We start from the raw sequence: 230,265 nt of genomic DNA, 5'->3' as shown, positions 1-230,265 counted from the left end.
CGTCTCATAAAGATATGTGTCTTCAAGAACATTCATCCTCTCCATTATGTATATTACCAGTTATAAGTTGTGATTTGGGCTAAATCTTTCTGTTAAGGGTTTATATGAAAGCGTTGAAAACCCCGACCACTCAAAATGTGTTCGCAATCAGGAATCCTCCCCACCCCACGGACGACCCCCTCCACCTCGTAGACCCAAACATGTTCGCAGTCTGGACTGTTCGCAATCAGGACTGTTCGCAATCAGGAGGACACCTTCCAAAGGGCTACGCCTGTCATGCTTCCAATGTTTAAATGATTTAATTTAATTTAGTTAATGAAACAGCTGGTCAGTACAATGAACTGGTGTTTGTTTATTTACTCGAAAAAGATGTTTGTGACGCTTTATGTAGATTTAGGAGGGTTATGTATGGTTTTAAAGTGAGGTTGTATACGTTTTGTAAAGTATTACATTTTACAGTAAGATTTGTAGTTCAACTGGCTCCAGTAAAAAAGATTTGTCACGTCAATACAAAACGGACATTGTGTTTATTTTGGGTTTATCAGTTAATGACTTTTCTTGACAAGTTTCTTATCTGTTAGATTCCCTTGTCTGTATAAGATTCTTTTGTCTCATAAGAATTTGTCATGCAATGATAGACTTAAGAGCATCTTTTTGTAGCGATGTCTCACAGACTTATATTTAGGGATATTTATCAAATTTCCCAATACCATCAAAGTAAGCATCCTGATTAATAATGCTAGTTATGAGTCTGTCAAATCATAATGTAATCGTTACAACTCACATTGTTTATTCCTATTTAATTAATAACTCTACAAACTGGGTAATGGTGATACAACAGAAAAATAATTAAAATCTATCACTAACTCACCAAAAAAGTTAAAACCCTACTACACGACACGAAGTAATATTCTCTTTCTAGTAGTTACTTAATATATTAAAAATTCAATCCTTTAGCCTCGCCTAATAATGTAATCGAAAATCGTGATACAGTACCATAGATTAAACGTACCAGACAGTACTTAGTTGCACACCCCGTCATAAAAATAAGACACGGCGAACTGCATTCCCGACACTAGTTAATTCTACTAGACATAATTTTTTATTGCTGACTAAACAGCCTTAGTTTATTTTCGTATTATAGTTTCGAATGAAAATAAAAACTGGACTTTACCTTAGTACTAGTTTTTATCAATATCAAGTATAAATTACCAATGTTCTACAGATAGTAGGATTTAGCAAATAGCATAGCACAAGGTACTCAGCTGTTTTCCTACCAATTTCGAAAAGAACCAATAAGATACTTGAAAAAGCCTTTAATTTATTAACATTGACAATCACGTCAATAATTTAAGTAATACATAGGTTAAGTGCCTGGTGAATAAGGTCAATATTCAAATATATTGGTCGTCCATATGCCTTTTAGAGATTTTCCCATATAGGGAATATTTTAAATGACATGGAATTGATAGGGAATAATAAAGTCTTGGGAATAATTGAAAAAATACTGTCAATGCGATCTGTTAGTGTCATAAGAAACAATGTTCTGCATTTCCGACCTTACCTCAGTAGCTAGCGCTAATGGTGGCGAAGAGCCGAACAACGTATGCATAGTTTCAACAATAGCTACTGCAGTAGCTAGCGCTGCATGCGGCGAAGAGCCGAACCGTAGATATGTAACTTAGTTGTAGCAATTGCTACTACAATGATGAGCGCTGATGTAGTGGTGATTGTGTAAACAAACTAAATCTATCTATCTATCTATCTATATATTAATAGGCAAGCATGTTTCTTTAAAACCTTTTTTCTCAGCTCATGTGTATCGTAGGGAAAATCTACGCATACCGTTAGAAAGCTATTTTCCTGCAGGTGTGCAGAATCCCTTTATAAATTAAAATAGGCTCAAAAATAAGCACAAAAAATGAATTTGAAATTTTAAAAAATTAACATGGGTCATATGGGTTGCTATGGTGATGACAAAATAACAACAAAATATAAACAGAAAATCAAAACAAATGGAAGACATTTCAATCACATGTTTTATTTACAGTCTGGGGTGAAAATAGAGAAGTTTGCACAAAACATACTTTTGGTCGATTTTTCGACCACGGGGCGTACTCTCGTACAAATTAAATAAAATAATCTTACTAAGCAAAACCACTGGTAAATGTCACCACCTTATAGTTTGTTTTGGTTGTGTTGTGCTGTGTCTTTCATGTTAGCCGACATTATGTTGTAGATCTTTTACTAATTACTAACAAAAAGCAAAATATGGTGTTCTGTGAGTAACTAACACTTTAGCCACGAGCTTTTTGGATTTGATTAAAGGAAATATATAAAACACCGATGCTGGCCACTTCATATAGAGTCATATACCTCAAAAATTTCAAGACAACACAGCAAAAGTGACCTAGTCTTAATACGGAATATTTTACAAGTTAATTTGTGAAAGTTCAATATTTATTTAAAACTAAGTGTATTACTTCAAACAATTCATTTGTGTTGCAAGTCATGATTTTAATATGTGTGTTATAATTTGATAGAACGACAATATATAAAACATGTGTTGGTTAGTCTGTGAACAAACTATGTGGGTGGTTTAGTGTGGATGAATTAGAGGATCTTTAAATTTAATTTGAATTGAAATTGATAAATGTGCTTTTTTGCCACCAAAAAGTTATATTGAATAGTGTTAACGTCACAAAACAAAACAAAACAAACCACACTTAGTGATTCTGCTGGATGAGTCACATGGAATGTTGTTTGGGAGCGTCAGAATTCTGTATCCCACCTCGCTGTCCCACCTACGTCAAAACCACCTGGGCCTGAGCTGAAAAGTACTTTTTAGCTATTTACCTCAGAGTCAGTTCCTCCTTTAGATGATGTTAGTCACCCAAAATTTCATAAAATAAAAGTACAAAAGATTCTCGAAGCCAGTCCCCGAGTAAAAAAAATCTTTAGTTATAGGTGGTTATAAAAATCGGCAACATATTTTTGCTTATGATGAAAATACAATGTATTATTATATCACCATATATCCAGTGGAAGACGCTATTTTCAACTGAAATTTGAATACAAAGATAATATATTTTAAAAGTGGAAGTGACTAATTATTTTTATCATACCAACAAAAGATGATTTTTAGCAAAGCTCAGTAATTTGGGGTCAGTAGCCCAAAGCACCTGCCTGTGTCCTTTGGATCACGCCCAGTTGGAAAGTTTTTGTAGGCTGAACTTTCTCCCGGTAAAGTAATACAGTAGTATTTATAAAGACCTCAAATCGGAGAAACACACAACCCCATGGAATTGATATGGTTTTGGGAAGACAAAGGTTAAACGAAACCTGTACATACGTCATAATCTTCAAGTAAATGTGAATGCTGGAAGAAAGATTTTCGTGCACATTTTAGCAATACTAAACACTTCAATTAATTTCAATAAACATATTCTTCAACATTTATATTGCGTGTTTTCAGCTTAAGTAATAAATTAAGAATGCTTCGCTTAGTTAAAACAAAGAAATACAATTACTCACGGCCACTTGGTGCACGAAATGTGGAACCTACTGACCTAGAATGTGTAAGAATGTTTAGTAAATCGTTATTGTTAGTCATTCATTTGAATGTAGGAAATTAAATTTGTTCATTTGTTTGTGTATTAAAGCCCACAGTGACTCAGAGGACAAAGATAGCTACTTAGAAACATGGGAATTATTTTATGTATGCAAATTTAAAGAATTTTTATCCAGTAACTACAAACAACTTCAGTATTAGAAAAAGTAATTGAAAAGTCTGTAAAGATCACCTAACTGTTATTGGTAAGTTGTGTTTTCTTTTGAGGTGAGGGCATTTTATACTATACTTAACACTTACCGTGTTCGTTGAAACTGCCTGTACCACCATTTTATAGAATAGTTACTCGGAGAATTAAAGCCATACTCTAAAGGCCTATTACAGATCTCCTTTTATGGCACTAAAGAACACAATTTGTTTTTCATTACTATTCATTACATGTACACTAGTCATTTTTGATTCTGAGGTTAGTTTAATGTTTTATTCGTCAAATGTAATTCTCAGCTGGTGTAGAAAGGTCCATTGTTTCCCAGCTTACTATAAGTAGGTAATTGAGGAGGAAACATACCTATTTTAGGTGATTTTTACAGACTTTTTATAACCAACTAGTTGCTCTGCCCGTGCTTCGCTACGGGGTGAGAATGCAGAAAAGAATAATTTGGTTTTACTATAAGATATACTATAATATACTATAAGAAACAGTTACAACACACTTACCAGGAATCATATAGGCAAAGACTCAATCGTGCTTATTGATTATTTAAATGAAGACCTCTTAATGTATTACTATCACTTTATATAGTTTATTGCATTTAAAATATAATGCAAAATAATAATTCATTGAATACATCAAGAAACAATTCTCAAATTAAATTAAATAGAACAGCATTTCTGACAACAGCTGGAGTTTCATAACAATGTTTGTTTCCCATGTTAATCTTATGGAGAAATTCTAAACTTTAAAGGACCCCAGGGCCTCACTCTCTAATTATTTCCCTAAAAAGAAAGTTTAAAGCACAACTTCACGTTACGCTCTTTCCAATGACACCTAAAACATGTCAATCGGTTCAGTAGTTTCGGAGGAGTAATTTCGTATTAAATAAGTATAGATTATTATAATTACTGACATTTTTATAATATTTTTTTTGCAGTTACTGTATGAAACTGCTTTACATTTGTTTTTAACTAAACAATTCCCATGTCTCAAATTGTTTGGTTATTTAATCTAAAAATTTGTCCAATAATTTAGGACCACCCTGTATATCTGAAGATCAGAAGAAAGAGTATCCAATGATTAGTATTTGTGATTAGAGAAATACTACTTGTTCCGTTGAAACCATGCTGATTTCTGGGTTTATAAGATTTCTGGGGACTTAGTGCAAATTACTCATTGGTTTAAAAATAGTTACAAACTGCAAACGATTGTACCCTCTCAACCCATTCAACAGAGATTTGTGTACATATGTTATGAAACTCGAGTCTCACAATAATAAAAAAAGTGTACCCTACCAGTACAATAATCATTTATTAGTAACTAGGTAACTAACAACTAACTATTTTACAAATAACTTTTGTTCTGAAGGCATCACTTGCATGCCCCAGTAAAACACACGAAATGACACTGAAACCATGTTAAAATAAAGATACTACTACTTTAATGAAATTTATTATTGAATATAGTACAGTATAAACAATTTTTTACCACTGCCACATGGATTAACCTAACAGAATGATTGAATTGAAAATAATGTAAGCCTAAACTATAGTTTTGTTTCAATGTTTACAAGTTTAGACTACCACAAGTTTGGACTGATGTAATATCTACAAACTAACACATTTTATGACATTTAAAAGACAAAAGAAAGGATTCCCGTCCCGATTGCAGATGACTCATTGGTGATCTCATTCAACAAGTCGGGGGATTTGAGTGGAGGGGCTTCTCTCCTCTCTATCCCTATCACAACTTCTTCTTCTCCGCTTCTCCCCGTTTGTTGTCTTTTCATGTTTCAGTTTCAGATTCAGTTCGAGTGTTCGAGTTCAGTTTGCTTCTGCTACTTCCCGGTGCTGTAGTTTGCGTGTCGTGTGTGTTGTATGTTATGTTACAATTCTGTTTAGTGTATTGATAATTTTAGTTGTGTTCAGTGATAAATAATTTTACACCAACAAAATCTCCGGTGATGTGAACAACCATAACAGGATAATCAAGCGAGTAACGGTAAGTTGTTTGAAAACTGCTCTAGTTGAAACTTGAGAGGTTATGTTTGGCTTGCGGTGGTTTGAACCAAAATCGATTAACGGTTTCCACTCATTTCTCTGCTTTTGTCGGTTTTACTGACAATTTCATACACAATACGTATAGATATACTTAGTGGTTAGTTATTTGCTTTGTCGAAACGTTGATTTGTTTATGACCAAAGGCTTCATACTAGGGCTGGCAGTTGTAGGTACTACCCTAGGCCTAATTGTCAATATAATGTTGTAAAGAGGATTACTTTTGGAATCAATTGTTAAATTAACCTGTAACTTAACTTAAGTGAATTGCCCTAGAGAGGTATGTGATCAGCAGTTTTGAAAGAAGAGTAGTAGGTAGGCCTATTAAAGAATTTAACTTGACAAATTTAACAGCCTTTCTCTTCCTCTTTTTAAGTCAAAAATTTATAACTGGCTTGCAGCTAACCCATTCTACTCAGTTAAGGACTTCATGAAGTATAAAATTAAAGCGGAATCTTTCATACTATAAGTTAAGAATTCTCAATCGTTATTCCCAATCTTTGTTACGGTACCTATAGATATGAACATGTTTAGTAATATAAGAATATTTTATTTTATGTAATTTCACAATGCTTATTCCATGTACAACTTGGTCAATGGCAATAAACTTTCTTATTCTTATTCTTAAGATCTTTCAAAGGATGGTGCACATGACACATGACACATGCCAGTCTTTTGTATATGTAACTTAGTACTTAAGTTAATTGTTACAATTTAAGTAGGCCTAGACCCTACCTTCCAATAAAGAGGTGGGTAGGCTAAGAGCTGCTATAAACTTAGACCAAGGTACTGTAAATCTAAATTAAAAACTGAAGCTTTTGTAAGGTTAAATGATTTTAGGGATTCAAATATATATCTTCTATTTATCCTTTAGAATTTTTGTTTTCACCTGGTTTTTTGTTGTTTTTGTTTTGCATTCTAATGCAAACCCCTTTCATTAAATAATTTTATAATAGGTAATAAAAGTAGGTATAATAATTTTATGGTAGGGTATTTTACTGTTAAGCTGAGTTAGGCTCTAGCCTAACTTACATTTGAGCCTACGCTTAACTTAACTAATCTGAATATTATTTCAGATTTAACTTAGCGCTTAACTTAGCCAATTACCTAGTTTTTTTGGGTGAAATTTGATATCCGGTCTGCACTTTAGTTTACGTCCTACACTCAAATTTGAATGACAAATATCGATATATAGGCTAGACTATTCGATATAGGCTATTGATTAGCCTATTTCATTCGGTTACCTAACTAACCAAACTTGGTATATCGAATGAAATACCTAATCGATATAAATCCATCGATATAGGTATTCATTCGAAAGAGTGTAGGACGCAAAGTGCAGTCGATATACGTCTCCATCGTATAATCTAAAAGTGTTACTAATGTCTCTTGCACACTAGGATTGATTAGGATATTCTATTTTAATCCTCATTTCTTGCCTAAATGAAATAGGAAGTATTGATGTTAATTGAAATAAAACACTCAAAATGGGGAATCATGAATCTTACGTTTGGACTATGAGTCGGCAATTTCTCCTATGACCAATGTCTTACACTAAGTTACCTTAACTTGCTTAAGCTCCTTTGAACAAGTTTGATCTAAAGTTCCAGTAGAATGCATGTTTTAAAGAGCCCTTCTTTTCCTAAACTTCAGGGCGTTCGTTCATTCCATATAAACGTTATAGAAGTCTGGTAGCCAAATTTAAATAATTTTGTAAGGTAGCTGAAACAGTTATGTTTTAGATAGGTATCCTTAAAGATTAGTCTGGAACCTAAACAAGAAATATTCTCAGGGAAGCCAACAAAATTAATTGACTAAGATTCTTTTATACCGGTAACAACATCATTAATGAATCTCACATCAGGCTAACTTATTTCAAAGATAACTTCTTACTCAATAATGTCATTGAATAAGTAGGCCTATCTTTGAAATATAACTGCATGAACCCAGTTCAAAAGAACAATATGGTAGTTGGCCTATGTTCGTTAAAGAAACAATTTTTAAGGTTAAACCAGTAAGGAGCTTGCATATGGAGTGGTTGACATCAGTAGACAAAATACAGTACATAAACGTATTTAAAATATTTTACTGTAATGGAGGATTAAGGGATATGTACAATTTTTACTTTTCCGCTGTGTTACCCATGACTGGTTGCTATGGATTGGCTGGGTTTTACTCCAATGCATTGTTGAAAATATCCCGTATGGTACAAAAGGGTCTGGGTTAGAACTAGAACTACAGATAGGGCCTAATTTGATAATCAAATTTAGAGATCTTTTGCTTTGAACTTTTTTGTCTTTTGAAATAGGCCTACTTAATTCATGGTTGTTTAATGTGAGTTCTGTGTAGGAAGGAGGGCATATGGAATCTAGGAGGATTTAAATATTATGTGATAATGTTAATTCTCTAGGATAGAATACTATTGAATTGATCTATCATCCAGGAACTCTGTAGTTTTATGCCTACCAGGAATAGTCACACATAATTATTGCAACTATAATTTCATGAACCATTTATATGTTCAAAACTTAACACATATAGCTTGAATACACTCTGCAATCAATTATTTATAATACCCCTGCCGCAGCAGACCTGCAGACTAGGCAAATTTCCATTTTCCTGAATGGATTTACACATGTCTCCTTAAAAATATCACATTTATTCCTTATTTAATAGAGTTTAACGAGTACTTGTTTGGTAAAAAGGGTTTTATTTGTAAAATTTTAATAGTTTAGCAAAAAATAAATGCATCTTCCATTTTTTTTCAAAATATGTTTATAAACAAGCAAACAACAACAGTTTACTTATTCTCTGTCATATTCTGATATTTGTACCATAATGTTACCATAGTATCCAATAAGAACCTCTATAAGAATGACATGGGAATTTTAAATTTACAATTTTTTTGGAATTTTCTCCGTGAGAATTCCAATATACTAAATTTTTGGTGTTTTTTTTCAAAAAAATTAGCTGTTGAGCTATTTTATTTTGAAGATAAGGGTTAAGTGGAGGGGATTATTCCCCTAAAACCGCCTAAACGCGAACGAAGTTATAATGATCATGGCAAAATTAGATAGCCTATTATTCTTAGTCAGTAACAAAACTATCACTTTATCTCAAAATACGCGCTTTGGTATGTTGAGTCATAAAAATGTAGTCTTAAACGCTTGCACTGATGTTTTCAAAGGGGCCGAGAAGTTATTCAGTACAGTACGTCATCAGCCCATTTGAACTGGTTCGAAAATGTATATGTTTGGGGATGTTTGGTGGGAAAAGTTGTCAAATTTGTTCCCGCGGCGCATAAAACGTAATCGTAAAAGAATTGGTGCAACAAAAACGTTCCTAAACTTAAGTGAAGGATCGGTTACATTTTAGGGTCGGCGTGACCATGAAACCACATCGAACTATAACGTAAGGAAAGTAAAAGTCCACTAATCGAGCCCAAATAGACTTTCGCCAGATGTAACACGATAGCAAGATACGCCAGTGAGAGTCGGCTTGCGGACTCTTAATTAAATTAGCGAATGTCCAGGTCGATTAACTTTGCAGATATTGTTGCATGAGTTAATTTCGGAAAGTGCAAACAATTTGTCGCATGCCAGGCAAAAAGATGATTTAAAAGGGTCGCCGGAAGACTGCCCCCCGGAAAACTACCCCCCAAACAGGTTCCTACGTCATATTGACGTCAGAGACCGGGGGGGCAGTTTTCCAGTCACGGTCACTCAAATTTTGTTGTCAAACAGTTTTAATCTAAGCTAACCTAACCAACCAAACTTGATTTAACATTTCGAAATTCTGTTTTATATTCATCACATGACTTTTCTATTATCCAATGGAATTACTCGAATTAAAATTAAAATTAAATAGCATGATTTGTCTAGGGGGGGGGGTAGTATTCCAGTCGCGGACACGGCTTCCATATTGGTTAGTTAGCAGATTTTGTGACGTCACGTTTCACCTGGGGGGGTAGTTTTCCGGGGGATAGTATTCCGCATCCCCATTTAAAATGGTTCACACTCGTTGTGAGTAGGTTTTTGTGGGACTATACAGTATTCAGTATGATTTTGGGTTTGTTTATAATTTTCAACTATTTTTTTGTAGAAGTTGGTGCGTCTGCATGATTTTTAGCTATTAAAAAGTGTGAATTTATGCATAAAGTATTTTTAATAATTAGATAGAGCAAAGTGAGTTCAAAATGTGAACTTTCAGGGTGATTTTGTTCGGTTTTATTACTCCTTGCTCACTATAACGTGAACTGTATGTGTGTGATATCCATCACTGATAACATAACAATTGCAAGTAGAGATTTTGAAAATTGCCCTTTACTTAACCCCTAAGGCAGGGCAAAATTTAGTTGGGATGAGTATGGTTTAAAAGTATACAAGGATACTACAAGGAATGTAATACAAGGATTAAGTACCTATTTCATAAATGGTAGAATGAAATTCCTATTCTAATGACACAGAATACATTACGTAAATACCTGTTACATGGTTGGCAGATATAATTATGTAGGTCGGTTCGTCTATACTTAACCTTTCTTTCAATTAGTAGTGGAGTTGTACTCTTCACAACATTACTAACCAGCCAACTCTCAACCTTAAGCCTCATTTGCCGCTCCGTGTTAACAAGTTAATACTTTTATCGTGTTAAGTAGTTGCAAAATGTCGTGAATTGTCATTAATTTAATTTAGAGTTTGATGGTTTGACTCAAATTTGTCTACGTGAAATTTGAGTTTTATTTGAATAATGCTACAGCATGCTGTGTGCATATTTAGTAGAAGGTAACAAAAAAATAAAGTTTTCAGTATTTAAAACACTGTATTTTTCTTCTATAGGTACTATAATATATTATAGTATAGTATAGTATAATATTATAGTAGTCCTCTCACATAAAAGTAGATAATTTGTATACCCATGCGATTCCTTGATTTTACTTAACTAGTTTTAAATCGATTTGTAGACCTAAATGGGAGTTGAAACCGATATTTTTCTAGATTTTTGACAGGATTCACGCACTTGAATTGATTTTGTCTGGAGAGTGCTAGAAAATTATGAGCGGGTTGTGGTTTTCTTTGCAGCGACATTTCTTTGACTGTTTCGCTGGATGGTTTCAGGTCGACGAAACCACCGTTTTCTCCTGGTTCGATACGCGAATTCGGCGAAATCACCCTTGAATGATCTTTGGTTTCTTAATATAATTTCCAATTTTTAATGCATTATAAAGGCAATATTCCTGTAACGTTGATTTACGTAAAATCCAATAGGCCTAATTTCTCAACTACCTTTTCACATTTCTCAGTACAATAAACGAGAAATAAAGGAAAAGGTGAAGTTGTAAGACTTTTCTGTTTGCAACCTTGGGGAAAAATCTTTGGTTGAAGCTTTGTACATCAAATGCGTCGTAAACCCACTATTCTTACCCACGAGAGCCTTAAAAATTCAAATGACCTTGCTAGCAAGCGATTTTGTGTATAATATCCACCACTTCTTATGTTTATTACATTGTAATGTCCAGTAGGACTTAGTGTCACCTTATCCGACCTCATGAAGGCGTGTCATTGATAAGATGGGTGTAAGCCGAGGTTAATTTCTAAAAGGTTCTTGACCTCTGATTATCAGTGATATCACCTGTATTACTCTGAGATAAGGATACAATGGTAGCAGCGGATTCCACAAGCTGTATATGGGAAATCAAATCAATAGTCAACATTCATTTTATTTTGTATGCCTATCGATTAACACTGTGAAGCAATAGCTCTGGATCTTTTCAAGACAAGTTTTGAATATCCCAGTGGTCAAGTAAACGTTTGAGTAAGAGAATTTATTATCTATAGTGGTTTATTCACGTTGATAGACTATGAAGGAGTGTGCTTTCTGTACAATTTTCCTCTATAGCCACCACATCTATCGTCTCTGCGGGTTTGAAGGTCGACTGTTATGTATATATCTGTACATTACTACCGCATTGCGAAGCCTCTATAGACATGTTCACGGAGAAAAACTCCTGAGTGATTTAAATCCCTGTAGCGAATAGATTTATTTTATTAAACCTAAACTTATCCTATATGATTTCTACATTTCAGTAAAGCCTTGGTGGGGTTTGAATTATTGCCAGAAATCCTACGTAAAATAAATAAATTCTTTGAAAATATGAAGGAAAAGTGTGATATGTATTACCCTTTAACTTTTGGGCACTGAGGCAGACTTCCCATCCATATGGACTAGCTGACGCCTGTGTTTTATCGAAATACCCCCGCCGCAGCAAACCTGCCGTCTAAGCGAATTTCCATTTGGCTGAATTGGTTTTTTAATTGATCTATTTAAATAACATTGGGTACATTAGGTACGAGTACCTAGGTTTGCTGCTACAAGGAAACTAATAAAGTAGTGTGTTTTTAGTAAAATATTGATAGCTTACTATAAAATAAATAAATTTGCCAAGTTTGATCAAAATATATCCATAAACAAGCAAACTACAACATTTTACAATATTCTCCATAAGAATAACATGGGAATTTTAAATTTACCATTTTTTTAGTTTTCTCCGTAACCAATAACCGTACAAAAACACTTTGATATACTGAATTGTTTGTTTTTTTAAGCTCTTTAAGAAGGTTTGGAGAAAAATTGGGAAATTTTGTATTTAGAGGGTCAAAAGTGAGAAAAACCAATTTTTACCCCATAAAACCCCCCATAAAACACTGTTCCCATGGTCCGATCATGCTGGATCGCGAACTCGTTCAAGTTTATCCCCCCTTACACCTTCAAACCAAATTTCATCAAAATCGGATAAAAATTACTCAAGTTATCGTGTTCACGGACACATATATATATATATATATATATATATATATATATACATATATAAAAATTTGAACGAATGGTGTTTTTGGCCTCTGGGGACATCAAAATGAAAAAGTAAATCGGTCCCGGGCCTAAGTCTTACCATGAGACCTACGGTAATAGCTACTTCCCTATAGGGAAATTCGCTAAAAGAAAATGGTTGATTGGGCCAGTCACAGAGAGCACTTTTCCCTTTTTTGTCCTAGGACGCTAGGCACAGGCCCGGAATTGTTTTTCACATTACTTCAGGCTAGACTAACTTTTTGTAGAGGTCGCGGCATTATCACATGGATAAAATCCATTGGTGATTTGGCGGGATTTGAACCCGAGACCTCTGCGGGCTGTAACCGAAGTCCCGGATCTAACCACTAGACCAGCTCGCTCCCCCGGTCATAGAGAACACTAAGACTAACTGGTGTCCAAAATTCTTATGTTCTTTATTGTAAGATTACTGAAATATCAGATGGGTCATAACAGTCCTATATCTCTAAGTCGTTCCATCAGTTTGATTGTTTGCTAAAAAAATCACCTAGCCTATTCCACAGATATCAGTAATTTTCGTCATCACTATCTGTCAGTGGCTCACATCAACTATGACTATTTTTTTAATCTGGTGACAACTTTAACATGGGGATGGAATGTCTAGCTGTATTAAAGTAGTCTAAGCGCATTTAAAAAGACCATCGTTTCCTAGTGTGTTAAACGCCTGTTTCTGAAGCACGGTGTAGATAGGTTGGAAACGATGTTCTGTAATCGAAGGAGATGGACATAAAAAAATTTATGTATTGGAATTATTAGTCTATTTCCTGCCAACGTCATTATCAAAACATTGTGTCAGCCAGTGACTAACTTTATGTAACAATCCTGTTAAGTGACAGAATAAACAGTGTCATTCTTTATTCTGTGCCTCTTTACTAAGCTATTTAATCTTAATGTAGTCAGTAGTCTATATGTGTCTATGTTTTATGTAAATAATTCTAAGCTTTCTGCTAAACAGAATAGGTTTTACATGAGAAACACTCATCATGTTATCGGTAATATTTTCTCTTATAGTACAAGTCCTGTTTTATGGTCTGCTTTTACGTTTGGCCTCCCGCTGTCTATCGCCCCACGCCTCTTGTGGCAAAAACCGATGAACGAGCCTCTGTTTTGGTGATGCAGTTTCCATCGCAAAAAACGTGATTAAATCTGACGTGTTTTTGTTCCATTGTGTCTCGACGACCGTCTGGCAGAATTTGGGTTGGGTCAAGAACCCCATGTGTCTGGTCACTTGTTTTAAACCAAAGTTTTCTCTCGTTATCACGGAATTAAGAATGAGTCAATCAGTTTAATCTGTTTTTGTACACAATATTAGGCCATGGTAAACACTTATGTTGGAATTATTCTAACTTAAAATCATAATGAGATCTTGAATGAGATCGTTTGAGTTCTCAATTAATAAAGTCAAATAAAGTTAAACAATTAATTGATGAAACAAATCTTAAGTTCTTGTGTGTGCCTGAGTAGGACATGGGATCTTGTAATGGCTAATATATTGCATTCATTAAGAATTTTGAAACTTGAAAGTTTCCAAATTCTGGAAAGAATTTTCAGAATTAAATCGTTGGTAGTTAAGGGTACGAAGAACGTTAAGGGAAAGCTTAAGATGTGTAAAAGCTGGTGCGTTCCGAGAAAAGCAGTTTAGCTGTTGAGATAGAGAAATCTAACTTGTACAATTGAGCATGATGTACACAATGCACCAATAAAGATGGTTTTTGGGAAGCGAGCTGATCTAGTGGTAAAGTGCGGGACTTCGGTCCCCGAGGTCCGGGTTCAAATCTTGCCAACCAATATAATTTATCTGAGCTATAATTACGTACACCGTTATGCATAGGTAGTCGGAAGTAATGTGTAAAACGCTTCCGGACTGAGTCTACGTCCTAGGATGTGAAGGTGGGACAAAAATATATCAAAACAGCATTTGGAAGCTTACTTACGTTTCCAACATGATTTGATATTCAATATATTCATGCGTTTTTTATATTCTAAGGTGAGCAATTCCAAAACTAAGTTCCATAACATCTCTTGGCTTTAAAACACGAAGATTGCTAAATTCAGCAATGACTAACGAGTTAAGTACATTCTACGACAGCTCTTGAACAGCTGGAACACTCATGAAAGGGCAATGTCTTTTCAAGTGTACAAACACGAGTGAAAGTGTTGACTGTTGATTGCCCCTTGACTCCTCGGTGTGAGTGATGCAGATACTTGGTGAATGTGGATTATGCAATATGCAAGCCTCGCTGAAGAGGACCTTTCCTTCTGTAACATCGCCTCTCGTAATGCTTGCAGAAACTTGGCACCAGCGGTATCCTGATTGCATGAGTGGTTATGAAAGTGATATTGTTTTTGGATATTGAAGTAGACATCCTATTTGTTTGGATCGGATGTGACAAGTTATTGAAAGAAAACAAAGAGAAATTAGCCTATTGAAGTAATTGAATTACTACTTTCTCTCAGTTTTTCATACCACGATAATTATGAGGGTGTTAAAGGAAATGTAGTTAGTGTAAGTAAATATCCCCTTTCTGAATGGATTCCAATTATTTACGTATACTTAATCATAGACTTTAGAAAAAATGCACCTTACAAATTACACAAACCTTTTTACTAGCCTATTTCTTTTAATTGACATATTTTATTGTTTTCGTAGGGGTCGGCCTAAACCCTGGTCTTGTTACTCTAACGTCGAATTATTGACAAAAGGTTAAATTTAATTAAGGTAGCCTATTTTTAGAAACCGCTACAACTTTAAAACGGCATTTATCTCTATATCACCGTATTTTTATAGTAAAAAAAGTTCCACCCTGAAATACTGTAGGCCTACATGTAATTTGCATACATTTGTTTTTCTATAGTCAGGTAAGTGCTTTTGTTAGAATTGTTTGTCTGTGAATGAACACATCCAATGTGCCCAAAATAAAATTTAACATGAAAAAGAGACATTAATTGGTGCCTACAAGTCCTTTACGTTTGTGACAGAAGCTCTAACAACAATTAATTGAAAGGTTGCAGATTTATTTACTTGTTCACACTAGATGGTTAGACTACAACTATTTATGGCCTGACAATGTGAACGTAGACGAAGCAGTAGTTGTAATAATTAATGTAGGCACGTGGTAGCAGATGTTTCCCACGATAAGAGGGAAGTTCCCTCCATTTCCATATTGCAGTTATGTGAGCGGTTAGCTAACGTTGTTACACAGGTAATCAACAGCTGGTAATAGTAAACAATTCAGCTGTTCATCTTGTGTTGTTCACTAAATCAGCTGTAATGGTTGTCTATCACATGTATAGCAATAGCCTAATACTATAGACTCATCTCTACTAACAAGGCTGCGGTGAGAAATGTGGCAACGCCGCAGCCACGGCCTACCGAAACAGCTGTTGCACAACAGTAGCTTGAGCTTCTCCGCAATGTTTATGTTTATACGTTTGTTATTGCCAATGTAATAAGCCGGCCGGCGCGACGTTGACACACTATCCAGTCTTGCGGTAAAAGTTATGTAATATTTGTCAAAGTACAGTAAAACCTTGATAGCTACTTTTTCCGAAGTAAACAAAGTCAGTCCTGCTATCCGAGGTTTTTTTAGCCATGTGCTTTGAAAATACCATTTGCATAGTCGATTCTAATCATTTTCAAAACGAATGTCAGAGGTTAGTCAAAATCGCTTGGCTGTAGTGAATAGTCGTCATTCGTCATTCAACCACTTACCTATTGGCATTGTAGTTGCTGGAGCTGGATTGATGAACATCCTCTACACAAGGAAGTAATGTAAGTAATCCGGCATATTTTATGCATGGAATCCGAATTATTTATTGGAAAGTGAAGAATTAACCGTCCACTTTCCTCGGCAGAAATACCGGTTGTCGGGTTTCTAGGAAGGATAAACTGTTTACGGTCGATCGATCCAGTGGATGTTTCCGCTGTGGTCACTTTCCATAGAGTAATCGACAGTAGTTTTCACTTTGGATCGATTCGGTTGTTAACACGGTGTAAACATCTCAATCGAGCGTGGAGAATGGACGTCGAATACAGTGTAGAATCTGCCAGGAATGACCTTTGATGTAACCTTTGATTATTGAAGTGTATATTCCATTCTCATGTTAAGACTCCAGCCACTTTTAGACAAAATTTACGAAGTTAATTGATCCACCGACAGAGTCGATGTAACTGACGATATCACCAACTTTAAGACAACTGAAAGGAAAACTTGTTGTAATTCATGGTATCTTTTATAGTGCATCCAAACATCAAAGAATCACCAACTATAGGAGTTTTGACTGCAGCGCACTCAATGACTTGGATAATTAATTGGACTAAATAGAGGCTTCTACATAATATAGGTCGTACAGTAATAGGTGAGAGTCTCCTTCAGCATTCAAAATAATTCTGTGACTGACTTTATGTTGTGAATAATTAACAATACTGCTACAACCCATGTACTGTTGAATCCATGCGATGCTCAGAACTGACAGAATTTCCCCGAAAGGCATACCTCCGAAAATCACTGATTAAAAAATAATGCGCATCTGAGGCATTTCTTTAAAGGAAGTGGCCAATCAGGAACTACTCCGAAAAGAATGCGTCTCTTAGGCACTGTTTACTGCTTCGAAAGAACATGCCATGAATCTATTTTTCTAAAGGCATAACTCCGAAAGGCATATTTCCGAAAATGTGTTTGGGTTTTATGCCTTTTGGAACAGTACCTGCATCCTACACTATCGGGGTACTGGAGTCTGGAGTTGTCAGTACCGTATTTGGCCACGCAAGACCAGGCAAGATGTCGTGTCTAGGCCGCAGCACGACCTTGTATTGTATACAGGGTGTCCGGTAACAGCTACACCTGCTGCCAAGCTATACAGCTACACAAGTGAACAAAGCCATTCATTGGAACCACGTGTTCTTTGCTTTTGTTCTTCATGGCTGTTGGATTGGTTCCTTATTGGACAAACGATGTCTTTTGAAGGTGTTTTAATTAAGTAGAAGGTAGTTTAGGAATGAGTAAATGAGTTGACAATGGGTTAAACAAGTTAATGTGAGGTTTCAAGCAACTAGAGTTGTGATTATTCACATAGTGTATGTAAAGGAACCCTAAGCCGCACACCTATCAATCACGTACTTGAATAAAATGTCTTGATTTGCAGCTTCGCCGAAAAAATATAATTTTTTCGATAATTCCTCTCCTAAAAGCATGAACATCAGTATCAGGGGTTTTTCATTGAAATAAGCTATAAGTACTATTGAGATAAGCCTGTTTAATCCATGGTAAGTGATTAACTGGTTTTACATTAGTTTTTGTCCCACATTATTCTCCCAAATATACCTGCCCTGTTGCGAAACACGAGAACAACTAGTTGTATTTAAAGGGGGGTTTAGATCGTAATTGTTGTGTCTGTGTGAATATTATACAAATATAGTATACAATTTTTACATTGTAGTTACGTCTTTCTTTACTCCAATCAAACAGCTGATCGCCAAATACCCCAATACACGTGATAAATTATTTTAATTATTTTATTATGATTTGACAAACAAACGTCCATGTGCATATTTACATATTTTGGTTAACAGTAAATTATCAGCTCACACTGATAAAACCACTTCCCATTCTGATAAGGTTTAAAATGCTCGCCGCCACAGCATAACAATGGACATAAAAGGATTGTATAGATTTTTTTATCCAACTTCACTCCAACTCCAACTCAACCACACAAAAATTACATTGTCTCAAATTTGTTTTAATTACAATGTTAAGTACATTTTTGTTATGCTGATCACATTTAGGTTAGGTGTCACATCGTAATTATAAAAACCTAACCTAACCTAATTGAGGTCGGTACGACAAGAAAATCAGTGGGTAAAGCCGAAAAGTACACAATTTGGTAAACGTGCTACATACTGCAAAGAGAACATGCTTCGAGTTGGGTTCAAGAATACATGCTTGAGGTAGAGTATATTTACGCTTGTCTACTTCACTATACATTTTTATACATATCGTTCAACAATGTTTTTTTGTTTGTTCCAGGAAGCGAAGACGAGAAATGCCCCTCGTCTGCTATGGTAGAACTTTTGGACCCTGCGGAGTCAAGGTACAAACATATGTTTTCTAAAATAACAAGAACATTAGCAGAAATCTTATTCGATTTTTATCTGTGTTATCATGAAGAGTATTGAAGCACAAGGTTTAATGAGTGTTTTGACTTTGGCAGGCTTTTATGAGTAGTTTGTTGTTTTGGTTGACTTCATAAACCCGTAAAAAAAAAAAAATGTATAAGATTTTGTGAAAATATATCCAATTGACCACATAATGCCACAATTAGTTCTATTCATGAGAATATTTTGGCCAAGTACTATAAATCGGATACTATAAAGGGCCTAGGTCACATGTTGGCCTGAGTTGAAGTAATGTGACAAACAATTCCAGGTCTGTGTCCAACAGTGTAGAGGGGGGGGGGTTTTTAGTGAGTAGTCTGTGATAAACTCAAGAGTCTCACACTACAGGCTGGCTACTTGTGTGCGTAAAAGCATTTTCCCTCATCTCCCTAAAAAAGAAAAACTATAAATCAGAATACGTTTTTTAAACTGTGGGTTATTATTATGTTGGTATTCTTCAACATTTTAAAACGATTTAAAAAGATATTTTGTATGGAGTCTTTGTAGCATAATCCGGGTATTGGACTCATCCAAGGAGATGGTTTTTACCCACTTTTACAAAATAGTGTAAAATTGTGTTAGATTTTACGAACACTGCACATAATAATGGGAGTAAAACAAAACTTTTGCCGTGTCCCTTTAAACACACTGTTAAACATTTATTATATAAAACATTGAATTAAGAAACCAAAAGTTTGTCATAAAACTACATTTCACAAATTAAAATTATTCTTTTCTACTTTTCCAAGCGTCAAACTATGTGTGGGTAACTTTTGAAATATACCTATCGCTCAGTAAGCAATGGTTATTGAACCTTCTTTCCCAGAAGGAAATTCCCTAAAATAATGGTTGCGTTGCTCAACATTAGAAAGTATCTTACTACGTCATCACTATTTGGTTGATCTCAATCTAGTTAATTAATGTTGCTAAATTATAATCAGAAGATAAATATTTACAAGTTTGCTTATGCCGAGGCGGGAGTCTTTCAATCTAATTTACACAGATAAGATTTCTGTTTGCGTTGGAATTCTTCGTGATGATTAGATTGTTATGCATAGTTTACAGTTTGCATGCTGCTTTGCTTGTTTACTCTATTTAATTAAATTCACTTGCGATGAAAGGAAAGCCTTTGGTGGACCAGAAAATTTGCATACTGAAGAAAGTGGATTTGTAGATTAATCTAGTCACTTAATAGCACAACAATTGAAAAGCAGGTGAAGTTCAGGACCATCTTACCAGAGGGTATTAGTGTATGGGTTAAAGTTTGCAACTTGAGACAGAATATTGCCATTGGTAGACCGTCTCAACAGATTTACCACGCTTTTGACTTCAAGATTTTTCATTGGATGGGAAGTCAACTCTGTAGAATGTCTGTAGTGAATGGCTCGACGTTGGTTTCAGACTAGTTTTGTTTGGCTGCGAGACGTGCTCAATGTAGACGTATTACGACAATCCTAGCATTTTCTTGGATTGGAATAGGTTAAGTCCACTCATGGGTCCAACCAGCCCTACTTGCCTCTGGTTCATGATACCATATTGTCTATAGTCTCTAGTGGTCAGTTGTGAGTTCCCACAGTCCGAGGCCTACTTGTGCAGCGCCGTGCCAGGATGGAAAGTTGCCGCTGTATCGCCAACGCACCTCCTTGACCTTGAAATTGATAACGTACGACCTTGCCACTCCTGTGTCCCAGTTATCGGGTTGGTCAAGTGGGATCGAATCTATCGTCTTGCCTCGAATGTTTAGTAGGGCATGTAGAGATTAGAGATAAAAGCGCTTGAAAGGGCTGTATCAGTTTTGTTCCGTGGTTGAAGTATTTCTTCACATCACTTTTGTTCCGGGATCAGTAGGTAGATTTCGGGACCGAAACATCGCTTTTGTTCCGGGAGAAAGGGGGTTTTACTCTCCCTCCCCCAAATCCTCTCTTTCGTCCTCCTAATTCTTTCTTTCGTGCTGGCTCTAAACCAGTTAAATTATCATTTTCTCCTTAACAAAATCAATAACTTAAATTATTTAACCTAACCTATAAAAGAAATAATTCGGAGGAGAGCGAAAGAGAGGATTTGGGGAAGGCAGAGTGCAGCCCCTTCTTTCGCGGAACAAGAGAGATGTCCGTGGAACAAAAGCAATGTTTCGGCCGGCCCCGAAATCTACTAATATTATTACGCGAACATAAACATTGTTTTGATGCAATGTACAAGAAATTTTTGTATTTCAAATACACTTTTTGTACCTTGCTTAGTAGATTTCTTTGTTTAATTAATACATTAACATAAACAGTCCTAGAATTCATTGACGTTGGTAACGTTACTTTATGCTGAGCCTGGATTCAAGTCTCAATTTCCTAGAATAAATGTAAAAATTCCAATTAAAACTGAATATGAGGCTACTGAGCATTCGAGGCTTATTCTGCGGGTTTGCTCTGTTTGAGATATTTTTCTACGTGTCCAAACCATCGATGTATACCAAACCACATAGAGTAGTTTAAACAATTGCCATGTGTTCCGTGTTGATAACCAATCACAACAATCGCCGTCAGCTGACTTCCTGCAGCAAACAGTTTACTTCCGGTGCGCCAACCTGATAACTGCTTTCAGCTAATTGTTGGATGCAAACCTGTCTGTCTTGCGATACAATTGGCTTACTGCCGAAGTGGATCTGTTTTTCCGTAACTGTTTTGATTGTTGAAATTAGTCAAAAAGAATTGAATATAGACTGTCAGCCGTGCAATGGTTACCATAGGTTCTGGCTTGGTTCTGGCGCACTCCGCTGGGAGCGCCGTGTAGCTACGTAGCGCGTAGGTCGTAACAAAATGGCGCTCCCAGCGGTGTGCGCCAGAACCTATCGTAAACGCAGCACAGCTGACGGTCTATATTTAGTTCTTTTTTCTATGTTTATAGGCACATAAAACACAACATATGATGCACACAATTAGGTTACCAATGTTTAATTGTTAGTATTTTTAATTGCTAGGACTGTTAATAAACAAGGGGAAATGGAATTGCTGTTTGTAGAGACATCTTCAACTCCCCCAATACTCAGGTTCTCTAAGTATTGGAATTGCCGCTTCTCCACTTTAGGGGCAACATAAATTTAGTTTGTTTTTGTAGCTAAACTTCAGTTCCCCTCAGGGTTGAGCTTGAGCTCCGATAGAACCAACTGGATAAGAAAAACCAGCAGTAGTAAAAGCAAAACCTCAATAGGCCTACTGATAATCGATACAGTATTCAAAAAACCTTCTTGTCTTCGTGAAATATTGAAGAGTAAACCAAACGTGGCAAATAATTAAAATTTAAATTTTATCGGGAAAACAAAAATATTATGAGATGGATTTCCCATGGCCATGACATGAACTGAGGGTATGAATGGGGTGGCGCCCTTTTGAAAATAAGGATAATGTGTTGGGTAAGAATGTTCCTCATGGCAATTTTGGAGAGACTCAAACCGGTTTTACTCCACTGAATTGGCCTGAGTACATTACAAGGTGTAACCAAGTGTACATCATAATCGCAGGGAATCTAAGAGAGCAAGACCGAGAAACATGCTTCATCTTTGTGTTTAAACTTATTAAACCATAACAGCAATCTGACACATACTTTCTCCCATTGTCTACAACCCTTGCCATGGGTAAGCGGTGGGAGTATGATATTTTATTGGGAAATTCCCAAAATGTCAATAAATTTTCAACTGTAATTTTCTAAAGCGATGGGGATAGTATCATTTTGTATAGAGTTAAATGAACTATAACACACATTTTAATCAAAATCATTCGAGCAGTTTTTTTGAAAATCCAATTTCTCCATTAATTTAGGCTAAGGATTTTTATGGAAAAATCACTTTTGAAAAAAAAAATTAAAAACAATGCCTGGAGACGTCAAAGGGGGGGACTCATATACGGAAACCACTTTTTTGGGTTCAGAGGGACCAAAAATGCAAATTTTCACCCCAAATTAAAACTCCTTAATTTTGATGAAAACAGCAGGCACATTTCCTTTTTGTATTGCAGGAGAAAGTGAAAAGGTTACACATAACAAATTAGGTATGAACTTTGTCAATTCCTAGATGATGAAGTGCAATGAGTCAGTAAGTGAGACAAGACATGTAACGCTACATTGTGTGTGTGACACACAGGTTTGTATAATGAGCCGTTCTGTGTACGGTATCTTAAATCACAGAATAATATCTACTCTTTATTTTGTGCTTACACGTGGTAAATATTTGTTCTTAAGATCTGTCTGAAATAATAAATCTGTACATTTTCCACCGATGTATATTTGTCAACAGCAGTAACAAAAAGCCTGATACACTATGAGAACTTTACTTTTTCCTATTGTTTAGGTGCAGGGGTAGAGCATTATGGCTATGGTAGATCTGCTGCTATAGTTTTTTTTTGTCCTAGGACGCTAGGCACGAGCCTGGGATTGTTTTTCACATTACTTCAGGCTAGACCTAGGGGTTGTGGCATTATCACTTACATCAAATCCATTGGTGACTTGGCGGGGATCGAACCCGGGACCTCAGAGACTGAAGTCCCACGCTATAATATGCAGATAGTAAATTAAAAGAACCAAATTTTCTTAAACTGTGTCCTCTCCCATTGCAAACGCAAAGCACGAGTATAACTGCAATAAGCTTTTTTATACTTATACGTCAACCCCGTACAAAGGACGGGTAGGCCTACTCTGCTAGTTTTTTTATATAAAAAAAATGGTGACAGCTGGTCTATATGGGTGGGATGTCATCATCAGTATCCGATAGTCAATGGTTTTTGTTATATTCTAAGTGTAAAAAGAACTGGACAGTTAACAAGGGATTTAGAACACAAAATATTTTAATAATTCAGACTGATAGAAGTTTTTATAATTTTTATTGTGTTTTGGACAGGAAAACTCTTAAAAACAAATATACCGTGTTAGCCAACCATGGTTTTGTATATAGGCAAAACCAATGAATTGATTTGAGTGTTACCGTTTGGCCAAAAATAGAACAGCATTTGTGTAGTTGAAGCACTTTTAATCCACCTACAGTTAATTGTTCCCAGTAGAGTTTATGTTTGGGCAGATTAGCATGTTCAGCTGGCAGCTATTACTGATAACACAACTGCACACTTGACCTTGAGTTGGATGACTCAAGTTCTTGTTATGTTAAGATAAATAAACACCCTTCGCCAACTACCTGGACACATGTTTAAATGTACTGTTAATGTTAATAGCCATTAGAACTAGTATGTTTGTGTGTAGTAAGAGTATACATTTGAGCTATGGCTTGCTAGGAGGGACCGATCTCCGATACCAGCACAGATTTGTTTTGATGATCTTTGTGGCTGGTAAAAGTTCAACATTTAAAAACCCTGCTTTAATTTTTGGCTTGTTGACTGGAAAAAAGTTCTAGGACAAAGATGATATTTTTTCTACTCAAAATCCTTTCACAAATAAGCCATGTGATAAACATACCACAAAATTCCTCAGGATTGAACAAATGTAATTTGAAGATTTGTGATACTTTCCTTTTTCGATGACCGAGTGGTACAGTCTCCATTAGTAGATTCAACCCTCTGAAATATTAGGGCTCTAAAGCAAGGAAAAACACTCCACCGTAGTTGAGAAAAAAATTCACAAAATGCCTCGTGATAACTAATATCACAAAATTCTTTAGGTTCCTATGAACGAAATGAATATGACTATTGTACTTCTTACGGTTGAAACTGGTAAATGACAACGGATTTATTCACCATGAAGGGAAACCAGAGAGTGTGCCTCGAAGGTGTTAAACCCTAAGAAGAAAGATTTTTCAAGGAATGCGGCCTAGCACATATGTTGGAACAAGTACGTATAGGGTGATTTTTTTAGTTGTATGGTTTTTAAGTTGGTTGCATTGCTAAACACAACAATGAAATTAAAATCAAACAGCTGATTTTTTTATTATCTTATGTCATTTCAGTATTTCTAGTGCTTATTCTATAGTAGGCTTACCATGAATAGTGTTACAAAAGAGGAACGTTTGCGAATTGTGCAAATTTATTTTGAAACTTTTAGATCAGTTTGACGCAAATTAAGGTTAGATGTACTTTGTCCGATCTACGGACCACATAATTGTCCATCTGAGTCAGGTATTTGAGCTTTGGTGAATCGGTTCCGCATTACCCACACACTAATTGACAATAAGCATACACAGAGACGCCGCACAGTAAAGACCGAAGATGCTGTTGGTGCTGTTGCGCATAGTGTTAAAGAGGATCCAAATGTGTCGATTTGTCACAGTGCACAGCAATTAACGATCTGTCCATCAACTGTTTGGAAGATCTTACGAAATTCTACGCTGACAAGCCACAGACTCAAAATGAGTTGGAAGTGAATATTCGTCGAGTTATTGAAAAAATACGCCCAACGCCCACAGTTGCTGGAAAGGGTGTATGAAAAATGGACTGCTTGATTGGGCTTTCTACAGAAACACAATGGTATATGGCAGAAATCTTTTTTAAACACAAATGTCATATCACTGTGGTTAAAATAAATGCATTTTTATGTCAATAAAATTTATTTTTCATTGTTTTAAAAATCTCACCACGAAAAAATCACCATTTATTCGTTTTTACGATTTCCATGGACATAATCAATGTTGGTGTTTCAGTGAGCTGGAGAGGATGGAGGCGGACTCCGTGGCGAGACAACAGCGCATCTCCCGGTACAAGGAGCAGCGCAGACGGCAGCTGGCGGCACAGTACGGTGCTCACGACGCCTCCAGTCCCACCCCCGGGGGCGGCGTCAGTGTCAGGTCGACCAGAGCTAGCCGTCTCCGCTCGGCTGCCGCCACTGCCACCGCCAACGGCAACAGTTCAGGTGAGGGACCACAGCCTAGTACTTTGATAGATGGAATAACTATTCGATATTCCATGTATGTAACGTCAAACTTTTAAGGCGATTAAAATGTTAAGCATGTTTGCTTAGTTAAACTGACAATGGACACATATTCATGTATGATGATTGTAATCTGTGGAATTAATGGAGTAGGGTTGTTCCAATGAGTTCCAAAAAGATGATTTTTTTTTCTAGATCCTTTTAGGTGAACAACAATTAATAGAACTTCTTATTGAATCTTTCTTTGGTTCAGGAAACTGTACAAATTGCAAAATATATACCGTAACCAAAGAAAGCTGGATAAATATGTAGATTGTTGTTCTGGATAAGCTTGTTGAATAATTTATTGTGGAAATAATGGAAAATATGTTAAAAAGACAATTTAAGAACCATAATATTAAAAGTTAAAAGAAATACTGTTTAAGTTTCGTATATTTAACCACAACTTTATGTAACAGGATTGTCTATTTTTTCAACATAAAAACTAACAAGTAGCTATTACCAACGAATATTGGATACAGAAGTTTTATTAATAGTTATTGTATTAATAGTCAAATCTATTACTTATAGAACAAACATTTCTTCTGTCATTACCAGCTACATCTCTATTTATGTTGTTTCTATCCAAACATAACTAATTTTCACAAGCAGAATTTCTTGGTATAATTGTACACAATATTCAACAGTTAAAAAGTAAAGAGACATTGAAGAAACTAACTCAATGGTTAAATCTAGTCTTACTAAACCAGTGTATGGAGTTATTTCAATCAAAACGTTTTAAAAATAACACATAGGCTAGTTCTACAACATCACACATTAAAGTTTTGATATATTAGCCCAAAAAGTTGAATGATTTCAAGCGATTTAATTTTGATTTTTGAGTATTGATGGAACTTGACATTCCATTTCCATATTAAATTTGTTGCCAGTTTTTTTTTTCAAAATCAAAATGTAAGTAGGGCCTAATTGAATTAAACCACCAATAGGATGCACTGATGTAAATTAAATTACTGATTTCTGTAGCGTTATAACCAAATCAAAGTGATATGACTGATAGTGATTTATTGTAAGCTTAGCATCTTTATGCCACATTAACTATCTCACAACAATTAAGGTAGAAAATATAATTTTAGACCCTAGTGCATTCTGTGACTGGCTCATTCAACTGTGCTCTTATTAGCAACAGCTGATCCATATAAATTGGATGTATACATCAGTTTCCAAAAGTCAATCGATTTAATTTGATTTCAGACTCCCCAGGAAATAAAGGTGTGGATGGTGTCCGCAGATCGTCAGCTTGTGAAAGGAAAGACATCAATGGCAGACTCGGGCCAAGCCCACAGGATACTAAAGAGGTTAGTTCAATCTTACTTTGATTATAGAAGTCCTATCCTTCACGTCCTAGGACACTAATATCTAGTCCGGAACCGTTTTCGCAATCCTTTAGGGTAAGCTGCGGTTTTATTCAAGTAGATTCAAGATGTTAAAACTACATGGTACATTTGTCACTGTTGTAGACAGTGTTCCAGAGGTCAAGGTGTAAGGTGCCAGGTAAGGTGGTGACCTTGGGTAAGGTGAAGGTACAGCTGCTCCTTGTAAGGTGTGTCTGCCTCTATAACAGCGATATCTGAACGGCGGACGTATCAAATACGTCTTGAACAATTCATTTTCTGACCTTATGAGGTGGCAAAGCAATTAAATTTCACCATTGCGATTGTTGAATGTGTGCACGACATAAACACATGTATAAGATGCTGAAATACCGATCAATTTTGACTAGTCACACACATCTGGACCAATAGGAGGTTATCAATGACATCACAGTACAATAAATAAACAAAAACCATAAAAGCAACCTAAATCAGGTTATGAACTGGTTCATAGTTTGAAATATTCAGATTGTTTTCAACTGATCAAGCAAATTCCAATTTTACGGATTCCAACGCAGATGAAAGTTCCATGTATTGTAGGAGTTGAGCTCAGCTTCAGTGACATTCCTTATAGATGAGAGGCTGTGAAGAAATATCAGTTTCAAGGTCACGGCAACCCACTCAAGGTCATTGCTTTCACTGGACAACGAAGCTTTATGTCATGGGAAGATACTATCATACATTCCAATAACCTGTTTACTGTAACGTATACGCTGGCTATTGCAGATCAGCTTCATAACAAGTATTATAAAGTGAAACGCTTGTTGGAAAAGGTATATTTCATCAAAAGAGCGTAAAGCTTTTCGACCCTTGCTCAAAACATAGTTCAGCTGTGATGAGTTGTTTAAATAAAATCTTTGCCTTGTTAAGATAAGATAAGATAAGATCTTTATTTCCATTAGATATTCTTTTGAATACATTGGATATGTCAGGTTACAATATATAATCTATACAATAATGAATTGAACAAAGGGCTCACCCATCTTACACAAAATCATTGCAAGTCAATTTTTTGTCAAATATTCATCAATTGAATAGAATGCATTTGCAAGTAAGAACCTAATTACAACATTTTTAAATTTAATAATGTTCATGTCCCTAATAGCAAGGGGTAGCTTATTAAATAACCTTATGGCTAGTGTTAAAGACAAGAACTGAAGTTCCAAGAAATTTACTTCATGGAAATCACTTTGTTAATATTTATAGTTAAACTTTTGCAATAGAAACTAATTATTTTGAGTAACTGATTTATGAGAGGAGGTTTCCACTGTTGTTAAGTTTAAATGACTCAAAACCTATTCATTTGAAAGTTGATGAATCATGGTTTGAAGATTTGTTGACTATAAATAGTGTAGTTATACCATTGTTCAGTAGATTGGGGGTTTTAATTACTTTTGTAAGATTCCGTTTCAAATTAACTGTGGGTTAGTGTCAAGTTTAAAATCAAGAATAAGTCATTCAAGTTATTCCATTGCATGATTTTTTAAGTTTGTAACAATATCTTCATTTAGAAATACAGTGCCTCTAAGAATCTAACGTAAAATATCTTATAAGTTTTTGTAAATGTAGGTTGTGATATTTTCCCAATCAAAATTTTAAACTTCATACATAATGTTTTGATTTTTTGATTTGTCTGCCATTTTTAATGTATATGAATACATTTACGCTTAAATAGTGTTACAGTATAAGTAGGACCATGTATTTGTAGGAGAATAAAATGCCATGTGTATTTGCATTCTTAAAAAAATCTATTTAATGAAAATAGTTTTTCATGGTAACTTTTTAACTTTAAATATTCTGAACCTATTGTTCTGTTTTCATTTGAACCAGACAAAGTCATTTCCAGAAACAATAGAATGGAAGATAATGAGAGCTGTACCAATAGTGTTAATGGTTGAGATAACATGATAATGGTAAGGTGCATCAACCTTGTTAATCAAGGGCACTCCACAGGGGAGTGTGATAAAGACACACTTATTTTTCTGTGACATATTTTAAGTATGATTTTAAAATCTTTTATTTAATCTTAGAGAGTGAAAGGGATAACTTGTTATAGGCTGAATATGATTAGAGAATAGAATACTTTTAACCCAGCCACAGAATAATTTTATTTAAAAACCACACATAGGTTCCTTTCTTTTCTGCATTGTGTTAGCTTACATTTACTTCCCTTCTAACTAAAGCTAAGCGTAGGACTTGAATATCCATTTATAACACGCAGACTGTTAGCAACAATTACAGTATCGCAGACACCAAAGCTATAGTAAGTTTTGGGTTGTATTAGTGGTTCGCATTTTATAAGGAGATAGTCCTCTGAAATGTTTAGTAATCATTATTAGGCTCCTTTAGTAATGATATACTTACATTTCTCTGATATTTTAGGAGTCGACTTGTTAGTGTTGAAAAATAGTAGTGAATGAAAAATATTTTTTACTTTAAAATGTACCATCCATTTAAAAAATGTTTTCTGTTGAGCTAAACTTTTTGTGAGTCTATGTAGGACTTTTGATGACTCGTTGAGCGGAAACAGAGGCTTCTTAGCGACGTTGTGTAATCTTCTGCGGTTGTGGAGACATGATCCTCATCTCGTGGTCAAGAAAACATCATTGTTTTCCAAGGTTGCAGCAAAATCTTGAACATATTTCTCGATCATGTCATCATTGTCGTCTCTCTTGGTTTCAGAAAATCATCATCATTCTGCACAATCACAGGAAAAGCGTGATATTTTTGATCGGAAAATCTTCTAAGATGCTGCGATTGCGATAGTAAAAGCTCGGTTCAACTTAGCCTATTCCCTACAAAATACCTTGCATTTCGGTTAAATTCCAACTTCTGCATTTTTGATTATCGGAATGTGGTACAGTCCCGACTGATTTGGATAATTGGTGTTCTACCGTATATAATCTTACAGATCCTTAGAGGATGCAGGTTATACCATCACCATCCCTGTGAAGTTAGAGTCTGACCCTGAAGTAACCCCTCTATCTTGTGTGTTACAGAATAGTCCCCAGCTGTCTGACTCGTCGTCTACTCCGCGCAGGGAGAGGGACAAGAGCGCCAAGCGCAAGTCTTACTTGAACCGATCCTTGAACAACGAGCCTGTTGCTGGTGAGTAACTGTCATATTCTATTTCTGTTTTTTACTTTGAAAGTAGTGCTACTTAATTCTTATGTTGAGATAAATCGTACTTGATTGTCAGCTTTGCCCCATCAATAGTGGTGTTGCAAAAAAGGTTAAGTCTGAAGTAATGCACAAAACAGTTCCAGGCTAACAATGTTGTTTTAGCCTTTCGGTATGTATACATTTTAATAGCAGCGGTATACAAGTACTCAAGGTGTTGAGCATTTTTGAACCAATATTCCAGTACTTGGTTCGACTCAAGTTTTACTAGAAAATTCAAACAGTTGAGCTTTTGATGAGTTTGCAGGAAGCATTTATATTTTTGTAGTAAGAACAAACGCTCAATCTTTTCTCTATCAAGATATTTTATTTATTTACCATCAACTGACCTTAAAATAAACTTAAATCCTGAAAAGAGAAGGATTAATTAATTGCTTCATTGCTTAGTTTGGATACCAACGGGGTAGTACCAACATACAAACATAAAGTCAGCATAATTTATAGAGTTAACGAAGGTTGTTCTACTTTCATAAAACAAGTGGGGGCAAGACTATGTGTAAATGAATTTCAAAACCGGCTTTCTAGATCTAACGAATAAATGACGATAGTATGTGTTTTTAGGACGTGAAGACAAGCTTTTTTGTTTGCGTAAAATAAGTTCATCATTGTAAAATGTAGTGCCAAATCACAAACATAAAGTCATCATAATATAGAGTTAACGGAGGTTGTTTTACTTAAAAAAAGTTAGCCTAGTTAACAAAAACAGTGGTTGTGCTTCACCAAGTTGTATTTAATAACAGGAGTAACAAGGTAGTTTGGTACAAGTGTGCTAGTTAGCTAGTTGTGTTGGTAAATGTGCGTGAAATGAGTAATTTGAATGCTGCCTAGCACATGTTTAATTAGTAATGTGTAGACCTAACACTGTGATGATATGTTCATATTAGACTTGCTTGCTATTTGGTCTAAAATATAGTACTGTACCTTACCACTCATCGTTTCTAACAATGGTCGTTTAAGCAGTACAGGCGATTGGCCGTTAGAATAAGGGAGGTTAAATCCATCCAGAGGGCATGGGATATGTTCCTTGATAAACATACTCGTAACTTTAATTTTCCTATAGTCTGTGTGTTAGAATCTGTCTCCTGGCCGGGTGTACCTGGGGAATGGCCAATGGTTTAAGGTCTAGGCTAGTCCTGGGTAGACGGAGGGTTATGAGACAGGTTCCATCATACAGACTATATCTGTCTAAAAGTGGGGTGCAGCCCCCTTTATCCCCCTGTGAATGCCACCACAGTGTTAAATAAAAAAATTTAAACTAAGAAAGTTTTAATAAATCACTCTAATAAGAAAGGTTCACGACAGCGGTGAACGGTCCGTTTTAATGAGTTTTTGGGGCGTTGGTTTAACCAGAAAAACTGTTATCCGGTCTGGCCTCAGTCCCAAGGAGTCTGGATTAGAGGGAGTCTACTGTAAATACAATAAAACCTCGATAACAAGTTTCCCATGGGGTTTATAATAAGACTTGTAATCAAGGTTGACTTCTTATAGAGGTTTGTAATGAAATGTGACAAGTGACCAAAGGATGACTTGTTACTGAGGTTCTGGTTTTCAAGGTTCAACCATAAATATCTGTATAAAATGTTATTTAGCTGTTTTATGACAGTAAAAAGTAGGTTATGTTGATAGTAACCTGACATAAAAACTAAGATCGGTCGTTATTTAAAAATTGACCCATTTACCCAACTATTATCCTAGTTAAAGCATCTCTAAAAGTTATCCCACAACACTTGGGATCTTAACGTTGTTAACATAGTTTGTATATTGATGGCAAAATTACAAGATCTAGGTTACAGAAGTAGGGTAGTAGGAGACTGGGGAGGGTAGTTGGTTGTTATAGTGATAAGTGGTGTGTGTGGGGGGGGGAAGGGGGGGTTTGTTTTCTCTTGATATCTGTTGGAGCTTTCACATGTGTTTCCACCTTTTATAAAATGAAATCTTCTTGAGTAGCGCAAGGTAGCGCTTCCTACAATTGGTTTTGTACACCTGGACAAAGAATTGGGGATATTCATTGGTCTGTTAAAAGTATTAATGTTAGTTATTTTAACAAAACTATTAGACAAATGATAATTGGTGATGATTAAAATTTTTAGCTGACAAGTTATTTTAGATATCTCCTGTACTTTTTTAATATCGACAAACTAAGAAATTTTTTAACAAATTTTATCTACCCTTTTGTATGTCAAATTTGTTTGTATACACTTATTTTAGAAATTTTGCAATTATTTATGGTTAAAATAAAATGTGTACGGTAATATAGATATTAATTATTTACCAAATCATATTTTTAAAATATCATTGCTAGGGATGGAAATAAAAGTATGATTGTCAAATGCAAAATCAAAATATTGATCACCTATGAAAAACCAGACTAGATACAATATGTACACAATTTGCACGTAAGATAGAAACATTTAATAATATAATTTTAAAGTATATAAATACAGTTTCAGTTTTGGACATTCTTTGCTCTATTTGAAACCATCATAACCTACATATTGAGTTGCTGCTGTGAGGGGTGTACTGGGGAAGGTTACAGAGTTAATTGATTTTAGCTTACCATTGATGTGTCTGGCAGCATCTCTAGCTCCTTAATCCTACATCACCCCTCCATGTCTCAGCATCAGTTCGTTCAACATTAAACCTCATAAACAGCTGTTCAATCCGTTGTTTAACAGCTGTTTAACAAAGCTTTATTACAGTGCTTATATTTTTCAGTTTGATATTTTTTATTCAAGCAATATTTTCTGAAGTATACTGTAATAATTATACAATGTCTAAGGGATTAATTTGATTTATTTTCAGTATATTTGCAACGAGTTGGAAATATTGATGATTTTACATGTTAAGGATTATATAACTAATTTATAAATTTAGTAATGGTGCACAATATGATTCCATTTATATAAGTTAGAAGTATAAAATTTCAAGGTTTGTACATTGTTGGTAAAATGGTTTTTTTAGCCTAAGTGATTAAAAATATTCAAGTTGCATCAATGACATTTATTAGCCACTCATTGATGATCTTTATATACTTTTCAATCTATGTTTTTGACCCGTCAAATAGTCTCGGTGTTTTTTATTGTTATAATATAGGTGAACAATTTTAATATGGTTTTTTTTTGACAGATGACAACGTAAATGTAACGTCTACTCTTAAAATTAAAAAGTTAAACTTTTCAATATTACCTACCTACAGACAATAAAACGACTAAGAAAGACAATATGTTGAACTATTTAAAATTATCCCTTCACACAAATTTTAAAATAATTAAAATTTTGCTAACCAATCCACTAATACTGATTCCAGTATTTAAAAATTTGCCTTTGGCCATAAATAATCGTATGTGTTACATAACATCGATAATATATTGAAACCCATGGTATAAGTCCCACTCCAAGATAATGTGACGAAATAACACATCTTACCCACAGACTGAAATTTTAGAACAAATTTACAAATTCAAATTACCAGACTGATGTAAAGGAAAATAAACAGAGCGAAACTAAGCTTCATTCGCTACCTACTTCTCTCTATTAACATCTCCATTAAGGAAAAATTACAGATAGAATCTGCATAATTGTAGGGTCTCCTGCAATGGTGAGAGTTTGCGATATTGAAATGTTTTACGAAGAGTGAGAATAGCGAGTGAGATGCTTAAGCAAGTCCATTTTAACGGGTTTAGTTAACACATTCAGTATTGTAATTCTAATGACAGCTCGTCATGTCCAAAACACATCTGCGTATTGAAATAATCATAACTAAAGAATATGAATTAATGATTAAACAAAATGAGTTGAAATAACAAAACAAGGACCTCAAAAAATACAAACATCAATAATTAAAAGTATGAATCAAAATCAATGTATAATGATTTAGATCAAATTATTGCTCCTGAATTGTCTGAAGTACAGTAGAACCTCTTTAATCCGAACTAATTGGGACCGGGGGTAGTTCGGACTATTGAATAGTTCGGATTACAGAACATATTGTTGTTTATACATAATGATAGCTAGGGAAAAGTGAAAAATGATTTATAAAGTAAAATACAGTGTTTATTTAATACAGTAGTAAACATAGGGAATAAACAGTACTGTACATTACAATTAAAATAATTACGGTTCGTATATCAATAAATACAGTATACAATAAAGAACTACTGTACTGTGTATAGAGTACAGCAATGAGGCGTTCGGATTAGTGGACGTTCGGATTACAGGGGTTCGGATTAAAGAGGTTCTACTGTACTACCTATAGTGAAACATCACCCTAAATTACTATTCACAAACAAGTTCGAAATAATGACGAAAATCTTAGAAAAAATTCATATTTCGAATATGTATTGAATATAATTCTAGCTTGTATTGGTAAAAATAATTGTGTTAAGTTAGGTATAAACACGCAGCATCCCTGATTTCCTAGTCAGGATGGTACCTAGTCATTTGATTTCAGCAGTTACAAACTATTGTTGGGATTACATTTTTGTTTAAGTCACAAGGTAATTAATCTCTCTTGGTTTTGGATTTTCTTTCAGAATGTGATCGGAAATAATTGAACTATTAACAAACAACTTTTAATTTAAACATATCAGTGCAAATTGAAGAACGTGGAACCACACGTTTATTCATTCCTATATGGTTCTTTAAAAAAACCAAAATAATTCAAGCGTTGTTTTCTTTTCTTCTTTATTTTTTTGTTCAAAAACTCCCGATAAAAATAAATTGAATGACCCAGTAATTAACTATTTTTTAGTAAGTAGATACGATTTTCTAATTTTTGATATTGTACACATACTCCTAACTAATTACTGAAACTGAAACAACTCACATTGCAAAAACAGCATTAATTTTTCCAAAGCTATAATTCACTCCAAAACAAAAGGAGATGGACTCAAAGATGTTTGTGGTTCAAGGTAATGTTATACAACTGAGAGTTGCAATTAGAGAAGCCTTTGGTGTAAAGATGTCAAGAAAACTTTGACAGCTTTGTCTCGCCTTATATAATCAACAATTTCTTCTGTTTTACAGACATTTTATGTATATGTTTGTGAATAGGTGTACAGTATTTAAAATTGACTAGGGTTTTCGTAGATTTCATTATATTGATTATTGTAGCACTTCTGAACACTGGATTAACACTTTTAGAGAAGAGAATTTTTTTAAAATTAGTTTAACATTGTTTTATATGGCTAAATAAAAATATTTGGAACATTTCATACCCATATTGATGGAAGTAAATTATTGGAAATATAAATCTAGGAACTAAAATGAAAAATTAAACCTTAAACTGAAAAAGAGTGAACATTGTGTAGTTTTTTGAGTTTCTTGAAATTTTATCATTAATCATTACTAGTGTACCTGTTGCTCGAATTCGAGCAATTGCGAAGCATTACAGGCGTTTTTAAAAACGAATAACAGTTATAATTTCCGATGACTTTATAAGAGTCGACTCAAAGATTATGGAAATACTCAAGATGTACACAACAGTTAGATATAATCAAAATTTTTTGTAAATATCTTATCTTTTTTCAAAAGCTGATGTAGTTTTTTAGTGTTTTTTAGAAATGTTTCCCTCTCATAGCCACATTAGATTGTCTATAAAAACGATTATAAAAAAAATTTATATTTCTTCTACTTGGTTGTGTTTTTTGACTTTCCTATGTTTCCATTGTTTGCAAATCGGCTCTTTCAAATATTGCTCAAGAAATGTAGCACATTGTTAATTCAGTTTTATTTTTAGTACAGTAGAACTCCAATTATCCGAACTCCAATTAACCGAATCTCCAATTATCCGAATCGCTTATTTCAACAATTTTTAAAACATAAAGCTACAGTAATAAGTTTTGCAAAATATCAAAGAATTGTTATTAAACACATTTAGCCAATTTTGGACTTTGATGGAACACTATTGACTTAATAACATGTATAGAACACTTATACTATGAGCATTGTAAACTGTAAAAATGTTCAGATTTAAATTATTATTAATTAAAAGTTCACTTAGTACCGAAAATGAGGATTTTTCTTTAAAATTCCTGGAATTCCGGTAAAACTCTGATTATCCGAATTTTTGATTATCCGAATGGGGTCTGGTCCCTATTGATTTGGATAATCGGAGTTCTACTGTATATCAAATTGTCCAGGATTTCTCGCTTTTTTCCATTGTAATAATTACACCGACCCAAATATCATCTACAGATGCGAAGAATATTGTCTACGCGCAACACGCCTACGTACAATCTCCAAGAAGTGGTAAAAAAGGCAGTAACCAACCCATACAATAGATATAAGTTAACTCCATAAAAAATAGTTGAGTTACTGTGATACCAGGATTTTCCCCTGATTTGGTAATAGAACATTATATTGCAAAACATGACACGATGCAGATTGCAGAAGAAAATCGATTTTAAAAACTGAAAAAACCATTGCAAATACTTCATTTTGACAAATTCAGTAAATCACAGTTTAAATAGTAACAGCTGTTTCATTAAAAAGAAGTGTAAAATTATGCATATGGTCAAAATATAAACAAATCTGCTGAGGGAACTTAAAAGGCCTCTGGGGCAGAGCTCCAAGGAAATTTACCTCGTTTATCTTTTCATGGCTCATCTACAGACCAAGACCTTTCTTTAGACACCCCTACCAAGTTTCTACGCCCAGCCGTTCTCTCAAATTAGCTGTGACAAAAACCCTATGTTCCTCCTTAAGAATAACATGGGATGGGGATTTAAAGGCCACTGGGGCAGAGCCCCAAGGGAATTCACCATGTTTCTCTTTTGATGGCTCATCTACAGACCAAGGCCTTTCTTTAGACACCTCTACCGAGTTTCTACGCCCAGCCGTTCTCTCAAATTAGCTGTCACAAAGAAAACCAGTTTCAAATTAATATATAGATTTTCTGTGTTTTTTATGTGGATACCAAATGAATAAATGGTGTGCTGATTTGTTTTATGCATTTTTAAAAACTTATTTTTATGCAGTGCAGCTCTACTTTTTTAGTTGAAACTGTTAAGACTGTGAGGATTCATAAATTTGGGTATCAAAAATTCAACATATCACGGGCTACTAGTTTTACACAACGCTATTGAATTAAAATTTAATCAACCCCTGCAATTCAACTAGAGCAATCTATATTCAGAGCAGCGCTGCATATTGCATATCACTAAATGAAGGCGTCCCAGTTGCTGAAATTCGCGTACAAAATATACATTTTTACCCTATCGCTAGGCTAGTTTATTAATAATTTTACAAATTTATATTTCCTTTTGCGTAGTTATGTTGATTTAAATTTTAAATTTCTTGTTTATCCTGATTCGAAATCGTTTTGCTTTTTGTTGGTTTATATTTATTTTATATTTTGGTTTGTAGGAAAAAGTTTGATATTACGTGTCTATAACCAAATATAATGTATATACCTAATGCATGAATTATTATGAATTCAAATCCGTAAGTATTTAATTCAATATTTTGAATCGATTCTCTTTCGTATCATTATTTTACAGTATCTTGATTTCTTACAGTACATGGAAACAACTGAATAATATTTTTAACAAAATTGCAAAATAAAGAAAACTACGAGTTTGCCCAGAAATACTTTGATAATATACATATTTCCCAACATAACATATTCTCCAATTTTTTAATCCCTGATCTTTAAAATTCTACAAAGTATATTACACTCTCGTTGGAAAACCTATTTTGTCTTCAAAAGTTTTGGTAAAAGATATATCCGGCAGTTTCGTTAGTTCGTGTTTCTCCGCTGTACATTGTTGCCGTTGACAGTTTATTATATTCGGTCGGTGACCGACGCACGCGACCGCGACAATCGATGATGCGATATTCCCGCCTCGTACGGCCTTCCGCTTCCGGTAGATACGGTGCGATATATCGAATATCGTAATCGATTATCGATACAAGTGATTGGTATCGCAAGCGGTAGTCTGTAGTCTTAAAATACTCGGGCTTGATTAAAATGCAAATTAATTTAAATTTGTTTTAGATTTTGATTTTAAGCTCGTTTGAAAAAAAGTGTAATCATGTTACATCCACGAAACCTGAACCAGACTTACTTCTGATAAGAAATGCAGTAGTGATAATAGATTTGTGTAAATATTCTATATAAAAGCCATTCTCTAAAAATGTTGGTTTAACTAAATTTATGTAATTAATTCGTAGTTAGTACTGAGTACTACCTAGATTTTTTAATTTAAATGGCTGGAGTCCAAGTGGCGTAGCCTGTATCGATATTAAATCGAAACTGCAGTTCGATAACTATCGTATCGTATCTCAAAAGTAAGGTGGACTTGGAAGTTGCAAGTGAAGGAGTTCTGAAGTTTCCACTTTCGTAGTGTCAAGTTTGTTATTGCGTGAATTGTTAGTTAATAGGTTCAAGCATTATGTTATTATTTATAATACAACTGTATTTTCACAAATTCAAGCGAAATTTACTTGTTTGATATCGATATACTGTAGTCAAGTCGTCACCATTATAATATATTGTGATAAAAAGTGTATTAGTATTGTTCAAAAATTTAAATTTAAAATAATTTAATTTCAGTAACAAATTGAATATTTTGAAATTTTAACCAAGCTTTAGTTTTTCTTTACAGTAAAAGAGATACCAATTCCAATTTTCTAACAATAGTTTATTCTAGCTCAGCAAATAAATATCTCTGCACTGAACGTATAATCCTCATAGGATTTCCTGTTTTCGCCAGAAACCCTAGGCTTTGTCACAAAACAATAATGATTTCCAGTATTCGCAATATGTGTTTATTTTGTCGCAAGACAAATATTATGTAGCTTAAATTAACGTAAATCAACTCTAGCATTTTTGGTTTTTTTAGTTGTGTAGTATTGGTACTGGCACCTCTTCACCATCTGACAGGTACGTTACTCGAGTGACGTCATAGTATCGACGAGACTGTGTAGTAAGGCTTCTATTCCAACACTATACCCTCAGAGTGTGACAATGCAGGGTTGCTGCAACTGTTGAATGTTTCGCGCGGGTTGAAATGTTAATTTTGTTGCGAGAGAGTGCAGTGTATAGAATTTTGTGTGCTTACCAGGTTTATATATAGAAATATTACAATTGTTGTCGATAAAAAGTGTTTAGGCCTAATCTTGTTTTGATGGTACAAAAGTAGTTTATAGTCTGTATGATGGAACCTGTCTTCTGGATCGTTGATTACCTGGGACAGCCCGGGCCTTTCGCCAATCCCCAGGTACGGAAGGTTAGAAGACAGGTTCCGTCATACATACTTTAGGTTCAGAACAACGGCGTACTGTAGTTATGTAAAAGAATTTCGGGGAAATACTTTTTTAAGTTAACATAAGTTTTAGGTCATTTTAATTTAAACTTTGAACCCTTAATTTTAAACAGTTTGAGAAAAAGTATAAGATTTTATGATACCGGTAGCTCTAACACAGTAATTTTACTTAAAAGTAGTATAGTATCTGACGGAATGTGTATTTAATTTTTGGCACTCGAAAGCTAATAAATTGTATCCAGTAAAATTTTTAATTTCTTCGCTCAACATTCTTTTGAAATAATTTTACTATCTAGATTCAGTGTTGTTATTAAGACTACAACCATTGAGTACTGTATACACTTATACGTGTCAATGACTTATGAAGACTGTTGTGTTAAAACGTCAAAATTCCACTGTGCTATTATTACTCGGGATTTCAACTAATGGGAAAGATTATTTTTTCGTGTAATTTTCTTTATTACCTAAAAACTCCGTATTTACAAACAGTAGGCCTATCCGTATAACCTTTTCTTAAGTCAGTGTTTCTTTTAAAAGTAACAATTTTTTGACCATTTAGTTGTATCAAAATTTCTAGTTTGTACCGATCTGTCAATAACGTCAATGCTGTTATCTTGGTTTACTGTTTGTGGCAAGTTTAAAAACATTTTCGGCGTTTTCAGAAGTTTGATTGTTAGATTGTGTTTCCCTACCAAAGTGCAGTGCTAAGATAGGAACAGTGTTGACAGTGTGATTGTATAAAGTGATAATCTGACCAACAGTTGCGTTGAGCCATGCCTAGACACAGAAGGAACAAGAGTAAGTCGCATTATTTTATTTTACAAATATACTTACAAATTGTGTTGTGGAGTAGTTCAGTTGTCAAAGGGATCAAAAAATAGAGGGATAAAATACAGCAGTATAAAGTAGGTTGGTTCAATAAGTAATTAAGTTTATTGCATTTCCCAGTTGATTAACACAAATCAACAATGAGTTTGATTTTTTCAAGTACTCACCATGTTAAAATCAGAAGTTCTAATGTGTTTGGTTATACTATTTCATGTTCTCTCCTATTGGTGTAGATTTTACGTTTTCTGTATAATCTTTGGTCATAAATAGCAGAGATCAAACAAGAGTTTTTAAAAGTTATTATTTTTTCAACTACAACAGTGTTAGTCTGTTAAATAGCAAGAAACAAAATTAGTACCCAATACACCCTCTACTATCAAACAAAACCAGCCTTAAAGATGTCTTTACCTACAAGGAAATAGGTAAAAACGTAAATATTAAAGATTAGTCAGTCTAATTTTTATTTTGTGTTATAATCCACGAATACTAGAACAGAAAGTAACGGATCATAAACATAATCAAGTTACGTTACTCCGAAAGTAAACATATTTGTATTAAATAGAATGGAAGTGTAAAAATGTTCAAACCATAAGTGACGTAATTTGCTTATGATTTGCTTATGATCCATGCATTTTCTCTTTTAATATCCGTGGTATAATATATCAAGCTTATAAATTGGCAAGAACATTCGTGTTGGTACGTTATTCTCCATGGTTGTCACCAGTACAAAAAAATCAAAATCAAAATCGTCTTTATGTGAGCCATTGATAGCTTGTGCTGGTTTAAATTACGAATTTCCGTCGAATTCACAAACTTCGTTTACCCAGTCAAACTGACGACTTGTTGTAAACTATAGCAACTGTGTGTTCCCCATTACTGTAAAGAAAATGTGGTAGAACATAGAAAGAATCTTAGCGCATTCTGTGACAAGCTCACTCAACTAGCTTCTTTTTAATTATAAAATATTGCGACAGCTCAGACAGCTGGTTCATACAGGGTGTCCCATAAGTAAAGTGCCAAACTCTGGGAATAGGTTCTATGGGTCAAAATAAAGAGAAAATCAAGAATAAAGTTTTTTTCAAAAACGCTTCGTTTACCAGATATCCGCCATTTTGTATTTTTTACTAAATAATTTATATCTTCTGATTTTTTCAACCGATCCTTATAAAACTCGGTAAGTATGTTTAGATAAAAGAGACCTACTGTAGAAAAAAAATTCAACTTGGTCCAATTTAAAATTTCAAAATGGCGGCCATTTTGAACATTTAATCTAAAATTACGGGAAAACGGTAAAAAATACAAAATTGTACTAAGAACACTTTTTTTTATAAAATTTTATTTCCAATCTATCAACACCAAAAACATGAAAATCGAACAAAAAATAACCGAGATACATTAAAATGTGTGTTAAGAGGCAGCAAAAAATCCATTTGTTGTAAATAGCCCCAATCACCAGATCAGCTGTTTTTAGAAAATAATTGTAATTGGTATAATTCATATTTTTTCAACCGACCTGTATAAAACTCGATAAAAGAGACCTACTGTAGAAAAAAATTAAACTTGGTCCAATTTAAAATCTGAAAATGGTGGCCATTTTAAACTTGTAATCTAAAATTAACAAAACAATAACCGAGATACATTGAAACCATTTATTGAGTGACAACATAAAAAATGAGGAAACTAATTAAATACAAAATCAAATCTTAACAAATGATAGCTTTTTTGAAAGTTATCAACTACAACAAATGTTCCATGTGTCCTCCATTCATTTCTACGACACAAACCATCCTCTTTCTCATCGACTCCCTCACTCTTTCAAATACCCCAGGCTTTTGTCTTATCACTTCACAACCTGCTACAATTCGTTCCCTTAAGTCCTCAATACTGTCAACAGGGGTATGGTAAACCAAAGATTTTAAATAGCCCCATACAAAAAAGTCCAGGGGATTAAGGTCAGGAGACCTGGCAGGCCATGGGATGGGCCCCCCACGCCCTATCCATTTATTTCCAAACACTTGATTTAAATGTCGCCTTACATCCAATGAAAAGTGTGGTGGCGCACCGTCTTGCATAAACCACATATTGTTTCTCAAATGAAGGGGTAAGTTTTCTAGCAATCCGGGAAGATCTTGTGTTAAAAAGTTTAAGTAAGACACACCATTAAGTCGGTTGGGTAAAAACCATGGCCCTATAAGATAGTCCCCAACAATGCCTATCCAAACATTGAGAGAAAAGCGCACTTGATGCCTTCTTTGTGATATCTCATGGGGATTTTCATCGGCCCAGAAGTGATTATTATGAAAATTAAAAATTCCTTCTCTCGAGAACCCAGCCTCATCGGTAAATAAAATGTTGGAGAGAAACAGAGGAAGTAATGCGATCTGTTGCAAGAACCATTGACATAAGTTAATACGGGGTGGAAAGTCCCTATCGGTTAGGCATTGCACCCTTTGGATATGGTAAGGATACAACTGCTGATTATGTAGAATCCGCCACACAGAACTTTTTGAAATACCATGTTCAAGCGATATTCTTCTAACACTAGTACTTGGGTCTTCTTCCACGGCCGTCAAAACTCTTTCTTGATTATTTAATGTATCTACAGAAACAGCCCGTCCGGTCTTCTCAGTGAATTTTAGTGTTCCTCGTTCCCTCAAATTCCTGTGAACATTTACAAACACTTTCCTACACGGAATTCGTCGGTTGGGGAACGTTTCTGCGTAAAGGCGGCATGCCTCACGCGAATTCCCATTACCTAAGCCGTAAAAAAAATGAATATCAGCTAGCTCGACATTAGAATAGCTATGGTTCGGCATTTAAATAAACTTAGAAAATATCAACCTAACCTGATCACAATGATGATGTTTAAAGTAAACAGAACAATAATAACAACAATGCAACAATGCAACTCAACAAACACATGTTTTTCAATCAGCTGTTCAGCTGATTGGGGCTATTTACAACAAATGGATTTTTTGCTGCCTCTTAACACACATTTTAATGTATCTCGGTTATTTTTTGTTCGATTTTCATGTTTTTGGTGTTGATAGATTGGAAATAAAATTTTATAAAAAAAAGTGTTCTTAGTACATTTTTGTATTTTTTACCGTTTTCCCGTAATTTTAGATTAAATGTTCAAAATGGCCGCCATTTTGAAATTTTAAATTGGACCAAGTTGAATTTTTTTTCTACAGTATGTCTCTTTTATCTAAACATACTTACCGAGTTTTATAAGGATCGGTTGAAAAAATCAGAAGATATAAATTATTTAGTAAAAAATACAAAATGGCGGATATCTGGTAAACGAAGCGTTTTTGAAAAAAACTTTATTCTTGATTTTCTCTTTATTTTGACCCATAGAACCTATTCCCAGAGTTTGGCACTTTACTTATGGGACACCCTGTATAGATCGAATGTCAATTCCAGTATCCAATAGTCGATGGTTACCCTCTCCGAAGCATGTATTAGACCTACATAGATACAGTATTAATGCATACTGCACTACATAGGCTAATAATTCACTAGATATCATGCTTATCGGGACTGGGAATGTGAGATTTACAACAATGGTGATCAGTTGTGATAAGTACCCGAGACTTATCACTGCCCTTATGATCATATTGCTGTGTCGTACGTCCGGGCTGTGGGTTTCACTTGATGCAGCTGTTTGGGGTAATTTTATCATGTTTTTGTAAAAGATTGTTTGTGGTTCAGTTTAAAATTCGTTTTTTCGCTCCCTCGAAATTTTACACTGAATAATAAGCAGACTTATGCTAACCTCCAACATTGTTTTAATGTTTATTTTTGGTGATGAGTTCATTGTTATTTAGGAAATTATTGTGGAAATAATGAATTATTATTAGTTGAGTTACGTCACCTAGGTGCGTAGAATGGTGTGAAATGATCTGCATAGCTTTGTTACTGACTAAGATCAGCTGTTTTACTAGCCAGTATATGTTGTATAGGACAAACAAGATAGCATTATACATTGTAATCCTACTAATATTATAAATGAGAAAGTTTAGATGTATGGATGTATGGATGCATGGATGTATGTTTGTGACAAGTGAACGCGAAAAATACTGGTCGGATTGGGCTGAAATTTGGCATGATGATAGCTCACATTCCCGATTAACATATAGGCATATTCTTATTTCAAAAATCCTTTCGGGCTCCGCCCCAGTGGCTCTGGAGTTTCCCATGTTAACCCTATGAGAAATGGAATTATTCAATCTTACAGCTGTTTCAATTAAACAAGTTGGTTCTGTTCTGTGATGTTCAATAGCATTAAAGTTACAAGGATTACCAACAGGGTGCAGCACTATTATTTCTTTTACATTTATGACAACAGCTAATTTGCAACCAAAAGGTGAGTGAGCGTAGCGAACGAACTTCAACCTGGAGGCGAGTTAGCGTAGCGAACGAGCTAACCTGAAGGCAAGTGAGCGCAGCGAACGAGCTCCAACCTAACGGTGAGTGAGCGTAGCGAACGAGCTCCAACCCAAAGGTGAGTGAGCGTAGCGAACAAACTTCAACCCAAAGGTGAGTGAGCGTAGCGAACAAACTTCAACCAGGACGTGATTGAGCCATGCGAACGAGATAATCTTGAAAATTAAGAAGTTAAACGGGGCAAAGCCCGCGGGTTACAGCTAGTGATAAATATATCTGAAAAATATAAACGAAGCAGGTCTTTTACTCAATTTTACTCCAAGCTTCATATCTTCAATGACTTTTTTAGTCTTGGGTTTTAAAGCTCAGCTCGGCTCAAAGAATGCGATTAAAAAAACTAATATAGGTCGTTTTAACTACTTTTTGTCGTGTTTACTTTATCTATCTCAGCACTTAGTGTTGTGAAGAAATATGGAATGGTGTAAAGAAACAAATTGAATATTTGTGATCTTGAGGTTTTGTGTTGAATCTTGTATTAAAATTATTTATTTAATGTTTCCTCAACATTTTATGAATATACCACAAACTACAAGCACGTTTTTATCCCTTGTAAAACTTCCTATAATGAGATTAGATAATTAATAACTTGTATAAATATTTAAATTTGTTTGTTTAGGAATGATTAGGCTGTTATTGTTTGCTATAGTTGAACTATAAACGTATACAAATGCACGGGCGAAGTATCAAGTCAATAGATTACGTAATTGAGAGAAGAAATTTACTAGAAATACCTACACAAAAGTTATTACTGTAGGCTAATTTTGTTAAAGTAGTATATTTCATAACTAAGGACAAAAAGTGACGGTAATCGTCACGAGCTCAAAGGGATGAGCGAAAGTCGAAAAAAACACACTTGCTCGTGTGATGAACAATAATTTTCGTCATATTGTGCTTTATAAATCATCCCTCAAATTATTTACTTGTTGTTTTGCTATTATACAATCAGCTGTAACTGTTATCTAAAAGTAACACGTACTACTCCCGACTCCGTCAAGACAATAATAAATATTCAAATCAGAAAAGTTTGTCATAATGACGATGCAGGGTAAATTAACAATGTTAAATGAAATATAAAACTTAACTCGGTGTTAAACAGGAAAAATTTTTATAATGATACAATCATGTATTTTGTAATCGGGACTGTTTCCTTTGGCAAAATCAGCGGATGAAATATTTAAAGCTTTAAAAATGCACAGCTAATGTCCTCGTCCCAGGCTGTCAAAAAATGTACAAAAAATTTAGGACATTTTAATTGTAATACACGTCTGCTGATTTTCAAATTATTTTTGTATTTATCATCGTTTAAAAAGGATATTTTTAAGCATTTGAGTAATGTTTAGTGAATTTATCAATGTGTTGGAAGAAGATACACAATGATAAAATTCATTTTACATTACTAACCTGGTTTGATTACTTAAGCCATAGATAAAACATAGGTTTAGTCTATGCTTAAGCCTATCCATGATTACAAAATCACTTTACACTCATAACTGTTTGTCACGTTTAATATTATGAGTAATATTCGTATTCACATCCCGTTAAGGCCAGCCCAGTTGTATGACCATGCAGGGAAGGTGCGGGACATCGACCACCGGGGCGAAGACCTTGGGCGGGGCAACACGTTGGGATTGCATTTGCATCTGTGTTTGGCAACAGCATAACTAGCGATATAAACAAACCCGGCAAATATCCAGACCCGTCCTTGTCACCTCGGTCCTAATTTGGTCACGGGATTATATTCAACGATATGTCGTGCGAAATTACCACCAGATTACTCTATGTTCAGTTGATAGTGGCGCTGCGGTCGGGACTCGACGCAACTATTGGTTGAACGGAACAGCTGATTTGAGTGATTTGTGTTGCCGCTTCGTTTGATGTGATTTTGAGGTTATTTTAGTGAGTGTAAATAATTTAAATTTGTTTATTGTGCTACATTGAACTTCGAAAATGTTGAGGTTCAAGTTAAATGCGTCGTACTTGATGCTGAATTTCGATCAGGATCATAATCTGTCATCTCTAAATTTTGTGAAGGAGAAATGCTGTTCTAAAAAAGGTACTTTTATTATTAAAATTATCACGATACTGCAGTACTTTGAGCAAAAATATAAGTAAACAATTTTGTTGTGTCTATCACCAATAATTACCTACCCAAATCAATTGATTGGATGGCATATTGAAAATATTTCCTGTTTAAATAGCCCATCTATATGTACTGACGATTTTTTTACTCACTCCTGTTTTCAACCAATTTTAATTTTGTCAAAATAAAAAAAAACGACATAAAACGTGATAAGCCTAGCCAGTGGCATTTTGTAACTGTGAAAATTAAAAGTTTTTAGGGGGAGCTGTCCTATTTCCTCTCAATTTTTTTGATGCGGCAAGTACCAAACTTGTACCTCTCTTACCAAAGTCCATGTCGCTAACCACTAGGTTACCCATACCCCCTAAACTTGTTAATCTTATAACTGTTAATCTGTAAAGCATCTCCATTTTCACACCCATCAGCTGCTGATGCCATAAATCGTGGCAATTGGTTGTATAATGTAACATGTAGCAATTTCCATTAGCGCAAGGTTTTTTGGCACCTGTGGTAGACACTATTTGGCACAGGGTTAGTAGGACCTAAGTTGTTTATTTAACAGTTTCTACAAAAGGTTTGCGAGCCTGAAATTTACACTATCTGATTAACTACAGCGATCGTCGTGACATCAGGATCATCACTCGTGATTTTAGAGACTCCATTATTGTCTACCCCAATTGTGACGACATTTTATATCTTGGATCCCACCATCTTTGAAGACATTTACTCTCATCGCTTTCTTGATCACAAGAATAAAAGTTCAACTCTGCTCGAATTGATCTGACTTGGTACTCAGTCACTCGGGCAAACTCTTAGCTCCCCTCAAAAGAAGTTGCTCACCACAAAAATCAAGTAGCTCGCTCATTGAGATTCTTCCCTTTTTTATGTACAGTCCACCGATCTCATACTTTTCTTCTAGGCCTACTAGTTGCCCTCCCCCTTGCTTCCATGCTATGCCACTTATCTCTCCTATTAGTTGGTGATAAATTTTATGTTCGTTACAGAAGATGCCAGTAGGCGACGTCGTAGTCTGGTACTGTCCAGTCCTGGGCCCCGCTCGCCCCCCGTCACTGCTCCGACCTCAGCCCCGGAGACTGACAGTCCCCGCCACAACTCGGCCAGGAACAAGAGGACGACCCCGCCTAGAGAGTCTCCTCGTCATAGACCTAGATCCAGGTCAGTAGATGTCTACCAATACAATAGCAAAACTCTCTGTTTTACCTTGTTCTAGTTGGGCAAAAAATCATAAGATGGCTGAAGTGTATTCAAGATAATAGTGAACGGTGCATTGATAAATATGTTGGTCAAGTTGTTACTTGAATGCTACATGCTGACTTAAATGCGTACATGAAAATGATCTATAATCCGGGTAATATAGCCTACTCTTTGCTAGGGTAGTGACCCTGAAAGCCAGGTAAAATACTTATGTTCAGGTTCTCTCCCATATTGCTTAGGGTACAGCGGTCCAATCAATAATATTCTTGAAAAGAGAAAACCTTGGTGATTTTTACTACTTATAAGGAAAACAAAAAGGATTTTTCAACTAAGTTTTACAGGGTGTTTTTTCACCTTATTTATTGCTGTCTCGTACGGTAACACGAAATAGCACCATGTTTTAAAGTTCCTAAATTGCCAAGGATAATTATTTTAATTTTAAGGTATATTTGACTTTTGCTGTGGCAATGTGTTTTAATTACACAATGTTTGTTTTTAAATCACCCAAATGTCTACATTCACCTAATTACTAATTACTCTCTATCCAACCTAACCTACCTAACTTAATTTTATACTTATATAATATATAGTTTTATTTATTTATTTATTCAATAGTTACCTCAAAAAATTTCCTTGGTTTACATAATATTAATTGTGAAGGTAGCCGATATATTTCAACATTGAGGCTTCAGAGAACCATTGCTAGTGTTTAATTTCCCTAATAATGAATATAAATAGGCTAATAAAAAAATACCATAAAACAATATTGAGACCATTAAATTAACTTTTGAAATGCTACTCGGGTAGAAAACAGGGGATAAAAACATTGTTTGGATTGTAAACTTTGACGTAAAACATTGAAAAGGTTATGTAAATAGGCTCGCAAATTAACCAACTCGTTATCCAAGTCTGGGGAAACGTCAGAAGCTACTTGCAGACTTTGTTACTGAAGCTAATCTCAAGTAACTTTTCCATCTCCGCTCTCTGTTTCCCACCTGCCGCCCACTACCATCAACTTATACTGTCTGGTTATATCGTTGGAAATTTAATTTGAAAGTTTATTATTATATAACTTTTATAGCAGGAATATAAGTAAAGATTGGTTTTCATATCGTAAAAGACTCACTGCAAATTGTAATTGTCGGTAAGTATTTTTATACAAAATTTTGTAGATATTTTCTTAATTCTGGATTGGGGAGGCATATTGGTAAAATTATATAACTTTTTCCAAGACCTCTTGGCATATTTATACTAGTGGGCCTACTTAAATCATTTTCTAGGCAAGAAATATACAGCGTGTCTTGTAAGTTAACAGCTAATCTCACAGAAATGGTTCTGTAGGTCAAAATAAAGAGAAAATCAGTGATGATTTTTTCCAAAAAGGCTTCAATAAAATATTTATTTTGCTTTTTTACATAAACTACTTAATTTTGCATTTTTCCAACTGATCTTTACAAAACTTTAAGGTGATATAAAAAAAAAATTAAGTGTGTCCAATTTTAAATTTTAAAATGGCAGCTAACTTAGTTTTATAGATTAATTAACAAAAAGTGATCAATTTTATGAAAAAAACCCAAGAACCCTTTTATTTAGCTTTTATAATTTCCTATCAAACAACACCAAGTTCAAAGATATCAAATGACAAATTGTTGGATTTTAGTCGTAAAATATAAGGCAAAATGAGGCACACCGCTCCCCGGACTCTTCCTAATTTCCCGGAATATAATATACTAATACAGGTTGGAAAAATTTGAAAGATTGAAAGTTTATTAAAAAGTGCAGTTATCTGGTTGTTTTTGGGAAAAATTTCATTCTTGATATTTATTTTTATTTTGACCCATAGAACCATTTTCTGGTGATTGGTTGTTTTATGGAACACCCTGTATAACCTGAAGTGTTAAAATGCCAATGGTCCAATCAAAGAGTTTTTTCGTAGGCCTATCTGTTTATTTTCCCTATGACACCAGTGGTTGGTGTTGGTACTACGTTATCACCTGTTTCCATGTATCAGTTAGTTCAATGGCGATAACACAACCTCACGAAGCTTGTTGCTTGCGTGTTAAGTGATAGGTCATGTTGAACACATGTTTAATTATTCTCGCTATGTTGTGTGAGTTGTCGGTTGTACTCTGAAAAATATTGTCAAGGTTGTATTTAAAATAGTTTCGTCCTCTTTTAGATGTCATGATTATTGAATAATTTTTCATCTTAATTGTCTGTTTCCTAAAACAACGTTTGTGCCTCTAAAAACTAGCTCTCTTAAATATCTTAGTCTATAATGTTTTCAAAAAATATAGTTTTCATAAAATTGCAGGGATTCAACATTGCAAGGATAAAAATATATCAAAAACTTGTTTTAGAGGTATTTTGGAAATATTTGGTAAACTTGTGTTATATATCATATTTGATAATAAATTTGAATAACCTTTTAAACGGGTTTTTACAATGTTAGCTTACATAACTAGGACAATAAAGAGCATATGATGTAGTTTAGTGACGTTTTTTATTCAAATGCTTCAAATGTTCAAATACTTACTGCATCTTTTACTATGAATATGATATTAGGTTAAAATACCCTACTAGCTTCAGTTCTTATTTGTGAATATTAAATGTTTTTTCCATGATAGGCCTATCACATTGAGTATTTATTTTCATGATGCTTGTACTGTGCAAAACATATTCAAGTTGTCTATCCAAACCATCAACAAAGCTTCTCAAGCAGTTTTCTTTTACTTCCTGCCAAAAGATGTAATGTTTTTTACGGTTGGAACAGCTTGCTCGTATTGTAAATTCATATTATTCAATATTGCAGTTCCGGGGGTTTTGCTATGAATCTTTATAGAAACCGTAATGAAATATAACTTCATGTGTTGTAGTTCCACCGTGGTAGAGCCCCCCGCTGCGGCAGACCTGCCTGATGTGGTGGTTCTACCGTCGTCCATCCTCAAGAAGAAGAGTGTAGACGAGACGAGCAGTCAGACTGTCACATCCACTGCGGGGAAACCCGTCTCGATATTGAAGAGAAAAACATCACAAGAAGAAGGTAAGTCACTCGGTATACCGTGCAGAATAGTAGAATTTAAGTTCAAACTAATGTAACTTCAACAGTTAGAATGTAATGAATTATTATCGAGCTTGGTGGGCTGTGGTTTACTTTCATCACCGTCGCTGGTATAATCACTCAGTGACTACTGAACAAAAATATCAAAAACAATAAGGCAATTACCAAGTAGGCCTATAAAAAGATAACTTAATTTGTTCAATTTAAATTCACAATATTTTGATATTAGATGATTTGTCTAAAACAAAACTGTTTAATGCTTTGAACGGTTAAAATAGCAAATGTAGCAGACACTGTTGTTATTATGATAGTGTTTAAATTTAATCTTAATGTAAAATAAACTTTCTGTTTTAGGTTCATCAGCAATGACCCAACCTGTAACATTCTCTCCGTCTGTTATTGAGCCCTCTTCTTCTCGTAGACAAGGTAAGACATACAAGTTTTAATGATTAAAACCTATAAAGCAACACATTTGTCTTAAAAGTCCAAATAAACTGGGTATGTTTTTTGTCAAAGTTTCATTTGAGGATTAATTGATTTGCAGACATAACATACCTAAAACATTATGACTCTTGTTGCTTAGGCTAACCTTTTTATCCGTGATACATTAAAGTCTGGCTATTCTGAATCAACATATTCTGAAATTTGTCTATTCTGAGCTTAAGTTCAGGTAATTATGTCACCGTGGACATTTTGGAAGCTAGCGATGTTTCTGCAAATGTCAGAAAAGCTTGCAATATCATGTTGCCGTGGTTGTCAAGGAGCAATATGGCCAAACTTAGCGACACGATGTGCTGTTGGTAATGTTTGCAGAAACATTGTCATCGTCTCTTGTGATTGCTGTGATGCGGTTTTCATGTTTTATGAACGATGACACATCATCATAATTAGTAATCCTAACACCAATAGTACAGAAACATGAACTGTGATTCCGATGATTTGGTCATCATATCGCTGATACGATTAATGAAATTTGGCTTATTCTGAATTTTCGTCAATTCAAACAGTTTTTGGACAGATATTTGGAAATAGCGGACTCTACGGTAATGCTAGTAGAAGGTGTAATAGCTCAATATATACAGTAGATGATTAATCTAAGATGTGTGGATGGCAGGGATCCTCAAGAAGCACCGCAGTTTAGATGATGGTAGCGGTGTGATGATGCGACGTAGTGCCTCTCCGGACAAGCCTATACTGAAGCATCAGAGACGCAGCTCTCTAGAGGAGGTAAGGAGAAGAAGAACTCAGAGTCCAGAGCCGACCAGTATACTCAAGCGCAAAACAAGTAGAGAAGAGGTAGGAATCTCAGTTGCTGTAATAATATAGCTTTATTTGACTTAGGAACACAGACATAAATATCATTGACGATGGCTAAGATGCTGTGTAAGTTTAGTAAATTGCTCATATAACGAATAAGCCCATTTAATGAATAAGCTATACAGTAGGTCTGATACATCTAAAACTTATTAAATATCATCACTTAGCCATTTGATCCATCAAACCCTTTTTAAAAACAGCCTTCATTGATTCAATAACACAACGATTGTTTAAAGTTAAAAAGTTCAATACAGGTTACTCAATTGTAGATTTTTACAGATTAAAATAATTTGATAAACACTCAGTTTTTGGGCTTAACATGTGGCTATGAGAAATATCTGGGGAAATGCCAATCTTAAATGTTACACACCATTTGTCATTTGTCAGAGTCACAACACTAAGGTTAGGTACTCAACTTGATAAAACTAGATTTGGAACTGTTTGTTCTTAAAACTCCCCCACTATATAAACCAAACTAACAAATAAACTATAAAAGTAGTTTGGACAAAAATAACCGCAGCATTCTGTTGTTGTGTTTAGATTGATAGGCTGGTCTATAGATGGGCATTGGCCAGCACCCAGGACCTGACCTTAGTGGACTATTCATAGCATTAGGGCAGCAGACTGCCACTGTTTACAGTGCATTACAGATAAACTTTCTTTTTTATTGTTCTGTCCCCAAGTCTAAAACTGATTTGTTTTGTGTCAACTATACCAGTAGTTTATTTGTGTTTCTGCGCTATTGGCATTCTAAACGTTTTCTGTTAGGGAACACTGTGAACTTTGGTCTTGCTATGATTCAATGTCAAACTTTTTGTTAGATAGTGTGATTAAAAAAGCAGATATTATTTGTGTCCAGAAATCTTTGCTTGGAATTGAACCAGCTACCTTCGAATTTGAAGACAAGCACTATAACTACTTGGATACGCAAATAATTTTTGAAAAGTCTCAGCTCAAAAAATATCCAATATAACTTTGCTGTGAAGAATTAACAAACTATTGTGTAAAGGTTATGAATAGTTTTCTTAAGTATTTAAAACATATTATTATAATTTGAAAGAGTTTTACAATTTATTAATTTTTGGCCTGAAGCATGACAACATTTTAATTCTAATTAAGAATAATAATTGTTATGATTACATATTTTACAATAGTCTTTGAATACCGCCTAGAATAAATAGGACAAACTCTTGATTAATTATTACAACAGTTTAACCCTGCCTACAGCAAGAAAATCAATAAATGTGATGTAGATTTATAATTTAAACATTTATTTTAGTTTATTATTATTTCACAATGTAGATCCAACATGAAATCTGTTTGGGAAGCGAGCTGGTCTAGTGGTAGAGCCCAGGACTTCATTCCCTGAGGTACCGAATTCAAAGCCCGCCAAATCACTAATGGATATTATCGAAGTGATAATGCCGCAACCGCTAGGCCTATCCTGAAGTAGTATGACAAATCATTCCAAGCTAGAACCTAGCATCCTAACAAATATTAAAACTGTTTGGTGAAAACGTTACCTATGTTTTTATTAAATTGACTCTGTGTTTGAAGTTTGAATAACAGTTTTTTTTTCGTTTTCAGGCAGAAGAATGTTCCTCAGTCAGTGAACCTCAAGGCATCCTGAAACGTAAAACCTCAGGCTCCCCTGGTCCAGTCCACGTGACCATAGCAGACTCTGTGATACTAGCAGTGGCCGGAGAAGACTCTCTAGCAGACGATCACGTTCGTCCCATCTTGAAAAAGAAGACTAGCGTCGGCGAAGAACCACAATGTCAGGACACCCCAGCACCAGTGTCTTCTGAAACGCCGAAACCGATTTTGAAAAAGAAATCCAGCTCGGAGACAGAAGAGGGCGAGGACAAACCCAAACCGATTTTAAAGTCGAGGAGTTCTAGCAGGGTTTCAGAGGGTAGAAGTAGTTTTACCGGTCTTGAGACACTACTGAACGGAACAGAAGAGCCTGTTGCGGAGCCCTCTGTGCTCTCAGTGCGAGCTGAGAGTTCTCCAGAGAGGAGTGTGGTGAGGAGGATGTCACGGACTGACCCGGACACTTCGGTCAAGCGAAGGTCACTGGACAGCTGGGTGAGGTTCAGAGAGGAGAGCGAGAGAACTACAGAGCAGACGACGCGGACAAGAGCTTCGTGTAGTGTGGCGGAGATGATTATGAACATGGAAAGTGTCTTGGCTAATGAAGCTTCACAGAGACCTAGGTCACTGTCTCCAGGGGTCGAAGGTCAGGGAGCGCTGCCGAGGAGGACGAGGGACGGAGAGCGTTGGAGGACGCAGCCAATCACAGTGCAGGAGCTGAGGTGAGTCAGGTCATGAGTAGGACGGGATGGGGTTATCAGTTTATTCTTGATTATCGGGACAGGATCACGACGAGACTTGTTTCCCAATTGCATCAGGGGAAACAAATTTTTTTTTTAAATCTTGTGAAGAAACTTTTGCTAATAGCAAAAAAAATTATAAAAAACAATTTTTGTCTTAATTGCACTATTAGTATTATTGTAATCTGTAATCGCTACTATCGTGATTATTTCCCATGCTTGCAGAAACGACATCATCGTAGAAAAAATTATAAATATTGGAACAAATCCCAAATAAAATGTAGCTTATGTAAATTTAAGGCCCGTCAATCAAGTTTACAAAAATAAGTGTTTTGTGTCAAACAATAATTTTCCACCAATCAGTTATTTGTTAGTTGTTCACATCTTTTAACTCATCTATGATCGTATTGACTAATTTAACATAAATGGTTTATATTACCTGTCCGTCAGTGATCCTATTGTTGTCGTCTTAGGCGACCGGTTTCAGGATAAAAATCCCATCATCAGGCTGTCAAAAATGTCATGTCACTCAAATTGAGGTCGTCGGTAAACATATAAACACACACATACAACACGAAACACGAAAATACGGATTAACATTGCTAGCTACTGGCCAGTACAGGACACTACGACGCGGCACGGGTAGTTGCGTGGTCATGACTGAAGTGTCCTTGCTCCTCTCCCGTTATCTATGGAATGCCGGTGGTATTGTTGTCCTATTCTAATTTAACATGTACAATATTTTGTACAGTAATTTAATTTTGTTGAGAATTTTTAACAGTTCTAGATTAAAAAATTTTGTTGTGAAACGAAAGGATTTTGATTAGATAAAAGGTGTCTTTATGGAAAAAGGCTTAACTTACCTGAATGGAAAAGAGTGTAATCTGGTACAAGAAACATGAACACAAATGAGAAAAATAACCTACTGATTTTCATTGAGTTATCAAGTAGCCTAATTAATCGGCACAATTAAAGGTAGACATGTTATACTTATAAAGTGTTTTTGTATAGTGTAAAGTTTGGGTTTCTTGTGCCATATTGGACTCTTTCATTGTTAGGGAAGCCTGTAACCTTAAAAAAGTGTCTTGCGCTCTATGATACATCATTGACTTCGGTTCGAGAGAAAGTTTTTTTCTCTATCACAATTTCTCTGTCATACAAGAAAACTTAACTTCTCTGTAGAGAAAACTCTTTAAATATTCTAAAACGTTTTTGAACATTATTCAACCATAGCCACAAGACAACATTGGACATCAACAGGTCAAACACCCAAACACCTGTTACTGTTAGTGTTATTTCCCCCTGGATCCCAGCCAATAGTCTAGCTACGGTTTGCGCCTTCCATTATAGTCTCGAGTCGCGAATGGGTAAAATGACAAAGTCTGTCGTAGGGAAAACCGCCAGTCGCTGATTTGTGACGATGCCAAAAGTTATTTCGGTCCAACAGTAGAAACTGGGTCTTCCACTTGCATACGCTGTTGTGTTGTAGTGGTGTATGTGTCGGTGAATACGTGTGTTTAGTTCCGGAAGGATTATCCTAGCTAAGCGGTATGTTAGGTGTTTTGTTGGTGATTTTAAAACAATCAAAATCAACAGAGTTTGGTAAACTAAGCTTGTGGAAAAGTAATAGTTTTGAGTTGGAAATGCATTTTAGCTGAGTTATTTGTTTTGCTAAAAATTTTAAATATTACAAACAATTTTTATTTTATTAATACTGTCAATTTAGTAAGAAGAATTTTATCCGAGTATATATATTAAACTTAAAAAAATAGTATGTTTTTAAAATTCCCTTGATATTATTTAAAAATCTTGTTTGGACCTTATGATTTAACTTTGGTAATTTAAACCCGTTTTTTAAATTATTTTATATTAAATGCACATTTATGTTGTTTTAAAACATAGCAATTATTGAATAAAAAGCTAACCTCACAACTAAAACTAAACTGAAATCGGACCATCAATTTGTATCGCTAATTGTTTATAAATGACAACAATGTTGTTCCTTGTGTCATTACTGGTCCAAGGTTATTTCCAGTTGCCTTATATATCATGGCAGATAAGGATTACTCACCCTTGTATGTATAAGTTTGGTGTTTAATCACACATCTTAGGCTAACAAATTATTATTGTTCTAATTGAATGGCAAGGATGTATTTGCACTGTTCATTCATATGCTTTGGTAGGATAGCTAGCTTGTGTGGTTCTGGTAGGTAATGTTGTTGTTATGTTTACTGTCCCCTGACATTTAAAATTGATTATAAAAGTGTGTTGGCCGATTTGATAGTGTATTTAGGAAGTGGTTTTAAAACAAAGAAACATTACATACTCTACTTATTTTAATTGAGCTAATAAGTAATTGCCGATACTGATTTTAGTCAAATACTTAATAACTGTAACTGTTACATGATTGTTAAATTTTGTTTTTTAATATTGACACACAATTATTTTTTTTACACATTAGAGCCATATTGTATGTCTTAGTTGTTTTTTATGGATATTGTCTGAGATACTTTAAAAAAAACTATATTAATAGTTATAGAAAACAGAGCATATTTTAAGGGATTTCCAATGGGTGACAGTGGCGCCAGACTTACCGGGTGTCTGGGTGGTAGCGAATGCACGTTTCTTGTAATTAATTTTTCGATTATATTTGTTTGTAAATAGTCCACATAATCTCACTTTTACGTATTCTAGAACGTTGTAACAGGCCAAGGCTCCCTTCACTTTATTGGGCTTATTGGGCTAAAATCATAGTTTAATACTCTAAAATATTAACATGATGTTATTTTTTAAATTCCGATAAATTTAAAATGTGAATTGTAAAAAAAAAAATTAAGCCGGCACCACCCATAGACACTGGGCAACAAAATCACACCACTGACAGTTAACATGTTATTTTATGCCCTGATAGAAATGTGTGATAGAAAATTAGAAAGAGAAGAGGAGAATAGCATAAATAAGGTTTTTTTGTGAGGGTCCCATGTAAATAGTTTCAAGAACAAATAAGAGTAAATGTAGATGTAGAGTAAATGTATTTAAATAGTCCCATATAACAAATATGTTGCCTTGTTGTATCATTATACAGATTTTTTGTGTTTCATCGAGTTGTATTGTATATTTTACAACAAACACATTTTTTTCAACATGTAGACAAATTGTAAAAGAATCTCAGAAAGTAACTTTTCAAAGTTTACATTTCGTGAATTATTTAGCCTCAATGGTGCAGTGTGACAAAAAATATAAGTAAAATTTTCTGTTTTTCTCAATTTCTGACCTTGCCTCGGCTTCGTTTCGGTCGTTAAATTTCAGCTCGACCCAAAAGAATTACTTTAGGAGTGATGGACTATACTATATCTTTACAACGTTATTTAGCCGCAATCATGCTTTCACAAGATTTTGTTATTTGATAAAGAGATTCTGTTACCCTTGGTCTACTGAATTGTCTGTTGCGTTGTAGCTGGACCAGGACTGAGTCAGATATGCCTCGTAATGACCCAGACAAAGACAAAGACAGCAAGAGAGAGGAAGAGGAAGGTCACACACTGACACGCAGCAACAGCGTGTCAGCGCGCGCCAGCATGTTTGAGACTCTCCGCCAGCAGCGAGAGGACACGCAGAACAAGTTACCAAAAGGTACGTTATGTTATTGTCATGTTGCAGTGACAATTTTGGAATCGATACTTTTTTGTTCCTAAGATGCTAGGTACGAGCCTGGGATTGTTGCTTCAGTCTAGACCTAGGGGTTGCGTCATAATCAAATAGATCAAATCCATAGGTGATTTGGCGGGATTCGAACCTGGGATCTCAGGGACCGAAGTCTTGTGCTATAACCACTAGACCAGCTCGCACCCTCTAAATAAATAATCCTAAGAATGATTGCATGCTATACATTAATATCTGTTAATCAAAGTCTTAGTTGTCTGATTAATTCACCGAAAACACAGGACTTTTTTGCAAGATGAATAGCTGTGTGAATTTTGATCTTGTGCAATTTCTTCCATATTTAATTTTATAAACAAAACATAACACTGATATTTCCTCCTGATAAAGGGAGGAGGTTGAAGTGAAATGTTGTACATGATTAGGAAGAGGACATTTATCTTTGTACCTACTCTAAAAAAGTCCCATGATAGGACGAAATATCAGTGTTTATGTTTTGCGATGTAACTCTCTGTCTTTTAGCCCGTGGATTCTTAACATTCTCAAGTAAGCTGCCTGAACTCCATCTCCTTTAAAATATCCTAATCAGCCATTTGGCTTTCATGTAAAATGTTTATCGTCAAGTGACATTTGGTAACCCAGTCACCCTCGAAACTTTGAATTCTTTAACCATTACAGTGTCATTCTTTCATTAATTGAAGTTTTATTCTCTAACAGTTTTACATTGTCAACAGGCAGCTCTTCCCGCAGAGTCCGGCTGGATCCATCCAGATTCCAAACACAACCTGTAACACAGGATGAGGTGGAAGAGGCCAAACGAGTCAACGAGGCTTCTAAATCCGCAACAGGTAGGTCTCGCATTACTCACACAAGCATGGTAGTTCCGTTTTCAATCACCTCAACTGTATAAGCACTGGTGTTCGGTCATGGCACTGGATTTTTTTCTCAATGATGGTTATGATTTTTGCTAATGTCTTTTTCCTGGATATTTTCACTGTTAAATATTACTGCTTATCTTTTATCTATCTCTATTATGAAAAGCGGTTTCAGCATTTTTTGATTGTTAATCACATACTGGAGGAATCATCATAATGTAACTTAAAAATGTCATTAAAAGTTCAAGTTTTAAAGTACTTCTTGTAGTTTTTATTTTTTTTCTCCACTGTAATAGTGGAAGGAAGTTATAAATATAGCTGAATAAACTTGTACCTATAGATGTATGAAGAGGTTACATAATTATTTATTTTTTATACATTACAAGCACCACAGTAGTTTACTTTTTTATAACATACATAAGCATACATGGTCGGGATTATTGCTTTAGAGGTGTCTAAAGGCAGTTGATCACGATAAATGATTTTCTCTACAAATCACTAACACAGTTTATCAATCTTACTACTTAGTATCTCATTATTCAAATTCAATTTAAAAAAATGTTGTGCCAACATGTACTGACCAAGTCGATATTGGAAATTACTTTACCTGTCTGTAAGCAGTTAATCAGGATAATGATTTTTATAACGAAACAACCAACACAACGCCGCCTTACAGATAATCGTAGTTGAATTTTCCCGTTAACGTGTATTATTAGTTTTTCAAATTTTGTGGTCAACAATCAATACAATCAATAGCCTTTTGCCAAAAGAAATGTCAAGTTCCTTACAAACCTAAATCACAATATCCTCACTCAGTTTTGATTGCACATTGTTCCACACGGTCGTTGGTAGCACCTATCTGTATATCTCCCAGTTTCACTCACTTGTCCTCGCATGATCTTCTCTGGTTGTTGTGGCTGACTGGTTGTTGTCTAAAGCCGAAGACGACGATCCAAACGACCCCAGCAAGTTGAGTCTGGCCGAGAGAGTGAGACTGTTCAACGAGAAGACGGTGAATTGTCGCTTCAACCCGCGCAGTCAGCGACACAAGACTCAGCCAATCACACCCGAGGAGCTGGAGACCGCTCAGAAACTGACTCCCATGGCCCGGTCCGCCTCCTCTGTGCTAGGTGTGCATCAGTGCATGTAGTAGACCATCTGATCCCTGTTTTTGTGTTTAAAGGAACATACAGTAGAACTCAAATTATCTTATGCAGAAAGAATTGTAATAACTGAAAACCACAATAATGAGAATCGTTAAAGAAGGCAAAAGCTGTGATCGTGGCAAAATCAAAAATTCCTCCCACGGTCTTGTTGACATCATCATAGTCTCACGGGATGACAGAAACATCGTCATTGTTTTCCGTGATCGCGGTCAAACCTTGAACATCTTCCGCAGTCTTAGAGACATCGTCTTCATCTCAGACGTTGTCAGAAAATCATAATTGACCACTGTGATTGTGGCGAAAGCGTAAATTTTTCGATCCTAAAATCTTTGATATTAAATTAAATAAACTCTAATTTCTATAAAATCAAATTGTATCAACAATTGTTATCATCCGAATGTGGAGCGGTCTAAATCGTTTAAGAGAATTGGAGTTCTACTGTAGTTAAGTGAGACACTCAACAGTGTGTGCTATTGTTTGAAATTCAATTTATTCGTTTAGTTTTGGTTAGTGAGTTTCTGTAAAGAAGACGCTAGCTCACAATGAGTCATTCTTTCAGTTTGACTTTGTTAAATTGGCATATTTAAAGTATGAGTAATTATTAATTAACATCAGTGCACTCTGTCGGTGTCTCAACTCAACTACAGCCATTTTGATTCTAAAGTGGCGACTACTTTATGGTGAAGGAATGTCTAGTTGTATAGTCAAGGATCGTAGCATGATGCATGTATAATGTATCACTGGTGTGTGTTTTGGATCTTAAGAACTCTCTTGCATGAATATCTTCCTTGAGAAACAATGTTTTACATTTAGGGTTCAGTGATGTTTTTCTAAATTCGTTAGAGATTTCTCGGTGAAATTTTATGTTTTTATAGTTAAGTGATTGTCGGAATCTCTTTGACACTCGATACATCATTAACAGGTTTAGTAAAATGTTTACATTAAGTTATAATGTTTAAAATAGAAGTGTTGTAAAATAATTTCTCAAATGGCACATTTCATCATTGATGACATTATTGCAATACAATGCTTTTAGTGTGTTCAGGTCAGAAAATGGTTCAAATACATTTACATCTTAGTCATTTAACCAGATAAAATAGACTAGTTATTCTAGATTTTAGACCTGTAGTATTAAATGGTAGCCAGTTTTATCAAAAAGAAAATAGGTGATTTGAGCAACTTAAAAGAGCGTTTTTCTGTTAAAGTTCTGTTTTCCCTCTCTATGACAAAAAATATAGTTCACCACACGGGCAAAAAGTGACTTTTTAACCCTCGCACATTTTCCGACCTCGGCTTCGCCTCGATCGTAAAACTTGACCTAAGGTCAAAAAGAGTCACTTTAGGCCCTAGTGATGAAAAATACTATTTTTAGTCAAAGAACATACTATACCTTGCATGTTGATTTAAACAGTAATTTTATAACCTAAACTCAACATATTTTGCTCAAATAAATTGATAAACTACCAATCTTCTCAAATTTTGGATGAATCAAATAATTAATTGATTAATTAATTCATCCAATAACCCGTAACACAGAGAATTTTTGGGTTTTTGTAAATAATAAAATTGACAATTTCAATTTTGTTGTAACAGTACTTAAATGGGCTGATGAATGATGGATTGTTGTTACTAACTGTAACTGGGTATTATTTTCTGTACAAACCAATTAATTCCGTTGTGACATAACCTAATATAGAACCTTTTTGTTGGTTGATAACCTGTCAATTAATTGAAGTGTTAATTTTATGTGTTCAAATAAACTAGTACAGTAGTAGATGTTTGTGTGTGTATAACGTCAGTATTTATTTTTTTTTATGTCCAAAAATCTGATATTTAAATACCCAAAGTAGTATTCTCTATTCAGTTAATGTTTTTTGATGTTTCATGTAAGTTAACCATTTTGATCCTAGTATTGTAAAATATGCAATAAACAATTCAGATAATAAGTACGATCCAGTTTAAGACATTGTAGACATTGCAGCTTAGACAAATTAGCAGACACTTTTTTATTTTTATTTACATAATCTTTGTTCTTATTTTACTGTTTTGTACTCCTGACACTATTCTGTCATTATTGTAAAATATTGTGTTTCTTGTCCAATAATGAATAAATAGCTCTTTGTAAAACATTATAACAACTATTTTTAGAAGTTTTTTTTTTTTTTTTTTTTTTTTTTTTTTGTAAGTTAAGTAAAGCTTAGAATGCGGGTATTGTGTCTTTAACAAACAAAATCTTAACAAAAATATTCTACTACGTATATATTTCTCAAGCTATTTACTAAACCATACTTTTGTTTCTTTTACAGTGTCTGGAATTCTGAAAAATCTCTCGGAGAAGAATCTTGGACCAAAACCAAAGCCTTCGCAAGAAAGTGATGAAGATTCAGAATCTGTGAAGGAGCCCTCGTCTCCTCTGAAGAGAGGTATTCTAAAATCTCCGTCTAGAATCCCTAAACCCGACGTTGTCGAGGACAGTGAGACCTCTTGTCTAAGAAGTGTTTTGAAGAAGGAAAACAAAATATCCGAGCCCGACAGAAGAAGTAAGGATTTGCATTCAATACTCAAAGTATCCAAGGATAAAGAAAGTTCGTCAAGCGAAGAAACAGAAACTGACAGCGAAGATGACAAACCCAACGCTAATTCAGACCTGATAGATTTACTGCATAAAGTCGAAGCTCAAGCGAGAGGCGAGAGAAAAGCGAACGAGTCTCCGGAGAAGAGAAAGTCTTTGATTTTAAACAACAACAACAAGCCGGACGAGTCGGATAAGATGATGAATATGAAGAATTTGGACCAAGGGAAGGAAAATTATGACGTGACAAGAAGAATTCGGAGAAAAAAAGACTGTGGGGAGTTGTCTGGTGAAGACAGTTCGTCGTCTGGCGGGAGAGAAGTGAGGAAGATCATCGGAAATGAAGCGGTCGCTCGGAGGAGACAAGCAGGGCTGGCCAAAGAAGCCGCGGAAAGGTAGGGAACTGCTTCTTATACAAAACTGTCCTGTAGAATTGATTATTGAATACTAGAGTAGACATCCCATCTAATATAGATCTCTTTTTTTATTGAAAAAGAACATAGTGGAGTAAGCTAGTCACAGAATGTGTTAGTGTCTCAAATTCAATTTCCTATCTTATTTTTTTTTCTGACATGTGACAGTTGATCACAACAGTTGCTATAGCTCAAGACAAACACCAACAATAACTGGTTTGTTTGTGGGATTTTGTTGTTGGGTTGTTGATGGCAATAACTTGGTAAGCCAGATTAACTTGGTAAAAAATGTTGTGAGTTTGTCAGAAATCAGCACAATCTGCCGGTGGCTCATCAACTACGACGATGGGATGTCTAGCTGTATGGTGAATTCAAGGCTTGCAGTAGGTATATGGTGAATATGTATTGTTAGACCTGGCACACGGCAGTGTAAACGTCATCATTTGCAGCAATTAACAATCTCGGTTGATGTTATATTTCTCTCACACTAACACCATATTGTAACTAAGTAGCAGATTAATAGGTGGCAATGAGAGAGAAATGAAAAAAAAAACTTTAAATTTACGTATATATTGATCAAAATCAGTCCGGGATGGTTCAGTTTTTAAAGTCCGTTGTCGGTTTTGCCCATAAACACTAAATCCAAGAATTGATAGAAAATGTCGGGTTTCAGTTTAACAATCAATAATTTTGTCGAGATCGTGGGGGACAATAATGATGTCCTCGGGATAGTGCAAGATGTACATGATTTGAAGGAGACAATATGATTATATCTGGGCATCGTCGGGATTTATATATTTTTGTCGCAATCGCAAGAGACAATGATCTCGCTATCGCAGGAGATGCTCTCAGTTTTGCTATTACTTGATACAGATTTTGCAGCAATCTCGAGAGATGGTGATAATGTCTTTGTCGTGAGATATTGATAATTTAGTCGCGACAGCAGGAGATTATCTCTATAGTGCAGCGATCACAGATTCCATCTTATTATGATGATATAATGATAAATTCAAACTAAACTAATTTTATGGTTACTAAAATTACTGGTACTGCTTTTATTTTTATTTTTTATAAAAGTCAGTACAATTTTAACAGTTTAGCTAGAAATAGGGTTTGCTTACTCAAATATAACAGCAATAAGCGTTAAATTTAAAATTTATTGGACAATTAGTATTGAAAACACATATTTCTCAGTAAAATTTTTTTGTCACAATCACTAACGTCAATTGAAATGGTAGGTTGCTGCCAAGTACAAAATATTTCAATGTGTTAAAACATGAGTCATGATTTCTAACTTATTTATATTTACACCCTTCAATTTTCTTAATACCATTTCAAATGAACTGTGATACCCAAGCACAATAAATGATTCCCAACTGGCCTTTCTAACAGGGCTCTGGAAATTTATTGGAAGTAGAGTACAAATCGTACATAACTTAATAGGTTCGTTGACACTGAAAAACCAGACCAAGGCTGTTGATATCTAGTGTAGTTGAGACATTTGAGAAACAAACAAACAAACAGATAATCAAACAGCTTCTGGTACAAACAATATGGCCAGGTGGTCAAGGCAAACACAATACACCGTCTGTTTTATGTTACGTATCACTGGCTATTGTATTCCTTCCTGCTTGAAGAATCTTTAATTGATGTGGGAGTAATTATTATTTACTGTTTGTGGTATTGGAAACTTCCTTTAATCCCGTATGTCTGAGACTTAAACATGCATATGTAAACATAAGTAGATATATTCATGTCACTTCTGGGCCAAAAAAGGAGCCACTCAAAAATTAAATGAATTTTCCTATTTTTTTATACAATATGCTATATTTTTTACCCTTTTAGGTCAATTTCTAACATATTCATATTTTTCTAGAAAAAGTATACAATTTTGATGAAATTTTCATGAATATGTCTATATTTTACATACAATTGACTACAAACTGAAATGTTTTTAAAAACAAGTAAAATTTTAAAATTTTTTATTCAAATATTCTAAATATTTTATTTAAATTATTGTTTTTGTAAATAATATTTTTCCTATTTGAGTTATTCAAAATTTATTAAAAGTATTGAATTTCTCAGAAAATTCTAATGATATTTGATGTATTACAAGTCCATATTTCATTTTAAATAATTTTAAACTTAAACATGAAATGTTATCAAAAATGATAATCTTAAGATAAGAAGATAAGTATTGATTTAAATTAAAAATAAATGTCACCAATGAAAAGCTTGTTAAAAATTAGTGCTATTTCATATATTATACATTTCTGTATGATTAAAGATAATGTAAGAATCAACAAAAACAAATTGTGTTGTAAATATAATCTTATTGAAGGAATATTAGTCTATGGCCTAATTTGTTTGATTGATCTTTTGATGAAAATAAGTGATTGAATAAAATAATAACCAGTTGAATGTTAGTAAATTGCAGTGTGGATTAAAATAATTATTTTGATTTATCTAAACTAATTGAAAAGTATTTTATAATTAATGCTTAAAATGTATAATCAATGCTTAAAATCTTATGCTAAATAGTTACTGAATGAAACTAGCTGATTTAACAAAAAAAAGTGCCAAGTCATTACATCAGCTAATTTGGGTGTGGTTGATTTTCTACATTTATTCTCATTCTGTTTTATGAAGAAATACTTAAAATAAGAGTTTATTGATGGTAAAAGCTTATTATTTATTAATTGAAGATTAAGTATAAAGAAGATTAACTATGAAAATTGTGAAACTATCGTGTTGTGAAGTGAAATGTGTTTGAAGTGTTCATCACCATATTTGGATTTTTCAAGTGTTTTTAACTAATATTTTAATAAGTAAAAGTGATTTATTGAACTATTTATAGACTATTTTTATTGTTTGTAATCATAACTTGTTTATAAAACAATCAGAATTTTCAAGTTCAAGTGATTGCTGCTTTGTTTGATAGTTTTTTGCCAAACCATATGATATTCAAGGACAGTGTGCTTCTAAAGCACGCTTTGATAAATCTGAATTGTACAGTAAATATTTTGTGTAGAAAAATTTAAGTGACTGTGCTGTTTTATTTGACAGTTTTTTTTTTTGCCAAACCAAATGATGTTCAACGAAAGCGTGCATTGAATGCACGCTTTGATAAATCTGAAATGTTCAGTAAATATTATTTGTTTATGTTTGTGTGAGTTATTTTGAATTCCTATTCAGTAATTTAACTGTTAATATCGAAGGTTTCAACTTATTATTCGATTGTTAGTATCGAATGAAATTTTTTGAAATATATTGTATGTTATAACTTGAGTGTTTTTAAACCAATCTTAACCAAATTTGAAACATACACTCATTGAATATTAAAGAATGTTTTTGACTTATGTTAAGGGTAGTTTCATCCCTTATTTTGTATTTTATTTATAAAAATGTAAAAAATTATTGAATAATTCTAAAACTTAAAAATTATGAAAATTATGTTTAAAATCAATGTTTTTACTAAAATTTTCCAATTTAGGGTGAACTACCCTTAAACTAAAAACCTTAATAACTTCTTTGTTTTTAAAGATATTTTCATGAAATTTGGTATGATATATCTATAAGGTAAGTACAAATTTATTAAATAATAAAATTTAAAATATTTATTTCTTGTGACCTTGAAAATCAAAAATTTTTATTTATTAATATTTTTTTATGAAACAAATTTTAAATTAACAATAGTAGTCTCATTATTCATAAAATATAATAATATTTTGAAAAATATGTCAAAAAGTAGTAAATAAATGGTGGTTTTATAATAATTTTATTTGATTTCAGTTATATCATTTTTAATCACATTATACTCTAATAATCTTTCAGACACAACAACCACATAGCAATTAGTTTTACTAGCAACAGTTATATCATAATCAAAATCCATATTTATAATAATATCATTCTTTGAACCAGAAATATTAACAGGAGTTTTTGTTGTATCAATCACATACAATGGTCTATTTTCAATGAATTCTGTTGGATCATAATACATTTCACTATTGTTATAATAAACCTTTTTATAATCTTGATACATTTGATATACAATTCTAAATTTTCCATTATTTATATCTAGATTCATTAATTCATCAGGATAATAGTGACCATTTAATTTTACTCTAATATTTTTAATATACATACTATCAAATTTTGAAGTGTCATATAATTGATCATTAGTTCTACCTTTTTGAAAACTAATTATTATAAATTTTGGATTATAGATGTTTCGATAAATATTTGTTATATCAAAACTAACTGTTTTTCCAGTTATTGTCTTTTGTTCAATACATTGCCAATGATTAAAGTGAAATAGTATTTTTTCTTTTTTAGTTATTTCATTAATATATTGAATTTTACTTGTAGTTTTATACTCAATTATTGGAACTCTAATAAAAAAGTCATCAATAATTACTTTTCCAACACCTGGTAATGTAGTATCATCAAAAGTTCCATCAACTTTTTTAGTTTTCCATCTAAAAATAGCATCATTATCTTCAGATCTAACAAAACATATATTGAATCCTCCTTTGTATATTGGAACATTAACATTTTCAAAGAAACCTAATCCAAAATGTGATAGATTACCCACAGCTTCAAATGTTTTTTTGAAATCTGATTGAAATCCATTACAAATGTTGGATACTGCTTCTGTTTTTGAATAAGTAACAGTACCTTTTATTGTACTCAATTGTCCAGGATATTCAATTTCCTCAATTAATTTATTATGTTTTCTAATTTCAATTTTTGAAAATAAGAATGGTATAAAATTATTAATCAACTTTACATTATCTGTAGCACTATAGTCTTTATCATCAGATTTTTTTAATGATCCTGAAATATAAAATTGAAACTTAGATGAACAAAATCCATCACCAAAATCAATATTAAATTCAGTTTTTTTGTTTGGTTCATTCAAATGTAGTTTAGATAAAGGATAAAAATTTTTATATTCAGCTCTTTCAATTTCATAAGTATTAGCCATTTATTAAGGAAAAATTTATGAAAAAATATGGAAAGAAAAGGGTTTTTTAAAACAAGTAAAATTTTATTAATTTTGAATTTTTATCAACTGAAATCTATTTAATCAACTGAAAAATGTTTAATCAACAGTATCATAATCATTTTTATCTTTAAAATATTGAATTTCTTTAACATTATCAACAATAAATTTAGCAGATAAGTTTTGGTTTTCAATAAGTAATTCCCAATCCAACATATATTTGTATTCTTCAATAAAGTTTTGAGATAATGTTTGGTATTTACAAATCAAATCAATATGATCTTTTAACTGATAATTTATGTATTCAGTAATAATCTTTTCATTCAAAATTTGATATTTAGCAATTTTTTCCCAATTCAATTTATTTTGAAACAATCTAATCATCTCATCATTCAATTCATATTTTTCTGAAATAATATCCCAATCTTCATTGGTTAATAGAAATTGGTTTCTGATAATGAAATAATCAAATGAATTATATAGAGCCATTTATTAGGAGGAAATTTTTGTAAAACTACTTTTCTTTGAATTACATATACAACATTTTGCTTTAACCATATTTTTATTTTTTAATTTTATTGTTTGAATGTCTTTAGAATTGGTTTTTTGTTTACATTTAAGACAGTAAATAAACTCCATTTATATAGTAAAAATTATTGATCTTCTTGGTTTTCTGTATTAAGTTTATCTTCTAATATTTGTGCTAATCCAGCAGTTACTAATCTTATTTTTTCAGCAAGTTTATCTTCAAGTTGTTTTTCTAAATCTTCAACATACATTTTTAGATTAAATAATGAATTAACCAATTCATTTAAATCCTGTTTAGTTTTTGAATGATCATTACCAACCTTAATAATAGAATTTAAAACTTCATTTAACTCAGATTTTATGACAACATCATAGTCGTTAATGCTTGGTTTTACATTAACAATCCTTCTAGAATTAATACTTAAATAATTTTTGGATAGACTAATAGCATTAACCAAATTATTAGTTTTCTTAATATGGTTTTTTAAATCCTTATTAATATCATTAAAAATGGAATTTAATTTTGAATTAATATAATCATTTTTTACTTCAATTAAATCTTTTTTCTGTCTACCAAATAGATCAAATATATTTAATGAATCCATATTTATTAAGAATTAATTTATTGATTATGTTATCAAATCTTATATTTTTATTCAACTCATTTAATACAAAAACACACAAATGACCACATATAGGTGGATCATTATAATTTTGAATTTGTGAATCATTAAAAAATATATTGTCTTTTCCTAAATATTTAACAATTTCCTTAAAAGGTTTATTAACAATTTTTCCATAAGAATCAAAGTAATATTTAATTTTATCTTTTTTATAATAACATATCCAATGAGTTCCATTACCAGAAAAAGAATCTAAATTGACTACACCACATTCAAATTTATTAACAGTTTTTGGAAGCATATCTCTCATAAAAACACCTCTAAAATTCTTAATATTTTGACATAATTTTTCTAAATCAGCTAAAGTCAATGGGTTGAAATTTTTTTCTTAACATATTTTAATGTTTTTTCATCTAATCCAGATCCTTTTACATTAGCTAATTCTTGATCTAACCAATTTATAAATTCTCTAAATTTTGGAATAACATTGTCTTTTACTACTTTAGCTCCTCTTCTAACTTTTGGTGTTAAACTATTTATGCCAGGAATATAATCAGCAACATTTAATATTTCATTTAATAAACCACCATCTTTTATTTGTTTAAGTTGATTGTAAGAAAATTCAAGTCTTAATCCAGTATTTAATTTTTTATGTTTTTCTAATTTATTCAATTGTCTTTTAGTTAATAATAATACATCATTACCATTTTTAAATTGATCTATTTCAAATTGTATAGTCAAATTTTTATTTTTCTTAAAAGAAGATTTAATTTTAGATTTTTGATAATCAGTTAAATTTACCTTAACTTTCTCCATTTATATAGGTTAAAATTTTAATCCTATTTCTAATCCCATTCCAAATTTTCTTTTTAACCACATAGCACCTGATGTTGGTAAAGCAACTAATCTTTCACCTATATCATGATCACTAGATGTTGCTATATCCCATGCTTTATCTTGTAATATTTTATCAGCAATATCATTTCTAGATTCTGTATCTTTATGATCTCTATAAAATATATCATGTTCTTTAGCAGCTTTATCTAAATCATTTATTCCAGGATCACCTCTTTTTAATCTTTTTTGTAGCTTAGTTCCAGGTCCTAGATATTGAAAACCAGGTACATGCAATTCAAATGGTAAATTATTTATAAAATCATTTAATAATCCTGAACCTATAATTGGTGATGTTATAGTTGGTAATATTCTTTTTAAATATTTTATACCATCAGGTTTTTCAATTAATTCATCTAATTTGTTTGAAATAAAATCTTTAATAGCCCTTTTTTCATTGATAAAGTTATTATTTCCAGCTTTTTCTTGAGCATATATATAATTGATTATACTTTCTAATTTGTTTAAATCATCAATATATCTGTATTCAATTTTATTTTCTGAATATTTTCTTATACCAGATCCTTCAATATTTCCTTTAGAATCCCAAATAAATTTAATCAAATTCATATATTTATTACCTTTACTTGATTTTGGTTTTCTAGTACTTGGATCATTATTTTTATAAATTGAATCTGTTTCCCATAAAATTTTTGAGTAATTATTTAAATCATCTTGACTATATAAATTATCATCTGGTTTGTCTTTATATGTCAATAATCTCCATAAACCTTGAGTGCCAGTATATGTTTTACCATTAACAAGTAAATCATCATTATCAATTACTGTTATTTTATCACCAATCATAAATGATTTTTTATGTTTATCCCAATACAAACCAAATTTATCATCTTTTGCTCTAGGTAAATATTTTTGTGCAATTGGACCAATGATTTTATTTAATATTTGAGGTGAAACAATATTTGGATCTATAAATGTTGATTCTTCTTCAATAATTTGTTCTCTTATTGGTCTAAATGGAGTACTTGAAGGTAACATAAATTCTTCTTCAGATTGTGGTATTGATATGTTTGCAAATTGATTAACAATAGGTACTAAATCCATTAAATTTTTATTTTCATTTAAAACATCACCAATTTTATTTTCTACTTTACCAATTGCAGATGTTATTGGTTCATATGCTTTTTGTTTAATTTGTTCATAATTTTCATCAATTTTAATCTGATTTTTAAATTCTTTTATTAATTTTTTTTCAATTTCATCTAACATCTTAGCCTTGTCGACAGTTATGTTATCCATTTATTAAAAGAAAAAATATGTTAACATAAACATAAATGATGTTAAGATAAACATAAACCATGTTAACATAAACATAAACTATGTCGATTAAGCACAATCAACACTACACTAATGATTAATATAAATAAAACAAAAATAATAAGTAAATCTAAAAATAAACACAAACACATCATTTTTTATTTTCTGTAAATTTAATAAAAAAAATAAACACTAAAGATAAGGCAAATATTATTATAACAAATATTTTATCAACAATTAAATCAAGCATACACCACATTTATTTAGAAGAAAATTTTATATTAGAAAACTTATTCATATATTTTCCTTCATTTGCTTTAATATCAAATTCATAGTTAAAAATCCATAATTTTCTTTCCAACAATCATTACAAATATCCTTAAATTCATTAAATGACATATCAGAACCTACAAAATGATCAAAAATTTGTTTTACATAATGATTATTTTGCTTAAAAATACATAACATATTTAAATTATTCCTTATTAATTTAATGTCAACTTTTGAATAACATTGTGAAAGATAAATACATGATATGTTTTTATGTCTACCCATTACAAAATACTCTTTTATTTTATCTTGATTTTCTAAAATACAATCATCAAAAACAATTAATGAATTTGGTTTACAATCATTTAATGAAATTATATCTTCACATGAACCAAAGAAATTTGCAACTTTTTTGTTAATGTTCATTTCAATATTTTTAAATCTATGTTGTAGTTTTATATATGCAGGCTGCTCTAATGATTTACTAAAAATATATAAATTTGTGTATGGTATCAATCTTTTATAGATAAAATTTAATAGTAATGTTGTTTTACCAGAACCACTTGATCCTATTATTAACAATCTAATTGGTTGATTATTCTTGATTTTTTCATCATATGTATCAAATTTTATCTTATTTTTTTCCTTTAAAAATTTTTCCATTTAAATAAGATGAAATTATTTAAAATTATAGGCAATTCTTCAAAGATTGAACTAAGATTAGAACATCCAATTCATTTAGATGGAAATTATAGTATTGGTCTTTGTGGATTTTATTCAGATAATTTTATATTAAATGTACCAAATGATTATAAAAATATATATGGTTTTAGTATTATTGATCAAAACAAAACAATTGATCAATATTTTAATATAAAGAAAGGATATTACACCTTAGAAGATATAAAAAAATTATTTACAAAAAGTTTAACAGAATTTAAAAATAAATATGATAAATTTAATGAAAATGAATTTTTATTAGAAAACAATGGTCCTTTTATTGTAATAAAATCACCTGTTAAAATTATAGTCACAGCTTTCATAATTGATCTATTAGGGTTAAAAGATGAAATGATTGAACCAAATGTATTAATAAAGGGAATAAAATTACCAAAATTAAGACCTTTTGATGTTATTGAAATCCATTGTAATTTAGTTGAACCTAGCATTGAAAATCATAAAGATCATTTACATTTACATAGAGAATCTGAAATTTTATATTCTTTCTTTCCAAATATTGAATATGGTTTAAAGATTAGTGAAAAGCCAAATGAAATTAATTATGTTCCTTTAAAAAATATAAATAAAATTCAAAATATTAAAATTACTATTCAAGATAATGAAGGAAATTTATTGAATAATGAAAATGTAAGATCGATTGTGTATTTAAAATTAAAAAAAGAATCTTCTATATAAAATTAGATTTAAATGATTAAAAATATAAGTTTATAAAGGTTTAATTATCAAATAAACTATTGAATTTATGGAATTTATTAAGATGTAAGTCACTAAAATTGCAACCACTTTAATTGATTAAAAAAACAAGTTTGTAAAGGTTTATTTAAGGTTTAATTATCAAATAAATTATTAAATTTATGGAATTTATTAAATATTTGACGCGTCGCAAAAATCGCGACGCGTGAATAAATGATAAAAAATGAGTTTATAAAGGTTTAATTATTAAATAAACTATTAAAAAATATGAAATTTATCAAAAATATTAAAGTTTTTTATATCATAAAAATCTTGAAGTAGATTAATTGATTAAAAAAACAAGTTTGTAAAGGTTTATTTAAGGTTTAATTATCAAATAAATTATTAAATTTATGGAATTTATTAAATATTTGACGCGTCGCAAAAATCGCGACGCATGAATAAATTATAAAAAATGAGTTTATAAAGGTTTAATTATTAAATAAACTATTAAAAAATATGAAATTTATCAAAATTATTAAAGTTTTTTATATCATAAAAATCTTGAAGTAGATTAATTGATTAAAAAAACAAGTTTGTAAAGGTTTATTTAAGGTTTAATTATCAAATAAATTATTAAATTTATGGAATTTATTAAATATTTGACGCGTCGCAAAAATCGCGACGCGTTAATAAATGATTAAAAATGAGTTTATAAAGGTTTAATTATTAAATAAACTAGTAAAAAATATGAAATTTATCAAAATTATTAAAGTTTTTTATGTCATAAAAATCTTGAAGTAGATTAATTGATTAAAAAAACAAGTTTGTAAAGGTTTATTTAAGGTTTAATTATTAAATAAACTAATAGATTTTATAGAATTTATTAAGAAATAATCAAGTCACTAATATTGTGACTTGTTTAAATAATTAAAAATATAAGTTTATAAAAGTTTTAAAACTAAATAATATAGAGTTTGAAGAAATAAATTATAAAAATGATAAATGTAAATTATATAGTTCTATTAAAAATGATATAAAACAACTTAATAAAAGAGAAAGAATTTAATAAATTGGAAAAAAGTAATATACCTATAAATTGTAATAATTCAACTATAAATATTACATATTAATTATATTTTGATCATTTTCTTTAAAACTATCTTTAACATATTTTAAAACTATATGTAAAAATGGCATAATACAAAAATTAAATGTTAAGTGATAAACATAATATTGGTTGTACTTAAAAAGATAAACTAAATGTTTATTTGATATTTTTGTTTTATATAAATATAATTTTTGATCATTTTTACTATTTATTAATTCTTTTGGTATAATTATTATTTCCATTTATTAAAAATATTTTTTAATAAATTCTTTAATTTTAGTTCTATATGGTTTTAAATTTTTATCTTCTTTATTCTGATATATATTATAATTTTTATATCTAAATAAAAATATTTTACCATAAGTCATATTTGGATATAAATATATTATTTGGTTATCATTTATATTTAAAACTTCTTTTGGTATAATTAATGCATGTGGTTGATCGCTCATTTAGTAATATTTTTATGTCCCCAAGGTAATGTATCTACTCTATTTTCACATACAAATCTTTTATTATCTTTATTACTTAAAGCTAATTTGTTAATTCTCACTGTGTATAATTCATGTTTAAAACTTCTAATACATGTCATCTCTCTATATTGTTCCACATCATCAAACAAACATTTCTTAAAATCATTCATATTAATTGACTTATTTACAACACTTTTCTTGATTCCTTTACATTTAACTGGATTTTTCTTATCAAACTCATAACTGTATAGCTTTGATCTTAATCCACAATATTCTTCTAAAATTTCACCATTTAATTCATCTTTAAATTTTCCAATTACTTTTTTATTCTTTTCATTAAAACATTCATGATCTTTCTTATAATCACTTGTATCGAAATCATTTATATTTTCTTTAATAATTTTATAAGGATCTTTCTTTAATTCCACAAAGTAACTATCAGTGTCCATATATAATAGTTTTATATTTGGATCAAATTTCTTCAACTTTTCATAATAAAATTCATACATCAATAGCTTTGATAATTCTAAAACTGAAAATCCTATATAAATTGGTTTATCAAATTTTACTTTTTCTTTAATCATGTGAGAAGCAATACAATCGGTATCAAATATCTTAAATGTTTTAAAGTTTGGTTTTTTAGCTAGTTTTAATGAATATTCTTCATTACCTAATTTTATATCACATCTATTTCTAACATTTTCCATTGTTTTGCCAAATACGGAATTATTCATTAATTTGAAGAAGTCTTTTTCAAAATCTGACTTTGATTGAGCTCTTAATTTTGTATTCAATTGAATATATTTTTTCATATAATTGTCTTGATCAAATGCAATCACTCTATTGACTCTTTTTAATTTTAATCCTTTTTTTAAGTAATATTTTAAGTTTCTTGAATGAACCACATAGTCTTTTTTATTAAATAATGTAGTACAAAGCTTATTATTATAATGTTCAGGAGCTAATGGTAAATCCTTGTGATTATCATGTAATTCCTTTGGATATTCTAAATCAACATCTAAAATATAACCATAATCAGCATTTTCATCTAATTCTAATATAGTTTCTTTCCATTCATCAGTTGTATATACATTTGGATTCATCCATTTAATATCTTTATATGGTAGTTTTTGACTTAAGGCCCATCCATATAAATTGTTCGCATCTACATATAACATATAATTTTCAGGTTTATTAGGATCATAATTTTTGGTATATTTGTTATTTGCTTTACAATACCTTGTAACACATTGAGAAATTCCACCTCTTATACCTTTTTCAATCATCAAATACATATCATAATCACTTATCAATTCTAATTCTATTTTTGTTAATTTTAACATAGAGTCCCATGCTAATGATGGTGATGTTAAATAATGTGCAGGATCTAATTGATAGTTCTTTAAACAAACTGATCTAAAATTTTCAAATATATCAGCTAATAGCATCACATCTTGAATATTGTATAAATCAGAATAATTTCCTAATGTTTTAACTTTTAATTTATTCCAAACTTTTAGATAGTATTTATAATCATCATCACTAATATTTTCATCGGTTAAAGAACTATAAAACTGTGCTTTATCTAATATTTTATCATAATTTAATTTTTCAATATCATCTATAAACTCATAAGGAAATATACCTTTAGAAGATAATATTTCAAATGTTTCATCATCTTTTTCAATTATATCAATGTTTTTTATAAATTTAGTCAAGTGTTTAAATTTTTTCAGATTTTTAGCTAACTTATCAATTGATGAGTTCATAAATCTAAACGTATCTACAAATGAGAATTTTACAAATTTTCTAGGTTTATCATCTTCAAATTCATAACCATATCCTGAATTTACTGAATAATTTATATATTTTTCATCAGTATTTGCTATTAAATCAATTTTACCATATTTTTTAGCTAATTCTTTGATAAACAAATGTGTATCATAGTTTGAACTATTATGACAAAACACAGGTATATTTTGTGGAAATTTTAGATTTAAATTACAACTTGAATGTGCTGCACCTCTAAATTTTCCTGTTAAATGACAGTGATCTCTTACCTTTCGTCTTGTATCATTATCAAAACCACTAGTTTCACAAATATGACAAACACTTGCTTTATGATATTCAATTTCTTCATTTTTAGTTAAACTCATAGGCTTTTTGTTTTTCGAATTATATTTTTTAGCTATATACTTTGAAATCTCATCTAAGTATTCAAATAATTTATTTGGTACATTTTTCATTTCTTCATCTGTTTTTGCTCTATAACAAATTGGTTTATATATTTTATTAGTCACTCTAGAAACTAAATAAATTGTGAATCCATAAGGTATATGTTTCTGAATTTTATTTGTATATGAGTTGTTTGGATTATTTTCACAAGTATTAATCTTTTTCAGAATGCTTTCAAAATCCATATAAATTACAAAAGGATGTTCAAGTTTTTTTACAATAATTTTCAAATTTAACAGTTTCACCAGGAAATGGCAAAATTGGTCGACAAGGTTCAAGAGATTTACAAATTATTAAATGTTCACTTAAATCTTTGTTTTTGTAAAAATGTGTTAAACATCTTCTACAAATGAATTTCTTATGTCTGTTACTTTTAGCGAATTTCCCTATAGGGAAGTAGCTATTACCGTAGGTGGCACGGTAAGACCTAGACCCGGGACCGATTTACTTTTTCATTTTGATGTCCCCAGAGGCCAAAAACACTATTCGTTCAAATTTTTATATATGTATATATATATATATATATATATATAGACTTATATATATATATATATATATATATATATACGTCCGTGAACGCGATAACTTGAGTAATTTTTGTCCGATTTTGATGAAATTTGGTTTAAAGGTGTAAAGCGGGATAAACTTGAATGAGTTCGCGAACCAGCACGATCGGACCATGGGAACGGGGCTTTACGGGGGGTTTTATGGCGTAAAAATTGGTTTTTCTCACTTTTGACCCTCAAAACACAAAATTTCCCAATTTCTCTTTAGACCTTTTTAAAGAGCTTAAAAAAACAAATAATTTAGTATATAAAAGTATTTTTGTTCGAATATTAGTAACGGAGAAAATTAAAAAAATTGTAAATTTAAAATTCCCATGTTATTCTTATGGAGAAAATTGTCAAATGTTGTAGTTTGCTTGTTTATGAATATATTTTGATCAAACTTGGCAAATTTATTTATTTTGTACTAAGCTATCAATATTTTACTCAAAAACACACTTTATTAGTTTCCTTGTAGCAGCAAACCTAGGTACTCGTTAAACCTAATGTTATTAAAATATATTTAACTGAAAATCAATTCAGACAAATGGAAATTCGCTTAGTCGGCAGGTTTGCTGCGGCGGGGGTATTTGTTAATTGAGTAGAAACAAATTTACTTAAATCTGTTATCAAAACATAATGTGAATTATTATCATTTTTTATATACAATAGATCAATATCTAATCTCGCATTGTAATTTTCAGATATTTGTAATGGAACAATCTTTTTATCTTCATCAAATCTGTATACATTAATTGACATGGATAGATAATTATATTTAGAATCAAATGATCTTTTTTCAAATAATTTTATATCTTTTAAACTCATTGGATAATCAAATTCTTTAAAAATTTCATCATTCAAGTAATTTTTATATTGTTTTACTCTATGTGGATGATCAAACTTTTTATCTTCATATTTATCAATAGCACATCTAATTGCATAAATAAAACAATATTCATCTTTATTTTTGAAATTTATACAACACTTTTTATTTTTTATTTCAATTGGTAATTCAACATATGAACCACCATTTAATGAATTATGTTTACTTATTTTTAAATTTAAATCTAAACATCTTTTTAATGACCAACCAGATCCTTTTGATGGTTGATTTAAATTTTCTCTTAATATTATTTTTTTAAATTGATCATCAATAAATTCATCAGTGTTTAATATATCTGAACTTCTTAAAGGATAATACATTTGGGTTTTTTGACTATCACCATTTACTAATTGTCTTTCATATTCACAAGATAATGATAACTGACCTCTTTTATTTTTAAATTCTTGTTTTTCAATCAATTTTTTAATTTCATTTCTTTGTGATTCTAAATATTCAGATATATCTAAATCATCATTTGAATTTGTTAAATAATACTCTTGAAAATAACCTTTTAATGATGACACTTCCTGAATATTTATTACATTTTCCTTTGGAATTGGTTTATTTTTTAAATGATCAGTTAATAATCCAATCAATTCTTTTCTAGTTTTATCTTTTATTTTAATACCATTTTTAATTGATAGATTTTGAATAAATTGTAATGATCTATATTTTAGATTATTAGGATTTTGTTTGATATTATTTAATCTTTTAATTAGTTCATCTCTATTTAAATTGTCAACATTTCTAACAGATAATTTGTTAGCAATTTCTTTTAATTTTTCACTGTTAAATAGTGAATAATTTGTTGGATCATATGACTTCTTTAATTCTTTTAATTGATCCAAATTTTCGTTTTGATAATCAACTATTTTATTTTGTTTACACCAAAGTTTTAAGTTATTAACTTCAGTTTCATATTTAGTTTTATTTTCAAAATGTTTCTTTGAATTATAATGTCTATTATAATTTTTAGATAATATATTCTTATTACAATAAGGGCATAATATATTTTTATTTGTACGCTCCATTTATTAGAAGAAAAATGTGCACGATTTATTAAGAATAATTTTATTTGAAAAAATTATTGTTGTAAAATATAAATATTAAGATAAATATTTATGTGTTAATTTAAAAACTATAAAAGTATTTTAAATAAAACTTAAACTTTTTTAAAACCAGTAATTTTTTTAAATAATACTTTCAAAAATTAATATTATTTTTATGAATTTTCTAATTTATTTATGTTTTTATTATGAATTTTAGTTTGTAAATGTTTTTGAAGATAACTAAGCCATTTTAAATCTCTACCACATTCACAATGGGTTGTGACTCTCATCATTTTTCTAACACATTCAATACAAATTGCAAATTTTTTATCTTTACTATAATAATGTTTATGAAAATTTTCCATATCTTTTGTTTCCTTACAATTCAAACATACTTTTTCACTTTTTTCTTCTACTATAATATTATCATATAACTTTTTTCTATAAATTAAATCACATTCTTTACAATATGAAAGTAATCCATCTTTATATTTTTTATTTTTATAAAAATTATTAATATTTTTTAATTGTTTACACTTTGAACATTCCTTCTCCATTTATATAGTATAAAATTTTACAAATTAGTTTTCTTCAATTCATAATCATAAAAACTACCAAGTATATCTTCATCATTCAAGTCTTTAATACTATATGTAACAGGATTTGTATTATTAATTCTGGAAACAACAAATATTTCTCTTGACCAATTGTTTTTATATTTATTTGAAAAAGTTGATTTTTTGTTTCCTATTCTAACTCTATCATTTATTTTAAATTTAGATTTTGTAATTATTTTTGGTGGGATATATTTAAAAACTGTATTTAATAAATCATTTTCATTTTCTTTATTTACCTCAATTGGTTTCATTTTAATTGTTGAATGATATGAATTATTATATTCTTTAACTATTTCTTTAAGAATATCAATCCATCTAAAATTTTTATTAATTTCAAATAAAACTTTCATTTTTTCATTTTGAGTCCTATTATATCTTTCAATAATACTTGATTTTTCTTCATTTTCTGTATGATACATTTTAATATTATATTTCTTTAAAATTCCATTAAATTCTTTATTTACAAATTCTAATCCTTTGTCTGTATGTAATAAGTTTGGTGGTTTATGGCCAATTTTTATTGAATCTTTAATTATTTGTTCAAATGCTATAGATACATGTTTTCCATCTTTTTTCTTCAATGGTTTTGACCAAACATATTTAGAAAATGTATCAATAACATTCAACATGTATTTATAACCATCATTTTCTTTTTCATAATTTTTCATAATGATTAAATCAGCTGCCCATAAATCATCAATACCTAATGTAACTATTTTTCTTTTTCGAAATTTTTTTCTTATTAGAGCATGAATTTCTTTAGCTTCAATTATTTGATCTTTTTTATTTAATTCCTTTTTTATTATTGGTTTAATTTCCTTTTTAATTATTTTACTTTTATTTGTTTTACAAATTGAACATTTAGTAGCAATTCTAAACAAACCATTCTTCATTTCAACAATTTCTGGATTAATATTTTTAGTTTTCTTCTTACATTTATGACACTGAATAAGTTCTTCCATTTAGATATAAACATTTTATATATAAATGGATATATGTTATAAATGTCGTAATTTTAATAACTTTACAATTATTAAAAATTATATAGGATGTAATATATGTAAAAAAACTATTTCTGAAAAAAAGATTAATAAACGAAAGAATAAGAACAAACATCTTATAAATATTTTAAGAGAATTTAATCATTTTCAACCATATCGCACACAACAATTAATCAATGAAATCTATACATTATGTATTTTAGACAATAGTTTTGAAATAACACCTAAAAATATAAAATTATTCTTAAAACAAAGAAATTATACAAACTGGATATTTTACTATCAATTCTTAAACAAAATATTCAATATTGATTTTGAATTAAATTTTGAAGATAAAAGAAATATTACAGTAATTTTTAATGCATATTTCAGTTTTACAAAAAGAAATATATCATTTAAAAAACTATTACCAATGATTTTTAAACTTTTAGAATTGAATTTTTATATAAAACCAGAATTTGATGATATTTTTTTAAAATTCTTAAAACATCTATCAACTTTAAATGATCCATGCATAATAAATTAACATAATGGTTTTTCTGATAACATAAGTGATACATCAGATATTATTAAAAAAAATATAATTTTAAATATCACACAACAGTTCTAACAAACTGTTGTGTGATATTTAAAATTCTTTTCATATATTTCAATTATTAACTGTTTAAAATTTCTATAATTATTTTTTGTAATAAATGGATCTATTAGAAGAGATTAATAATATTGGAGAATGTAAATTCAAAGAATATAAACCAATAAAAAGTTTAGAATTGAATACAAAATATAAAATAGAAAAATTTGAAAAAGTTAAAGATAAATATGGACCAACAATTATTGTTGAATTAGAAAAATGTAAAGTTCATTTACCTCATAGATTTATTAATATATTTGATGAAAAAACAATTAAAGAATTAAATAAAAAAGATTTAAACTTAATTATTACTGAAATTAAAACATTCAAAGATAAAGAAACTGTTTTAGTTAAATTTGTATAAAAACTACTCATTAAATTTTAAAATTTTACTTGTTTTTAAAAACATTTCAGTTTGTAGTCAATTTTATGTAAAATATAGACATATTCATGAAAATTTCATCAAAATTATATACTTTTTCTAGAAAAATATGAATATGTTAGAAATTGACCTAAAAGGGTATAAAATATAGCATATTGTATAAAAAAATAGGAAAATTCATTTAATTTTTGAGTGGCTCCTTTTTTGGCCCAGAAGTGACATGAATATATCTACTAACATATATAAACTCCATATACTCCATCATAAGTTATATATAAGAGTATAACTTATATCACAGACAAGGGAAACAAAGATCTTTTGTTTCCTTAGTCAATGCTTATACAGGGTGTCCCGGAACTCTCTACCAATATTTTAGGGCATTGTTCCTGGGTAAGAAACATATCTAAATATCATATTTAAATTGTCCGGAAGTCCTTACTTACTCAGATAGCCGCCATTTTGTTTTTTTCACTTATTAATTTTTTTCTGAAGATTGGTTAAACATAGGAAGTTGAAACTTTGCACAAACATTTATGACAACTAGACAAAGCTACAAAAAAATTATGACGATTTTTCAAATTCATAAAACAAAATGGCGGCTGTTTAAAATTTTGTTTCTTAAATTACTCGAAAACCGTTGATTTTAAAAAATTTTTACAAGAATAACTTTTTTAAGGCAATTTTATTACAAATCGATCGACACCTTAATCTTTAAGATCGGACGAGTATTAACTGAGATATGGCAGTTTTAGTGGTACGTGACCGCCGGATATTAGTTGCAGCGCATGCTGAAAGCGGTCACGTATCACTAAAACTGCCATATCTCAGTTAATACTCGTCCGATCTTAAAGATTAAGGTGTCGATCGATTTGTAATAAAATTGCCTTAAAAAAGTTATTCTTGTAAAAATTTTGTAAAATCAACGGTTTTCGAGTAATTTAAGAAACAAAATTTTAAACAGCCGCCATTTTGTTTTATGAATTTGAAAAATCGTCATAATTTTTTTGTAGCTTTGTCTAGTTGTCATAAATGTTTGTGCAAAGTTTCAACTTCCTATGTTTAACCAATCTTCAGAAAAAAATTAATAAGTGAAAAAACAAAATGGCGGCTATCTGAGTAAGTAAGGACTTCCGGACAATTTAAATATGATATTTAGATATGTTTCTTACCCAGGAACAATGCCCTAAAATATTGGTAGAGAGTTCCGGGACACCCTGTATATACTCTTATATAAACTCCACATTACACAATGATTACCTGTACTGAGAAAGATTTTAGTAACAAAAATAATATTATAATTCATTTGATTGTATTATATAAAACTTTGAAACTTTTTATCATATTTTTTTGGATAGTTTTGAAACCAACCCCATGAGCAAGCAATAATATTTTTAAATCTGTATCAAGGAATGTTTTGCAAATTTATTTTACCGGTGGAATATTATTGTTATTGTTTTCCGACAACAATAACAAGAGAATTTTAAATATACAATTTTTGGGATTTTTCTGTCACCATAAGTCTTTAATGTACTATAGGCTATTATTTGTTTTCTCATGCTCTACAACATGGTTCTCAAATGAACAGAAAAATTTTGTATTTTGAGGGTGTCAGTGTGTAATGGTTGAATTCAATTAAATGAGTAGTATGAGTATGAGGGGTACGAATTGGCTTAGGTTAGGTTAGTGATTTTCACAAAATGCTTTTTCTATTTTAAAAGTGTTGAAATTGAAGTGTAGGAATATTTCAAAGTATAGAAGCACTAAACTAGATCCTACACACTCATCACACACTACGTAGAGGCGTAAATTTGTGATGATTATTCATGAGGTGTAAATTTGGATTGTGAAGCCCACCAGGATTTTGAAAATAAGCTGCCCACATGACAAAAAAATATTGGAATTATGTGTCCCGCCTTTCTGCATAGGTTGACTTTTAAAGTTACAGAGCTCTGAAATATCTTTACATCATTAATATTTTTCATTATTATCATTATTTATTACATCATTATATTTATATGAAGTAAAGACACTAGTTCCATTCATTTTCATTTTATGGTGAACATAGTGACCACTCAAGTCATTTTAATGGGAAGAGTTCTTCTTTTTTCTTCTGTTTTCATTTACCTTGTACTTTTTCATACGGTATGGTTGTATTTTCTTTCTTTCTTTTAAAATCACTATAACTATCCTTTGTTTATTTATTTTAATTTTTGGTGTTGTGTGTTTGTCTTTCAGTGCCGTTTTTCATTCTTGTTTTTTAAATCCCTTATTGAAAATTTTAGTTATCTCACGTCTCTTTTATTTCCTTAATCATTTTGAGGTTGGTTTCGTTGCTCTATGTCTATGATGTTTATGATTATCCTTGATACTGGAGACCTTAATGTCCAAAGTAGGAGATTGTTTTCTTTCTCATTGTACTTATTACCCATATTATTTCTTTACAGGTTGTTTCATGATCAAATTAAATAAACTCACACTTAATAACTTTTAAATATAATGCAAAATATAGTATTTTGAAATTTATTGTTAGTAAATGCATTAATTATTTTAAAAAGAGTAACGGATATAGAAGGAATATATTAAGCCCAATGCATAGAACAAGGGTCTATTGATAATTTGAACTTTTTTTGGGAGTAAAAACAATGTAAATGGTAGTAAATACAATATTGTCTAATATTACATGGAATGAAGTTCTCCTATTACATCCCATTGTATCCTATTGCCAGGATTGTCTTCTCGATAAATAATTTATCTATGGGATGACATTTTTACAAGCTATTTAAAAAAAATATTTGTTCAAAAATAAATTTAATTTTCACCCCACAAAAAATATTATCCTTATTACTGAATACCACTGGGGAGCGAGCTGGTGTAGTGGTTAGAGCGTGGGACTTCAGTCCCTGAGGTCCCGGGTTCGATCCCCGCCAAGTCACCAATGGATTTTATCTAAATGATAATGTCGAACCCCTAGGTCTAGCTTGATGTAATGTAAAAAACAATCCCAGGCTCGTGCCTAGCGTCCTAGGACAAAAAATAAATAAATAAATTACTAAATACCACTGGTTTAAAAAAAATTGAAATATATTAATCTTCTATTTTTTTTTTTTTTTAATTTAACAAAATGTATAGTTGCAGCTGTTGTCCCTTTAATTAAAAGTCAAAGTAGCATGTGAACATGACCTTCTCGATTATAATTGCAGTAAGTGTACTGTATGGTAAGGTTAGTGAAGGAGGTGGAGACATATGGTGGATTACCTTAGATGGACCACTGTGGCTGACTCAAGGCTTTTTACCATGTGGTCAGCTGTTCTTCCTGGGCAACAATGTTTTAGAAGAAAAAAGTTTAAATTTATGTGATTTTAATTCTTGGGTAAAAAATTGGGAAACAGAGGTATAGTTAGTTTATTCTGCAAAGTAGATATTAACATTGACTATAATGTATAGAAATAGCATCCCATTAACATCCTAAGTCATTAGACATACTTCTAATTTAACCAATTCCTTTTTAGCGAATTTCCCATATAGGGAATAAGCTATTACCGTAGTACTCATGGTAAGACCTGGACGCGGGACCGATTTTTTTTTTCGTTTTGAGGTCCCTAGAGGCTAAAATCACCATCCGTTCAAATTCATATATATATTTATATATTTATATATATATATATATATATATATGTGTGTCCGTTAGCACGATAACTCGAGCAAAAATGATCCGATTTTGATGAAATTTGGTACAAACGTGTAAACCTACGTTTATTCGAACGAGTTCGTGATCCAGCATGATGGGAACGGGGGTTTACGGGGGGTTTTATGGGGTAAAAATAGGTTTTTCCCATTTTTCACAAAAAAAAAATAAAATTTAGCATTTTCTTTCCAAACCATTTTGTAGAGCTCTAAAAAACAAATAATTTAGTATATTGAAGTGTTATTATGCGCCTAATGGTTACGGAGAAAATTCCAAAAATTGTAAATTTAAAATTCCCATGTTATTCTTATGGAGAATAAGTCAACTGTTGTAGTTTGCTTGTTTATGAACATATTTTGATCAAATTTGGAAAATGTTTTTATTTCTTACTAACTATTAACATTTTACAAAAAAAAAACAGTTTTACCCTCCCTGATGCAGCAAACCTAAGTACTTGTTAAACTAATTCTATTTAAATAGGGAATAAATTTTATATTTTTAAGTAGACATTTCAGTGTAAATCCAATCAGTCAAATGGAAATTCGCTTAGTCTGCAGGTTTGCTGCGGCGGGGGTATTTGTTTTTCTTCATGATTTGTCATTTAGCTGTTTACCATAACATAAAAACCCCGCTTTCATCCACATGATCTAATTAACACTAAAGCACAATTTGTGGGGGCCTGTTTGAAATACTAGTAAAATTTATCATAGCAACTAAATTATTAAAATCACAGGGTTTGTACGGTCAGGGAAAACTTGGAAAAGTCAGGGAATTTGGTTGGTCTGGAAAAGTCAGGGAATTATTCTCCTGAAAGACAGTTTTTTTTCAGATATGGTACGTTCTGCTCCTAAACATGTATTTACCAGGGTGATGACTAATTGCAAAAAGAACAACATAAGCACTGATGCATTATATCGATAGTTATTTATCGGAATGGGGGAGGAATCAATATGTACATAGTTTAAAACAAGTTTCATATTTGGGAGTGATTAAATAAGTTAGATATTTACATTTTTTCTAATATTTCTTGATTTTGATTGGTCGATATCTACTTGCGGTATACCTGGAAAAAGTATAATATCAGTCTGGAAAACCTGGAAAAGTCAGGGAATTTTGTTTTCCAAATTTTGTACCAACCCTGAATCAATTTAAAACAGTGCAAGGAGTTTCTGTATGAAAACATATGTGTTTGGTTGAATTCTTCATTTTGTAAAGTTACTATTTTTACCTCTTCAAGTAAAAACACGACAAACGAATTGTGCATATAATCCCGAGTTTTTTACAATCTTTATATATTTTTTAGATTAGTGTACTTAACTTATCTCAATTGGCTTAGTTTGCGTCTTAATTAACAATCCATAACAAGACACTAATCCCTGAAAAGGTATCACAATAATTGTGTAATCAATACCAAGTCCCTTACCCCTTAAAAGTCAAGACTTTTCATCCATCGATAAACAATCTTGGTAGTGTCAGATCTTCAGACAATTAAATTGCTAAACTGTTTATCTTTAGTGTTTTGACAACAATGCCCCTCCCCCTCCCCCTTCCCCCTCCCTCGCCGAGAACAGCTGATCGCATTGTTGGTAGCGTCCAAGTAAGTGTCAGAGTCAGTCGCGGTGTGACCGTCGAACTGTACGGATGGTATAACGCGAGTGTTTGGATTGTACTCTCAATTTGTCGTCCTTATCAGATTAAATAATTCGTAAGTTTGCTTCGTTTTTACCCTACTATCTTTAGAATAACAGACTTAACCTATAGTAATTTAAATTGCTCTAAAATTATTGACGGTTTATTCAAAGTAAACAAAAACGTCTTGTCAATTCAAGCTTTCGTAAACAGTATTATTGACATAGGATAAAACAGGTTATAATTGAAATGGAAATAATGACATTGTGCAATAAATCTTAAAATAACATTGATACTGTACATTTTTACTATTTTTCAAAATTAATTGATAAGTTAAGATATGAACTGATATCGGCAGAGAAATTGTATGATTTTCATCAATACTGAAATTGAAAATTCAAATAAATTCTGTTGTTTCTATACACTTTATTTATATGTAAACCCATAAGAAGGGAAATCGAATAGGTTAAACTATATACTGTTCTTCTTCAGTGTCTTCAAAACCACCAGTGTCGTTAAAGTTGTACATTTTCAGCATACACTATCTCAGTAACTAGAATTGTATTCGTTGTTTAAATTTACAGTGCTGAAAAAAAACTGGATTTGTTGCACAATAAAAAATAAGTGATATAAAATCTTCTATGTTTGTTTAGATATATTGCATTCAAAACAATGTATTACATACAAATAATATGACTGTATGTAAGCCCATTTAGAATGATAGTTCAACTTAACGTCGATTACATAACAGTATTTCACAATACAAATTAACAACCCACACCTATTAACTTATACAGTTTGCTGTCACCGTTCAATAGACCCGTCTCAATCCATGACATATATTTCATCTCACGATTACCGAATCTACAAGACGTTTTCAAACTGTTCCTAGACACCAACACTACAACTTTCTCAAATTACTTTTGGGTCGCCGAGACTTCCTGTAGACACCATGCCTAGATTACTAGATACCACCCCTGAAAAACTTGCTTAAACATCGTGACAGGGTGTTTTACTATATTAGACACCTCACCAAGATTACTAGACACCATCCCTGAAAAACATGCTTAAACATCGTGACAGGGTGTTTTACTATACTAGACACCTCACCAAGACTACTAGACACCAATCCTAATTTACTAGACACCATACCTAGACTACTAGACACCGTTACCTAGATTACTAGACACCACTCCCAGATTATGGTTAGGTTAGGTTAATCTAGGTAATGGTGTCTAGTAATGGTAATCTTGGTGTGGTGTCTAGTATAGGAAACTACCCTGTCACGATGTTTAAGCGAGTTTTTCAGGCGTGGTGTCTAGTAATCTAGGAGGCGTAGTGTCTACAGTTTTTCGGCAACAAAAAAGTCACTTAAGAAAGTTGTTGTGATGGTGTCTAAGAACAGTTTAAACACGTCTTTTAGAATGTTTTAGTTGAGTTCTGGAAACTGAATACTGTATTTATTAGCGATCAACAACGTGGAAACCACACTTAATCAGTTTCTTATCAGTCCATTATACATTACTTGCATCGCCTTCGCTGCATTCAAAGTGCATCAATTGTGTTATGCAACTTGCTGTCTAGTTTTTCTAACACCTAAGGAGATTTTCTACTTGCTAAGCCTACACCACGCCTTTAACTTCCTGCCAGCCTACTGTGAAAATTATACCACAGGTAGGTTACCTTGATTGCGAATACCGATTAACCGGTTTTGTGGCGTATGTGTATTGAAAATGGTGAAAATTAAAAAAATAAATATAATTTTCCTACAGTTTCCCGGCAAAGCAGGCTCCCTTGCACTGGTTATAGCACGCAAAGTAGCTAATTGCTGCATTAATTACTTTTGCCACACTCTTTTCATTTACTTTGCCTCACTCTTTTGTTTTACTTTACCGCATTCATTTCTTTTACTTTACCGCACTCATTTGTTTTATTTTGCCGCACTCTTTTGTTTTACTTTACCGCACTCATTTGTTTTTGACGCACTCCAGCATTGAAACCAAACAACACAAAACAGTGTGCTTTTATAAGGCACGTAATACGTGTATGCTTGAAAATAAGTTGGCAACACTTAAAGATACAACGATTAACATTAACTGGTGCAGCGTTTACAGCCTTTGAGTGCTACTCGACTTGTTTCGTGTTAACATTCTATTTTCGTTCAACAGCTGCATTTAACCGTAGACTTACACAAGTTAGGGACTGAAACACTAAGGGTGTGTGTTTTATCTATGACTTAACCTATTATATGATAATATAAATTTAATACGCGTACTAGTTACACAAATAACTATTGTCAAATGTGTTAGTGGTGTAAACGTGATCAAAAGTGTTAAATCCAATCATTAAATAGTCAATATAAAGTAAAGGGTCCTTACAAAACTTTTTTATTAGAGATGCTGCGAAAACGAGATATTTTCGACTAAGATCCCTCCATACATGCGGGTAAAAATTTCAAGTCGAAGTCCTGTTGACGTATAGCGCTACTTCTCTAGCTCCTGATCTGTCACCGTCATGTAGTACGATTGCTGAGTACTATAGCACAGACTATAGAGTCAACATTTACTATAGTCTGTGACTATAGTATCTTCAAGAGGAAGTCATGGCTGAGGTCCTTTGCGCACTCAAGCACACATTGCTTGTACGCAAGAGAAGCCCCAGTGTTACATAATATACTGTACACTGTAGATGTACTTGTCACTATAGAGTTACAATGTTCTTTCTATGCTGACAGTGTTTATTTGTTAATTAAACCATTGTTTAGAATTTTTTCCACATTCTTTTGGACGAACAGTTGTTACTTCGTCGTTGTTTTAGGTTTTATTCTTGTTTGAGTTTTGTTTATTTTATCGTCTCTTGATGGCCATCGTATATTCTATGTTTAGTTTCACAATTAAGTTCTTTCGTGAGTAAATTTCAATTCGTAATCAATTAATATGGTCAAACACTGTTCTAGCTTGTGATATACATTAATTTAATTGGTAGTTATTGAACCATGTAGAATTCATTTTCAACAACAAATGTCACATAAAACATTAATTTTTTTTAGTATTTTCGTGTAGGCCTAGTTCAGATAGTTATCTAAGCTATTGATGTAAGAAACATGAACTTAGATTACTAGTGTTAAAATGTTAAAATAATTCAAGGACAGCCTCAATTCTGGTTTTAAATCGATGAATGTGACAACAAACTTAAGTTGTTTAGTATTTCTTTGCTGATTACTTAGCTATCAAAGAAAATGATAATTATAATTAAATAAATTGAACTTAGATTTTACAGGGTTAATAAAAAGTCTGGAGACCCCCTGTCAATTTTTTAACGGTCCCAACAAGAAAAAACAAACTCTGCACACCTTTATGGCATGTTATGAAGTACTTTTTGGGCATAACCGCCACTTCGTGTACATCCCCAAAATTCGATTTTTTTAGTTTCCACCGAAATCCCCCATTTTGGGGATGTACACGAAGTGGTGGTTATGCCCAAAAAGTACTTAATAACATACCATAAGGTGTGCAGAGTTTAGTTTTTCTAGTACCTATGTGCCGTAAAAAAATTGACAGGGGGTCTCCAGACTTTTTATTAACCCTGTATATAATAGATTGAACTAGTGTTATTTAATTGGTCCACAAATTCAACAAGACACAATTCAGGTTTTAGTTCGACAAAATGTCACAAAAACATTAAATTGTAGCATTTTCTCACTGTTGCGTTTGTTATCAAACCTATTACTAGAAGAGATGTGACCTTAAATTTACTAGTGTTACTTTAAATTTCTCAAAGAATTCAACCACTTTTTTTGTTGAAATCCCGACAGAATACAATACGAGGTTGTCCTATTTCGTCGGTGTTCGGTGACCCGGTTTACAGGAATGCCAGTAAACTAGTTTCTAGATGAAGATGGGAAGACGCTGGACCGGCGGCATACTGTCTTTGTGTTTGTAACACTAGATATTTTCTATAACAATGTATATTAAGGATAGTCTATAGTCTGTGTGATGGATCCTGTCTCCTGACTACCTGGGGAGTTGTAAATGGTTCCATGGAGACGGATAGGTAGACAGGTTCCATCATACAGACTATAATTAAGGCATAGTCTCGTGATAGATTAAGAATTTAATCCCTTCGTCCTACATTTTTACTCGCAGACTTGTGAATGACTATCGTTTCAGTTTCTAGCTTTGAGCGAGTCGGAGTCGCCTCTATCGCTGATAAGAGTTAGTTGACGACTTGTCAACTACAGTTTGATTGATTGTAACTGTTAGTGCTATCACGTGTGAGCTGTAGACCCCTCTAGATGTGTAATTGCTTGCTAAATAACTCTCAGAGATAAATTGTTGAATAGCAGAATTAGTTAAATTGAGAAATGCTAATGCACTGCTAAATTTATTTGGAATTTAAGATTCTGCAATCCATTTTATTGGGTTTCAATACTGTGCGTGTATGCCGTAGTGAGTTTTTAATCACAAGCTTCTTAAAAATCGTTAACCATGAAAAATGTATATTTTAAAATCATACCAATGCTATCAGCATTCTGTTCTTTATTTACTCAATCAACCTTTCTTCAGGAAGAGCTTCAATTTTCTAGAGTTAATCATCGCGCTCTTGGAGTTTAAGCCTGTGTAGAATGGATGTTCGGTTAACTTTGAGTGTCCTGGTCTCAAACATCTTTCTTTTTAAGGGGTAGGTTTCACAAATTATGTTTAACTCTTTGATTATTAAACTTTTGGACAAAACATTAAACATAAGTAATTTTATGTGGTCGTAATAGTTTAAAAATTATGTTAAATGAATAAATATGTACACATCAAATCGCACCTTTACATAGACGGGACAGAGAAATCTGTAAGTATGTTTAATTTATAGTATAACGTACTGTGAAATTATTTAAAAGGTCAAACTTTCAGTAATTAACTCTTGATCGTCATGTACAGTTAAAATTGTGATTTCCCATGGTTCTGCATATCTACTTTTCCTCGACTTCAGCATGACTGGTTAATGCTGGTTTTTACCAGGTTTTTATCTATGAAATCGGGAATTCGCCGCGGATGAAACGCTTTCCAACGTTCACTTTCGGCTCGCGATTGACATTGAAAGAGTATTCAAGCGTGTACAGTTTTTGCTTTTAAATCGTGAATATGCACGGTGAAATTAGGCGAAGTTTTTAATGCATAATTTTCTTTGTGAATTGAATATGGCGTTTTTGTTCCACGATGCACGGAAAGGGTAAAAGTCGTTGTACTGTTAGATGATTCGGGGCTTTTTCGTTTGGTGGTCACTTTAGAAACTACAGGTGTTGTATAAAGTTCAATACAAGTTAGTACAAACAATTTTGATGGCTGGTTTTGTGAATAGTCGTAGAACACGGACACGAAAACACGGAAATTTAGCAAAAATTTAATCGAAAGAAATAACATACATGTTTTTTAGTTAATAGGATTTATCCTAATCGGTAATCAGTTAGATAATGAACCTATAGGTTCAAAGCTGGTGGTCGTCTAAAGAAAACTTAGGATTATTCGTCAGTATCCCACTGCACGTATTTTAAAACCTTTTACTTTTATAAACGTGGCTAAAAATGTTGAAATTTGATGCTCGTAATTCAGAATCTTTAGAAACTTGTACAGTATATTGTTAGGCTACTATGATCTTGTGGAAAACCAAATCGTCCTCTAACAATTTTGTGACATCAAGGTGAAATTTTGCTCTGAAAAGCGGTATGTACTGAGAAACACTTGATCAATAAAGTAATTTTCTATATATATATATATATTCGTAACGTACCCTTGACTTAAGGTACCAGGTTTCTATCCATACTAAAAAATTCACATGTTGTATATTTAAATTTTAAGTGTTTTTACCTTCACCAATTAAAAATAGTATTACTCCACTAGTCCACCTCCGACATTCAAACCAGTTTCTTCACAGTTTATTATTGTACAGGACTTTCAAAGATAAAAAATAGGGTTATTATTGTAGTTTTCTCTTGAAAACTGTGTAGATTCATGTTCAGTGTTCATATCACCCCTATTGCGACCAGCAACCATATTTTTTATTGTATTTTCTTTTTACGGCGTCTCACAGCAGACACCGTTTTGGTAAAGTCCCCGGTCCGCAATAATTGTAAGAAGTCGCAAAAAATACAAGATGTGTTACTCTACCATATTGTCTTCTTTTGACCTACCAAATGACACCAGTGTCCAGTTGTCCAGTTGTCTTGGTCCAGGTTAGATCGTCACAGTATGATCGTTTACAGTCTAGTATCGTGTTCAAGGCCGGAGCCGGAACAGATGCTGAGTTTATCACCGAAGACGATTGATTCTCTACGAAGATAAGTCAAGTTGCGGTCTGTTGGATCTCTCCGCTTCTGCTTCCTTCGATTGTTGTGACAACGCAGTATGGCTTGAGAGACGTAAACTTTGGAGGAGGGATATATTTGTGTTTCTTATTTTGTTAAGGGGGCAATTTACCCAAAAATTTGAATAAAAAAAAAAGTATTTTATTTATTTTTTTGTTTCTTAAATAATTTAGGAACAAGTATCAAGCATTGGTTTTGGTTTTTTAATATTCAAAATGTGTTTTTTGGATTAAATTTCATAAGCGCGCACAGCTGGCTTTTCTGCTTTAGGCGCCTATTTTGGAAGCAATGTAACCAAAAAACTTCATTAGAAATTTTTTTTTTAATTTGTTTTCTTTAACTATTTAAGAACTAGTTTCAAGCATTATTTTTGTATTTTTAATATTGAAAATAGTTTTTTAGACTAAATATCATAAGCATCCGCAGCTGGTTTTTCTGCTTCAGGCGCCTATTGGAAGCAAAGTGTTTTTGTTATTTCCCGCATATTTCTTTTTTAGTGTTTTCCTTCACGTTTTACAGCATAACTTTTTTATTTTTTTAGCTAGAGAAGTCAAATTTTGTACATCTGTTCTTTAATATATTGTGCACAAACAGTAGCATGGAAATTTACATATTGTTAACCATATTCCTTACATATTTTTTTTTTTAAATAAAGGGAATTTCGTCAAAAAGTTAAAATAAAATGTCCCATATCTATTTTTAAAAGCATATCAAAAGCCATGCTACAGTTTGTAAGGCTATTTATTAGCTTTGAAACAAAGTTTAAAAAATTGGAATACGTGCTATACAAAAGGAGTTATGCTGTAAAACGTAAACGTATGTTATTTTATCCCCCCCCCTTCGCCCGAAAGAGAAAGGGGGGGCTCATACCATATTTTCTTTTTATTTTTACACTAGGATACATTTTAATCAATAAATAAAAATTTTTAGGCCACTTATAAAGAAAAAGTATTTTTGGGTACATTGCCCCCTTAAACGTATATATATATAGTACTAGCTGTACCCGCGGGCTTTGCCCCGTTTAACTTCATAAGTATTCATTTGCATGGCTCAATCACGTCCTGGTTGAAGTTCGTTCGCTACGCTCACTCACCTTTAGGTTGGAGCTCGTTCGCTGCGCTCACTTGCCTTCAGGTTAGCTCGTTCGCTACGCTAACTCGCCTTCAGGTTGGAGTTCGTTCGCTACGCTCACTCCCCTTTTGGTTGCACATTAGCTGTTGTCATAGATAAAAAAAATTAATAGTGCTGCACCCTGTTGGTAATCCTTGTAACTTTAATGCTATTGAACATCATAGAACAGAACCAACTTGTTTAATTGAAACAGCTGTTAAGATTCATTAATTCCTTTTAAATGTGAAAAATCATAAGGTTAACATGAGAAACTCCAGAGCCACTGGGGCGGAGCCCGAAAGCCCGATCAGAATAAAACTAGGCCTACTTAGTTTTCCTATTTAATGCCCAAAGAATTTGTGTGGAGAATTAGTGATGAGTGAGTGAGTCAGTCAGTGAGGGCTTTGCCTTTTATATATTTAGAAGATTTAATATAACAAATAGGAAAAATACGATTTTAGTTGATTAACATTTAGTATATTTTGACTCTTCTTTATGATAAAATTTTATTTTATGACACAAATTGTAAACAAACTAAACTACAGTTGTCGATGCAAAGTCAAGCACTCATTTACGCAACACACTCTCGAGCGCCTATAACGATATCGGTAACAGCAAGTAGGTGTGATAACGTTAATGGTATGTTTAATCTTTCCTTAGATAGTTTTAATGCAGATCCACTTATATTTGAATATCTGAAAGCTTTTTAGACTGGTTTGCTGCGATTAGCGCCACGTTTTCAGTCGTCAGGCTCTTCTGTGTAATGTAGTTGTTCTCTCTGGAAACCCATTACACAAACACACACACAAAAATTTACACAAATAAAATAATATTTTTTTGAAATTTTACTTTCAATCAAATAACATGGCAAGTAATGAATTCTCGCGACAGTTCGATCCATTCAGATAAGTGAGTCAAGGTCTCAGCTTAAACTATTGACAAACAATCGTCTTAGCATTTATCTAGAACATTGCACAACATTTTTGTCTACAATAAATTAAGATTTAATTTATTACACGTTCTAACAACAGTTTAATTTGTATCAATATAGTTTATAGTTTTCCAACGGAATAATTTCATTTTAATTTCAATGTATAAATGCTACTCTGGCCTGAATAATTGGCCTTAATTAATTGTGTGTAAAAAGAAAGATAATTTAGTTTGAAGGGATTTCATAAAAGTTCAGTCCCCAAATAAGATTCATGTGTTTAAATTTTGTTGTTTCAAAAACAATTCCACTGAAATGTATTTTCTACATGTGAAAACGCTTTTTCACTCAACAATGTTCAAAACTCTTATTTAAACGGTGCGGTGGTCCTTTGACAACTCTACGTATCCAACACCCAACCATCGTTGAGATCATTGTCCGTTCCAATGATAGCGGTGACAGCTTATGAAGTGAGTCAAGGTCTCGTTGCGAATATTAGACAGTCTGTACGAGCTGACCTAATGTCGCCTTTCTCCTTCCTTTAGTACGTAGTCTTTTGAAGATCACCGGTTGAGTTGAGTAAGGACTTGCAGTTGAATCCGTTAAATTAGTGAGTTTAATCACTATAAAATGACCACCGCGTGGGGTTGGGATATCCCCTCTCGAACATTTGAGATTTGAATATGATTAATTATCAATTATTGAGATGGGGACGCCACCTACGTGTATTTTAACCCAAATATGAGTGAAGGATGAGTGTAGAATGGAATGAGATTATCTGTGTATCTTTGTTACCGACTGAGCCCAGGATCGAACTAACGACTTTTTGAAGAAATTACACCCATTAGAGTTTGTCTCCGCTGCATAGAGTAGTCAGTGATGTTTGCCTTTTCCTCTTTACTACTACACGCAAAAAACGATTTTGTAGTGAACTACCTTCTTTAATGCAGACGACAAAGTAAGTCAAGGTTGGTTACTCAACCAGCTGATTGTTAGCTGCTCCCGTGACGTCACACTGGTTGTACCTCTCAGTGACGTAACTCAATCAGCTGATTGTTCTTGAACCGCTCCCGTGACGTCACACTGTCCACCTCTCATATAGTGACGTAACTCAACCAGCTGATTGTTCTTGAACTGCTCCCGTGACGTCATACTGGCCACGTCTCTGTATAGTGACATCACTAGTAAGTGTCTGACCGGTGAGTTATGTTTTGATGGTTTTGAACAATCCTCTTGCTTAATCCAACTTTTGAGCGTTGAAATGTTCGTATTTTGCTAAGGCCAGTCCGTAGCAATTTTGTTTTTAAAAGATTTTCTTATATTCGACTGGTAGGATACTCTACTTGTTTGGAATTTTAAAAGCCAGATTACTTCTTTGTAGGTGTACGAGAATGTCGGCACACTGTAATATTCTGAACTTCTAGAATGTGATGCTTTGGATGAAGTTCCATTTATGTAATATTCTGTATACATATACGGCACACTGTAATATTCTGAACTTCTAGAATGTGATGCTTTGAATGAAGTTCCATTTATGTAATATTCTGTATACATATACGGCACACTGTAATATTCTGAACTTCTAGAATGTGATGCTTTGGATGAAGTTCCATTTATGTAATATTCTGTATACATATACGGCACACTGTAATATTCTGAACTTCTAGAATGTGATGCTTTGGATGAAGTTCCATTTATGTAATATTCTGTATACATATACGGCACACTGTAATATTCTGAACTTCTAGAATGTGATGCTTTGGATGAAGTTCCATTTATGTAATATTCTGTATACATATACGGCACACTGTAATATTCTGAACTTCTAGAATGTGATGCTTTGATGGAAGTTCCATTTATAGATTAATTGTTCTGTTGCTCCTACAAGATTTGTGATAGTGAAATATCCGCTCGTGCAAATAAAAATTCACGACTTACACAGCTACTTAAATGTACAAGTGTGCAAGTATTGTTACCGATTCAAAAATGTCAAAAACAAAGGATTGATATATTACAGTACTGGGATACACGTTTCGTTCCCTGACGTTTTTCCCTGAGTCAGTACAAAATACAAGATGATTTTAGTGTAGTGTATGTAGGAACACATAATAAGTATACAGGCACCCTTTAGTCTGCCTTAAAAATATCGTGATATTTCAGTCCAGGAAGCCGTTTCCCCACCGGACTGGGGCTGTTACAGGACCAGGTCTCCTTCAGCTGTGAAAATCCAGTAACTTTTTTGTGAATGTGTCGGGAATTGAACCGTCCCTCCCGCACCGAAGTCTGAAACGCTATGCTAGCAACACGCCCTTATTCTGCCATTTTATTCAGCGGTAGAAAGCATAGGACCTAGAATTTACCGAGGTGGAACCCTCTGACACGAGACCAGAAAACGTCAACGACTGCTGCAAGAGGGAAAATCCGGTTTAAAACACTGCCTTAAACGGAGTATAATGGAATCGCCGTGTCTCGGCTGCGCTATCTGATGTACAAAGTCGGGGACAGTTCTTTGTTTTGTTTTGTCGTAGCATTTCTTTGAATAATTTAGTAATTGGTAGAAAATTAAAGATTTTTTTACCTAGCCTAGTCCTTGGAAATGGGTAGATTTCCGTATCTATTGGTACAAACAACCAAATGAGAATATCGATTATCTGATTGTTTCATTTGATATATTGTTTGATTAGTTAGGTTGGGTCAACCTTAACTAACTAACCAAACTATGTATCTATCGATATTTTCATTCGGTTGTTTGTGCCAACAGATACTGTAGTCTACCCAAAGAAATTACTAAACTTAAAATATTGAGTCAACTCGAATGTCAGAAATACTGTAAGCATTCAAGTGCCTTGTATTGAATGTAAGAAGATAAATGACGGGTAATATGTCTTGTGTTTTAATTAACGAGTAATTAATTCACTAAATAAAAGTAAAAAAACACTCTTCTATAAGTTTAGTTTTCTCGATAGTTTAAGTAATATAGCTTTGGAAGTTTGTTTCACAATGCTGGGTGGGATATCAAAATGGGAATTGTCAGTTACCAGTTGGATTGAAAATTGACGAGAGTGTGAATATATTTATGAAAATTATGTTTAATGTGTTGAAAATCAATGTAGTGAAAACGTTCTACGGTTTATTCAAAATATAATACGATAAGAATCACAATAAATTGATGGAGAAATTTAAAATCCTAATGAAGATTCTGGCAAAGTTCAACCAATCACATAGCCCTCACAGTTGGTCTCGACCGTTCTTTCTCAAAGCATGCGGGTCATATAATCCGGTAATTACATTAACACCTCTAAACGGCTCTTCTCTGTTTATCTTCGACTTTACGTTCTTCCATTCTCCCCACTCCCCTCTTACCTCCGTGTTTCTTTGATTTCATCCTTTCTCTTCGTCTACTGTCGCGCCGTGTGTCGGAATTTCATTTGAAGATTTGTAGTCAAAGGTGCTTAGTTCGTCCGGTTTATTTAAATTTAAATCCTTAATCTCTAAGAATGTGCTTTCGAATTGTTTAAGTTTCTGATAAGTAAGATTGATTGGATAGTCAATGGTACTACGAGACTGGACCCAGCTGACCCTGATCATTTGGTTTGAAATGGTTCTAAGAAACAGCTGATCGTCAGTAACAAAGCTACACAGATCATCTCATATTCTACACTTTGCATTCATATACAGCTTAAAATACACACCTAGGTGTGCGTAGCTGCTGCCTAACGTAATGATAATGATACTTAAATTAAATATTGTCTTATCTTAGAAAGACACTATGATGCCTTGAGAAAATCCTGAAACTACTAAAGAAGGTGAACTATGCGGATAAACTTCAAGATCAGAAGCGTGCAAAGGCATTAACCTCATGCTGAAAAGCTAATGAACAGAATCATTCTTGCTGGGTAACTTTCACTCATGACATAAGTCATAAGTTCTTTAGTCCAAAATTACAAAATAACGTAACTCTGGATCCATAAAGGGGCTTTGATGTTCAATTTTTGAGTTTCGAGCAGGCAGAAGGCAAGCACACACAGCTGTATAAAGTTTGACAACATAATGGACTTACCTCTGTGCTTTTCCCATGTAGCCATACACGTGTAGAATCTTACTATGTTAACCCGTTGAAAAATATATTATTTCCTAATTTCTGTACACTTTGTGAATACTGCATCTTCTTTGTATTACGTAATACGAGTTCTTTTGTCGCTGGTGTTTACAACATCGGTTACAGGGTTTTTTTATTTACACAGTTCATTTACTACCGCAGCTACCTACAGCTAATGTGGTAACGCAACATTGAAAACCACGAAGTTAATTGTCCGAGAAACTAGTACTCTCCACAACAGATTGCGACTTAGGTTTCACCGCACATTAATTTACAACATAACAATCTATTTCGCAAATACTGTAGTTTTAATTTCTCCCATTTTAACTCAGCAGATTTATATTCCAAAGCTGCAATAGATACGTGACCAAATCTGTGTTTACTTGTTAGTTATTCCACGTCCGTGAATGGTGAGATGGTTTGCACGTGTAACTTTCGTTGACTAAGTTTCTATGTGGATATTTACTTTGCCAACTAGGATATGAGGTTAGCTGTAACAAGATCGTGGCATTGCTGTTGCAGTCAATCGTGAAATGCCGAGTTCGATACCATCAGATGTACATATACAAGCGGATCAGTTGGAAATGTAAACTTTAAACCATTCAGGGATTGGAAGGGAGGTTACTGATGAGAACCTGTTGATTGGGAGTTGAGTGGATTTGAGATTTGTTTGGTTTACGAATCCTAACGAGGTTTAGATATTGTGGAAGCTGCTAGAGCTTCACAGAGGAAATAACACAACTCAGTTAGGTTAAGTTATTTGTACATTAAAAATGTCTTTTTTCAATTCACATGAAAAAATGCCTGGTGTAGTTTGTAATTGTCTACTTACTTTTCTTACACGTTTTTCTTAGACCGACGCACAAATCATAATCCAACTTTGAGCTTATTGGCGCTAAGAGGGAAGTCAGTTTGTTATGTAAAGAACTAGTTATGCGACTGGAAAACTGGTTGATTATCAGATTATTGCGCAACTTAAGAATGCTACTTTGAATGTCATTTTAGAGGCAGTGTTTTCGTGGTTCGCAGTATATGACAACATATTACTTTATTTGAGGGGGGAATAATAAACTTTTTTTATATTGTGTGGTCTTTTCATCACCTCCGAACAATTCCAGTTTTAGCTTCCGTATCACCAACTACCAAAGTTTCCCATTCTGAAACTAAGGAAACCACAGTATGTTCAATCACTCCACAAAATTTCTTCATGTTCTGTGGCTGACATGGTGGTAATAGATATTGTGGTCGACCACAGATGTTACCCGGAGAGAGAGAGAGAGAGAGAGGGGGAGAGAGAGAGAGAGAGAAAGAGATGTAGTAATGCTGTGAGTGCGACAGAGACAGCTGTAGCCGGATCCGGATGTGGTAGTTTTCGTTTCAATCAGGCTTTCGTCACCGTATGATGCAGTCTGTATTTATGATGGCGTTGCACACTGCACAGTCGTTGGACGAAGGTTGTCCAATCACAAATCTCCCAAATACAAAATTGTAAAAACCGAACAGAGGAGTTGTATCGGTACATTCACTTTTGTTTCCTTGTATTGTGTAATTTTGATTTCGGATTGGAAGATTGGTTGGATTGAGTTGCAGAGAAAGTTTAGTTAACGTTTCGTTATCTGGTTGGATGGTTTAAGATTTTTCCTACGTTGACGAGGCTGTGCATAGTTGAGAGTTGAGATGGTGTAAACCTTTTTGGGGTATGGTAAAATTTTGAAATATTGTTAGTAAAATTTGTTAGTTAATTACGATGAAAGACTGATTACGATGAATGTTTTATGTTGTAAATTTATAAGTGTAATTCCACGTGGTGTTCCTCAAAATTTAGGAATGTAGATGTTTTCAACTCGATGGTCCAGGGCAAGACGTCCGTTGGGTCCAAGCAATATACATAGGTGATAGGATTCAGGGATTCAGTTGTCAGAGATATCAACCAAAGTATAAGGAATGTACTTGATTGATCATCCGATTCATATCTAAAAATTCGCTCTCTGAAGTACGAACTGGGTCCACCACAATACAGAATAAACCCTAATCATCCAAAGAAATCTTGAACAATTTACCAATGGTATTTTACCCTCCATTACCACTCGCCTTGAACTCTCTCGTGTGATGGAATTGCGCGGGAACGTCTCGAAGACATTAATTTAACCTGTTGTTACCTCAGAGACGCGCGCATTGCGTTACACCCGCCGCGCACCGCGCATGCTCCGTGCTGATGTATGCGCCATTGTACGGCGCGTGCGCACGACCGAGATCCTATCGTCTTCCAGGAACTTTCCCGCGCCCGATCTCATCGCGCTGTGTTGTGTTGTGCATTACTGAACTGTTGAAAACGAAACTCTTCCGTGGTGACGTCGCGCTGTCGTCCGGCTACTGTGTTCACTCTTCTGGGATTTAATTTGGTTGTTCAATTTTACTTTCTTGTATTCTTGAAAATTAAACGTTGTGTGTTTACTTTTACTCTCAATAAAATGGTTGGTTCATTGTTACTGTTTTGGTAACCACCTTAGTTTCGCTAAATCGTTCTGAAATTCATATTCATTCACTCTTCCTTTGTTTTTTGACAAATAATTTACCATTTGACAAAGCATTTGCCGTTGTTTGATTTTACTAGTCTGTTTTAGTACTCACGTTTGGTACTCTGCAGTCGATATTTTTCAGAACCCGGCCTTGTTTAGTCTTTTAACGCGAATTAAATGTATGCTCTAAAGCAGTATGTTTGTAACACTTCGACAGGATTACCGTCTAGCGAAAAGTTAAGCGAAAAGTACTAATAGTGCTAATATGGTGATGTTGGCGTCGATTAGTACATTACGTTCAGTTGTGAAGTATCTGTTAACTCCCCTCATGCTTTGTTGTATAATGGGAATGCAAATGTGAAACCATCGGAACTCGCTATTTGAAAAGGTGCGTCTAGCAATTTGTTTATTTGTAATGTTATTAACACACAAGAAAAATGCAAACTACACACCACAATCGTATTGATGTGCAATGTTGTTTTAGTGTACCGGTATCAGATTCTGATAAGAAACAAAGATTTTGCGTTCTTCACGCTCGATTGGGAGAAAGTGATAGAATTTCGCTTATTCAATGAAAATATGATTTCCTCGCCAGGTTTCCATTTCCTACCCCGATGTAGACTACGTGGTTGGGGTTGCATGAACAGTCGATAAGTTTGACATTCCACATGGAGGGGTTGCGGTGAAGCGTAAGGGAAAGATAAACTCCCCTTTGTGTAATGCATTGTTTAACCGACGTAGTCTTTAATTACCTACGTGGAGTTGTAGAAATAACTTGCTGCTGTGCGCAGAGGTATTTCGTGTTATTGAATTATTTACCCTTTTGAGGTAATTTACCTTCATTGAACAAAACGCATGTATTGTTAAGGGTTGTTGTGGAGATTATTGTAGGTGAAGCTAAATCGATGAGGTTAGGACATGCTTGGTTAGTTTTAAGTTAGGTTAGGCTAAGTTATGTTAGGTCATGTCAAATTATTGTAACCGCAAGTTTACAGGTTGTCCCGTAAAAACAGCCAAACTCCGAGAAATTGTTCAATGGGACAAAATAATGTAAAACGCAGGAATGAATTATTTTCCGAATGTATAAAATGGCGACACCTGACTAACGAAGCGATTTAGGAAACAAAACATTCTAGAAATTCTGATTATTTCGACCCGTATACATTTCGGAGTTTAGCTGTTTAATTACGGGACATCCTGTAGACGACGCCTTTTAGTGGACATTTTGTTGTCTCTGAGGTCTATAGATTACTAGTCTTTGGCGCGATCATAGATTAGAGGAGTAGACCTCCTTTCTACTTCTTTAATCTTTGGTACTATGATGGATAGGTACATGGGACTTAATTGTGACAATATTTTCCCTAACTACCCTCTCTACATTTTGGGAATCTGTGTCATACAATCTTGCCCTTGTCCACCTCATGTAACCGTTGTACATTATCAGCTCATTTACCTCATAACATTTGTTTCACGAGGTGTCACATATTGAAACGTCATAGTTGCGCTCCGTGGAACCGTTGCATTCTATGTTGGAACCGTTGTACCCTCGTTCACCGAAACTCACGAATTGTCGAGTCAGTAAGGAACAATGTAGAGTCACCGAGTAGTTCAGTTCTGTGGTCATTATGGTCCGTGACTGGCCATCAGAGGTCGTGTACAGTTAGTTGCTATTGTGCTGTGTTGTATGAGTTATGCTCCACTTGTGCCGTGACCTGGACCTGAGCCGGAGACATAACAATGTGACGTGTTAGAAGTAGTTTTACAAGTCTTTTGTATTAGTTAACTCTCATCTTTTCCTGAATCAAGATTCAAAACTATAAAGAAAATAAGTGCGGACCTTAACTTTCGAGAATTGGTTTAGGTAATTAATTTAGGAATAATATTTCGGTCAAATAAATAGACAAAAAACTTGGAATATATACACAAAACAGCATTTTGGGTACAATTGAAAAAGGTCTAGGACAAAGAGCATAAAAATTGCTCGTACGATTTTCGTATAGTCTGTATGATGGAACATGTCTCCTACCTCCATCTATCCCGGGATAGGCCCGGACCTTGAACCATTAGGCAGTCCCCAGGTAAACCGAGGGTAATGAAACAGGTTCCATCATACATACTATAGTGTTTGTAAAAACAAGTTGATATCAGATAGGTTTTATGAATAGTAGTGATGGATGTGTGCTTTCGAATATGAGGGGAAATTTTGTGTAATAGGTTTTAGTGAGGTCTAGAATGGTGTAATGGCGAACGGTTTGAATCAACGTGTTGAATCACGGGTACCGTTTGATCTATACAATAGGCCGTGTAGGTAAGTGTTGTATAAATTTGATCATATCAATAAGGACCGAAGCACCGAAGTAATATTCTACATAGGGGCTTAAGGGTCTTCTTCTTGATCTACCTAGATTTGAAGTAGGAAGAACAGTTTGTCAACAGTCCTTTTTCCCAGTATCAAGTCGTCAAATCCAGCCTGTGCGATTTAATCTGGGAATATAACAAATGGTACCGAAAATAGCCGATTGTACGGAACCACACGGGCTGCCCATTACAACTAATGGTGTGGAACTTGTGTAGACAATGGCTGAATGGCTCTAATGGCGGATCCGCTCGACCATGTCCGTCCGTCACACGTAGCGGCGTGTGTGCCATTGGAAACGGTCAAATTGGAAAATGGCAAAGCATTGATAAGGGTCTGTAATTTGATTGTTCACGCGTGTTGCCATTTCTAACACAAATACTCATCGAATGGTCTACTGTATACAATTTGAAACTGTGAAAGTTTCTTTAAGTACATGTTTACGTACTGATTCAGAACGTTTGGTGAGTTTTTTTAATGATAACAGTCTAACTACTTGACCACTTTCTTGTTGTAATTTTCTCATCTACGTTCAGAAATTTACTTTCTGTTTGTGGCAGTTATGCTTGATTTGTTGCTTGTAAACATGCAGTCTCTCATTTATTCGATAGCAAATCCATAATTATTAGTGCAAATTTTAAAGTGTAAAAAGAGTAACCAGAGAATTTTAAGTGTTATCTCATCCATCTTTATTCCGTGGACCATTTAAAAATGTTCAAATTTACCTGGACCTTTAAAATAACTCTCTCAAAAATTCAGATGAAATTTTATAAATTCTAATTTTTGCAAGTGGTAAATTAAACATGATATCTTATTCTTAATAATTCGTTTTCCAATTTATGTATGAGCGATATTTAACTTAGGCCTACTCAAATGGCTGTGACTAACTATGACTCGTGCAGCACAGAACCTGGCAATTATTACATTATATAATCCAGCAAAAGTGTTCAGTACAACCATAGCCACCTCTGGGACGACACCTGTACAACTACCTCTTGCACGTGCATTTACTAGAAGTAATTAAATTCTTATCGGTTACGTTAAATGTTTGCTTTCAGTTTCGACAACGCCCAGCATGTATGTGAGGATTTGGGTTGTCACATATTCGGAAATTCTGTTAATTAGCATTCCCAGAGGGGCCAGAGATATTAAAACTTGTTCATCAGAGAAGAGTTCTTTCGAAAAATCAGCATCAACATCCTTATCTTCTAAAGTCCACTCTGAATCAAATTCTTCCCTCTAAATTATCCATGGGTTTCATTACTGACTTTTGTGAGTGTCAGTGCAAATCCTTATGCAAAATGCTGTTTTGGAGGCGTACGAAAGGCCTAAAGTCTGCGAATGACGAATAATATGGCGGCTCTTTGTTCACATTTTCACTTGTAACAGCAATTTTCTCGGCTATTCCACGTTCTTTCAATTTCTTAACTATGTCTAAATCTGTTCGCCCATTAGGACGATTAAATTGACTACATACTTTTCTCTCTAATTTCAGTATAGATTGTGTATGCAATCTCGTTTCTGTAGAAGAACTGAGCAATTTTAACACGTTGAGAAATAATTAAACTAATCCATTTCGTAAATGTGTTGTAATGGACTATGTGTTACATACATGCAACAACGAACAGCTGTTGAAATTGTCAGTGTTGCCAAAATAGGAAAATGAAATCTCCCTGTATTTTTGCAATATTCCTCACGTCCAAACCAAGTGAAGCTGTTCGGTTCGCGAAACAACAGCTGTAGGCAATGTTCATTATTACACAGCCAGACGAGTTGTGGGTTTTACGAGCTACAGTCCTGTTTAACTATCTGTTGTTAAGTTAAGATGTAAATCATCGTACTTGGAGTATCTGGTCTGCCTTCTGTTCTTGCCGCTAGATGAACAATCATTATTATATCATACTAGCTGTAACCCGCGGGCTTTGCCCCGTTTAACTTCTTAATTTTCAAGATTATCTAGTTCGCATGGCTCAATTGTTCGCTACGCTCACTCACCTTTAGGCTGGAGCTCGTTCGCTACGCTCACTCACCTTTAGGTTGGAGCTCGTTCGCTGCGCTCACTTGCCTTCAGGTTAGCTCGTTCGCTACGCCTCCAGGTTGAAGTTCGTTCGCTACGCTCACTCACCTTTTGGTTGCAAATTAGCTGTTGTCAAAATAAATGTAAAAGAAATAATAGTGCTGCACCCTGTTGGTAATCCTTGTAACTTTAATGCTATTGAACATCATAGAACAGAACCAACTTGTTAAGTTGAAACAGCTGTTAAGATTCAATAATTCCATTTCTCATAAGGTTAACATAGGAAACTCCAGAGCCACTGGGGCGGAGCCCGAAAGGATTTTTGAAATAAGAATATGCCTATATGTTAATCGGGAATGTGAGCTATCATCATGCCAAATTTCAGCCCAATCCGACCAGTATTTTTTGCGTTCACTTGTCACAAACATACATCCATACATCCATACATCCATCCATCCAAACTTTCTCATTTATAATATTAGTAGGATTAGTAGGATGTTATGTACCGTAAAGGGGTTAATTGAAAAAGAGTAGCGAACTAACATTTTATGTTTTTGTATTTTTTCCCGATTTGTTATTACGAAAAAGCCAATTTGGGTTCACCGGGCTAACCGTAATTTTCATGGTAATGTCTGTAAGTTTGCGAACCAATCCCATTCGAACGTTGGAAAAAGGTTGTGGAATAATATGGGTTCTTAAAATGTACCAATAATTTTTTTAGTTAAGGATAACAAACATTTAGTTCATTGTACGCTCTTATACCTCCACCTATATGCTTCCCCTACTGATATATTGGAAGTGATAAACACGGAACTTTTTCTCTCATTTTAACCTTTTTGAGAATTAATTAGTTCTTTTGGTCTGCTTTACGGCTATTGTATATCTTTTAACAAAATATTGCTACGGTATTTACAGTTTGGCAATGGTTCATTAAGGCCAAGATGGCGAATCAAAAGAACGTAAGTTATTGTTTTGGTAGTCAATAAAATAATTTTTTTGTGGAACAATTAAATTATTTAATCTGTCTGTACAGTAGTAAACAAATGGTAAATATAACTTTCCTTACTGGTTTAATATTGAAGTTTAAACTTTGATATTCTCAATCTTCCAGGAATCGTTAATGCAATTGTCACTTCAGAGGACCACTGTTTTATTACCTCTTAATATTACAAAATATATCTTGTATGATCTGTATAATCCTTAATTTATAATTGCTTAAACACTTCAGAGATCAAAATACGACCGTGTAAGTAGAGTATGGGATACCGTGTATCTTGTGCGGTTCAACTTTTTCTCTTTGACATAGTTTTCTCACGTTTTTGTCTTACCTGAGGCAACCGCTGCGACATTACCGACCTTAGTTTATATTTACTACTCTACGCAGCCGCAACATCTTCCCGGCGATCATTGAATTCTCCACTCGTAAAGTGTATACGCGTTGTCACGTTCGCTTCTTCAGTTCTTTACTACGAGAAATCGCGGCGTTCTATGACGGGAATGAAACGCATTTCCATCATTCCCGACCGCGACCAATCGGCGACCCGCTTTCTGCTGTTTTGCAGGGTTTGCGCCGTTTCCACAGTTCTTGCCTAGTAAATTGCGTTGCTGCGTTTAGACTTTGATGAAAGAAGTGGTTGTGATGTTTTTCTTAAGGATGGAGGATACTATTAACTCATTGTACTCATAAGTGAGGAGCGTGGGAAGTGAAATATAAATGTTTGTTTTAGTTGTAGATCGTAAAACGATTACAGTGATCGGTTCTAAAAGCTGAAGATTGTAAACAAAACTTGGAACTGATACCAAGCCACTCTTCTTCTCCCATTAGATTACAGATTAGACACTAGGTCAACACTTTAATCTAAGATATAACACAGATGTTGACAACAGCCTGTAGGTTCTGATACGTTGTTGGGCCATTTTAGTTCTTCGTTTTTGGTTTCTCTTAACTTTGTATAAAAAGTGTCAAAATCGATATAAGACCGAGAAACAAATATAAAATATGTTTTATAATTATTGGTGCAGAAAGTTATTTTATGCTTATCTCCATTGTAGGTCTTTTTGGGTGTCTTTTAACTTTGTATAAAACGTGTCATAATCGAGATAAGACCAAGAATCGTATCTGAAATATGTTAGTTGTAATTATTGGTGCACAAAGTTCAAACATTTTCTTTATCTGCAGTATGTATGGCAAATTTGTAACTACCTCTACTGAAGACGATATGGAATGTAATAAATAAAGATTTGTGCTCTACCTAATGGGATGTACTAGGTTAAAATTTGTACTTTAATACTTTCTTATTAAATGGCAACCATACAAAGTAGGTATTTTAAGCCAAGTATGAATGGAGATGAGTGTAGGATGATTGGCGCGATCTGTAGTCTTGTTAGTGACTATGGCCGACATTCCTTAGACACAGCTGTTTAGCCCATACAGCTAATGGCAACTAAGGGACCTACAGTTTACAGTGGAATCCGAACCACATTTTTGCCTTGGTATATACAAATTGGTCTAATTATCGGGATAATACTGCGGATAGTCATAGTATAGTACTTCACCTACCTCTACCCAAGGTGTGGTAAGGTAAGGTATGTACCTACCCAAGATGGCTAGGTATGTGGCCTTGGTCTGCAGTACGGGATGTGATGACTGTGTTGGTAGAGAGTGGGCCCTGAATGTGTGGTCTGCACGAGTCTTTGAACTGTGATTAGTTTGACAGAAAATTTGTGATTAATTACAAATGCTCTAAAATAAATTGTTGATGAGTCCAATTTGATAATTGATACTCAAGGTGAATTCTGAATTCAATCATCAATCAATCGGTTTGCAAGGAAAATGTAAACTTTTCTGCTTTTTTACGTTTTACCTTTACATCCTAGGACGCTGGAATTTATCGCGGAACCGTTTCTACATTACTTCAGGCTAGGCATAAAGGCCTATTATCACTTAGATAACATCCATCGGTGATTGGCAACATTTGAACCTGGGACCGAAGTTCCACATTACCACTATACCAGCTCCTTCCCAATATTTCCACAATATTTGTGCATACTTACTCTAAATATATTTTATCGTGTGCCGATTTTAAATTCAAACGCTCAAAATCCGCTCCATTGATTGATTGATTGCTTGACAGGATTGATATTAAGAACCAGCGTTCAAACGAAGAAAGGAAGCAACCGTTCACTTGGAGAGTAGACCTCGTCAGAGTCGTGTGACGATAATTCGGTTCTTATTAAAAAAAACCTCATTCGCAGCTGGGATCCGCGAATATTATTGGCGTATATATTATCGCTGAGCCGGGATATTATATTCAGAGTAAAATTGTACAGCATCGAACTGATAGCAATTGTCGAATTTACCGAAGTGTCATACGTTAAATTAGGAATAAATTGATCAAAAATCACAACTTTCTCAGAACATTGAGAAATTTTACAAACCAAAAATCTTAAAATACTGTCGTCGGAAATAACCGTCATCACTTAAATTATCTTAACAAGTTGTAAAAAAAGTTTTCAGATTTGATGTGACTTTAGTCGAATGTTATCTGATAACCTCCTTTGTTTTGTTCCAGAGCCAAGAGGACATCGGGAAGCGAAGGGCTGTCCAAGAGTCGCAGCCACTCTGCGATGAACGGAGAGGTGGTGCTGCGGCCGCCGAGTGGTGTGACGGAGGCTCTACCACTGCGGAGATGCAGAACTCAGCCAATGGACGAGTGTGACGAACCGCTTACCAACAGAGCGTCCATCACACAGAGGTAGACTGATTCAATACGCTTACGTTGGTCGTACGTAAATTAAGATCTTCAAAACGCTCCTGTCACAGCCATGCAAGCAGGTTACAATCCAAACGACAGCGTTCTGTCTACTCAATGGAAAAACGTTGAATAAATGTTTATGACCATCCCCGAACTCCCTTAATGCCTTGCACACATTTTGTATGGTAAAGTTTTATACTCAATTCACATCTGTCAATTTGCTATGGACTTGAATAGCGCTTGACGATTGAAACTACAGAAGTAAAACCACACAACGAGGTTCATTCAGGAGTATTAATTTTTCTTAAACTACGTTTACGAGTACATGATGATACTAAATGTCCCATGAGTCTCAAACAATTTACAATATCAACAGTATTTGGAACTTGACATTGGTCTCAGATTTAAAATACATATATATTGATTGCGATTTGTGACTGGAGCAAGTTATGGAGAGGTTTATGAACAACCTTAATATTTTTCATCTTCACAAAATCTGCAGGTAATACTTCAGGACATCTGTGTCCTGGTCTTGATAATTATCCTGATCATCAAAATAGATTTTTATTGAACAATAAACTAAAATGCACTATAACTTCCCAATATAAACAATAAAAAAAACCTTGCAATTTGTACAAAATTACTCTTAACAACCTCATCATCCCTGTGGAAAAACTTTTTATAGATGTACATTCTACCAATATAAATAATCCCAATTTTCAATAATTCAAGTCAACCTCTGACCTCAAGTAAATATTTCCGATACAAAAATCTACAGTTGTCCTTTCTCACCACAGTTGGGAGTCAGTCATTCACTGTTCTGCAGCAATGTTGTTGTTTACTGGGACACAGGAAGTTGTTGCATTATCAGCAAGTTGATAACTCGTGTCCACATGTTGGTCCACCAGATGCAAGCATATGTTTGAAGTAGTTTAATCATATGAATTGAGTTATACAAAATTTTTTTCTTTTTATTCTTAAAAAATAAAATTGTAAATGACAGTTCAAAACATGCTTGGATAAATTTATCAGTTTAGATGTTGTGTGATCCACCTAAAGTAGGGCCTGTCCTGTTACGTTGATTGTAGAGTTGAAAGGACCACCCATGGTTATAACCGAACTCTGTTGTACCTGAATGAAAGAGATTGGTGTAGTGGTCTACATATAACCTGCTGAGCAAAGCCTGTCTGTAGGGTTGTGATTTGAATCACATAAGTGTTAACTGTTACAGTACGGTTAGGATTTTTCTTGCGTTTGTGTGATCACATTAAGTAGTTAGGCCTTTAATACTTTTATCACTTTATTGAAGCATCTACTTGTCTCAAAACCAAGATTTAATGGAAAAAGGTGTTGTGTACAGATGTGTTGTGAAAATATATTTTTGTCAAATAATTCAATTGTTTAATTTTGCAGGTCTGCTATGGACAATATCATTGTGCAGTTTTTGTTGTATCAAGTTTGTTCTTTCATTGTCAAACAGAACATTAGAAGTATAGAAATTAAGTGTTTTGTAGTCCCTGAAACGTGTGATTAAAAGCACAAGTTTGTCTTTAAAACCTAACTCCATCAGATGGAAGGGTTGTTAAAAATTCTTTCCACAAGGATACAGTCTACTCCATACTGTCAAACCCCCACCCACCCCCCACCCCTTAATGTTACTCAGTTTAAAGGGTTCTATGTTTACCTGGCTTTATCAGGGGTTGTCTAACCACCAGGAAGTAGTCTCTTAAGATTGTTTATGTCTGATAAAAGGAGCCATGTGTTTCTCTCTAATCTGTTGCTGTCTTCTACCCTCTATCTTCAACGTATCCACAGCTTATACGCATTTCTCATGTTGTTTTGAATTTTATTTGTTTATTACCATTTATTTTTAACAGTAAAGAGGTTAAATACGTCCTGTCTTACTGTCAGTGATCCTTTTTTTAGTTTGTGACCAAGGTTTCAACCTAAGGGTTCATTTTCAAGCTTTCTACCTAGTGGTCCAAAAAATGTATCTCCCTAGTTTCGAAGAGTTGTCAAATACATTTAACACTAACAGAAAAACGTTTAACAAACATTTGGTCAATTTGTTATACTGAAACGTGGTTAAGATGAGTCATGATTCTGGTTTCATTTATTTTTCTTGTTGCAGATTAGAAGCCCTGCAGAAGAGGGGACAGACTGATTGGAAAAAGAGGATTTCTCGGTTGAATCCAGGAGAGGAACTTCCCTCGACAATCAGCATAAATGTGAGTCAGTTTGTTTTAATAAATTTTGTAACCTCTGTCTCTTTGTTTAGCACTGAATTTTTGGGGTTAAAATTGTTATTTTGTTCTGAAATTGATTGTATTTTTGATTGTTGGTTTCCTGTAGAAAGTTTCTGTTTTATGTAAGAATTTGTCCGCTTGTGTTTTCCACTTGTGTTTCGCAAGACGTAGTGAGCCGAGTCCAATGTTGAGGATACAGTTGGATTGCTGCGTTTGGTCGTAATCATCTTGATTGCAGCAGTGAAGGCCCCAAGCCTGAGGCAAAGATTGACCTTATGACCTTCATTGCTTTGCTGACCTTGTCTTCTTTTAGAGGTCGTTTTCCGTGTAATAAGGTCTTCCAGAATCAGTCTGCGTTTGGTATTTTTGACGTTAGGGGTTTTACTAACTTCTTTGTTTAGTTAATATTTGATCTTGTACAGAGTTAAAGGTTTTGTTAATTACGTATGTTATTAATTTTATTGAACTTGTTTGATTAGTTCCTAGCCTATTTTTGGTTAACTATGAGGGTCTTTGTCTTAAGGCTAACAACAAAATTTATACATTGTTAATAATAATTCATCCCATACGACTAAAATTATTTAAATAGTTAATCGCATTAAAACACTCATGACTTAAAGGGACTTTTACGATAGTTCACCGCTTTAAACACAGATGAATGAAAGTGTTATTTAAGTTTCCCACCAGATGTGAGGATAGCACTTGTCGAGATCAGCTGAGAAGACATTTAAACAGGAAGTGTGTTGAGGAATTCCCAAGGCCAGCAGATGGTAATTGACAATTCTCGCAGTGTGGTGCTCTGTTGTTAGTGGACTACGAAAGATAAACAAAGGCTTGGCTTGTTGACTGGCCTCAAGAGTTTGAATACTTAAAGACATGTATTTGCAATTTGCTTTCATGTTTGTGGCATTTAACTAAGACAATATTTTCCGGTGTAGTATTAGAAAATCTAAAATATCAACACTGCCTTCGGTATCATCCGACGAAATAAATGCATACAGTTTATATTTATTACTTATTACATGTACAATGAGTTATATTAGTTGTAGTTGTTGAAATATTAAAATGATTTGTTTTAAATTTTAGTTGCTTCCATTTATTGGCAACAAAACAATGACGAATAGAGACTAGGCAATAAACACTTGACAGTTAATGTAGTAAAAAAAATTAGTCTTGGATACACTCATGTTTTACCGTTCATCTCTTCCCCTAAAAATTTATCCTATGACCAATTTCTGGTGATAAACATTAAGCACTATTTGTTAGCTTTCTTTTGAATACCACCTTTGATGGACAATCATAACCGCAAAGTATTACTGGTTCACACGGAGAAAGTTAAGTAGGTTAATAATTAGAGGAGACTATTAGTTGTAATGGATAGGCTATCAGTATGATGAATGGAGTCCTCACTACAAACACACACACACACACACACCTGCTGTCACTGTCAGGACATTGACCTCACACCCACACTAGTGTCTAACTGTTAGGAACATCTCAGGTGTTGTAGGCAATATGAAGGATAGTGCTAACTCAATGGTGTTGAAAATAGTTAAGTTACAAATATAAAAATGTTTAATTAATAGTGTTTTTGGCTTGTACGGACCCTAAAAAAAAATGTCCAGTGGTCTCTGACTTGTAGTTACCATTAAGACTACTTTAATTGATACAGTTTACTTAACCGTAGGAAAATTCGCGATGGCTAAAAACTATGTTGTAGAGCGCAAATGCGACCTTTTTTTGTTGTAGGACGCTAGGACCTAGCCAGGGATTGTTTTTCACATTACCTCAGGCTAGACCTAGGTGTTGTGACATTATCAGTTAGATAAAATCCATTGTTGATTTTGCGGAATTTGAATCTGGGACCTCAAGGGCTGAAGTCCCACGCTCTACCACTAGCTTGCTCCCCAAACTGTGACATAACAGCCGTTATGTATAAATTATTATTGTTTGTTACTGTTACGTTGGTTGGATTTATTTTAAAATACCTGTGTTAATTGTCTTACATAACTCCGCTCGAACCAAATCGTTCAATGCCTATACTCTCAACTGTTATGTATTAATTGTTATTTACAAAACTCCTTTGTGTAATAGAACTGTATTACTCAAACAGATACGACCCTAGGCAAATTTAAAATTTACTTTTGAAATATTTTCTTAACTGGTCTCACAAAATTGTATTGGATTCAGAATCAGGAATCAAATTATATACTTTAAAATAATATTCAGAACAGTAACATCACCGGTTTTCCTATATTTTACCTTCATTTGAAAACTACATTCCTATATGTTTTTAAACTGTTCATAAACCTTGAAATTTATAGCAATTGAAACGTGGGTGGGTTTGACAATGTCAGAATCGAATGTGATAATAAGTAGCATCAAAACAATGGCTGTATGGGTGTGTCAGTGAACTCCTCCCAGGCAGTTCTTACTTTATCCTGTAGTAAATTGTCTGTAGCTTGGTCAGAACATTGTCAGTGGTTATTGTTTACAGTGGCCACGTCTAACTTATTTATAGTAATTTTCAATATTTGACTCCAAAAAATTTTGTGATTAGAATATTCTATAACTTTTTTCATAGAAATTGTAAATCAGATGTGCCACTTGACAAATTTATGAGGAATCGGTGTTTTATGAACAAAAGAAAATTGTGTTTATGATTCTATGAAATAAAAAATATTTGTCATTTTTAATCGAAAAGAAGTTAATTAATAACTGAGCAAATTACATTTTAGCAGTAATGAAAAATAATGATCGAGCAATAATGTACTTTGTATAAAATATTTTACTGAACTTTACTATTTGTGTCATGAAGCCTAAATCATAATTGTAACTGTTGACCTTTTCGGGATCCATTCATTCTCACTGACTTTATCACGGTTGACATTTGGACACTTGAAATTAGTCAATAATGGTAATTTGTTAGTATCAGACGGTTTAATAGTATCATTTTCATTACACTAATTTATATCATTAATGGATGATGTTCTTGTGAAAAATGTTACATATTGATGTTTTGATGGTTCCTGCAATTACACAGACGCAAACACTACACAATAACGTAGCAGGGCTGCGGGGAGCGTTTTGCAGGCACTTACTTTGAATTGTATTAAAATAGATTAGGGATTATCATGTCTCTGAAAAAAATCTTTGCTGAGTATAAGTTCTATCAATAAATTAATTTTATAAAAAAAATAAATTAGACATTATTTTTAAATTGGAATAAAATTACAACAAAACTTATGAAAGTGAGCTTGTCAAATATTATTTCAATGTGCATTACTCCATTCTATGAAAAAATATATTTTATAGAAAATAAGGTTGATTAAATTAAAATAAATTTGGAACGTTCAACCATTTTGCATTACCTATATTAGCATTTTGTGACTGATAAGTTGATTTTAATTATAGTAGGTGCTGTCAAGTTTATAAAATAAGAGCTTTTCAGATTATATTTGAGTATTTGAATCAGAGTAATTGTATTATTTAGGTTGCACAAACTACATTTCTTGTAACCCTTGCCTTTTAATTTATGAATTTAAGCTTTTTCATTAGTTTACTATTAACTATGTATATTTAGTTATATGACTACACTATCTAAGGTTTAGATTATGCTTCGGAGCCTTGATTCTAACCTAATAACCTGAGATAACCTAAACCTAAACAGAATTTGCTAAACATAAAATTTCAATCTAAAAACATAGCGGTTATGAATTAACGAAAAAAGTCCGACAAATTTATTTCATCAACATTGCCTTAATCTATTCACTAGGAACTACACAACTACCTTCACTTCCTTTTATTGTCAGGTCAGGTAACTGGTGAGGACGCCACCTTATGTGGACATAGTCACCTTGACACCCCAAGGTCTCTGACTGTTCTACTGCATCAGTCAGTCAGTAGTCAGTAGTCATCAGTCAATATCAGCTGACTTCCTGAGTCGTTGACCCTATCTTTTGTCCATCCGTGTAACATATTGTCCTCTCAGCAGTCTACATGATACACCCTGCATTGTTGTTGATCTGTGGTTCCACTAGTGCAGTGCATGTGTGGATGTGTGTGTTTGGCGGTGATTTGGTTTTTCTTCGGACGTTACGTGAGAAATTTGCCTCAGTTTTTGCATTTTTTTGTGTTTTATTGTCTAGTTTGTTGATGAAACTGTTAGGTTTTGTTTAGGAGAGATTAAAATTATTGTAATTATAAGGATGTAACTTGTTTTAGTGATGATGTTCGTAGTACATTCATAAAATACTAACTGGTATAGTCAGTTTTTTTGTTTTTTTTTTTTTGTTTTTTATTGAAGTTGAAATAATGAAGAATAATGTTTTAGTTAAATAATGATTGAGCTTGAATGTTCATAACAGTTTTTTGCCGTTAATTCATTCATTTTGTCCTACAAAATTTATAAATAATATTTTCATCACTTACTGCATACAGTACTTCTCTTAAGAACACATTCAGTGGGTAGTATATTTGACTATTGATACAACGAGACATTCCATCCCCATGTTTTAAGTTGTTGCTGGTTTTAAAATCAAAATCTTTGAAGTTGGTGTGACTGGTGTGAGCTACCAACAGATTGTGCTGATGTAAATTACAAATTTCTGTCGAATACACAGACTGTTTTACCAAATTAAACTTATATAATGACTTATTGTGAGCTATAGCAACTGTTACGACCCATTAACTTTGCCAGCGACAAAAAAATAAGGTAGACAATGGAATTTTATACACTGCTAGTAAATTCTGTGACTGGCTCACACAACTATGTTCTTTTACCAATTAAGTTTTGGCATTGGCAACAGCTGTTCTATAGATGGGATGTCTACTTCAATATCCATTAGTTAATGGACTATTCAAAAAACTTTACATCACTCAGTACACAGCTGTTGATTCACTAAGCCACACTTTGGCAACGATTTTTGGCAACCGTCTATTTCCGTGTGCAGTGGGTAGACTTATTTCCGACAGTTTTTAGTTTCACAAACTCGGCCAGCAACAGATAAACTTTGACCAAAAATTATCTGTGTGTAATCGTTTTGTTACGTAGTTCACTTTAAATTTTCAGTTTTTCTCAAACTTTGTCAGTGTCTAGTTGTAGTGCAAGTGAATATTTCCTGTGAAAAGTGCATGTTGCCATTTTTGCCTTATCTAAAGATATGTGATAAGTGGGACTTATTGAGAATTTGCGATTATCAGTCCATATCAGTTGTGCAATATCACTTAAGTGTTTTTTTTTTTTTTTGTATTTGAAGATTAAACTTTTCTTGTTGATAACTTCTTGTTAAGATCATCAATGTTTAATCTTAATGAAAGAGATATACAAATACTAGTAATGATTTATTATAGGCTAGTAAATTGTATAAGCTTTAAATGCAAAATACCTTGTCTCAAGTGCAAAATCTCGTTTGCACAGTAATTTAGTAAAAAGTCTAAAGGAAAATACGAAAAATCTAGCTGTTAATAATGATAATCTAATCAATACTGATCAAAATTGTGTTATACTATTAACACCACTGCACAAATAATCAATAATCTTTGATTTGATGATCCACTAATCATTGTTTATTTTCTTAAATTCATTCAGTAATCAATCCACAGGCCGAAATAAATGTACGTAATGGGTTTCCCTAGAATCTTGATTAAACACAGACTGAGTCAACCAACAGATGACAAAATGACTCATTTCATTGATAAATCATCTTATTTTCCAGTTGTTTCTGTTTCCACCACAGTAGCAGCTGTTTTGTCTTGGTTGATTGTCGTTGTCGTTTGAGTCCACGTGTTGTTTGTTCTCTGTAGTAACAACTTGTGGAGGTTGGTGTCTGTGAGGAGTTTGATGGTTTAGGAACGCAGTTCTAGTGATGATTCAGTTGTTTATCGCAAAGTGAAGTAACAAGTGTCAAGTATGGTTTGGACGGTGTTGTGGTGGTTGCTGCAACTATGTGTTGCTCATCCAGTGATATTGTTGACCTTGGCCATCTCTGTGTATATACTCCACAGACAGGTGTGTAACAGAACTAAAATTGTAGATAAGTAAAGATTATTTGAGTTTTTTATATAGTATGAACTAAATATAAAATTATATTTTGTCCCTGGTATAATTCAAAGCTGTCTCAGACGTATGATCCTCCCAACTTACTAATTTTCTCAAGTTTTACTTAGTTTAGTTAGTTTTATACTGCCTAGAGGAACTCGGGAAGTTGTCATTGAAATGCAAACTGCAAACTTTCACGTTGGCCATTAAAAGTAAAATAATTTTAAGCACAGTTGTCTGATGATTTGAGTGAACGCAATTATTATTGATGCTAGCGATCAGTGTCTGTGTGCAATTTATGTACTCTTTTTAATTTGAGCCACTGACGGAATACGCTGATTTCGGTAAAAGAGACCAACTTTTGTAGTCAAACAGTTAGCAGGTCATATTTTAAACTATAACCGCTTTACGTTCAACTATCTCTGTACAGTAATAAAAACTAAGGGAAAAATGAATTTAGACTGTATTGCTCTCTGTAAGTAGCTCATTCATTGATGTTCCTTTTTTATCAAAATTACAAAATACAAAGGCTATTGCTAAAACTTGAAGAAGAGATGTCTATTTCAATATCTACCAAAGTCAATGCTACATAGTTTGGTTTTGCTGTAGACGCTGGTGTTACTTGACAGTGTCATCTATCCCTTTGGTAATAGATTACTGTGAATACCCTATTATTTTTTTAACGTTGTCTGAACTGTTTGAACGAGCGAATGAAATAAGTATTTTCCTCATCGTGTCTTCCTATTACCAGGGAGCATTTCAAAATAATAGTGCCTTGGCAAAATATTATTGAGATTACTGTTATGGTTGTAACGTTGTCTGAACTTTTAGAACGAGTGAAATAACAATGATATCGTCTTTCTTTTAACAGCCACTAGCTAAAATATTCCGAACGAGAAAGTAATAGGTGACGAAATAATAGTTTTATCCACAACCCAATTATTATTGAAAAGCTAAGGAACGTTCCTCACTATTGTTGCAAAGTAACAGTATTTCCCGTCTATGTTGCAGGCCGCAGCGCAGGTGCTGGTGGAACGGGTCAGTTCCCCGTCTCCCCCCGCGGCTGTCCCTCCCCCCGTGTCCTCCTCCCTCCCTCACACCCTCTCACTGCTCCAGGAGGCCAGTGAAGGGTGGAAGAGAAGAGTCAACCCCTCGGATGCCACCAAGTTCTCTGTCGCAGGGAAGATGGGACCAGTCTCTCCCATGCTCTCGCCGCTGCTCTCTCCCAACATGGAGCGGAAAAAGGTGAAGCCGGAGAGGTTCAGGAGTAAAGGGCCAGGTCGGTTTATATACTACAATATTATACGAATAGCTACTGTATAATTCTATATACTTTATAATAGCTATTGATGGTTATAACGTTTTCAACTTGGAAGTGCCAAAAAAGGAAAGCTAGTGGCACATTTTGTGATCTTGTGAGTAAAGCCCCATATACTCTGATTAACTTCTTTGAATTTGCGGGTTTAATGATTGAAAGGGTAAAAAAAAGTGAAATACAAATTTTTGTTAACTACACAGTCTGCTTCAGATACATAACGCTGAACTGGAAAGACAAATAACAGTGAACTTGTACCTGAAAAACAACTTTACAGACACAAATACATTATCACTAGATCAATAGTATTATTTGCATCGCATACAAATATTGCAACATAGATAAGGTATTAATTTTTAGAAAAACTAGGGGTGTGTGAATAATGGGTATTGGAAAGTTTGAATTATTGATCAAATATTTGAGTATTCGAGTCCCTCTTGAATATTAAAATAGTAAATAGACGTAGTAATAAATCCCCAATGGCTACAAAGTATATCATATGATTCTTTATTCTTCATTCTATGTATTGTGTTGCTTTATTTTATCCTTGAACTTGCATTCCAAAAACTTGATTGGTAGTCACACGTGTGCCTTCAGTATTTATCAATCCAAAACCTACAAGCCCATATCATAGTAAGTAGGGCTAAGATATTTTTCCTTTTTTAGAGTAAAGTAAAAATTATAAGTGTTTCATACAGATTCCATAAACATACAGTGAACAACTGTTTATTAAGTTAATTATAGTAAAATCTACTTAAGTATAATTCCAGGCTTACCATTGGGAAACTTTTTGGACTTTTTTTGGAATTTTAAGAATTATATTTGGTTCCTAAAAATCACAGTTTGAACTCCCCAGGTAAAAATACAGTTTTTAGGGCTTTTGATATATTTCCAATAAATATACTATAATTCTGTTCCGCAGGCCCCAAAGACGCACAGTCAGTACCCACCTCTCCTGATGCAGAAGTTTCAGCTCCCTCCACCCCTGCTGCGTTCAAACGTAGTGTGTCCGCCCCTGGTGAAGAAGATAAAAGTAAGTGGTCCTAGTGTAGCTTTTCAACCGTAATATAACATTTACAAATCATGATAATCAATGTAATCTTAATATCAGGTGAATACATCAATATTTTACTTAGCAACTTATTTGTCTTTGAAAACACTATAAACTGTTGTAACCATTGCAGCTTTGTCCTCTGAAGGCCCTCTAGTCACTGTTCCAAAGGCCTTTGACGAGGATTTCACCAACTTCTTCACGTCCAGTGCCGTAGTCACCAGTGAACGTATTCAGCTGAGGGACGAGGACTTGGAAACCGTGTCCAGGACTACATCACAACTGTGAGTAAAAGGGTTGGATGACTTGAACTTACATTGCATTATTAAGTGTTAAATGATTAAAAGTATATATGAAAGTTGTTTTAAGTTTATTTTTGGAATGGTGTAATAGGTACCTTTTCATGGTAAGAGCATGCGTAACGCATTTGTTGTCATTCTCTGACTGTGAATAGACAAATGTTAATGTAATGTTGGCCTTCAGCCTAAAATGACTACAATATATGACTCCATTCATCCAGAGATTTAGCAAAAAATAGTTTCTTTGTACAGTTTGCAGATTACCACAGATTACCACGAACAGGTGCAGTTCTCGGTACTTATTGGTACAGCAAATAGAGTAAGCAAAATTGGTAGATTCTCCCTAAGCTTTTAACCATCATGATAAATTGATTTAAAAAATATAAATATAATTTTTTACCTAGTATTTGTATATCTCTATATTTACAAAAAAACCTAATGGAGAAAATATTTTTTTTAATTATAAATATGAAAATACAGGGTGGGGCAATGAAAGCGCCCCAATTTATAAGCAGTACAAACTCAATAATATTCACCCTATGGATATAAATAGCACATCAAAACACAGCTTATCTTTTGCCATTTTAACTTAACAAAGTCATTTTTCCATTTCTTGAGAACGAAATCCTGCAAGTGACGTCCTACTTGACATTAGGCACTTGAAAACTCCATCAAATACTCCTCCAGCATTTCTTCAGGAATCACTTTGTAACGGGTCAAATGTGTAGGGGGTAAAATAACGGCTAAACCACGAACTTTAAACAGCTAAACATAAGCTGTTGAGTAAGCCTAGTCGCGACACTAAACTGACGTCGTACCTAACCTCCAATTCCAAGACCGCAGACGACGTTGGTGTCAGTTTGGTTGTTTGGCTGTTCGACTGCGTCTGAGGCCGGGCTACGGGAGAGAAGATGAGCAGCGGGGTCACCTTTGAGCGGTACGCGGCTGTAAGCCTGTTAAAGCTGCCATGCGCCTGCCTTCGCTGCCAGTTTTTTTTTGTTTCTGTAACTCGTTGACCAATCAGGAATCGTTTTAACTTTCGTCTCCATTCTGAGACGAAGGTGAAGTAAGAAGAAGTTTTGTGAAGTTTGGTTCATTCGTATTCCCGGCTTTTGTTGAGGCATTCGCTAATTATTCGTCCTTTCGTCTTCGATTTGAAGAGTTTTCGTGCTACTACGTCGTCGTAAAAGTCACAGTAAGTTCTGTGGTGCATCGAGTGCGCGAAAAATCGTTTTTTACAGTATTACTACTTCGTTTGGTAAGTTGTACAATAAAACTTAGACAACTTAGGTTTTTCTTTCGGCAGAACTTTGTCGAAGTTCATAGGCTAGGCCTGATTCGCAGACCTCGTCATACGCTTTAACCAACTCATTTAATTAAAGTATCGGAGTTGGTGACAGATCATTTCGATTAACGTTTCGTAATCCATATCTGGGACTTTCTTTTTAAATTCTTAAACCCCTTTGTAAAGTTCCCGAACGCCCCGAAGTTGGCCCCAGCAGACAGGTTTCTGCTTGATAATTATTGCAGAAGTTTGCTTAAGTTGAACACGTGGGGAAGTTGAAGTTTTAGTTTTTCTTTTTTCGTATCAGCTCCTGAAGCAGTTTTATTTTTAGTTTCAGTTTTTTTTTTTCTCTCGTTTCGTGTCTCACTTGGACAACTTAAGCCAACTCGTTTTCTTGTTTAGTAAATTCAGACTCTGTGGGAGTTAGGCTAGGTTAGGCCTATCTTGTACTAACCTTGTTTGTTTCAGGTCGACGACGTAACTCCGTAGGTAAGCGGAGTGACTACTTAGCTTACTTGTTGATTTGTTAAGTTAGCTAGTAGTGTGTCATTTAGATATTTGCCCACGGAGTCAAGTCAAAATTATTATTTTGCCCACAAGCCCTAGGCTAGAGTGGTGATTTCTAGTTGGGTGGTTAGTAACCCGCCACGTTCGTCTCGAGCTCTGACAACCGGGGCTATCAAAGTTAGGCTATCCGAATCACCATCGACTCCTGGGAAACTCCCCGCGACCAGACTAGGGCGAATCCTGGGATCTCGTTACCTTACCGGTGGCGTAATTTCCCTCTTGTCGTCCGCCAGGAAAATTACGTCACATAAATGGCGCCTGAAACAGTTGGACCAGTGATTGGATAGTCTGATAGTACTTGGTGAGCTCAAGCTAAGATCGCTGTAGCAGCTGACGGAGAGTTGCGAGATGCCTACGTTAACCGCTCTAGCCTATCAAGTATTCGCCTAGGCCTACTGTTATTTTTTATTCTACGTTAACGTTCTAGCCTAGCATTTCTAGTTTATTAGGTAGCTTAGGCCTACATATTTTCTGGTTTCGTCATTGTAGCCTATTGCTAGCCTAGGCCTATTGGTGTTTAGCGTTAAATATTTTAGCCTATTTGTGTGATAGCCTATTTATTTTAGGTAAAACGTTTACTTTATAGTAGCCTATTGCATTTTAGCCTTTTATTATTGGATTTTGGAGCAGTTTGGACTTGGTCCTATTTTAACAAATTTTCTGGGTTTTGAGTACCTAGTTGGGACTTAGGCTGGTAAAAAAAAAAAAAAAAAAATAAAACAATTTTTTTTTTTTTAAAGTTGTCTTGTTTGGACTTACTTAGTGCTGTTTAACGTTAGGCCTGAATTTAAATAGGCCTATTGTGGATTTTCATAATTGTTAATCAATTTCAGCCTTTTAAACTATTGTTGCAATTTGTTTGTCTTGTTGTGCACTAATACTTTGCAGCTATGCCCAACTCGCTCCCTGAAATTTTGACAACGACGCCAGGAGTTCTAACCATGGCTGGGGCCGTGGTGACTACGTCATCGGTTATCCCTACCTGCTCGTGTGCATCAACAGTTACTACTACGTCAACGGTGTACACACGACCGGTGACCTCGACCGGCTATACCGCTCCGCTCTACCCAACGGATGATCCACGTGTCGGCTGGATACATGAGCTGTCAAAGCAACAGTTGATGGTGGAGATGGCGCGACACCAATTGCCATCACACGGTACACTGGCGGAACTGCGCAAACGTCTCTGCACATACTGGCGGAGCAACGCTGGCACATCGTCTTCTCCAACCTCCCAGGAGGAGGTGCTTACGACTGGCCAGGTGTTAGATAACCAGGCCCGGACTTCGATGCATGATACTACTCCACGCCCATCGCCTTTCGACTACCGAACGGGGTCCATTCATCATCCTACTGCGTGGAGGCCACCCGGTACCTATGGACTCGTAGGCCTACCCCCTGCGACATTCCAGCGTCAGAGCCCACCTGCTGCGGTCACCTCGGCACCGCACGAACTGTCCTTCGCCGGACAAGAGGACGTTACTGATGCCCAGCATACCTTCGACTCGGCTCAAGGGTCTCTGCCTCGGGAATACCCCTTCGAGGACACAATACATCGAAGTTTGGACCGCATACGCCAAATGCTAGGCCTATCGACCAATGCCGACCTGCGCAGCATGGAGCACACGTTAGCCGAGGTGTTGAACCTCGAACGGCGGGGCCCAAGAACACATGATGCTGACTACGCTGAGCCGCCAGCTAACGAGATGGACCAGCTAACCTCTCGGTACGCCGTCCCGTCTCGGACGAACGATGTGTATGGAGGTGTCCGGTCTTCGTACGTCCTGCGGAGTCATGACCTGCATGAGGACGTTGCTAAAACGTCGTCCGCCCTCTGTGACAAGGTCCGGAAGTGGAACTTGCGCTTCGACGGCAGACGAGATGCGGTTTCGTTCCTGGAGCGTCTAGAGGAGCTGCGCGAGGCCTACTCTCTGTCGCCAGAGGACGTTTTGAAGGCTTTGCCTTCACTTCTACATGGCCAAGCTCTCCTCTGGTACAGGAACAACAAAATGATGTGGCGTTCCTTCCACGACTTTAGGCGGGCATTCGAGGTCCAGTTCTTCCCTGCTGGCTATCATCGCCACTTGGATGACGAGATACGGAAGCGCACTCAGGGTGAAACAGAGGCATTTAAAGATTTTGTGATTGCCCTGACAACCCTGATCCGACGGAGCGGCACTTTCTCTAACCAGGAAACCATCGACCTGGTGTACTTGAACATGAGGCCGGAGTACAAGTTCATGATACGACGTCATGACTTTGTCACGCTACCCGACCTCATCGAGCGAGCCGACGAATACGAGGAGCTGCTACGGGAGCGCAAGCTGTTCCGCCCTCCCCCTCCAGTTGCTCAAGTGTTGGTACCTGAGACTGCCTACACGCCCAGGCGTCAGTGGACCGTTTCGTCGATGTTGCGGTGATGGAATATTCGGAGCCTGACCGTAAACTGCAACCTACCTCGCCAAAGACCGGCCGCACTGGTGATTACCCTGCAAGGAGTGGGGGTAACCAGGCAAGGCATACGACGCCCACCGTCCCTAACCATATGCGCCAAGGCCTACCGTCTACGAGCCCACCACGATCATCGAGTAACCGCAACCCTCCAGTCTGCTGGAACTGTGATGCACGCGGACATGTCTTCCGAGATTGCAATCAGCCGAAGGTGTTGCGGTGTTACTACTGCAAACAAGTAGGAGTGGCCACTATGAGCTGCGGTTGTCGCGCGGGAAACGCCAGACGGACTCAGGCCGCCGGAGGTCGCCTGAGCCCACGCCCCGTAGCTACACTACCTCCGAAGAATGGAGCTCATGGCTCCAGTACATAACGGCCTTCACTGAATCGGGTTCAGGCATAGTGAGGTCACTTGAGCCCGCAGCGCAGCCGCCTACGACCTCTACCGAGCTCAATTACGTGAGCACCTCGTATGTGTCGGCTGGAAAATCATCTGAGTCAACCGACATCCGACCTTTTATCGACACCTTGCTCCTTGGAAAGAGATTCCAAGCTCCTCAAGTCATTACCTCAAGTCACAGACATCCAATCCACAACATCTACGGACCCTAAAACTAAAGAAAAAGGATTTTCAATCAGAAACAATAATAATAGCCAAAAATGGGAACAACCTAAAAAAGTGTCAAAAGCAAAGCCGCATCCAAAAACTAACCTTAACCTGAACACCACTACAATACAAACAAACAACCGCTATGATGTACTACATCATAATCATGGGGCAGAATACTTAGAAGATACCGGTAGATCTAACAACTTCACAAGCCCAGTACAAAGTAAAGCAAAAGATAAAAGAAGATCTGCTGTGCCTAAATGGATCCATGACAGGGAAAATAGTACTAAAATGGAAATAGAATTATATGCAGATAGTCACGGAAGACAGCTTCCTGAAATAATAAATTTCTGCAGTAAAAATAAAATAAAAGTTAGTGGCCAAGTGATGCCCGGGGCAACTACCGAAAAAGTATATAATGAGGCAATGAGAAGTAGAATTAGGAACAAGATGCTGCTTTTAATATCGGGCTCAAATGACATAATTAAAAAGACAACCAATAATATCTATGAAAACTTAGAAAAGTATCTGGAAAACTTGATTGCTGGAGACAACAGTAAAACAATAATAGTCACTACTATTCCTCACCGCTATGATCTAAATCCAAAGGACTCAGCCCATGATCATATAACCATGATCAATAACTATATCAAAGAAATTACGGTAAGAACTCCTTGCGTAAAAGTTATTGATCTTGACGAACTGGAAAGGTTTCATTTTACCAATCATGGGTTGCATCTGAATCATCGTGGAAAGAAAAAGCTATCCTACATGATAACATCACTCATAAATAAAATTAAGATAAACAACGTCACACATGTTATTGGAGGTGATAGGCCTGTAAATAGTAATTCTGTAAATAGTAAATCTGTAAATAGTAAATCCGTAAATAGTAACTCTCCCAGACAGATAAGAAATTCAGCTGGTATTAATATCATCCAAGCAAACATGAAGGACATTATAGATGGATTTCAGAACAACGAGACTGTGGGTTTTGCGCATACAATATCAGCTGACCTGGATAGTGAGAGGAGTATGAGTGCTGGGGTTGCGGTTACCTTCCGGAATCAATTTGGCAAGCCCCTCCTTTCAAATTGCCTTAGCAGTCACTTGGCATATCAAAAGGTGAATAAAGGAGCAAGCATATTTAGTCTCATTACAAAAACTAAATATTTTTTGAAACCTACAAAATTTGACTACGACTGTGCTTTTGAACAACTGACAAATGAATTTAAAAAAAGACAGCTTAAGATACTTATATGTTCAGCAATGGGTTGCGTTAGAGATCAAATATGGCCAGATCACTTTATACAAAACTTAATAAGATTTCAAAAAAATACTGGAGCAATTGTAAATATTATCTGCTATTATCAAAACTCAAATAGGCTTTTATACAACGGTGTACCCTATAACTATTTTCTGAAACGTCCACAACAAATTATTGATGTCTATCACACCCAACAGTCTTCCCCTATCAGCGAGCTTCACTTGGAATCATCTGCATCCGTTTCCAATAGATCGACACTAGACCAAAGAACTTCACCTAAGCCAACTCACAACAGCCCAACCTCCACTAGTAACCCTGCCAGTCCAAAAGTCACTCCTGGTGATCTTCAGTTTAGTGAAGTGGTCAAGCTTCCGGGAAGTGTTAAAAAGCAGAGCAGTGGCGCATTAGAGAGTGTAAATAGTGTAAATATTCAAGTTCCACCATGTCAAATGTCTTTAAATAATAGTAGTTTTTTATGAATACCAATTTGTCATCAAATTTGAAGGGGGTTAGCTTTAAGTATAAGAGTATATCATGTGTTAAAACTTATCCAGAGTTTCCAAAAGAATCCAATTCAATCCATACATTAACTACCAAACAAAGAGAAATTGAAGAAAATTTATCTTACCCCAGAGAAATAATTCCTTTAAATGTTGATAAAAATTCATCTTTTTTAAATGCTGATAAATCCTCTAAATCCTCTAATGTAAGCCTTTTAGACCAAGATAACTACTGTGTAAATTGCAAAGAGTGTCATTTTGATCTGTATAAAAAATGTGTTAAGTGGGAATATGGTCAAACCTTTTGTTTTTAATTTTAAAAAGTATTACAAAAACTATAGAAAAATATTTAAAGCTGTTTGCGATAAGGCTAGGAAAATGTTTAATTGTAAAGTTATATCATCTTCAGATAATAAGAGCAAAGCGGTGTGGAATGTTGTGAAGTCTGAACTTGGAGTCCTGAATTCCAATCATTTGGATTTCCCTGATTTGTGTGTCGGAGACAAGCAATTAAAAGATGGACAAAATGTGGTAAATTTTCTCAATGATAAATTTTGTAACATTTACAAAAATATAAATTGTATGCCTTGCTTACACACTGCAACTAATTTGATTAATAATACTAGTAGGCCTAATAATATAAGAATGAAATTTCAGTTCAGACATGTATCGATTTTAGAAATTAAAAAAACCGTTAGAAATTTGAAAAATAAAAAATCTTCTGGATGGGATGAAATTCCTATTGAATTAATTAAAAATGTCATAAACCATATTGCAGAGCCTCTGTGTCTAGTAATCAATCAATGTTTTGATGAAGGAATTTTTCCCTATCAATTAAAAAATGCTGAGCTGAAACCACTTTTCAAAAAAGGCTCAGTAATGGACCCTGATAACTATCGTCCTATTTCAATACTCCCATCTTTGTCTAAAATCTTTGAAAAAATTGCTTACAACCAAATCTATTCATATTTCGAAAATAATGATTTATTTACCAATAAACAATATGGTTTTAGATCTGGGAAAAACACTATATCTGCTGTCTCAGACTTCATAAATCAGGTTTCTGATGGCTTGGATGGGTCTCAGAGCACAGCTGCGGTGTTCTGTGATCTATCCAAGGCATTTGATTGTGTCAATTACAATATATTAATGAGTAAACTTAAATATTATGAATTTTCTGATATGGCTCTGTCTTGGATGCATTCATATTTGACTAGCAGACATCAAAGAACAATAATCGTAAAAAATGGTAAAAAATGTATTTCACAGTGGCTTAACACTAAATGTGGGGTTCCGCAAGGGTCAATACTAGGCCCCTTGCTATTTTTAATATTTATTAATGACTTACCTCGAAATGTATCGTCTAACCTTATCTTATATGCTGATGACACTACAGCAATAGTTAAATCAAATAATTTGCAAAATCTTAAACAAGAAATCAGTCTTTCTATTCTTAATTTATCTAATTGGTTTACAGCCAACGGGCTAAAACTTAATAATTCTAAAACACAGGTGATGTTATTTCAAACAATTCAGAATAGGCAAAACTCCACTGTTGAATTATCTTATGATAATAATATTATATCCTTTACTGAAAATGCGAAATTTTTGGGTTTAGATATCGATAAGAATTTAACATGGAAAACACACATAAAAATGGTAGTTGGTAAATTAAATACGGCTTGCTTTCAAATGTATGTTTTGAGAAATGTAATAGATTTAAAAACTAAACTCACAGTGTACTATGCAATGTTCTTTTCTGTCTTGCAATACGGGATTGAATTATGGGGAGCAACTTCTTATTCTAAAGCAGTTTTCAAAATTCAGAAGAAATTTATAAGGATTTTATCATTTATGCCTAAAAGAACCTCATGCAGAGCTTTATTTGCTAAATATGAGATATTAACTTTGCCTTCACTTTATATATTTAAAATGATGGTGAATTTTAAAATTAATTATCAAATGTACAATGATAAACAAATCAGTCATCCATATCTTACACGCTCAAAAAATTTTCAATATCCAAGACATCGCCTTTGTTTATATGAAAGATCTCCTTATTATATGGGATTAAGGCTTTACAACAGTCTACCCACTAATTTTAAAGAAATTAACAGTATTTTAAAATTTAAAAATGATTTCAAACGATACCTTTTACAGACAAATTATTATAATATTTCTTATTATTTAAATGATAAGTAAATATATTTTAGTTTAAGCTATGTGGATTTTAGTTTTGTTATGTAACTTAGTGTTTAAGATCTCTGACAATATCACCTGTTTCACCAGCTAACGCTGGATCTGTGAAATGTTTTGTGATAATAAAGTAATATTTCTATAATAATGGTACTTTACCTCGTCAAGTAATCCAAATGTTGTTTGAGGTTAACAACCTACATGTTTCGCCGTAAATACGGCATCGTCAGGGTTACAAAAACGAAGACATCGATGTCACACGCACACAATAAATACACGAATACGAACATTTAATTACGGAAAGACAAAGTAAACATTTAATTGACATTGATAGGCCTATCACACGCACACGACACGGACGGTCCCGGCGCAGGTAGTAGACTGCAGTGTCAGACTCCTTCCTCGTTGTTGTCCATGTTATCAGTAGGACAAAGGTCAGGTGGCCGGTTATTTTGGTGAATTAGCACATTGAAAATAGAGTGTGACTGGAACTGCAATTTTTCGTTGAGGATATGTCCATTGGCAGTGTTGTCGTGGTACAATTTGTAAATTTCAAACTCCTCTAACGTGTTTAGTTTACTACCTTTACTGCATTTATGTAGCACCTCAAGACCGTCAGTAATCTCACTCATGTTATGGTTTAGGTCGATTAAATGCTGGGCAAACGCTGAATTTTGTTTGATTAAACGTGGTTTGGGCCTGTGTTCGTTGTAGCGAGTAGCGAACCCACGACCTGTTTGCCCAACATATTGGCTCGGACAATCTTGGCATTTAATTTTGTATACACCTGTCATTTCCATTTTATCTCTTGATCGGTCAATTTGTGACAGGGTGTTACGAGTACGGTTTGTAGTTTTGAATGTTAATTCGATTCCCTGCCTACGAAGCTCTTTGGATAGGCAATTTTGTAGTGTGTGGGAATATTCAATACATACGTACTTCTTACGTTCGTCCTTTTGTTTGACCTCTCTATTACGGTGTTTGATTACCTGCGCCGGGACCGTCCGTGTCGTGTGCGTGTCGTGTGCGTGTGATAGGCCTATCAATGTCAATTAAATGTTTACTTTGTCTTTCCGTAATTAAATGTTCGTATTCGTGTATTTATTGTGTGCGTGTGACATCGATGTCTTCGTTTTTGTAACCCTGACGATGCCGTATTTACGGCGAAACATGTAGGTTGTTAACCTCAAACAACATTTGGATTACTTGACAAGGTAAAGTACCATTATTATAGTCATATAAAGTAATCCAGGGGCCATCAACATGGAATTTAATAGTAATATTTCATTTCATTTCATTTCATTTCAAGCTCTGTTGGATACCGGAGCAGTTGTAAACCTCGTCGGGGATGAGGTTGTTCGTCACTTCGACGAGTGTGGGGTAAAACCTAAGATATCTTCGGCGGACCTGAGGATGGCTGATGGTACACGTTGTCGGATTGAGACGAAGTACCACATCCCGGCCCAGATCTTAGGTGAAAACCTCATACTCGGAGCCTATTTTGTGCCTGGGCTCACCACGGACGTCGTATTGGGTATGAGGTGTATTCGAAACCTTAACCTCATACGAATAAACGTCAACCACGATGGCACTTTCGACACGACCACGACTCTTCCTTGTGCGACGGGCACACTGGAACCGCTGACGTCAAAGGAAGAACGACATCTCCAGAATTTTCTTGAGAAAGAGCTTCCTCTCTTCGATGCTGTTGTGGGACCCACGGCGTTGACTGAGCATGTCATCCGGCTCAAACCAAACGCTGTCCCGATCAAACAGCGCCACTACCCTCGTAACCCTGCAATGCAAGCGGTCATCAACGATGAAGTAGCTGCCATGCTGAAGGATGATGTAATCGAACCATCCGAGAGTCCATGGAGCTCTCCGATCGTGTTGATCCGGAAGTCGACTGGGAAATACCGCTTTTGCATCGACATGCGCAGGGTGAACGACTCCTCGATCAAGGACGCCTATCCTCTGCCTAGGATTAACGCCATCCTTGAGAAGCTCAGGCAGGCCAAGTTTATTAGTACCTTGGACCTGAAGCAAGGCTACTGGCAAGTGCCATTGGCCGTCGACAGTCGCCCCGTGACCGCCTTCACTGTGCCAGGCCTAGGCCTTTTTCAGTTCAAGGTCATGCCGTTTGGCCTACACTCTGCCGGTGCCACGGTGCCACCTTCCAGCGCCTTCTGGATCGAGTCATCGGGCCTGAGCTGGAGCCGAAGGTCTTCGCGTACCTTGATGACCTTGTGGTAGTGTCAACATCTTTCGAGGAACATCTAGAACTTCTAGGGGTTGTTTTTCGCCGCCTACGCAAGGCGGGCCTTCGTTTAAACCCCGAGAAGTGTCACTTCGCCCGTAGGGAGCTGAAGTATTTGGGACACATCGTGAGCCAAGATGGAATTGCCACGGATCCTGAGAAGGTCCGCGCCATTCAGGATTTCCCCGCACCCACGAACGTCAAGGGACTTCGCAGTTTCCTAGGCCTTGCGTCGTGGTATCGGCGATTCGTCGAGAAGTTCGCTTCAGTAACCATTCCGCTTCGAGGTTTGCTGAAGAAGAACGCCAAGTGGCTCTGGGGACCCGAACAAACTAAGGCATTCGAAGCTCTGAAGCACGCCTTGGTGACGGCCCCGATTCTCGCCTGTCCCGACTTCAGCCAACCCTTCGTGCTCCAGGTCGACGCCTCGAATTATGGCCTGGGAGCAGCGTTAACTCAGAGTGTAAACGACCGAGAAGTGGTCGTTGCGTATGCCAGTAGGCTACTCTCTGAGGCCGAACAGAACTACACAACTACCGAGAAGGAGTGTCTCGCTCTCGTGTGGGCTGTTCGGAAATTCAAGGCTTATCTCGAAGGCTACCACTTCATTGCGATAACCGACCATGTCGCCCTAAAATGGCTGCTTAAGCTCAGTGAGCCTAGTGGGCGCCTGGCTCGGTGGGTTATGGAGTTGCAGCAATTCGACTTCGAGATAAGGTACCGCAAGGGGACGGCGAACAGAGTGGCCGACGCCCTGTCTCGTCAGCCGGTCCCGGAAGTGCCCAGCTCGTCTGGTGAACCCGATCAACCTACGTTTGAGGTCGGAGTTTTAACCAGACGCGGTGCTAGGGAACAGTTGCGGTTACGACGCCTAACCGATGCTGAAGGTGACGAACCTTCACTCGGTGATGATCCGGCGGGTGACGTGATCGACGACGAAGCTCCTGGTCCGACGCAGCTGGAGACTGACGACCCATCATCCGACGTGGACAACGATGGTAACCCGCCGGGCAGCCACGGTGCTTGGTATGACCGCCTTCGCAACCTGGTCAGCAAACACCCTGGGCGATACTCGAGATACCAGCTTCGCGACGGTAAGCTGTATCGTGCTGTCTCGAAGAAGGATCGACCTACGACATGGAGGGTGTGTGTGCCAAGCGACCAAGTATCCGTGGTACTGCACGAAAACCACGACACGGCTACGGCAGGACATCTTGGGGTGAAGAAGACGTTAGCCCGAGTTGGTGGGGAGTACTTTTGGCCTAACTGGCGTCGTGAGGTGAAGGCCTATGTACGGTCTTGCGCCCAATGCCAGGCCTATAAAGTACCCCAAACAAAACCAGCTGGGAAAATGTACTTCCGACAACCCCAAGGACCGTGGTACGCAGTGTCTGCTGACCTAGTAGGCCCATTGCCTAGATCACAGCGGGGTCAGCGATTTCTGCTCGTGGTGCAGGATACCTTCAGCAAATGGACGGAACTCGCCTCCATTGCGTCTGCAACCGCAAAGAATGTGGTGACGAAGCTGAAGGCTGTCCTCCTTCGACATGGAGCTCCGGATGTGTTGATTACGGACAATGGCACGCAGTTCGTCGGTAAACTGGTTCGAGAGTTGGCTGCTGATTGGGGCATCACGCTACAGACAACGGCCCCCTACAGCCCGCAGTCGAACCCAGTCGAGAGGCAGAACCGGGTGGTGAAGACTATGATTGCGCAGTTCGTGAAAGGCAACCATAGGTCTTGGGACAACCACCTGGTGGAGTTTCAGTACGCCCTCAACACAGCTGTCCACGACTCTACTGGATTCACTCCTGCGATGCTGTGTTTTGGACGCGAACTGAAGCCTCCCTGTGCCGTCCGTGGCCTTTCGTTTGAGGTGTCCGAAACTCCCCAAGGTCCCTCGTTAAGTGAGACCCATCGCAAACGACTGGAGGACTTTCAGCGTCTGATCGCGCAGACACGCAATAACCTCAAGGCCGCCTACGAAAGGCAATCAACATATTATAACCTCCGTCGCAGGGAGGTGACGCACGAAGTCGGCGCGCAGGTGATGAGAAGACTCCACGTCCTGTCTTCTGCTGCTGACGCCATCGTAGGGAAATTAGCACCAAAATATCATGGCCCCTGCATTGTGGACGGTCGTCGAGGTACTAATCTCTACGAGGTGCGTGATGAGGATACTGCTGCACTGCACGTCGTTCACGTGAAAGACTTGAAACCTTTCTGTGCACGTGACTAGTCTGCAAGGATCCCGCAACCGCAGCGACGTCTGGTGATCCGTTGTTCGTCAGTCCTTTCGGTCACGTCAAGCTGCCGACAAGCAGCCATAGCTAACCCTCGTCTGGGGGTGACGTATCCTCGTGAGTAGCTCTTCGCCCCGCTTCCAAGACTCCGAGCCTGCCGTACTACCCTACCTTTGTAAACCCCACGCTTACTCTTCACCTTTGGTTACTCTTCGCCCCGATTCGTTTTCGTCCAGACCTCTGAGGCAACTCGGCCTCAGACAGTCTACATCATTACTAATTTCGCCCACTTTTCGTCGTCAACACCCTGGAGCAGCCGGACCAACGGGGTCCGGCATCGGCTTCTGTCAATTTTTCCTGCCCACGATCCTACTGATGTGTCATCTGCAGGAAAGTTCAACAGCTTTTTTCTTTTTCTCGTTTTTCTTTTTTTTTGTTCCGAAGTGTGGAGGGGGTGTAACGGGTCAAATGTGTAGGGGGTAAAATAACGGCTAAACCACGAACTTTAAACAGCTAAACATAAGCTGTTGAGTAAGCCTAGTCGCGACACTAAACTGACGTCGTACCTAACCTCAAATTCCAAGACCGCAGACGACGTTGGTGTCAGTTTGGTTGTTTGGCTGTTCGACTGCGTCTGAGGCCGGGCTACGGGAGAGAAGATGAGCAGCGGGGTCACCTTTGAGCGGTACGCGGCTGTAAGCCTGTTAAAGCTGCCATGCGCCTGCCTTCGCTGCCAGTTTTTTTTTGTTTCTGTAACTCGTTGACCAATCAGGAATCGTTTTAACTTTCGTCTCCATTCTGAGACGAAGGTGAAGTAAGAAGAAGTTTTGTGAAGTTTGGTTCATTCGTATTCCCGGCTTTTGTTGAGGCATTCGCTAATTATTCGTCCTTTCGTCTTCGATTTGAAGAGTTTTCGTGCTACTACGTCGTCGTAAAAGTCACAGTAAGTTCTGTGGTGCATCGAGTGCGCGAAAAATCGTTTTTTACAGTATTACTACTTCGTTTGGTAAGTTGTACAATAAAACTTAGACAACTTAGGTTTTTCTTTCGGCAGAACTTTGTCGAAGTTCATAGGCTAGGCCTGATTCGCAGACCTCGTCATACGCTTTAACCAACTCATTTAATTAAAGTATCGGAGTTGGTGACAGATCATTTCGATTAACGTTTCGTAATCCATATCTGGGACTTTCTTTTTAAATTCTTAAACCCCTTTGTAAAGTTCCCGAACGCCCCGAAGTTGGCCCCAGCAGACAGGTTTCTGCTTGATAATTATTGCATAAGTTTGCTTAAGTTGAACACGTGGGGAAGTTGAAGTTTTAGTTTTTCTTTTTTCGTATCAGCTCCTGAAGCAGTTTTATTTTTAGTTTCAGTTTTTTTTTCTCTCGTTTCGTGTCTCACTTGGACAACTTAAGCCAACTCGTTTTCTTGTTTAGTAAATTCAGACTCTGTGGGAGTTAGGCTAGGTTAGGCCTATCTTGTACTAACCTTGTTTGTTTCAGGTCGACGACGTAACTCCGTAGGTAAGCGGAGTGACTACTTAGCTTACTTGTTGATTTGTTAAGTTAGCTAGTAGTGTGTCATTTAGATATTTGCCCACGGAGTCAAGTCAAAATTATTATTTTGCCCACAAGCCCTAGGCTAGAGTGGTGATTTCTAGTTGGGTGGTTAGTAACCCGCCACGTTCGTCTCGAGCTCTGACAACCGGGGCTATCAAAGTTAGGCTATCCGAATCACTATCGACTCCTGGGAAACTCCCCGCGACCAGACTAGGGTGAATCCTGGGATCTCGTTACCTTACCGGTGGCGTAATTTCCCTCTTGTCGTCCGCCAGGAAAATTACGTCACAACTTTAGTTTTTGGACAATTCTTAGCTTCGGTTCAAGCAAATCTGTGGGGTGACTTTGAAAACCCTCAAACTTCTAGTAGCTTATTAGAAACCCCCCCTTCCAAAAAAAGAGCCAACGTAAAGCTTTCAACAACAACAGCTTCCTGGCAAATCTCTTTGGACTTTGAGTTACTGCGACTCGCACACTTTCAACATTTGCTGGTGTACAGTTTTGCGGCACCTACCGATTATTTTTAAGGTTTAAGCGTTTATCCTAAATAATTTTACCCAGTTCACCATTGTTTTCCAATCTGGAACAGTACCATGTTGACCAAGGATGGAATGTGGTCCAAACAATCTCTGGGTTTTTGGACAAGAACAACTATTTTAAAAATAGGTTTGCACATCAAAATCTCAGTGTTAATAGCCTCGGGCATAATATTTTCTAAAATGGCATAGTTTAATTGATGTTTTAAGCACAGCTGATCATTCGTTGTTGCAACAATTAACATGTGACAGCTAAAACAAATTGTGGCGTTCTCATTGCCCCACCCTGTACTTGTACAGTTTACAATTCCAAAACCCAACCTGATAAAAATATAAGACCCTGATTTGTGCTGTGGGGAAATTTATGACCTTTCACAGCCCTGTAGGCTACCCACACTCATTGATTTATACTTTGTTGTTGATTGAGCTTTAGTGGGGGATCTTAAGAAAAAAAACCATAAGAAAACTGCAAATTGTGATAAGAGTATGCCCTTTGGTGGGAATGTAGTTTAAGGTTAGGCAATGAAAATGAGATGGGGAGGCACCGACAAAAGTTGCTATAATAAAAATGGCGGCGATTTTTCAAAATGGCTGCCCGTATTTTGGGTTTTATATATTTTCTTTTGATATACATCATGCAAAATGGTGTTTCTGATAAATCTTTAGGTTTTTAGGTACAAGCTAAGTAAATAAGTTCAGTAATAAGGTAATAAACGTAAATTTATTTACAGAAAATGTATATCACCAACTAAAAACACGCTATATTTTATAAGTTGCAGAATATTTCTACCAACACCATTCTTAGCTATTTTGTCTATAGGGAAGTAGCTATTACCGTAGGTGATATGGTAAGACCTAGGCCCGAGATCGATTTACTTTTTCATTTTAATGTCCCCAGAGGCCAAAAACACCATTTGTTCAAATTTGTATACAGTTGAACCTCTATAAGACGAATTTCAAGGGGTACGGGAAATATTCGTACAATAGAGGTATTCTTAATAAAGAGGGTCGTTTTATCGAGGTTTAATGCTGCTGTTATTCTTCTTATAGAGGTTTCTCCTTGCTCCAAGGTTTTTCCAAGCAATGATTGAGGAAGGAGGAGGGATGGGTGGGGGTTTCATGTTGAGACAAGCTTCTGTTTGTTTTGAAAACTACGTACTATGGAGGTTAAGATTATGATAAATTCGTCTTATAGAGGTCACGTTCGTCTTGTAGAGGTTTTGTGCTAAGAATATTCGTTGTATAGAGGTTAATCAGTCCTAGCCCATGTCACAAACAAATTCGTCTTATGGAGGTTTTTAACTTAATTACTACGTTGTATAGAGGTGTTTTTAGCATTGACCTATATGAAAGTGTCAAGGGGATTAAAAAAAATTCGTCTTATCGAGGAATTCGTTTTAACGAGGTTCGTACAAACGAGGTTCAACTGTATATGTATATATTTTTGTGTGTGTGTCCGTGAACACAATAAATTGAGTATTTTTTGTCCGATTTTGATGAAATTTTGTTTGAAGGTATAAGGTGGGATAAACTTGAATGATTTCGCGAACCAGCAAGATCGGACCATGGGAACGGGGTTTTACGGGGGGTTTTATGGGGTGAAAATTGTTTTTTTTCAATTTTTGACCTTCTAAACACAACATGTCCCAACTTCTCTCCAGACCTTTTCAAAGAGCTTAAAAAAACAAATAATTTAGTATATAAAAGTGTTTTTGTACAATTATTGGTTACGGATAAAATTCCAAAAATTGTTATTTTAAAATTCCCATGTTATTCTTATGGAGAATGTTGCAGTTTGCTTGTTTATGTATACATTTTAATCGAACTTGGTAAATTTATTTATTTTATACTGAGATATTAATATTTTACTAAAAAAAAACACACTTTTTTACCCTCCCTGTAGCAGCAAGCCTAGGTACTCATAAAACCTAATGCTAATTAAATGCGTTTAGTTGAAAATCAACTCAGGCAAATGGAAATTCGCTTAGTCTGCAGGTTCGCTGCGGCGGGGGTATTTCTGATTCATTTCATTCCACACAGATTTTCATTGAAAACGTTTATATCTATATCAATTTCGGCGGGTAAACCATTTATATCATCAAAGTTCTGAAGTTTTTGATAAGCGTTACATATCCGGTGCTGCAAGCATTTACATTGTTATTATTTGCAGAACAAAGCAAACTATCATTATCTGTCTTTTGTTTTGGCACAGTATAAAAATGGTCCAATCAACAGCTATTGGTTAATATCTACCACTCCGAGTCACTATGAGTCCTCTGAAAAAGTCACTCTGAGGAACTAAGTGTAACGGCTTCGCCATTTTTAGAGTCCAATCTTCATTCACTCGAATCAGAAAAAAATAAAACCCCTAGAACTGGCACCGTGTTAGGCCCAGTGTAACGGCCAAATTTGTACAGGTTTTCTTAATAAAACTACACTCAGAACGTAAGCGACACATAATAATAAACACAACAATGACCTATAGAATCAGCTATTCGGCAATATTTGTCTATTTAGCATTGCCAACCTGGTTGAGAAAAATAATTTAAAGTGTCATAATTTTGTTGACATTTTTATCCTATTATATTTTCATGGAAAAAAATATCTCAAGGAAGAAGAAGAAACTCTCTCTACAGTGATTTCACATTATTAGCGAATTTTCCTATAGGGAATAAGCTATTACCGTAGGTCTCAGGGTAAGACTTAGCCCCGGGACCCATTTACTTTATCATTTTGATGTCCCTAGAAGCCAAACACACCATCCGTTCAAATTCATATATACATGTGTGTGTGCGTGTGTGTCCGTTAGCACGATAACTCGAGCAAAAATGATCCGATTTCGATGAAATTTGGTACAAATGTGTAAACCTACGTTTATTTGAACGAGTTCGTTAACCAGCATGATCAAACCATGGGAACGGGGTTTTATGGGGGGATTTATGGGGTAAAAATTGGGTTTTCTTATTTTTGAACCTCAAAACATAAGATTTCCCATATTTTCTCTAAACCACTTTGAAGAGCTTAAAAAACAAATAATTCTGTATATTGAAGTGTTTTTGTATGGTTGGTTACAGGGAAAATTGTAAATTAAAATTCCCATGTTATTCTTATGGAGGATAAGTAAACCGTTGTAGTTTGCTTGTTTATGCATATATTTGGATCAAACTTGCCCAATCTATTTATTTTATACTAAGCTATTAATATTTTACTAAAAAACACACTTTATTACCCTGTAAGCAGCAAACCTAGGTGCTCGTTAAACCTAATGTTATTTAAATAGATTTAATTGAAACTCAAATCAGGCAAATGGAAATTCGCTTAGTCTGCAGGTTTTCTGCGGCGGGGGTATTTTTATTTTCCTTATGTCTCAAAATGGATGCAAGCAATGGTGAATAACACGTTGTAAATAAAACGTTGTAGGTGAATAACTTAACTCTTAAATAAACAGCTTTTTGGTGACCTTCAGAATTGGCTGAAAACGAGTATATTTTCAGCCTTAGATTATAGACATGATATAATTGTAATGTATTACAAACTTGGTATTAAATTAAAGGCCGGAATCTCCAGATTAAGATTATACCAATATTTAATAGTGTTAATGCCATTTTCAAGCTTTTATTGGTGAATAACTAAGTAAACACAAAATTCGGGCAGCCATTTTGAAAAAACGCCGCCATTTTGGATTATAAAAACTTTAGGCAATGCCTCCCCATCTTATTTTAGTTGTCGGACCATAACCTACATTCTTACCAAAAGGGGTTTTCTTATCACAATTTGCAGTTTTGATATACGTAGCTCCCACACTACTTGAATGATTTTAATTTTCAGTGAACCTTAAAAATATGGCCTTACTGATATGTATATGTTGATGAGAGTGTGTTCATTAATGTTATTTGTTGCTACAGATTGGTCAGTAGGAAGCAGGTGAAGGTACAGAGACGTAGGGTGGCGTCCAGTAATCCAGTGAAGGCGCTGGCAGCTCGTACTGACCTGCGGGACACCTACGTGGAGGTCAAGACAGGGGTCGCCTCACGGGAGGAGCAGCGACTACGTGTAGAGAAATGTATGTAACTTGCCCAAAACTAGGCCTAAAATACGACCTAGATATTAAAATTTACCGAGATAACAAATTCTGCCTTCAAATGAATCATATTACTGAAGTTTTAGGTATTTAAAATTCTCTCTGAGAGCGATTTGTTGGAGTTAAGATAAGTTGAGCTCTACTGTACTTGGTATTGTATCGAAATGAAAAAAAAACCTTTTTAAATTACAGCTCTCAGTAACCAACAATGAAGATAAAACCTTGTCTTTCAAACAATAATGGGAGGTTTGACTACAAAGTCAGTATACACTAATGGCCTTAAAACTATCAAGATTTATGACAAAACATGATGTTTTTGTCATGTGTAGTAGCAAAAGCAGAGGGAAAATATAATTTTGACTCTAGCACACTCTGTGACTTATTCAACTACTTTCGATTTAACAAAAAATGGCTACAGCTGATCCATGATGATATATCTACACTGTATATTACAGCATTGACTTTTGGATACGTAAGTAGACATCTTTAATAGGACCAGCTGTTGCTTATTTCATTTTATGTTTTTGACATCTTTAACATGGGGATGGAATGACTACTTTGTCAACTGAATTGAGTAATAATTTCAGTGGCTAAGAACTCGACCCTAGCTGTGGAGGCGCTGGCAGGCCTAGCCAGCAAGGAGGACTTTGCTGGTGTCCAGTTACGCAGCACTGCGCAGACCACTGCCTCTGTACACACAGGACCGTGGCTGGCGTACGCAGACCTCATGTTGCTACAGGTCAAGGGACGCAGACATGTACAGACCAGGCTGGTGAGACCTCACTACACCAGCGTCAACCAGGGAGACTCCTACGTGCTGGTCACGCCCACTCAGGTAATAAAACACAGAATGAATATGAATATTTCCCAAAGATATTATAACATCGTACTTTTTAGTTTTTAGAAATAAGCTTTGTGCTATGTGCGTTGCAGGTTTGGAATGGCAATATTCTGTGATAATCTTAGTCTGTAAATTAGTCTTGTTAACCCTCCAACTGGTCATTAAAATTTCCCGTACTGGTAAGGTTTTTTTGACCACCGCGCAAGCATTTAGTAAATACCACATTAAACATATAAAATGGTACAAAAAACATACATATTATATATAGATTTTTTCAGAAAGAAATAACCTATTCAAAAATAATAGTTTTAATGGTGTACTTACAAGTATGTTAACAGGTATTCCTCCTATGTGGGTACAGCAATATTGAAAAAAAAATGTTTCTTCTTCTTTTAGTATATTATCTCTGGTCAAATATGTCTTATATCAAAAAATAAGATAGCCAAAATGCTCACAGTTTCATTGTCTTTCCAACTATGTATAACACTTGCTAGTTTATATAAAAAAAAAGTCTATAAAGCAAATATGTGACAAAAACACGAAGCACTTTTTCCGCACAAACACAAGACCTGCTGGACCTGTGCTGGAAACCACTGCCCCAGGCTTCTCACTTCATTTCTCCATAAAAATATTGTGTTTTAGGCCTATATGTGAATTGAAATTATTTACAAAATAAAAAATACAAGTCTTAGAATCAACTTTGGACAAAGGAGCTAACCGTTTACAAGAAGAATTCTAGTCAGAATCGTTAGCGTTATTTTCCCTTGCTCTCTTACCCCTCTTGGGTGCTCTCCAAAAGTGCTCCAACTTGTGAAAACAGCCTGGGTGCACTCCTGAGTTACATGCAGGGCACCAAAAATGACTCCTGGACTTTTTTTGTGGAGTGGAACACACAACACACATCCTGAGTTGTACTCCAGGCAATCTCGTCAATACATGGGACGCAGAGGGTCCTGCATCTCCTCCAGGACCAACGTCTGGTATCTGAGCTCTTGGGTTAGGCACTGCAACATCACTTGATAAACTTTCAACGATGCTAACCATATAGTTGTATCGTGTCATAGGCTGGTCAGTATTTTTCAGGTACAAAATATAACTGTTTAGGAGAGCCATGTCCAAAAAATTTTCAAAGATCTTCTTCCAATATTTTTTTGTAGCTCTTGTACAGATGCTGTGATATATAGACTTATCTTTGCTGTCCACACCACCCATATGGAGGTTGTACTCATTTATTAGGGATGGTTTTATAGCCTCTATTCCACTTTTTTTACTTTTTACTACACGGTCATCTGCGGGGAATCCAGTTGTTATAAGGTAAACAGGCTTGCGTTTTTTCTTTTGTTTGTAGCCAACAAGCAGAACTCCTTGCTTTCTAAAATAGATTGATGTCTCAGGTTGTAATTTAGCATCTAAAACACTTTTGGAGAGTTCTTTTGACCGCTTGTTGACGGTACCGGTAATGTAAGTTTCATTTTGAAGTAACTTTTTGGCAAGAGGTAATTTAGTGTAGTAATTATCTGTGTACAGATGATATCCTTTATTGAGTAAGTAGCATTTATTTAGTAGGTGTAAAACTACCTTTTCTGTAAATGCAATATCAGGATTTGTATTTTCAAGGAAGTCTTTACCACTGTAGAGCTCAGAATGAAGTACGTACCCGGTGTCACTATCGCACACTTCAAATTTTTTTATACCGAAGCGGGCATGTCTTTTGTTAGGCATATATTTTATAAATGTACACCTATTCTTCATCCCTATCATAGACTCATCTAATGAAATGTTCTGGTTTGGAATAAAATAAACTTTAAAATATCCATTCATTAGCTCATAGAAATGTCGCACTTTGAACCATGGATCATGTCCGAGCTGTCCTTTTGGTATATACTGTAGAGAGCTAAGATGGAACATTGATCTCAGTGCCTGAAATCTTACTAGGCTCATATTATCAGGAAAAAAAGGTAATCTCTGAGATCTAACAGTTGACCAATAATTTTCAATGTTCTGTTTGTAATTCAGACCCATATTTATAAGAAGGGCCATAAAACGCTTCATTTCCTTGATAGAGGTTTCTTTCCACCTTCTTAGTCTACTGTTTGGCGTCAATGTACCTCCATTTATAGCTGATTCTATTTGTCTGCTTGCATAAGCATTTGTTTCCCTCACCATCATACCCCAGATAACATTAGTAAAGAAAAGATAGAAATATGTAATAGGGTTGCTATTCCGGGGAGGAAGATTTCGAGGACCTGGATTTCGTACCTGAAATTTTTCTGTGACGTCAAACATTTGTTCAGGTGGGTAAACCCTAACCCAGTGTACACCCGAGCTAATCCTAGGCCCTGGCAGAGTATAATTAGGTTGGTTCAAAGGGTTATTTACCTCAGGGATAGGAGGGTCATCTGGATCTGGGTGTTCTGGAGAACTTGGCAAAGGCCTACGCAAGCCTACTTCATTAGGCCTAGGCCTAGGTCTTGGAAGATCAAAATCTGTAATAGATGTATCTGAGTTCTCATCTTCACTGTTTGGAAAGTATAATTCCCCACTCCCAGATGAAAAATCAGTCAAAGATATGTCAGAATCATACACATCAGAACCCACATCACTGTCATCAATTTCATTTTCATTTTCACTGAATACATCACTTTGTAGGTCAGATATTGGTTCAGCATCATTCAAACAGGCCCTAATTGCACTAGAATTACTTAGTTCACTCATTTTAAGTTAAAAACTAACCACAACTCACTAAAATATTCATTTTAAAGCATTCAAAGTAAAGGGTTAACAACAAAATGCGGCAGACTAGACGACGCAAGCGAACACAAACAATCATCTGAAATACAGGCTTGCCAACATTCTTTTTTTTTCAACAAATGCAACTAAACATATGATGACTAGATTGCTCAGTGTTTGCTCTTTAATACTATATAAAATACATATATATTAAACGTAAAATAACGGAGTAAATTGTGTTTTACATAACGCTTGCAAATGGGTCGCGATCGCGATCTTACCAGTAATCGCGTGACGTAATTGAGTCGCGATCGCGACTTATACCAGTTGGAGGGTTAAGATTGTCAAAAATAAATGGCTGGTTTTTGTTTCCATAACTCTATACTGTTCTTAGTCTGCTTCAGTGATATGGTCTATCCTATACTCTAATACGAGCAATGTTTGCTTGTATGTATGTATGTATGTATGCTTGCTTGCACAAAGATCTCGAAAACGGCTCCGACGATTTTCTTCAAATGTTGTAAATAGTTTATTTCTGGCCTAAAAACGAGTTTACTACAGTTAGAACTGCCAACAAAAATCTAATTACGTAGAAAAATGAAACTGAAAATCACATTTTTTTAACATTAGTCTTATGGGTTGCTAGGTAACCTTGTTGGCTGAATTAAATAACAAGGAAAAAGTAAACAAAAGACTTGAAGTTGTAGCATGTGTTCATAATAAGCCAACTACCCACAGTATACTAGCAAATTACAAATACAGTACAAAAGGAAAAACATCATTTAGCAAAGATTATACTGAAGATTACTCGATACATTGTAGTCAAGGGTAGCAGTGAGAAGTCTGGGATCTGTTTATGACGATTAGATAAGGGTATGGGCAATCCTAAAATGCTATGGGAAGGGAGGGAAACAGGTCCGTGACGTAGGAAGTGGTGAAGGAAGTAGTCAAGGCGAGCTGTCCGGAGTGTGGGAACTGTTTATGACGATTAGATAAGGGTATGGGCAATCCTAAAATGCTATGGGAAGGGAGGGAAACAGGTCCGTGACGTAGGAAGTGGAGAAGGAAGTAGTCAAGGCGAGTAGTCCGGAGCGTGGGAACTGTTCATGACGATTAGATAAGGGTATGGGCAATCCTAAAATGCTATGGGAAGGGAGGGAAACAGGTCCGTGACGAAGGAAGGTGTTAAGGAAGTAGTCAAGGCGAGCTGTCCAGAGTGTGGGAACTGTTTATGATGATTGGATAAGGGTGTGGGCAATCCTAAAATGCTATGGGAAGGGAGGGGAACAGGTCCGTGACGTAGGAAGTGATGAAGGAAGTAGTAAAGGCGAGCAGTCCGGAGTGTGGGGACTGTTTATTACGATGAGATCAGGGTATCTGCAATCCTAAAATGCTATGGGAAGGGAGGGAAACAGGTCCGCGACGTAGGAAGGGGTGAAGGAAGTAGTCAAGACGAGTAGTCCGGAGTGTGGGAACTGTTTATGACGATTAGATTAAGGTATCTGCAATCCTAAAATGCTATGGGAAGGAAGGAAAACAGGTCCGCGACGTAGGAAGGTGTTAAGGAAGTAGTCAAGGCGAGCTGTCCGGAGTGAGGGAACTGTTTATGACAATTAGATAAAGGTATGGGCAATCCTAAAATGCTATGGGAAGGGAGGGAAACAGGTCCGTGACGTAGGAAGTGGTGAAGGAAGTAGTCAAGGCGAGCTGTCCGGAGTGTGGGAACTGTTTATGACGATTAGATTAAGGTATCTGCAATTCTGAAATGCTATGAGAAGGGAGGGAAACAGGTCAATGATGTAGGAAATGGTGTAGGAAATGGTGTAGGACGTAGTAAAGACGAGCTGTCCGGAGTGTAGGAACTGTTAATAACGATTCGATTAAGGTATCTACAATCCTAAAGTGCTATGGAAATGGAGGGAAACAGGTCCATGACGTAGGAAATGGTGTAGGACGTAGTAAAGGCGAGCCGTGTGGAGTTTGGGAATGGATCTATGTGTCTCCAATACAGTACTAAGACTGCTTTCAGAGTGGACTAATGATTTTCCCCGAGCAAAGCTCGGTCCCCAGGTACTTGTACTATAATGTAATTAATAGCTGGATAAACATTTGTTATGGAAAACTAACTAGATGTATACTGTTAAAAGTTTGTACATAGATATAAACCGGCTATGATTATTCAATCGGCTTTCATGTGCAGTTGTTCATGATTTGGCCTGGGTAAATTTTAAATAAAAAATTAACAGCAGAGAAGAAAGTTTTGTTGATAGATAAAAAAAAAAACTGCCAGTTTGAGAGAAACATGCGCAATGAACACAAAACACAACTAGAGATCAAATAGTGAAGTGTTGTGTTAGTTGTAGTCAGGTCTGGTCATTGCCTCGGCTTTCTCTTTGGCAATTGAGTGCAGTAAGCCAAGTATCAGAGTTTTTAAAATTTGTATTTTTCCAAATGTTTGAATCTTTATATTTAAAATTGTATTTATTCATTGACATGGGATGAACAATTGCATTTGAATGTTTTCTTTCCGTAGGTGTTTCAATGGAATGGGCAGTACAGTAATGTGATAGAGAAATCGCGTAGTAGTGAGATCGCAAGTCTCATAGCACGAACACGCGACCTCGGCTGCAGTGCTGCCAATGTGACAGTTGTACAGAGCAGCCAACCTAACAAACAGTTCTGGCAACTACTGGGAGCAGACGACGACATTGCTGCCAACTACAAAGGTAAAATCTAAAGTCAGTTGTAACATTCTTGTCTTGGATCATCAATTAAATTCAAGATAATACAAAAGATAATACATTGGTAAGATTTTGTAGCTGCCCTACTTAAACAAGTCATTGAGGGATAGTTTGAAATTAATAACACAGATATAGGCTGTCAAACTAATTTGATATAAAATCTAGCTGTGGTTAAATTACCTATTTCCATCAATCAATTTAATGTTTTGCAGCACAATTAAAAAAATCAATGAATGGTTTGAGAGCCATGGCCTGAAATTAAATGAATGTAAAACTAACATTCTTCAATTTAAACTCAGAAACAGAGTCACAGACACCACAATCAGTAATACAAAAATTGTTAAGTTTTTAGGTCTAAATTTAGACTCAAAATTAAGTTGGTCTGATCACATTCATCATCTAAATAAAAAATTAAGGTCAACAAGGTATTCACTAAGTGTACTATCCAAGGCCACGCCGCTAGAAGTCTGCTTGACAGTATATCATGCGTATGTTCATTCTTTGCTGGCTTATGGCGTCACTCTATGGGGTAACTCTGTCAATTCTCAGAACTATTTTTCACCAGAAGTCTAAAAAAAGCTGTAAACCTTTTTTCAAAAAACATTCCATTTTAACATTACCTTCTCTTTATATATTTGAAATAGCAAAGTATGTTCATGCAAATCCTTTCTTTTTTGAAAAATATAAAATAAATCATAACTATCAAACGAGAAATAATAACAAAACTTTTCAATATCCCAAACATTCGCACACAAAATTTGAAACTGGGCCTCTTTACATGGGATTAAAAATCTACAATCATTTACCTAATTCATACAGAACTTTATCAAAATCAAATTTTACATATAAACTGAAAGAGACTTTGAGCCAAAAAGCGTATTACAAAATTCAGACGTTTTTTAAAGATAAATTGTAATAGTTTTTACTCTTGTCAGGGTATAATTAGATTAAGGAACCTAGATATAAATTGACCATGTACCAGCTTGGGAATTACTTTTGTAATTATTGTATCAGGCGTTATGTACAATAAAGCTTTGTCTATTGTCTATTGTCTATTGTCTATTGTTTTGCCACAATCGCAGAGGTTGACGATAAATGTGTCCATAATCACGGAAAACAATGATGATGTTTATGTAATCGCGGGGGATAAACAAGATTTTTGCCATGTTGCAGGAGATGATGATGATCTCCTCACCTCCATGACAAATAGTCATGATATTACCGCGATAACATTGTCAATGATAGGATTAAGCAAGGAGTCGGACTAGCCGAGGTCAAATTAGCGGTGTTCTACCGTATCTTTAAATATAACAATTTTTAAAGGCACAGAAAGTTATGCGAAATGGCATCATCTTGTGACAGATTTTACCTTGTCAGCATTTTGTAGCTTATTTGTGTTGCCAGGTGCGGAGGCGGGACACCCAGACGAGGACGAGTTGTACGAGCTGGCTGTGAACGACACAAACAAGATTTACGAGCTGGAGGGGGACGAGTTGGTGCCTCGTGAGGACTGCTGGGCCAACATCCCTCGGATAGAGATTCTTAGTCACAACAAAGTTTTGGTGTTTGACTTTGGAGCGGAGCTGTACGTGTGGATGGGCAAGAGCGTGTCCCTAGACAGACGGCCTACAGTGCTCAAGTTGGCCCAGGAGTTGTGGAACCACGGCTTTGACTATTCTGAATGTGATATATGTCCCATTACACAGGCTGAGCTGCTGGGCACAAGAACAGGTAAAGATAAATTCTAATTGTACTATTATACATTTAGGATCATGTCTGTGCTGAAATTTCGAATTGGTTGTTGCTAACAGTAGTTGAACAAAATCAATCAACAACTCTTAAACAATTGGTGATACTAATAAATGTTTGCTAGTGTTCACGCCAATTTCATTTATTATGAAAGAATTGTAAACATACTTGAAAGTCACCTAGATCCCACAAATCTTGCTCTGTCAGCCTCACACCAATATCCGAGAAACTAGCCACTAGCTTAGCTGTCTTCATCCTGACACATATCTGTGTTCTCGAGGAGATGTTATTTGTTTGAGTTCATAAATCTAGATTTTATATCCAACCAATTGTTTGTGGCAATTGCTTTGATAATGTTATAAACAAAGTTCAGAGCTCACTGTTCACAAAAGAAAATGTCGGTCTATTAGAAAAATAAAACTGTTCTACTGAAAAATCTGCCTGCACTAGTCTTACAATCATGTAGTTTACTGGGTTCGCAATGCTCTTCACAGGCAAAGACAAGGCTGACGTAGAGAAGAGTGCTGCCAAGAGACCGGACTGGTGTCTGCTGGCCAAGGTGACTCAGCACAGGGAGACCGTGTTGTTCAGGGAGAAATTCCTGGACTGGCCGGACTTCTCCAGAGTCATCCAGGTCAAGAACCGGGATAAGGATAAACAGGTAGCGTTTACGAGCAAGAAGTTAAGTGTTGTAAGTTTGTGTGTTGTTTCACCTGTATATTGCAAAGAAGTGAGAGGGGTTGTTTTATACATCAGTAATTGGTAGTATGCTATTGTCAGTACCAGCTGTTCCTTTGGGAATTGATGCTATCCAAGGAACGCATATTTCAAGATTCTTCTGTTTAGATCTTGCATTGTTTATGTCAGGTATTCGTGGTAAAGGTTTCTAGGCCAGAATAGGTTTGACTTTGACAGGAAGAGCAGGCCTACCTATACAGTAGGCAATTCTTCTAAATTGAAAACCCATTTAGGAGACATACAAAATTTAAATATTCCATGGTTTAACAAACCAAGCCCTAACAATGTGACAAATAGTTTTGTTGCCAGTGTTTAAGATGTAAAAGCTTTACCGCCTGACTGCAATATCTCTCAACTCACAAGATAAGGAACCGGTAACTCTTCTATCAGTGGTTTTCAAAATCCAGGGTCAGGGACCCCCAACTTTAAATTGAGATAATTCCCCTCCCTGAGCATCATTTTGTTTAGATTGGTTGTGTTGTGGAACTTAGAAATATTACGGCAGTGGATGATATATGGTTGTGTATGTGACAGGTGGATGGTCCAGTGGAGCTGAAGCCATGTGATGCCCGGGAGATGGTCGACTGGTCACCTCTGGAGCCTGACTTGCAGCTGGAGGGAAGCCACTTGGGCCGAGGACACAAGTACTATGACGTTGAGGTAGGATCAGCTGCTACATGTCTCTCATGGCAACAGTACTGTCCTGCTAATTATAACTAGTTACGACTGAACCCGGTTTGGATTAGCTAAAAATTCAGAAAGATTGCATTATAAAACTAAAATAAAGTATTTTAAATAGCCGTATATTGCTCTTGCAGTCATAACAATACTGTGATGATCTTACTTCAATCACAGAAATGTCCATTTTTATCCACCACGATAGGAGCAACATCTGTCATCACGATTCTCTTACTATACAACGTCTTTTTAATAGAAAACCGACTGAACACCGCTTCGCCATAAGCTATTGGAGATCATTTTAGATTTTCCAGTGCCATGCAAAATTCACACTCTTTTCCCCAATCATTAAATTATTTGTATGTAAGATTCCTGGTGTTCCTAGTTTCCCAATTGTCTAGACACCCTGTTTAGTATTTCAGAGCACTTAGCTTTTTTGTTATTTTTAAGGTAGCCTAAATGTCTTTTCTCGCTAATAGATTCTTCATATTAGCCATACGTTTCAATTAGCTCCGACTGGTGTGTTTCATTTGGCTGTTTTAATCAGTTTCTAAAGGGAGAATAACGTTTTTGATTTTTAAAGTATACCTTCATCAATTGAGTCTGAAGGTTAAGGTTCAGAATTGAGGTTTAGGATGGTCGTAGTCATAGTGTGCAGGCTAACTTAGTCAAACAAGCTTTATTTGCAAATGAATCGTTGTTGTGTAATGTCGTCTAAGAGCAAAGATTCAAGATATTAAAATTATCGATATACCAATAAAATTTCAAAATAAACATGTAGACACGTAATTATTTGTTCAAACCCATCAATCATAAGAATATTGTCTTTGTCTAGATAATTCAGATCCATTACAACATGGCTGATATTTCAATAATGTTGTTTTTATTCATTATCATTGTGTTTTTCTTATTGGTTCGTTACCAAGTGCGTTAATGAATGTTTCAGACTCACAGGCACTATGAGATCGCCACGCTGGGTGTGAAGGTGTGGCATGTGCAGGAGTTTGACAGTACGGAGCTGCAAGACAGCCTAGGTCAGCTGCACAGCGGGGACAGTTACGTGGTCAGATGGCATTACTCGGTGACAGTGTCTGGCCGAGAGTTGACCGGACAGCCGTCACGTCACTCCACCATGGGTAGGGACAGAGTGATGTACTGGACGTGGCACGGCAGCGACGCTTCCATCAACGACAGCGGTGCCGCCGCTCTGCTCACGGTAACGATCTTGTCACACGTATCTCAGAACTTAAAATATCATTGACACTAAATAGTAGGAGCAGACTTCTTATTGTGTAAGGTCTCCTATTTCGATGTGTTGGCGACGTTTGAGTGCACTGGTGTCGTTTCTCTTTCATCTGTGGGATTTTAGGATTTGTACTTGAATTTGATATGAGAGGAATTCTGCAGAATTACATTACAATGGTACATTCTTGGTCTTCCAATGAGAGCTGTGTCAAATCGGTATTTATTTACAATCCCTACAAAACCATACCGATTTGACACGGTTATTACTGGAAGTTCGAGAATTCATTGATAACACCAGCTGCTATGAATGAAGTCTGTTTAGTGTGAATTTGTATCTTGGTCCTTAGAATTACATCATGTATCAGTACCAAGATAGTGGTCATGGTCTGGAAAGTTTACTAGGGTGGTATGACAAGGGTGTACCCACTGGAATTAAAGCACCAAACAGTGTTGGAAGCCTAAAACTGCCCAGTTGTAACCCAGCCATTGTCTCATCCACACGACTCAGCTGGTTTTGTAAAGTTCTGTCAAATAGTTACATTGTGACATATACCAGTGTATACATTCATTGTAACACGTACTGGGAAGCAAGCTGGTCTAGTGGTAGAGCGCCAGACTTTGGTGCTCGAGGCCCCCGGTACAAATCCTGCCAATCTCCAATGGATTTTATTCAAGTGATAAAGTCACAACTCTCTAGACCTAGCCTCAAGTAATGTGGAAAATAATTCTGAGCTAGAAGTTAGAGAAAGAAAACTTATAACATGTACAAACAGTTTGTGTAACATTGCAGGTAGAGTTGGACCAAGAGAGAGGACCGCAGCAAACAATCAAGCAAGGTGCGGAGCCACCAGCCTTCCGCAGACTGTTCAATAGCGGCCTGACAATACACAGAGGTCGACGTTGTGACTCTGACGATCGTACAGGTGACTTACTTTCCATGGTAGACTAACAGAGGTTACACGTTGTGGAAGAACTTTAATCAATTATCAGTTAGAGTAACAACAGTTTGGTGATTTTATGGGTGGAATCAGCTGGTTACTTGGAAATAAATTGCAAAGCTGAAAGAGATTGTGATCTTTGCCGGTAACAGTTCAAACCCTGGTTGTGCTTCTATTTAGCATTGAATTTTCCTCAGAAAACACCTTCAATTAATGGCCCAGTAAAAAATCATAACTGAGCACGATCTTTAGCAAGTCTAACCTCTCGACCTCTGAGACGAATTTCGATAGCAACACTTGGCATATGAAATTTAGTGAGGGCCAAAACAGTTATGATCAAAATCATCAACGTGTTTTGGTTAAATGTTAGTTTTGTTCTAAACAATTTGTTTTTGTTGTCTACAGATAGGTGGCGGCTGTATATTGTGCTCGGAGAAGAAACTGCTGAAGCAATGCTGCTAGAAGTTCCTTTACATTGTGAGTACTTCATAACAAAAATATGCCTAACAGTAAGTTGAGTAGTCTTATATTGTTTTTAAACTGTACAGATAGTGATTGTCAGATATTGTATTAGGATACTCAATTTATTAAATGTTGAATTAATATAGTTTGAAAACTCAGTGAACTTCCGTTAGTCTGGCATCACCTCACATTCTCATAGGTATGCGGCTTACGGTTTCCTCTTAGAGTTTGTGATTCTTATCAGCTTTATGTATAAATATAAATAACGTAGTTTACTTGGAATAATTTAAGAAAGTAATATTCACTTTAAAAATTGGATTAAATATTTATTTAATTCTTTTATTTTCAGGTCGTCAGTTGAGAAGTAGAGGTTGTCTGGTTTTGTTGGACACAGAAGACGATAAAGCATTCATTTGGAGAGGAGCCCATGCATTGGACCACACACATAAGGTGCGGCTGTTACTATGATTCACACTTCAGTTTCGCTATCGTAAAAACTTACAGTACCATGTGTAATTTACAATTTCTTGGGTTAATTTCTGGGAAAAAGTAAATAGAAAGTCTTAACTGGTAATTGCTTTGCAGGTTGCCGTAGCAGCAGTGGAAAGGTTAAAAGAGCAACTTCCCAGTGAAACAGGTTTGACTGAAGTGGAAGAGCTTGAAGTGGAAGAAATTAGTGAAGGAAAAGAACCAAAACTTTTCTTTGACGGTAAGTTATAGTTATTTTGTGTACTTTTGTATTTGTGGCAAAAAGTGGTTTTACTTACACCTATGCTATTGTAAATTCATGCAACAATGCTGCAGATACTAAATTTGGTTTCATCATGCTCTCTAGTGTAAAATACTCCTTTCTATACTCCTAGATGTAATTGAGATGTTTTTTTTTCAAAATGCGCTTGATATTGTTGAAGCATTTTTTTAATCGTTCAGTATAACCAAATCTGCACATGTTTAAAGAATATTTTAGTAATTTAACTACAAAAAATAAAATATGCATCTTCATGTTGCATCACACAAGATATAAGTTCAACATTCACCTAATTATCTTACCTTCAAAAACTTCCTATTGGATTAAGGCAAATCTATTTATCAATCCATGTTGCGTTTGGTCCTCAGCTCTTGGCGGCCACAACAGACAGATGTACCACTCGCTACTGAGTGTCCCCGCTAGTCAAGCCCCCACCACCCGCATGTTCCTACTGACAGGAGTGTCGGGGGCCTTGACTGTCTGCCCCGTAACCCCCGTCTGTGGTCACTCTCAGTTGGCCTCCCCATTCCCATACACACAGGAGACGCTGTACGACGCACGTCAACCAGGTACAATACTAGTCAATCTGTTAACCATTCTCTCTCTTAGGCATACAAAACTCAAGAACATGTTTGTAATTTAGTGAGGCTGTTTACTTACGAGCCTTTCCCTTCTGTAAAACTGGTTAGCCGAGTTGTTGCTGGTGTTTGCCTTTTCTCGTGATCTCAAAATGTTTTAAGGTTGCCGGTATTATCCTCAGACAAACTAAATTACATTGTCTGACTAAATTACACAACCAGGTAAACTGACACCATTACCATTCATGTAAAAAGCCAAAGTAATTTTATCAGACAAGTTTTTCAACAAACGAGTTGAGGTTAACATAGAGAACTGGGCAGGATCAATCCGAGTCTTACAACAACTAGACGACTATTTTCAGAAAGAGTTGCAGACAAATGGCACCAAAGTAAAATTTAATTGTTTTGTGTGTTTTGGCAGCCCTGTTCCTAGTGGACACAGGCGCATGTGTGTGGTTGTGGCAAGGCTGGGTGTCCGAGGCCCAGGCGGAGGCCGAGGTAGGTGTGAGGTGGCAGAGTGAGCGCAGGGCTGCCATGGCGACAACACTAGAGTACCACAAGCTGCGACACAGTGGTGCCAACCTCGCAACACCTCCACCACGGCTTGTGTGGGCCGGGCTGGAGCCGCTGGAGTTTACCAACCTGTTCCCAACCTGGGAGTGTCACGATGTGGTCACCGAGATCAACATCACCGTGAGTTAAACCTATTGACTAGGATACTGAGGTAGACATCTACAGGGTGTTCAAAAAAGATGAAGATATAATTAACGTAGTGATTCCTTTGCAAACAAAATAAGCAAATAAGTTTATATAAACGTATGTTCTATCTCGTTCCGTTTAGTGTGTGTATGTGCATAACTCCTTAATGGTTTGAGCTACATCGTTTAGACTGCAGAAATGTTCATCCTATCAGCCGCTATTTTTGTGCAAAATATAAAGAAAAACTTTTAAACTGTTTTAAAATAGCTACCATTTTGAAATTATTTGAGGGTTCAACCAATACGCTAAAATTCATATTTAGCACAAAAATAACGTCCAAGAAGATTAAACCTTTTGCAGGATTTCAACGTTGTGTTTAGCAGTTGTGAATGTTTTTGTAAAAAACACATAGACAAGCGCTAAATGGACACAGAGGACATATTTTTAAATTAACTCTGTTGCTTTTTTTGACTCATGGACGTCATTGTATCACACGTAAATTATGTCCCCCACCTTTTTTGAACACCCTGTATATGGACCAGCTGGCACAACAATTTTTTGTATGAAACAAGAATATACTTGAATGAGCCAGTCACTGAGTGCAGTAGTGTCTAAAATTCTTATTTCTGCAGTATCAAACTCCATTTTTTTGTACAGTATTTGGCGTTTCTTGAACCAGCGGGCCAATTAGATAAAAAAACCTACCTAAAAAAAAGTAAACGTTTACTGCAAAAGTGTATTGTATACCACAAAATGGAGAAATTGGAAGTAATCTTGGCTAACTGGACAGTGAAGCTGAGAATTATATATACCTGTTGATTATTTATTAATAGCTTTTCAGGAGATTAGCTCACGATAATAAACAAAAACAAAACCAGATTTTAAATTAAATTTTCAAATTTTGTATAAATTTTATTTGACATAGGAAGTGTATTTTGTATTTGGGAGACTTGCCAGAATATCAAGATCTACTGAATAAACAGACATTCTAAAGAGGGACAGCATTTGTATCGGAAGACCATTCTTTCTGTACTCTTTTGTCTGAGGCTGGGTTACCATTTATTGTGTTGTGACAGGATGGCCATGCTGGAGAGTTGGTCCCTGTGGAGGCTGAACTAGAGAGGTTGACTCAGAGCACATTCCCTCCCTCACAACTCCTACAACGACCGTTACCAGACGGGGTTGATCCTACTCGTCTGGAGGACTATCTCGCCCCCCAACACTTCCAAGTAAGTCACAAATGTTTCTAAAGTCCTGGGTTCGAATCCTGCCAATCACCAATGGATTTTATCCAAGTGATAAAGCTGCAACACATAGGCCTAGCCTGAAGTAGAGCCTAGCGTCCTAGGACAAAAAGTCGAAAATGTTTAATATCTTACCTGTAGATTTTTGTAACTTTTGATGTCTTTATTTTACAAGGAATATTTTAAATGTACTTAAATGATATTTACATGGTAAGATGTATGTGTTGAGCTGAAAATGATTGGACAAAATATACAGGGTGTCACACTGAGAGGTTGCTATTTTTTTATTAACATACCAGACATATAAATTATAAAACATTACAGTTGAGTAGTTTCAAGTTTGTAGCGTGACCGATTAAAATGCTGCTAAAAATAGCATCCTCTACATGGGACACTTTGTATATATAAGAGTTGACAAAGCTTTTGTACTTTTTAATGGTGAATAAAAGCATTTTTTTGAATATTTTTTTCTGCACATGGCAACATTTGCTTATTTAAATGGCTTCTTTCTCTTGTAGGAAGTTTTGGGCCTTTCAAAGGAAGAGTTTTCCGAACTCCCGGCGTGGAAGCAGAACAAGTTGAAGCAGGAGAAGGGTCTGTTTTGACGCCAGTTCGGCTGAAGTTACCGTTACGAAGCTGCATTTATCATAGACTGAGATCCAGTCCTACCGTTTGTGCCAATTTTCTGTACAGCCTTACATCTCTTGTTTGTGTTGTTATCTATGTGAATGAGTTTTCATATGTTGATAATTAAGTCGACTATAAAGTATTCTGTACCATGTTTGTAATTTTTGTATCATGAATGTGTTTTTTGTAGTTGACATTTTTTACAGTTTGATGTATCTATTTTTTGTGTAAATCACCGTCACTCACAGAGCTTAATTTAATGCCTATAACTGTAATTTCAGTCCAGGCTGTGATTTGATGTTCAATTACCTATTCAGAATTTCAAGTTTCTTTAGGAGTGCCTTTAATTAACAATATCCACGATTGGTGATTACCTCCTAAAGTTGTACCACTTTGGCATATGGTTTCCAAGTGTAGATCGCTCGGTTTATTTATGTTCGCAGAAGTATTGTAAATTTTGTTATTAGTATCCTAGAGAGTAATATATTTGAATATTTTGTTGATATTTTTTGTTGTTCGATCTCTTATCTAGTTAATGTGCGTTTTCTTGTATTGGCATTTTTCTTTGTTTCCAACGGCTTTTGTGTCGATTAGTTAATGGTGGTGTCTAACTATTGTACCAGGTCAGATGTGCAGCAACTGTTTCTGACTGGTAATTTAAGACTGATATTCACTTATAGTTTTTAAATCCAATACTTGCCTAAGGAAGAGAATGATGGATGTGATGGATGCAACAAAGAAAGATGCCACGGATCTCGTGTGCCTCTTCGCACTGCCTTCAATCTTTTCATACTGTTGGCTTTCAATCTATAACGTCTTTTTCACGCTTTTTTGTACTAAAATGTAAAAATGTATTTGTATATTTAAAATGTAAATTAATGTTTAACTCTATCTGTTTGTTTTGTAACTTATGTATTTTTAATGAAAGACGTCTGCAAAAATGTATTTTCATTCACCTTGTGTCGCCCTGTTTTATGAGATGTTAATTTTTAAAGCGTTAGACTATTATTGATTGGTGATGATTCGTTTATAAAAATAATTTTCCTACAGTCACCCGACAAAGTTGGCTTCCCTGTACTGTTTATAGTACAGAAAGCTGCTAATTGCTGCATATTTATACTTTGCCGTACGGTTTATACTTTGCCGCACGGTTTATACTTTGCCGCACATCAGGATTCCAACCAAACAACACAAAACAGCGTGGTTTTATTATGCACGTAATCCGTGTACGCTTGGAAATAGGTTGGCAACACTTAAAGATAATAACACTATGAACAGCTGATTGACTATTATAACTACGATTTAACCTGTCATTTCGTGTTTATAGTTTTGGTATTTCTGAACATTCTGGACTTTTCTTTTAAACGTTTTTAAAACATTCCTACGGTCTTAATAAACAAGAAAATGCCTTTAAAGCATTTTTTTTAGGCGCGGAAACCACTTCAAATTACAAAAACATACGGAACTATATTCTCAAAAGACGGAGCCATTGAGTATAAACCTAACCTGTGGGTTAGGTTTATACTCAATGACGGAGCACATTTCTTGCCGAGGAAAAATAGCGGAGTGATACGGACCACGGGTACTACTTTCTCCAGGGCACCATTTGTGTAATTGTGTTGCTAGCTGAACCTAAAAACGTGTTGTATAGTGTTTGAAAGACTAATTATTTATGATTTATAGTGACTGTAGGAAAAATATAATGTGTAACACGAGTGAAAAAGGCCTTTGCTGCACTCGAGATCATTCCGCACTCGCCTGCGGCTCGTGCGTAAACATTGCTCTCGTGTGCAGCAAAGTGCCACTTTCACCACTAGTTACACAAATAACTATTGCAATGAGCAGAACAAAAAGCCCGATTGAGAGACTTCCACAGCAATATAAACTTTGAAAGTCCTAGTAACCATTTTTTTCATTTCTCTCATACTGTATTACTTTGTTTAACAAAAGCTTCATCGCTTAAAGAAATTAAAAGAATGGAAAAGTAAGAGAGCTGTCTGCAGGAAGTAGTAGTAAATAAAATAATATTGTAATGTAATTCACTAGTCTCAAAAATTACCCAGTTTTGGGGGGCAAGATTGTGGTTTATAAGCCAGATGAAGTCTGTCAGTTGAATGCAGAAACAGAGCCGTTGAGCCCGAAAATGAGACTTTCATGACGTATTGTGACGGATAATTTTCATCAAAATGCAAATAATCACACCTTTTTTGGAGGCAAAAGCACTTGGCTTAGAAAATAGAAATAAGTTTTGTTTTAAGTGTAAAGATTAACTGTAAAATAATTACCACAAAGGCGACTATACTTCCCATTTGAAAATTTTTTAGCTACCTCATACCAGTAGTCCCTCATAACCAAGAAGGTTGCCGCAAACCGATTTCAAATATCTCAAATGGTTGAAAAGTGAAAGGAGGTTCAAGTTGTATAGTTTTAATTCATTGGAGATCAACGATTTTTGTAAAGATCAACAGTACAAAAATGTATATATGTTTATTACTTGTCTTGATCACTTTTCAACCAATTGTACCTTTCACCCCCCCCCCCCCCCCCCTCTATGCAATGTCAGACCAGGGAACATAAAGAACACCAAGCAATGGTAATGGCTGTATTTAACAAATTATCATAATCATTAACTGGTGGGTAATAAATTATATCTTAAAAAACATAATAACAACTGACTGTTCGTCTAGAGAGTCCGAACTGATGCGACCGTTTACAAAAAGGAACACTAGAGGACAGTCCAGTCGTAACAGAATAAGTTATATACAAAACTTTACAATAGAAACCACTATTTGACAGCGCTACAGCGAATGTACACAAAATATATTACACTAACTAGACATGTAGCGTATTTACAATTAGTTATTTACATGTATTTATATAGCTGTCTAGGCTACAAGGTATATAAGTACACTTGGTACTATTTTGTGCATTATGAAAAAGGTGTGATAACTTTATAACTGGTTTTATTTTCCTCGTAAATATACGTTTCGGTAGAAAAACATAGACAGTAATACAACTCTTAGTTAAGGTTTGACTTATGAAATTAGTGTAAACCCACTTAGGTTTATGAGGGCCTAGACCTGTAATTAGGCTTATATTTAACCATCCGTCTGTATATTGAATCACCAACCGTCAAGTTACAAAATCAACTGAATGAGGAAAATAGAAGCAGCTGTAACAATATACAGGTAAAAATTTCACTTGAAATCGTACAAATAATAGATTTAAAGCAATCTAACATTGTGTATAGAAGCAGGATGATACAAAAAGCTAACATACCTTCTTAGATTATCACATTTCGATACATTCAGGATATATATACATGTTATTGAGACCATAGGATGTGGGTTCGTTCGTTCGATAGGTTTCAATGGGCTACACACAAATTCTATCCACTCATTTTAACAGTACAAAAATAGGATAATATCATTATTCATTATGAATAATTCTATTTGAAAAAACTAATCTAATTTTTACAAAAGATTTAAGTTGTAATGCAAGAAAATTTTATAAGTATATAAACTGATTTCATATTAAGATAAATTCATCGAACATCATTCTGTCACTTAATAATAAAAAAGATTGTGATATTTTCATGTAAAAAATATTGTTGGAACTATTGTTTTATAAATACTAGTAATATATTTATATACTTTTTAATTCCAACCGTAAACATCTAAACAAAATGGTAACAATGTTTGCCGTCAGACTTGTACGATAGGCTCGTATAAAAATCCCAAAAACAACCACAGTCGATTTATTCCTTATCAAAATCGGAGGAGGTCGATATTTCAATAGATAAAACACATTTTTAGGGGACAGTTCTTAAAATCACAAATTATAAACGTATGGGATTTTCTAGGGGTATCTCAACTTATTAATGTAGGTAACATATGGGTTTTTTATATATCTGATCATAATTTTTTTAAATCTGGTTAATTAGATTCCCACAAAACACTTCTCGCCAATAAAAACACTGACTAACCCATATCGTAATAAGACCAGTATTGTGTTTTGAACCTAACGAAATGTTTGTGGAAGAACACAGACAGAAATGATCTCGGGCTATATACATACAACATACATGGGACAAGTTGAGCAAATGATAAAGGTAGGGCAACCAAAGTGGAATGTTTTGAGAAGGAACCGATGTTATAATGTGGCGAGAATTCTGGTGAAGCCGACTGCAGCTCCGATGAGAGTCTGTCCGATGCCCCACATGACTGCGTACGCAGGCATCATCTTGGTGGCACTAGCGCGGTAGACCAACGCGACGGCGGCACTGCTCATGGCCCCACACGCCAACGGGGTCAATGTTCCCATAAAGATTATTATTACTGGAAAAAACCTACAAAGTAATGAAATTTTAATTAATTTTATTAGACAAAATTTGTTTTAAAAGCAGTATGTACTGAGAAACGCTGGATCAATAATAGTAGTTTACGCAATGATTGCGTAAAGATAGTGTTAACGACACAAGTAGAAAATTTAAAATTTAAAAACTTCTAAGAGTGTCGTTAACCCTATTTACACGAGTTGCGTACACTACTTTACCTATGACCTGAAGGAAACAAATTATCACAAGATCGTAATGTATTCTAAAACCATGTAATTAATGATTATAGGTAGGGGCTGTTACTCACTTGCCATAATGGTGTTTACGGAGTGTTGTGAATGCGATGATGGATGCGATCGTGTGGACCAACATGGAGGAGAAGAGGGACCACAGGAACACGTTGTACCACATCTCTGTGGACATATAATAAAATACTGTAGCGTACCTACTAATAAACACACAACAACAATTTGCAACATATCTACTTTCATACGCTTTTATTTTTTACCCTCAAAAAGAAGTGGGAAATTATTTGATTATCAACTATACTCAAGGCCAACAAAACAAAAGTAGCAGAGCACTAAAAATAGCATATATTTTTGACACATTAATACACAATAAGTCTAGTTGGTTTCTGTACTCAGAAGTACAGTACACTCCTGATTATCCAAGCCCCGGTTATCCGAGGTCGGTTTTGGCCTAAATATATATTTTTATTTTCAGTAGGAAAACAATAATTACTTTATTATAGTATGTTTCTATTTAAAGAAAACGTAAAAAAAAAAACAATTAATTTGTGATTTATTGAGACGAATACAGTACTTGGAATAACCATTAAGTATAATTTTAACGTTAAAATGAACCGCAATAACCTTAAGAATAAAAATTAAAAGTTTTATGTTGGCCGGCTACCGATGACAAACTGGACTAGACGACGACGTCTGCAGAACGTAAACAATAGCAGTGTTAGTCTTCTTTATTACCATGGTTTGATGTGGACATGATTTTGTCAAGTTATAGATCAGGTAAAACTTAAACAAAATGTAATTTTACGCTTTTTAAACTAGAAAGATCCACGATTTGTTGTGTTTTAAATAATGTTGGTTTATCATGATTATAATAAAACTGTGTTTAAAAGCTATTCAAGACCATTGAAGAAGTGTTGAACTTGTTTGTTGTGTTATTTTTACTTTAACAATACTACGTTATTTGGAAAAAAGTGTGGCGAGACGGAGTAGTATGAGTGTAAATGAAGATACCTGGACCCTATATATCTTCCTCTTACCACCACAAAATCACGCACATTTCCTGTCGTTCAACTCTACTGCAAAGAAGCTAACTACCTTGTCAAAATGCACAATAATACCTTAGCTGCATATCAAAGCCAGCTTTTATGTTGTTTAATATATATGTAGTGAACAGAGAAATAATTATATATCTGGACTTATTCTGATTCGTGAAAATAACTAGATTTAGCAAAAGTGAATTCTAATATTAATCGTAGAAATTTGGAATATTAATTACCAGACCACGACCAATTGGAGAACCTAATAAATTACATAATAAATCACTAATTTACCCTAGCCTACACCCTTCCCCAACCCCTACCTAATTATCAATTATAGTTTTAGTCTAGCACTTATCCGAACGTTGAAACACCGCCAGAGGTTCACACGACACTACGACTAGTCCGTCCCTTGCCGCGCGTGCTTGCTTCGGAGAGACTGCCCACGCACCTAACTGTGTCAGATGACTTGCGCGAGTGTACTTGTAGCGAGTCGCTACAAAAGGTTGCAATTTTTAATTTGCTAGAGGAGTGTACACTTTGTAACTCTTCCAATAAATTACTTCTCTCTTACTTATTTAAGTTAATTTGAAATGAAACTTCACAAGCCACCACAACCAAATATACTATTAGGGCCTAGTAGAATGACGGTAATGATTTGTTTTACTTACCGGGGAAAGTGACCAAAGGGTCACTGTGCTCCATCGTAATGACACTGATGATGGTCTCCAAGTCAAAGTCGATCCGATCATGTCTGTCGTGAGGCCGGCCATTGCTGGACATTCTTCTGCCGTGCAGTCACAGTCACCCACACCGAGAGGAATCATGTAACGTATCGCAGCTGCTCACTCGCTCTACAAATCAGCTGCTTCCTGTAAAACCAAACAAACACATTGTAACACAGACGTTTCATTGAGCTTGAAGAAAAAAACTCAGTGTACTAGTCTGTCTTTGACTATTTAATTTTCAAAAGAACTTGAGAATTTAAAATAAGCATTGGGAATCTATTAGAAATTTTGATCTAGGCCTACCGGTATACAATTTGTATTTGAGTTTTAAAAATTTGATGTTAGTTAGGTAAGTTAATTTTATTTCTTAAATTTTTTTCTTGTCCTAGCTTAACTTATGTCAAAGAAATTTAATCCGTACAGTAAGTATTTCCATAAAAGTCAAGTGATTTACGAAGAATAGGAAACTACACCCAAGAAACCTTTGTTAAGTCTCACATTGAAGGAATCAATTATTCACAGTAACAGGGTTTGTTTAAGTTTAAGGGAAACAAAAAAAACCTGCACAACGTCAGGCCTTTTAACTCTTCATTTTCTTTGGTACCGGTAAATATAATTGATGTTATTGTGGAGGTTAACAGTGTGAGTATTTCCATTTGTTAAAAACAAGCTTTGAGTTGAGTTTTTAAATTCATTGAACATTAAGTTATGAATGTCATTAAGTTAGTTTTGATGTAGGCCTAACTTAGGCCTAATACTAGATAATAGCTCAATTTCGAGCAACAGGTCCAGGCCTGTCAAACACACACTTTTAAACATTTTGTGTTACACTTAAACATTTCCGAACCACTAAAGTAGTCGTTGAAGTTGAAACACAAAACGTACAACCATTTACAACAGAGCCTAAGTTAAACGCTAGTCTCAGACCTGTTGCAAAACAAAGCAACAGCTTATTTATTAGGCCTGTTTATTATTGCAATGGCTTGTTGTGATGGGTTTCCTGTTCGAATAAATATATAAGTTAAAATAATTTTTAGTTTTATTACAGCTCCGGAAATGAAAGCATGATTTAAATTCAGCTGGACCAGCTTAACTCAACCATAATAACACATCTCCTGATGCTGACAAAAGTAGCTCTTTCCTCCCCTCAGCTAATTTTGCCTTGACAAAATTAATAGGGAAAAAGAGCTCTTACAGCGGTTAACTTATTGATTAATCATGGCACCCTCTATTTATATTGTCAAAAAAGATCCATGATAGCAACAAAAACTAGCCGCCTAGTTACAAAAATTCAAATAAGTTTAGATTAAAATCATAACTTATCTCTTACGACAATTTCCACACACTAAACCATACTATGTAGACTAACAACAAAACACCGATAGGTCAAGATCTAGAGAACAAGAACAATGAGGGAATCACAATATAGGCTAGGCCTAAGTTAGTGGTAGACAAGTAAGTTTTAATTAACCGTACATATTTGCAAAAAAAAGGGCTGCACTTTACGTCCTACACTCATTCATTGAATGAAACAATCGATATTTTCATTTGGTTGTTGCATTTAATGAGTGTAGGCTAGGACGTAAAGTGCAAAGCGTTTGAGTATGACAGTGTGCCTGAAAGTTGGTGATGTAGCTTATTGAATTTTAATAAACAAAGCTAGTTCTATAGTGTGTGATAAACAGAATTTACACATTTTGTGACACTTGAAGGCTAAGTAATTGTAGCCCACCTACCATATCTTAAATAACAATTCTGGCAACATAAATCAAGTTTCCAGATTCTAAATAATGTATGTGATCGATATTTTAGTTCGCCTAAGTAAATTAAGTAACCTACAATGATTACGTACATTTTTTGTTAGGCTACCTAATAGATTATCGGATGGTAGAAAGAGGAACCTCCCAGCACTGAATCATTGTTTTCTTTCAGCCATAAGCTTAACCTGAGTACTTACCATAGGAGTTCGCTAAACATCATCCGTACAAATTAAACGTGTAAATATATTTTTAACATTCAAACACCATAGTTTTATGGGATATTTTGCAATAAAAACACTTTATAATATTAAGACATGTTAAAATTGCTCGAAGAAAACTTGCTGCAGACTACAGACAGCTCACAGCTAACAGAAAAACGCAAAATTCATGCGCAGTCAACCAATGAAGACTTGTACAGTACAAAAGTAAAAAAGCTAGTAAAAATGCCAAGGAATAATAATGTAATAATGTGCTTAGGTAAAGCACGGCCACCTTTAACTTTAACTACAGGCTGCGGCCAGGTAGAATTGGCAACGTCAAAAGTGGTTTTGTCACTGTTGTCTATAGTGCCAGACCAGACGTCCCATAAGATAACATGCATGGCAGACCGCAGGTGACACCAGCTCATTAATCATTAAAGCGTATTAAGCATATTAAGCGTATTAAGCGTATTAAGCGTATTAATCATTAAAATTAAACTTTATGAATATAAATTTATTGAAAGATTGAAAATAAAAACTTATAGAATTGAAAACAAAAACAATATTTAAACCGAAAATAATTTTTTATTTTTTTGTAAGTGTAGTCAGTATTTTCATAGCCCAGCAACCAGGCATTCATGTTCTTAAAAATACACAAATTACCATTAGCTGCATCCAAACAAATCAGCTGTTACAAATGGTTACAACCCTCTTTGCGATGTTGCCACTTCGAAGGCCACGGCGTAGAGTTAAAGGTGGCTGTGGGTAAAGGCACGGATTTTGTTGTCTATCAAATCTTTTTTAGGAGAAGCCCAAAACCCCCAAGAGTCCCTTGAGCACTCTTTCTTTATAGAGGATTAGGCATCCAGAGCTTTCAAAAATAAAGTTAGAGTTCCTTCGCCAAAACATAAGAGGCCTATTATCTATGACTGGCGTACTTAAAATATTGATAGATTATGAGTCTCCATATTATGTTCTTTGTTTGACTGAGCATTTTCTGAATATAGTAATGAAATAGAAATAGTACATTAAAAACAAAAACGGAACAACTCTAGCTGCAAAATGTCATTCTGCAGATCACCTATGAAATTAAGAGGGAGGTTCAGGTATATGGTGCCACCCAGACATGGATTGTGAACCATTAGATATTGTAGTGAGTTTGTCGAGGAGGTTGCTATGTTTGCGAGCTGGTGGCTGTATTTATTTACAATATTGCAAATATACCCATACGTCCACGTGTTGCAATATTGTTTACATCAAGCTGTTGATGGTGGCAGCGTACATACCACCATTGAGTCAGTATCATAAATTTCTGGATCTGCTAGCTGAATGCTTGACTAAGTATCATAATTAGCACCCATCCATGGTACAACTATAATCATGGGAGATCTTATCGATCTTGCTTGTGACGCTTTATCTAATCACAAACTTCGTCCCTGTGATGGGAATGGCTGCATTTGGATTAGTCAACGTAGTCAGTGGTTTTGCTCGTGAGGTTAAAGATTAACGCAGTTTAATATACCATATGTACAAATTGTGTTAATTTTGATTCATCGGTGATTATATTACAGGTCTTTCAGATAATTACGCCCAGTCGGCATCATTTCAACTCAGCTCTTTTCAAACTTCACCTAAATATTTGAGCATCTTATCTCCAAAGAAAATTGGGAAGAAGTCTATGGTGCTGTAGATTTAGACACCAAATTTTATAAATTCATGGACAAGATCATCTATATATGCTTTTAATGTTTCAATACCTAACACCAGTAAATAGATAAAAAAAGAAGAGAGTCAACAAGATAACTCTGAAGTCCTTACTGAAAAATCTTTGGGTTTATTAGCTTGATTAATTTACCTATCATCAGTCTTCAAACTTTGTATGTGTAAAATAGTTTTTTCAATTAATTTCATTTTAAACGCATTGCAGATATAATACAACAGCATTCAGCTATATCAACTACAGAAGTTTATTGAACTTCAACACCGCATGATACTTACATTACATACAGCCTATCATATAAAAACAAAGAAAAGAAGAAAACTTTTATTGAAGTCGAAATATTACAGAACAAATCAGAGCTCACTACCAACATTTATGTCTGTAAATAACAAAATGTAATGTAATGTGTCAATATCATTCTCCTGATAAGTATCACTAAACAAAAAAGAAGAAGAAGGATAACCACAAAAATTGAACATCGGGGCCTCATGACTGCCACAGCCCACAATTATTGTGTCATTTAGAGAGAAAAAAGGCCATGCGATCGATGTGATTGCGAAATGCGAAACGTGCGAAACTACTAACAAGGCCGCTGTATTTTTATTTCAGGATTAGTTTTGCCAACACTGTCATTTGGAGGCTTCTGATTGGCTGTGGAAACACCATTCCATTACCGAAACGATACGACGAGACTACATCCGCCCCACCGCCCCGCCCGGTGGTCTAGTGGATAACGTGGGTATTTACTCAGGGGAGGTATAGAAGAGACTACGATGACAGCTGTGGGCTTCTTATTAGCTGAGGGAACGCCATTACCGTAATAAAACGGACAATAGCCATCGGCCTCGGTGGTCTAATGGTTAGCGTGCTGGGCTGATATACTGTAGGTCCCGGGTTCTAATCCCGCTGGTAGCATTAACTTTTTGTCCAAGATTTTTTATTATCAGCAAGTTTGGTTGGTTTGGTTTGGTTATTACAGTTAAATTTTATTATTAAGTCATTATAAAATTTTAATTGAGCAATTTCTAGTTTTATTTTAATAAACAGAATTATTTAATTTTTCCGATTACTAAACTTTTGTTATATTAATTCTTTATCAGCAAGTTTGGTTAGTTCGGTTAGGTTATGATAGTTTAATTTTATAATTAAGAAATAATAAAATTGAATTTGAGACATTTATAATTTTATTTTATGAACAGAACTATTTTTGCGATTAGTAAACCTTCATTGCCAAAGTGCTCTCTACTACAGCGCTGTTCACGGAGGAATTTTGAACTAAATGCCTCTTTCGTACCTCCCCTAAGTCAGACCCGGATAACGTGGCGGAGGTGGCGGGCTAATAATCTGTAGGTGCCGTGTTCGAATCCCGCTGGGTGGCACTATTTGTTTACAACTTTTTCATACCCATTTTCAGTTTTATTTTATGAAAAGAACTATTTTTACGACCTTCATTCGTTTTTTCACTATCAGCAAGTTTGGTTAGGTTATGACAGTTTAATTTTATAATTAAAACATTATAAAATTGAATTTGATGCATTTATGATTTTATTTTATGAACAGAACTATTTTTCGATTAAATCTTCATATTTTATTTTCAGCAAATTTGGTTAGGTTATGACAGTTTTTATAATTAAAACATTATATAGTTAAATATGAGGCATTTTTAATTTTATTTCACGAACAGAACTATTTTTTCGATTAGGAAACCTCTAATCAATCAGAAGCCTTCATTTGAGACTGTTGGCAAAACAAATCCTGAAATAAAAATTGTGCAACGATTTTAGGCCAACGAGGGAGGAGTGGAGTAGAAAGTGGAAGTGTGGAACTGGAAACGGAAAGTGGAAGTGCGGCAGTGGAGGTGTGGAGAGTGGTGGTGGAGGACTGGAGGAGTTTTTGGAGTTTTGCTTTTGTTGCAGGAGTTGCAGGTTAAGGTTACACTGGTTACATTACACTTACACTTACTTACAACAAAAAGTTACAATTAATTGAGTTGTGTGAGTGACGTTGAGTGTTGTTTCAACCTTCATTCAGCCTCGACTGATGTTAAAGTCTGTTGTGTAAATTGTGATTGCAGTGTTTTTAAATATGGAATGGAGGCCTATCTCCGTCACTTCTGTGTTTTGAAATAATTTCTATTTCAACACAAATCCCATCCTTAGGGTCTTAGTTTATGCTTAGATAGGCATAGCAATTTGGTAGGACCTAACTTATCAAAGTTAAAGCCACTTCCGTTGATTAGAATGTTATCGTTATCTAAGGCATGTCTGAAACCTTAAAAAGATATGTTTGGAATAATTGTTAGTGGTCGTGTTGTGCAAACCAATTTTGAACAAGTTTTAGAAAGACATTTTTTATCTACAGTAGTTGATGCTGACAATATAAATCATATTGTGGTATTCTTAACTGGAACAAATCCATTTCCAGATGGAACAGCTGGTTTAATTTATTTTAGTTGGCCTGATCCAAATGCACCTCCTAGCTGGCAACTGCTTGGTTACATATCAAATGAAAAACCATCTGCCGTATTTAAAATTTCTGGACTGAAGAAAACGTCAGAAGAACAAAGTGGGTTTCTACAATTTGCTCAACATGCAATTTCACACAATGCTCAGATTGGTATTGCTATTGAACCTTTAAACATTGTCCAAGAACAAATTACTATGCTGGAAACATCCAAGCCTACTGAACAGTCTCAGTTTACCGAATACTGCAAAAAAACCCTAAAGAATTTTGTTAACTACATATCCAGTTTTGCCACTCTTCAACAAGACACCTACGTCGTACCACTTCCAGTCGTACAGAACTGGTATCAAAACTTTGAAACCAAACTTGCTGTTAACCCTTATTTTTGGAGATCTTAGATTCTACCTTTCTTATAGACCATTTTCAGCTTAAAATCAGTTAAAACCCAAGTTAAGTTAACTTAATAGCATATACATCAAGTCTTACTTTTATTGAGCTCAGCACATCCTGAATATAATATCATGTAAGTACAAGTTAGCCTACACTTAAAACTTTTAACTTAGGCCTAATTAACAGGGCCAATTTAACGAATAGGCTCGGTAGGCATATGCCTAGCCGTGCGAGGCAATTGGCTTTTTTGGGGGGCGTCGAAAAATTTGAAAATAAAAAAATGGTGGCTGTATTTGCATGCGATTGCATTTCCTGTGATTGTATATACATCATCATCGTCCGCCTACCTTGATCGGCCGATTGCGGCTATATTCTGACTATTCCCGGCGGAGGTGTGGACATAATTACGTCTTCCTTGATTGCGGCATTATATGAACACATCCCACCGTCATGAGAATATTATCACCATCTACTGTGAATAAGGCAAAATTATAATTATATCCCGGGGTCGTGTGGATATTAACTTATCAACCTCTTTTGTGATCAAAGTACATTAAAGTTCTGATAATCCCTCATAGCCATGAAGACATCATCGCCTGCCACGGTCGTATGGCATAGTAATCCTCTCCTGCCATTGCGGCAAAATGGTAATCATCTCCCGCGATTGTTTAGAGATCATCATCGTCTTCCCCGAATGAGGAAAAATTCTGATCTTTCCCATGGTCGAGTATACATTATCATCGTCTTATGTGATTGCGGTAAAATTCTGATCATCCTTCGCAGCCGTGTAGACAGTCATTATTTTAACTCCCGCGATCCCGTAGACATCGTAATAGTCTCCCATTGTCGTAAAGACATCGTAATAGTCTCCCATTGTCGTGAAGACATTGTAATCGTCTCCCGAGGTTGTGAAGACATCGTAATTGTCTCCTCCAGTCATGTAGACATCATAATCGTCTCCCTCGGTCATGAAGACATCGCAATCGTCTCCCACGGTCGTGAAGACATCGTCTCCCGCGATTACGGCAAAATGTTAATAATATCCCGCTGCCATGTGAAGATCATTATCGTCTTCTGCAATCGCAGGAAAATTCTGACTTCCCCTGCGTTTGTGTGGACATTTTCATTGTCTTCTGTGATCGCGGCAATATTATGATCATCCTTCGTGGCTCTGTAGATCTCATTATGGTATTGTGCGATTGCGGTAAAATCATGATCATATCCTGCAGTCGTTTTAGACATTAGGCCTATTATCGTCTCATGCGATCGCGGCAATATTCTGATTATCCTTCGCGGCTTTCTAGGATCTCATTATCATATTGTGTGATTGCGGTAAAATCATCATCATATCCCGCGGTCGTTTAGACATTAGGTATCATTGTTTCATGTGATCGCGGCAAAGTTCTGATTATCCCTTGCCGCCTTGTGGAGGCATATATTATCGTCTCCCGCAGTCACGGAAATGTTACTTATCATGTGACATCACTGTAAATTGACAATTCCAGGTAGAAATATAGAATTCACACACAATACCCGGTTCCAAAAAATTCACTCTTAATTCCCGGATTTCCCGGTCGATGGTCACCCTGTTATATTGCAAAGGAGCACTACTATTAGTTGTGCCTAGGGCGCTGACATAGTCAAAAACGGGCCTGCTAATTAGACATACCGTACTGGTACTGGGGTTTTTAGCAGCCTAACCTAAGTTACTCTAGTATTTTCTGGTAAATTGTTACATTACGGTTACATGGGATTTTACCTAAAAATGTTGATACTGTCCAGGATTACATCTCAGAGCCTACCCAAGTTAGATCACCTCTGTAATGTTGCTTCTGTTGTTATTAAAGAAAAATGTGTTGGTTTTTTTTAGTTTACTTAGGTAACTTAAAAACAACCCAAATCCCGGCAGGTTAAGGTTAAATGAGGTTTTTTGATTCATGTAAATATTAGGAGTAGTCTATAACTTAACTTATCTTTAAGTTTCCGTCTCATTTCATGTTTCTAGCATTGTAGATTTTAATGGTTTTCTGTAGGCTATTGTAAGTTGTTAGAAAAAATTTCCATTAAAATAATTATCCTAGAGGTCTAACTTAGCCTACAGTATATATAAATTATTGTCACCATTCTGTATTATGTTAAAGTTGCACATTGTATAACAAATGAATTAAGATGTTTGAATCTTGAACCTTACCTACTTAAAGGACTTAATACAGTCACAAAATTGCACAACTTAGAACAACCTAACTTGCATCTTCATTTTGCAATTTATAATTAACATTCCTTTAAGAAATTAGGTTAAATCCGTTTGAGAAATTTGGTTAAATTAGTTTTTAAGTGAGTTGATCACACATTTTAACACAGGCCTTTTTCACTTTCAACAATTTCCCAAAATCGTTTTTCTCTCACCCACTAACTCCTATTCCCACCGGTCTCCCCTAGATGGTAGGTTCTAAGGATGTGTTAAATGTGATTTCCCCCCATTTATTTTGGATACACTAGGGACCTATGTAGGCTACTAGCCTATTTCTTGTGCAGCACTCTAATTTAAAAAATCTTTACCAGGATTTAGACTTATGTTGAGTTGTTGTTTACAGGGTATGGCACTAATCTTATTTTGAATCCAGTTAACTTTAACTTTTTCTGAATTAAACAACATTTTATGTGTTGCCTAATCCTCAGTATTTTATCCACAGAAAAATGTTCCAAATTAAAGAGAACAGGGAAGAATGGATTGCCGTAAGATCCTTCAAGGCCAAACTAGCAATGGCTAAACTAAACGCAACAAGGTCAAATCCTTCACAGGCGGTAAGTTTTTATTGTTTGTGATTTTTGTTTTATTTTTGTGATATTTAACTTAGGCTATTAAGTTATTATCCGAATTAAGTTATTATTATTATCCAAATAACTTAAACCTTCTGAAGATTAAACACTTTTTTTTAAGAGTTGGCGATTTTATGCCTGTCCGTTTAGTCCTTGGGCCTGTTTCCCTCAAAGCAAGGCATTTAGATAACTAGGACCATTACTAAACACTTTTCTCTAGTTTGCCATTAGAAATGAACCATCTCATTAAACCATGTCGGCAGCTGAATGTTATGCTACCATCTAACTGAACTGTGTTCATATTAAGATTGTTTATATACAATGTAACCCATGCATTGTACAACATTGGTATTAAATTATTATGACAAAAGCTTCACTTAAAACCACTAAAACCAGTTAAATGAAGGAAAAACACCCACACCTGTAGGCTATGTTGTTGAATGTAGTTTAGACTTTGATATTATGAAATTATATTAGTCAAAAACAAACCACTGCTGATAACTAGTAACATTGATGTATTTCTTTACGTTACTCAAGTTAAAAACTATTAAATACTTAATTTTTTTCAGTTACCTAAACGTGATGTATCCGGCCATCTGACTGGTGAATTTGACATCAGTGGTTTGCCTTTGAAATTAAAGAAACATATTATCACAGCTGGCATCATACAAGGAGATATATTTGATTATGGAGGTAAAGTGCTATTTATTATCATTTGGCCACCATAGGAGTTTGATACAATATACAAACCAGATTTTCTGTTGTCTCTGACTCGTCCTTTGTAGTTGAATTAACCAGGTTTCCGCTTTCTTTAAAGCCATAATTATCCATTTTACTGGGATTTATCCATTACTCTATGTCGTTAACAGTTAACTCATTTAGAAATTGAACGAACGCCATAAGAAAACACTAAATACGACACAACAACAACTAGGCCTAGAATTTATTAATGCAAACAGCCAACGGGAATGGTCCACGATGGTTGGTAAAGTGCATTGTTACTGATGGATAATCTTAACCCCTGATGGACATGATTAGGTAGCCTATGTCGTAATAAATGAGGTCATCCACTATAAAGGTCCAAGTCAGCTGAGTCGGAAAATCTGGTATGTATGAAGTGTTATTCTTACTGTCTCGGAGTAAATATTTTGCATGGTTAGCTTGTATTTATTGTGAAGAATTTTTCTGACTGGATAAGTCAACATTGGTATTGATTTTTCTCCCACTAAATTTGTATAGTATCTAATGATAATGGTGTTTGAACTCTAGAGGGACACCAGTATTTATTTAATACCTACAAATTCCATATTAAGACTTCATCACTAAACTCATTGCTCAAATGTTGTCTTAATTTTTCAATACATTAGAGAAATTGGTTTACTTTTCTTCGCTTATTTTCTTCTTTCAAAGGGTTGGTAGATTTTGGAAACGGATGCATAATAAATTCAACAAAAATATTTGTACTGTAACTAATAATCTATCTAAGAATGGCTGAGTGATCCATCTAAGTAAAAAAATGTTACAAATTCAAATGCTGACATTCATCCCCAGTTAAGTTCCACTGAAGTTTATGATCCTAATTCAATAACAGAGGGGAAAGTGCAAAAATGGACTAGGGAGTTCAAAATGGCTGTGAAAATGTTCATTTCAGAAGGAATAGTGTTTTTGATGGATACCCAGATTTTTCAGACAGGAAAATAAAAGGAAAAAAGGTTTACACGGCCTTTTTTACACTCCATAACCCATTTCCGCACTTTACCCTCACATATTGCAATAGGCCCATAACATTCAGTCTGGCGAAGAATTTCGGCATCAGATATGTTTCTTGCAAGCAAAAAACTTAACACTGACCTTATCTTGCACATGGCGGCAGATTCAATAATTTAAAAAAAATTTAAACACTGCGTAGCGTACAAGTCAGCTACAGAGCTGCAAATAGTGTCATTCTGTTCACTAATGATGCAGTAAGCGGCTAAAAATGTCCCTAGCCTGAGTCTGAGAGCTTGTAGCCGGGGGCCGTTTATTGGGGTGATATGGTATGGAGGAGGGAATTCGGGTAATCAGGAGGGAATAAACAGGGTAATGCTAATAGGTTAGGAATAGGTGTGTCTGGACCAAACTTAATATAAGCGTGCTGAATCTGCTACCAATAAAATTAGGAAGATTGCTGGGGACCAGAGGGACGGAGACCTTTTACCCAGATCAGAACACTTGCCTAGCCAGCTTTGATTTGCACTAATGGAACTAACTATTTAAATATTAACCTATCCTTCCAACTATGAACTGAACTTGGATAATTTCTTACTAATATTGATGAGTGAGGGGAATAATATGTAAATTGAAAACTGAATGGCTAATATGTATGAATTTGATTGATAATTGCTAAGCTACATTCTGGAGACATGTGATTAAATTAACAGGATTGAGAAGGTTGAACCCGGCTAAGATTTTATTTCCTACATTTCACCAGTCGGGCGAGCCAGAAGGGCTCCCCGCTTGTTTCCTGAACTTAGCCAGACATTATTTCTATTTTTAGTCCTAAATAGCTATGGTAAAAGACTTATCCATAACGTGAGAGTCCGGGTCGGCGAATTCCAGCTTCCTTTTCGTCTGACGGTTGGTAGAGCAAGAAGGAGGAGAGGACAAGAGTCTAGGAAGGTGGGGATAGCGCGTTGATGCAGTCGCGGCAGGCAACGAGATAGTCATGCAGCCCGGCTTCGCGAACGGCACACACTATAAAAAATATAGCGTGCCGCTATGCGTCACAAGCTGTTAAAAGTGTTAAGTGACCCAAATTCTGAGTTGTGAATAAGTGAATAGACTCTCAATGTGTTTATGTCTCGGTCCCCAGATGGATTTGCCTGTATCAGGGAAGGTGATATTTCTGAAAGAACTTCAACTACTAGCAAAGTACTCTTACTACAAGTTCAGGCAAACACTCTTGATTCATATGCTAGTAAGTATATATTCTTTTTTTTTTAGTGTTTTAACAACATGTAAAGACTGTCTTAGAAATCAAAATTAAAAAATCATATATAGCCTTACAAAGAAATAATTTGGAAATGCTTTTATTTTTATAATTGCTATTGACACTGAAACCCATTTTGAATTTAAATGACTCCTATTTAAAATGTTATTACAATGTCATTGTACATATTTTTCTTCGTCAAGATCATATAGGCCCTACAACAAAATTAATTTTAACAGAAGCTAGGATTTATATTAAAAAGTTCTTAAGTAGGCTACCATATCATATACGTACGATAGCCGATATCACGATAAATTAAATATAACCTCTTAAGTAGGTATTAAGATTGATTATTAGACTCTTTAGAAGTGTTTGGGTACCTTAAACCCCTAGAGCCCCTATTATCCGGTGCGGATCATCTTAGGTCGAAAGAGATCTTTAAATAATAATTCAGGAATGGAAAGAATATCTGAAACTACGTCTTATGTGGCATAGAGTCCAAAGTGGAATAGTTGTATCACTGTTTGTCTAATGTACCTTATAAAAGATGCAATACAACTTCTTTTTGAGTTTTGGAATGAAAAAAGTCATTTATCGGTTTAAAGGTAACCACAAGCACAAGAGAGATTTTCATCCAGGAGGCTTATCTTAATGAGTGGGAGTCCAAACTGGTACAAGAAACGAAAAACAAGTACACAAACAAAACATTAAAATATTTTATTGTCATTTCCGACGAAGAAAGGAGAGTTGAAGAGAGTGTTCCTTCAATTGAAGCTTGACTGTATTTTTTTTTTTTAGAAACCCTCCTCAGTTCACCTTTCTTAATTGAAAATGCTGTCAGTGACAAAGAAATCTTCTAATGTTTTCCGTTTATTGTTCCAGTTTTAACTCTTTAGTCTTTCCCATTCTGTAATCTTCATTCAAAATCATTTATGGGCCAGTTTACTGGGTAAATTAAGCACGACCCAAAATAATTCATGATTGTGTTAAATAGAATATAAGTCTGTTTCTATTTTGCTTTTAGAAGCAATTAGTGCTGTTGAGACACTTGTTGATGAAGTTTTGGAGCCCCAAAAGAAAATTGTTAAGGTACGTTTTAGCATTAAGATTACTATATGTTGTTCATTTTCATTTTTACAAAATAAATTAGAAAATGCTTTTTTATCTAAAAATTGACAAAGAGGAATTTAAAAAGATAAGAAATAATTAAAGTTTATGGGCCACTAAACCCTTCACCCCACTACCACAACTACTAACTACCTAACTTTGCCTGGGTAAATAAATAATTTTTCATTTCATTTTTTCATTTACCATATTATTAATGAAAGATGAAATGGATACATAACAAGAGTTCCAGGAGCTTCTTCAGAAAAAGTAGTAGAATTATCAAGGGGCGAAATGTCAAATCGTGTTGTGAACTTTTTGTTTCCTTTAACTGCCTGGATCCCTTTTCCGTAAGCCAAGGGCTTAAAAAAAACTTATTAAAATTAAAATCTCCAGGGGATAAAAATAAAAAAAATATATTGACAATTTAGCTCTCGCTAGCCTGCTGTATGTATAAGTATACTTGACTGCAGAAATATGTATATGGCCTACTTCAAAATAAAAATGTTTAAACAGCTTCGTCAAAGAAATATATTTGAAATAGAAAAAAATATGTGTGATTAAAATAACTGAAATTTACCATGACTTATTGCAGCACACTCTGAACAGACGATCGTGGGGAGATGTTATGAAGAATGATTATGAGATACATGATTTGATCAGACCAGTGGTCAGTCATTTGATAACTAAAGGCATCATCAAAGGAGACCTCTACTGTGCTTCTGGTAAGTAACAAAACTTATAATTTCCTACCTAATCTCCTAAGGTATTCCAATGGCTTTCCAACTGTTTGATATCTCGATGTTGGCTTTGTTACTTTTACAATACTGCAGGCTTAACTTTCTGACATAAGCAAATGAAAATGTCTACTTTATGTTGTCTACTTTAGACAGCATAATCTTCTTCATATTTCCAAAAACTACAAGAACATAGAAAACTACTACTAAAGAAGGATCTAGTTCTTAAAATTCTTTCAGTTAGGTAAGCCTTCTGTTAAACCTATCAATTACAAAATTCTAAAAAAACTGGCATATAGCCGTCTTGACCAAATAACTCATAACCTTTAAAAATAAAGTATTTTGTGGGGATTTAAATTTAACCAACTCTTAACAATCGGTTGAACTTCTTTACTTTTACTAGTAAGGAAATCAAAATTGAACATATGACCTTGAAATTGGACAGCCTGCTATCCAACAGGCTAAACTTGAACTAGGCCTACCTCTATGTCTGACATAGGTCCCCAAGGTCCCGGATTCAAATCCCACCAAATCACCAATGGCTTTTATCAAAGTGATGATGCCGCATCCCTTAGGTCTAGCCTGAAGTAATTTGAAAAACAATCCCTAACTCGTCTCTAGAGTCCTAGGACAAAAAAAGTAATGTCTGATGATTGCAGGTGCTGTAGTATGTGCTAAGGGTAGTCCTTACTTGGCGGATGATTTGCCACCAGAGGCGACGAGCGAGGGGCCCATCTATCTGTTGATTCAGGGACCGAACGATAGGACTTTGCACCGTAAGAGCTCTTTCATAGTAGTCCAGTATTTTTTAGTGTTATCTTATATTACATATCCAGAGCCAGTCACAAAAAATTTAGTTATTCTAGCATAACATTTTATTATCACTTACATAAAACCTGAAGCAGCTAGGTTCTAAGGATGAGAAATCCACTAGGGCGTGCAATCTAGAATTATGGTAATGTCTTTGTTTCACAGTGATTGTAAAACCCTACTTTTGACACAATATTTAACATATAGGTACTAATTTGTGCAGTTCACTACTTTGGAAATCTTGTTTGAACAATGTTATGTTTTTTAAACTAAAAGTAAAGATTTAGGTTCTTTTAACACGTTCGCTGCGGGCCAGTCACCGGTGAGTGCTCTAGCTCCATTCTGCCACGCTGAACACTCACCCGTGAGTGCCGAAATCGTCTACATTTCATTAAATTTCTGCACAGCAGCACACCGTGAAGAGCGTTTATTTTAATGTCTGCGTTTAACTTGGAATGTGTGCTTTATTATGGTGTAGGTTGGTAGTAAATTTCCCCATAAAATCCCCTTCTGGCAAGCTAAGAAATCAACTTGTCCCATTTTTCTCACTCCTATTGGCAATACAATAAGACCGGCTGGTTCCAGACAGTGCTGCTACCTGTGAGTTTTTCAGCAAACTACGTAAACTCTCGTCTTAACACAGCACTTGTAAAGAAAAAAAGAGAATCTTCACTTATATTCAAAATATACTCTTTACTTAATTGATCATTCCATCAAGCAAAATCACCTCACACCTTTATGTAATACAATTTAAGTATTTCATACAGGTGTGAGTATAACAAAAAGTTGCCCCCTGGTGGGGTTTTAATGAATTTAATTTAATTTTAATTGAACTACTGAGGACATTACAATCACAGAGCTGCGCAGTGGAGTTAAAGATGTTAAGTGTGGGCCCTGTAATTAAACATCCCAGAAGTCCGATTTATGGACCGTGAGAGGTCTGATATGTTGTCCTCCTTCACACCTTCTTCAGCTTAATTCTAACACTTCTTAACACTAATGGATGTGTTTATTTGAACACTCTATGAATTGAAATGTCAGTTCAGATGAAAGATTGTGATGTGAATTGTTTTCTTTGTAAAACTGTAATACTGCAAATAATAACATATTAAAATATTGATTGAAAATATTTATGAAACAGTTTGTTCAGAAACTATTTATCAAAGTATGACTTCAAGATGTTTGTATACACTGGATTTCGGTTAAGCCGATTATTCATGAATTCACCAACTTGATATTAAAAAATGTGATCATCAACACTCATTGTGTATACTTTGTATACTTCTTCAGTTAAACCAATACTCTTAAATTTACCAGTATAATATTAATAATATAATACAAAACACAGGATAATGATAAGATGATGATTTGTAAAAATGCTATGTAATGAGTTGAATTGAGCTGTGGTACAAGTAACAGATATAAACAATGTAATAATCTTTTTTGTGCACAATTTAATAATATTTTGAAAGAGAGAGCGAGAGAGTTGATTGCAAGTTAAATTTGGTGGTTTGCCACATTCTAAAACTGCAGAGTCTCGGGAAAACCTAGCCTTGACGATTTTATTTATTTAGTTTAGGCCACCAGACTCCCCAAGGATGTTCGTATATATCAAACTGGCCAGTTTACAATTTAATCAAACAGGGACTATTATGTAGTTTGTGATCTACATCACTCCTTGCTGATCAATGCAACGGGGCCAATCGACCACTGAGTCGATTAATTGATAATTTTTATTAAGTATTTAATGTTTATGAATTTAATGGGAGTCTATCCTCATGACCTTTTGTCAACCCTAGCCTTCGACCGAGCACTCTGTTACCCCCATTTACGTTACACAATCAAACTCTCACTATTTAAAAATGTAACACTGTTCAAAAATTATTCTACACATGAGATACAAACGTTTTAAATAATAATACTGATGGTGATAGAATTTGACTTTACATAGAACACAAAATAATAATATCACAGACAATCATTGTTCTTAAAAATAATAGACCATTTCAATTTAATTTAATAAATAATTTCCAATTGACTATAGTTACTAATGTAACTTAAATTCTTTGCATAACGTGATAAAATTCAATTAAACATTTTTCATCCTGAATTGCGACCATGTGCTCAAGGTATACCAAATGAAACATGAAATTTTCAGACCAACTATGACATGATTTCTGACTTGTAAAGCTAGTGGAACATGTGAAAAAATGGCAGATTGGCAAGACTATTTTAATACTAAAACACAAATAACACAAACATTTACTTACGTACACATGTCGACACATACACATTCATTCCGACGAAGATTCACGCGTACCGAACATTTAAAAACTGACTCGTGGATTTGTGACTTTTTGTCTGACCGAGCGGAATATCACGACACGGTTTTTTCTGGTGTAGGACTTATTAATTCTTGTTTTTTCGAGCTGGCGTTTAATGATTCAATTGAAAATACCTTCACGACGACCCACTATTCGCTAGAAACTGACATTTGCTATCGATATGATGCATGTACGAATTTTCATCACGAACGCGAACAATCAATCCGGCATCTCAACTGTCTCGACTTAATACTAATAAAACACACCCCCAAATGCAATTCGGCGAAATTTTGACAATTGCGATCGTTTGATGCACGTACAATTTCCGCCCGAACGCTAATTTCCGAGCTACGAAATAAGATATTAATAAATTCGTCCTACACCAGCGACAAAACGCGACTTCACATGTTGACTGTGCGAGTACTGAGCCACGAGTGACGACGAGACGTTTGCACGCGACACGGTTCGAGTGTAGTATTCCTCCGCGTTACGTCATGTTGGACTGACTTGTCCATTGCCTGGCGCGGATTTTAAATCTTTGAATTTAAAATCAGCACACACTTCACCGCACGCCATTTTACCATTCGTCAGACTGAAATATTTGAAAGCCAGACGGGTCCGCTCGACGCTGCACTGGAGCTGCCATTTGGCAGGCCGCAGCGAACGTGTTAAGATTTTATGAGTTATTGTCGCATACTGTAGTATGCAGGCAAAAAAGTTAAACCTCACTGGACTGTTTTAGGAGCAGCTTTAGGAATTCGTAAACTGATCACGGAAGCTGAAGAAATCATAAATAACGATGCACCAGAAGTGGTGAGTATGACTGTTGTTGTCACTATAATAGAGCATGACCATTGATTATTATTGTGACTAAGAGTTGGAGTATCATTAGGAGGATCAGAAACTTAATTTAGGTAAGATTTTAATGATGTACCCTAGGCAGGAAGTAAACTATTTTGGAGTTATTTTCACTCGTGAATAGGTATTTTGTTACTGGCTTTACTAAAAAGCTGATGAAACTAAAAATTGCTGTTTTAAAATTACCAAGATACATTATTTTGTTGAACACATCAGAAAAATTATCGTTGACCTAGATTTTAGGTTTGCCTTTTCTTGCTGTTTGTCACATTGTTTTTAGTAGAGTTCGCAAAAAGCGTCAGAAAAGGTGCATGATCGAAATTAGACAATTACACTGAGATCGCAGGTCATGTTCACCAATTGTCATTTTTGACCCGACTCGAAGTACAAAATTAGCCTGCAGACCTTCAGACTATAGTTAAGGTTTGCAAGAGAGAGGATATTTTTTCCACAGGACAAGCTTTACTTGAACACAGACTACAATGAAGACAGCTTGACAGTAATGTAAAAGTTGTCAGTTCAATCATAAGAAATGTCACACGTCTTAAACTGTGCTCACCTATACTTGATAATAATCGGTCTTATTACCTTTGTCGTTTCAAAAATATGCACCATTGTCATGTTTGTCACCTTGCATTGTATTACTCATAGGAGTCAAAGTCTAGGGCTCTCCCCAGTTAAGTTCGGGCCAGAAATAATGTTTGGACCAAGCTTGGGTTGAGTAATTTACATTAAAAGTAGGCCTATGCAAATGGCTTGGTTTTCAAGCCATGTTATTATTCTTGCAGAAAGCATCTGAAATACTGTGCGATCCAGAATTCACGATTTTTCTACATTGGCGGGAGCTTACCCAATTTGTCACCACAGAAATTTTTACAATTTCGTCTTGTTTTGCAGGAGACTTTCGTGTTGGTTACCATAGGAAACGTTAGCGGTTTCTCTGCAACCACGGGGGACGTTCATGTTGATATTAACAATTTCACGGTGACCACAATGATAATATTTTATCAATTTCAAGAGTAAATATTTCCCTAGTTCAATTTTCATTTGAGACTCGAAGGTCGTCATTTTTGACCGAACCAAGTTCAAATGTCTGGCCTGAAGACCCTTGTAACCCAGAGTCTGTTGACAGATTGCCGTAGTCAAGGCCGCGGAGAAGGAAGATTTAGTTCCAGTAAATGTAGTCGACCTCACTCAAGATAATCAATATCCTCCGTTCTTACCACAGTTAGGAGAGGGAATCGATGCTGATGGTAAGTAAACTTTAAAATGTTTGCTTTAACAAAATTTATACTTTTAACTGTTGATGCACTTAATTATATATGAGTAATAACTCAGTCGACAGTTAATTTGTCATCAATTTTCTGTTGGTATTGTTCGTACTTGTAGGCATTTTCAATAGGCTCGTCAAATAAAAACACGAGCAGGTGAACCGGATGAAATAGAACAAAAACAAAGATAAAACTTTTTATTACACAGCAGATCATGGTTTATCAACCATAATGTGATTATTTATTTATATTTATATACATTCATGTTTTATCTCAAAAGTATGTGCAGATTTTCCCTTCGATGCACACAAGCTGAGAAAAATGGTTTTCAAGGAACATGCTTGCCTGGATGTATTTTCATGAATTACTTACAGTACCAAAATGGTAGAGATTACTACTGTATTGAGTGTTGTGAGAGTGTGTTTCGATGTGTGTTATGGTGATGTTAACAAGTGTGTTTCTGTTGCAGTGACTCGCTGTTTGGTGATGCTTCAGTGGTTGTTGGCTCACCCGTTGTTTGTGTCTTTCGTTATCCGCCCTCCATCGGGATGCGAAGCGAAGACATTCAGCAGGAAAATGGTTTCGACTGCATTGTTTTGTCTTCAACTCTATGATCAATACAAATGCAGACACTCCAAAACCTCATGCAACGATTGTCTTCGATTCTTTAGCGAGGTCCAGTCTGCTGCTTTTGACTGTTGCCAACGAGTTCTGCAAGACGGTTACGATATATCCACTCTAATTTTAGTCGATGATTACATAAAAAGATTGTCAATCGACCCGACACAAATCGGAGTACTTTACGACTACCCTCTGCCGATGAATCTGTTTGATTTGGACCGATGTCGGTTGTTCATCGATGTTGCGATTGATCGCGGACTGAAAACCGAAGAATCTCACATCGTATCGTATTTAAAATCAACAAACTTTTTTTATCCCGTCAAGGCATATCAGAAGATTACAACCGGTTCACAAGTGAATCCTTGTCCATCTAAGAATCGAAATGCACGGAAATATCCGTCGTACTGTTCCCTCGACCATCACGGAGGTTTGATCAATTTTCATCTCAGTACCATAAATAATGCATCGCCCCAAAGATTCTTTTTTCCAGACGCACCAAAAATACCCAAGTGTGATTATTTTCCTCTTTTGCGTAAGCTCACTATATTTTCTAATTTGAGTTCGTTCACTAAGAAAAACAGCAAAAAGGCCCATTCTGAAACTGTGAAGGGTTCATCCATGTTACACGCAGCGTATGATTTGGCAGTGCAGTCCTCGCTTCTGACACCTCAGACCGGTACACATGTAAGTTAATGCACCTCTCTTATCACTTATACACTATGAACATTTTTAACCAATAATAGCATGATATACAACTCCATTCTATGTTCACCGTTCAGTACGGAAGGCCCAGAAGCCTTGTATTTCAAAGAGCTGTTTCAGCAATACTAACTGCCCTAAAAAATCAGAACCCGCAACACGCTCTTTAGATTTTAACTTTTTTTCATTTTGTTAATATTATACTAATTTATCTAATGTAAAAATCAAGTAAAATGTAATTGAAGCGCAGCCTTCTTGAGGGCTGCAAGGACAAATGTGGCAACCTGCACAACAATATACATGATGTTTCCCGTATTGTTTATAGTTCAACATTGTTAATATCCTACCACAGTTTATGTTTGAAATAGAGAAGAGATTCTTATTCTCTTAAGTAAAAAAGTAAAGCAAAAATTTTACTAGTATTTTTCTTTGCAGAATACTTCTGGAAGTAGTCAAAACGTGCAAAGGGACCAAGGAAATGAAAAAAATGAATCCTCAAAACTCCCGGTGTCATTTTCAACTCTACGAGAACCCAGTGGAGCATCCAAGAATACACCTAACCCTAATCCAACTCCCAATCCAAGTCGCATTCTCAGAAAACAAATAAGGAAAGGTAAACTGGAGATGCGGCTGGAGGAGAAGAAAGCAGAGGTAAACAAAACTATGGAGCAACTAAAAGAAAAATATGGCACCAATCATTTTTGGACTGCAGACCCGTCTAAATTAAATGATGGAAACGCCAAAGAAATGCTTGCAAACTTGTCAGGTAATCAGACTGATTCTCATCCTCAGAGTGGAAGTTCTCAGCCGCAAACATTCTCTGGGTTTCTTCGACCTCCGAACATACAGAACGCTCTTAGTATGATGCAAACGTCGATGCCGATACAGAAACCGAATGTGTTTGGAACGCAAACTTCAATACAGGGAGGTAATGCTCCACTCAGTCTGAACAGTGGCAAACAACCCGAACAAACGGATGCTCAAGGCAATGAGTGGTTGGGAGTTATAAGCCAACTGCAAGAGGTAAGTTGCTTAGTGCAATAAAGGAAACTGATGGCTGGTAAAGAATTTTTTGAAAGGAGTGTAGCTAGCTTGCCTGAGCTGAACTTGGGGCTGATAGATGCACAATAAAAGAACATAAAACATAACACGATATTTTGTCATGATGTAGGACTTCTTTGAAGAGTAGGTATGAAAATACCTCTGAAGTCCTAGGACCAAATATCAGTTTTACGTTTCGTGTTCTTTTATTGTGTATATATATCAGTCACTGTACTTGATTTTCTCTAGTAAGCTAGCTGAAATCTACTCCTGTTCAAAAAAATATTCACTCCTCAGTGCTTCTTATGTTATTAAAAGAAGTTTTCAGATGTACAATTTGTTTTGACAGTGAGCAAAATGGGCTTCTATGAGCACACTTTTGATAGACTGAATCTATACCACGAACACCTCGTAGAAACTATCAAATCATGAATATTTAAGAATCGTCACGTTATTACGTATTATGTATTAAAAGTAATTTTTCAAGACATAATAGTAGTTTACACTTTCTGTTTGTCGTATGAAAATTTAGCTATCATTTAGCTATTTGCCCTAATTATTTTTAATAGTTTAGTAGAAGACTTACCATAGGCAGAATACTAGAATCATGTAAGACTCCAGACAATATTAAAGCAATCATAGTTCTTGATGAGTGTCAATCCATATTAAAATTAAACAGCTGAACAGTATCCCTTAAATGTTCCTTAGAATTTGGAACATGAGTTATGGCAGGTACTTAAAAGATTGGACACTCAAAATAGCTATTTGATTTATTTTATAAAATGCACAAACACAATTCTCATGGTCAAAAATTTTGTAATACAGTAGTATAATTAAAAATCACACAACAAGAAGACATGTGTTAGCTTTTCTTCCAGCTAAACACTTATCTTGCGAGACATCATGATTGTTTAATTTATGTTTTGTACAGAAAGATAGTTTGGAAATGTAGAGTTTGTTGGAAATTTACTTGATTGGTACGAAAACAAGTTGTTTGAATACTTTTTGTGTTTTGTTACCTACTTGAAGGCTCCAAAAACGTTAGTAGTATGATATCCACTACATACAAGTACCGTACTACAGTATACAAGTATGATATCCACTACATGATATAAGTGGTATGATGTCCAATAAATTAATTTTGCATAATCAAACAGCAGCCCTTTAAAAAAGTTATTTTTCAAATTTGTATGGTATAATAGTGATTATCTGTTTCTAGTTCATCCAGGGGACAAACAAAAATGCTACACAGGGCAACTATCCATCTGAATTTTCATTGGATGAAGACATATATGCTGAACCACAAGAATCTGAAATAACCTATCCGCCTCTTACTATCCCTGAGAAAACTGCCGTTGATAACGATTCTCCTCAAGAAGGTGTGTTATCTTCCATCATCGAACAGTTGCAGAATGTAAGTATGAGAAAATTTTATTAATGTTTAGTTTCATGCAGTTTGTTTACAGTATTAGAAAGTATGTTCGTTAGCCAACGCAAATAACTTATCTGACTCTTCCTCCCTTTCTCTTTTAAGTCTGACTAGTACAGTAATCTTGAGTATGTCCTTTATAGACATTGGTCCTTTATAGATATTCGGTTGTTTAAGTCCTTATGATAACAGATGGCCCATTTGGTATGGCTACGGACTATGAATCCATGGTAGTGATGTGATGGTACTGCCACTAATATCAAAATGCAGTTAATTCTTGTCCTGTAGTGGCTCACCCCTTGCTTTGCTTGATAAACTCACTGACCTTTGGGCCCATGAGGACAAATGTAATGTTGAAAGAGGCTGCAAACCTATTTCAAAAAATGAAATAGATATTTTAGACATCATGAGAAATGCTCCTGAACTAGTTAGGAACTAACAACGGTTTAAACCCCTCCAATTGTACAGTTCAAATAAAGTTGTTTATATGCAACCTATGTTTCAGCACATCATTGTGCTATCATCAGGCTCTAGTGTGGAATTTATTCAATCAATTAATTATATCAATTATAAGATTGGGACGCCACTATGTGCATATTTTAACCCAAATGTGAGTGAAGGATGAGTGGTGCGATCCTGTAGTCTTGTTAGTGACTATGGCCGACATGTTCCTTAGACACTGCTGTAATTAATAGCCCATACAGCCAATGGCAACTAAGGTACCTACAGTTAATAGTGGAATCCGAACTACATTTTTTCCATGTAACAGGGTGTCCACATTCCGGAAAGTCTGGGATAGTCATGGGAAGGCATGGAAATAGTCAAAAGGTCATGGAAATCCCATACTATATCACACTTTGTATACAGTATAGAATGTCGCTCATCCGGATCGGCCTTGTCCGGACTCCCACTAGTCCGCATCGGCAGTTGTGAATTTTTTTAGCGGCACAGTACAATAGAGTTTGGTTATCCGATCTAAACGGGACCGAGACTACCTCGGATAGTCAAAAATTCGGATAACACGGCAGTAAAAATTATAGGTTATAGTTAGACAAAAAACTTATTGAAACTGGAGAATACGGTTTATTATATTACTGTAATAAGTGATTTATGATAAAAATATATTTCTCTACAAACTCCTACCAACAATCAATTTATTACTTGTGGAACTACATTTGCAGGGCTATCAATACTGTGGACCTGGAACAAATGGCTATATACAGTACTGTATTTGTCTTGGTCTATCCGGCGGCTCAGATAATCGGACCTCGGATAATCACATTTTGTATACGTTTATTGCAAAATCTGTAGCAATAATTATACAGTACAGTAGCCGACTGTAATTTATTATGATGAGTTTAAACTTGTGTTAAACACTCCTGTTTGTATTAGCGTGTGTTTTGACAAAACGGCTCGCCGTAACTGCAAAATTTACGAATATTTCATTGGGATGAGCAAGTCTACTGAAGAGAGTACATTATTAAAAGGATCTAGAGAAAAATTGGGATATTTTATGTTTTGAGGGTCAAAAATGAGAAAAACCATGTTTCCCCCGTAAAACCCCGTTCCCATGGTACAATAATGCTGTTTTGCGAACTCATTCAAGTTTATCCCACCTTACACCTTTAAACCAAATTTCATCAAAATCGGGCAAAAATTACTCAATTTATTGCTTTGTGGACACATATAGCCTAACTATATATATGTATATAAATTTGAACGAATGGTGTTTTTGGTCTTTGGGGATATCAAAATGAAAAAGTAAATCGGTTCCGGGCCTAAATCTTACCGTGCCACATACAGCTACTAGGTAATAGCTACTTCCCTATATAGGGAAATTTGCTAGAAGTAAAATCAGAACTGTCATATTTCTGTTGCATGAAATTATGGATTATGTTCTCTCTTTGAATGCGCCAGAAAACTGTCACCTACAGTAATAAATTGTATTTTCATCCTTGATATAATGTTCAGTTTGATTTGTAATTGTTATTTGGTTTAAATATTGTGGACTGTGGCATGTTTGGTTTTGTATATCTTTGGCTATTTTATGTTTCAGTTCATTCATTCAAACAATCAAACCAAAGAAAATCCAGAAAGTGAAATGTCGCCAAAGGATGTTTTAAAAAATCCCTCTGTATCAGGCCAAAGAACTGTGAATGAAGAGAACAGAGCTAGTTCTAAACACTTACCAGAACAATCGCAACATAAACGTGTGGCTGATTCAACTACAGATGCTCCTCAGCAAAAACAGCCTCGTATTGAAACTACCAACAATAATCCGTCAACGACAAGCAGCAAGATGCCAGATCTCAAGTTGAAAAATTCAGAGAATGCCATAAAACCCCCTACAAATCAAGGAGCATCTCAGACAGGGCGAGTTATAAAACCCCCTACAACTCAAGGCCCATCTCAGGCAGGGCGAGTTATAAAACCCCCTACAAATCAAGGCACATCTCAGGCAGGGCGAGTTATAAAACCCCCTACAAATCAAGGCACATCTCAGGCAGGGCGAGTTATAAAACCCCCTACAAATCAAGGCACATCTCAGGAACAAGTTATAGACCTTACGAAACAGCTTGACATCGTCCCCGAGGTAAGTTAACTTCAATAGTTGTCCATAAGTTTATACACATACAGGGTGAACAACTTAACTGTGCCACCATAGGTATCTCGGAAACTATTAGATTTTGAACATTAAAAGGATTGATAACCTCAACTATTTTCTTTTAAAATTGAAAAACATGATTTTCATTTATTATGACCGCCATTTTCTAGTATGGTAGTTAACTTTAACATTTCTTTTGGAACGTACTTAGCTTGACTTGAGTATTTTAAAATCCATATTTTAGCCCCTGAGCTGTATAATAACTAAAAATAGGCTTTACCTTTGTCAATGCAGCTCAAATGGTGTAACCACGTTTGTGTACTGTCGGAATTTTACTCGGAACGGGAACATGTCAACCGTTGCAGTTAGTACGACAGGCCTGATCGTTTTTGTAAAATGTTCAAATATTTGTATTGTTCGTGTGTGTTATGTGTTTTAACTTCAACGATGTTACTTCAGCCGAGATTTCGTTGTCTGGCGATTTGAGCAGCACTGACGAAGGTAAAGCCTTTTAGTTGAATATTTATGACGCGTTAGATTTTGTGTTTTCATAGTATGTTTCGGTAGTATTTGTATTTTGTCCAAGATACCTCAAAGAGATCACGCACGCAATGAAAATAATAGGGATATTGAGAGAAATAATTGTTTTCAATCTTATGAACTATATATCAAATATATCTTGTATTTTGAAGTCACGAAGTAATGCAGGCTGCTAGTATTTCCTAATGTCATAAAAAATTTATTGAAGTTCTCCCTTCTTATTGTTTTCTCTAAATCTAATAATTTCTGAGATACGGATGGTACAGTTTAGTTGTTAATCCTTTATACCATACAACAACTAATTTCAATTTGCCTTTAAATTCGGTAGAAATTTTCCTTCCTGGTTGTTCAAATATAAAAAAATATTTTCACCAAAATTTAATAACTCTTTGTGGTTCTAGCTCAGTTCATAAAATTAAAATTATGATTGATTCTAGTTTTATATATTTTTAGGTATCGATCCTGGGTGATAGTATGCTGCAAAGAGCTCGCTCACAGTTTGGGGGGTCGAGACGAAAAGATTGCAGAGAAGACCATTTCACTATGCAGCATCTGCTAACTGACGTGATGAATTTCTACTCGGAAAGACAAAGACTGAACCACTTTTGTGTGTTGATGTGTGGTGTCAATGACATATTCACGGATGTTCCACCTGTAGCGTTTAATCAAATGCTGAAAAAACTCATAAACTTCCTGTTGGCTAAAGGTCATTATATTTTTTTGGTAACTATTCCTAACGTGATATGCAGTGTAGCTGAGATTAACAAGAAGACTCTCGGCATGAACGGGTTCCTGTTGTCGTACCATACAAAAGCTAAACTCTCCATCATTCCCTTTCACAAAAAGTTTCTCGAGTACCAGAACAGGAAGAGTCTGTTCCACTCGATTCGTGAAACAACCTTAAACCGCTTCACTGTGCTTTCTGACATTGCTTGTACATTAATACGAGAAATGATTGAGGAAGAAGCGAGGAAAATAAAGTAGAGTTTGTACCTAATAGGCATGAGCGATTCTAAATTGTTGCTTTTTATGTAAGCATTTTCATGTCCATATCTTCAAGTATAGTATTCAGATTTGCTTTTCTACTTCTATATTTTTAGTGTGATTTTATTGGACTCATACAATTGCGCAAAACTTGATACTACATCAATTATGAAACTGTGTCAATAGAAAAATGTGAGATTTTAATGACAAAGGTTTTTACTGGTGATTAAAAAAAAACTATTGGAATTAGTTTAGATCTTTGTTGAAATTTTTACCAAAAAAGTACTTTAGTTTTAAACTTATTTATAGTGAATTGTGCCTTAAATTTTCTCAATGACTGCATCTCCACCAACAACAAGAAGTTGCATTAAGAGTCTCATAATTTGTGTAAATATTGGCTTTATAAATTAGCCAATTTATAAAGCCAATTTTTCTATGCCAATTTGTAAAAATACTACGATGATAAGTTTTAGTTTAATTTAAAATTTGATGTACACATAGTAGCCCATAATAAAATGTTACAATGGAAGTTGGTTTTAAAAGCAACATGCACTTGGTTTTAAGCTAAATATTAATTCAAAGTAAATTTTTGGTTAAATAGTGTGTGTAAATTGTCCAAATAGCACATGGTTTATTTTAGTTGTAATTTTCTATGTAAATTAAAATGTCTTGTGATTTACGTTTTTGTTAGTATGTTTGAATATAGAACTACTTATGGGCCAGATTTTGTTATTTACCTTTATCACTCAAAATCAAATAAGACCTAAAAACTCATAATCAATCATTAAACCAAACCTTGGATAGAACTATAACACGGGAAGTGTACAGTAGACTCTCAGTAATCCGGCAGATATAGGACTGTGGTACTGCCGGATTAGTGAAACTGCCGGTTTACTGGAATGTAATCAATAAAAACATTTAAAATGGAATTAAAAGACGTAAAAAAAATCGTGGGAGACGATGACAACGTCTATACGTCCGCGGGAGATGTTCGTGATTTTGCTTCAATCGCGCATGACGACAATGACATTTCCGTGACCGCGGGAGTAGACAATGATGTTTACACGGCCGCGGGAGATGATAAAATCTTTGCCGCGACCGCGGAAGACAACGATAACGTTTCTGTGACCGCGGGAGGCGATGATAACGTCTATACGTCCGTGGGAGATGTTCATGATTTTGCTGCGATCGCACATGACGACGATGACTTTTCCGTGACCGCGGGAGATGTTCATGATTTTACAATGATCGCACAAAACGACGTTTTCACGATCGCGGGAGAAAATGATGTCTACACGGCCGCGGGAGATAGTCAGAATTTTGCTCGCGATCGCGGAAGACCTCTTGTAAAAAAAAACACCGGATTACTGGAGTGCCGGAGTGGTGCAGTGCCGGATTAGAGAGGGTCTACTGTACATGCAGTGTTCTTGCAATCACCTATGTTGCAATGCAGTCATTTTCAATGTTCTAAATTCTTAGCAAAGATTTTAATGCAATACCCTACTATCACGATTTACTCAACAAAATATTTGTTAACAAGCATCATTACCGTGAAGTAAGAATCAATTATCTTTAAGTAAGAATCTCTTGTAATCCAGGTCCAGCAACATGGTATAGTCAATCATTTTTAAATTTTTTTAGATCAACTGGACTTTTCCTACAAAAGTATTTTGTTTCTGGAGTTAAGGGTACCCGGTACCCCTCTAATTTTCAAGTGACCTAAATCTACATTTACCTCAATATCGTATCTAACCTCACTTACCTATTTTTCTTCTTTTCCATTTAGATTACATTTACTTATTATGTAACCTAAAATCAACACAATACACAAATACCCCCGCCGCAGCAAACCTGCCGTCTAAGCGAATTTCCATTTGGCCGAATTGATTTTCAATTGATCTATTTAAATAACATTAGGTTTAACGAGTACCTAGGTTTTCTGCTACAAGGAAACTAATAAAGTAGTGTGTTTATAGTAAAATATTGATAGCTTACTATAAAATAAATAAATTTGCCAAGTTTGATCAAAATATATCCATAAACAAGCAAACTACAACATTTTACAATATTCTCCATAAGAATAACATGGGAATTTTAAATTTACCATTTTTTTAGTTTTCTCCGTAACCAATAACCGTACAAAAACACTTTGATATACTGAATTGTTTGTTTTTTTAAGCTCTTTAAGAAGGTTTAGAGAAAAATTGGGAAATTTTGTGTTTTGAGGGTAAAAAGTGAGAAAAACCAATTTTTACCCCATAAAACCCCCCATAAAACCCTGTTCCCATGGTCCGATCATGCTGGATCGCGAACTCATTCAAGTTTATCCCGCCTTACACCTTCAAACCAAATTTCATCAAAATCGGATAAAAATTACTCAAGTTATCGTGTTCACGGACACATATATATATATATAAATCTATATATATATATATATATATATACATATATAAAAATTTGAACGAATGGTGTTTTTGGCCTCTGGGGACATTAAAATGAAAAAGTAAATCGGTCCCGGGCCTAAGTCTTACCATGAGACCTACGGTAATAGCTACTTCCCTATAGGGAAATTCGCTAAAACTAATGAAACAAAACTTAACATAACTATACATATTACAAAGCCTCCAAGCTAGTCTGTCCGCAAAAAATCTACATTTTGCAAACACCACCAGCAACTTTCTAAAAGTCAGAATTCTAAGGAAAGGTAAACTAGAGATGCTGCTGGAGGAAAAGAAAGTAGAGGTAAACAAAACTATGGGGTCAAGGGGGTGCGGGTGCTCCCTGGACAGCCAGAGAGCTGCTTATATGGAAACCAGGAAGCACCTTCACCCCCAGGGGCGCTAAGTATAGTGCTCAAGACCGTCCGGGAATGGGCAGTACAAAAATTAAGTGTTGCCCTGTGTAGCCAATGGCTGCACCGTTCACGTTCGTGGCCCTGATACGCTGATCCCGGCGGCTCTAGGCTGGAGTCCCGAATGACTCCCTGGTAGGGGGCTGCAGCCCTATCAGTCCCGGCAAACCTAAACAGAATGCTGATGCCGGAATCTTGGCACGTCACTTGGGTGAGGTGTCAAGTTACTGCGGGCCCTAGACTAAGGTGTAATGCGATCCGTGCTGAGAGTCTCGTGGCACTGGGGGCCTAATATTCAGTGTCTTTAACGGAGCCTTCTGGGAACCTGGGGGAACCCAGTCGTATGTACCCCTTACCTCTCTAATCGGGTCACTGGGGAGGTGGACCTTTAGATACCCGGTACTCGTGGGAACAATATGGATGTTGATAAAAACCAAAAAAATAACCAAACCATTGTTGATGCGCAAGAAGAGTGTGGCCGACAGGTCGAAAGCATTCCTATTGCTAGACTAATTGTAGACAATCTGACCCCAATGAAGGAGGAAAGTCTACTGATATCAGACGATGACGGCAAGCTCGCAGAGACTGGGAAGGAACGAAAAAAACGACTTTCCAGGAGCGAGTTGCGAAGACGGAGAATAGCAGAAGCTTTAGCCAAAGGAGAAAAGGTGCTAACAAGAAGTGAGAGGAGGCTGGCGTGGGCTGCCAAGTTCCCGAACCTTGCTCCCAGCAAAGCCGGTTCCTCCGGGAACCAGGATGCTAGGAAAAAGCAGGGCGAGATCGGCACCCCCAAAGCTGACCCTACTGAAGCTTCCAGAAAGAGGGGGCGGGAGCACCTGACACCTGAGGATGCCGGGGGTGAGAAGAAGAAAAAGACAAGGATGCAAGAGGGAGAGATACCGAATGTGTTTGGAATGCAACCTTCAATGCAGGGAGGTAAAGCCCCACTCAGTCTGAACACTGACAAACAACCTGAACAAACGGATGCTCCAGGGTTGTTGGGCGTCATCAACCAACTGCAAGAGGTAAGTTACTTAGTGCAATAAAGGAAACTGATGGCCAGTAAAGAATTTTTTTTAAAGGGTTAGCTAACTTGCCTGAGAAAAAGAGTCTTGGTGCTGATAGATGCACAATAAAAGAACATAAAACATAACACGGTTTTTTGTCAAGCCGTATTAGAAAAAGTGAGTGAGCAGTAAATAGTTTTAAGGGATTTATTAGTTATAATAGCTTAACGGACAGATCCTTTAAATATTCCTTAGAATTTGGAACATGAGTTATATAACTATATACACTTTGCACTTTTGATTGGACACTCAAAATAGCTATTTGGTTGTTTTCATATAAAATATACTAATACAATTCTCTGGGTAAAAAAAGACTGGTAATAGAGCTTATTAAAAATTTTACAACAAGAAGATATATTGTGTTAACTTTCTTTTTCAGAAAAATGCCTATCTTGTTGGAGGGACATCTTGATCATTTATATTTTTAGTTTTTGTACAGAAAGATAGTTTGCAAATTTATAATACTGATTTCTTTGTTTCTAGTTTCTCCAAGAGAAAAATGAAAATGCTACACAGGACAAAAATCCACCTGAATTTTCATTGGATGAAGACATATATGCTGAACCACAAGAATTTGAAATAACCTATCCGCCTCTTACTATCCCTGAGAAAACTACTGTTGATAACGATTCTCCTCAAGAAGGTGTGTTATCTTCTATCATCGAACAGTTGCAGAATGTAAGTATGAGAAAATTTTATTAATGTTCTGTTTCATGCAGTTTGTTTACAGTATTAGAAAGTATGTTCGTTAACCAACGTGAAAAACTTATCTTGCTCCTCTTACTTGTCTTAGATATTCCTATAGGTATTCGGTTGTTTAAGTACTTATGATAAAAGATGGCTCATTTGCATACTTGGGAATAACGAATAGAAATTCTAACGAATAGCGCTAGCCTATTTGTTAGTTTTTTCCGCTAACTTCTATTTTATTCGTTGGTTTTTAAAAAGAGCTGGAAATAACTTCTACTCAGTTAGTTTTATAGCCAACGAATAGATAATATATTCGCTAGTTTTAAATCGGTAGTTTTTTTGGTCAGGCGAAAGTATTTCTAATACGGGTTATTTATTTGCCGTGTTCAGTGAGGGTTGCATGCGTACGTGAGATGTTAATGATTTTGCCGCGACCGCGGAAGACAACAATAACGTTTCCGTGACCGCGGGAGGCGTTAATCATCGCTCTTGTGGGCTTAAAATACCTAAATTTGTATGGTCACCATTTCAAAGTAAAGTATTAAAGTATAACTTTGGCGTTTTTTTTTGTTTCAGTTCATTCATTCAGCCAATCAAACCCAAGAAAATGCAGAAAGAGAAATATCGCCAAAGGATGTTTTGAAAAATCAATCTGTATCAGATCAAAGAAATATGAGTGAAGAGAACAGAGCTAGAAGTACCTCACGCTTTCCAGAACAATCGCAACAGAAACGTGTGGCTGATTCTACTACAGATGCTCCTCAGCAAAAACAGCCTCGTATTGAAACTACCAACAATAATCCGTCAACGACAAGCAGCAAGCTGCCAGAACTCAAAGTGAAAAATCCAGAGAATGTTATAAAACCTTCAACATCTCAAGGAGCATCTAAGACACAAGTTGCAAACCTTATCAAACAGCCCGACAACATCCCCGAAGTAAGTTAACTAGTTGTCCATAAGTTTATACATATAAAGGGTGAACGACTTAACTGTGCTGGAACCATTGGGGTATCTCAGAAACTATTAGATTTAGAGAAAACATTAAAAGGATAACCTCAACTATTTTCTTATGACATAAAAATATGAATTCAATTTTTTTACAACCGTCATTTTCTTGTCTGGCGGCTAACTTTAACATTTCTTATGGAAGGTTCTTAAGGTTCGCTTGAAAATTATATTTTGTCGTCTTTTTTTAATCTAGATTAAATTTTAGAACTTGATTATTATTATAATTCCTTTCCAAACTTGTTTCGGAGCTATAGAATGCAGAATGGACATAGCAAGCCACTTTTTCCAAGATGTAACTTGGCGTGGCTCCTAATCGAGTAGATTTAGAGAAAAGTTGTGAAGAATAAACATGTTTTAAAATTACATTTATATACATAAAAAAAACAATCATAAAATACAAGGTCTTCCATAATAAATATTATAGTTAGCAGTGACATTGGGAAATGGTGTCCATTTTGAACAAGTGGAATTCATATTTCTTAATGTCATAAGAAAATTATTTAAGTTCTCCACTTATAATGTTTACTCTAAATCTAATAATTTCTGAGATACCAATGGTAGCCTATAGTTTAAGTTGTTTCCACTTTATACCATGCAACAACCAATATCAATTTGCCTTTAAATTCAAAAATTCGGTAGACATTTTCCTTTCTGGTTGGTCAAATATACTAAAATATTATTACTTACATATCTTTGTGATTCTAGCTCTGTGCATAAAATTAAAATTATGATTAATTCTAGTTTTATATATTTTTAGGTATCGATCCTGGGTGATAGTCTGCTGCAAAGAGCTCGCTCACAGTTTGGGGGGTCGAGAAGTAAAGATTGCCGAGAAAACCATTTCACTATGCAGGGTCTGCTAAATGAAGTGATGAATTTCTACTCGGAAGGACAAAGACTGAACCACTTTTGTGTGTTGATGTGTGGTGTCAATGACATGTTCACGGATATCTCACTTGTAGCGTTGAATCAAACGCTGAAAAGACTCCTAAACTTTCTGTCGGGTAAAGGACATTATGTTTTTTTGGTAACTTTTCCCAATGTGATTTCCAGTGTGGCTGAGATTAACAGGAAGGCCATCGACATGAATGGGTTTCTGGCGTCGTACCATTCAAAACCTAACCTCTCTGTCATTCGCTTTCACAAAAAGTTTCTCCAGTGCGAGAACAGAAAGAGTCTGTTCTACTCGATTCGTGAAAAGTCATCAATCAGCTTCACTGTGCTTTCTGATATTGCTTGTAAATTAATACGGGAAATGATTGAGAAAACGAGAGACTTAAAAATGTTAGAATTGGTAAATGCTCGTAATAGGCATGATTTCTAAATTGGTATGTATTATGTAGCAATTTTATTGTTTCTTATCTTGAAATGTGGTTTTTCAGATTTGCTTTTCTACTTGTAGGCCTATATTTTTAGTGGGAGATTATTAGACCAATACAATGCGCAAAACTTGATACATAAATTTTGAAACAATGTTATCAGAAAAATGTAAAATGTTTAAGACTTATTTGAATTAGTTTAGATCCCTTTGTTAAAATTTGTACAAAAAATACTTAAGCTTTAAACTTATTGATAGTAAATCTGTTGAATTTATTTATGACCGTATGTCGACTAACCACAAGAAGGTGCATTTAAGGGTATAATTTGTTTAAAGATTTATTTAGTTATTTTAAGATGATAAGTTAAGAAACGATAAGTTGAGACAAGTTTTAGTTAAATTAAAATTTGATGTACACATAGTATCCCATAATATGATTTTTCTATGGAAGTTGGTCTTGAAAACCACATGCACATGGTTTTAAGCTAAATTTAAATTCAAAGTCAATTTTTTGTTATATAGTGTGTGTGTGAATGGTTTATTTTAGTTGGAATGTTCTATATAAATTCAAATGTGAGTGATTACAATTTTTTGTAACTGTGTTTAAATTAAAATATAAAACTACTTATGGGACAGATTACATTATTTACCTTTTTTGGGTGATAAATTGAAAAAGAATGAACAACTCATAACCAACCATCAAATTTGAAAAATAAAGTATAGATTTAAGCATTTTCCCCCCCAAGACGCTAGGCACGAGCCCGGGATTGTTTTTCACATTACTTCAGGCTAGACCTAGGGGTTGCGGCATTATCACTTAGAAAAAATCCATTGGTGATTTGGCGGGATTTGAACCCGGGACCACAGGGACTGAAGTCCACGCTCTAACCACTAGACCAGCTAGCTCCATTTTCACAATTTAAAATACTTAAAGCTGATTACACAGATTTTTCCAGCATCTTGCCAGGGGTTGGATTACTCCACTTCTGATCACGTCTTTGATTGTTGTCATGTTCAGTTTGATTGTAGGTATCAAGGTTAAAATTGTAAAGCGCAAAAGTAAGAGATAAATGTGTATTTCATGAGATATAACTCTGTATACAAACAATGAAACCATTAACTGACAATCATTTTCAATATTAAATTCAATATTTGGCAATACAAAAAATAGTGATTAGCCTATATAGTATTGATATAAACATAAACAAACATCAATAAAAAATCTCACACATAGTGTACATGCCTATAAATGAAAATCAAATAATTGGAGCAATCCCTGTTTCTACATAATAATTTATTTGTTCATATTTGATTTCCACAATTGGGAACAGACTTAAAGAGTCCTTGGAGCCTAGACGTTCTAACTCGTAAAACAGTTAAAGAACTACAATGAAAAATTCTAATCTCACAGTTTACTAGTTAAATTACAATCACTCTGGTGTTTGAAAAAAATATTTTGATATGGTAAATAACTTTTTTTATCGGCTGTTTGAAATTAACGCAATAAGCGTTGCTCTTATGGCGGGCAAATCCAACATGGCTGTTAGCTTCCATGGACTCCCTTGGAGAACAATTCAAAACTACAAGGAAAGTCCTAATCCCACAGTATACTAGATATTTAAATCATTATCACTTTGGTGTTTGAACAAATATTTTTGGACGATAAATAGCCCTTCAGCAGCTAATGGAAATTATGCAAGATGGCCGCTAGCCTCCAAGGACTCTTAAGCCCCATATTCCTAGGCGGGTAGTGTTGAGAAGTGATTTTTCCATTTGTCCAGTGGTGATCTGCTCTGCTTCTCAAAAATGGTACCTTTAAATCTCTCACCAACCACTCTAAATTTATGGGCCATCATAAAATAGTATTTATGTATGAAAAGGGGTAAGAAAACTAATATTTTCCTATATGGAAGCAAAATATAAATGTTATTTACACAAATACATTACAACCAATTTAATTGCTCTAATTAAGTTTCTTTAGGTATTCAAGTATTGGATGGAGTATTGGACGGTTCAATAAACAATTAATAGTTTCCTTAATTATTCGCCTACATTGATTAGCTAATAGCTAACAATATAATGAAAAGTAGGTCAAGTATAAATACCTTTAACTAATGGAGGCCACATTATTAAATACATGTACGGTTAAATAGTATGAATCGGTTGAAAAAAACATTCTAATTCATCTTTTAACACCATTAACAACATCATAGCAATATTGTAACTGACTACCATCTACCTTTGTGAAAAAAACATTCACGTCAACATGTAAAATCATTAACCTTACCTCTAAATAATCTATAATATTACCATCTTCTGTAATCAAGATGACATGACCTATCTTCATTCTTATACTTACGAAGCTTAAGCGGCTTTATTTAGTGATAGCATAACCTACATCTCTTCCAAATGTGAGCTGTTGGCTCTCTTGTCGCTTTTTCGATCTTCGGAAAGTGTACAAACTTTCAAAAATGAAGTTTCATCATTATCGTGGATTAGTCAGATTATAAAATCAGTTGCATGAAAGTATCTGTTTGGAAGAAAGTCATCAATGTATCGAGAGAATAGTCTTTGACAAGTTAAGTCCATCTAGACATTAGAGTATTGCAATGGAAGTTATATTGGTGCTTTTGCTTTACAAACATTTAAACTTAGAACTGATAAGCAATAAAAATATACAGTTCTTAGTCCTGAAAATACAAGTTAGGTATTTGTATATAGATAACAAAGTGAACTGGAATTTCTCTTCAATTTTTATGAGTCTACACCCAAAGCCAGTGTAGGGGTTTGTTACTAACTAAATATAGTACAATAACTAATAGTTCTCGATAAATGGTAGACACGTTCTAGTAAAGTATCGTTTGTATCAAATATTGCTTTTTGTTTACTTAAAAACATTATACCTATAAGGTGAAATAGATACCATTTAAAAATAAATAATTTTCTTGAAGCAATAAAATAGACAGGGAAGATCTGATGATGATATAGCGCTTTCCTCAAAGAGTGAAAAGTTAGCTACTTACAAAAGCAAAACCAACCGTTAAGATAATATGCAGAACTAGCATATAATATTCATCATTTGAATCGTATTGGAAGAACGATCCTGTTGGAATCACAGTAGTTCTCAAGCGCCAATACTGTTCTGATGTTGTCTCTTGTCATTTAGAAATAGACTGAGTCAGACATTTCAAGCTATAACCTGTCTGGGCACGTTTATCGCACCACATGTACTGTGTTCAGCGTGCTGAGCTTGTGATAGCTCGTGAGGAAGTTCTGCGCAAGTTGTGGCCGAGGCAGTCTTACACGGTGTGCGTGTCTGCTCAACTGAGTCTGTATGTGCCACCAATGTCTACGTTTCTGTACCAACCACAGCACCAGACCTGCAGGCGAGATAAGACGGTTAATAGACGATAACTAAATTGGCTTATAGAAGTAAAAGGATTCTGTGTGCATGTAAGCGTAGATTTTGTCTTACACAATACTTTGATGTTAACGTCGTTTACACCAAACTATTTCATTTTACTTCGTAGGTACAAACGTTAAGATAAAACTGTCGTATTCCTTTCTTGAGAATGTAAAATTCAGCTGACTGGGTCAACTGTTCTTGGTTGGTATTGCGTCACCACAGGATGATTTAGGTTATTTTATAAGTTTCAATTATGTTACTAGAGTACGGTCCACAAGAGTCTGCAGTTGAGGGAGAAAGCCTATTTAACATGTGACTTCGAAGGAGCCAATGAGGACAGTGCGTTATTAGTGTCGAAAAGTAATCAACGGGTGATGTTGCGACATAGCACCAGTCCAGTCTTGGTATTGGCTGCCGCCAACTGCAGACTCTCGTGGCCCCTAGTGTAGACTCCAACTCCAACATATATTTTGTGTGGTGGTACTCTTTGAGAGTTGTCTGAAATCTGTTAGTTATTGTATTTTAATTAATATTCTGAGCCAATAATATTGAGACGTTAACTAATTTACAAATTCTTTTGCTAAACGTAGGGTAGGTTGTCTATACAAATTTAGGTGTGACTCTTTTTGCGAGAAACCCCATTACTATAGGGCACCTCAAAAACATCAAAACCGTATTTCACATTGAAATTAGGACATTAATGTAGGCCACTTTATTTAGCTAATTGTAATACTAATACGTACCTATGCATACCCAAACAATTAAAGGGGCCCACAGCTGCGGAAGAAGAAGTGCAGCCAATGTTAGATGTAGGGCCAGAACTAAGCAGGGCTGCCACGGCGATAACACACTAAGTCCTTGCTCATCAGTCTCTTGGGGCTGCTTAGATATGATGTGTGTGAAAAAGAGTATTCCTGTGAGACAAATTGATTGTGGTTAACTTATGAAAAATTGACATTAATTAGACTGAGCTGATAGATTATTCACTAATAAATAAATCGCTAGTATCAGCAATAATTTTTTGGTAAAAAACTCTCGTAACAGGAAATTGCAGAAGGGATTGTAAACTCTCTATTAAGGGAAATTAAATGAAAATAGCGAGTATAGCGGCGCAAACACTTTTGTCTGTTAAAACATGGAAAAACTAGTACATCAAGAAAACATCTCAATTATACTGGCAAACCAAATATAAACGTTATAATGAACATTGATCATAACATTACCTAAGCAAGTGAAGGCCAGGCTGAATACTTGATTGAAGGCAAGCGCAGCAGCCATACCAACACTGGCAGATGAAATAGCAAACAGTGACAGGATCGTAATACGAGCAGAGCGGACGGTTGGAGAAGGGTTTGGTTCCTCTATGGTTCTTGTTCTTGCCACCTAAAATAGATTTAGTGATTGCTTGGTTTTAGGTAGAGAGGAACAAAGATCTTTATTTTTAAAATCACATTAAAGTTACAAAACATCAAAAGTGTTGAGCCACACTGCTCAGAATTTAAAAATTTCAGAAAATTTTTCCATCTAACTGAAGCTGTAGTAGTAGTGATTTAGCTTATAGTTTGTCACAGCTTTAACCATTTGAGCACTGACAATATGAACACTCCTGAGATCATGACAAAATCATGAATACCCCCACGATCACATTGAAATCATGATCATCTCCAATGTTAGTCAGTTCTCAGGCGATGGTGAGCATTTTCACAATGTAAAATTTATGACCGTACCAGCCTATAATGGTACGGTATCGATTTTCTACATGGGAAGAGTTTAATATGAATAAAAATAAATGTTTACCTTATACTGTCTTTGTGTCACTGAAAAAATTGGATTTTGTGTTCATAAGGTGTGAAAAATTTGTATACAAGCCTAATTTAATCCATGGATCAAAGGGTTGATAAAGCATGATTCAGAAAGACGGAAGTGTAAGTACCTTGACGGTTTGCTTGTACTCGTGGACAGCTGCATCAATGTCGGTGTCGGAGCTGTGGCCGGAGTCATCACTCAACTCTGAGTCACTGTCTGTGTCTTCTACCAGAGCTGCAGTGTCTGAGACCAGCTGATAGCTCACTCTGCCTGTCTGTGACCCTGTAGACATATCACACAGAGTACCTACATTGTCAGCGATATCATAGACAAATAGAATAAATATAGACTGTCAGCTGTGCTGCGGTCGGCATAAGTTCCGGCGCACACTGCTGCAGCGTCTGCTGGTCGCATACGGCTCCTGCGCTCCTCGCCTGCAGCGGTGTGCACCGTAACTACCCGGCAAACTTAGCTGTGGGTGCTGGAACCTTCCTTTGACAGTCTATATTAATTCTATTTGTCTATGGTGATATCACACAGAGTACATTGTCAGCCATATCACACATCACACAAGAGTACATTGTCAGCCATATCACACAGAATACATTGTCAGCCATATCACATAGAGTACATAGTCGGACATATCACACAAAGTACATAGTCAGACATATCACACAGAGTACATTGTCAGCCATATCACACAGAGTACATTGACAGTGATATCACATAGAGTACATTAGCCATATCACACAGAGTACATTGTCCTTTCACTCACACTTTTGTACACTAAAACACAATTTAAACAGTATGATAATCAACCTACCATTGTTTTTGGGCACAAATGATGGCTGGTAAGCACTGTAGATGGTGAATACTATATCACATGATTGTGATAGGAGGTATGCAGCGCTGGACAGCGAAATCTGTGATTTCAGTGGCAAAACCAACAAAACCGCACTCACCAAGCCTGCAAAATATCAAGATATGTTAGTAACTAAATATAGAAAATCAATGGTTAAAAAAAATTGTTTTGGTACAAATCATGCATTGATCCATTTCTTCATAACTTTTAATCTATTTAAAAGTAGTGGTGAGTTGGCTCAGTCAATATGCCACTGGTGACTTCATGCCCAAGGCAGTGATTTCCTGGGTTTGGATTTTGGTACCTTCCACTACTTTTTATTAGAGCATATCCAGTTATATACATCAGAGCACATCTAATCTAATCTAATCTAATCTGATCTAATCTAATCGTAGATTAGAAATTCGATATGCATCGATTTTACCCTTCCAATCCACATGCAAAAAATCTTAAATAAAGTGTCCTATTAGAGCTGCTTGACCTCCTTCCAGAACGCCTAACAAGAAACCAACCTAATCTGGTTCAAGAATAAACTGGCTGCTAAAGAGACAAAGACAGATGTTTATCCGAAGTTATAGCTTGTAGGTTAAATTTTTCTTACGTTTTCAACCAAAATAAATTACCCTTGTACACTGTTTTTAATTTTACTAAGTAAACAATATTGTCTATAGCAGTACCTGTGATTGACAGGGCTGTCAGCTGGGTGCCTGTCCACCAGTGATCTCTAGCCACCTGTGGGGGCAACACTAGCCCCGCCACCCCCACCACCCCCCGCTGTGTCATCCCCACCACCTCCACCAGGGACAGTGACAAAGATGTCAGGCACACTACAGCTAGTCCACCACGCAACATACGCCAGGCACCACTACCCCACTCCTGTACAAACATAACCAGTAAGTGTCTTCACTCACATCAGCCAATGAGAGAAATTTGCTAAACACATTTTTCCTTCAGCCTGCGGCTACCCAACTTGAACAGTTGGTCAAATTTCTATTACACATAATTGATCAAACTCACCGTCAAAACTTGGAAGAACAGCAGCTCATTGGACAATGAATTATCTCTGAAACAAGAAATTGTTTTACGACAAATTTAACATAATTTAAGATTTTTTAGGTGATGTAAATGTCATGTAGATGCTAAAATGATGATATTTAAAACATTTTACTAGGAAAACGTCTGAAAATCTAACTTCTAAGTTTCTACAAAGAAACTGTTAGGTAACTTACCTAGCCTCAACAAGACCGAGAGTTAGGAATCCAATTGCGAAAAAACAGCTGACAAACATAGTCTTGACAGGGAACAATGTAGTAACTGTAATTTTCTCTCTAGGTGTATACGTAGACAAACTGGTGGAGTAGACGAGGGTGAAGAAAGCAGCACTGTTGGCAACCTGGAATAAGTAAGTTATAACATTTTACACTCATTCACAGATGTGAATATCACAGCTGAAAGATTCTACATTCTGCATGCCACTAATACAGATGTAGGATAAAGTAATAGTCAAAGGATAAAGTAATAGTAATTATAGGTATAATCTGCTTAATTAGTTAAGTAAATATTCTGCTTTAGTTTTCGATTATTAAGGATAGGCCAACTTTGATGAGCGAAATAGACTTTTAGTTCAGCCTAGACACGACACTCGTATCAATATTCTTCGGGGTTTTTGTCTTTTTTTAATTTTCATACTTAAGAGTATTTGTTTTACGGTGTACTGGTATCCGTTTCTCGTGTCCTAAAAACTCTGTTGAAGTAGGGAGGATCTCTCTTTTGTTTTATCTCAAATAAAGAGATTTTATTTTACTCTTTATAGGCCTGTTACATATAAGATCCGAAACTAGTAACCACCATACAGCAGCCAAGAATTACTTTACACAGGTATCCAAACAGTTTTACATTTTAAAGCACAAGAAATACATTTTAAGTTATTCAAACAAAACTAAATCCCCCAGCTGGTGACAATCAGCTAAATTTGTTTTGTGAAGATTGTGAAGACATGATTATCTTACGTTACTCAGTGTAGGAAGCTCGTCGTAGATTAGTTTAGCCCTTTCTGGACTGAAGAGCATCATGTCTCCAATGAGGAACAAAGATAAAGTGATAGGAACACAAGACAGAAGACCCCACCGGAGGATCCTGGACCTCTGTGAACAAAGAACAGGATCAGAGTAAACAGACATCCAGTTAGGAAGTTTCTCCAAAATAGAATGATTGTAATAAACCATTTTTACCACTCCTCTGTTACTTAGAGTAAAATTGTGTTCAATTCACCCCACAGTCGAACCTTTAATACAAATTTCAAGGGGTAGGGGAAAATTTGTATCGAGCTATTCTCAATAAAGAGGTTTATTTTATTGATGTTTAATACTGCCGTTCATCTTATAGAGGTTTCTCTTCGCTCTGAGTTAACTGCTATAAAAGGAAGATGGATGGGTAGGGGTTTATGTTGACACAAAGCTTCTGTTAGATTTGAAAACTACGTACTATGAAAGTTAAGATCATTAGAAATTTGTCTTGTAGACGTTTTGTGCTAAGAATATTCGTTGTGAGGTTACTCAGTCCTAGCCCATGTCACAAACAAATCAAATAAAAATGTTCGTCTTATGTAGGTTTTTACCTATGTCTATGTTGTATAGAGGTGTTTTTAGCATTGATATGAAAGTTTCAAGGGGATTAAAAAAAAATGTTGTATCGAGGAATTAGTTTTAACGAGGTTTGAATGTATAACAAAAGGGAAATAGTTGTAAAAACCCTTTAAATTGTTTTTGGACATAAAATACACAAAAGTGTTCAGATTTTAAAATAGGATAAAAAATCTACAATCAGTATTCACAGTCAATTTGTTTCACAAATGTTACCTCGAGGCCCAATATGTGTAGTGTGATGATGAACAACAACACCCCGAGAGAGGCTAGGTGGGGGGACAAGATCAGCTGTTTAGTCAACCAGGAGCTGTGCCCCGCCATGTATTGCAGAGTAGTTCTCACCCCCACCACCACCCCCGCCAGGTGACAGCACTGATGTAGCAGCAGCAGCCATGCCCCGCCACCTGTCTGGCGCAATGTACTGCACGAGCCTGGCGACATAGAACATACGTAGATTTAAAAAACCATTTCAAAATCGATGGAACACTTTGATTCTTCAGTGACTTCAGGGGATGTACTTGATTCTTCAATGGTGAAGACGTTAAGTTACCCTGAAGATACACTCCACATCACAGATAAAATGTTGCAGAATAAAATTTCATCAATATGACAAGGTCATTGCCCTAAGACCACGAATCTGCAGGACGTGACTGTGGAATAATATCAATGAAGATAACAATGGTTGATACTATGTATTACATACTGTCATTTATGAAATAAAACATATTTCAATTAAAGCTAATAAAAGCAACACTACGAGTAGTAAAATACAGAGGATACAAGCTTATGGAACAACTGGGCTCTAGTGTTGGCGCAGAAATGTACTTAACGAGCCAGGAATAGCCCGAACGTTGATTGTCACATAGCTTTGTTGTACAGCAGTTGTAGCTCACAGGGTCTACCTACAGCGTGAGCGCTGTAGTACGTGATAGTGAGGGAGCAGGAGAGCTGTGGGGATGACGAATATGACCAGGGCCGCTTTAATACCAAGAGGGTTTAGGTTTGTCAGGGACGCGAAGGAAGAGATAAATTCCCCCTCAATATATGTGGAGAGAGCAATCATCACTTGTAATCATCGCATCACAAGCAAACCGCGGGCCTGCCAGCGACTGAGACACCATTTAAGTGTAACCATAGATAAAACATACTCCCTTAGTAGATTTCTCATCCTTATGGAACAGCTGAAGACAATTTTATTGTTAGTTCATGTACGGTTTATGTAGAGGTCGTGTTTTGTTTACAATTTGTTTCCCGTTATTACAGCCATTTAAAACCTCGTTTAACCAAATAATACAATCTAATCATAAATAATAACTTTTCCCCTAGTTATATAACCAAACAGTAAAGCACAAATCAAGAAATTAACCCTAAAATAATGGAAACAAAGTTTCATCGACACTAGCGTCTTTGTGTCACGTACATGAACTAGACACGAAAAACGTGCTTCAAAATTTACAATGGGATGAGAAGTCTACTTGTGTTGGTTAGTCTATGGTGTAACATTGCATGTATCCTCTTACTGTGTCACTGCACACAATATTTAAATTTCTCATGCGTCACACACAACAGTTGCAACAAATTGGCAATCAGCATTACAGTTTATAGGTGAAGAAGATTTATTGATCACCTCGTAGAGAGATGACAAGTGCAGCGACTGTCAGCCCGGCTACACACTCCGGACAACTCCATGTAGTGACTGCTACTGAGCAAACTATGAAGGTAGCCAGGGCCCAGGACTGAGGTAGACCTTGCCACAACCTGGCGGGGGATTTGTCCCCTCCCCCCACCACCACCTCCGGGTCCATCGCATCCTGGAATGAAAACTCTTCTTTATTGAAACAAACTTAGTACCTCATGGTCGTTTCTCACGGTTTACCACCAACGTTATCTGACGCCTAAGGAGCCAGAGCAAAGATGCAAGATAATTTGGAATTCCAAGATTGATGACTGGGTGAGTAATTGAAAGTATTTAGATTTTTATCACATTTAATTTCTGAGTTAATTCATTTACATAATAGGGTACTGACCGATTAAATTACATTTATAAGATGTCAACACAAAAGGAAGTTTGACATTCTTGCAAGATAATATGGAATTCCAAGATTGCTGGCTGAATGAGTGATCAAAGTGTTCAAATTTTCTGATGTCATATAATTTCTAAATTGATTCATCTATATACTAGGGTGTCTAGGATATTAAATTTTATACAACACCGTATATCATATACAATGTCAGTAGATTTAGACATTATAAATTGACAAAAAACCAGTTACTGCTGAAAGCATTTTCGAAGTAACGTTTTTTTTGAGAGAATAAATTATATTTTATTTGATATATCAAATTTTCTTTACCTTATCACTTATGAGTGATTCCATCTTCCAATATCTCCTCTCACCATCTACAACCAATGTGTGGATGTTCTCCTCATTCTATCTACAAAACATACAAATAAAATCTAAGTTATTCACTGAACTATGCAAAGAAATGTTAATAACTTAGTTTGCCGATAAAGGAACATTTTTTATAGGTTAAAGAGGTTGCACAGAACAAGTTTGAACCTAGGAGAGAAAACTATCGTAACCCAGACCCAGGTTTTACAGCTGTTACACTTTATATGGTTTCTGTTCCAAAAACCTTACCTGTAATACAGGACAAAAACTTCTCAACTCCACTTAAAAACAAGTAGCTAAATTTGAGTTACATATTCCTTGCTGGTAATGCAAATTTGTTCCTTCCTACGACTTATTGCTCCTATAAAATTAAACATTTGAAATAACAATCCAAATAGAATTGTGAAATCAAGTGGACACATTCCTCCGGTTCATCTAGTTTGAGAAACATGTTGCATTCCATGTTTTGACGATTAAAACCATGTTCAAGCCACATTTAATGGACTACTTACGGCTTTATGTGGCCTGTGTTTCATGTGACATTTCCTTTACATCCACTCTTATACATAAACCTAATTATTATTTTATAGTAGCCTTGATATTCACTTGAATCAATTTAGAACACATTACATTTATTTTGGTTTTGATTTTTAAATAAATACTTAACCTTATTTTTTTTTACTAAAATATTTTGTTTTAGATCAATGTTTTTTATCAATGAAAACCAAATGGGCCTGTAGGAAAATAAAGTTTGTATATAAATAAGACTTGGAAATGCTGGAAATACTCAATGAAAATAGTTGCTGGTCAACCAATACAAAATGAATCTTAAATTTTGTAGTTCTAAATTTTATCTATGACAAAAAATATACATTGATATAACAAATTTGTACCTCTTTTCATTTTCAGCTAACATTACAAAATATTTACACTGAGTACAACATTGCTTTAAGTTATTAAATAACTTCTTGATCAGCATTGTACGTGTTATTAAATTTACGGAAAGTAAATAAAAGAAACGTCTAAAAACACTTAAAACATATATTTACGCTTATACTGTTCCTCACAAGTCGGTAAATATACAAAAAAGATGGTAAGTGGTGATCGATTTCGATTGGACACTCCAATCATCATCAGAAATCGATCACCACTTACCATATTTTTTGTATATTTACCGTCTTGTGAGTAACAGTATAAACGTGCGTAAATATATGTTTTAAATGTTATAATACGTTTCTTTTATTTACTTTCCGTTTAAGTTATTGGTTAAAAATATCTAATGACAAATCAGCAATTGTTACCTCCAAGAATTCTTATAGGTTGTAAAGCTGTCAAATATATCTGTTATTCGCATTGACAACTAACCTACTGTGCTTAAGTATTGAGTTACTTATTAACAACGAGAACAATTAATTTATTACAAATAATTACGACCATAATGCTGAGAAATATCTACCTAGAAAGTTAATATGCTTGACAAAACTGGATGGATGAATGTATACCAACACAAAAGATGTTAGAAATTTAACAACCTATGACATATGATAGGTGTATCAGTCGCACATAATGTCCTTCACTTCACTGACAAAGTGATAACCATGTAACTTACCTTACGTCAGCTGTCAATGCACATAGGTGGCTTCCATGTCACATAGAGAATTACCATGGTAGAAAATACAACTGCCAAATAAAAGTTGTGGAACAAAAAGTATAATGTGAGAATCTAGATAACTAGTGGCTTGTAGGGGCAATAGCCCCTATTATTCTAGTTAGTATTTTGTACAAATTATTAGTCTCATGGGTTATCCTCTACCTTGAATTATTGTTTAACATTTTTATTTGTTATAATATGTATGATAGTTAGTCATTACATAGCTGCATAAAGCATTTTGATGTCTGCTCTGTTTAAAATAAAAATTCCAAAGGACTGTTCATGCAGTGTGTTTAATTATAATATAAACTTTCTAATCATAATACAACTAAGGAACATGTTCAATAGTAATTTTCATGACTATTAATTAAATATATATAAATGTCTTTGAATATATACAAATTCACTTCGAAAAAACACATAGAGGTATAATGTCATCCTCCAAATTGTAAAATGCAAAATCACCCGGCTAAAAGTAACGTAAAGTTGACCACTGGGTAAACACTGTTTTTTTTTTTTTTTTTATTGCCAACTTTTGTGAAGGTTTGGCCTTGCGCTTTATTTATAGTAACAGCGATTTTTTAAGAGAAAATTCAATCTCGGATTGGTTGATATTAGTTTTATTTTTGGCATGAAAAATATGTTCCCTTTGCCTACTCCAGTAATTCCTTCTAACTTTACACTATTTTTGGACATGGCTAACACACCCAATCGTACTCCATTAACTAATTTAGACCCTTAAAATTGGGAAAAAGTATATTTAAGCTTTATAATAGTATACACAGTAAAAAAACAATAACAATCAAATCAAAACAAATACATACTAATTTGACAGTTACAATCAGGTGATCTTTTGTTTGCAATCCGAGTGACGTCAGAATATGACGGGAATAGCACACCTATGTTTTTTCCTTCCACCATGCACAGTACATATTACAAATTACCATATGCTGTAAATAAAGTTAAACCACATGTTTTAAAGTAAACAAAGCAGACATGACTTAGATTCCCGTGCTATTTAAATGTGAATTAATTTATTCCGTAATAACCTTTTGGTGCATAATTAAGAAAAATGAATAGTTTTCCCTCAAAATTCACGTCAAGACCTTTAAAATAAGACCCCTCCCATCCTTCTACGGCCATCCAGTCACTCACAATTTCTTTACAAAAATTTGACTTACGGAATTATATATATAGATTTGTTTCAAGTTACAGTTCATTACATGTTTTTAACATTATACTCTGTGTAGAATTTAGGCAGTTTTGAATGATGTAATCCATCCCTTCCACCTGATCCTACCTTCAAAACAATATAGCTCAACAGCTAAAGGTCTTGGGTTGCAACATAACATAAGCAACAAAAGAAATTGGGGGACTTATCCTCAAACCTCATAAATTTTCTGAACAGACTATAATTTGTCCTGTTATGTTGTCCTTTTGTTTTTTAGTAAAAACATTAAACATTTAACATTATATTTATTCATTAAATTTTATATTGGAAAGCTGGTAAAGTTTGTTTTGACTCAATTGTAAAATACTCAACAATGGAAAAAGGGAACATGGGAATTTAAAATAGAACAGCTGATTTTGGAATTAATTGTATTGTTGTCCCCATTATAGGATCAGGAAGCTTCAAAAGATAAAAATTAAGGATTATGAGTTTAGGGGGTTGGGACTAAAATCCAGTGTTGATTTTTAGAATTTTGTATACCAAACTGTAATTTAATGAGTGTGGTTTAAACTATACTTTGAGAGTTTTGTACCTATCATGTTTTCATCCTCATCCATGATCAGTCTAAAATCTAAATCCTTACTCTTTCAAAGAAAATATTGTAATATATATTGCTATAACACATGAAGAAGCAGTTCCAGTTCCATAATTCTACCTTTATCAGTAACTTGAACATTATTGTTTCAAGCTGAATAAAAAAAAATTAAGGTCCAGTTATTCTGTGCCTCACTACCAATCAAATATAAAGAAATTATTAACACGTTCTTGTTTCCAATCCATGCTAAACAATATTATATTTTATTGGTTGTAATGCAATGGAGTGGATGGATTACTCAATGACAAACATTATCTAGTAGGTAACAAAACGAAGGTTGATAGGTACCGTACTCACAATAGCAACAACTTCTAAAAGATATTGTATGTTGAAATGGTTGCCTTTTGTTGATTTTGTATGGAATATAATTTTAACTTGTAAATATTACTATCTGGTTCAAATGCCTATGAAATAACTTGTTAAACTCTAAATAAGTAAAAATAATAACATGAGCAGTTTACCTGTATCAGAAGCTTTCACATAATCAAATTAGCCTAACCGAATTACCCACTTTCGGCTGTTTTCCCCAATCAAACATAAGTGACAGTTGTTTATTAACACTTTCCGAATAACTGAGAACAATGTTTAGCACAAATACAAAAGCGTAAAGGCGAACTCGAAAAGATTGTTAGGTAAATGTAGAATCACATTTACAGAATGTTGTGTCGTCTGCTCACAGCCGGCAATGCTGATGTGACGTCATATATCGATCAGCTGGTAACGCTCTCTCATTGGCTGTCGTATTTGACAGCGACAGCGACAGTGATAGCAATATTAGGTATAGTCGATTTGGCTCATTGCAGCCCACCTGTTATTGGCCATTGTTGTCATTCTCACCTGTTTCTTACCATGTTTATTTAGACGTTGATTAGTTTTAGCATTTTGTAAAAGAGAGCACGATTTTAATAGGTAAAGGTATTATAATCCTTTCATTTGTTTATGGATCGGCTAGGATAGAAAATGTTTCTCTCTGCAATTATTTTGTTTTGTAAAACCATCCGGTTATTATACCTACAGAAATTTCTCTATATTTACTAAATAAAGCAAAGGAAAAATAACCCCGCCGCAGCAAACATGCAGAGTAAGCGAATTTCAATTTGTCTGATTAAATTTTTACTAAAATATTTCCATAAATAAGACATATTTATTCCCAATTTCAATAACATTTGATTTCACGAGTGCTTGGGTTTTCTGCTACGGGTAAGGTAAAACGTGTTTTTTGACGATACGTCAATAGTATAGGAGGAAATAAATCAATTTGCCAAATTTTATCAACCTATATCCACAAACAAGTAAACTATAACAGTTTTCATTTTCTCCATAACAATAACATGGCAATTTAAAATTCCACTTTTTTTTTAAATTTCCACTCGACCGTTTCTCTGTAATTGAGTCTTTACAATGTGGATACACTTTGACTTTGATTCTATAGAAATTATTCTAACTCAACTCGATGAACAGAAATGTACCTATGCAGTCCGCGGCCTGTAGTTGAAGGTGGCCGTGAATGCACTGTACGCCTTCATTGGCTGCACTGTTGTGTGTTGTGCGGGACTGCAACGCGGGTTGCGTGTAGTTGATTGTAGGCGCTGAAACTAACATCGACGCCACCTCTGGGATAACAATCAACTTTTGCAAGTGCAACAGTTCAGTTTAATTGTTAAACTATGTATACCGTGAACAGTTTATACAATCATGTTTAAATAAAACCATAGTTTTATTACAGCTTTTTATTGATGTCCATAAAATAAAATAAAATTTGTAAATACATATAGACATATAAATATATATTAAGTAATACTAAATATTCAATGGAAAATATTTTTAAAAATCAAACTAGTCTAAAGCCTTCAAAATAAATGTTTTTGCATTAAATTGGTCAAATAATTGATCACCAATAAGAGCTAATAAAGTAATTTCCAGTGTATAGTCAATCGTTGAATGTCAATTTGACTGATTTGGTTGAATTATGTTTTGTTATAAACGTGCAGTATAGATATTTATCTTGGAAGTTATGAAATTATTGAAAAAATACGATTAATATTGTTTTTACGATTTATTACATTTGTTCTAGTATTTTACAAATAATATTAGAGAACACGTAAATTTACAAAAAAACCATTGCCATTCAAACAACTTCCATATAAAACATAAAATAATGTCGTCACTGACTCTGGCCCGAATCTTATGCTAACACATGTGGTTTTGGCATTTCTTGAAAGTTCAATTTAAATAATAAACACTTTGGGCCAGTGACGTCATTTGTTTATGTTTACGACCCATACCGCTTATGTTCTAATATCCGTGCTTCAACCTTTAGGATTTGCTGCTCGGCTTGAGTTACATACATCCAATAAGTCAGAATATCCGAGAGAATCCCAACAACAAGAGCTCGTGTTGTGAAACTAGCGTTTCGAATTACGGCAGGAAAAGCCCTCCTTCTTCACGGCTGCTGCGCGGTCGCAGCTGACGCGGAACTTGTAATTGTGTTGACTTTGCGTTTATTGTAACTTTCTACTTCCAATTGAAGAAAAAATACCAATCATAGTCCTAGCTTTCTCCCGCGAAACTATTTTCACTGATCCAGTTCGAATGACCTTTTATGTGAATTACTTTTACGTGTGTTTAGTTTAGTGGTTAGAATGCGGGATTTATGAACAAAGGTTTAAGGTTCAAATCCAGGCAATCGCCAATGGCTTTGCTAAATGAGTATGTCGTGGTGGTTCCAAGATCACTGTTAGCTGCAGGTTCGTCTATTTAGAAAACCAAAAGGAAATGTCTCCATGTGAGAAAATTCTCAGTTGTTGAGAGCTCACTCCGTTAAATTATGTGACAGTCATTTATTACTTATATTACTCTATATTAATAAATTGAATGTTAATTCATGGTCAGATGGTAAATGCTGTTGGTTGTTGATTTATGTTATTGTAATTTGCCAATTGTGTAATTATACAACTTGGAACAGGTTAGATCTGTTGGAGAGGTTCTGAAGCCTTTTATGGTATCAAATGATTTTGTCTGGAAAATACGCCTCGCCGAATATTTTATTACTGTTTAAATCGATTATAAAAACACTTATCATGCTAAAACATTATTATATTGCACATTGCACGATATAACGATTAATTGATTTCATGACAGTCGACAAGGAATTATAATTTATTGTCATTTCAATTATTATCTATGTTGTAATAAATTAACTAAATAAAATGTAATACTGTACCGTATGTCAAATAATTTTCCATAAACAAGCTTTCTTTCCTATATAAATTTAACTTAGTTCGTCGGTTTGATAAAGGAACGTGAACTGTGTCTGATGAAAAAAATAGATTTTTAACGTTTTTTTAACTTAATGTTATAATTACTTTATTTGAGTCTACAATGGTTCGTGCCAGGCGTGTGTTCATTAGATGCACATTACTTATATACGGTCTGGTAACCGTTCAACGACCGTATGTGAATCGCAAGTGTAAAGTCTTTGTGTAGAGCAATACCGACTCTAACTTGTATTGAGGGATATAATGAAGATATTAACTTACTTTTCGCCATTTTTAGCAGATTTCCTGGTTGTAAGAGAAGTTTTAACTATCAATATTTTAGATGGGGAGGGCATCTCAACGTGCGTATTTTAACCACATTTTAACCCAGATATGGGTAAGTGTGGATATAGAATGGAGTTAGGTGATCTGTGTAGCTTTGGTACTGAATAAGATCAGCTGTTTCATTATCCAATATGAAAATCCCAATGACCAGGAACAGCTGGGCGCTTTTTCTAGTGGGGCCTTGACTGGGCCCAGTTTCGAACCATCAAAATGCTACTGTTCTTTTCTCAGGATCGATCCAGCAACCTTTGACTGTCAGGTGAGCACGTTAACCACTCAGCTACCCAGCCACTTGTGTAACTTCCTGGATGGAGTATAGATCCCATCTAAAAGCAGCTACAAATGTTTTACTTAAAAGAACATATTTTAAGGAGTTTCCAGAGTTTAAATATTGACAATTATATTTTCTGTTTTAGGTACACACGGTAATAATTGATAGTAGCTGTAATGTAGAATAATACGCTAATACGCTATATAGTTTCCAATTAAGGTTGTATAGCAAGTGGATGGGGGATAGGATTTTGCTTTACTTTCTTTGAAGTGAAAAATACCGCTGGATATCGAGTAAAATTACAAACAGTCTTGTATATTGTACGAAAATATCGTTCTGAGTAGATATAATACCAGAATATGACCCCACTTTCGGCGTTTTAGAGGCACTTTTAGGGCACTTTTTATAGGGGAAAAATGAGAAAAAAATGGAAGAGCTTTTTTTGGCCACTTTTTTTAAAGACCCAGCTCTCGACCTATACACCCCTATATAAATTTTATACTTTTGTTAATACTAAAAATCACGTCTGGAAATGGTGAGCTTTTTTTGGCCACTTTTTTAAAGACCTGGATCTCGTCCAATACAAGCCTATATAAATGTTCAAACTCCATTAAAATTTCAAATCCACATCCATTCCCATGTATATTTTCAAAATCATGTGAGGTTTGTGCGCGAACTCGGGCACGCTTATGGCTATGTGTAAACTATGCCTGACTCAAATGAATGACTGTGAGTGTAACCTAATGACCCCAATCAAAACCAATTGTCAACATTCTCTGCCTGTCTGGCGCCAGTCTGTCTGGGGCAGGTTTAGACAATTACCAAATATGTTTGATTGATTGACCTCAATTATTCAATTGTTCAATTTCAGTTTGTTCAATTTCCATTGTTAAGTTCTAAATTAATTTAGACAATTTTGTGGTATATAAGGGGGGCATTCTACGGAATCATCACTAACTCTTCCACCTGGATCTTCTTGTTTTGGTAAGTCTTTGACATCTAAGCTAGACTATTGTAATATGTTGTCGTGTGTCGGGTCATGGGATCAATTGGTGACGTAATTGATGCTTGTACTCATAGGCCTACTCTGTATTTCTTTTAACTTAGGAGTGTAGCTAATTTCCCGAGTCCATTTTTCAAAACTTAGCCGAATTGAGTCACTAAGGAACTTGTAAAAAATGTATATAAGTCTATTTTTAAACACTTAGAGTATTTTGAACAGTCACTAAGGAACTTAAAATGTATATAAGTCTATTTTAAAAAACTTAGCCAAATTCACTCATGACTTTGAGTCAAAAGTTTGCACAAGTTATTATTTAAAAACTTAGCCGAATTATACTTACTATATAATTTTGTCGAGTTCCTTTTAACATAGGTAACATAGTCTTCTCTATAACTAACACTCACTCTGTATATATGTAGACTCAGCATTCTGAATTGCTAAAAAGTATTTTTACTTAAGATTTTGGATTTAGTTTTGATTTAAAAAATTGCAATTGCCAAATTTTATTGTATGAAATTGTTTTGAATATTAAAATTTAAAATTCTGATTTAAATTATTATTTCCCATTAATTGAAATTGTCTAAAATGTAATTTCCATCATATAGAAGATGCTAACTTTGTTTTTTTAGTTACATGTCAACTGTGTGCTGCTTCTCTATTAAAAAAAAAGACTTATTTTGTTATTACTATTTTTAAGTGAGTCAAAATTGTGCACAAGTTATTATTTAAAAACTTAGCCAAACTTCATGCACCGGGGGACTTTGAGTTAAAAGTGTGTACAAGTTATTATTTAAAAACTTAGCCGAATTATATTCACTATATAATTTTGTCAAGTCTCCTTTAAAATAGGTAACACTCACTCTGTATATATGTAGACTCAGCAATCTGAATTGCTAAAAAGTATTTTTTATTTAAGTTTTTGGATTTAGTTTTGATTTAGAAAATTACAATTGCTAAATCTTATTGTATGAAATTGTTTTGAATATTAAAATATAAAATTCTAATTCAAATTATTATTTCTCATTAATTGAAATTGTCAAAATGTAATTTCTACTATATAGAAGATTCCAACCTATTTTTTAATTACATATATAAAAATGAAGACTACATGTCAACATTGTTTTGCATCGCTCTCCAAAAAAAGCAACCTGATTCGCCACTACAAGGTAATACATAAAATGAAGGTGAAACTGTGCAAAGTTTGTGATATAATCTGTGATAATAACATGGCTCTAAAATCTCATATATTACAAACTCATAAGACTTGTAATTTCTGTAAAAGAAATGTTGTTGGTCATTTTAAAAGACATGTAAATTCTTGTAACAAATGTCCATATACAATGATTAAATTTGTTGGTGAATCGATTAAAACTGAACTTAAAAGTACTCTTCAGTCTTGTCCTCTACCAATAAAATGGACTTTAGTAAGGAGAATCAAATTTATAAAATATACAATAGATCAAAATGGAAAATTAGTTAATGAGAAAGAATGTATTGCAGATTTTAGAAGCCTTACTACCTTAACCATTGAGAAGAGAGATTTAAAGCCTCAAATTGAAAATGCCCTTTTAAAGATTAACACTTCCATACACAAATATCAAGCCGAAGGCAGTGGATGGATTTATGACCATACTAAATATTGGCAGTTGCACGTTTACAAGTATAAGCCCCTAACTCCAAAGTCATACATTCCCACACCAAAAAGTATTAAATTGACAAAAGCAGTTTTAAATATAAAGAATGTTGATAATAAATGCTTCCTTTGGTCAATTTTAGCAGCTTTACATCCAAGGAATGCTAAACATGCTAATAGAGTCTCTAACTATGCACCCTACGTAGGTAAGTTGAACATGACAAATATAAAATATCCCGTAAAAATATCTGACATAGATCAATTTGAAAGAAAGAATAATATAAGTGTTAATGTATTTGGAGTTGAAGACCACAAATTTATATATCCATTAAGAAGAACCAAACTGAATAGTAACACTCATATAGATCTATTATTATTACAACAAGGTCGTAAATCACATTACTGTTTAATTCGTGATTTTAATAGGTTAATGCTACGGTCAACAAAAGATAACAGTAAAAAGCATTTTTGCAAGTTTTGTTTACAACATTTTTACACCAAAGATAAATTGGAGTGTCATATAACATATTGTAAAAACTTTGATGTCCAACGAGTGGAAATGTCTAAACAAGATACATTACAATTTAAAAATTATAAATATCAACTTAAAGCCCCATTTGTAATTTATGCTGATTTTGAGTGCTTTATAAACTCTAACAACCATACTCCATCTGGATTTGCATTTGTCGTAGTAAAAGATTCTAAGATTATTTCTGAAGAGTTATATAGTGGCGAAAATGTTATGGATGTGTTTTTCGAAAGGTTGTTTGAGACTTATGACTTCATTAAAAATCAAATGGCAATATATATCCCCCTTGTAATGACTCCTGAGCAAGAGGCATCTTTCCAAAACTCAACACATTGTCATATTTGTGAAAAGCCTCTATATTTTGATAGGGTACGGGAACATTGTCATTCAAATGGCCAATACCGTGGAGCTGCCCACAATGATTGCAATTTAAACTATAAAGTAACAAAGAAAATACCAGTATTCTTTCATAACTTAAAAAATTACGATGGACATTTAATTATGCAACACTTGGGAAAGTTTAATCGTAAATTAAATTGCATAGCCAAAGATATGGAAAAGTACATTTCATTCTCTGTTGATGATTTAGTATTTTTAGATTCCTATAACTTTCTGTCCCTTCCATTATACAAATTAGCTTCCAATTTAAATACATTTAGATTCATAGACAATCCACTACTACAACGCAAAGGCGTATTTCCCTATGAATATATGACAGGACCAGATAAGTTTGCAGAGTCTCTACCTCCAATTGAAAAATTTTACAGTACTTTAACTAAAGAACATATCTCTCCCATCGAATATGAACATGCTAAAAATGTCTGGACCCATTTTAATATACATAATTTACAAGAATATCATGATTTATATCTTAAAACAGATGTATTGCTACTGGCTGATGTGTTTGAGACATTTAGAGACCTGTGTTTAAAGGATTACAAACTTGACCCTGTACATATGTATTCACTTCCAGGACTAACATGGGAAGCTTGTCTTAGAATGACTGGTATAAAATTACAATTATTTCAAGATATTGACATGCATTTGTTCATAGAAAGTGCAATCAGAGGAGGAGTCAGTATGATTTCTACACGTTACGCTAAAGCCAATAATAGATATATGGGCAAACATTATGATCCCAATCAAGAAAGTGTGTATTTAATATATTTAGATTGTAACTCGCTATACTCCACAGCTATGTGTGAGACACTACCCGTGGATGGATTTCGTTGGACGAATGAGATAGACTACAAAAACAATCAAAATGATGAGTTTGGATATATCTTAGAAGTTGATTTAAAATACGATAAAAGCTTACATGATTTACATAATGACTATCCATTAGCACCTGAGAAAATGAATGGCAAATTAATACCTAATTTAAATGACAAAACTAAATATATTTTACATTATAAAGCATTACAAAAATATGAGGAATTAGGTTTGGTTGCTACAAAATACTATAGAATTTTAAAATTTAGACAATCAAAATGGCTTGCACCCTATATTAATTTTAATATTGAAAAACGCAAATGTGCTAAAAATGATTTTGAAAAAGACTTTTACAAATTGTTAAATAATAGTCTCTTTGGTCGAACAATTATGAACCAACGCAAGTTTCGTGATATATATCTCAAGGATGAGTCACTATTAACAAAATATGTCACTAATCCAAGGTTTGACTGTAGCAAAAAGTTCGATAACAATTTACATGCTATACATTTAAATAAATTAGTTGTAAAGTTTAATAAGCCGATATATTTGGGAATGACCATTTTGGATATTAGTAAAGTAATAATGTATGATTTCCACTATAATTATATGTCAAAATTTAAGAACAAAAGATTTCTTATGACTGATACAGATTCTTTAATGTATTCTATAGTTACAGAGGACTTTTACAAGGAAATAGAAAGTGACTTGCACTATTTTGATACCTCTGGATATAGTAAAGACCATTTCTTATACTCTGATAAAAATAAAAAAGTCACAGGCAAGTTCAAAGACGAATTAGATGGTCATATTATGTATGAATATTGTGGTTTAAGACCAAAGTTATATTCTTATATTCCTCTAAAATGGTTATATGAAGAAGACAAGCAAGCTTTAGAGGTGAAGAAAGCTAAAGGAGCTGATGGTGCTACAGTTAAACATCTCCTTAGACATCAACATTATTTGAACTGTCTTGCAACTGGGCAAGATTACTATGAGAATGTGACAAGAATTAAATCTACAAATCATCATCTTCAAACCTTAACCATGAACAAGAAAGTACTATCATTTGACGATGACAAGAGGTTTATTCTAGAAGATGGCATCAATACGCTTGCGCTTGGTCACTATAAAATTGATCAAACATAAATCTATATTTGCCATTATTCTTTGACCTTTCTTTGTCTATTACAAAAAAGCCATATTTAGTTTTATCCCAGCATTGGTGGCAGAGATTTCTAAATTGGTTAAATGAAAAGTCATTACCAACATGATTGTTATATACATGTTTTAAATTTAAATCATCTTGTTTAAATAATATTAGGAAATTTACATTATCACGTAAATGTTTGTGTACTTTGCTGTAAGATTGACACAAGTAAAAACAGTTAATATTTTTATGTCGACCCATTGAAAAAAATTGTGTAATATTTTGACTATTTATGTCATCAAATACAACAACTGACTGTGATTTTACATCATTTGGTGTGATTTCACAGTCAGTAAACGTGTGTAATTTCACTTCGTCACACAAACTAAATATTTCAATTATTTTTTTATATTTTTCTTGTTCTAAAGATTTAGATATTAAATATAAGTTTGTAAATTTTAATCCTTCCTTTCTTACAATTAAATTGTAAATTACAACCGTCTTCCCACTTCCACTTGGACCACAAATAACACATCGAATATTGGTAGGAAATAGACCCAACTTCTTTGGTATATTTTCCTTAGTATGTACTATTTTAAATTTATGTTTTTGTTGAATAAAAGACATTTTTTATATAATAAAAATGGTGAAAAATGATAATAAGAAAACATGTAAAAAAGGCAAAGGTTTATTCTTAAAGCCTTACAGGGGTCGAGGGCTATTGAATACTCTTATAAATAATCTTCCATTTCCACTTCACATACCATCATATCGGTACTGTGGACCTGGAACGAATATACGTCAAAATCTAGCCAAAAATGTACCTCCAAAAAATAAGTTAGACTCTTATTGTAAAGAGCATGACATATTCTACATGAATAATCCCGATACCGCTGCTCGGAACAAAGCAGACATGAGATTAGCAGACTTAGCTTGGACTAGAGTAACGGCGAATGACGCAAATCTTGCTGAAAGAGCTGCAGCTTATGCGGTGACAAATTTGATGAAGGCAAAAGCAAAAATGGGAATGGGATTAAAATTTAATAAAAAAGATGGACAACTACCAGCTGTTAGAGGCCGCAAAAGACGTGCCTCACTTCCGGGGGGTGTACCTAAAAAACGAGCTAAAAAATCTAACACCAAAAGTAAAAGAGTGCGGAATAGTTAATTTAGACAGTTCATCTGGCACACATTGGACAGCATATCGTAAAAATAAAGATATTGTAATTTATTTTGACCCATTTGGAATCCAACCTCCAAAAGAAGTAATTAAATATTTTGAGGGACATAAAATATTCTATACAACCGATCAAATACAAGATTTAAATAGTTCTATTTGTGGAATTTTATGTTTATCATTCATAAAAAATTTTTGTTTATAAAAATGGATTCATTTACTATAACATTTTCGGGTACAGAGCCAGAGCTAAAGTCAGTGTTCTTTCCTCCCATAGAATTAAATGATGATTATGTAATTGGATTAGTTGATTTTCAAAGTTATAATTCTATATTTAATGTGAAAAAACCTCTAAATACTTTAACATATTACAAAGTAGAGAAAAAAACATTACCAAAGGGAGAGATCTTAGTTGATGATTTAAACCAGTTATTAGATGGTAAACTTAAAGTTATAATACATAAAAATGGAGAAGCATTAATTAATACTAAAGTCAAACTTTTATTCAAAGGGCTTATTCCAAAATTAAATAAACTTAAAGGCAACAAATTAACCATTCGAGAAGGTGATGATGTTTTCTATTATGACCACAAAGCTCCAGTTACAATAGAAATTTCTGAAGGAACATATGAGGTGGTTGAGCTTGCAAAGGAAATTCAAAAGCAAATCCCAGACTTTTTCCTTACAGCTAATAATAAAACTATGAAAGCGACATTACTTTCTAGCCACGTGTTTGATTTTACAAAACCATGTTTAGGGTCTGTTTTATTGGGATTTAAAGGTGTTTCTACTCCTGGTGTACAGTTTGAATCTACAAATAAAATAAACATTAATAATGTAAATGTGATTAGAGTAAAATGTAATATTGCAAACGGGTCCTATTTAAATGGAAACAAATCACACACCATACATAGCTTTTATCCAGAAGCTCCTCCTGGCTACAAAATTATTGAAGTTCCAAGAAATATTATATATTTTCCTGTAAATAAGAGAAGTTTAGATGTTGTCAGTATTACATTTGCCGATCAGCATGACAAGACAATTGACTTTAATGGAGAAGAAACTACAATTACTTGTCATATAAAAAAGATATGAGAATTTATAAGAATTTATCTATAAGTATACAAAATGCTAGGTTCCTACGATCAATAGGACTAAAGTTAAAATTTTCTATTAATAAAAATGGAAGATTTTCTAGACGTTACAGGGAAATCCCAATTCGACGATAGTGTGGTTAAAATTACAAATCACTCCTATGTTCCCCATAACACTTTAGCAATAAATAATTCTGATGAAATTCGAATATGTATTAATAATCAAGATTTGCTAACTCTCCCATGTAGGAGTTATCTGTATATTAAGGGAGAAATTGAAAATCATGATAAAGGTCATTTTATAAATAATGCATTTGCATTCTTATTTGATGAAATTAGATATGAAGTCGCAGGTAAAGAAATAGACATTGTAAGAAACCCAGGAATTTCTAGTCTTATGAAAATATTGAGCTCTTACAATAAAACAACTAAATTGTCAAATGTAGCATTTGATTCTGACACGAATTTAAAAGAGTTCCATAAAAGTGGCAAGTTTAGTACTTGTTTGCCATTAGAACTGTTAATGGGTGTATTTGAGGATTTTAATAAGGTATTAGTAAATGTCAAACAAGAATTGGTGTTGAAAAGATCCAAAAATGATTTGAATTGTATATTAACAACCACTAGTGCTCCAGCCAGTGGTACTGCTGATGCAATTCCCAAAATTATACTTAACTCAATTCAATGGGTGATGCCACATGTAATACCATCAGATGGGGAGAAGTTACAATTACAAAAGATGTTATTGCAAAATAAAAATTTGCAAATTGCATTTAGAAGCTTAGAGTTGCATGAACTTCCATCATATCCCAATACTACAAGACATACATGGTCAGTAAAGACATCTTCAAGTTTGGAGAAGCCTAGGTATATTATATTTGGTTTCCAAACAGCTAGGGATAATAGTGCACGAAAAAGAACTGATGAATTTGATCACTGTAAGTTAAAAAATCTCAAAGTATTTCTAAACTCTGAATATTATCCTTATAGTGATTTAAATCTCGACTTTGAAAATGGAGATGTCTCTAAAGCTTATGAGATGTTTATGAGGTTTAGAGAGACTTACTATAATACTATCCCAGATCCTATGATTAGTAGGGCTGAGTTTATGAAGAAATATCCACTAATTGTAATAGACTGTTCTAGACAGAACGAAACAGTGAAGGAAGGAATTGTTGATATTAAATTAGAGATTGAAACTGCAGAAAATGTACCAGCAAATACATCTGCATATTGTTTAATAATACATGATAAAGTGTTTGAGTACAATCCTTTGTCAAATGAGATAAATAAAATGTAAATAAAAGATGAAAAACATTCAACAAGAATTGGTTGACTCTGCAAATCAAATACGAGAGAAATATAGAGCTTTAAAACGTGGCAAGTTTCTAGAGGCTGAAGAGAGGTTTCAAACATTCCAACCTTTAATAGAGCCATTACAAGAATTAAAAAAAATCGCCAAAACAGAGAGGCCTCGAATGGAGATTCTCCCAATGACTCCATCTAGAATACCAATAATACCAAGATTACAACCATTACAGCAATCCACCCCACAGAAATTAGATTTTGGTCTTTTAGCATCAGACTATTTAGGAAATTACCTCAGTAAAAGTAGTATGACAGACACTACATATGGTATTAGACGAGAAGCAAATAAATTTTTTATTGGAAATAAGGAAGTTGACATTGCCAATGATGATGTTACAATTGCAAATAAAACCTACAAGGGGACAAAAGGTTTGTGGCAATTGTTAACTTTAAAAGAACCTGAGGATTATACTCCGGCTGATTTGCAAAATTATAAAGAAATTTTGGAAGCTACAAATGGACATTTAAAGAGTTACAAAGATGGTGCACCAATTTCAAGTAATAGACATACTAAATATCTTAATATAATTAAACCTCTATTTAAGTCTGTTGGTGAAGGTTTGAGACAAGTGACTGGTAATAAAATAGACTATATTTATTGGGATGATCCTAATGAGCTTGTAGATAGGTTAAGACTTCTTTGGCTAAGTCGCCAAGCCGGTAACTCAGGAGTGGATAATGAAATAGATTCCATTATTGAGGAATTGAGAGAAAGTGGAATTATTTACTAAATAAAAATATGTTTATAGATAAATTTTATCGTTTATATAATCCATATAATAAGCCTGCAGAACCCAGGGCTAGTAGTGAACCTACTTTAAATTTACAAGACGATAGTTGGAATGGTTTAAACCGTAAAATTGGTAACGTTAAAGATGGGGAGTTTGTAGATGATGTATCAACTTTGGGACAGACATTAACTAGAAAAGGTGATGTCTTCTTACAAGGTAGAACTAAATATGAGTTTTTAGAATCTAAGAATAAAAATTGGAATGCTAAAAAACAGAAAATTACTAATGTGGAAAAGGGTGAAAGTTTAGATGATGTGCCCACTTTACAACAGACTTTAATACGAACAGATGGTGGTACATTTGTACAAGACAATAATAATTATGAATTTTTAGAATCAGAGAATGGTATTTGGAATGCTAAGAAACGGAAAATTACTAATGTAGAAAAGGGTGAAAGTTTAGATGATGTGCCCACTTTACAACAGACTTTAATACGAAAAGAAGATGGTAAATTTGTACAAGACGATAATAATTATGAATTTTTAGAATCAGAGAATGGTGTTTGGAATGCAAAGAAACAGAAAATTAGTAATTTGATGGAAGGTACAGATAGTAAAGATGCTGTGAATGTTTCACAAGTTCCAAAAATGGAAGCAGGCTATTGGAGTTTTAATAGTAAAAGGTTAGTACGTGTTAAACCTGCCATTGATGACACTGACTGTGTTATAAAAGAACAGACTATAACTTTTGATAAAAAAGAAAAATGTTGGGATGCCAAAAAACAATTTATAAGAAATCTACCAGAGGGGGAACATTTGGATGATATTTGTCTAATGTCACAATCTATGCATTACGATGGATCAAAATTTGTATATGGAGAAAAAAATTTTAATTTGATGGAATATAATCCTGATTTATTAGTTGCTGACCCCACATCTTTGAGTGGATTTAAGTATATAGATAATAGACCATATATACCAGAAAACTATGTATTTAAAAGAATGGAAGATAATCTATTGATTGGGGCTAATGGTGATGTATTTAGAGTTACAGGAAAGGATGATGTTATAAAAAATGAATGAAATTGCATACGAGCTTCATAAGCCTGCAAGAAAGAATTTCATTAGAAGGTCTTTTAAAGTATTGGGTATAAACGAAACCATACAAATAGATTTAGTTGATATGCAAAACTATGCTAGAGAAAATTCTGGCAATAAATATATTTTAACTTTAATAGATACATTTTCTAAAAAAGCTTATGCTGCTCCACTAAAGAATAAGACAGGGTTAGTGGTTACAGAAGCCATTAAAACCATTCTACCAAAGGGGGTTAAAAACATTCAATCTGACAATGGAAAAGAATTTTTTAATCAATATTTTAGCAAACTAATGAAAAAATTAAATATTAATCACTATCACACATTTTCTACAACTAAGGCTGCAATTGTGGAGAGGTTTCAGAGAACTTTAAAGAATTGGTTATATAGAGAATTTAGTGCTCAGGGGAGTTATAAATGGTTGGATTTACTTCCAAAGTTAATTCGAAAATATAATAATAAAGTGCATAGATCTATAGGAATGAAGCCTAACCAAGTGAATGTTAAGAATAGTAAATATGTGCATGAGAGGTTGACTTCTAAAGTAGTGCAAGTTAAAAAGCCAAGATATAAGGTAGGTGATAGCGTAAGGATTTCCAAGTATAAACATGTTTTTAGTAAAGGTTATACTCCAAATTGGACAGGGGAACTATTTACAATAGCAGAAGTTAAGAATACAAAGCCTGTGACTTATATCTTGAAAGATGAAAATGGCAATATAATCAGGGGAGGCTTCTATACAGAGGAGTTGTTAAAGACCAAGTATAAGGACATGTATTTGGTAGAGAAGGTAATTAGGAGAAAGGGTGATTCGTTGTATGTCAAATGGCTTGGGTTCCCAAGTAGCCAGAACTCATGGATTTCCACTAAGGATGTCCAAGGGAGCACATCATGAGCCGGGAGCATGCCCGAGTTCGCGCACAAACCTCACATGATTTTGAAAATATACATGGGAATGGATGTGGATTTGAAATTTTAATGGAGTTTGAACATTTATATAGGCTTGTATTGGACGAGATCCAGGTCTTTAAAAAAAGTGGCCAAAAAAAGCTCACCATTTCCAGACGTGATTTTTAGTATTAACAAAAGTAGAAAATTTATATAGGGGTATATAGGTCGAGAGCTGGGTCTTTAAAAAAAGTGGCCAAAAAAAGCTCTTCCATTTTTTTCTCATTTTTCCCCTATAAAAAGTGCCCTAAAAGTGCCTCTAAAACGCCGAAAGTGGGGTCATATTCTGGTATTATATCTACTGTTCTGGGTCTAATAATTGTGGAGAAAGTTCTAGGGAAATATAGCACATTTACCGATTTGCTAAACACTAAAACATTAATGCATTATTGTGCATTTTACATTGTGTTGTTGGAAACAGCTGATTTCTTTGATAAAATATACACAAAGCATTGTCTAAGCTATCCAAGACGAATTGAATTTTAAACTATGTGGCTTTTGGCTTTTGGTTTGAATTCGACAAACTCCGTTATCTACTTTATCTACTTCAGAAAATAAATCAGTTAAATATTTCCCTGTCAAATATAATCATGCAATGACGCAGGTTTGCTGCAAGTATTTTCCAGTGTCGACTCAGACGATCTGATAATATAACTGCATAGACGTCTCCTTCGCTAGTTTTATGTCCTTCGGTTTAACAACTCCGTCAGTTTTATATCTTTTCGTCTCGGGGAATTCTGTTTCTTCGGCTAAAATATTGTCTAGGTCCAAAATATTAAAGTCCAACATAAAATGGTGTAATTAAGTATTACCTATTGCATAATTCAATTTGATAGTGTTTTTCTAGGTTTTATTGTACCGAACTTTTATATAATTGACTTGCACACAAAGTGTATTTACACGTATGCACGTTGTTTCGAACCACAGAACAAGTATCCGGTTCCGGTAGCCTCTTGCGCTTGTACCACTCAGAACTTTATCTCCGCTGACAATGCATAGTTTATTTAGTAAAAAAATTGGAAATAGAGAGAGGCCCAAAAATTCTATTCAATGATGAAACTTTTAAACAAGACTATAAAATGCCGTCAATTGAATAATCTGGGCTTGGTGCTAAGGATTTCTCGGCCTTCGGGATCTCTTTTTCGTCCTATTGATGGAAGAGAGAGATTTTTCTCACACCAATTACTCCCCATTTCTTATATTTTGCTGACACTAATAATCGTTGTAACGTACTTCACTGCCAAATAAAAAAAAAAATATATATATTGAACATGAATTCTTGCTAACAAACAATAATCAACTTCTTGATCAGCATTGTACGTGTTATTAAATCTACGGAAAGTAAATAAAATAAACGTCGCGCACACACAAAATCGTGTTTTTTAAATACACTTTACACAGAAGATAAAGAATTTAAACGTAAAAAAATACCAAAATAACATGAACTCATCACGTGGCGTTGGGCGGTTCTTTAAAAAGAAAGAGGAAACAGATAAACATCCAGTGATATCTAAACGCAGTTATGTTGTTAAGATAACACAGTAAAATCTCAAATCTCCAAGGAGTGGTGTGTGACTCAGCGTCTCCTGTCCTTGTCACTGTTTCCAATAATTCATAAAACAGTGGAAGGGCGGAAAAGAAAGTCAGAAAAGTCACGGATTTACAGTAAATCTGCGTTGTTGTGAAAACAAACTGCAAGCCAAAACAATAAAACAGTAAAAACAGGTATTTGTTGAGA

General features: G+C 34.8%; 5 protein-coding genes across 11 annotated transcripts; 3 read left to right on the top strand and 2 right to left on the bottom strand.

Annotated features, from left to right (window-relative positions):
• Positions 1–5,635: 5,635 nt before the first annotated feature.
• On the top strand, positions 5,636–158,434 carry LOC129002235 (supervillin). Of its 4 annotated transcripts, none has more exons than XM_054429887.1 (34): positions 5,636–5,786; positions 18,757–18,820; positions 25,513–25,721; positions 26,991–27,094; positions 30,169–30,277; positions 47,980–48,148; positions 51,064–51,230; positions 51,603–51,674; positions 52,363–52,544; positions 54,153–54,880; positions 58,356–58,531; positions 59,293–59,406; positions 60,372–60,563; positions 62,906–63,566; positions 110,799–110,981; positions 113,113–113,209; positions 120,279–120,546; positions 121,505–121,615; positions 121,767–121,917; positions 141,306–141,463; positions 142,069–142,316; positions 147,586–147,778; positions 149,198–149,524; positions 150,037–150,203; positions 150,815–150,940; positions 151,905–152,174; positions 152,994–153,126; positions 153,547–153,618; positions 153,953–154,053; positions 154,189–154,312; positions 154,720–154,920; positions 155,351–155,622; positions 156,705–156,857; positions 157,391–158,434. In XM_054429887.1, the coding sequence occupies exons 2-34, from the start codon at positions 18,789–18,791 to the stop codon at positions 157,475–157,477; spliced, it is 6,357 nt and encodes a 2,118-aa protein (XP_054285862.1). In that variant the 5' UTR covers positions 5,636–5,786; positions 18,757–18,788; the 3' UTR covers positions 157,478–158,434. The 4 variants fall into 4 exon arrangements, with proteins under 4 accessions (XP_054285862.1, XP_054285861.1, XP_054285864.1 ...); XM_054429886.1 differs by having other exon boundaries at positions 47,977–48,148; XM_054429889.1 differs by lacking the exon at positions 60,372–60,563 and having other exon boundaries at positions 47,977–48,148.
• Positions 158,435–160,087: 1,653 nt separating this feature from the next.
• LOC129002247 (transmembrane protein 170A) lies at positions 160,088–165,968 on the bottom strand. The gene is made up of 4 exons (XM_054429910.1): positions 165,806–165,968; positions 163,792–163,992; positions 162,143–162,248; positions 160,088–161,847 (listed from the first exon to the last, which is right to left on the bottom strand). Exons 2-4 carry the CDS (start codon positions 163,901–163,903, stop codon positions 161,652–161,654), a joined length of 414 nt encoding a protein of 137 aa, XP_054285885.1. The 5' UTR covers positions 163,904–163,992; positions 165,806–165,968; the 3' UTR covers positions 160,088–161,651.
• A 3,471-nt stretch (positions 165,969–169,439) lies between these two features.
• Positions 169,440–170,429, top strand: LOC129002244 (protein OPI10 homolog). The gene has a single exon (XM_054429908.1). The coding sequence runs from the start codon at positions 169,811–169,813 to the stop codon at positions 170,387–170,389; it is 579 nt and encodes a 192-aa protein (XP_054285883.1). The 5' UTR covers positions 169,440–169,810; the 3' UTR covers positions 170,390–170,429.
• On the top strand, positions 170,400–198,696 carry LOC129002238 (uncharacterized). Of its 3 annotated transcripts, none has more exons than XM_054429899.1 (14): positions 170,400–170,514; positions 173,075–173,186; positions 173,771–173,894; positions 176,053–176,157; positions 177,194–177,258; positions 177,869–177,998; positions 178,670–178,786; positions 181,887–181,957; positions 183,135–183,255; positions 183,743–184,578; positions 185,029–185,616; positions 186,854–187,048; positions 196,377–196,736; positions 197,566–198,696. In XM_054429899.1, exons 2-14 carry the CDS (start codon positions 173,079–173,081, stop codon positions 198,130–198,132), a joined length of 3,387 nt encoding a protein of 1,128 aa, XP_054285874.1. In that variant the 5' UTR covers positions 170,400–170,514; positions 173,075–173,078; the 3' UTR covers positions 198,133–198,696. The 3 variants fall into 3 exon arrangements, with proteins under 3 accessions (XP_054285874.1, XP_054285872.1, XP_054285873.1); XM_054429897.1 differs by lacking the exon at positions 196,377–196,736 and adding an exon at positions 189,120–189,656; XM_054429898.1 differs by lacking the exons at positions 196,377–196,736; positions 197,566–198,696 and adding exons at positions 189,120–189,656; positions 190,662–191,914.
• Positions 198,697–199,284: 588 nt separating this feature from the next.
• On the bottom strand, positions 199,285–213,385 carry LOC129002241 (uncharacterized). Of its 2 annotated transcripts, none has more exons than XM_054429904.1 (13): positions 213,174–213,385; positions 209,197–209,278; positions 208,473–208,656; positions 207,059–207,276; positions 206,210–206,344; positions 205,430–205,593; positions 205,218–205,263; positions 204,878–205,076; positions 204,162–204,305; positions 203,466–203,620; positions 202,756–202,915; positions 202,276–202,446; positions 199,285–201,506 (listed from the first exon to the last, which is right to left on the bottom strand). In XM_054429904.1, exons 2-13 carry the CDS (start codon positions 209,218–209,220, stop codon positions 201,340–201,342), a joined length of 1,767 nt encoding a protein of 588 aa, XP_054285879.1. In that variant the 5' UTR covers positions 209,221–209,278; positions 213,174–213,385; the 3' UTR covers positions 199,285–201,339. The 2 variants fall into 2 exon arrangements, with proteins under 2 accessions (XP_054285879.1, XP_054285880.1); XM_054429905.1 differs by lacking the exon at positions 213,174–213,385 and adding an exon at positions 210,692–210,724.
• Positions 213,386–230,265: the final 16,880 nt, after the last annotated feature.

The sequence above is a fragment of the Macrosteles quadrilineatus genome, unplaced genomic scaffold (genome assembly GCF_028750875.1).
Source record: "Macrosteles quadrilineatus isolate MER2022 unplaced genomic scaffold, UCM_ALF_1.0 Scaffold_9__3_contigs__length_116548681, whole genome shotgun sequence".
Lineage (NCBI taxonomy): Eukaryota > Metazoa > Arthropoda > Insecta > Hemiptera > Cicadellidae > Macrosteles > Macrosteles quadrilineatus.
Note: the sequence above shows the minus strand (reverse complement) of the source record. Positions and strands in the feature narration are given on the sequence as shown.

What these genes read in the sequence shown, in the direction of transcription:
- LOC129002235 (XM_054429886.1), top strand. Translation starts at nt 18,789, where the DNA reads ATGGTAGAACTTTTGGACCCTGCGGAGTCAAG. An exon ending in ACAAGTACTATGACGTTGAG is followed by an intron (nt 150,941 to 151,904) that starts GTAGGATCAGCT and finishes TGAATGTTTCAG; the next exon opens with ACTCACAGGCACTATGAGAT. An exon ending in GTGCCGCCGCTCTGCTCACG is followed by an intron (nt 152,175 to 152,993) that starts GTAACGATCTTG and finishes GTAACATTGCAG; the next exon opens with GTAGAGTTGGACCAAGAGAG.
- LOC129002247 (XM_054429910.1), bottom strand. Translation starts at nt 163,903, where the DNA reads ATGTCCAGCAATGGCCGGCCTCACGACAGACATGATCGGATCGACTTT. An exon ending in CCCTTTGGTCACTTTCCCCG is followed by an intron (nt 162,249 to 163,791) that starts GTAAGTAAAACA and finishes ATATGTCCACAG; the next exon opens with AGATGTGGTACAACGTGTTC. An exon ending in CGTAAACACCATTATGGCAA is followed by an intron (nt 161,848 to 162,142) that starts GTGAGTAACAGC and finishes ATTACTTTGTAG; the next exon opens with GTTTTTTCCAGTAATAATAA.
- LOC129002244 (XM_054429908.1), top strand. Translation starts at nt 169,811, where the DNA reads ATGTTTGGAATAATTGTTAGTGGTCGTGTTGTGCAAACCAATTTTGAA.
- LOC129002238 (XM_054429897.1), top strand. Translation starts at nt 173,079, where the DNA reads ATGTTCCAAATTAAAGAGAACAGGGAAGAATGGATTGCCGTAAGATCC. An exon ending in CACCTCAGACCGGTACACAT is followed by an intron (nt 184,579 to 185,028) that starts GTAAGTTAATGC and finishes TTTTCTTTGCAG; the next exon opens with AATACTTCTGGAAGTAGTCA. An exon ending in AGCTTGACATCGTCCCCGAG is followed by an intron (nt 189,657 to 197,565) that starts GTAAGTTAACTT and finishes ATATATTTTTAG; the next exon opens with GTATCGATCCTGGGTGATAG.
- LOC129002241 (XM_054429904.1), bottom strand. Translation starts at nt 209,220, where the DNA reads ATGGAATCACTCATAAGTGATAAG. An exon ending in TGTTCTTCCAAGTTTTGACG is followed by an intron (nt 205,077 to 205,217) that starts GTGAGTTTGATC and finishes ATGTTTGTACAG; the next exon opens with GAGTGGGGTAGTGGTGCCTG. An exon ending in ATTTGTGCCCAAAAACAATG is followed by an intron (nt 203,621 to 204,161) that starts GTAGGTTGATTA and finishes ATATGTCTACAG; the next exon opens with GGTCACAGACAGGCAGAGTG.